Source organism: Mustela lutreola, chromosome 1 (genome assembly GCF_030435805.1).
Source record: "Mustela lutreola isolate mMusLut2 chromosome 1, mMusLut2.pri, whole genome shotgun sequence".
NCBI classification, from domain to species: domain Eukaryota; kingdom Metazoa; phylum Chordata; class Mammalia; order Carnivora; family Mustelidae; genus Mustela; species Mustela lutreola.
Genome location: NC_081290.1, coordinates 269219743 through 269438300, shown reverse-complemented (window position 1 = coordinate 269438300; position 218558 = coordinate 269219743). Strand labels below are relative to the sequence as shown.

General features: G+C 40.6%; 2 protein-coding genes and 1 long non-coding RNA gene across 7 annotated transcripts; 1 reads left to right on the top strand and 2 right to left on the bottom strand.

The window, feature by feature from the left end:
- Positions 1–31233: 31233 nt before the first annotated feature.
- Positions 31234–151429, bottom strand: TTC17 (tetratricopeptide repeat domain 17). 3 transcript variants are annotated; one of them, XM_059140185.1, is made up of 25 exons: positions 151271–151429; positions 130272–130361; positions 125214–125383; positions 124461–124572; positions 124085–124216; positions 118773–118882; positions 118039–118183; positions 117209–117348; positions 115132–115292; positions 113713–113825; positions 111547–111693; positions 109265–109380; positions 108943–109108; positions 107727–107804; positions 107366–107590; positions 95675–95861; positions 75063–75233; positions 63948–64207; positions 62121–62274; positions 57149–57269; positions 54799–54958; positions 53804–53887; positions 35747–35866; positions 34038–34181; positions 31234–32455 (listed from the first exon to the last, which is right to left on the bottom strand). In XM_059140185.1, exons 1-25 carry the CDS (start codon positions 151427–151429, stop codon positions 32324–32326), a joined length of 3597 nt encoding a protein of 1198 aa, XP_058996168.1. In that variant the 3' UTR covers positions 31234–32323. The 3 variants fall into 3 exon arrangements, with proteins under 3 accessions (XP_058996168.1, XP_058996171.1, XP_058996180.1); XM_059140188.1 differs by lacking the exon at positions 75063–75233; XM_059140197.1 differs by lacking the exons at positions 31234–32455; positions 34038–34181; positions 35747–35866 and adding an exon at positions 45788–46493.
- A 44-nt stretch (positions 151430–151473) lies between these two features.
- LOC131811598 (uncharacterized) lies at positions 151474–178493 on the top strand. The gene is made up of 4 exons (XR_009346012.1): positions 151474–151599; positions 172887–173676; positions 174208–174363; positions 178301–178493. It is a non-coding gene; the product is annotated as an uncharacterized LOC131811598 (long non-coding RNA).
- API5 (apoptosis inhibitor 5) lies at positions 166663–195411 on the bottom strand. 3 transcript variants are annotated; one of them, XM_059140207.1, is made up of 14 exons: positions 195192–195411; positions 187365–187526; positions 186202–186295; positions 185652–185717; positions 184785–184936; positions 182991–183197; positions 182176–182280; positions 181205–181294; positions 179769–179950; positions 178285–178378; positions 177457–177513; positions 174186–174262; positions 173532–173668; positions 166663–168795 (listed from the first exon to the last, which is right to left on the bottom strand). In XM_059140207.1, the coding sequence occupies exons 1-14, from the start codon at positions 195258–195260 to the stop codon at positions 168713–168715; spliced, it is 1575 nt and encodes a 524-aa protein (XP_058996190.1). In that variant the 5' UTR covers positions 195261–195411; the 3' UTR covers positions 166663–168712. The 3 variants fall into 3 exon arrangements, with proteins under 3 accessions (XP_058996190.1, XP_058996193.1, XP_058996202.1); XM_059140210.1 differs by having other exon boundaries at positions 166663–168790; XM_059140219.1 differs by lacking the exon at positions 166663–168795 and adding an exon at positions 170781–171440.
- Positions 195412–218558: the final 23147 nt, after the last annotated feature.

Genomic DNA, 218558 nt, shown 5'->3' with positions numbered 1-218558 from the left:
TATGTCCCGTTACTAAAAGCCACAGCTCCTGGTATGTGGCTCTCTTGAACAGCTACAGTTATAGCTCTAAGGGGTGTGTGTGTGTGTGTATAGCTGCATCTAGGCCATGAATTCTCAAGTTCTCTGCACATGTGGAACTCCTCAGCAGCACAGGAGGTCCCAAATCCACATGCTTCACTGGGTCCTACTTGGTTGCCTAGAACAATTGCCCATCAGAATGCTGTAGGGGTAGTTTGCTTTATGTGCATAAAGCAAGGTGGGCTTTGGCAGTGAACTCTACAAGATCAAAGACTAGATGCTGCTGGAGATACTGGAGATTAGTGTTTAAGGAGAACCCCAAAGTGGACCACCAAGTTAGCTGTGCACCAGCTTCATGATCCTGCCCAAGTTACTTAATTTCTCTAAGCCTCAGTTTGTCCCTCTGTAAGATGGGAAAAAAACAGTACTCTACTCTTGGAGTTGTTACAAGGAAATAATCTATGTGAAAATATATAATATGGTACCTCGTTTAATGCACAGTAAAAGTCAACGATTTACTAAGAGAATGAATAAGCATTCTATAAATAATCATCCACGGGACATCTAAAACTTTCAAAATTTTTGAGCCAGAGCCAACAATAAGATATTTTATACCATGACCTGAAGACACACACACAAACTGAAAGGCAATACTTGGCCTTACAACTTCCAAAGCACTTTGCTATTTTATTTGTTCTATTTCATTAAAAAAAAAAAAAGTTCAGGTCACAACCAATTAAAGGGAAGACAGTGATCTAATAGACCTTCCAGGAATTTATGTAGTGATCTATGTAATGTAAGTGATCTATGTACAAAAAAGGTGTAATGAAGACACCTTTTCAGGTGATAAAATAGATAAAGACCGTTTCTTGTTATCTTCTAAACAGGTGTAGTCACGTTGTGGAGAAATCGGTTGGAGATACTCTGTACAGAGTGAGAAATTCACTCAAACAGCACTTGAATGGTCTTCTGCGTAAGAGACTAGGAGACAGGGAAGGGGACCCAAATGGATCCACATGGTGCTTGCTCTCAAGGATGTTCTGGTTGAGTAAGAGAGTTCAGATTAATTCGTTTAACAAACTGAGCACCTGCCACTTGTGAGAAAGCTTTTTCTACATCAGTGAACAAGGCAGAAATTCCTGACTTCATGAAACTTACCTTCTCATGACGGTGAGAGACAATGAACGAATAAATAACAGAATAAATGTAATAAGGCTTAGATAGTGGTAACGGGTTTTAAGAAAAAGCAAGGAAATGGGAGAGGGATGAGTAGGAAAACCAATCCTAGATAAGCCAGTCAGGGAAAACGTCTCTAAGAAGGTATTTGACCAGAGAGGTGAAATGCAGCAGTGAGCCCTATAATTTCTAAAAGAGATGCACTCCTTTAAGAGGGCCAACAAGGGTAAAGCTTCTGAGGAAGACATGAAATGTTCTAGAAACAGGAAGAAAGCCAGTGTGGCTAGACCTTAGTGAGCACAGGAGAGGGAGATGGGGCCAGATGACACAGGGTCCTAAATGTTGAGCTAAATCTTGCATAACATCTGAATGTGATGGAAAACCATTGTAGGGTTTTGAGCAGGAGAGTAACATGATCTGGTATATGTTTTTAAAAGATCATTCTTGCTGCTATGTGGAGGACTGACCGGAAAGGGCAAGAGGGAAGCAATGGGACTGGTCGGGAGGCTAACTCAGCAGTCCAGACAAGAGATGACAGTAGCTTGGACGAGGAAGCCAGTGATGGAGGTAGAAAGAAGTGGCTGGATTAACGGTACCTACTTTGAAAGCTGATGCCTCTACGTATCTGGAATACAACGGAGAACGTGAGGTGCCAAGATAGAGTACACGATGTTGTGGGAACTCAGATGAAAATTACATCTGGCTGTGGGATGAGCTGGCACTTGAGCTGTGTCTTCAAGGATGAGTGGGCAGAAATGGTGCGGGAGGAGAGGACATTCCAAAGAAAGGGAAAGCTTACAAGTGAAGGCACCAAAGAGGGAAAACAGAAGGCAAAATTACCAAGAGTAATTCTGTGGATTATGGTAGGCGTGAAAGGGTAGATAGAGGGCAGGACTGGCAAGGTAGGTTTGGGATAAATCATAAAGGGCCTGCCTTGCCATAATTGAGTTTGGGCAATGGAGAGCTGCTGCATGTTCCTAAGAAGGGTTTTATATGATCAGAACTGAAATTTGGAGAATATTGTGCAACCAGAGGACTGCAGGGGAACCTGGAAGCTTCTGCTTTGTGTCTCAATAGATTCACTCATTAAGGACATCTTTCACTTCCTCTGATCCTTTTTTTTTTTTTTTTTTTAAATATTTTATTTATTTATTTGACAGATAGAGATCACAAGTAGGCAGAGAAGCAGGTAGAGAGAGAGAGGAGGAAGCAGGCTCCCTGCTGAGCAGAGAGCCCGATGCGGGGCTCGATCCCAGGACCCCGGGATCATGACCTGAGCCGAAGGCAGAGGCTTTAACCCACTGAGCCACCCAGGCGCCCCTCCTCTGATCCTTTTATTAGATTCTTTATTAGATCCTTTCACTAGATCCAAAAGAGCCTTCTCCATGACCGATCAGGTAGCCACAACCCAACCTTTGCCTCTGCCTTTGTTCATGTAGTTCTCAGCACCTAGGGTGTCTTCTCTGGCTCCTGTTCACTTATTCAAATCCGCACCACCACCACCACCCCCCATCCTTTTCTGGCTCCTTAGCATCTACTTCTCTCTCCCTTCTACCAAAGCTCGTGTCTACACCACTCATGTTGGCGTGTAACCTCATACACCTGCTTACATTTCCTTAAGTATGTATTTCTAGAATGTAGGACTTCCCTTATGAGATATAAATTCCTTTCGGTCAAAGAGCTTACCTGGCACTCCGTTTTCTCCACAGTGTCCAGCACTCAATAACTATTTAAATATATTGACCACCCTCATACCTAATAAAGTGAGTGTTGAGAGCCAAGGAGTCTTCTTAAAAGCTAAGGGCAGAACGACACTGGTCCATATATACTGATATCTAGACACATAGCCCGAGGGGACTCAACTCCCTGCTCCATTCCTCCTCTCATTTCCTCACCACCCCAGAAATGAACCCACTAAGACCTGGACACACTTAGGTTTTCTTCCATAGAACAACTCTCCTGGGAAATTACCCCTGCTCTAGGGAATATAATACATGTTCCAGAAAAGGAACTTTCTGGAAGTTTTCCCACAGGAAGACAGGGAAGTGAGCCTGAATCAGATTTCGTGTCTGTCCCTCTCCACCTCACCTCTCCACCAGCGGCTGGTGGACAGGTGGTTGTCCTGGCTCCTCCCTCCCAGTCTCTGTGCCACACTATTTCATGGAGCCCGTTTACTTACCTTAGGGCCTTCCACTCCAGAATGCTTTCCCCTGGGCACTGCCCTTCCCCATTCCACCAGCCATTGGAAATAGCAACCAGTGAGACACAAGTTTCAAGACAGCAACAGGGCCGTGTGAACTCTCTCAGCACCTGACACCTTGCAGGAACACGGGTCACTTAAGGACACACTGCAAAGACACAGATGACGGGTCTCCTTCTCTGTTGCTGTGGACACTCAAATTGGTGTTTGGCCTGTCCTTGGCCTCCATTGCTTTCTGGTTCTTCCCAGATGCTCCATCTGCCATTTCCTGGAGAGGGGTTGGGGGGCCGGGGTTGTCAGCGAGGTCACAGACCCAATAAGGATGAAGTTGTCAGATTCTTGGTCATGCCTTGAACTCGGTGCTTGGCCCGGGCCAAGGTACCCACCCAACCGAGCTCAGAGTCTGGTGGTCAAGACCAGCCCACACTGATCTGCCATGGCGCTGGCGCAGTAATGGAGATTAAAGAGGTCTGCGGGAATCTCATTTCAAAACCTTTTCTGCCTGCCTCCCTCCAGCAAACCAAGCTCAGGTTTAAATCTAGAACCCGCTCTTCGCTCTTCGCTTGGGGGAAGAGTCCTCCCTGAAACTCAGGTGGATGAGGGGTGGGGGTGGGGAAGGGAGACCTCCTTTCACTCGAGTTCCAACTCCCTCCTCGAAAGTCAGGCCAGCCACCAAAAAGCTCTGCGCCCCCTAACCAAGCCCCCAACTCCAGAGCAGTGAAGGGGGGTCCGGAGGCCGGGTGTGCAGGGGCTAGTGGGGGTCGGGAGTGGGGGGTGGCTACACAGCGCAGACTTTCCCGCAGCCTCCCCAGGCCCGGCCACCCCCGCCGCCGCCGCCGCCGCCGCGGCCTCCCTCCCACGCGTGGAAGCCGCAAGGCGCCGGAGGCGGTGGAGGCGGCGGCCGGGTTGGGCTGGCCGGTCACGCGGGCTGCACGCGGCCCTGCGCCGCGGGCACGTGAGGGGGCGGAGCCTGCGCCCAGGATCCCCTCTCGCGGCTGCTTGCGTAGGAGCCCGGAGCCCGCCCGCGCCCGGGCTCGCGCCTGCACCCGCGCGCCCGCTCCCTCCCCGCGCCGCCCGCCCCGCCCGGCGCCACCACCCCCGCGCCGCTGCGCGCACCGCCTCCGCCTAGAGAGCTCCCGCGCGGGGGCGGGCCGCGGAGCCGGGGGAGCGGGAGCCGGCGAGGAGGAGGCAGGGGGGGAGGCGTGCGCACTGGATGAGTGGGGGTCCGGGGCTGTTCGACGCCCCCCTCCCCGGGAAGCACCCTCCCCCCACCCCCTCCAGAGGTGCTCTGGGGTGCTCTGGTGCTTTGGGGGGATTTGGGGCGCGGGGAGGTCGGGCTGCGGGCTGGAGCTGCGGGCTGGAGGAGGCGAGGGGTGCAGTCGGGTGCGAGAACCCCTCCTTCCCCCCATCCACCCACGCGCCCTCCCGACGCTGATGATGTCCTGCCCGCTCCGCTGCTCTGGCTCGGCTCGCTCGTGACTCTGCTTCGTGCTGGCAGAATTCCGCAGCGTGCACACGGGGGCGGGGGCGGCGGGGTGGGGTGTCTCCTAGCGTTGCCCCTTGAGCATTCCCACCTTCGGGCCTGCCAAGCACCCCACTTACCTGCCTCCCCCCCAGACGGTGGCCTCACACAGGTCATTCCCAGGCCCAGTCCCTGTGTCCCCATCCACTCCACAGGACAGTCTTTTGTCTCCATCCTGCACCTTGTTCCCTACCACCATCCCAAGGGCAAAGAAGTCACCCATCTTTTGGGGGGCTCTCATAACCCCACTTCCGGTATCCACATGGGTGCTGGCAGCAGAGGGGAGTGGGGCAGCACAGACTGTCCATGCAGCCCCTTCGATGTACACGATCTTGGAACAGAGCAGTGGAAAAACAAACAGGAACTCTGCAAGAGGAGATGGAACCAAAACACCAGCTCCTTTCCACCCTCCACGTGTTGATCACTGAGCACGTGTGTCCGCCCCCGGGGTAAATATTGTGGTTTGGTTCCGCTCAGCACCCAGAAGACGCACTCGCTGCCCCTGGTAACTGGGCAGCAAGGCCTTGCCCAGGGCTCTGTCTTCTGGGATGCCGTGCTTCTGACGCAGGGTCCAAGATAAGGTGGTGTGTTGGACACACAGAGAGGGGTAGGGCGAGAAAAATATTATGAGGCGAGAAAATAAATATTATGAAAAGCAAGACGTACTCGGTAAATCCGAGTTGGTGCCCTCCAGTTGGCAACATCCTGCACCGGAAGGGATGGACTCCTTTTTGGAGGGAGGACTGTGTGAGAACCCTGTTGCCCTTCGCCTAGCCAGACGCTGATTTCGGATGCAGCCCTGAGAGACAGAATAGATCCTATCTTTCAAGTGGCAGTTGCCTGGGCTGAAATTTCACAGGGAGTGGGGGAGTGAGGCAGTGGGGCTGGGCTTCTGATCTGGGCATTGACAATTCCCGGTTCCAGGGATAAGGACTAAGAGCTTGACCTGGAGAGGCTCTTGAAAACTGCTAGGCAGACAAGCTCTATCATCCCCTCCAAAGAAGTCTAAGAAGTAGGTTCAGTTTTCATTGGTCCTCCTCTGCTGTAGGCTACTGGATGTTTGGATCTGATTGCCTTTAACTTTGGAAACTTGAGGCCATCTTTCAGAAAGGCTGTTACAGTCCACACCATATTCCTCAGATTTCCTGTTATTCTGGATAGCACAGCAACTTACTCTTTGATTTGGGCTAATTTTATTACCTGATGTCTGCTGGAAGGTGGGAATTTATGTGCAAAGGGCCTCAGGAGAGGGCTTCACTGCTTGGGGTGGAGATGACAGTGCCCAGCTTTCAGATCCTTTGAGCACTTATTGATTCATTCATGATTTTTGAGAGCTCATTATGTTCTATGTGTAGGGGGAGAAAAAATTTTCTTTTATTTTTTAAGTTTCTTCTATCTGTTCTAAGAAGTCGACATAAGACAGATGAACAGGAGAAAATCAGACTTAATTTTGTACATATAGGGAATCCATACAGACCTGAGATTCCAAAAACAGGCAAAATGGGGTATATATGTCATCTTGAACTAAGGAGAAGGGGGTAGGGGGGTTGGGACCTCAAAGGGAAGGAATGCAAAACATTTCAACTCATTTCAGGAGTAAATGTTTGGTAAGCAAGTGGTTGCTAGACCTGTCAGAAATAATGGGACATAGACAAGACTTTGATCAAACAGACCTTGCTAGGTTCTTCCCTGTCTACCATCCCTAGTTCATATTATAATGCAGTCTATGGTGATAGCTCTCTTCTTAGAGCAGCTCCTTTGCCTAAATTTTTTTAGGCAGTTGGAGTGAGGTCAGAGTTTCTTCCTGAGTCTTTTAGACCTTTATTGTTTTCAGCTAGAAATAATCTGCATACCAGTGTGGCCCATTTTGAGGCAGCCTGCCCTTCAGCCCTACATGCCTTGTGCAAAGACTGGGAAAACCTAGTTAAAATGAAATGAGCTTGGGGCGCCTTGGTGGCTCAGTGGGTTAAAGCCTCTGCTTTGGCTCAGGTTATGATCCCAGGGTCCTGAGATCGAGCCCTGCATCGGGCTCTCTGCTCCTCGGGGAGCCTGCTTCCTCCTCTCTCTCTGCCTGCCTCTCTGTCTACTTGGGACCTCTGTCTGTCAGGTAAATAAATAAAATCTTAAAAAAAAAAAAATGAAACGAGCTCTAATGGGGAGGAGTTTGGGGTCCACTGGAAAGATTGTGAATGATTGTGCCACAGTGAGGTCATTGATACAACTGGATTGTTCATGAGATGCAGTAAGGTCAGAAGCTGCCGAAATATGCCCTGGGGAAATACATCAGTCAGCTCGAGTCACTGGTGCTGCAGTAACCAGTGACCAAAACATTTCAAGTAGCTTAAAACAATCAAGGTCCACTAGAGGTCCCCCCTAGTTCTGCCTTGTGCTCTCTTCATTCTGGAACCAAAGGTAAAGGTATATAGTCTCTGTGTGGGTCTGGCTGATCTCGATGGCAGAAGGAAAATAGATATGGCAGAGCCAAGTAATAGCTTCTGCTCCAAAGTGTCGTGTCCCCAACTCACACTTCATTGGCCAAAGCAAATCATGTGATTTAAGTTGGCAGTAAATGGAGCAAGAAGTATAATCTTTCTGCACAGTGAGGCCAATGGGAAGGGGCAATGAATATATAGACCGATTTACAATCCTTCACAGCCTCCCAATCAGCCTAAACTGATTGCAAAAGAAGATTAGAATGGGGGCAGGGGGCGCCTGGGTGGCTCAGTGGGTTAGGGCCCCTGCCTTCAGCTTGGGTCATGATCCCAGAGTCCTGGGATCGAGCCTGGCATCGGGCTCTCTGCTCAGCAGGAAGCCTGCTTCCTCCTCTCTCTCTCTCTGCCTGCTTGTGGTCTCTCTCTGTCAAATAAATAAATAAAATCTAAAAAAAAAAAAAAAAGAACAGGGGCAGGTGGGCAGACAAGGTAGGAGAAGATATTCTGCAGCCACATGGGCCACAGTCTGAGAATTATAAAACTTCCTAGTGCCTTCAGGACAAGCCAGTCACCCCTCATTCAGCAATCTTTCCTCCTACATCTGCGTAGTATAGGGCACTATTCTTCATCTACCCCCCCTTCCTTTCTGTGAATCTCCTTTTAGGGGGCTTGCCGCCAACCCTGTTTCAAGGATTGTCACTGGAGAAAGGTGCTGATTGATTGTTGATTGTCTTCCCAGAAAAAAAATGGACCCAGATTACCCCCAGAAGACTCTTGTCTTCCATAAATACTGGAAAACAAACAAAAAGATCAGCAGATGGTCATGTGGTTCTTAACACCTTAAAGACTGCACAGTGGTGGGTCTTGATGTGTACACATGGGACCTGGGGGCTACCAGAATCACCACTGCAGATGTCAAGTCTTCTAAGATTCCAGCCTGTGTTCATGGGACACAATTTCAGGGGGTGTCTCTAGGTGGTTCTGATGGCCACCTGGATGTCAGCAACACAGCCTCTCTCTTCTGGTAAGCCTGATCAGTAACGGCCTCATGCCCATCTTCATCTAGCACTTTCTATCCTGTTTTAGGAATTAAAAGAGGACACCTCTTGGCCAAGATGCCTAGATGTTGGTGTCAAACAGCCCCTCAAATGCTATTAAGCAAGAGTAAAAATGCCGTTATTGATTTCTGAACTATAATGAAACCTTGCATAGTAGTTAGACTTTGACTCAGAACTGGCATGCTATTAGCTTCACCTAAATATTCTTGTGGCCAAAACAAGTCACAAGGCCAAGTCCAACACCAATGAGGCAGAGAAATATACTGAAGAAAAAAATATCCAGCTTTTCTCAGTGCTGCAAAAGTTGAGATTAGCAATGGGATTAGGACTACTCGAAATTTCCAAAATTCCGTCTGTATGGCCTTATTCACAATCATCTCATGTTCATGTGAACATGCAGAAAAGGGTTCTGCTGAGAAAATCACATATCAAGTGTTTTCTCCTCTTTAATTTCCCTTTCCCCTGGTCCCAGCCTTCAGGCTTCCTTAAGATTTTCCTACAACTATCTGTGATTCATTTCACCTGTTTTTGAGATTGTGAGGGCTGATCCAAGAACTATTGTTGGTGTGTATCCCCCAACAGGTGAGTGCCCACCTGTCTGGAGTATCGTAGAAGTCATTCTTGTTGTGTGTGGAAGTTGGATAAGAAGAGATTACTTCTTGAGCCCTTTCCCATTCTACAATATTCAAATTCTGGGTATCCAAGTTAATTTCTGACCTATGTAGTTGGTTTTTGGACACAGGATTTGATCTGTGAATCTTTGGTCTCCTTGTTTCCCTTGTCTTTAATTTGGGATCCATCAGGGCGTAGGACCACAGTAGGCTCATACGCCAGGAAGACCACTGTTCTGTCCTCCCTGGGGGAAACTATGAGGAATAGAAATTGCAAGAATATAAGTTTCTCAGCACCCACTTTTTTTTTTTTAATAGCACTTCTCTCTGCCTCTGGACAGCTACTGGTGGAAGAATGGTTCTAGAAACATTAGTCTCCCGCATCCTTCCTTTCTTCCTTTCTTTCTTTCTTTTTTTAAAGATTTTATTTATTTATTTGACAGAGAGAGAGAGATCACAAGTAGGCAGAGAGGCAGGCAGAGAGAGAGAGGAAGGGAAGCAGGCTCCCTGCTGAGCAGAGAGCCCGACGACGCGGGGCTCGATCTCAGGATTCTGGGATCATGACCTGAGCCGAAGGCAGAGGCTTTAACCCACTGAGCCACCCAGGCCCCCCCCCCTCCCCGCATCCTTTCTTTAAAAAATATATGTTTGTCTAAGAAAGAAAGCACAACTTTATATTTTCTTTTTTTTTTTCTTTTTTTTTTTTTTAAGATTTTATTTATTTATTTGACAGAGAGAAATTACAAGTACACTGAGAGGCAGGCAGAGAGAGAAGGAAGCAGGCTCCCCGCTGAGCAGAGAGCCCGATGCGGGACTCGATCCCAGGACCCTGAGATCATGACCCGAGCCGAAGGCAGCGGCTTAACCCACTGAGCCACCCAGGCGCCCGCAACTTTATATTTTCTATTCCAGGGGCTCAAAGCGCCCAACACCAGGAAGTTCTGCTTAGTGTCTAACTTTATTCTCTATGGTTAAAGGCCATCCTGTCTCCTTTCTCATCTTTCACATCTTCGCATATAGTGAAGGCCATCTATAATGTTGGTTTTATGGAGACCTGTTTGTTTTATGTTTCCAGAAGAAAGAACTGGTATTGTTTTCTCTTATTTCACATCAACAAAGAATCACAGAATGAGTGTGATCATCCTCATAAGAACTTGCGATATCCTGAACATTGCCTTTGGAGCCAGACTGTCTGTGTTCTAGTTCCAGTTCTTCTACTTACTAGGTGTGTGGCCTTGGGCAACTTATTCAGCCTCGCTTGTTCACAATCTCCTTGTATGTAAAATGTGATTACAATAGGACCTAAGAAACAGAGTTCTCTTAAGGGACAAATGAGTTCATGTATGTAAGGAGCTTAGAATAGTATCTGGCACATACATGTTCATACATGTTCACATAGATGTAAGATGTAGCCATTGTCCTCAAAGAACTCAGTCCCCAGGGAGGGAAATAGCACGGACCACACTGAGGCACTGGAGGATAGCTGTTCTCTTGACTGAGGCGGTGAGGGGACATGGGTGGCTGTAGGAACACAGAGAGAGGAGGTTACAAGGAGGTAGATTTTTATTTCAGGTGATATCTTCCTAACCACTAGAATGTATCAAAAACTTAGTTAAACAATGGGATCCTCTGTCATCGGAACAGTCAGGCAAATCCTGAATACCCATCCAGATGGATGGTAAATGAAATTCTCTAGAATTTGAAGAACAGACTTTGCAAATGGTTTGTTCATGGACTGGATCTCACTGCTAAGGTGTTTTGTTTGAGCTGCAATGTATTTTTTAAAAGTGAAATGAGTTGCCAACAGATTAAGAGGTTTTTTGCTGAACAATGTAGTTTTTTTTTTTTTTTTTTTTTTCAGAGTTGGAAGATCTGACAACACTGAGTCTACAATCTTGTATGTCAGTCATGGAGCTGAGCTGTGGCTACTCCCTTAAGACGGAGCCCATTTTATGTATATGTATGTCTTCTGCCTTCTAGGATCTCTTCTCTTATTTATGGGACTCACTTGGCTCCTATGTTATTCTGAATTTAAAACACCTGTGGCCGAAGGTTTGCCTAGGAGGAGGCTCGATAAAGCCATATCACCTTCAGGATGACCTGATCCCACATGAACTCCCTCCTAATGCTGAGAGCCTGTACTTGTATTCTGGGACAGAGGTCTGACCCCTAGCACAACACCATTCTCCAAATGGGTCCTGCACACCTACTCCTTGCTATGCCCAGTGACTGATCCTGGAGCTCTACAATACTACACTAGACTTCAAGGGGTCCTAAATTAAATATTGAAAGGAGAACATTTGTTTCCTTTACTCACTATTCGCTGAATACTTCCTACACCAAATGTGTGGGGGTTTTTCCCCAGCAAGCAGTTCTCCAACTCTGTGGATGCCAACTGGGTGTCCTACAATTTGGCTCCGTTCTGATACTGACTGCCTGTGTTTAGCATTGATCCCACAGCTGAAGGGCTCAGCACCCCCAAGACTGCCTGGCCCCTGTCAGATGGCAGCTGCAAGTCCAGGTTGTCACCTTGAACTTCTGATCTTTCAGCTAAAAATCAGAAGTTCCCACAACCCTTCCCTTGCATTGATTGTTTGCTAGAATGGCTCACAGAGCTCGGAAAAGCAGTACCCTTACCAGATAATTGGTTATAAAAGGATATATGCTGTAGAAACAGCCAGATGGAAGAGATGCACGGGGCAAGGTGTAGGTGTGCTACCTTCCCAGCATTTCCTTGTGGTCAGCAACCTGGAAGCTCCAGGAACCCCAGGGATAAATATATATTTTTTAATGGCGACTTCATCACACAGGCATGGTGGATTGAATCATTGGCCATAGGTGATTAACTCAAACTCCAGCCCCTCTAAAGTCCTCAGAAGACAGGTCAGGGGCTGAAAGCTTCAACCCTCTGAATACACAGCTGGTTCCCCTGGCAGTCAGCCCTCTGCTCTAGGGGCTTTGCCCAAGTCACCTCATTAACAAGTTGGGGGGGTGGGTGGCTGAAAGGGGCCTATTATGAATAACAATATTCCTTTTACATGTTTTCTTTTCATCCTTAGGGAACTCCAAAGGTTCTAGAAGCTCTGTGCCAAAAGTCCAAATATGTCACACATATATTTGATTCTTTTTGTGGTAAAAAACACATAACAAGATTTCTCATTTTCACCATGTTTAAGCGTACAATTCAGTGACATTAAGAACATTTACAATGTTGTGTGCGATCATCACCACCATCCGTTTCCAAAACTTTCATACCAAACAAAAGCCATACCCATCAAGAAATAACTGCATTTCCTCTATCCCTTCAGCCCCTAGTAATCTGCCATGCTACTTTCTGTTTCTATGAATATTCTATTCTAGGAACTTCGGTGAGAGGAATCATACAATATTTGTCCTTTCTTGTTGGATTATTTCACTTAGCAGGATGTCTTCAGAGTTCATCCATGGGGTAGCATGTATCAGAATTTTATTCCTTCTTAGAGCTAAATACTACCTCATCGTACTTAGGTACATTTGGTTTATTCATTCATCTGTGGATGGACACTTGGGTTGCCTCCACCTTTTGGCTGTGGTGAATAATGTTGCTGTGAACATTGGTGCAGTCGTATCTGTGGGAGTCCCTGCTTTCAATTCTTTGGAGGTGCTTGTGGTCCTGTTATATTTTAATTCAAATTAAACAATAAACTTCCAGCTCTTTTTTCTCATTGTTTCGTAAGGCAATTAAAAAAAAAAAAAAATCCCGGTCCTTTTACAGATGTAGAAACTGAGCTGAACTCAGGGCTGGAAACCAGAAGGGGAAGCTCAGTCTTTGTTGAGTTCGGTCGTCACACCAGAGTCAGAGTCCTAAGGACCAGGGCTATGTCTGTTATCACTGATGCATCCCCAGGACAAGTGACTAGGATGCAGTCAACGTGTTTTGAAAGAATCAAAGGTTTTTGTGCTTTTGACTCTAACAGAGCTTCTAGAACAAGTTCCCGGTGTCTGGGACACTTATTGTCCTTTTCCCGGTCTCCTTGTTAGACACTCCTCCACCTGAGGGACTTGGACAGACAAGCCAGTCCCCCAACTTGCAGTTGACTCAATTGATGACAACTCCAGTGTCCGCCCAGCCCGAAAAAGGCGGCTTTCCAAAGCTCTTCTAGTCACAGTCCCAGGAGTCCGTCTTTGCTCCCATCCCGTGTGGGGTTCCTTTTGAGCCCCGCCCCGGAGTCCGCTGCAGTCCCCGGGGCAACCGGCTTCTGGCTGGCGAACAGGACCCCCGGGGTGTGTGTGGGGCGCTGCCTCTGGCAGAGGGGGTTCGGACGACTTTGAGGCAGATTTTGTCAGGGAATCTCTAGGCTGCTGCCTGCTGGTAGGTCCGCCTGTCCCCCAGGGCGCTCCTGGGGTTCGGGAACCTCAACCCCAATTCCCTTTTGTTTAGAAACAGAGACAAAAGTAATCTTAATGGAGTGGTGGAAAGCTGCTCTCGGGGAACCATACGGCCGGCTTGGCATTTGCTTTAGAAAATGAGGGCTCCGAAAGGATTCCCTGGTCCCTCCGCGTTGGGGAGCAGCACCACTCGGGCTCTCGGAGGAGGGAAGGGGTGTGGCGGACATCATCTGGGGTCCTTTGTCCACTGCTTCGTGCCTACCCGACAACAAAAGCTGTCATTGACAGCACAGTGATGGGAGGCACGAGGCGCCCGTGACCGTGTCTCGCTAACGGGGAGAGGCTGGGTAAGGAAGAAGGCGAGTGCCGGGGAGAAGCACGCGCAAGGCATCCATTTCAGGCCCCCAGAACAGTCAGGCTTGCGGTTCAGTCTCACCGGGGAAATTTCTTAGACTCTTTGGGAGGGAGGTGCCGAGACAAAAGGTTTGGTGGGGGCGGGGGAGGTGTGGAGGTGAGCTCACGCAGGTTTGGCCAAAAATAGGCAACCGAATGCATTTCCCTATAGCCGGACGAGAGGCCCCCAGAGCGCCCCCTCCCTAGGCTGGAAATGCACCCCCTCCCCCCCGCAGCAGCAAAGGGTTAACCCCTCGGGGCTCCCGAAGACCTGGGAGCGGGCTCCGGATTGAGAACTGTTATTCCTTGTTACCTTTCCTCATGCCTTTGCTTTCCATTGTGTTTGGATTTCTGGATTTGGCTGTTTCTTTTGAATATTTAAAATATTTAGGAGAAAAAAAAAATCATCCCAGTGAATGGACGGGAAGCCCAGCGGGACGGGGTGGAGGTGGGGAGGGGCCATCGGAAGTCCTGGTTCAGAGGAAGGGCTTTCCCGCTGAGCCACAAAGACCTCCACCTGGGCGGAGGGGCTTCCTGATTCCTGATTTGACGACCCACCTTCCACTAGTCGGCTTTGAGGACAGCTGTGATTAACAGGGACCCCCACCCCATCCCCTGGGCGCTCCTCACAGACAGTCTGAGCCTCTGCGGGGCTGGGAGCCCAGATGATCCCAAGGTTCAGTCAGGCATCCTTGTCCTTCCTCCTCTGCTGACCGGGTGAGGAAAGGGCGTGAAGGAGAAGGGCACACCCTCCCTGAATGTGAAGGAAGAGGAAAATGGAGATCAGGTTCCGGAAATGAGGGAAGAAGTGGCATGGGTTGCTCAATGATACTTTAGAGCTTCTTAGACCTGGGAGCTTATATGATATTCATAAGAGAAAATGTTAAAACTTGGGTAGGGAGGGCATGTTCAGCCTATGGCCATATGGATTAGAATTTTCCAAAGCCAGCAGGCTTCACGTGAGGCGAAGGGTGCTGAGCGCTAAGGTCAAGTGAGAGAAAGGTAAGGTGGCCTGGGTGTGGCACTATGGAGCCAGAAATTGAGGCAGAAATGAAGAGACAGAGCTATTAACTCCAGAATCCCAGAGATGGAAGGGAGGTAGGAAGGTATTAACTAGGGGGACCTGCTCCCCAGAGCAAGAATGGTGTTGGCCCACATGCTTGAGATGGAAGCATCCAGTCAGCTTGCTTATTTCAGGGCCCTAGAAAGATGACTAGGGAAGGGATAATAGCTACTTCTCAATGGAACCTTGTAGCTTGGAAGCCCTGGGAAGCTGCAAGACTTACGAGGAGCCAAGGCGACTGGAGAGGCAAGACCAAATAACATCTGCATCTCTCTTAGTCTTACATGACAGAGAAATCAGGCCCCTGGAAATGGCGAGCTGGTGTTAACAATCAGAACTGGGCTTCCTGAACCAAGACTTAGATGATAAAAATGGGCTTTCTACCAAGGACAGACCACATCTAAATGCGACCATGACCATGGTGCCCGGTGGGAAGGTCCACTACCCAATCAACATAAAACTGAAATTTGAGAGAAAGAGGGAGGGAAAATATCCGTCTACAGTGAAAACTGGAAATTATGGAGAACAAGCCTGGCATTGGTGAAAAATAGAAAAACGAAGAAGTTCTCAGTGAAGTGATGATGTTTAAGTGATCTCAGATGTGGGCTTCTATTTGGTTCAGCCGACCTAAGGTCAACCAGGAGGAGTGTGTCCATTATACTTCAGTACTTCAAAAAATTTTTTTAAAAAAAGGAGTCAACTAGCAGGAGATTGGAAGTTGGGAGGAGAGTCAAGTTGGGATTTATTTTGTGACTCCATGCACTGGCTGCATCCCTCTCGGAGGACCACCATTCTTGTCAGGTGGTAATCTGTTACAGCAGCTCTCTTCCGATTCTGGTATCCACGCCTCCCTTTGCCCTTCCAGAGCTTGGAATGATAACAGATACCCACAGTTGCTAGCTCCATTCTTTGCTGGTTTCCCTTAACGTTGCCCACAATACTTCGTCAGCCTCTTTCTTAAACTCTCAGTTGCCCCATCGAAGAGTGCCAGCCACTTCCTACCAGGATCCCGACCAAGATAAAAATCTGATAAATGACTTCAAGTTGAAATTGTAACATGAGGTTATTATACACTCAAAGCCAAAGCCATCACCAAGACTCTACCTGATGAAGTTTATGACACAGGGTCTATGATGGTAAGGATGCCCTTCATTCAAATCAACTGGACTCATTGCAATGGGCCAAGGAGTAGAACTTAGTTCATTCATTTATTTAAAGAAATATTTGTTGAGTAGCTGCTGTATGCTATTCAGTACATTAGGAATTGGGGACTCAGTGATGGGCAAATGACAAGCTCTCATGGTGTTTTCAGTGTAGTGGGGAAGAAAAACATCAATCACATAGCCACAAATATAAACATATAGGTAGAAACTAGGACAAATCCTTAGCAAGATAACTCCAAGTGTCTTTGAGGGCATCTAATAGCAGGCTAATAAGGAGTAACCTCCTTTGTGGAAGTGACAGTAAGCTCAGCCAGGCACAGGCCAAGAGAGGGAGAGAAAAGCAGTGTAAGCAGAAGGAAGAACATGTTCAAAGATTCTGAGGTTGGAAGGGTTTTACAGATGTTCAGTAAATCTAGGAGACCCTCTACAGCAAGCTGAAATTGGCTTTAAGTGCAACGGGGAAGCTTTAGGGAGTTTAGAGCAAGAGAATAGCGTGATTTGATGTCATAAAAGCTTGGTGGTAGTACCGTGGGGAGCACAGGTGGGGATGAAAGGAAAATAAAGTGATGTTGCTGTGGGAAGTCCAGACCCCTGGTTGGGTTAACAGTGCTGTGATGCTTTCCTTGTCTAGGGAATTCTACATCTATCAAGGGGGGCAAGAGGCCAACTGAGCTCAGGGGCCTAACAATTGGGGGCTCTGTTCTGTCATAAACATTGCTGTGGATAACATTCTTGATCTGATTTTCCTCTTTCAGAGAGATGAGACTGTAGTGAGGGGAGAGCTCTCACTTGAGACCTAATTCTGACCCGCAAGGCAGAGCTTGTGGATAAGGTGGAAGTGTTTGGAGGAACAGAAGAAGTTCTTGAGAGAACAAGATATGTGATGTCATGGTATAAGTGTGTGTGTGTGTGAGAGAGAGAGACAGAGACAGAGACAGAGACAGAGACAGAGAGATAAAGAAGAGTGACAGAGACAAAAAGATATGTTAGAAGAGCAAACCTTATAGACTTCAGAAAGAGAAGAGCTTATGGCTAGAGATTCAAAGAAACAAAGGAACAGGAAACGCAACTGTATTAGTTTGCGGGGCTTGCCGTAATGAAGTACCACAGCCTGGTGGCTTAAACAATGGAAATTTATTGTCTCACAGTTGTGGAGGGCAGAAGTTCAAAATCAAGGGGTTGGCAGAGTTGGTTTCTTCTGAGGGCTATGAGAGAGAATCTGTCCCAGGCCTCCCTGCTTGGCTTGTGGTTGGCCATCTTTTGCCCTTGTCTCTTCACATTGTCTTCTTTCAATTCATATCTGTCTCTGGATCCAAATTTTCCCTTTTTATAAGGACACCTGTCCTATTGGATTAGGCCCACCTTGATAAACTCATTTCAGCCCATTTCTGTAAAGACCCTCTCTCCAAATAAGGTCACATTCAGGAGTAATGAGTTTTAGGATTTCAACATATCTGTTTTTAGGCGGCATAATTCAATCCATAACAATTACCCTGTAAAATTCAAGCAGAACTTAAACTAATTCATCTATCAAATACGATTGGGGAGCTTATTCTGTACCAGCTACAATACTAGGTAAGGTTTGTTTACTGCTAAGTAAGGTCTTGCTCACTGCTAAGTAAGATAATGGCCAAGAACGGTCCCAAAGGAACACTTGGTCTTGTGGTAGGATATGGGTATGCAAAAGCATATCAGACAGGTTAGCAAATGCTATGATAAATATATTTATCTCTGTGATACACTGCTATATGATACAGTTTAATGTAAAATTAGAGGTAAGCACAGGGTATAAAAAGCAATACAGTGGATGGTCAGCTTTACTCAAGGGGGTCAGGAAAAGCTTCTTGTAGGAGGTGATATGAGCTGAGTCACCAAGGATGACAAAGGCATAGCCTAGGTGACATGGAAGGGAGTTCCACACAGAGGGAAATTCATGGAGTGAGTGAATGCAGCGTGGGCATGAGAGCATAGCTTCATGGTCTGTGGAAGGAGATGAGGTTAGAGAAATCAGATAATGAAGGGTCTTGGGTCTAGGATAAAGAATGTGAACTTTATCCTGAAAACTGTGCCGTGTGTGTGTTGGGGTGGGGAGGATGGACAACATCTAGGGGATTTAAGGAAGGGAGCGATAAGATTAGATTTGGCTTTTGTGTGGAGAATGGATTGAGGCAGTTGTGAAGGAGTCAGGAAGAGTAGTGACTGGGCAGAGAAACAGAAATGTGAGAGGAAGAGCAAATGAGAGTGAGAGAGAGAAAGAGAGAGACAGATGGAGAGTGAGATTGAGATTGCAGAGGGCCGGACCAGGGCAGTAGAGATGGAGAGGGGAGAAACCATCACAGAGAGTACTAGGGGTGGGATTAAAATCTGTTAATGACCATTTAATTGTGAGGGACAAGGGAACAGGGAGTTTAGGATGGCTTCAGGTTTGAGGGTATAAGTGGACTATGGTGTCCATTCATAGGACAGGGACTTTAGGAGGAAGAATGGATATTGGAGATTAGTTCTGTTTGGACATGCTGAGATTGAGATGTCTGTGAGAGAGTCAGGTAGAAATATGAAATAGAAAGTTATTGTACATCCAATCTGGAAGTCAGGGAAGAGGTTTGGGTTTGAGATAAATTCTTGGGAATTGTCAATAGTTGAAGTCATGCACTTGGGTGAAGTTACCTAGTATGAACTCTTAGAGTGGAAAAATAATACAGGGCTTACAGACAAAAATTTGAGGAAAAGAGCATTCCACATGTGTATAAAATAATGAGCCTCCAAAGGAGATTGTGAAAGACTAGCCAGATGATCCTGGAGAAGGGTGTAGCAAATATGTTGTCACGATATCTTAGGGAACAGAGTTAACATTGGCAGATGCCCCTGGAAGATCAGCTGAGAAAAAAGTGAAAAGGATCTATTGGATTAGGCTATTCTGTGGCCATTGGTTACTTCACTGAGATCAGTTTCAGTAGAGTGAATACAATAAAGGCTAAGTTGCTTGGACAGAGGAGTGAACAAAAGGGGAGAGAATGGTGATGAATAGTGTAGATGATTCTCTCAGAAGTCTTGGCAGTGTGGGGAGAGAGACCTTACCTAGAGGGGCAGAGAAGATTGGGAGTTGTTGAGGGTTTTTCTCCACGAGAAAGTGTTGGTAGTGTCTAAAATGAATGAACAGAATAAGGAGAGGGAGAAGTCAAAGACACAATAGGGAAAGGGATTTTTGGAGATGAAAAGGATGGGATCCAGAGCAAAAGTGAACAAGTTATCCTTGCAGGAAAGATATCATGGATATGGTAGTGGGTCCAGCAACTTTAGATGGATAGGCAGGAAGTTGAGGAATTCCTCAATAATGTTGTCTATGTTTTTCTCCCCTGACATATAAGAGGTGCTTCATTTCTGGGAAATGAGAGGGGAAGTGGTTGAAGAGTACAGATAAAAATCGATGAGGGGAAGAAAAACTTGGAAGGGAACATATCAGAAAAGGGGAGAGCATATCAGCCAGAGTTCAGCTGCAGCTAAAAAAAAAAAAAAAAAAAAATCCATTCTAGCTATCTGAAGGAGAAAGAGATTTAATAATGTGAATTGGGTGCTTACAAAATCGTTGGAAGGACTGGAAGGCCAAACTCCAATCTAAGACTCCAGGAATGAATCCAAGGCATCTCATCATTGACCTTCCAGAGGACTTGCCACCTCCAACACAGTCAAGAAATTGAGGAGTCTGGAAGCCACTGCTACAAATGTTGAATCCAGAAATGCACTCTTCAGCTGTGATAAAGGGATCAGGAAGTTGAGACGCAACTTAGGATACAGGGCCAAGGTTGCAAATTCAGGATTCACCGAGTGTTTCTCATTGGCAAGACCTAAGTTATAATTTAAACCAAAATCTAAAAGTACGAGGGATTCTGGGAAGTTTTTGATTTTTCATTCCCTGCAGTATAGGGATGCACAGTTTCATTCTCACACTTTAAATTCTAATAAAATAACAATAGCAATAACATCATGCTCCCACCTGATAAAACCATCGTTTCATATAAACGATTCATCCATCTATCCTTCCAACCATCCATCCATGTTGAAATCCCATTTATGCCTAATATACAACTACCGATTTTGACAAGCCTAATTAATAGCCACAGACTTTTGTCCTTGAATAATAGGTAATTGCCAAGAATCTGCATTTTAGCCCGATATAGAAACAGCCTAGTAGCTATTTACCTTGTCCCTTATAAAGCTTATGATCCTCTTTCACATACAAAACCTCATTTGATGATCACATCATTTGGTGAACTGGATATACATGGGGACTACTGTTCTCGTTTTATAGCTGATGTAGAAGTCTCAATTGGTGCAGTATCATACAAATTTTAGTTGTATTTATATTAATTTCAAATTGCTCTAGTATTCAAATATATTTACAGTCCATCAAAGAGAAAGACGCTGTGTATTACATTCAGTAATAATACTTGTGTGAGAAACAATACAGGCTGGGGGTCAGTTGAGTCCCATTGGGCAGTGTACTAATCTGTCTAGAAGAGGCTGGAAGCGATTGCCTTAGCCTTGCTAATAATTTCCTTTTTTTCAGCTTTATTGAGGTATAGGTGACAAGAAAGAATTGTATATATTTAAGGTGTTCGATCTGATGTTTTGACATATATATTATAAAATGATCACCATAATCAAGCTAATTAACGTATCCATCACCTCACATAACTATAATTTTCTTCTTTTGTGAGCATACTTCAGATCTGCACTCTTAGCAGATTTCAAGTACATGGTACAATACTGTTAAATACAGTCACCATGCTGAACTTTACATCTCCAAAACTTATTTGTCCTGTATAATTAAAACTTTGTACCCTTTGACCCCCATGTTCCTCTATCCTTCTCCCCCAGCTCCTGGCAACCACCAACTCTATTTTCTGCCACTATGATTTTGACTATTTTAGATTCCACGTATAATTGAAATCACAGTAGTTGTCTTTCTGTGTCTGCCTTATCTCACTTAGCACGATGCCCTCCAGGTTCATCCACAGTGTCATAGATGACGGGGTCTCCTCCTTTTTGTGGCTAAATAATATTCCATTGTGTGTACCACATCTTCTTTAACCCTTCATTCCTTGTTCGACATTTAGGTTGTTTCCGTATCTTAGCTGTTGTGAATAATACGTTTTCATTTTGCCTCTGACCATTCATCCATCTGCCCCCTAACCAAAGCTGGCATCAGAAGCTGGGCTGATACAGTACAGTGGACAGATCAGATCAAGAACAGCAGCTGCAATGGAAATCTCAGTGCGATTTCAATTACATAATCTGCCGTCATTCTCCAACTCCAACACACGTCTGCTCTGGGGAAACAGATAGGCTCCATGAGGAGATGGGGAGCTACCACCAGTAGCTTGCTGGTAAACTGGCTTTCAGAAAAGAAAAGAAAAGAAAAAAAGCCCTGGTTTGTAGTGTTTGCTGGTTTCCATGGTTTAAATAGTCCCAACTCGGCCAATTCTAAGCTCCCAAAGTGACGTCACCGCAGATGAAGTTGGGAGGTAATGTTCACAATCTTCACAATTCTTATGAATAAATGAGAATAATGTTAACACATTCTCACAGGTGTGTATGAGCTGATTCCAGCTGATTCCACTGGGTCACCAACCTTGCATTTTTTTCAAGTCTTCTGAGGTGGCACTGCTCTCTCTGATTCTCCTAGAAATGTCGCACCAGTTTTGATTTCCTTTTTTGTGACCATTTGGTTAGGAAAGGCCTGACAAGAGTTTTCACTTGATCCTTCCTCTCATGCCAGTCCTTACTTCAGAGGTCAGGCAGGCGACTTTGCCTATTTTGCCTGTTGCTAAGTATATTTGTATTTTCCAGCTCTACATTCGGGACCTTAAGAAACGACCACAGGGTAGATATGAATCTGTTGGACCCACTATGAAATAATTTGGGCCCAAACTCCATTTATTTCCTGACTTCTGTTAATTCTCACTCAACCCACCACCTGGAATTAGCGTTAACTCAGAGCCAGTAATAAGCCCTGAAGAGTCTGGGATTTCTTTTTTCCCAGTGCACACTCACTCTGCTTAATGGCCACAGAAAAATTGGGTGGGAGATGCATACTATACATGTGCAGTGTTATATGATACAGAATACGAAGTTTTTCTATTTGCCTGACTTAGGTTGGGGATTTAGGGAAAACCTATAAAACTCCTGACGTCCTAAGATTTTGCCTGTCAGATCTCTAGTTTGTGTGTTTTTTAATTGAATGTGCAATGCTTCACGTGTTTTAGCCCTTGGTACTTAGATCGATTGGCCACCGCCAGAGACGACCCCCACCCTATCTTGTGTCAGTCTATTCTGTCATTCTGATCCTGCTGCCTTCTGTGTCCACTTTGCCCCTGGTCACTAAGTGTCACTGCATTGCCCATGCTGGAATCTCATGATTCCCATTAAAACCCAGGAACACATTTCAATGGCAGTATCTTCCATCATCAGCCCCAGGACTGTTTCAGATGTTTCTTCCTATCGTCGTGAAGAGAAAGTCTTTCGGTCCCTCTCGGGGCGTATAAAGTGTGGATAAGCCAGTCATGGGTGGTAAACCCATTTCAACATATCTAGCTCCCTAAGTCACTGGCTTTCTCCCACATTATACCTAAGAATTCGCTGGCACGTCAGTTTCACTCGGCTCTTGCTGAAGCCAGGCTTCAGTTTGCCAAGAGAAGTAACACTAGAACTTCTATCACATTCTCAAGCTGGTACGCCAGCCTCAGAATCTCTGATAAGCACAGCCATCCTGAAAAATTAAGCTGTGTTTCCAAATACATTTGCTTCTCCCTGCTCTGGAAGGGGTGGGACCTATTCTTATGAATATGTCTCAGGTTTTCATTGATATATAAATGTGCACGTTTTGGTGTGTAAGTATTTGCTGGATTCACCTTTATAACTGGCTCCTTGGGCACGTGGAGATTGTCTTTTAGCCATGGCTCTGGGGTACACGGGAGGCTGTGGGGTGAGGGACAGTCCTAGTCTTCAAACAAGGCAGGACCAGTCTCCTTAGGTAGGGCAGGAGGGGGCGTTCCTACTAGTGAGAGAAGCCTGCTGGACTGATGGGGTTCCGGGTCTTCACACTGAACTGGGTTTTCCTAAATATCACGGTTCTGAATTTTGAGACCAGAGTCCTCGCGGTCTCAAATGGTTTCTTTCCGAATCACTGTCCCACACCGAGCTGCTGGCGTGGTTTTGACGTCTGGTTGGCTGAAGCGCATTGGAGATGAAGCATCGGTTTGAGCTCAGAGGGTCTGTGACTCGGCGATTTGGAAACGTGAGACAAGCGGTCGAGGTCAGCCTGTCTGTCTTTCCCAACACCTGGACTCCCCCGTTGGAGCTGTCATCCCAGCACTGTTATGCGCAGTCTACCTGTCTGCCTCTCTCATCACACGTGAAACCATGCACCTGTCTTGTTTTCGTTATGTCCCCAGCGCCCAGCAAGGTGCCTGGAATACAGAAGTCCTCAGTACATATTTACTGAATAAATGTACCAATCAAGGAATAAATGACTGAATGAATGGTTATCTTCCAGGTTGTCCTTAGTACTCGGAGGAGTTACCCTGAATATGTTCCTTCACCCATCTGGCCACCCGCCGCATACTTATTAAGCATCTACCCTGTGCAAGACACCTTGTCCCTAACTTCCTTGTAGTGGCTTGTTTTTAGTCAACAACCAGTCTGCTTATTGTGTACAGAGTAGTTCAGATACTGTCCATGGTGGGGAGAAAGTAATCTCTTCTTGACTTTAAAGAAAGGACATTGGAGCCAGGCAGAGCTGAGATTGAATCCTGCCTCTGACGTTTGATATTTTGGAAACTTTGAGCCATTTATCTTTTGGAGTAAAGAGTTTCTCCTTCTGTAAAGTGGTTTGAAGAAGATCTACTTGCAGGTTGGTCCTGAGTCAGACTCAGTGAATGTTGTTGAATGATGAGATGTAATGGATGAATGAATGAATGAGTGAGCAGTGATCACCCCACTTAGGCTAGGTGGTCAGGCACAGCCTGGCTCCACTCCCATAGCCAGAGTCCACCTGCTGGCTGAAGACTCAGGATGGGTAAGAGAAAGCCTAAGCCTCAAGCTTTGCTTAACCAAGCAAAAATGGCACAAATTGGGTGACAAAGCAGAGAGCGAGCAAAATCCTCCCCCAAAGTGGTCCTTGAGCCAGCGGCAGGGGCCCTTGGGCAGGTGACCCAAGAGACAGACAACGGCTCCCTGGACTGCTGAATGTCCCACCGCCCCAGCCCCTCCCCTCCTCCCAGGGATGTGGGCAGTGCAATGTTGGCATGGTGACCAGTCAGCCTGTCTCCCCCTCCTCTGCATCCCGACGACAAAGAGGCCCTGAGGAGTAGAATGGGGCCCTGCGGGCTCGGCGGGCTGCAGACCGGCAGGGAGAGCGGGTCCAGAAACTGAGCGGCCTGGCCGCTGCACTCTGCGCCGGGAACAATGGAGCCGTTGCCCTGGTAACCAGGGGCGGCCTCTCCTTGGGGCTCAAAGCCGAGTCTGGGAAGAGGTGTCCTAAGAAAAGGAGGCTGGGACCAGGGGAGGGGAGTGCCTGTTCTCAGAGCCGCCTGTCCCCCAAGGAAGGGCCAGGGGCCCCCTTCCAGGGAGGATGAGCCGCGTCTCTGCGGACGGTTCTCCAGGGCGTCCGAGGAGAGCGGCTGAGCGCAGTCCCCGGCGGGCGGAGTGGAGTCTCCGTGGAGTGGGTGGGGGTCGCTTCCCCGCGGCGTGTGACGACGACTCTCCCCTGCTGCCCGCTCCTCCTCCACTCCGGCCTCCCGAGGGCTGCTTTCGGGGAGGCGGGGGGGGGTGCGTGGAATCAGGGCCCAGGGTCAGCGGCGCGACCCCCCCCCCCACCTCGGGGTTGTCCTGCAAATTCTGGGGTGTGCGAGGCTGCAGGGGGTACAAGTGAGGTGGGAGGGGCAGGGCCACATTCTCCAGTCTGAGGGCGGACACTTGTCCTGAGGGGTCCCGGGGTTTGTGAAGGTGACAGCTTCTGGAGCAGGACCGTCCTGGCTCCAGCTCGGCTGCAGCCCCGACCCGCTGCAGGAGCCCGAGGAGCCGGTTGTGTCGGAGGCCAGGTTTCCCCAGCTGAAAAGCAGGACTGACACCTTGGCGTGTTGGGATGGCACAGAGGAGACGGTCCCAGGGAGGCACGGTGAGGGGCAGAGGGGCCCACTGTGGGGTAGCTTCCCCTCCCTTCCCTCCCTGGGCCGCACCTGTGGCTCGCAACCCTGGAGGGGTCGCCTCAGCTCTACCCAAACTGTAGGATACTCCCTCAACACAAACATATCCCCATTCTCCCGGAAAGGCTCTCCTGCTCTCCTGAGCCTCCCAAGGTGCACAGTCTGTGAGGGTCCTGGAGCGGACATAACCTTGTCGTGGTGACCAGAGTAGTCTTTGAGAATGGTCAGTTACAGGTGTTTCTTGCCTTTCTGAATTTTCTCCTTTTCCCCCTTTGGATGTGGGTTGCTCTTGCTATAAAGAAAACGGTGAGGGGCGCCTGGGTGGCTCAGTAGGTTAAAGCCTCCGCCTTCGGCTCAGGTCATGATCCCAGGGTCCTGGGATAGAGCCCCAAATCGGGCTCTCTGCTTGGCGGGGAGCCTGCTTCCTCCTCTCTCTTTCTGCCTGCCTCTCTGCCTACTTGTGATCTCTGTCTGTAAAAATAAATAAATAAAAAATCTTAAAAAAAAAAAAAAAGAAAAAAAAAAAAAGGTGAGGGGAGATGAAACACACCTTATAAAAGGCCCCAGTACTCAGAGGCACGGGAGGTGGCCAGGCTGGGCCCTGAGTGTGTCCTGGGCCTAGGGCCCACTGCACTTGCCCGAAGAGAAGCAGGTGGCCAAGGGGAGCCTGCTTCAGCTGGTGGCCACCTGAACAAGAGGACCCAGAGCGGAGGCTTGGCCACGCACGACCTGCTCTGTCCCCCTCTGCAGTCAGCACCCCACAGGACCCGGGAGCTTGCGTGGGTGTTGGGAGATGAAGTCTGGAGTCACGATGTCAGCCAATGCCTAGTCCTTTCAGAACAAATGGGTCCCTCTTGTGGCCACAAGGCCTCATGGCAGCTGTTTGCCACACCAGTGCCCTCGGCTGTGGCTCAGACAGGTGTCTGAAGGGAGGCACACCAAGGACTCCGGACCTGGTCTGGCCTGGCTCTGGTGTACCCAAAGTCAAGATCGCACCTGGCCTGGATCTCCGAGTCAGACTGAAGAAGCCAGGCTCTTCTTTGCTTCTTCCCAAGGGAGAACCTTGTGGAGACTGAAAGTCAGCCTTTCTGAGAGGGCTCACCACACTGCGACCCTGATGGACGAGGGGGGCTGCTGAGCAGACAGATTGGCTGCAGGGATCTCACCCACAAAGGTGGTCTCAGATCCAAGATGATCGGACAAGAGTGCACATACTAATTCTGGGGAGTCTCTTATGTCAGAGTCCTGGGCTGGGCTCGTGGGGTGTGTAGGCAGAAATGAAGAAACTAAGAAAAACACACTTGTGGCTCTCTAGTGCCCTCACCCTGGTTAGTGTGTTCATTCCAGACAGAAGTTACTCGGGACACATGGCGCAGCCTCAGGGGGTCTGTGAACCCCTCAAATTATATGCAAAACACGGGCTCAGGAGCATTTTCCTAGAGAGGGTCCAGTTTTCACCAGCTTCTTGAAGGATTTAGAAAAACCAGAACCAGAATGAAAGGAGATGAGACCAGAACGTTCTCATCTGATGCGGTATGGGCCTCAAAATGGCCACCCTGTCCGGAGGCAGATGTGCTCAAATGATGCTGTCTGCCTCCATCTGGGGCTCCCTCCGGCTGTCCTCGTGGGTAGCTTTCCAACGATGGAGGGATGTCAGTCTCATTTTCCCCTGGCCACATCTGGCTTTTGTCCCCAGAAGGACCCAGCTTCATCACCCACCTTAGTCATCAGCTTTGGATCAAAATGACTGTCAGCTGTTTCCAAAAATGCCATCCACCTTAACAAGGCAAAGATTTGTCACCCTCAAGAGTATTCAAGTGAACATGACAGGATTGCCGCAGGAGTTCCTGAAACTTCTTCCGAACTCCGAGTGGGAAAAGAGTATATAAAGGTATGTAGTCTTTGGAGGTGACTACTTTAAAGGGTCTGCTAGATCAGTAAAAACTCACTGATATGACTCGGTAATGATGAATTGTAAGCATAATGGAAAACTAGTAGGACCCAGAAGGTGAGATAAAGGTTCAAGGAATGTATAGAGACAGTCAGAGAATGCATGAGTTGTGGTGGCCAAGAATGGGCCATAATTTATTCATAAGGCATTCAAGAGACATTTATTTCTCCAGGTCCACTCTGGACCCTAGGCAAATAGGACAGGAGCTCACAGTGGATAAAGGAGAGAGGCCCTGTTTGTGCCATGTGTGTTAATGCCCATCAACTAGGGATACAAAAGTCCTTTGCTAGCGATTTCAGTACATTTCCCCTTGTGTAGATATGTGGGAGGACTGGCAATGGTCATAAAGGAAATTCACTCATCATGCAATAAATATTACTGAGCACCTACCACTCACCATGTTCAAAGTGCTATGGCAAGTAAAATCCCCTAAGAGGCTTCAAGTCTAGAAGGAGAGATAAGTATAAATACACAAAAGGGAGAATGTGATCAAAGTATCACAGAAGAGACCAGACAAGGGGCTGGGGAAGGTAAAACATGGACGAAGGCTGTGGTCGATGACCTTAATGGTTTTGGGTCCTCATTCCTCCCTGTGTCCGTGTCCATTGCCATGGGACTTCTCAGCACTCTCCCACTGAAAGCAAGTCGTAATTCCTGTCCCAGGATCATGGATAATAGCACAGGACACATAAGCAGGGTATTTTAAAGTGCTCACCTGATTGTTCTCTAAGGCTTCTGCCATTGCCGCAAGAAGAATATTCTGGGCTATGTCCCTGGTCCCGGAAGAGCCTCTGGAAGTAGGAGAGGCAAACAGAACCCATGTTCCAAGAACAGGGGAGGGGTGAGGACCCTCAGAGTGCCCCAATCCGGTTCATGGGTCAGTCGGTAGTCACCTCGTTTTGATGACATTCCCTAACATGAAGAATTGAATTTGTAATTGCATTCCACTTCAATGCCTAAATGGCAGTATCAGTAGGCGGATTGGTTAGAGGCTACCACACCGACCAGTGCAGGTCTGGTCGCCTCCCTTCTGCCTCTTCATCCTCTGCAGACAGCGGCGGGAGCTCCCTGGATTGTGAGCATCTCTGCACCTGGAATACCATGTGGTCTGTCTCTTAGTTACCAAGTTTGGTCCTCAGAAGCTCAGCCTGGTGTCCAGCTGCCACCTGCAGGATTTGGAGAGTAATGGGCAGAAGTTGGCCTGGTCCCTTATCCCTGGGGCCCCTGGTCTTCACTAGCTTTACCCAGAGACACTCGACTGTAGAGAGACTGGCTGCTGAGAACGATTCTGGATATATTATCAAAACTCTAGGGAGATGCCTTACTGGAGAAGCCCCGGGGCTCTCATCTGCCTTTTTTATGGAGGTAACACGTGGAAAGGGTCTGGTTGGGCCTTCCTGATTCAAAAGGGGTCAGGGCTTCTTTCCCAATGGTAAGAAGTACCTCCTGACATTTCCAGAATACCTGGGCTTTCTGTAATAGGCTCCTGCAGAGATTTTGGGGTTGCAGGGTATGGCCTAACTCTGGAGGAAACGAAACTGTAGACAAAATGGATGTCTGCTCTGAAGTCAGTGGATCTGAAGGCTTTTTTTCCATTTGAGCCCTTATGAAGAACACAATTCATGTTTATCAGTAGCAATGCTTCTCACACAAGGGCTCATGTTCCCCAACAGGAGGTTCTAGATTTCTTGAGGGAAAGGTCATATGTAGTATAGAACTTGTCTTTTCAAACTACCAGTCATGAAAGCAATGTGGAGCACACACACTGAAATCCCCTACCCTCAACTTCAGCACACACAATGGCCATCTATAGTATTTTAAATATTGAGCTAATGCAAAGTCAAGAAGGATAGATCACCAGGTACCAGCAGCCCTGCAACAACGCACAAAGCCTGAGAAAATGGACAAGCCAAGAACTCTGGTCTCAGGCTCCACACAGGGCCAGGAATTAGGACAACTCATGGATAACTGAGATTTGCAACTGGGCTCTGTGTAAGGATAGGAGCCAGGAATGAGACCCAGTCCACTAGGTAAAATATTAGAACCTTTAGCCTCCTACCTGTGGGAAGGTGGGGCCCTAATTCATTCTCTATACAGTGTGGAAACCTCATAGAAATGGACATGAAAACATGTTTGACCTTGTAGAGATCCCAGGAGAGACTGCCTCAAAAGCTTCCTGTATAAGGGAGGTGTCTTCAACCCCAGGTGCTTGTGGGATTACCTCAAATGTTAACTCCTACTGAATAAGGACAACAAATATAAAATAATATGAGGAAGTCCAGCACCACTCAATAATTAACGAACTCAACAGTTTTCTCTGGGTATCTTTTGTGTATCAGGGGTTAGAGATACATCAGGGCACAAAGTTAAAAACTTACTACACTGTATGTTAACTCGCTTGAATTTAAATCACAAAACAAAAACAAAAACAAAGACAAACCATAAAAACTTTGCAGTTAGAGCTTACTTTTAGGTTGGGAGTGACAGACATTAAATACGCATTGCACTCACTGATTGAAGTTATAGAGAGAAGCCAAAGCAGGAATGGGGATTAGGACAGAGTGGAGGCAGATGCCACAATATTACAAATATCATGATCAGGGAAGGCCCCAGACATGATGAGTGAAGTCAAATGGATTTTTGGGGGAAGAGCAAATGCAGATGCCCTGAGGCAGGAGCATGCTGGGGAGTTTTAAAACATAGTCATGAAGCCAGTGTAGCTGAAGAGGACTAAGAGGGAAAATAACAGATGAAGTCAGAGAAGTGAGCCACTTTTGGGGGTGGTGGTAAGGCTTTATGGCATTGCAACTCCCTGGTTTTAAGCAGAGAAATGACACAATTTGACTTACGTTTTAACAGGAGTTAGAATTGCTCTAGGATTTTTTGAACCAATTAACTGGAAGCAGGGAACTCAGATGGAAAGACCAAAGTTAGACAAGCATCTCTGGAAGGATAAGGAATTCAATTTTGGACGTGAAGATATGGGGTAGACAGATGATGAATTAAGGGCTAAAAGAGGCTATCTGGCCAGGAGGTGTGACTGTGGAGGTGTAAGCATGGAGAGAGGATCAGAAACCACATAATCAGATGAGATCACTAAGGACACGAGAGAATACAAAAAGCAGAGATTTGAAGACTGAGAACCAGGGAATTCCAGCATTATGGGGTCAAGAGTCCACAGGCCCAACAAGTAGAATTTATTCCAGATGAGTAAGGAATAATTGAGTGATTTGAAAAGTAAGAATGCTGAAAATGTTCAAGTCGGTAAAAGACTAGCATCCACAAAACAAGGAGAGATCATGAAACATGAGCAGGCAGAAACGATGAATAAAAAACACCCAAAAACCCTATGCATGAAAAATAACGTTACTGCAACAAGAAATCTCAATGGATAAGCGGCAGACTAGACATAGCTGAAAAGTTACTGAATTGGAAGACAGAATGGAAGAAATCCACCAAAGTGAAAAACAGATAAAATATGTCTTCAGGTGGCATTTCTATTAAAAGCACTCACGAGGCTTACCTTCCAGGCTAGGAATCACTGTTCGAAGCAGTCAAACTTTTGAATCAGGGTCCAGAAATGGAACAAAACTCTTTAACGTGGAGGAAAAGGTAATTTATTTCTATAATTGGGAAGATGAGGCGGCTTGATTGAAGACCTCCACCGAGGAGAGCTAACACTGGCTGGCTGTGTAGTGTGTGCCTGTCCCTGAAGGATGCTTGTCAAGGCTCTCCACGAAGCTTCCCAGGGTGAACCTCAGGATCGGTGCTTACCTGAGGGGAAGTGACTTTGTGCCGTAGATTATTCCTTTCCGGGAAGGTCAATTATATACCCACCTCTGAACACTTGCTGATCGTGTATCTTTCCCGGTCAAATGTATCATGCTAATAAGCTCATCACCTATAAAGCCTAGTGATGGATTGTTTCTCCCCTCACCGTGCCTCTGTGGAAAGGAAGAAAGATGAAGACGACCCAGGACTTGAGAGGATCAGATCCAGAGTTACCGTCGGCTTCTGAGCTGTCCACATTAGTCTGGTTTTAAAGAAAAAAAAAACAACAACACTCCAGACCTATGTTGCTCATAAACAACTTTTATTTTTGTTCTCAGTATGTGCCCTTGAAGATTCCAAAATGTCTGGAGTTTCTGATTCTCCTGGGACCAGAGGTAAAAGCATTGTACGGAAACACTCAACCTTGGCGCATCGCTCTCTCCTGAGGAGCTAAGTTTGAAGGCCTCAGAGAGAGGGAGCGGACACTCACACCTTATTCTGAGATGGGTAACACAGTGAACAAAGAATTAGTAAAACATAGATTCAGCGTAGAGGGCTTCAAATATACATATTCTATATATATAAACCTGTTATATAGGATTTCAACTTATTGGTTTCCTTGTGATTTGTAATTAAAGCACAAATGATATAGATGTTGTACACTGCTGATTTCCCCTTCTCAGCACCCCCCTCCCTCCCCAACATAAATAACATTACAAAGGTCAGGTGATCCTAAGAGTTTTTGTTGTTGTAAATATTGTTTTTTTAAAAATCATTTCCCCTTCCTCCCCTGCAAACTACCTCTGAGGGTTTGTGACATAGCAGCATGGAACGGACGACGGGGGACAGCACGGATCTACTGGCGAGCGCGCACAACGTTGCTTCTCACTGGCACCGGGCGGGCTTCTGCATTTCCACTGACAACAGAGGCTACGACAGGAAGCAGAGGATGCGCAGCGCGCTTTGTCCTCCGCCAACGAGGAGGAGGAGGAGGAGGAGGAGGAGGAGGTGGTGGCGGCGGCCGGCTGGACCACTGAGAAAAGCCCTAAAGGCATCGAGGTTTTGGAGACAGAGCACAGCTCCAGAAACGTCTTGGCTCAGTATTTACACGGTATCTTTCCGCTGCATTTTCCTTTTGAGAAATTTGTGTTTCTGAGGTTGGCTGGGGGGAAAGAGGGGACTTCAAAACAAAGACAAACCGATTCCCACATACGTAAAAGTCCTGTTGTAAGTCCTACTCAGTTATTTTCACACACATCATTAAAAGTAGATACTGACAATGATTGGTTTCTTTTCTTATTCTTTTTTTTTTTTTTTTTTAAAGAGTGTGAGCAGAGAGAGAAATGAGAGAGAGAGCGAGAGAGCGAGAGAGAGAGAGGGAGGAGGGTGCACTAAGGCGAGCGCCGTCCCTTCTTTAGCATTAAGTGACACTGGATGGTCTGGATTCGGTTCTTGGCTGGAACGAACTCAGGCTGCAGCTTCAGCGTCGATTCATACCACACGAGAGCTTTCTCAAACTCCTCCTGTGAGGGGCAAAGGGACAGATGTGAGCGGGACACCACCCCGTGGCTAAGCATGTACTGTGACTTCTTTCTCCTCGAGAAGCACCTCTGTGCTAGGAGCATCCCGCAATGGTTTCTCAATGGATCGACATCTCTGATGGTAGAACTCCGAGGTCTGGAAGGGAACATCACCCCCAAGGCACAATATCACCACCACCCCCTGAGAAGGGGAAATCAGCAGTGTACAAGGAAAGGAAGGCAGAGCCCAAGAGCCAAAGGGGAAGGGGAGGTTGACTTTACAAAGATCTGACCCAACAGTGAGGGCCACATGCCAGGCACTGTGCTGGGTGCTTTATGAAAACCCTCCATTTAATCCTCACAGAAACTTCTAGAACTGTGCCAGGCAAATGCTCCTTATGCCTCTGCCTGAATTTTCTACTATAGCTAGAAAGATGGCAGTTAAGTGTCTCAAAGTTAGGTGCTATAAATTTTGAAACTTTTTTGTTCTCCCTAGCATTTAAAAATAATGAACATTGTTTGGAAACGATCGCTGTCATACTGAAGGCGTTTATCTTCTACTTAGACCAATACTCTCAAAGAAGAGCCCAAACCAAATGGTTAAGTGACGCCTTCTAGGCAAATGAGAGGCAGAATTCCTCATTCATAGTAGCAAATTTCACATTTACTGGGGACAAAAATAGATTCTTTGATTCTAAGAAGCAGAGAAGGAATTCTGCACATTCAGCAATACCTACCTGGCCAAATTATACTCGCTGCCTTTCAAGTCAAGGCTGACACATAAAACTTCCAGCTTCAAGCTGCTCATTCTATTAACCTTTATTGAGAGCACCTTGGGAATCGCCCCGTGTGGGGCCCCAAGCTATAGATGAAAATGCATGGCACGATTCTCATATTAAATTCAGCTATGACAGCTTCTAGAGGACCCCTGGGATTTCAAGTTCTGAAATCAGTCCTTGTTTCTGACCAGAATGAGGGTTCTGGATGATGGCTTCGCCATTTTCTCTGGAAATGGTACCCCACGAAACTAGTGGCATGCCGCCATCAGGGGACATGTGATGAGCACCTAGTGTGTGCCAGACACTGTGAAGTGCTAGGGACAGAAAGACGATGAGGAATCTCTTCCCTAAGGAGCACACTGTCTGGGGGAGAGACAGATACTTAAAAAATTCTAAAACAAGGTGAAAAGAGAGACATGTACAGGGCATCATGAGTGCAGTGATAATAGGCACCTAACCCCATCTGAAAACAAGGGAGCATAGGTGAGTCTGCCCACGCAGGTTTTCTGGAACAGGTGAAGTCTCCAGAAAATTGTAGGTCAATCTGACGCCACTGTCAGTGTGAAACTCACGGGGAGGGGCCACACAGTTGCAAGTACTTAGATGGGTTTCATGTACTGTGTTTTTTTAAAAATTTACAAACTCCTTAGCCATAAAATATGCCTTTGGTGGGGCTAGCAATGAGAGGCACAAAGCGTACAGGAAACTGGAGGACACTGACACCGTCAAGGGAGTTTGAAGGCACAGGCGTGCCCGGGGGAGGCAGCGGCGGAGGTGATCTGCTCCGCCCACACCAGCGACCTCACCATCGCCACGTAGACGTTGCCCAGCGTGAAGTGGTTCACGGCGAAGTGTGGCGCGATCTCCACTGCCATGGTGGCTACTATGACTGCATCGTTCCAGAGCTTGGCGTTGTGCAAGATGTTAGCCAGGCTGATCAGGGGCACGTCCTGGGAAAGGAAGGAGAAGGCTGAGAAGGAAAGGATACTGATTTGGGGGCTTTGGTTCCTGACCATAAATAATGCAGTAAGTTTCTCCTGGTGAGTGACTGAGTAATGCAACCTAACCTGCCGGTCTTCTGTTTGCTACTGGCCCATGACCCATGGGGAGATGCATGAAGACATAAACCAATGCATTACTTGTTTCTTTAGGAAAGTCTGGCCTCAAAACACAAAGCAGATGAGTCAACTAAGTAAACAGTCTGCTTAGTGAAATTGCTGGTTTACTACTGGGGCAGTAACTCGTTGTGACTGGTAATGAACAGTAATGGCCAGTTCACAGACCACAGTCCTGCTGTCGGAGAGTCCAAGTGTCTTCTGCAAGGCCCATGGCATCATCTGATTGAAGCAGGGGCCGGCAAACTCTGGCCTACAGGGCAAATCTAGCCCGCTGCCTGTATTTGTAAGGTTTTATTGGAATGTGACCATTCCTGTTCTTTTACGTATTTCTGCGGCTGTTTCAGGCCAGCATGGCAGAAGGGACTTGGCTCCAACAGAGGATGTCTGGCCCACACAGCCTCAATTTCTTATTGTGTAGCCCTTTGCAGGAAGGGTTTCCTGACCCCTGACCTAGAGCGTCCTCTGGCTGAAAGTACAGAGCACAGATGAGCAGAACAAATAGCAATACTGTTACCAGCACAAAGACTTAGTCCTTTAAGTGCATCCAGTAAGCACCACCCGTATCACACTGTACAGGGTTCTCCAGGAGATACAGAAGCCCTAGGGACAAAGGACCCACCTGTGTCCTTACCGGACACTCACAGAGTGAGATCATTATATGAGGTCACAGAGCTTTAAAACTTGCCTAAGGTCACAAAGCCAGCAAGAGGCAGAGCTCCTGCCACCATTCCAAATGCTGCCCTTACGAGCAAACAAGACCCAAGCTGTGTCTTCAGAAAGTCTGAGATGTGGAGGCGAATGCAGAACTCAGCGGTGTGGACACCACTGTGCTGTTGAAAAGCTGAACGTTCTCAGTCATCATAGCAGTAACTGGCATTTTTGAAAAGATTGATGTGACACTGAGTTAGCAGGGCTTTCTGTTTTTGTGGAAAAAATGAAGTCAGACAGAGACCAGGAACTGGCCCATATATAAGAAGAGGTGGAAACTGCTTCAGTTTCAGGGTCTGGAAACCAGCTCAGATCAGCAGTACACATAAAACAAGTGTCACAGGCCTCCAGGTTCCTGGGTGTAGGCTAATCCCAGAAGGGCTTGCAGGGTGATGGCCTGCCTAGGCCAGTGTATTTGTTGTACATTGGGTGGCTCTGCACACAGTGGAAGGGGCATTAAATGATGGAATCTTGAAGACTTTCCCTTGTTTCCATTTGCGGAGGCAGGGAAGGTGAGGGAGTACGTCTCACCCCCAGGCTTGCAGCAGCATCAGCGGGGTCGAAGGTTCTTCCAGCCTGTGCTCGCCTCTTGCTACTACCTCACTGGCTGTGCACGAGGAAGGCTCGTTGAAACCTCATAACAGGAAAGGACCAGGAGACAGAAATTCGCACCTCTGAGTCCCACTCACCTTCATCTGGTGTGGAGCATAGTGGAGGGCCTGGCGGAGGCAGTCGATTGCCTTCTTTCCCTGGCCTTTCACTCTCCAGTAGAGGGCTGCCATGCTGGAAAGGACCCAGGAGGTCTGGTTCTACAAAGGAATGGTTAGTTGAGGCTGGTGTCTCTTAAATAAATAAATAAAAATAAAAATAAATAAATAAATATATATATATATATATATATATATATATATAGCAAAGGACTTCTTGCCTGTGATACAAATTATAGATACATTCCCTCAGTTTTCTGATGTTTGCTTTTGGACCTTTTGTTGTTATTGTTTTTTTTTTTTTTTTTTTTTTTTTGCAATGCAGGCTTTGATTTCTACATAGCTCAGTTTGTTAATTTAGATGGCTTCTGGATTTTTAGTTGTAGCTGACAAGGTCTTGCTTACTTGAAGGTTATCAAGAAATTTTTACATTTTCCCCCCAAGAACGCCCCCCCCCCCCACCGGACTTTTCTAGTTTCGTTTTTTTCACATTTAAATCTTTGATCCATTTGAAATTTAACTTGGTATAAAAAATATGGCTCCACCTTAAATGGTTACTAAGTTGTCCCAATAAGATTTCACAAATAATTCATCTCTCTTCACCCAGTGAGATGCTACCTTTACCATACACAAAATTTCAGTACTTAATTTAGATCTAATTTTGGATTCTCCTGTCTATTTCATTTGCCCCTTTTGATGGATGGTCAAATCCATCACTAAGCAGACAGATGTCTCTAACTCCTGACCATCACAGAAAACCTGCCCTGATTTTTGCTATCTTATTTCTTTCTTCCAATATAATTCTTTGGTCATTTTATTAATCTTCATTGTCAGGGCATATAGTATTTATATTGTTCTATCCCCCTATTCCCCAAAGTTTGTTTTCTATATTGGTTTTGCAGTTAAACACATTCATTGACCACTGACATGACTTTTGTGTGGTTTCCCCAATCATGTCGTGGTTGACTGAGTGAGGTTCAGCCCAGTCCTGTTGGTGGGAACAATATTCTTTTGAGATTGTTATGGGCTGAATTGTGCTTCTCCAAGACACATCTCAGCCTCTCGTACCTCAGAATGTAACCGTATTTGGAGATAAGGTCTTAAAGGAGGTAATTAAATTAAAATGAGGCCCTCAGCGTGAGCCCTTAATCCAGTAAGACTGGATTTATACAAAGGATTTATAGAAGAAGAAGAGCCACGTCAGGGTCCTGTGTGCAGAGGGAAGGCCCTGTGGTGGGGAAGCAAGAGTCTCTAGCCACCAGCAGCCTGAGGAGGGAGGCCTCAGAGGAAACCCATCCTGTCGTCACCCAGATCCTGGACCTGGAGGCTCCAGAAATGCGAGAAAACAAATTCTACCATTTAAGGTCCCTAGTCTGTGGTGCTTTGTTACTGTAACCCTAGCAAACCGATATAATCATGAAAGTTCAAAACTTTCTGTCTTCAGCCTTCATACCTGAAGGACAGCTGGCTGGATATAAAACCATGGCTCATTCTTTCCTTCCTTGAATAATGTGTTGGCATTGTTCCATCGCTTGCTGGCATGGTTGGCTGCTGCAGAGAAATCGGAGACTGCCTGATTTATTCCCCCTTCTCAGTGACTTAGTGACGTGGTCCTTTTGATTGGTTTCTCAAAAGGATTCTTTTTTTAAAACTCAAATTATCTTTCTTTAATGCCAATATTTCACACATACAAAAGAACATGTTTATGTAATTATATATACATAATAATTATATGAAAAAATATACCCCTATGCTATAAAACATAAAATAATGAATATCCCGCACGCTGCCGCCCTGGTCGAGAATGAACTTGCAGCCAGCCTATGTGTTCTTAAACAATTCCAGCCTCTTGCCTTTTCTCCACAGGCACACACTATCCTAAATGCTGTGTTTCTTACCCCATCGCCTTTTCAAAGTGTTCTGTCACACACACACACATTTCCTTCAACAATAAAATACTTAGTGTACTTCTTATGCATTATAAAAGTGGTCTAATGTGGTAAGGAGTTTTCTGGGACTTGAACTTTTTCTTTTTTTTAAAGATTTTATTTATTTGAAAACAAGAGAGCAATCAAAAGTAGGCAGAGCAGCAGGCAGACAGAAAGGGGAAGCAGGCTCCCTAACAAGCAGAGAGCCCGATGCAGAGTTCGAACTCAGGACCCTGAGATTATGACCCGAGCTGAAGGCAAAGGGTTAACCCACGGAGTTACCCAGGTGCCCCAGACTTGAACTCTTTACTCAACACTCTATTTCTAAAATTCATCCATGTTGTGCGTAGCTTTAGTTCATTCAATTTCCTTGCTGCATAATGAAACGTCCATTAAGTGAATATATTACAATGCATTTATCCCTTTTCTGTAGATATGGGCTCTGAAATATTTCCTGTTTAAAAGTTTTCTGTTGCAAATAAACATGCAGAGTTTCTCTAGTCTAGAGTAGGTACCTACAGGTAGGCTTGCTGGTTCACAAGACATATAAATGTCCAACAGAACAAGAAAATGGCGACTTGTTCCGTAGAGGTGCTGTAACAATCTACAATTCCATCAGCAATGTTTAGAAGTGCTTCTTGCTTTCTAGCCTTTCTAATTCTTGGTGTCATCAGTGGTGATAAAATAGCATCTTACTGTGGTCTTAGTTTGCATTTCCTGGTCATTAGTGAGACTGATACTGTTTCTTGAGTTTATTGGCCACACACATCTTTTTTCAGTGAAACGTCTGTTAACATCTTTTATGTATCTTTCTATTTTATTATGTATCTTTCTCACTGATTTGTTTCTATGTTCTGCGTATCAGCCCTTGCAGGTTGAATGTGTCACACATACTTTCTCTCACTCTGGCTTACCTCTCTTTGATTTAAAAAATGTATTTAATTAAAAAAAAGTTTAAACTTTAATGTAGGTGAACTTAGTCACATTTTTTCTTCTAGTTAGTACTTTAATATCTTAAGAAATCATTTTCTATTCCAAGGGCAGAAAGATCATCTCCTACATTTTATTCCAATTTTTAAGGCTTTGTTTTTCATACTTCAGTCCTTAATTCACACGGAATTCCTTTTTTGTATAAGCCGTGAGGTGAGGATGCATGAGCTCAGCAATTGCCCCAGCAGAGCTTCCTGCAAAAACCCCCTCTCTCCCTGTTGATCTTCCACAGCCCAATGTATGCCAGTATGTTTTGGGGCTTTCTATGTAGTCCCCCTGGTCATTATTTCTGTTTATCCTTGAGCACAATGCATTATGGTCTGTTTTATAATTTTTCATAAAAGTAAGGCAATTCTCACCTTATTTTTTTTCAAGAGTGTCATGTCTATTCCTTACCCTTCCATATAAAGGTCTGCTTTTCAAGTACCATAAAAAAAAAAAAAAAAGAAAAAGAAAGAAAAGAAAGAAAAACTTGTTGCTATTTTGTTTATAGTAGCATTGACTCTAGAAATCAAATTAGGGAAAACTGACATGTTTATGATGTGTGTTGTCTTATCCATGAACATTATATATATTGGTTTATTTAGGTCTTAAAATGCCTTTCAATAAAGTTGTATCACTTTGTGCAGTCAGGGTTTACAAATTTTTTGTTAGATTATTGGGGACCTTATATTTTTGTAACAATGGAAATACTTTGAAAATCATGTTTTCTAATACCTTCTGTTGCTGTATAGAAATGCAACTTATTTTTATTGACTTTACAGGCAGCCATCTTGATAAAAATGTTATTATTTCTAAAAATTTGTAGATTCTTTTGGGTTTGCAATGTAGATGATTACATCATTTCTAAATTATACTTTGGGTTTTTTTCTTCCTAATACTTACACTATTTCTTTCTTTCTTTTTTTTTTTTTTTGGTTTACTGTACTTGCTACGACTTTTGGTACAAATCTGGAATAAAGTGGTGATGGTGGGCATTCTCTTTCCTGACTTCAAAGAATTATTTTAAATATTCTCCATTAAGAATCATCTTTGCTGAAATATTTTGTTGATTCTTCTCACTAGATTAAGGAAGTCTTTGTCTATTCTCAATTTGCATTAGCTTTAATGAATGGTACTGCATTTTATCAAATATAATCTACTGAAATAATTTCATAATATTAATCCTTTAATTTGGATGATGAAATACAGGGTTTTCCTAGAGTTAGACCATTTTTGTATTTTTTGGGATAAACCCAACTGGATCAAGGTGCATCTTGTAAAAGAAAAATATATCCTGTCGGATTTTGTCTGTTAAAATTTGGCTTATCATTTTGATACCTATGTTTGTGAGTGAGCTAACAGTATTATTTTTTTCTCATGTCTTTGTCTAGTTTTGTTTTCAAGACACTGGTCTTGTCTCAAGCAATTAATTGGGAAGTTGTTCCCTTTTCCGCTGTCCAGAGGAGTCTATTTATATTGAGATGGTGTACTTCTTAAGTCTGATAGAATTCACTTGTAAAATCAATAGGCTTTGTATCCTTTGTGAGGAGATTTTTTTAATGTACTGCTGCAATTTATTTGAGTTATATTACCAAATCAATTTGGATAATTACATTTTTCTAGAAATTTGTCTTCTTTACAATTGTTTTGAAATTTATTGGCATAAAATTGTTAATTGTATCATTTTCTTATCTCTTTAGCTATAGTTTTGCTTCCCTTTTCCCTCAATATTGGTTATTTGTACTTTATTTCTTCTTGATTAATTTTGCCTGAGCAGTGCTTCAAAGAAACAACTTTTAGATTGTGGATCTCCATTCTTTGGTTTCACTGATTTCTGCACTTAATAATAGTACTTAAAAATGCAAGAATCAAAAACTGATAGAAAATAAAATATATACAAATTCAGAGTTACAGCTGATGATTTCAACATGCTTCTCAATGACGGACAGAAGAAATACACAAAAAAGTCAGTAAAGATAAAGAAGACATGAACAATATTATCAAACAACTTGACCTAAATGACATTTCTAGAATACTCTAACAGTAAAAGTATTCTTTTCTGAGGTACATGGAACATTTACCAAGACATATCATGTTCTGGATCATAAAACAAGTCTGAATAAGTTTAAAAGAACGTAAGTCACATGAACTATGTTCATTTACTGCAATAAAATTAGAAATCAATTAAAGAGAGAGATCTGGAAAATGCCCAATAGTTGGAAACCCAAATAACATACTTCAAAATAACTTACAGATCAAAAGAGAAATTAGGAGGAAAATTATAAACTATTTTAAACTGAATTGGGGCGCCTGGGTGGCTCAGTGGGTTGAGCCGCTGCCTTCGGCTCAGGTCATGATCTCAGGGTCCTGGGATCGAGTCCCGTGTCGGGCTCTCTGCTCAGCGGGGAGCCTGCTTCCTCCTCTCTCTCTCTGCCTGCCTCTCTGCCTACTTGTAATCTCTCTGTCAAATAAATAAATAAAATCTTTAAAAAAAAAAAAACTGAATGAAAATATGTCAAAATTTGTGGTATGAAGCTAAAATAGAATTTAGAGGGAACTTTTAACATTAAACACCTGCCTTAGAAAAGCAAGGGATCAAATAAATAAACCTACACATAAAGAAACTAAAAAAATCCCAACAAATTAAATCCTAAGAAGCAGAAGACAGGAAATAGTAAAGATAAGAGCAGACAACAATGACAGAGAAAATAAAAACAACAGGGAAAAATCAATGGATTCGAAACTTTGAGTTCTCGGTTCTTTGAGAAAATCAATAAAATGGATAAACTTCTGTCAGTCTAATCAGGAAAAAAAAAAGAGAAAAGATACAAAGTACCAACAACATTAGAATTACAAGAGAATATGTTACTACAGATCCCACAGATGTTAACAGAATTAGAAAAAAAAAGAATTATGAACAATTTTATGCTAATAAATTCAACAACTTGGATGAAGTAGACAAATTTCTTTAAAGATACAATACCAAAACTCACTCAAGAGACATAATTTGAATATTTACTAAAGAAATTGAATTTGTTGTTAGAAATCTCTCACAAAGAAGAATCCTGGCCCAGATGGCTTCACTGCTTAATTCTATCAAATATTTAAGGGAGAAATAATACCACTTCTGTATAAAGTCTTCTGGAAAAATAAGGTGGAGGGAACATTTAACTCATTATACAAAGTCGTTTATTATTAACCTAATAACAAAACTAGACAAAGCATTACAAACACAGAAAACCACACACTAACACACTTCATGAATATAGATTCAGACACTGATTGGCTTATCAACAGTGGGGAACGGTATTTATGTCGGTATTTTTTATTTCTTCCAGTGGATCATCTTTGCTTTATATTTTTGAGATTACTTTATTGGGTATGTGTAAGTTTAGAATTTGTGTATCATGTGAATTAAATCTCTTATCATTACATAGTAATTTTCTCTGCTCCTAATAATTTTTTTGTTTTGAAATATATTTTTCAGGTAATTAATAACTATACATTTCTTTTGATTACCAGATATCTGGTATATCTTCTTTCCCATTTTTTTCAATGTTTGCATTATGTTTCAGGCATGACTCATTAAATCTTTAAAAAATTTCCGATTTGACATTATTTTGACTGCTACATTACAGAATTTTTTTTTTTAAGATTTTATTTGAGGATGCCTGGGTGGCTCAATTAGTTAAGCGGCTGCCTTCCACAGGTCATAAACCTAGGGTCCTGGGATCAAGGCCCACATTGGGATCCCTGCTCAGCGGAGAGCCTACTTCTCCTTTCCCCTTTGCCTGCTGCTCTCCCTACTTGTGCACTCTGTCAAATAAATAAATAAAATCTTAAAAAAAAAAAAAAAAAGATTTGAGAGAGTGAGAGAGAGCACCAAAGCACAAGTGGGGGAAGGGGCAGAGGGAGAAGCAGATTCCCTGCTGAGTGGGGAGCCTGACCAGAGGCTCCACCCCAGGGCTCTGGGATTACAACATGAGCTGAAGGCAGACACTCACCAGGTGCCCCTTATTACAGATTGTTTTTAAGATTGTCTACTTCTTGGCTTCTATTTGTTCTTATCACTTTTTGTTACTGTTGTTCTGACCCTTAAATGCTTTTTATTTTTATTTTTTTGCCACTTCTTGCACTAATGTTTTTTTTTTTTTTTTTAAAGATTGTATTTATTTATTTGACAGAGAGAGATCACAGTAGGAGAGAGGAAGGGAAGGGATCACAGAGAGAGAGGAAGGGAAGCAGGCCCCCTGCTGAGCAGAGAGCCCGATGTGGGACTCGATCCCAGGACCCTGAGATCATGACCTGAGCCGAAGGCAGCGGCTTAACCCACTGAGCCACCCAGGCGCCCCTTTTTTTTTTTTTTAATCCTCCCCTTCCTAACTTATTTTATCTTCAAAGGATTGGGATCTGCATTCTTTTTAATGGTTAACCTTAAATCTTTACTCAATATTGGACATAAGTCCAAGCAATATGTTAACTCATTCCTCCTAAATATTAAGAGGCCTTTTGAACACTTTAACTCCGATCATCCCACACTCAAATGTGTATTGTTTTGCATAGTATTTCTGTTTAGTCATTTCTCTTAAAAATCCCACAAATTATTGTTTTCTACAGACATATTTGCTTGGGTTTGCACGCATGTATCATTTTATTTGCTTAGCAAATCTTCGGTCTCAGACAATCCTTCTTTGGCTTTCATACAGAAAAATTTGTTTAGGTAGGACTCCTGGTAGTAAACTTTTTCCAGTTATCTTTAAATGTGTTTACTCTTCTCTCATTGTAAGGTACACAATTCTAGGAGGGCCCACTATGTTTTCAAAACTATTACCTGGCTTAGATAGGTGTTTTGAGAAATGGGCTGTCATTTTGACCATCATTCCTCTGTAGGTAATCTGTCCCTTCTGTTCTTCCTAAGGGCAGAGGTCTTTGTCTAAATTTTTCCTCACTGATTTATCCCAAGCACTTAAAAAGTCTTTGGTATACACTAAGCCTCGGCGACATATTTGTTTGTGAGTAAATTCATGCATGAAACGTTGCGGTCTTTATCAAGTGGTCAGATGCAAATCCAAAATTCTATAATTTGTTCTGTGGTACTGTGGCTAGAACTCTGCAAATCATATTTCTCCTTTGTTAGCAGGCTTCTTGTCAGGGTCTGCAAATGTGCAACCTAGGAAACTGAAAGGCAAGAGGGAGAAAGGACTTTTTTCTTCCTGTTTGCGTGTTGCACCTGTCAGCGTCATTTGAGCAATGGTATTTTGCACTCCCAGGCCCAGCCTCACTGCATCCCTTCAGCAGCCAGGATATGCTCCCTTTTCAGAAGCCAGAACTCCCACTTGCCAGAATTCCTGTGAACGCTGAGATTTTGAAAACCCCACTGCCTGCCTGTTTCTCTCATCCCTAGGCTTGGGTGCCAGGCCCAGCAGTTGGTATTTCTAGTTTACTGGAGTCAGGAGTTTCCTTTTTCACCCTCTCACAACAATGTAATCAATTCTCAACCTTCAATTTGCTCTTCTGAATTACCTAATGTCCTCTCTGTTTCCCTGACAGTGCCCCGACTGAAACAGATGCTCTTAAGATACCTTTGTTTTTGCTGACTTAACTATGACGTAGCCAGGCATGGATTCCTTTTTACTTATCCAGGTTGGAAAATGGCATGCTTCCTGAATCTGTCAATTCACTTACCGTCTTGTCTCTATAATATTTTAGGTAATTTTTTACACAAAGCTTGCATTCACTATTTAATTGTGTCTAATTCACCCAATGAGTATTTGACTTAAATAAATATAATTTTAGTTTAAGAGATGTCAATTTGTTTTTTTAACTTCCTCATTTCTGGTATGGTATTTGTTTGTTCACCTTTGAGATAACATTTTAAAAATATTTTATAATGATAAATTTCAAATATATACAAAAGAAGACAATAGTATAAGAACTTCCATGCACTCAATGACCAGCTTCAACACTTATCAACTCATGGCCACTTATGATTTCCTCTAACCCTCATCCATATTAATGTGAAGCAAATCCCAGACTTCACATAATTTCATCAGTAAGTTTTCCATGTGTGTACCTCTAAAAGATAAAAACTCATATTTAAAACAAGGTTAACAAAGCTTGCTTAAAATATCGAAAATTATTTTTTAGTATCATCAATAGTCCTGTTTCCCCTGGCTGTCTTATGCAAGTTCATTCTGCTTTTATAATTTGAGTCATAATCTAAATAAAGTTTGCATGTTGCCATTGGTTAATGTGTTCCTTAAGCGTCTTTTGATACCGAGGGTTCATCTTCATCTACTATTTAACATTCCTGTGGAAGAAATGGGGTTATGTATCCTGTAGTTTTCCACTGTCTGGCCTCTGCTGATGGTATCCCAGGAGTCATTTAACACGCTCCTTTGCCCCTGTATTTCCCATAGTTGGTAGTCAGAGGCTTGACTGGCCTCAGATTTGACTTACTGAGGAGGGAAGGTGGCCAAACGCTTCACAGGTGGTAACATGAATGTCCAATGGTACCCACACGCTGAGTGTATTTGTGAGGTTAGTAGCGAGTGATGATCACTGCCAAAAATTAATTAGGAGCAGCGAAACTGTAATATTCTAATTTTATTATTTCTAGTTTACTACTTGGAATACTCCTATAGAGAGACTTTTTCTCATCATTGGATCATTTACCCTAAAGTACAGTTCATTTAGAAAGAAAGGAAACATGCTGGTTATTTTCTTTTCATATTAGGAAAAACAAAACAAAACAAAAACAAAAACCCAAGTTTGTTCCCATGTATCTTCCAAAACCAAATCCTCAGCATGAATTTGGGAATCTAAATATCGTTTAATATATGTGATGTGATCTACCCACTCAGTTGCGTCAAAGTGTTCCATCTTTGGCCAATGGGAACATATTCCAGTTGACTCTGAGTTCTTCTGACACAACCTTTGTTGAGTTTGGGAGTCTCTTTGCTTGCCTGGACTTGGTAGAAGCCATTTCTCCAAGGAATTCTGGCTCCTTTAATGGAAACTAGTATCTAAGGATCAATATCTAGGCATAAAGTGTGCTTATCAATACTGGGTTACTCACTGATATTAATTTTTTCAGCAAATAAAGTTAGGAAATGTGTAAATATATGAGAAAGTTTTGCTAGTATTTTTAATTCACGACTATAGACATTTACTTAACATCATCATTCTCACACTTTTATGTCCTTTACCCATGGCCAAACTCTAGTTTGCAACATTACCAACACAATTATTCATTTATTTTGCATTGCATACACCTACAATCTCAAGACAATATCAATATTTCTAACAATAGTATTATTGAAAACGAGTAAGGTTTTCTTTTGTGCGTAGGGTAAGTATCCCATCAGGGAGGTAGTCAAATAATGGTCTTTTAAAGTCACTTGGAATAGTTCCTCTTGGTATGGTTTTATTACCAACTGAATATGTGGTCGGGCTCACTTAATTTTACTTTTAATTAGGAACTGCCTTATTAAAATTTGTTTTGATATTAAACAAAATATTTGTTTTCAAAATCAAACAAAAGATAATATCGAGTCAAGAAAATCTAGCTTCATGCCCGATCTTTCCCAACCAATTTCTTTCTTCCCTCCACAGAAAACCATTTAAAAGTATTTTTAAAAGTTACTCTTCCATTTTAAAATATCTTTTTCTCGTGGCTCCTGGGTGGCTCAGTGGGTTAAAGCCTCTGCCTTTGGCTCAGGTCATGATCCCAGGGTCCTGGGATCGAGCCCCGCATCGGGCTCTCTGCTCAGCAGGGAGCCTGCTTCCTCCTCTCTCTCTCTGTCTGCCTCTCTGCCTGCTTGAGATCTCTGTCTGTCAAAAAAATAAATAAATAAATCTTTAAAAAAAAAAAGAAAACAATACTATAAATTATTTCAGTATTTTAAATTTTATGACTCAGTTTATGATTAACACGGTAAATGGTCCACATGCATTTTGAAAAAAATTATTTTAAGTGGGTTCTATCTTAATATGGGGCTTGAACTCATAACCCCAAGATCAAGAGTAGCATGCTCTACTGATTGAGCCATATGCTTTCTTAAAAAAGAGAATTATGTCATAGTTTAATGAAACATTATATAAATATGTGAAGTCAAATTTGTTTTTTAGGAAGATGGTCTATATTTTTACTTTCTTTTGTCTGTTTAGTTCTACCACTTACTGAGAGAGGTTGATGTCTATTATGATTGTAGATTCATTTGTTTCTCTGTTTAGATCTGCCAATGTTTAATGCTTGTCGTATATAATTTGAAATTATCTTATTGGTTTCATCAAACAGATTTACAATTTTGTATATTCTTGGTGGACTGATCTCTCTATTATTATTAATCGTCTTTTTTGTAGTAATGCTTCTTCCTGTAAATTCCACATTGTCTGATGTTGGCATAGTTAAACCAGCTTTCTTTTGATGAGTGTTTGTATATCTTTTTCCCATCTGTTTAATTTCAACCATTTAATATCTTACAGTAAAGTGTGTTACTTGTGAACAGCACATAAGTGGGTTCAGTATTTTAACCCAGTCTGATAATGTTGGTAATCTAATTGGAATACTTAGTCCTTTTGTATTTACTGTCATTAATGACATATTATACTTATCTCTAACACTTTACTATTTGTATTTTATTTTACCCATTTTTATATTTTACATATAATATATATTTCCATTTTATATTCCTTGTCTTCCTTTCTTACTTTACTGAATTAATCAAAATTTTTTTTATTATTCCATTTTTCCTTAACTTTACATTCTTCAACTGTTCTTTTAATGATGAGCCTAGAAACGACAATATGCACCTTTAAACTATTCCAGACTACAAATACAAATTATTACTTTAATTCTTCTACTTCCCTGATAAAGCTAAAACCTAACACCCTGCCCATGTGTATTCATGGGAAAATTAATCTCATGTTAATCTTTTAGCTGTGTTACCCTGGAAACCTAATAAAGGTAGAATGCCAGCCATGTTATCAGCCAACACACTTAGAGTAAATACAACCTGACTAAACTGCAGTGGATGGGGAGGACTGTGACCATTCCCCAGTGTGACATTTCTTGTCCCTTGCTGGAACTCTTGCACTCCAGGCCCAGTGGACTCTTGTAAAAGTTATTGGTTCCTGCATGGAACTTGCGACTTCTGAACTAGGGTTGTTCCCATACTCAGCTCATGTGGACTTGATCCCTTGTCGCTGAACTGTCACTTGGGGAAAGGGGCAGATAACTGTCCCTGGGCCTGCTGCCAGACTGCTAGGGGAATTCTTGGAAAAACTCATGGAAGCTGCATGGCTGGTTTACTGGGTTTCCTACTCTATCCTTCTGACTGAAGGCAAGACCACAAGTGCCCTACTGAGTTGTACGAGTATAAAATATTTATCTAGCTGGCCCTAAATCCTCTGGCAGTGGATACCGCAGAGTGGTAGCAGCAGCAGAATGGACTTTCATAGCCTTGGTTCAATGTGGCCAAGGCACTGTGACATAAAAGAATGCCCAGGGAGACGCAGATGAAACTAAAGTCTCAGTGCGGAGCTAACTTTCTCGGGGTCTGATGGCAGAAGTTTGACATTGTGTGATAGAGGATAAATCTTTCCATTGTGGGACTAGATGAAAGCTGAAGACAAACTTGTGCCAAGAGACTGCCCACTCCTCTCCTCCCCACTGTCCATGAAATGGAAGTGACCAGAAGCACAGCTGTAAGTGGGCTGGCTGGAAAGAATGACAATTGCCTTGGGGTAGCTGATGCATTGGGGTCAAACGGGGCCCTGATACCCGGCAGGGGGTGGGGAAGAGACTCGAGCAAGCTCGACTCCATGTTTGTGAGCGGGGCTGGACTAGAAAAGAGGTGGAGCAGCTGGGTCGGTCTGGACCGAAACTGGGTTGGCCACAGATCTACTCAGCATGGAGAGGTGCCCACGAGCCCCTAGCAGGGGGAGCAGGGGACGGAAGTAGAAGAACCACTCTGCACCAGCACACAGGTCGAAGAGGGCTAAGTGGCGAGCTGGCACACAAACTGGCTGCTTGGCAATGGCTGTGGTGTGCTGCACGTCTGGGGAGGCAGCGCTGTCCGAGCAGGTTATGTGGGAGCGACCTCAGCGGCAACCTGGGGCGGCGTCTCGAGGGTTTAACCTTCACTTGGGGACTAATCAGTGTCATCTGCAGACACTTAAGGAGATAATGAATGGCAATGCAAACTACAAACTCCTTGGGCTTTCCAAGAAATGACAAATGATAATGACTATTTTAAAAGCTGGAAGCAAAGAGGATATGGACATGCTTGTTCTTCTGTGAGTGATAAATGAGAAAGGGGTGCTTTATTTGTCATCACTGCCATTTTCTAAGGCAGCGGTTTCAAAATGTGATCTTCTTACCAGCAGTATCAGCCAACAGCTTACTAGAAATGTCCATACTCAAGCCCAGCCCTAGTCCTACTAACTCAAGAAGCCCAGCAAACTGTGGACTCTAATAAGCGCTCCAGGTGATTCTGGTGGACCCTAAAGTCGGAGAGGAGTTGTATTAAAGTTAGTAACTCAAAGTCATGGAGATTGGTTTGTGAGCCCACAATGGACATGGTTACTAGATTAGCCTTCTCGCTCTATTTTCCTGAAAACCTAATAAAGGGAGAATGTTCTCTTACCAGGCAAAATAGCTTATAGTAAAAATGACCTCAGTTGGTAACTGTAACTAGACTAGGAGAACTGGAAATAAACCATGAACACCTCATGAAAAGCCAGTACTGAGTTTCAGAGTGCCGTGGTTCTTATAAAGAGCGAGGCTCTTTCCAGGACTCAAGGAGCTATCACAAAAGATACTGGTTTTTATATGGAACTTGGAACATCAAAACCAGGACAGTTCCCATAATACATCATTTGACTTGTTCTCTTGCACTTGAACTGTGGCCTAGCAGCAAAGGGCAGCAGGCAGAGAAGGGTCGCTGGGCTAAGCAAGGACTCCCTCTGGAGGGACACACCTGATGCTATTACACTTTCCCATCGGAAGCTACTACTGGCATTACTTTGTATGGTCACACTCATTTATATTTACTCTAATATTTACCCTTTCTGTTGCTCTCTGCTTCTTCCTGTTTCCATCTGGGACAGTTTTTGTTCTGCCTGAAGAAATTCCTTTAGTGATTTTTCGTTCAAGTCTGTTTCAGTTTCTGGTGGTCTAAGATCCTTAAACCTTCATTTTTGAAAATAGGTATAATTTACACAGAAATGCTCAGATCTTAAGTAAAACATTCACTTTTGACTACTACTAAATACACAACATTTCCAACACTCTACAAAGTCCTTTCAGGCTGCTTCCCAGTCAACCTTCTCCCCACAAAGCAACAAGTGATCAGATTTCTAACACCACAGGTGAGTTTTGCCTATTCTAGAATTTCATATAGTTGGAACTCACATACTAGGTACTTTTTTTGTGTCCAATCTCTTTTATTAGTGTAGTATTTTTGAGATTCATCAATATGGATGTTGGGCCTTTCTTACTGAATCCATTAGTATAATTAGTATCCACCATGTAAATACACCATTGTTGTTCCATTCTTCTATTGATGGGCACCTCAATGTTTTTCTGGCTATTATGAATAAATCTGCTGTGAACATAAAGTATTTTGTGGACATGTATTTTCATGCCTCTTTGATAAATATCTAGCACTAAAATTCCTGGATCAAATATGCTTAATAGACAACCAAACTTCTCCAAAATGTCTGTATGGTAATACTCCCAACTGGCAAGTCCCAACATGAGAGTTCTGGTAGCTCTGTAGCATCTCCCACATTTGCCATTATTGATCTTTTTCATTTTAGCTCTTCTAGTGCTAGGAGTGCTTCCTGCTTCAAAGTCTATTTTTTTCTGATGACAATGTTGCTCTCTTTTTTAAATTGTTTGCATGGTATATATTGTTTTCCATCTTCATATTCTCAACACTTCTGTACCTGATATTTAAAGTGTTTCTCTTATAAGCAGCATATAGTTCAATTTAAAAAATCCATTCCATACTAAATGCTTCAATTACATAATCTTTTTTACCTAACTGCTGATACGCTTGGAATCTCTACTTCCTATTTTACCATTTGCATTTTATTTTTATGCACCCTTTCTCTTGCCTGACTTTCTTTAATCAAATGTTTTACATTATTCCATTTTCCTTCTGTTCAATTACATTTTAAAACCATTGTTAGTAGTTAGCCTAGAGCTTAAAACTGTATTCTTACTTATCACAGTCCTATGCAAATTATTACTTTAGCACTTGGCTGATACCAATTAAACCTCAGAACTTTTCAACTCCATTTACTTCCCTCCCATCACCTGTTATTGTTACTGTGCACTTTAGTGACACGTAAAAGCGCGGCACTTCAGCGCCCTGCAGCTAGGACTGTATGGCTACTGTTCATTTCCATTTGTCTTCGTGGCGTTCTTCATTCCCTCTTGCGTGTCGATAACTCTATCTGGGATGTTTTCCTGAGAACGTTCTTTGCTATTTCAGTGCAGGCCCTCTGGTGTCAGATTCTCTGAATTTTCTTTTCTCTGAACCCATCTTTATTTCACCTTAATATCTGAAGGGCATATTTGCTGGTATAAAATTCTAGGCTTGCAGTTTTTCTCTTCCAGCTTGAAAGATGTTGTTACACTGGCCTCTGGTTTCTATCATCTCTGCTGAAATGCTGTCAGTCTTGTTGCTTCTCTGGAGGGACCCGCGGTGTGTTAAAGATGGGCCATGCATTCTTTGTCACTGCTAGCACATGGAGGACGTTTCCCCGGCCTTTGATTCCAAGCAGGCGCCAACACTCTGCACTTGGACAGAGTGGTGCCGTGGCAGTTCTGGCTACGCACAGGCTCTTGGAGGCCTGCGTGCTTCTGCTTTCACCCTTCTGGAGCCCCGAGACATCATGGAGAAAGGTCCAGCTACTGGGAGACAACCAAGGCAGGGCTTCTCAGCTGTGCCCAGCTATTCCACCCTCTCCACTGGAGGTTCAGACACATGAGTGAAACCTTCTTTGGTGGCCAGTCCCAGATGAGTCTCTACACGTCTTCAGTGGCATGAATGACTCCAAGGGAGACCAGAAGAATGTCCAGCTGAGTCTGGCTCAGACTGCACAGTCTTGAGCAAATCACGGTTTTGTTTGAAGCCAGTAGATTCTGGAGTGGCTTCTGAGGCAGAAATGGAGAACTGAAATAGTGTTTGGTGTTCAGAATAGAGTGCGGCCATACCACACACTTAGAACCTGTGGTGTTAGTTCTAGGACTGGGTCGACTACAACTGCTGAGCAGCAGTGAGACTCTTCACGGAGGCTGGACAAGCACGGAGGAAATCAGGACGGGAGGCTGGAGAAGGGGCGGACTTATCTATTGGTAAAACATTGAGGCTGTATCTTAGAATACAGCAAAAATATCTAACCAAGTTGTAGATCTGGCTAGGAAGACTTCCAAGAAGAATGGTGAGAGTGACAAAGGGTTTTTGAAAAGCTATTAAAAGAGAGAGCACTTTAGAAACTACAGTTTTTGGGCAGGGTTTAGAAAAACTGCTTTCAAGCTGGGACTTGCAGGGTTAGAAAATGAAACTTTTTCGATTGTCAGTTTCTCCAATCAGCATGAGATTTTAAAGTAAAAAAAAAAAAAAAAAAAAAAAAATCCAAAAATCCAGAAAGTTACCAGTAAAACTATGGCCTTGGGGTCAAGCTCAAATCAGAAACAAGGCAGTAGGACCTTTTGTTATTCCTGCCTCAGAAGGATATAGATGTAAGCCTCATAAGGCTCTCACAGACAAAAAGTGCCTAAAAATCTTAAGGTATTTACACCCTGGACTCACATTCAAGGTAGACAGGGACCTTCTTGAAGAGATTTGAGATGTGGGTTCTGTCTGCAGTGACTTATCAATTGAAGGTCTACAAAGTCTTTTTTTTTTTTTTTAAAGATTTTATTTACTTATTTGACAGAGGGCGAGAGAGATCATAAGCAGGCAGAAAGGCAGGCAGAGAGAGAGGAGGAAACAGGCTCCCCACTAAGCACAGAGCCCAATGCGGGGCCTGATCCCAGGACCCTGAGATCATGACCTGAGCTGAAGGCAGAGGCCCAACCCACTGAGCCACCCAGGCGCCCTCTACAAAGTCATTTAAAGGGGTTGTGCCAGTTTGGACTAAAAGGGAGAGAAAGGTGGGAAGCAAGACGAGTGAGCTTTTCAACGGCAAACACAGGCCTTTCTTACAGAAAAGAAAGACCACTCAGAGAGAAGGGTCAAGAGTGGAGAAAAAGATTAAGGAACCAAGCCCAGGAAACCAAAATGGACCATAATCAAGGAATATTCATTGTAATGCAAGTCATCAGGGGAACTGGTGACATATGGCCAGATGGGGTTCAGAATCGACACAGAATGGTGATGCTATGTCTTTCCCATTTCCTGTGTTTAAAACTACCATGACTTCCCTATTCCTGCCACACTGCCATGTAGTACCGGAAGCCCAGTAGATTCTCATTAGGTTATAGTACTGCTTTAACATTGTATATTAATAAAGTGGAGAGAACTTAACCATAAAATAATTAATTTTAGTTTTACAAAACCCCCTTTTTACATAAAGATCACACAGAAACGGATGAACAGTCTTAGAAACGCAGAGTATGTTCTCCAGGCTTCTATGAAAATGCAGTTTTGCAGATATTTTGTTTCATTATTTCAAGAGAAGAAGGTATTTAAAGTTGTGTTTCCCATCTACAGCCTGAAATACCAACTACTCTTTACCACCAGAATACCTGACTTACATCATATACTGAGATTCCCTGGTTGCCAGGAGCTCCACACTGGAGTAAAGAAGACAAAACTGAGGGCCAGGGCACGAATAAAGGCCACGGGCCCAACATGTGTGGTTAAAAAAAAAAAAAAAAAACTGACAAGGTAGGTTCCACCACAGAAGATACACAGAGCAGCCAAAAAGAGTGCTAACCGAGGGATGGAAAAAGCAAGGGAAAAGTAATGGAAACTCAGTGGTGGGTCATTCCACGTCCTCCCGTTAGCTACTAAGTGCTGCGTAACTCACATAGAGGTTAGAGCCACTTAGTGGCAAATAATCTGGGAAAGTCAGAAGGTGGACAGACGGTAGTTTCCAGCTTTCCTACAGGGTGACTCACCTTTTCCAAAACTTTGGCAATTCGTGTGCCGATTTGTTCGAGTGACTGCTGTGGATACTGGTCTTTGCCAAGATTTTGCAGTACCTGGTGTAGGGAAAGACGGCAGGTGAGAGCAAGGAAAGGAGCAGGATCTAGGTGACGCTGCTGATGCTGAGCTGGACACTAGGGCCCAAAAGCCAGCGGCTGCTCTGGGGTATGTGCTGTGGTCCTGCTGGTCGGGCACTTTGGGGAAGACGTATAGAAACCTAGCATCCCTTCCGTACCCTCCCACTCGACAAAAACTACAGACATGTAAAACATATTCATTACAGCAACATTAGAAAAGAGAGTAAATAAAGAAAATTAAAACTACCTGTATTCCTGTCACCCAGACGCAACCAGTGTTAGTATCTTTACACTACTGATGTTTCAGGGATTTTTCTGAAATAGCATGTGTACACACATACTGCCTCACTCACAGAATATGGGATCACACTACCTATTGTCCCCTATATTTTCACATAACATGAAGATTTCTTCATGCCAATAAATGTATTTCTACTACATCTTTCTTGGGGGCTCCACTGTATACTATCCTCTATCTGTACAACACTTATTTAACAAATCCTCTACTCTTGTACATTTGTGGTGGTTTCTCAATTGTCCTTCTCGGTACATTGTCTGCTAGGCATATGCCGGGTCTGCTCACCTTCCCTGCCTTCTTAAGAATGCCAACAGGAGAATAAGCTGCCCCAAATAATCCTGACAAGAGCCTCTGTCCGCTAGCAAGCAGAATGCTACCTACCTTGAGGAGTGAATCAGAATTCACATTTCCTGGCCCTTAAAGGAAAAGCATGAACTCACTCCCAGGGCCTGAAATAAATCAGGCCTGCCCTAAAACCACCTAGAGTTAGGCCCTCTGAAATGCGGCCCAGCCCCCGGGCTTCCTGCTGTCAGCTGCCACACCACTGCAGTGCTAGCAATTACAGCCGCGCTGAAGACGGCTGGGCACTCACCTCTGTCAGCTGACTCTCGCCTGTGTAGTGCAGGCTGGCCCGGTTGGAGACCCCGTGCAGGTGGTCCAGGGTGTGCATGCTCGTGGGCAGATTGCCGTTGCAAAGCGGCTCCATCGCCGGCTGCTGTATTGGAGTGGCAAAGTCGATGTGTTCTGTGATGCTGGAAAATGGAGATTGCCACATTAGCCATGGGAAACCCAAGTGGGTGGGGAGCAAGAGTATTAATAATCGGCTGATGGTAACTTTGCGATGTTACCAGGACTGTCTGGAACCACGACTCACAGACTGAAGAGACAGCAGAGGTGATCTAGTCTGCTCTCTCATTTTATAGGTGCAAGAATCCAGTGCCTGGAGATAACTGTTTGCTGAACGTATGAGCAGAGATCGTAGCCCTGGTCAAAGGAGCAGCGCTGGAATCAGAGTCCTGAACTCAGTGATTTCCCGGCCCACTCAAGCTGCCTCCTTTCTATGCACCATGGGGTCTGGTGTGGTCACTGCCATTGGCCATTTTTTCTCACTGGGAAGTTTTGAACCTGGCGGGCTTTAGTCTATGATTTCTGTTTTTAGGGTAAAATTCCCTTTTCAGTGATAAATACCCGCAAGTGGTTCTTATCTTTTATTTTCCCTTTATGCACAGAAGCCCATCTCACAGGAAAAATGACCCAAAGTTTAGACAGTACATTTTAAACAGATACAGCTGTTCAGTGTATCCATGTAACTCCCTTTTGTAGACCCAAAGTGGTCATTTTCCTGCTATGTGCAGGCTAAATGTTATACACTCTCATATATGCTGAAATGGTAAACTGGCATGGCCAAATTTTATTTCTAGCTATTTAAAGCTAAAATGTATTAGGCAAACATTCATTCATTATTTATTTAGAGCCTACTACGTGTCACACACCAGAGGTACAATAATTAACAAGACATCGCCAATCCCTGCTGTTATGGTGCTTGTGGTCTTGTGAGTGGCTCGGTTATTACAGATGTTATAAAAGACGAAAACAAGGTACAATGTCAGTTCCCCACGGGGAGGTATGTATTTCCCCCTCTGCTGATGGAGGAAGGAGGTGGCTAGTGCAGGATTCCCTAAGGAACCAAGATTTAAGTCAAGCCCAGGGTGTGAATGAACCAGGTGGGAAGCAGGTGGCGAGAACATCACCCCACGCAAAGCAACACCAGTGTCAGGGGCCCGACAGGAGGGAGGGTGGCGAGGATGGAAAGACACACGGCGGCAGATCACAAAGGGCTTTGTGGACCACGGTAAAGAGCAGTAAGAAGTTAGTAGAGCATTTTAAGAATTATTTGACTTGTATTTGAGGAAGGAGTCTGAGTACTGTAGGGATAGGGGGCAGAATAGAGTCAAGAGTCAATAAAGCACGCGGCCCCGCTAGGCGCCTACTGAGCGGAGCGAAGTGGAGATGATGACGATCTGCTTTAAGGGGACAGCAATGGAGATGGAGAAAAGCCAATGGCTTTGAAAAACACTCAGAGGGTGGAAGTAGTTAGAATGGGTAAGAGACCAGATCTGAGGGTGAAGGGAAAGAAATCATTAAGGACGACTTCCAATTTTCTGGCCTAAGCACTGCTGGAGCGATCTACTAAGAATAAGAAACAGAAAACACACAGAACAATGATTTTTTGGAAGGTGAGCGGACAAGGAAACAATGAGTATGGTTTTGCTGAGGTTGAGGGGTCTCAGAGCTATCCAGGCAGAGAGGCCAAGTCAGTAATTGGACAGATGATTTGAAGAAAAAATCTGGTATGGAGATTCAAATTTAAGAGCTGTCAATATACTGGGGGTGACAGAAGTTCTGGGAGTACATCAGTCTGACTCGGAGTGATTCTAAGGTAAGAAGGCGTAGAGGTAAATCTTGGGGAACACCAACATTTAAAGGGAAGAGAAAGAGCCAGCAAAAGAGAATGAGTATCCAAGGAGGAAAGCTCAGTTACCGGAGGGGCAGCTTGGCTCAGCCTGTGTCTTGGTAGGTGTTTGTAAATCTAGATATGCTCTGGCTCCCTTTTTAAGTACACAATGTCAGAAACACAGGTTTTTCCATAAAGAGGGATCCAGTCTTTAACTCAAACTAAGTAAGTTCCATACTTCTGCAGACCTTACAAAGTGTGGGGGAAGGCCCTAAGAAGGGAGGGCACGTTCACTGCTTCAGTACAATGGACTGTGTCCACCTGTGGCCTGTGGTCAGCAATGGTCATCCTCAGAAACTCTAAGCCTAAAAAGGACGACTCCTCTAATAGCTGCTGACAAAGAAGGGCATCCCTGAAGTCAAGAGAGGCCCAAGAGGTTCACTGGTACATAAATACCACAAAGGAGCGAGGGGTTTAAGATACTCACTCAATGTTTTTTGAAGAAACTGCAAGCCAGGTACTCACGATGGCAGTCAGCTCTACCCAGCGGAGTTTGAGGCACTCGTCTGGGCTGGGCCATCCCAGACTCTGGTAGTCACGCTTTTTTCCTAGAAGGAAAGTATGACATCAATGCACATGACTGCAAAGGAACAGAACCCACAGTGTCTTACTTAACCCAGGCTGGCATGTTTGGAGGTGCCAGTCATTCTTCTAGTCTTTAGGATTTTTACTATCTAGAGAATTAGAATCTTGTCATTCACAGCAAAGGGAATAAGATTATCTGAGTGAAGTCTCGGGCTCAAAGACAGATGATGAAGTAAAAATAAATGAGTCCACTGGATTTAAGACTGATCAACGGAAGATAAGAGCTAAGATATTCTTCGATGTTAACATCTTACCAAGTTTCATTTTTACCCCTCTATATCTTGATTTTATAAAGACAGTTCCAACTTAGGAGGAGCATGTACGGTTAAAGCATGGTTTCCCATTCTCGCAGGACTGTGGCTGGGGAGTGCTTTGTGTGGGGCTGTCCTGTGCACTGGAGGATATCTAGGAGCATCCCTGGCTTCTACCCTATAGAACCAGTAGCACCCCTCATTCCCCCTCTGCCACACACCCACAGATGGGACAACCAAAATGTGCCCTGGGAAGACAAAATCACTCCTGGTAGAGAACCACTGCTGCACAGAAAAGCAGCAGATGGGGAATAACAGTGATAATGATGGGTTATCTTTTATTTCCAGAGCACTTACTGTGTGTTCAGGTCCTGTGCTAAGTGCCTTATATCCACAGCTCATTTCTCAGGTGGGAAAATGGAGGCACAGAGAGATCAGGTGACTTGCCCAAGGTTACCTGGCTAATGGACAGCAGAGCTCGGATCCAGATCCAGATCGGTCTGAGTCCAACATGTATGCTTCCAATCAGCGTGCTATTTAAAGCTATACTGGGCTTTTAAAGCTCTGTTAATTGACACCCTTCACAGGTACTACCTTTTGTGTACAGGCCCTTGACTTAGACTGAGTCCCCAACTAAGTCTTGTCTGGAATGAGGGACTTCTGGAAGACTTACAATAGAATGAATGGACAGGAAGGAGAACTTTGCATCTGTGTAACTTTTTCTTATAATGTGGGAATTTGCCAATAACAGAAAACTGAGGTATAAGCAGGGCTCTAGATGTAAGTAAAATGGAACAGTTTGGAAGAGTTTCAAACGAACTCTGTTTAAATGAATAACTAAAAGAATTAAACCGTAAGTTTCACAATAAAGCTTATTTTATTTCTGTAATGTTTAAGAAATTCACTTGAAAAGCATTTATTGAGCATCTATCATAAAGAAATGGGAACTGTGTTGAGGCACTAGGAATAGTCAGGGGAATAATACAGAAGGGGCCTGCCTCTGAGTTCACAGTCTAGGGAGGAAGGTAAACATGAACAAATCCTAGGATACGAAAGGATGACTGCCAGAGTGAAAGTACAGGAACAACGGCACAGAGGTGAGAGCAACTAATTCTGCCTGAAGGTATCAAGGAAGGGAAGGCACATGGCATCGGAAGTGTAAGGATGAGTGATATTTTAGCGCTGCTGATGTGGCAGGAGAGCAGGCCAGGCAGAGGGGGCAGCAATATGCAAAGGTAAGGGGGTAAAATAAGAGCATGGTTGGTTCAGAAAAATAACAGCGTGAAGGACAGACAGGCTGGATGCTTGTACACCACACGAGGAGGTTTGGACTTCATTCTATAGGCAATGGGGAGCCTCTTAGCTCACATTTCCCCATCTTGTTCACTGGAATATCCTCATAGACTCTATTTATTTATTTACTTATTTTTTTTAAGATTTTATTTATTTGACAGAGAGACAGCAAGAGAGGGAACACAAACAGGGGGAAAGGCAGAGGGAGAGGGAGAAGCAGGCTTTCCACTGAGCAGGGAGCCTATGTGGGGCTCAATCCCAGGACTCTGGGACCATGACCTGAGCCAAAGGTAGACACTTAACGACTAAGCCACCTAGGTGCCCCCTAAGACTTTGTTAAATGCTTTGCTGAAATCTAGTTACATTGTATTTACAGCACTTCCCTGGTCTTCCAGTCTGGTAGCTCTCTTCAAAAAAGGAAGTGAAATTAGTTATGCATTATTAGTTTTACTAGTTCTTAGTAAATTTACAGTGGCCCCCATTGATCTCCACTCTTCCCCATGGCCTCACAAACTATCTGTTTTAGGATTTGCTTTAAAACTTTGTCAGGATTGGGGCACCTGGGTGGCTCAGTAGGTTAAAGCCTCTGCCTTCAGTTCAGGTCATGATCCCAGGGTCCTGGGATCGAGCCCGGCATCGGGCTCTCTGCTCAGCGGGGAGCCTGCTTCCTCCTTTCTCTCTGCCTGCCTCTCTGCCTATTTGTGATCTCTGTCAAATAAATAAGTAAAATCTTAAAAAACAAAAACAAAAACAAAAAACAAAAAAACCCCAAACTTTGTCAGGATTTACCATGAACCTTCTCTCCTAGTAGTGAAGAGAATCCAGATTTATTTGAAAACCCAGGATACTGTACCTCTCTGGCTACCTGTCATCTCTTCCAAGCCTTAGGACTTTTCATGTTACTGAGAGTAAGCAGGTTCCCTGATGTCTTTGGCCAAGTACACTCAATGCCCTATGTGGGCCCACCCAGTTGAATACATTTAAAACCACTTAAGTGCTTTCCTGTCATCTCAACCACACCAAGCTTTAATTTTCACTTTTACAAGAAAGTTTTAGTTTTTTATTTGTAAAAACAATATAGGCTTATTATAAAATATTTAGAAAATGGAAAAGCATGTAGAAGAAAATTAAAAATTACCCATATCTCTATCAGTACCCAGAAATGACCACTTACACTTTGGTATATTCTCTTCTATACTTGTTTCTACATACTTGTTTATTTTAGCTTCTTTTATCAAATCTAAGAGGTCATAAACATTATTTTATATGGTATAAGAAAGAAAAACACAGCCAATTATTATTTAAAATATCATCAGCTGTAAGATACACCTCAGTTGCAGATAAAGAAATGTGAACAAGTGTAGTCATAATACAGTATATCTACTACCTTACAAAAATTGAAGTGTTCTACCTGCTATTTTATAAACCACTTTGGTTCACTTACTAGATTACAAGCATCTTGGCTGCACAGTACATGGCATGGACGTTCTGTAATTTATTTGGGCAATTGCCAGCATTTAGGTGGTTTATAATTTTTTTATTATGATAAGCGGCCCCATGATCAATCTTGCCACTTCTGTCTTTGGCATCTATAAAATGATTTACTTAGGGTAAATTATTGGAAGTAAAATTATTGGTTTATTTTTAAATTTTCTGATCTATATGGTCAAATGATCCCCTAATTGATCTCATTTATTCTGTGTATTACATGTTTAAAGATAGTTTGAGGAGCAAAGATGGCATGTCGCTGTTTGTGTTTATGTCTCTTTGATTGCTAGTGAGGCTGAACATTTCATCACATGTTCAGTGACCAACTGTATGTGTGTTATTTGGGGAACTGTCTCTGTACTTGCACACAACTCACTGAAATGCTGTGTTTTCATACTGATTTGTAGGTGTTATTTTATTTTTTTAAAAGATTTTATCTGTTTATATGAGAGAAGAGCACACATGCAGGGAGGGGCAGCGGGAGTGGGAGAAGCAGACTCCTCACTGATCAGGGAGCCTCAGGGGGGGCTCGATCCCAGGACCCTGAGATCATGACTTGAGCTGACATCAGGTACTCAACTGACTTAAGCCAGCCAGGCTGCCCTGTAGCCCCTGTAGGTGTTCTTTAAATGATACTGATACTTTGTGCTTATCACCGAGTCTGTAAAAATATAAATATTCTGCAAAAATACTTTGTTTCAGTCCTCTGCCTACTTTATGGTGTCTTCTGATGCCATCATTATTTTTTTCTTTTTCTCTCTGCCTTAGAAAGTCTTTTCCCATTGGAAAAGTATATAAATATTCATCTAAATTTTCTACTTTTATGATTTTATTACATTTACTATTTAATGGAATTTTCATTTCCATAATGATGTTTTACATTTTGAACACCCTTTCCCTTGCTACAGAAGACAGACCTAGTGAAGGAAGTGCTGCTTTCTTTCTGTAGCTTGTTAACACACGATGCCACCCTTAAATAGTACAGCTACTACATGCTGTCAACTCCAGTCATGACAAAATGTCCTTTTTGGTGTCCTTTGTATTTTCTAAGTAACAGTTCACTCTGGGATTTAGCCAAACTGACCCCATTCTTTATATTTTATTATGTGCCTCCTGCTCTCAGCTTTAAGTATACCAAATTAAATAAGACATCTTTTCATGAAGTTAATTTTTGAAGTCTAGAATAGTGAAAATATCCTTTAAAAAAAATTCTTTATAAAAGAAATTTGATCACCACTATTTCATTGCTAGAAAATAAAGTCAACTGGGCCCATGGCAATGGCCCTGAACCTGGAGTCCCAAGAAGCACTTCAGGACAACTATGAACCCTAAAAGTACATGACAAATTCTGATGTGTATGCATTTTTCCTGGGCACAGTTCTAAAGCATTTATCTAATACTTAAAGAGATATCAGACACATAAAATATTAAGTGTTAATATTTATTGAGTCCTATGTGGCCAGTTCATTTAAAGCACTTCACATGTATAATTCTTATAGTTCTCAAAACCATCCTATAAGACACATGTGATCCTATTAAACTAGACTATCGAGAATTAATAGGACTTCAAGCTCAAGATGATAAGAATATAAGCCCGACAGGCAATGGTAAAGAAGTCAAATAATATCAAAACAAACTTTTTATACCAACGACTGTTTCCTCATTCACTAAGCCCCATTACCCTCTCATCTGATCTCCTTCAAGTCACAAACACATCCTTAGTAAGAAATGAGACACTGCAATCTGAAAAAAGAAACTGGCATATTAAACATTCAAATTTACCTTGTGGCCCAGGAGATGCCACCTTTGGGCCAGTGATCTCCAAGTTTGCTTGGTAACGATGTACATTTTCTGCTTGATTCTGTTCTACCTTTTTCCCAGGAGTTTTCTTATGATCTCCTTTGGGTTTCTTTACACGTTTGACCTGGAATGTGATCTGGAAAATGGAAATATGTTGGGAACAAATTAGACCAATTATCAAATCTGTAAAGGCTGTGGATATTGGGGGTTTTAAGAGTAACCGGTCCTAATTCTACAAAGAAAACATCCAAATGGCTAAGAGACAAATGAAAAAGTGCTCAACATCACTCAGCATCATGGAAATACAAATCAAAACCACAGTGAGATACCACCTCACACTAGGCAGAATGACTAAAATCAACAAGTCAGGAAATGACAGGTGTTGGCGAGGATGCGGAGAAGGGGGAACCCTCCTACACTGTTGGTGGGAATGCAAGCTGGTGCAGCCACTCTAGACAACAGAATGGAGTTTCCTCAAAAAGTTGAAAATAGAACTACCCTCCGACCCAGCAATCACACTACTGGGTATTTACCCTAAAGATACAAATGTAGTGATCTGAAGGGGCACGTGCACCCCAATGTTTATAGCAGCAATGTCCACCATAGCCAAACTACGGAAAGAGCCTAGATGTCTATCAACAGAGGAATGGATAAAGATGTGGTATATAGATATACACAATGGAATACTATGCAGCCATCAAAAAACCCAGAATCTTGCCATTTGCAACAACATGGATGGAACTAGAGGTTACTATGCTAAGTAAAAGAAGTCGGGGCGCCAGGGCTCAGAGGGTTGAGCCTCTGCCTTCAGCCTGGGTCATGATCTCAGGGTCCTGGGATTGAGCCCCGCATCAGGTTCTCTGCTCGGTGGGGAATCTGCTTCCCCACCCCCCCGCTCCTGCTCTGCCTACTTGTGATCTCTCTCTCTGTCAAATAAATAAATAAAATAAAATAAAAGAAGTCTACCAGAGAGGGATAATTATCATATGATCTCACTGATTTGAGGAATTAGAGAAATAAGACAAGAAGATTATAGGGGAAGGGAGGGAAAAATGAAGCCAGGGAGAGAGACAAACTATAAGAGACTCTTGGTCTCCAAGGGTTGCTGGAGAAGAGAAGTGGTGGGAGGATGGGGTGGCAGGGTAATGGACACTGGGAAGGGTACGTGCTATGGTGAGTGCCGTGAGTTGTGTAAGACTGCTGATTCGCAGACCTGTACCCCTGAAACAACAACAAAAAGGTAAACAGTGCTGGGGCGCCTGGGTGGCTCAGCTGGTTAAGTGTTTTGACAGAATCTCAGGGCTGTGCGATTGAGTTCTGCACTGGATTTCACACTGAGCAAAGAACCTGCTTAAGATTCCCTCCCTCCCTGTCCCTTTCTGCCTCCTCCCCACCCTACCCCCGACTTGAGCTCTCTTTTTCTAAAAACAAAAGAGTAACCAGTCCTATTCTAGAGTTCTGTTTCATTCTTACAGGTCTAAATGAAAAACATTTAGTAAAATGAACAAATAGCTTAGCCCTGAAGGGTGTATAGAGGAAACTGAAAATGAAGATGTCTGAGCTGGGCGGTTGCAGGCATGCAGGCTGGACAGGCTCCCACTTCATCTGCCTCCTGGAAGAGCTAGCGAGACAGACGGAAGTAAAGGGAAATGTTCCTCAGTACAAGGCCCACTCGAGGGCTGACTGGAAGGTGGAGTAAAGTGGCGCCACACCCCCGAGAGAGACAGCACACTCTGTGAATGTGGAAGCCCCCACCCCCACCAAGACCTGGGCTATGGTTTGGTGTGAAGGGACTTGGCCAACTCTCACCCATTCTGTGGCTTCATCATCTTCACTTCTGCAGTCTCCGTAGCAAGAGCTTCTGGCCACTCCGTCCTGGGGACCCTTCTTTAGCACTCGTATCCCCTGCAAGTCCAGACGCCGCCCTTTCATCTCCAGGGCTCCCCCAAAGCCTTCCAGGGGCCATGCCTGTTGAAATTCGTCCACCAAAGCCAGTATCTCTTCAGACATTTTTGTTTCATCCGAATTCTCCATCTCATCGGAACCATTGCTCTCCTCAGCCACTGTACCTGAAATTTGAGCGCCCGCAGATCATTAAAGATTTCGTAGTACTCACTCCAGTACTTGAGGGACTCCGACCTTGCTGTCTGAGCAGCTCTGGCTCTGCTGGGAGCAAATTCGATAACCACCCATAAAAATGCCACTCATCATCCTCAAAATGCACAATAAAATGTCCTCTTTGCTGTGTAGCTTTGTCAAAAACTTGGATAAGAACAACAGGAGCAGCAAGGTGGCAGGCAGGCACTGATTACTGTATCACTAGTGAGCAGGGGGATGGCTACTTTATAGACATATTACTGAAAAAAAAAAAAAAAAGACCCACTTGCTTTAAATATAAGACACGGATGGCAAAGGTGAAATTTATTATGATATTATTTATTGAATATGTGAGGTCCTTAAAGTTATATTCAAACAGCAAATGAAATATCATGGCTGCATGTCCAGGCCATACAGTCTAACTGCCTTATCTGAACAACGACTTTTTAATGGGTAATTATCCTAATTCTACATTCAGGCTCTTATTTTCACTAATGGCCAGTGTAAAAGAAATAGTGATGGAGTAGGGTAATATTTTCCTAAAATGGTTATGAAGACATTATTTGTTATGTTGCTCACGTTTCTTATGTAAAGACTTCCATGGATGTTTCCCAGTACAATGGCCTAGAAAAATTCTTTCTCTTGGGAAGTCAGTGTTTCTACTGTTATACATTAAAGGTTATATAACCTTACACGTTCCCTTCTATGCCTAGATGACTAGAACATTTAGGGCAAAAATTTGTCTGAGTTTCTTAATAGAATGCTTTCCTTCCTTTAAAAAAAAAAAAAAAAACTTTATTACTTAACTTTTGCTATTTTGAATTAATGGCTGAATCTTATAGTGTGTGTTCATGAAAGTCATCTCCAATACTTTCCGGATGTAGATAGGGTACAAAAACAAATAAAATGGAATACCTCCTTTTGTAATGTATCTACTGGACAACCTGAGAGCTTGGGGTTGATTGCTCAGAAAATGCCAGTCTACATTATCCTAGTTAAGTCATCCCAATAACCTTCAGTTGGTAATTCTGGTTCGTTCAGTGATTTAAAACATGGTACTAATAAGGCCAAGGTCAGGAATCTCACTTCCATATTGACTAAACCCGTAACCATAGTGAGTATGAACTTACATTAGAAATGCACAGTATTAGTCTCTGGGGAGGCATGGGGTGAGAAAAGTGGCTGACCACCAAGGCTAAAGGCAACATAAAGCTTTGATCCCTACACCCAGAGTATCTCTCTCGGCTCTGGTGGCATCTCTTTCTTCCATCCCACTTTCTATTCCAGAAAGTGGGAAGATCTGTTGTCGGGCTGGGAGTACCGTTAGAAATCTGTTATTCTTTCTTGAAAGAACTATAAGGCTCCTTCATTTGATAACAAGTGATTTTGAAATGTACTGTGGTCCTTTCAAGTAAATTTCTTTTAGGTTTTTTTGAACCAGTCTGCTGGTTTTTTTTTTTTTTTTTGCTTATTATTATCATTATCACTAATGAAGTTCTGAGATAAGCATAAAGTAAAATAGGGGTTTACAAGGGCATTTTCTTTAGAATATTCAGATAAAGATGGTTATTGCCTAAATTATGTGGCAAATAGTATATCTTCTTGTTTACTACTATATCCTGAATGTCTAACATTGTATGTGACACTTAAGAGGCACGGTTGTAGAGTGAGTTAATGGAACTGGGGAATATTTTGGTTTGTGAGGTTCTTGAGGATCTCCTGCTCCAGCCGTTGCCTTGTCCTGCTGGTGATTCAAGACTTTATAAACTCTAAGGTTGTCACGTGTTAAAAGCAAGTATCATGTCCTTAACATAATGTCTAGCATACTATATGACTTACTAATTTTTCAGTAGCTAACTCAGGGAAAATACCTGGACAGGGTTGCTATGGGGACCCCAAAAAGCAACTTAATTAGAAGAACTATCTGCCATCTGACTTGTAGCAACACAGTTCTAAGTGGGTTTTTTTTGTTTTTTTTTAAAGATTTTATATATTTGACACAGAGAGAGAGGTCACAAGCAGGCACAGAGACAGGCCAAGGGGGAGGGGGAAGAAGGCTCCCCGCCCAGCAGAGAGCCCAATGCGGGGCTCTATCCCAGGACCCTGAGATCATGACCTGAGCCGAAGGCAGAGGCTTAACCCACTGAGCCACCCAGGCGCCCCAGAGTTCCAAGTATTTTTCATATTATTTTAGCTTCCTGTCCTTCCTTCTCCTATGGGCACCATGGGATTTCCTGCACCTAGTCCTGAGACAGGAAAGGCGTTTTGATATATTTGTCGGCAGCCAAGAGTATGGGCTTAAAGAAAAGTGGCTTTTGGCCAAAGGTAGACTGCAGGTAACTAATTCCCCAGGGTATAGTTAGAGCTGCATGCATATGGATGTGGTGTTTGGAAACCTTATTTCTATTCAGTAACTACAACTATTCTAAATAAATAAAGCTGTTCAGTTGCAAAGAGTTCTGCAAACCCAGTTCCAAAGGTTAATGCTCCCCTATGCCCAGACCATATGGAAATATATATATCATTACTGAAAAGTTCTTAGAGAAAGGGCCTTTCATTGACGGAAACTGGTATTCCAGTCAAGAGAGACTATGGAGCTTGCTGCAGGCTTTTGCTGCTGGCAGCCACTAGTCCTTTCAAAGACTGTAGGGGTGGGGGTAGAAGCAATTCCTAAAGAACAACATTAAATAAAGGTGAGGAATGGGGAGATCATTAATGTGCTATGAGTTAGAAACAATAAACCAATCTTTATTTATTTAAAACCTACTATGTGCCTATTTCATGCTATGAGCCATATAGTTGGGAACAAACAGAATCGGAGGAATTACAGTTCAACAGCATGGGGGTTAGGGGCACTGACCCCCACACAGTTGAAAATCCACATATAGCTTTTGTTTCTCCTAAAACTTAGCTACTAATAGCCTCCGGCTGACTGGAAGCCTTACCGATAATATAAACAGTCGATTAACATGTATTTTGCATGTTATAGGTATTATATACTGTATTCTTATAATAAAGGAAGCTAAAATGCATTGTTAAGAACATAATAAGAGAAGATAAAGTACTATACGGTATTTATTAAAAAAAAAAACGGCACGTAGGTGGACGTATGCAGTTCAAACCTGTATTGTTCAAGGTTCGACTGTATAATACATAAAATAATCAGAGCATAATTACATTTAGATACTTTTTTTCCTAGAGGAAAAGCATAATTGAGTGTGGTCACAACGTGCTTCCTAGGGGAAGGCAGACTCCTGAGGCAGGGTTCGGACAGGCAGAGGGCCCGGGAGGGCCAAGAGGGAGGAGCCTGAAAGTATATACTCTCACGGCCACATGTATACACACTGATGTAGACATAGGGAAGGCAGTATGTGAAGGCACTGCTCATTTCACGTGAACTAAAACAAAGAATGCATATAGGTGATATCAGCAAATAAGATACTTAGGGAAGGTGGGTGACACTGAGGATGTCTGGGAAAGTCGGGAGCAAGATTCATTGTAAAGGGGGCCTCCTGTTTGCTAAACAGAAGAATAACAAGACGAGAGCCATAATGTGGCCTGTGCAGGCCAGAGTGGTAAACCAGCTGGCATACTGAGAGGTGGAGAAGGAAGACGGAGGAGAGAGACCAGTTAGAAAGGTATTTCAACAATCTCTCTACAGTTCTTTAAAGAGAAGCTGGCCTAGGGTGAAGACTGCAAAAGGGGAATTCTGAAAAGGGAGGAGAAAAAGGTACATGAAGAAATTTCAGTGGACAAAAATAAAATTTGGTGGTTAAATGGATAAAATGACAAAGAATAGGGTAAGTTCAAAGATAATTTCAAGATTTCAAAGCCTAATGTGAAACGGGGAATATATGAAGTTTTAGAATCTGTGAAAGTGAAAACAATGCTATGTACAAGGATTATGGAATAAGGAGAGGGCAATGGGACTTATCATGTTGGGAATTCAGACACTTACTCGTTAATTTATTTAAGCATTTGTTGCCCATGTCCACAAATGTGCTGAGGGCTCCTAACAGAACCACCCATGAAGCTTATGGTCTAGGTTAGGATGGATGGAGGAACATATCTCCAGGCACTGTCTAATTCTGGAAATACAGAATTCAGATTTGGAGAGGTCTGGGTCACAGAAGGTTTTACATTACACTTGAAGCAAGAAGAAAAAGTAAAATATTAGGATTGCTACTTGTGGGACCAATGGTATAATAGAAACTAAAAATAGATACACTAAGATCTGTATCTCTATTATTTTATCTTCTTTAACATGCACCATTTTCACACTGGAAAAAGGAAAATAAATATTATGAAGTGAAGAGACTGTGAGCACTCACAGTGAGGCTTAGATGAGTTCATGTTTTCTCACTTGGATGAATCCTATCTCAGGTACTAGGAAAACTTATAGATGGGTTTGAGCCATGTCAGGTAGTCTGTCAAGAATCACAGGGACTAGGGGTGCCTGGGTGGCTCAGTGGGTTAAGAGTCTACCTTCAACTCAGGTCATGATTTCAAGGTCCTGGGATCAAGGACCCCCCCAGCCAGGAGCCTGCTTCTCCTTCTCCCTCTGCCCCTCCCCCTGCTTGTGCTTGCGCACACACACTCTCTCTCAAATAAATAAATATATAAAATCTTAAAAAAAAAATCACAGGAACTAGGAGAAGTGTTGAGAGACCAAGAGACGTATAGGTTGTCCTCAAAAAGAAAGAAAGAAAGAAAGGAAAAGAGAAGAAGAAGGGGAGGAGGAAGGAGAGGAAAAAGAAGTCCTGCATAATCTTGCAATATTTGAGACACACCTGGAGACTCACTGGTAAGTCTGGGCACCGAAGTTTAAGGGATTTTCAAAACAGAGCACACTGATAGAAATGTGACTTGATGAAAGTGCCCAAAACCACATTAAATGAAGGACTGAGGAAACCAAAGGGACCCCATGGAAGGAACAGTAGCTGACATAGTACACACACACACACACAAATCAGGCTTAAAACATTATTTTGCTAGAAATATTTTTTCTTCTTTTTTAAAACATTTTATTTTTTGACAGAGAGTGAGAGAGCGAGAGAGAGTGTGAGTGTGGGGGGAGGGGCAGAGAAAGACGGAGAGAGTACCAAGCAGACTCCAGGCTGAGTGTGGAGCCTGATGTGGGGCTCAATCTCACAATCCTGAGATTGGGGCCCTGAGATCATGACCTGAGCAGAAATCAAGAGTCACATACTTAACTGACCAAGCTACCCAGAAGCCCGGAAAGACTTTTTTTTTTTTAATTTTAGAAAGATTACTTCGAGATTGGTGAAGGTACTAAGAGCCGTAACTGAAGTTGTTCAAGGAAACAAGGACATTTAGCTAAGGAAGTAAAACCATAGGGGTTAGGGTAGGTGGGAGAAGTGATCTTCAGATGTGATATTAATGAGAGACAAGACTGACTTCGTTAGCTTCAGAGGGCAGGACCGGAGATGAGAAGTCACATTTTAGCTCAATATAAGGGAAGACTTCTAAAAGGTCAGAAAATGGAATGAGCTACCAAGGGAGACTGAGCTCCCTGGCCTGGAGCAGAAGCCAAAGCCACACAACGACTTATTGAGGATGCTCCAGAGAGGGAGTGGGACACCGGAAGATGAGTAAAAGAAAGCGACTCTAGGGGCGCCTGGGTGGCTCAGTGGGTTAAGCTGCTGCCTTCAGCTCGGGTCATGATCTCAGGGTCCTGGGATCGAGTCCCGCATTGGGCTCTCTGCTCTGCAGGGAGCCTGCTTCCCTCTCTCTCTCTCTCTGCCTGCCCCTCTGCCTACTTGTGATCTATCTCTGCCAAATAAATAAATAAAATCTTAAAAAAAAAAAAAAAGAAAGTGACTCTATTGGGTAAGAAACAGTATTAATAATCTTGGAAGAGAGATTTTATCAAGAAGAGTTTTAGAAAGCAGAGAATGAAAGGTGAGTTCTACCTTCAAAACAAAGCAGACTGACAGCAAAAGAGGTAAAGATCACATATTTGAAGAGATGACCAGCAAAAAAAATTCCTTCCTTCAAAATTTGACTCAAGACATCTCCAGAAAGTCTTACATGATTAATACTAATAGGCTTGAGTACCAGAATATGGTTTGTGAAGGCAAGCAAGACACATTCTATCTCTGAGGATGATACTACAGAGATATATCTCCCTCTGGCTCATAAAATAAAAAGAATATACTGTGGAATTAGACAAATTTGGTTTCATACAAGGACTCCACCTCATAGGATCTTTAGCAATTCTGTATTGAGTTCTAGTATTTACTTTAAAAGGCAGTGATCTGGTTTTGAAGTCAAGTAGACTTCCTTAAGATATCATAAGTGAACAATGGCATAATATTTAAAGCCAGTAATTGCAAAGCACAAAAGGCTTAAATGAAAAGTCAGACTAAGGTAGGTAGGGAAACCGACTTTTCAGAAAACAAAAAACAAAACAAAAAACAAATCATCAAATTTTCATTTGCACCATTGGTGTTTTAGCTGGGTCAGTACAGCAAGAGAAAACGGACTTTCAAGAAGATAACTCAGAAAAGCAAACAGGGAATCTTTCCTCTAACTCTTGTGGAAATGTCAAGGTTCCCTTTAACTCAAGAGATGTTTATTGAGCAGATACTGTGTGTATGTATTTGTGAGGACTTTGGCTCACAAGCAGCCTCTAAATCTGGAAGCAGTAGAGTCACGCCCATGTGTGCAGAAGTGAACACTGAGCTCCGACTGTGTACCTGGCTCTAAAAGAAATGCTTCATTTAAATACTAATCACTTGAGGGATTTTGTTTGTTTTTAAATTAATGAAGTAAGGGAAGCTCAGAAAGTATAAGTAACTTGCCCAAGATTTAACAACTAGTTGGTGTTGGTGAAAGGACATGGTAGCAAGATCTCGAACTACAAAGCCTATGTTCTTCCTTCTACATCTAAGATTTACTGGGGAGGATTTTTGTACTAGATGATGAGGTACTAAAGCAGTGGTTTTCATATGTTAATTAGTGACACAATTTGTACCAATCCTTAGCAAAATGAAAAACATAAAAAGGATATGTATATAAAATTATAATACGCACATACAACACACACACACATCCAGATAGAAATTTTTGGAGTAAGGTTGCTGACTGTCCTTTTTTTTTTTTTTTTTTTAAATTTATTTATTTGACAGAGAGAGATCACAAGTAGGCAGAGACGCAGGCAGAGAGAGAGAGAGGAGGAAGCAGGCTCCCTGCTGAGCAGAGAGCCCGATGCGGGACTCGATCCCAGGACCCTGAGATCATGACCTGAGCCGAAGGCAGCGGCTTAACCCACTGAGCCACCCAGGCGCCCACTGACTGTCCATTTTTTGAAAAAGACTTGACCTTTATTGTGAGATTGTCTTTGTACTTTTTTTTTTTTTTTTTTTTTTTTTTTAAAGATTTTATTTATTTATTTATTCATTTGACAGACAGAGATCACAAGTAGGCAGAGAGAGAGAGAGAGAGAGAGAGAGAGAGAGAGAGGAGGAAGCAGGCTCTCCGCGGAGCAGACAGCCCGATGCGGGGCTCGATCCCAGGACTCTGGGATCACGACCTGAGCCGAAGGCAGAGGCTTCAACCCACTGAGCCACCCAGGCGCCCCTGTCTTTGTACTTTTTGACATTAAATTTTTCTTTGCTTTTATAAAATAATGATAACAGCAGATGTTAGTTTTCTTTAAAAATAACCTTACTAATTAAAAAATAAAGTTCTGATCCAACAAAGCCTCTATTTCTGAAACCTGGAGCTGAAGGGCAAAATGCATGGGATGAGTTTTAGCTCTGCTACCTACTGATGATCTCGGGCAAGAAACCCAACTTCTCTGAGTCTCAATTTTCTCATCTATAAGATGGGCTTGATAATAGTATCTATTTCACATGGTTAACACATAATTCTTAAGTTCGTAAAATATATGTTACTGAAGTGAACATATGTTTGTAAATTGCAAAGTATCATAGAAAGGGAGTGATTATCATAAGTTATTGGTTACTGGAAAGGGCTTAACTATTTGTATTTCTTTAAATTTTCCTTTAAAAATAGAATTTTCAAAAATTCTTTAATGTCTACACTTGACTTTTATTATAACACATTTTTATTATAGCACACTATTTACATTAAAAAGGTGGAGTTTTTCTCACTCTGATAACCATACCGCAGGAAGCCTCCTGGTATGAACACACTAACATATCATGAATGTTGCCCCTGTGGACTTGCTTGTATCTAGGGAAAAGAAGAAGGTGCTCCCAGAATTTGACATATGGCAAAGAAAAGTTATTACTTGAGAGAGAAACCAGTCAGAGTCATTATTATCTATGGATTGAATCAGCAATCTGTAAAGGAATCCACCCTAAGAGACAGTCTGCATGATGCTGAAGGGACCTGGAAAGACCCCATCTCAGCCAAGGCAACCATATTGCCTTTCCAGTACAGGGATGGATGGAGCTCCATGGGGAACACGGGACTAAAGAAATTTAACTTAGTCACTAGGTTACAATCTATCTCAAACAATGGTATATTATTTGGAAAATGAGACAAACATCAAGATTCTGGTTGGGTTTTATCTGAATTGTCAGAAGAAAAAAAACATCTAATTTGGTAGTCGTAAGTATCCTGGTCATGAGGGAGCTGTATTATATTGGAATAAGAACAGTTTGTATAAACTGAATGAAACACCCCTTATCATTACTCAGTTTCATTTGTGGTGATTCTGAGTTTATCAAGCAACCTCATGATGTCCACTTGGTTGTGTGGGTACCTGACACCAGGTAGAGACAAGAGGCTGCCAGGTACTAGAGAGTAGCAGCTCCCTCGTAAATGAATCAACTGCCTATCCAGTTTAAGAATCCATCTCTTTTGAAATGGTAAATGGAAATTAGCTTTCTTAAAGCCCAATGATTTCTGACAGAACTGATGAAACTAATTTTCTAAACCTGCAAAGGTGAAGGTCAAAACTTCCCCTCTGAGGCCTAGCTTGCTTCTCTTGGACATCATTTTTTTTTAATATACACTACTACTTAGAAGGAAACACAGATTTTGTAATTGCTAAATATGCTAATCCAACCCACACAGGAAGACAAATGCCATAATTCATTACTTTAACGAATATTTACTGTACACAGAAATGAAGTTATATAGGACATGATATATAAGAAGTTCACAGTCTGATGGGAAATAAAACATGTAAGCGTGCATACTGCCTGAAATGTGCCTTGACAAAAAAGTGGGAACAAGACAGTGTATGGAGCAACTAAATGCCTGGAGACTTTTGTGACTCCTTCACAGAGGAGGTGACATTTAAGCTGAATCTTGGAGGTGTGTTAAGAGTCGTCCATATAAAGCAAAAAGCACGCAGGGGCCATTCCCAGCCTGTGCAGACATGGGAGGCTCCAACAGCATGGCACGGAGTGCAAGGTTTATACATCCTGCTATGTAGAGTACTGGTAGATGGTGCACTTGGAGACAAAACTAAGGGCCAAACTGCCATGTATCCTATACTATGATACTGGATTCTTCCTATAGATAACAGAGAGCCATGGAAAATTTTAAACATAGGCAACTTACCTGATGAGATCTGATTTTAGAAACAACTCTTCAGACACAAAATATACTGGTAATAGGGGTTACTTCTGCTTTTAAAATTTGTACCTATTACATGTATTACCTCCCTCCTGCAAACACACACACACACTCTCTCTCTCCCTCTCCCCATACACACAGAAGTAAAAGACTGGATATTGGGAATTCAATTATGAAGCTACTGCAATTGTCCAAGCAGAAATGAAGAAAGTGCGAATTCAGGTGGTGGCAGAAGGAAATAGATGAAGAGATGAACGGATGCAACAGGTCTTGGATACAGTGGTCACTGGGGGAGTTGTGATGCCATTAACAAACAGCAGGGACATAGGAATTAGAAGCAGTTCAAGTAAAATAAAGTAAAAATGAGGACAAGCCCAATTTTGGATATGTGAGATTTGAAGTGCATATGGCAGACTGAGATAGAGACCACTAGAAAAGTGGAAATAAGTTTTAGTGTTGTAGACCACGTGCTAGCTGAAGAGAGAGATTTGGAGTCACTGTTATACTCAAAAGTATTTGAGACACAAAGAGATAAAACACAGAGTGTTAAAAAGAGGGATAAGGAAAAAAAGACCAAGGTCAAGATCCTGGGTAACCCAAGTAAGGGGCAAAGTAAAGAATAAGTGAAAGAAATGGAAAAAGCTGTCCTAAGGACGGGAAGAGAGCCAGGAGCAGTGATACCCCAGAAGCTGAGAGGAGAAGAAAAAAGTTTCAAGGAGAGGGGAGTTGTGCATAGATCCAAATACAGCAAAGTGGTTAAGAAGGATGAGTACTACAAAGTCATTCATTTTAGCAATTATGCATTGACTGATAATGTCAAGAACAGTTCAGTACAGCATAGCTCAAAATGTGGTCATGGAATGGATCTTTAGGAGAGGGCCTGGTATGTATGTCTATTATTCCAAATCTTTAAATATTACTGGGTTAGTGTAAATATAAGTTATCTTGCCTTTTTTCAATGGCTTGCTCAGTAGACTACTGATATTAAGAAGAAAGACTTGTATATAAATGAATCAAATTTGTCCTAGCAAAACAAGACATGGAGGTGAAAGAGAAAGAAAAGAAGTGTGAAGAGCTTTTTCACACACTAGCCTGTCTTCTACCTCACACCTGAGGGTCACCCTTGTGATTCTACAAATATAATGAGTGGCTGTTAAAAGATGGAAACTATTTAGAGTAAAGAAAAGCCTAAACTCAAAGCCTGAGAGTTGATTTTACCCCAGAAGCACAGCTCAGGTCAAATCAACTTACTTTCAAGTCTAAGGGCATCTGAGTCCCTCCCTGAATTCTCAACAGAGAGTACAGGCTCCTCCTCTGTTCCTGTCTCAGAGGGCTCTTCTTCGGCAGCATCCAGTGACTGTGAGTTGTCAAAATATTTCTGTTTGTCATGGCTGTTGTCCAGGGTTTTCTCATGACAATTACCTCAATGACAAGAGACACAGAGACAGCATATTAGAAACATCTCTCTTAGGTAGTCCCAAGGCTCAAGGTCTTCAAGCAGCAGGAAGAGCAAAAAGATGATGGTGTCAGTTTTTCTCCCGCAGGACATACAAAAATCAGTGAGCTGGAGCACCACGAGCCAGATCTTTATTGTGACTCAAGATTTTGCACTGAAGTTCAAGTTTCACCTGCTAGGCCAGCATAAGAACCAAGTGTTTGGGGGAAAAATTATGACAACAAAGATCAATTCCCAAGATCTCACTGCATTTACAATGAATGACTGTGAAATATTTCTTTGAAAGTCGGAAACATCACAAAAAAGTAAGTCTCCTTCTGTTTGTCTTTCAAGGGCGAGAAATGACCAATTAGTACCCGAATAAGTCTGGAGATGGATGAACTATAGCAAAGAAATATTATATCCATTCTCAAATCACAAAATATAATATCCATTTTCGAGGCCTCCAAATGAAAGATACATCAAAAGAAAAAGGATTATAAATTAAAAATCAAGGACTTAAAGAGGGATGGTCGTGGCCGAGAATCCATGTGTAAGACCGCAACATCACAAAGACGTGCATTATTCTTTTGGAGAACGTATTCTGCTCATGTAAAGATATACTTTAGTGTAAAATGTCACATCTGGAATGTAATTGTTGCATTCTCTGTTACTTTCTGCTATGCACAGGGAGCCTGACCTCTTACTACAGTTTTGCCATTGAGTTGAAGAGCCTTGACCCTCTTAGGATTTGTGTGTTTATATGGATAAAGAGCCACTGCCCTGCTCCACCTGATGGCCATTCTCTGAGTAGGGGAATGTGTTACTAGGTTGGTGTGTCTGATGTGCCAGTGATCTGCCAGCTGAGCAGGACTCCTCTTCCTCTTACATTTGATGTGCACTGTCATGAACCATGTATGTTCAGTGGAAGCCTACACATCTCTCCTCTCGCAGGACAATTCCTCCAGTAAGAGAATCTAAGTAACTTCCCTCCTTTACCAGAACCTTCAAACCAGGTAGTATAGGACTTACAGGGATAGGGAATTACAAGGAAGGACTTACAGTATAGGGAATTACAAGAAAGGGAGCCAGGATCTCCTGAGTGCTACAGGTTCATTATTAATAGAAAATTGTCCCAAAGAGATGTATGTAGCCAATTAAGCTCTCTCTGCAGCAATGGAAGTACAAGAAGTCTCTTTCTGGATTTGAAGATTCCCTTTTAGATTTCATAATTGAGGAAAGCACTTCTCATACCATTTCTGTTATTGTGCCAGGAACACATAACCTTTCCCAACTTATGGAGTTTGCAGTAAGGGAACTGCATGCTTAAGGAGTTACTTCTATTTTCCAGTTCTACACTCACACATCTGAGGCTACCATATTTAATAAGGTTACGTCAGAAACCGAATTTTTTTTTGTTTCAGAGGAGCTTTACCTCTTAAGAAGCTCACAAGCAACTTGCGAAGACAGTAAATACAAGACAACAAACAATAATGAGGTAGCATACTGTGCCAAGTAGGTGCTTCAGAGAATAAGCTTTGAGCAGGTAAACCCTAATTTTGAGGAAAAGGTAGTATAGGACTTACAGGGATAGGGAATTACAAGGAAGGACTTACAGTATAGGGAATTACAAGAAAGGGAGCCAGGATCTCCTGAGTGCTTTGTATTTTTTCTTTGACTTACCCCTCAAAAATGCCTTGTGAAATAACTGATTTTCATTGTACAGATAAGGAAACTGAGTCTCAGTGAAATCAAGTAACTTGCCTAAGGTGAAGCAATAAGTGGTAGATCTGAGATTTCAATCAGTTCTATCCTACTAGAAAGCCTCTTGGCTTTCCAACAGTCAATGCCACCTCTTTAGCAGAAATGAGAAGGTGGCACCGTATGCAGGAAGGAATTACGTGCTGAGCGAAGCAACAGGCACAGCAGTTCTCGTTTGTGTTTGGGAAACGATGAGAACCAGTTTGAGAGATGGAAGGTTGTGTGGTGGGCTGTGTGTGTGTGCCCATCAAAGGCTGACAGGAAAGATGCCATGATCAATGCCAGTCATTCTTTCTTCAAATTCCTCTGTGAGAGAACAGAAGTAGAGGATCAGTTTCTGTCTTTACCATTGAGTATGTGCAGGTAAGTATGGGGAAGCTACGCGTAAGAGCATTAAAATAAAGTAGTGACAACAAACAATTGTACATACCCAACTAACTAAAATTGACTATGAAGAACATCACAATTCCTAGCGACAACTCTTAACTGGGATATAAATAAGCATGATGATTAAAGACATAAGGAAAATAATGATGACAATGATGTTGATGATTTTCAAACATACATTATTCCTAGTGACTGTTCTCTGCTTTCAGCTTTGGTGAGTTTGCCTCTAAAGCATTCTGCACCGGGACATAGGCTGAGAGAAACAATGTTACAAAGGCAAAGGACAAACCTTAAACACTGGGACCCAGTAAAATTCTGTGTTTTCTGCAATTGACTTCCTCCTCCAACCTCTGCCTCTCTGATTCTTCTCTCCCACTCTCTTCTCATTATGAAAATTTAATTGGTTTCATCTTTTTAAATGTCTGCAATATTTAAAAATGCCTCATAGGTAATTTATAAGATATGATGTGCATAAGATCCTGAAGCTAAAATTAGTCCTGCATGACCTCAAACCCAGACGCCTTCTTGAAGGAAGCCTTGTGCATTCTAAGAATGTCTTGTCCTCCAACTCAAGAAATTGGGGCCAACTTCTCCGAGAGGGAGGGCAGGAGAGGGGATTAGGGAGAATTGGGAATAAAAAGGAATAAGAAGTTTATGCTCTAGTATTTGTTCCAAGTAGGCAGAACCAAAATGATCAGGTAAAAGCTATATGCTTTAAGGATTCACTTTGATTTTCAAGTTAGAGCTGTTAATATTAATTTCCTTAGGCTGACAGTTAAAGACAGACTGGTTTAGCCTTCTGTTGTGATTTACATAATTATCTAGGCTAATAATAAAAAGCCAAATTGCCTATTTTTTAAATTGCTCCTTCCGGTTGTCTGAAGGAGAACTGAAACACTTCAGAAAGAAGTAAAGTTTCTATTCTTTGGGCTGCAGTATAAGTTTACTCTAGCTCAAAGGGAAACTAAAAAAAGTTGCCTATATAGAAAAATTGTCACTTGTCTTCCCAGCAGAGGTGGAGATGATGTCCTTATTAAAGAAACACAGGAAAATGTTGGCAAAAGAAAAATGGAAAGATACATAAAAGTAACAAGTCATCTTCCATGCATATGACTATTATTTTTTGCTGATGCAGAAATGAGATTTTGTGTCTTAGACTAACCTTGTGAGGTAAGATTTCTTTCTATCTTTTTTTTTTTTTCCTAAGGAACTACATGATTTAAATGAAATGCTTTGGATAACAAGGTCCCAAGTGAAAAAGGAAGCACTTTTCTGTGCTATACTGCTGTGCTATATACTTGCTTGCAAAGCATTTAGCATCTAATTCAAATCCTGCCAGTTCGGTTTTTCTTGGAAGTAGGCAACTACACAGCAATACCAACTAAGCATAAAACTCCAGGTAGGGTATGTCTGATTCTGGAATTGCTATGCGATCTTAGACATATCAATATCAACATCCTTTTTCTGTGGCTAGAATATTGTCTGCATAAACTGAATTATTAATAGTAACCTATCCTACAAGGGTGTTCTGGAAAACAACTAAATATTTAATATATCGTGTCAAAGCATTAAGTCTCCTAAGGCAAAGGCACAATTTATCCTGTGGCTAAACAGGTTTTCAGAGTAAACTAAGTTCTCAGGAACACCTATCATTATGAAGGCTGAGGAAATCTCCTATCTTCTCATAATTCTGTTTACAGAGGGCCCAGAAGAATACTTCTTTTCTAGAATTGCGTAACCACTTACTCTTTAAAAAACATGCTTACCTTCTGAATCTTTTAAGTTGGCAAGCCATTCCTGGCTGGGTACTTTTAGGATCCTTTAGGATTAGTTATAACAAAGAAATGCCACAAATAAATTGAGAGGAATCAGCTTTGAAAGAGCCACATAACTAGAGCTAGTCAAGAAGAACTAATAAAGGCTCATGTAGTTCTGTTAGCCTAGAGCATCGTGGCGAAGAGCCCAGATGAGCCAGCCTAAACGAGTTCCAATCCTGTTTCTACTACTTTCGAGCTGCATACAGCAGGGCAAGTTACTTTAACTCTTTTTGTGTATCAGTTTCTTCATCTGCAAATGGAGCTTCATGGTAGTGCCCACCTAACAGAGTTGCTAAGATTCAATTTAAGAAGTGAGACTATGGCCTAGCAAATGGTGAGCTATTACTGTTGTCTCTCTGAAAAGGTGCAAAGGAATAAATTATCCCAATGTCATCTCTTCTACCAAGGCCTTCCAGCCCATCTCAATCTCTGTATGAGCCACTGGCTCTAGAAGTCATCAGGGGATCTGCCTCATTTCAGTGCCAATGTTATGTGTGTGTGTGTGTGTGTGTGTAAGAGATGATGAAGGCAGTACAGAGTTCACTTCTACTGGGCTTTTCGAAGAAAACAGCAACTAATTCAGATTCAACTGCTTGGCATATCTGAATCCTAAAATACTTAGCACATTTAGAATTTTGCCTCAGTCTGCTCTATGTTCTCTGAATTCATAGCCTTACAATATGAAAAGAGACCACAGATCTGCTGTTCAGTTAAATTAACACTTACCTCTCTGCACCCCACAATGTGTGTTATATTGTGACATTATTAAAGGTTGGCGCCAGTCTTCTTCCAAATTTTTCTTGCTTGAACATACTTTCCCCCATGCAACAAATAATGTAATACTCCTATGCTTCCTATTATATAAAGACTTTTTTCTAAGGCATAAATAACAAACTGATTTATAATAGGAACTAGAATTTGAATTTGAATTTTATGTTGCTGAAGGCAAAGTAACAGATGTTAGAAAAATGGCCTTTCTGAACAGTGGAATATTCTAAAGATATCCTTACTATCCCTGTTCTAACCGGATTATATTATACTCTAGGTCTCCTTTCTTATGCCTATAAGAAAAGTTACCTTACAGGAGGCATTCTGGTACATTCAACTAAATATAAGGTACCTGGGTGGAAAATACAGGTAACACTGTCCCCTTAATAGACATGAGTGTATTACAGTATTTATCTTTCTCCTTATCTTTCTACTCAACTCCACTCAAATTATGCAGCTATATAACATTTTTTTTCTGTATATAGGTAACACCGTGAAAGTTTTATTATAATTTTAGATAACTCAAAGCTTCATATTTCCCTAGTAAGATAATCTTTTAGAAAAGGTAGTAAAATAAATCACGAAGTGAACAGAAGTCTATCTTTCAGTTGCTCACCATGCTATGCAAAGTTACTTTAAAAATACTAGCAGGAAATGTTAACTGTGGGTGTTAGGTGGGGCTTGGTACCATACAAAGTAATAAGCCTATCTGATGAAGAAAGAAACCTTTCCGGGAATAGGTATCTTTAAGATTTCCACTTCCAGAGGTTGTGACAGAGGTCCTATATAGATCTCCTAGAAGAGCATTCTACAGTATGAATTCAAATCTGGTCTTAGCGGCAGCCTTTCTGTACACACTTGGGCCAATCAACTTACTTCTGTGTCTAGGTTCTTTATCTGAAATGAGAGCACTCCTGAGACACAGCACTAGTGAAACCACCAGGAAGAGGGGCATTGGAGCTCCCTGGGTCTGGGTGAGACCTAACTTGCTGATGACCACGCTGGAGATAGCAGTGAGGTTGCCTCACCTCCTTTGCCCTGTGCTGCCCTCTACTTAATAAAGACAAGAGAAATCATTTCGACAGAAGTACTGGCTCCTCAGACTGGTTCTCATTCAGCAATTACTGCCAAAGAAAATTCTTTGCGGGAGGTTTAAAGTAATGGTTATGTACTGACTGACCTTAAAAGTGCAATGCCAGATAGAAAACAAACCAAATTAAATTAGCAACCTCGGAATTATACAGGCTTTCCCTCCTGGTGAGGTGAATGAGTCAGAAGCAAGTTCAAAAAAGAAAAACTAAGGAAAGGCTGTGAACTCAAATACAAGTGTATGTGTGTGGGGTGTATGTATATGTGTGTGTGTTTTCCTTTTACTATACATTACAGGTCTGAAGTCTATGCTGGGGACCACTTGGTCCACATATGGGAGGGCAGGCAGTCTGCTTTGCCTAGGGATTCAAGTCTGCACTGCTTTCTGTAGACTTAAAATTCCCAACCTCCCTTTAGAGGAGAAAAATGAGAGCTGGATGTAAATCTGGCCTGTCTTCCCATGGGGCCTTCTCTTAAGTGACTGTGGCATAGAGGGCAAAGGCAGCCAGTTGAGACATAGACACCATAACCTGTGGGTCTGTGGAAATAACTCCAATGATGGAATCCAAACTCTTGGCAGCTACTGTTCCCTTTAGAAATGTGAAGAATCAGATTTGATCTCTAAACAAGGGAATTTAAACATTCACCAAAAGTTTACTATGAAAGATTTTCCCATGCAGATAGTACACTGAAGAAGAAAGCTAGTTAATTGCCACAGCTGCTAGTCGTCGTCGTTGTCGTCGTGATCTTAGTAGTAGTCTTAGTCACAGTATTTAAATCTCTGGGTTAGTTCAGCTGAGGCAAACTTGTTTCAGGCAAGTGCGCTGGGTTTCTACACCCAACAGGTTTTCTCTGATTTACTGATTTACCCATAAATGATAGTTTTCCCATGAGGGTCATCAAGGACATATGTTTGTAACTTTCATCGAAAACAGTACATACATGGCGTGAGAGAATGCAGGCTCTAGGGCATGTCAGCTCCTAGTGGACAAGAGAGACAGTATGATTCCTTTCGTCTTCTCTCCCTCCTATGGTGTGGGAGCCGCAGACTTTAAAAGAAGATCTGTATCTATATATGTATATTGAGTGGGGGTTTGGTGTAAAGCATTCTGGGTAAATGGTGGGTGGACAGAAGTTAATTACTCTTTATTACTAGGTATTCTCAGTAGTTCAAACTTGAAATATCACCAGCTAGTTTGTCATTTAAGTACATTCTATGTGCTAATCAATAGGGGGCGGGGCGCAGAATGTATGGTGGGTCAGAGTACAAAAATGAAAAAAGGACTGGTCCCTGCTCTCAGTGAGCTGAAGAAGCCTTGTAGGAGAGTTGTGTCTCATACACAAATAAATATAATGGCAAGACACAGGAGCTGAAGGAGAGGGAACAGGTAGAATGATTAGTTACAGATTACTTATAACTAAGGGCTTGGGTAAGGCATATGGCAGAGGTGGACCTTGAAGGATGGGTAAGATTGGGATTTTTGTAGAGGGGAAGGGCATGATGGAGGGGAAGGAGGAGGAGCTGCAGAAAACATGAGCAAACACATGGATCCAGGGAAGTGGGGTGTGTATAGTAAAGGAAACAGGCTATCCACAGTATTATCCTCCTATATTACGGTTATAATTTCCATTGACTTAGCCAGAAGCAGAAAGATATTAAAGTATTTATGTGGTCAGTGAGCTTAAATCCAGCGCCTCTATTTGAGGCAACCACACTAATTGAGTTGATTTCACTCAATTCTTAATAGTCAGAATAAGCCTACAAATAGGTGGTAGGGGGAGGGGCTTAGATTTCCTAGTTACCCACAACCAACAGGGTTTATCATTTGCCTCTCCCTTCTCTTGCTTCAAGTGAATGGTCACCTGCTGGTGTTAAGGAAACTAGCAGGAAAATCAACAGACCGTAACTCTGGTTCTCTTCCTCAAAATACAAATGGAGCCACAGAGAGAGCACAGCGAGAGCACAGCGGGGAAGGGACCTACCATCAGAAGCACTTGCTGGGCATATCAGGATTGCCCTTTTTCCTATTGCAAGGGTATTAGGCCAGGTCAAGCCTCATAAGATCTCAAAGACTACTTGGTCTTTTTAAATTTTTTTTTATTCCTCACGGTAAGTGAATCATAAGGATGTCTTTATTTATTTATTTATTTATTTTAAATGGCTTTTTTTTTTTTTTAGATTTTATTTATTTATTTGACAGACAGAGATCACAAGTAGGCAAAGAAACAGGCAGAGAGAGGAGGAAGCAGGCTCCCTGCTGAGCAGAGAGCCCCATGTGGGGCTTGATCCCAGGACTCTGGGATCATGACCTGAGCCGAAGGCAGAGGCTTAACCCACTGAGCCACCCAGGTGCCCCCATAAGGATGTCTTTAAATGAGAACTCAAGACTCTAGTTGTTCTAGAATCAATAAGGACTTGAACGTAGTAATATCTCATAGGACTCATATGTGAAAACGAAGAGCATTAGCAATTGTCCTTTTCATTGGTATGGGTAGTGAGTATATTTAAACCAAGGGTTTTTTGGTTTCGTTTTGTTTTATTTAAAAGGCCACCTAAGTCCCTCCACCATGGAACATTTTAAGGAGGGCCCTGTGGATTTCAAGAAACAAAGTTCCTTAGTTGCCTGACGGCAGACACCACTTCGTGGGTATCAGATTAAGACAAGCAGCTTGATTAGAGCATATCTAAGTATATATATAACCAATGCACTAAATCAAGTAAAAAGCATGGAGAAATAAATGGTGCTATCACACTTTTTCCTTTTGCTTTATGTCACCAAATGCAAGTCACCTGTAGGCATTCACCTTGGTGGCCACTTTGCACATAATAACATGGTTTCTAAGACCTTACCTTTTCCAATTTTTAACATTTATGCTTTTTTAGGCAGTGAAAGAGATAGGGAATTGTTTAATTATTTTGTTCATATTGGGTTTTTCCCTAGCTATATTTCACACTGCCAAGGGAAACCTGGCTATGTTATTAGATGCGTTGCGGGAATAGGAACATCTGATCAACAAATGGTACACTATCAACTGCCACGGACCTCCAGCTCTTTTTCCTGAAATTTGATATGCTTGTAATTTTTTTTTATAATAATCACTTTGGATATGCGATCTGATGGGGTTGTTAACCTGTGTCTGATAGCTAAAAAGGTTTAAATTGCTTTGAGTTTGGCAAATTTCAAATGGTGATTTTAGGCTTGTTATTATAAAAAGCAATTAAATGAAAAGATAAATCCAAAGCTACGAAATTTAAATTTCTCCTGCATTTTCAAGATCATAACCAAATAAACCTTGCTGACTAAGAAAAAGTTAAGAGATGGGATGCCTGGGTGGCTCAGTCAGTTAAGCATTTGCCTTCGGCTCGAGTTGTGATCCCAGGGGTCCTGGGATCAAGTCCTGCTCTTTGCTCAGCAGGAAGCCTGCTTCTCCTCCTGCCTGCTGCTCTCACTGCTTGTACCCTCCCTCTTTCTCTCCCTCTCTCTGACAAATAAATAAAATACATTAAAAAAAAAAGTTAAGAGATTACTGAAATTTTCTTGGTCAAAGAGCATGGTAGTTTAGTATGAAATACTATCTGACTACTAGTAATTACAAAACTGGAAGAAAAAAGGCGGAAAAAAAATCAAAGCCAGCATTCCATATACACATATATATGCCAGAGAGCCTCAGTCATACGTATTTTAAAACTAACTAATGTTCTTTTGTAGTGATTATCAGTTTTAACTGCTTTATTTCCATCAAGCCATGAAACTGAGTAGAAATCATTCAATGATTAAATTTGTAAAAGGGTTTAAAGACTTAGTGCTTATAGTGTTAAAAATTTCAAAGCTGGGAATTCACCTCAAATGGCTGGCTCATAGCGCACAGAAAGAACTTACAGAGGCACAAATCACTTAAAAAAAAAAAAAGAGAGCTCATTCCACCAACGCAGAATGGACTTCCAGTGTGTGTCTATGTGTGTGTGCATATGCACGTGTGTGGGTGCCCAAGTTCTGAATCAGAATAATCTTTTTGAAGGAGAAGAGTCGTGCAAATGCTTCCTATATAGGATGGCAAAATAGCTCTAAAAACATCACCAACAATGAATGGAAGCTGAAATTTAAAAAGAACGACAGCAACCAATGAACTTGCCTAACTTACAGAACTAGCTGCCTTCAGTTCTTATCAGGAGACTGATCTACAACTGCAGTCACAAACCATATTAAAAGTACCTTGTTCAATCATTACTAAGGGCTAGATTAAACAGACCCCATCTTGCTCATCCTTACTATCTTCTCGTAGATGTACAATCACTTTGTCCATAGTGATCTGAGTGTAGGAAATTATAGTGAGCTCCTGATGTACGAGGGAGCCTACATACGATGAAAGATGTCCAAGTATAATTTCCCAACCCTATCTGTAGGTAAGTGATCATAAAATAGGATTAATGATGCAATCCAGTGGGTATCCTCAAACTATACAAAGAGCAGAAAGGAGGCAGAACTGTGTTCTAAACTTACTTTAGTACCCAAAAATATAACTGACTTCCGTTAGGAGACTCAAGATAGTAACCCTAATACCGGTGGAGACCATTTGCACACCTCAAGTGTCAAGCTCAGCAATTCAGAGATATTATAAATTTATTTTTAGATCAGTGAATAAAAGTATTCCGTAACTGAGTAACAACCTCCACTGACGTCAAGCAGTGCTACGGAAACGTCTATACTGACGGCTCAGTTGCTACCCTCAGTCTCGGTCCTCCTGGAGCATCACAGACAAGGCAGTGCTGATTCAGTTCCGACAGACCACTGGGAGCAGAGAAAATCACGTGCTCTGTGATATTACATCCTGAGGTCTGAACCCCCTCCTGATAAATGCCCCCTTTTTTCACTCCCCTGGCAAAATTTTCTGTTTTATTTCAAACATAGTTACTTTTTCAATATTTCTAACAGGTGAATTTTAAAAATCTTCCTTATGTGTATCCTATTAATATGTTTCTAAAGAATATTTCTTGGTATCATTATCTACTTGCTTTAAAGTTATTTTAGTCACTGAGTGACAGGCTGAAACATGAGTTATAATTTAGAAACTATGGCAATAGCTCTAAAAGTAAGAGCTCATTTTAACACTTCTATTATCCTAAGCTTTATTCTTGTTGTTTTAGTGTAGCTATCTTCCCATTTTACAGAAAATACTTTTGATAAAATGAAGTCACCAATGGCTTCTTAAACTGTTAAGCCCAGGGCGTTCCACACTCTTCATCTGCCAACTACTGCCACGATTTTTCCATAGGTACTGGCACCACTGTTTATGTAATGTTTTTCTTTAAACGGATTCACTGTATAATCTTAGATCATGTTAAAATGAGAAATCAGTACCACTATTCATAAATCACAGGTTTGATGTGCTATATATTTTTCCTAGTGCCCATCAAAATAAACCATAAATACTAAAAATTATTAAAATTTTTTTTTAAATACTAAAACTATTTATTTATTTATTTATTTAGCAGCAAAGGCCATAGTCGCCAAACTGTGGAAAGAGCTAAAGCTATTTTTTTTTTAAAGATTTTATTTATTTATTTGACAGACAGAGATCACAAGTAGACAGAGAGGCAGAGAGAGAGAGAGGAGGAAGCAGGCTTCCTGCTGAGCAGAGAGCCCGATGCGGGGCTCGATCCCAGGACCCTGAGATCATGACCTGAGCTGAAGGCAGAGGCTTTAACCCACTGAGCCACCCAGGCACCCCCTAAAACTATTTTAAAATGTTAACCTAAATAATACCTGAAAGCTGGTGTGCCTCTAGTGGTATCTGTCCCATACATGGGGAATTAACACAGAACAGACTACTACTGATTTCTTTTTCCTTCTCAAAACCTCTGTTCTTCTGATCTTGAGGACGTAGCTCCCTCTTGACTTCTCAGTACTCCCCTACTCCTTCACCGGCTCTGCTCCTTAAATGGTAGTATTTTCTAGGATTCCACCCTTGGCCTTTTCTTCTCACCTTCCACATTCTCTCTGAGGGAGCCAGAGGCATCTCTAAAAGAACATGTCTATTGTGGAACTTATTCTCCAGCCTTACATCATTGCAGAAATTATTTCTTTTCCATATACTCTCTCTTAATTAATGACACTGACATTTATGCAGATACCAAAGTTAGAAACTTCTCTGGTCACTCTCATTCTGAGTCCACTGTTTTCAGCCTTTCCTGCCTCAACATTATCCACAACATCCTCTGCCTCTCTTCACTCTGATCTGACAACTGGCCTCTCAATTCACTGAGAAGCAATCAAAAGTCCACAAGTATACCTATATATTGTCCTGACTCCTATCTCAAGACAAACCCTACCCTACGTTTGTGCCTCAGATTCCATTCCCCCATCTATTCAAGAACTTTGCTTCTACAATTATCTTCTCTCTTTTTTTGCATTCTTAATTTCTCCTTCCTTACTGGATCAGTCCTATGCAAACATACTGCAAAATGTTCTATTTTTAGAGTAAAACCCAAACCAAATTTATCCTTAATCCCTCATCCCTTTCTAACTTCCATCTCATTTTCTTCTTCTCATTTTAGCAAAACTCCTTGAAAGAGTTGCTAGCCATCTCCAAAAACCCCCTTCACAACCCATTTCATACAAACTTGTAGAAGACTGCCAACGACCTCCATGTTCCTAAACTCAATGGCTTATTCTCTGTCCTCATCCAACTCACCTCTTAGGATGCATCCATGGGGTGCAATAGTAATGATACAACCGACTACTTCTCAAAAACATTTTTATTTCTGGGACAAAATACTTGCCTGACGTTCCTACTGTCTAGCTGGCTGTTCCTTTAGTGTTCTTTCTCTTCTCAACCTCCTAATGTTGACTGGAATAGCCTAGTAATTCTCTGTTGACCTACTTTCCTTTTTATACTAACCACTGAGGTAACTTCATCCAAGCTCATGATTTAAAACACCGTGCCTAAGCCCATGGCTCACAAATTATTATCTCTAGCCTGGGGCTCTTCTCTGACGATCAGGAACTCATATATCTAACTGCCTCCCTAACACTTGCACTGAAACATTTAATAAGCAAATCAATCTTAATATTTACAAAGCCAAACTTGTTTGTCTCCCTAAACCTGCTCCTTCCTCAGACTTTACTATTTCATTTAACAGCACCAATGGTGATTACAAATCTTACCAAATAGCACCAGTTGCTCAGGTCCCAAATTTAGGAGTTATCCATTACCTCATTTTCCTTCATTTCCAATATTCCCTCTGGTAGTGTCTTGGTTCTGTTTTCAAATATGCAACCCAAATACAATGATGACTTTACACCTTCTCTCCCTTTACCTGGCTGGTTCAAGCCAATACTATCTTTCACCTGTATTTTTGCCAGAGCAACCTAATTGGTCTTCCTGCTTGTGCCCTTACCCTATCACAATCTATTTTCAATAGAGCAGCTGGAGGAAACCTGCTAATATGTAAATCAGACCATTTTTCTTATCTGCTCAAAACCTTCCACATCATACGTCTTTTTCTTGGAATAAAAGCCCAAATTATTAGAATGGTCTGCAAGGCAGTAAAAACACGGTTATATCCTCCTCCGATTCACCTCTGTTTTCATCTCTTGTAAGTCCGCTGCAACCATACAGGCCTTCTTGCTATTCCTTGCAAAAGCCTTTGCAACAACTATTCTCTCTTGTATGCTGTATGTCTGCGTGGCCTAAACGCTTACCTCCTTCAAGACTTTGCTCAAATATCACTTTCTCAGTGGGGCCTCTTTGAACAATCCAGTTTGAATCTTAGCTGACCTCCTGCTCTATTTTCTCCTCAGCACTATCTTCTAAAGGATGTTAGAAGAGTTTATTTTTTATTATAATAAAATAAATTTATTATATCTATCATCTGCTCCCTGTTTCTCTCCAGTAGAATGAAGCTCCATAAGACCTGGAATTTTTTTTTCTGTTTGGTTTCCAGTTCCTAGAATAGTGCCTGGCAGACACTACTGGATAAATGAATAACTAAGCAGTTTTTCACTCGGTTTCCTTTAGTTAAAAGAAAACATTCTGTTGCTTTAGAAGATTATATCCATATCAAATTTCACTTTTTCTTAAATATTATTTGGCCAGGTTAACAATCTATAATAACTGGAGGAGAACTATGGAAAGATCTTAGGCAGGGGCCAACAGGCTCAATCCTCAAAAGAAAAAAAAATTTCAAAGGTTCACATCAAAAACCAGAATGTATTTGAAAACTAAAACGAATAATTTTACATTTAATGTCTTTCAGAGGGTGAAGTGTAAAACCACTGGCTATCAGAATTTGACTTACTGTCCTAAGCTCTTATGAAAACCAAAGGTAAACACTTTGTTCATGAAAGCTAAATGCTGGGAATCCCAAAAGATTAAAAAAAAAAAAAAAAAAAAAAAGGCAAGTACAGCCGCCAGATCTGTGTATAATCCAAGGCTATGTGGCAATCTAATGACGCAAAATTCAGAAGGGACAAAGGTGACAAGCTACACCAAAAGGGACTGTTTAAGATGTGCCTTTAGGGTTATGACTGCCCCCATAATCTAGTTCAGGTTCATGCTTTATATAGGGAAGTAACTCTTTTCAGTGATGACATAAACAGTCAGTGATTATACCACCTTCACAAAAAATGTCTCAAGAATGAATTATTTCGGGGGTGCCTGGGTGGCTCAGTTGGTTAAGCGGCTGCCTTCGGCTCAGGTCATGATCCCAGTATCCTGGGATCGAGTCCCGCATTGGGCTCCTTGCTCGGCAGGGAGCCTGCTTCTCCCTCTGCCTCTAGCCTGCCACTCTGCCTGTGCTTGCGCTCTGTATCTCTCTCTCTCTCACACAAATAAATAAAATCTTAAAAAAAAAAAAAGAATGAATTATTTTGATCATAGCAGTGGAATAAGTTATTACTCATTGGGAGTAACAGAATTATGCACAGGAACCACAGTGGCCTTGGAAGGCAGAGGACTCAGATTTCCATCTCGGCTCTACCGCTGAGTGACACTTGACTTGAGTAACTCATAATCTTTGCTTCTAAACTCATCAAAAGGGGCCTTTACCTCTACCTTCCCCTTCTACCACATAGATACTTGTCAAAGAATAATTTCTAAACCAAATAATTATAGCCCTTTTTAGTAAAGAAACATGAAAATCTTAAAAACATAGGAGAGTTACATTCGGCTTTGTTGCAGGATATGCTTACATTTAAGGATTTTGAAATCTGTAGCATATTAAACCAAAGTTTTATTTCTTCTTATGGAAATAAATGGAGGGAAGCTAACTAGTAGCATATTAAAAATGCTGTAAAAACTGGAACTTTAAGACTTTATCTTGTTTTTTAAAGCAGACATGTTCATTAATTTTTATGAAGAATGTCATAAAGCAAAAGTCTCAATTGCAGGTAGCATATCCTGGGTAGTCCACAGGAGGGCAGCAAAATGCAAGATTTCGTTTTCTTCAAAATCTAAACTCCAGGTAAAATTGCTTTAAGCCACAAGTTATAAATATACAGAAATTTAGGTTGAAGAACATAGACTAAAACTATAGGTAATGAACCAAATTATAAAAAGAGATGATTTAGGTAAGTAAAATTATTAGGTAAATAAAATTATTAGGTTAAAAAAATTTTTTTTCTCTAGTGGTGAAAGCTTTCAAATACATATTATTGAAAAACCAGCATAAAATTCTAAGCATAGATAGATATTAAAGTCTGAGTCCTACTGTACAACATTTACTCGTCATTTCTTAAGATCTGGGTCAGTTTTTTTTTTTTTTTAAAGATTTTATTTATTTATTTGAGAGAGAGAGAATGAGAGAGAGAGAGAACATGAGAAGGGAGAGGGTCAGAGGGAGCCGCAGACTCCCTGCGGAGCAGGAAGCCTGATGAGGGGCTCGATCTGGGGAGAATCATGACCTAAGCCGAAGCAGTCGCCCAACCAACTGAGACACCCACGCGCCCCTGGGCCAGTATTTTTAAGTGGGCATGTGTCTTAATTATGAAAAGACAAGAGAAATTCTGGGTTAGATGCTTAATTATATTCAGCAAATACCAAAGCCATTGTCAGTGGCATACCTGTGAGCATCTCATGTAACTGATGTCTAATAAATATGAAAGGACATTACTCTTATGTTCCCTAACAAAAGAAAAATAATACTGGATGAAAAATACTGAAAATAAAGTAAAACCATACATATCAGAGACATAATAATAAAATAATCTAGACTGTTTAAATAGAAAAATATCTTTGCTAGATATAACTTTTTGATTAGCAAATTAGTGAAGTTGAAGGAAAAAGTACTTAGAAAATATTTTGGAGTAAAATCCACTAAGTGTATTTTTCTGGACTTCTTGACAGATCCAATATTTAATCATTCTGCTTATATTGTTACTAAAATTTATTTTCCATTTTTGGTCCTTAGAGAAGATAATCATTACTTCATAAAGTTTCATTCTTTCTGACACCTATATTGTTTCCAGTTAAAAGAAAAGTCCTTTTTTAGTGTTGGGCACTGAAAAGAACTTACTTATACTCGAAAGCACTGCAACTTTACTTAACAGATTCCATTTTACTTTAAAAAGTTGTTGTTATTGAAGAATGGGTTTGTTAAAGTGGCACATTCAGTTCTATTTAAGATAAACTGTGAAATAAGAAACCATTAAATGTGGTAAAATGCATGTATTTCAAAACTGCCACAATAAATGTTTAATCAAAACTGAAAGTGCCAGCCTCTCTTTTAATAGTTAGCTCAAGAGTAGACAATTTAAAAATCAAATCTATTAAAGCTTTCTTTCCCAGGATCGCTGAAACTGGGGTGCTGATATAAAACTACCTATAAAAGAGAAGAATTTATTAAAAGCTATTCAAAGGAGAGAGATGATGTCAAGTACTTTCTATATAAGAACATACACCTAACACATGGTAGTCAACAGAAGTTTAGAAAAACTGTCAGATAAATAATTATGCATTGACATAGTTTTTGGCTATAAAGCCTTTACAAGTGGAAGCATTTTGTAAGCACAGTGATTGTGTATTTTTAAGTTGAACGAAGTACCTGTGCAAAATTTCCAAGAAGCATACACTGAAAATCTGTGAAAAATTCCACGATTACATATGAAAAGCAATAAAATACTTGCTCATGTTAACAGACTGCCTATGCCTACAATTTTAGCATTAAGTTCATATCATCCAAGAGATTATACTATGTTATAGCGGCTGTAAAAACAGTTACTAACACGGATATTTAAAGAAAATAATTTGTTAAAGACTAACAATAATGGTCAGAAAATTATTAAAGAAATGTTTTCTAACAGTAATTAGTTATTTTTGATCTTGTAGAAAATCTTATCTGTAAAGCTTTTAAATACTAGCTTTTTTTTTAAATGGTAGCTTTTTTTTTTTAAAAAAGATTTTATTTATTTGATAGAGATCACAAGTAGGCAGAGCAACAGGCAGAGAGAGAGGGAGAAGCAGACTCCCTGCTGAGCAGAGAGCCCGATGTGAGGCTCAATCCCAGGACCCTGGGATCATGACCCGAGCTGAAGGCAGAGGCTTTAACCCACTGAGCCACCCAGGTGCCCCTTAAATGGTAGCTTTTCAAACAGACTTTCATAAAGTAATGACTTAAGTTGGGATGGTGAGGGTAAGAGCAGCTGAAATTCTTCTCTAATAAAAATCAATATGGGGACGCCTGGGTGGCTCAGTTGGTTAAGCAGCTGCCTTCGGCTCAGGTCATGATCCCAGCGTCCTGGGATCGAGTCCCATATCAGGCTCCTTGCTCCACAGGGAGCCTGCTTCTCCGTCTGACTCTGCCTTCCACTCTGTCTGCCTGTGCCTGCTCTCGCTCGCTCTCTCTGACAAATAAATGGGGTCTTTAAAAAAAAAAAAAATCAACATGAATTCCTTGATTACTATATAGAAAAAGAATCATAAGCCTTGTTGATATCTTGAAAACTTCATACTGTCATAATAAAAACTTCAGAAAGATAATGTCTCAGACAAGTAGGACAACTTATGAAGTTATTTCAGTATTTAAAAATTATTTCAATATTGCAAAAGTGAAAAAGCAAAAGGCAGACAATCATCTGAAGGTACAGAAATGCAACCACTAGTCACAGGTTTTTCTCTTTTTTGTCCTCAACCATTTAGTAAAGCCCAGAGATAAAGAAGATTAAACTGGGTTTTCAAATACAAGAAGTTCAAGTTCAAGGAGATACTTGTTGCTTTGAAGTTTCAGCTTTTCAAAGCTGGAACTCAGCAAAGTAATTACGAATATATAGGATTCCTGTGGAAACAGTAATGTAAAAACACTGTCAAAGAAAAAAATCAATACAGAAATGAACTCAGTATTGACAATGAAGTTGTCAACTTAGAAAATGCTGTAGCTTACATTTCCATCAGGCGGTATCAGTAGTTAGCAGATGGTGGATTCTCTTCTAAAGTAATTAATCGCAACATAAAAGGGGCTAAATTAAAAAAATTTGTTCAAGAGCTCTCTCTGAAACAACTAAAAAAAATATTCCCTCTTCCCAAGTCAAATTATTTTCTTTCATTGTATTAGATCAAGTAATAATATCTGTGGCATACCTGGACAACTAAATATTAAGATACTACAACTTCGTAGGTTGGTTTCAGGCTATTAGTTTCCTGGGCTAGTTGAAATTATGCTCTGGGGAAGAAGTTCGAGACAACTGAATTCCATCTCTTTTTTTTTTTTTTTTAAAGATTTTTTATTTATTCATTTGACAGAGAGAAATCACAAGTAGTCGGAGAGGCAGGCAGAGAGAGAAAGACGGAAGCAGGCTCCCTGCTGAGCAGAGAGCCCGATGCGGGACTCGATCCCAGGACCCTGAGATCATGACCTGAGCCGAAGGCAGCGGCTTAACCCACTGAGCCACCCAGGCGCCCCCTGAATTCCATCTCTTGACATGACTGACATAAATAATAAATTTCAAGAAACTGAAATCCTAAGCAAAAGCATGTGAAGTAATATTAGCAAAAAGGCTTTTTAGAAGAGGGTCACTATATATATACAAAACTCTTCTTTCCAATAACAAAGACATCAAGAGGGGCAAGGGAGATGTAAGCAGGTAAAAAATATGAGACTATTTATAAAAGCAGCTCATTGAGAAAAGTGAAATTCTGTTTACAAGGGTATTGTTAGGTAATCTAGGGAATTTAAGAGACCATAACATATTTTCTGGAATTAAGTAAGAAGATAAAGATCCATAACTCGCACCTTTAAGGTGGAACTATTTTGTAATTATTATGAATTTCTAATGGCTTACTTTTACCCAATACCTATCATGTGATAAGGACCTTATTTAATCCTACCAACAAGTCTATGGGACAGATTTTCCCTTTCATTTCATAGATGAGGACAGAAGCTACTTTACGGGGACCAGAAACACCGTAATGGCAGAGCTAAGGCTCAGACAGGAGTCTGCAGGACTCTGTTGCATCGCGCAGCTACACACTGTTGCGTTGTTGACACACTTAGGCCTTCCACACTCATGCAAGCAACTCCAGATTGTGCTCAGTTCTCATCCACAACTGAGCAATGGAATTTTGCTGCTACTAGGTTTTTAGTTTCTTCACTAAAAAATTGGGCTCTGATACTTAAAAATGTACACTACAGTATTACTGCCTATCATTTCAATAAGATCCCAAGGCAGTCTAGCACAGTGAATGGAAAACCATTTGCAGGATGTATTTTTTCCGTAAGTGAACAGATGATCGACTGATAATGCTCTGCTTGAATATTACAATCTGATCTGAGCACTAACAAAGCACCCATGGTGTGTTCTACAACAGCAAGGTTCTGAGGGTCCACATATATGTAAACCTCGCCTCTCCTAACTCAAGCTGAATGTTTTTTATTCTTACAGTGAAAATTAAACAAGTAAATAAACATAATGGAACCCTTAAGGAGTTCTAACCAATGAATTTACAATAGTTCAGATAGTTATTGACTCAAATAACTTTTTACCCAGATGAACACACTTATGCATATGTATGTGTGTGGGGGTGTATGTGTGTACATGTATATATGTATATATATATATACACTGGTGGCTGTGGGAGAAAGTGGAAGTATGCAAGAAGATACCCCTCAGTGTCAGGTGACTAGTTTAAAGGTGCAGTCAAGATCTGGATCATCTTTACTGAAAAGCAAGGGGGTGTATTTCAGTGAATGAGGATCAGATCTTTAAATCTTATTGCAGGTTGTCTATATGGAGATATATATATATATATATATATATATATATATATATATATATATCATATATATATATATATATATATATATATATATATATATATATATCTATATATATACCCCTTACCATGAATATCAGTCGTTAAGAAACACATCTATCAATCTCAGTTGAATACACTTTAGCCAGCCTTTTTCAGCGGGTTCTAGGACAGAATTAGACACAATACCCTAAGGCATGTATATGTAAGTAATGAATTAATTTCCTTCTGATGTATGTAGAATTATACTAGTGATGTAAAATCCCTGGGAAAAATGGAGAAAATCATTTTCTGTGTTCTGCTGATCAGAACAGGAACCCTGGTCCAGCTCATTATTTTGCCAGCATTTAACAGCTGCTTACCACTGCAAACAGAAGAGGTGATGTTGTACAGAAAAGGATAAAACTGCATACAGCGTATCAACTTCAGGCTGTTTTCACATTCTGGGCATTTGGTCGTTAATTTCAAAGCCTGTCTAAAGGCCTCAAGTGCCCCACTGATATTCTTCAGAGCAAGGTAAGCATTTCCCAGGCTCAAAAAGGTCAGGGGCTGGAAAAAAAAAATTAGAAAAATGTTAGTAAATTAATATTTCCTGAGAGTTACAAAACTTTTGAAGTATACGTCTTTTGGCTTCTTTTAGGTTATCTCATAATAGTTAATGGCTAACTGTCCATTTTATTTAAATCCAATTTTACCCTTTTACTAAAATAAAAAGTAAAGTGTAATAAACACTAAAGTATATAAATCAGTGAATTTTTATATGTGTATATATCCCTGTAACAACCTCTCATCTCAAGATATAAAACATTTAGAATGTTTCTAAGACTCCAAAGGATTCCCTTGGGCAACCCAACCCAATTCCCAGATGCAACCAGTGTTGTTACGTTCTATCACCATAAATTAGTTCTGCCTGTCCTTAAACTTCATATAAATGCAATCAAACAGCACGTTCCCTTCCATGTATATATAATCTATACGCTTTTGTAGATTCTTTTACTCAACACAATATCTAAGGTTTACAAAACTGAATGTTTTTTGTGTATAGTAGTTTATTATTTTTTAAAAAATTGATGTGTAATGTCTACCATGTGAATACATTGTTCACTGTTTGTTCATTCATGTTTGTTCATTATCATACTGATAAGCATTTGGACTCTTTCCAGTTTTGGGCTATGATGAATAAAGCTACTATGAACATTTTTGCAACTACCTTTTGATAGATATATTTGCTCCTTTTCCTTGGATATATATACTCAGCAGTGGGTCTTAGGGCAGGCATATATTTAGTTTTATAAGATACAACCAGTTTTTTAAAAGAGATTTTTATTTATTTATTTGAGTCAGAGAGTATGAATGGGGGTAGGTGCAAGGGGAAGGCAGAGGGACAAAAAGACTCTGAACTGAGTGTGGGCTCTAAGGTGGGGCTCAATTCCACAATCTCAAGATCACAACCTGAGCCAAAACCAAGAGTCAGGTGCTTAACTGACTGTGCCACCGAAGCGTCCCATGACCAAGAAGTTTTCTAACTCCTGGGATGTATCTCTTACCAGAAAGTATGAGAATCTATTAGTACTGTCAGTTCTTTAAATTTAGCTGTTTTAAATCAAAACTACAATGAGATATCACCTCACACCAGTCAGAATGGCTAAAATTAACAAGTCAGGAAATGACAGATGCTGGTGAGGATGCGGAGAAAGGGGAACCCTCCTACACTGTTGGTGGGAATGTAAGCTGGTGCAACCACTCTGGAAAACAGCATGGAGGTTCCTCAAAATGTTGAAAATAGAACTGCCCTATGACCCAGCAACTGCACTACTGGGTATTTACCCTAAAGATACAAACGTAGTGATCCGAAGGGGCACATGCACCCAAATGTTTATACCAGCAATGTCCACAATAGCCAAACTATGGAAAGAACCTAGATTTCCATCAACAGATGAATGAATAAAGAAGATGTGGTATATATACACAATGGAATACTATGCAGCCATCAAAAGAAATTAAATCATGCCATTTGCGACAACGTGGATAGAACTAGAGCGTATCATGCTTAGCAAAGTCAGTCAAGTGGAAAAAGACAACTGCCATATGATCTCCCTGATATGAGGAAGTGGTGAAGCAACATGGCGGGTTAAGGGGGTAGGAGAAGAATAAGTGAAACAAGATGGGATTGGGAGGGGGACGCCTGGGTGGCTCAGTGGGTTAAGGCTGCTGTCTTCGGCTCGGGTCATGATCTTGGGGTCCTGGGATCGAGTCCCACGTTGGGCTCTCTGCTCAGCGGGGAGCCTGCTTCCTCCCCTCTCTCTCTCTGCCTGCCTCTCTGCCTACTTGTGATCTCGCTGTCAAGTAAATAAATAAAATCTTTAAAAAAAAAAAAAAAGATGGGATTGGGAGGGAGACAAACCATAAGTGACTCAATCTCACAAAACAAACTGAGGGTTGCTGGGGGGAGGGGGGTTGGGAGAAGGGGGGTGGGGTTATGGACACTGGGGAGGATATGTGCTATGGTGAGTGCTGTGAGGTGTATAAACTTGGCAATTCACAGACCTGTACCCCTGGGGATAAAAATATATTTTATGTTTATAAAAAATAAAAAATAAAAACAAAAAAATAAAACAAAAAGATCAAAAAGAGATTTTTAAAGATTATAGGGAAAATGTGGACTTTTATGCCAATAAATTGGAAAGTTTATATAATTGTTAATTTTCTAGAAAAAATATAACATAAAATCGACTAAAAAAGAAATAGAAAAACAAGTTATAAAAATAATTTAGCTGTTTTAGAAAAATAATGAAGTAGCATCTCAATGTGGTTTCAATTTGTATTTCCTTGATTAGTACTGGTGTTGAATATTTTGTCATGTGCTTATGGCCATTTGGATATCCTCATTTCTCAAGTGCCTGTTGTTTTCACCATTAAAAAAAAAAAAAAAACCAGGGGCGCCTGGGTGGCTCAGTGGGTTAAAGCCTCTGCCTTCGGCTCAGGTCATGATCTCAGGTCCTCAGATCGAGCCCCGCATCAGGCTCTCTGCTCAGCGGGGAGCCTGCTTCCTCCTCTCTCTCTGCCTGCCTCTCTGCCCGCTTGTGATCTCTCTCTCTGTGTCAAATAAATAAATAAAATGTTAAAAAAAAACAAAAACAAAAACAAAAAAAAAAACAACCACAGGTTGTCTTCTCCTTACTGATTTGAAGGAACTCTTTATATATGTACCAGATATGGGTCCTTTGTTGGAAATATTTATTGCAAATATCTTCTCCCAGTCTGGGCTTTGCCTTTTATTCTTTTACTAGTATCTCTGATAAAAGACATTCTTACTTTTGATGAAGTTCTGTTTACAGATATATATGTGAATATGAATATATAAAATATATATTTATACACATATATATTTTACAGTTAGAGCTTTTTAAATGTTTGTCTACTATAACATCATGAAGACCTTCTCTTATTTTTTCACCAACCTTTATTATTTCATGTTTCATATTCTGGTACCTGATCCACCTCAACTTAATTCTGTGTATGAAGTGAGGGAGGAGGCAAGGTTCATTTCTTTTTCCACAGGGATATCCAAGTATTCCAGCATTACTTGCTGAAAAACCAACAGGTGTCTCCACTGCCCTGAACTACTGGTATATCTTTATCATAAATCAAATAACCATAAATACAGGGGATACTTCTAATTTTTCTCTTATGTTTTATTGGTATGTTTGAGTATTCTTGTGCCAATACCACACTGACCTAATTACGGCAAGTCTTGAAATATAGTAATACAAGCCTTCCCACTGTCTGTTAGGTCATCCACAATATGTCACTATAACCAAGCCAAGGTGTACAAAATATGCCATATTACAGAGGCATAATCTAAGTAGCTCTCAGATTACATTTAAAATCTTACTTTGTGGTTCATACCCAGATGCAATTAAATCCCATATTTGGATTTCAAAGTGTTTTATATTTTCACATAAGAAACAAAATGTTGGGCGCCTGGGTGGCTCAGTGGGTTAAGCCGCTGCCTTCGGCTCAGGTCATGATCTCAGGGTCCTGAGATCGAGGCCCGCATCAGGCTCTCTGCTCAGCGGGGAGCCTGCTTCCTCCTCTCTCTCTGCCTGCCTCTCTGCCTGCTTGTGATCTCTCTGTCAAATAAATAAATAAAATCTTTAAAAAAAAAAAAAAAAAAAAAAAAGAAACAAAATGTTTATTCCTATGACCAGAATGACGGTTGTACAAATATCTTATACTGAGATAAACTCATTAGTATTTTGGGAAAAAAATGAATTTTCATCAGTGCATCCAGAAAATAACTGAGTTTTTACTAGTGTTTTATATACTGGGGATACAGCAGAAAATAAGAAAGATAAGTCCCTGCCTTTGTAGACGTTTTAGTCAAGAGTCATAAAAGCACAAGTATGAGAAGAATGTGATGGAGAAGAGTATAGCTGGGAAGAAACATTAAATAGACCAAAGTGGGGAACAGAATGTCATTTTAAATACTGGAGTAAGGGAAAGACCTACTGAGTAGTTAATATTTTAAAGGATTTCAAGGAGACAAGGCAAGCTATGAAGAATCTTGGTGGAGTGAAGTATCCAAACAGAGAAAATAGAAGGTTCAAAGAGGCTGAGGTGGGAGCATGCCTAGTATGTTCAAGGAAATGCAGAGGTAAGTGAGGCTAGAACAGAATGAGCAAAGGAATGATTTCATGGGGATGAGGTCAGAAAAGTAACAAAGTCATGTAAGACCTTCTACACTACTATAAATTCTTGTCTTTTACTATGAGTTACATGGAGAACCATTGCGGAGATTTGAACAAACGACAACATATGACCTTGTGTAAGGATCTTACTGATTGCTATGAATAGTCTACAGGGGGACAAATGCCAAAAGCAGAGAAGTTAGGCCAGAGACTAGTGAAATAATTCAGAAAAGATAATGGTATATTGGGTCAGACAGCAGTGGAGATAAACTGCAATTCTGGGTATATTTTGAAAATATCAGCAAGGTAAGTTATAATACACTGAATTTACCTTGAGACAGGAAAAAAGGAGTGAAGGACGGCTCCAAGTTTTTATCCTGAACTACTAGCTTTACTGTTTCCCGAAATGGGAAAGACAGAGAAGAAAAGACTGGAACAATGTAAAGGAGCTTAGTTTTGGCCTTTAGTTCTAACGTGTGTTTTAGACATCCACATGGAGACGGTCAAGTAAGCTGCTGGATAAAGGATCTGCAGTTCAGAGCAAACCTGACAGGTGACTCAAGAGGTAAATGACAGGGTTCTCAAGATGTGGCGCTGGAACAACCGGATGTCTATGTGATATGAACTTTGATGAATGAACTTTGATCTCCACTTTGTATTACAAAAAAAAATTTAACTTGAAATGGTTCACAAACCTAAATGTAAAACCTAAAACTTCAAATGGTCTCAAAGACAACATAGGAAAATATTTTACTGTATTTGAGATAGCTATTTAAAGACAAGTAATAGACAGCAAAGACAAAATAGAACTAATTGCTTTCAAATTTCTTGTAAGGATACCTTAAATCTAACAATAAAAATCAAAAGAGAAAAGATGGGCAAATTGAAGGGTATTTTTAAAAGAGAAGACAAAAGCGGGGTACCTGGCTGGCTCAGTGGGTTGAAGCCTCTGCCTTTGGCTCAGGTCATGATCCCAGGGTCCTGGGATCCAGCCCCACAGTGGGCTCTCTGTGGAGCAGGGAGCCTCCTCCCACCCCCACCCCCCACGTACTTGTGATCTCTGTATGTCAAAAAAATAAATAAAATCTTTAAAAAAAGAAAAAAAAAAGAAAAAATTTTTGCATGTATGATGGAGTTAAAGATTTTGTATAAAGAGTTTGTATGAAATAAAAAAAAAATCTAAATTTGAACAAAATGAGCAAAGTGAATACAAAAACTTTTATTTTAAAAATATGATTAAAGGGATGTGTGGCTGGCTCAGTCTGTGGAGCATGCAGCTCTATCTCAGGATTATAGGTTCAAGCCCAACCTTCAATGTAGAGATTACTTAAAAAAAAAAAGAAAAGAAAAGAAAAATAAAACTTCAGAAAAAATTAAAATAAGAAAATAAAAATGCAATTAAAGGATAAAGAAATTTATGTTACAACGCAGGAGAGATATCTTTTAAATTACACTTGTTTTACAAATGTTAAGTCAGAGGCTGTGTGGCACGGCCAAAGGGTGTGAGTGCTGTGGCCAATCTCCTGGAGTTCAAATATATCCAACTTTGAGACTTCTGGTAAATCCCTTTTGCCCGTTTCTTTATCTATCAAATAGGCAAATTCTATCTCGCAGGGTTATTGTGAGGATTAAATGATTCATCACATGTAAAGGGATCGTGTTTAGTAAACAATAACAAAAGTTAGCAATTAGTTCAATTGCCAAATTCTGGGGAAGCTACCAATGAAATGAATACTTTCCGACCTTGATGATGGCAATGTAACTGGCCCAAATCTTTTGGTAGATGTTTGGCATTTTGTATCAAAGCCATCAAAAGACTCATTGGCTTAGTAATTCCACTGCTAGCCATCTTTCCTAAGAAAATTACGTGGAATGCAGAAAAAAACCTTATACAGAAAACCATTATTGGTAATAGGTAAGCACTGTCAGCAACCTAAACATTCAACAACTGAGGAGTACGCTGTGATATACAAATTCAAAAGCAGCCATTAATGATGACTAGTAAAAACTATGTGGTAATAAAACTTTTTTATATAGTAACTTTTGAAGATCGCCAGTGCAACAGTGTTGCAACACTACAAAATATTTGAATAGAAGAAAAACTTACAGGACTTTCCAAATGTTGGTAGTTGAGGGAAGGGTGCTTGCTGATTAAGGTGTATTTTTGTGGTATCTATTCTGATCCACTGATTTCTCTTTTGACTATTACTGTAGCACCACAGTATTTAACAACTGAAATTTTAGTGTAATTTTCAAATACTGAAAGGCAGTTAATCTCTAAAGGAGCTCTTTTTTCTTCAGAGGAATACTGCCTCACTGCCTTCGCTGGTGACAACAGAAAGTGAAAAAAGTATCAGGGGAACACAGCTGTGGTAGCCTTTGGGGGCCCAATCATCACATCCCATATATAGCATCTGTTCCCACTGTACCTGCACCTGGCCCACAGCTTTTGGACCACAAAAAAACATTTGATAAATATCTGATATACTTTTTTGGCACCAGGCCTGTTGTACAGTATAGCAACAGTAAACTTTGACTCAAATCTACTTGTGAATTTGTGTATTTCAAGGGAAACTCTTTTTTTTTTTTTTTAAAGATTTTTATTTATTTATTTGACAGACAGAGATCACAAGTAGGCAGAGAGGCAGGGAGAAAGAGAGGAGGAAGCAGGCTCCCTGCTGAGCAGAGAGCCCGATGTGGGGCTCGATCCCAGGACCCTGGGATCATGACCCGAGCCGAAAGCAGAGGCTTTAACCCACTGAGCCACCCAGGCGCCCTCAAGGGAAACTCTTAACAGACAATATTTTCTTCTCATCCTTAAAAAATTAGTTCTGAAATATCACAAATAAACCTAAGCACTCATGCACACTTCTTTTAAAAGTTTTTTTTGGATGGGCACCTGGCTGGCTTAGTCCATTGAGCATTTGACTTCAGCTCACTTCATGATCTCAGGGTACTGGGATGGAGTCCTGCATGGGGCTCCCCTCTCAGTGGGGAGCCTTCTCCCTCTGCTTCTCCCCCTGCTTGTGCTCTCTCTCAAATAAATAAATAAAATCTTTTAAAATAAATAAATATTTTTTGGATATGAAACTTATGAACATTTAAACACTAGGTATAAGAGCAATTTAATTGTATATTTACTATAACTATATCATCAAACCTAGGTTGTCATCAATTGTAACATGCATCCTTATTTTAGAGAAGTTGTATCTCAGAAATTATGAACTAGAGTAATTAACTACACAGCAGTGATTAACTCCATGAGATGCATGTGGGAGGTTCAGGGCATGAATATTAACCCATCTGTCTATTCTTATCAATGCGACCTTTAAACTATGCTCTGGCTTGGTTGAAATAAAGATATCTATAAATTAAAGTTGTAAAATAATATAATATTAAGCAGCAGGCATAGTGTGATGAGTAGGTTAAAGAATCAGATGTTTCAGACTGCCATAAAAAAGTGGCAGTATATTTTTAGCAGCTGTGTCATTCTTATTTAAACATAAGTTCCTAAAAATAAATTAACTACATAATTACAAATTTCACTCATTTTAAATAAAGAAATGACACAAGAGAACTATAGGCCAGGATTTCTGATGAACATAGGTGCAAATATCCTCGACAAAATACTAACAAACTGAATCCAACAATACATTAACAAAAATCATTCATCATAATCAAATGTGATTTACTTCCGGGATACAATGGTGATTCAATATTCATATATCAATCAATGTGATACATCATATCAGTTAAGAGAAAGGATAAAAATTGTATGATCATTTCAATAAATACAGAAAAAGCATTTGACAAAGTACAACATCCATTCATGATAAAAGTCCTCAACAAAGTAGGTCTAGAGGGAACATACCTCAACATAATGAAGGGCATATATGAAAAACCCACAATAAACATCACCCTCAATGGGGAAAAACAGAGCTTTTCCCCTAACACCAGGAACAAGTCAGGATGTCCACTCTCGCCACTTTTATTCAACATAGTACTGGAAGTCTTAGTCTCAGCAATCAGACAACAAAAAGAAATAAAAGGAATTCAAATCGGTAAGGAAGAAGTAAAATGTTTTACTATTTGCAGATGATGTGATACCATATATAGAAAAGCCTAAAGACTCCACCAAAAGATTACTAAAACTGTTAAGTGAATTGAGTAAAATCACAGGATATAAAACCAATGTGCAGAAATTTGCTGCATTTGTACATACTAATAATGAAGCAGCAGAAAGAGAAATTGAAAAAACAATCCCATTTACAGCTGTACCAAAAATAAGACCTATGAATAAACCTAACCAAAGAGGTGAAAGAACTATACTCTGAAAACTGTAAAATACTGATGAAAGAAATTGAAGAGAACATAAACAAATGGAAAGCAATCCCACATTCATGAATTAGAAGAAAAAACATTGTTAAAATATCTATACTACCCAAAGCTACCTACACATTAAATAAAATCCCTATCAAAACACCAACAGCATTTTTTGCAACTAGAACAAAAAAATCCCAAGATTAATATGGAACCACAAAAGACTCTGAATAGCCAGAGCAACTTTGAAAAAGAAAAGCAAAGCTGGAAGCATCACAATTCTGGATGTCAAGTTGTAATACAAAACTGTAGTAATCAAAACAGAATAGTACTGGCACAAAAACAGATATACAGATCAATGGAACAGAACAGAAAACCCAAAAATTAACCTACAATTATATGGTTAATCTTATTAAATCAGGACAGAATATATCTAATCGAAAAAAGATAGTTTTCAACAAATGGTGCTGGAAAAACTGATCAGTAAATAGTAATAAAACTGGACCACTTTCTTACACCATACACAAAAATAAACTGAAAATGGATTAAAGACCTAAATGTGAGACCTGAAAACATAAAATTCCTAGAAGAGAACAAGGCAATAATTTCTCTGACATCAGCCATAACAACATTTTTATAGATATGTCTCCTGGGACAAAGGGAATTAAAAACAAAAATAAACTATTGGCTTCTATATCAAAATAAAAAGCTTCTGTACAGTGAAGGAAACAATCAACAAAACTAAAAGTCAACCCATGGAATGGGAGAAGGTATTTGCAAATAACATATCTGATAAAGGGTTAATATTCAAAATATATAAAGAACTGATACAACTCAATACTAAAAAAAAATCCAATTACAAAATAGGCAGAAGACATGAACAGCTATTTTTCCAAATAAGACATCTAGATCGCCAACAGACATATGAAAAGATTTTCAACATCACTCATCATGAAGGAAATACCAATTAAAACCATGATGAGGGGCGCCTGGGTGGCTCAGTGGGTTAAGCCACTGCCTTCGGCTCAGGTCATGATCTCAGGGTCTTGGGATCGAGTCCCGCATCGGGCTCTCTGCTCAGCAGGGAGCCTGTTTCCTCCTCTCTCTCTGTCTCTCTCTCTCTGCCTGCCTCTCTGCCTACTTGTGATCTCTCTCTGTCAAATAAATAAATAAAAATCTTTAAAAAAAAATTTATTAATAAAACCATGATGAGATACCATCTCACGTTTGTCAGAATGGCTAAAATTAAAACGGGAAACAAAAGATGCTGGCAAGGATGCAAAGAAAGGAGAACCCCTCACACTACTGGCGGGAAAGCAAAATAGTGTGGCCACTCTGGAAAACAGTATGGAAGTTTTCAAAAAGGTAAAAATAGAACTATCCTATGACCCAGCAACTATACTACTAGGTACTTACCCAAAGGCTACAAACATACTGACTCGAAGGGGCACATGCGCCCTGACGTTTACAAGCGCCATTATCAATGACAGGCAAATTAAGGAAAGAACCCAACTGTCCACTGACTGATAAATGGATAAAGATGAAGTCATAAATATAGTGGAATATTACTCAGCCATCAAAAAGAAGTCTTGCCATTTCCAAGGACATGGATGAAGCTAGAGTGTATTATGCTAGGTGAAGTTAGTCAGAGAAAGAAAAAAACAACCATATGATTTCACTCATATGTGGAATTAAAGAGAGAAAACAGATGACATATGGGAAGGGGAAAAAAGAGAGGGAAGCAAACCATAAAAGAGACGATAGAGAACAAACTGAGGATCGATGGAGGGGCGGTAGGCGGGGAATGGGCTAAATGGGTGATAGGTATTAAGGAGGGCACTTGTGTTGAATGTGATTTAAATTCTACTCCTAACACTAGTATTACACTGTATGTTAACTAATTAGAACTTAAATAAAAATTTGGAAAAAAAAAACATTAAAAATAGAACTCCTAGGGCTCCTGGGTGGCAGTCTGGTTAAGCGACTAACTTTTGGATTCAGCTCAGGTTGTGATCTCAGGGTAGTGAGATCGAGCTCTGCATCAGGCTCCATGCTCAGCACAGAGTTGCCTTGAGATTCTCTCTCTCCTTCTCCCTCTGCCCCTCCCACTCATGCTCTCTCTCTCAAATAAAGAAATAAAACTTAAAAAAAAAAAAAAAAAAAAAAAAGAACTACCCTATGATCCAGCAAACACACTACTGGGTATTTATCCAAAGAATACAACAACACTAATTCAGAAGGATAAATGCACCCCTTTGTTTACAGCAGCATTATTTACAATAGCCAAGATGCAGAAGCAGCTCTACGGTTCATCGATAGATGAATGGATAAAAAAGATGTGGCGTATATATACATACAAAATGAAGTATTATTCAGCCATAAAAAAGAATGAAATCGTGTCATTTGCGATGACATGGAGGGAGCTAGAGAGTATAGTACTAAGTGAAATAAGACACAGAAAGACAAATACCTTATGATTTCACTCATACATGTAATTTAAGAAACAAAAGCAGCAAAGGAAAAAAAAGAGAGAGAGAGAGACAAAACAAGAAATAGATTCTTCGTTACAGAGAACAAACTGATGGTTACCAGAGCAGAGATGGGCAGAGGGCAGAGGCACCTGAAACAGGAGATAGGGATGAAGGAGGGCCCTTGTGATGAGCATCAGGGGATGTATGGAAGCGCTGACTCACTGCACTGCACACCTGAGACTAATATAACACTATAGGTTAGCTAAAGTGGAATGAAAATTAAAGAAAAGAAATTAAATATATCTAAGATATATCTGGGAGTAAAAACAAGAAGATACAGAAAAATGTGATTAGCACGATTTTACATTTGTACAAAATAAATCAATATAAAAAACATATCAAAAATAAGACAAAACAAAACCTGCTTTATGTCACCCTAAAGTATGCAAACTGTACTCTGATAAAAACGTGAGGCTTTTTTTATGCCTTCCCCAGAAAAATACAAATTGTATCCTGAATTTGAGTTACCCCCACATAGTATATGGAGCTACAGAGAAACATAAAACCTCACCTCAGAGCTATTGATGGCCAAAGCTTGAAGGAGCAGTTTAGTGGCATCAAGATGGAGACCATAGTGAATCAAAAGGTTGGCCAAGTTCACAAGAGGAATGTCCTGGTATTGAAGTGGAGCCAAATTCAAAGCTCTCTGAAGACAGGCAATAGCAAAAGTGCTGTTTCCTACTGCTCTCCAGTAGAGTCCAGCTTCATTGAGTATCAGCCAGACGGGGGCATTTGGCTGAAAAACCCAAAATACCTCAGATGCCGAAAGAATACAGTACTAGTTCTAACAAGGATTTTTAATGCATGCATTTTAATTTTTAATTACAAATACTAAGCATTTAAATTTCAGCTGTCTAAAGCAGGAGACTTACCTTATTAATAGCATGAAATAAGAATGACCCAATTTCTTCTTCTGGGATAGTATAGTTATTAATACGGGAAAGCAAAATCTGAAAACATCAAAAGGAAGACTGACTCAATTGAAAATAACAGGGAAGACATTTGAGAAAATTCTATAGATAGCAGTCTTGAGCTCCTCAGGAACAGCTAATTTGAATAGACACTTATAATCATGTATTTATATATATAAAACACGAGGTCATCACCAACAGGTGTTGACCTGCTTATATGAACGCCCTAGTTTCCTCTAACTAAAACACGTTACAAGATGTATACCACATACACATACCCCATTAAATTCAACCTAAGTATCCAAAATCAAAAGAGAAATTATTCAAAAGACAATAGTATGTAATACCCAATGGCAACAAAAACCTTCTATCTTTCCTAGCTGGAAAACCACTGGATCTGCAACTACGCTATGTTCTTGCAACATGTGTGTAACTGTGAGTAACTCTAAGGTGGGGATCATGGTCTATTTATCTTTCCTAGGAATCCAAACAGTGCCTGGTACATAATGTTTTCCACCTCAGTAAATGTTTGTTGACTGTCAGGAGTAACTGTTCACAGTTTTAAAATTAAGTTTTAAAAAGGTTGTTGTGATGGTCTGTTTTCTCTGCAAAAAACTAATCTTTCATTTGTATCTCTGGAATGGTATCTAATGTAGAATTTCTAGTCAGTAATATAACACTCTTCGTTATACATAACTAGCAGGAATTAAGGTACAAAGCATAATGGAATTTATCTATAGTATCTGTAAATTCATACAAATTCATACAAACTTCCAAGGACCTTACAAAAGGCCACAGGGTTGAAAAGGCTACAAAGAGAATCTTCAAGCTTTTGATTTATACAGACTTCTGGAGACTTGGGAGGATGCAAAGCTAAACTGAAGGGGTCAGAATGGCCCCCACCAGATGAGCCCCAACAAGTAAACAGAGAGATCTGTGTTGCTCATCTTTGCGGCACTCTTATTCAAAAGAATGAGTGTGTGAGCACCCTGATGCATACTTCCCTGACACTCCTTCAATAGCATGAAAGTCTTCTTAATGATTCTACCAATTCTTTAAGAGTTTTAAAAAACTTCAAGTTCAATAACTGCCTTCTATCAAGTTTTCGTTCCACCTAAGAGGCTTGTGAAGTCACCCAGAATGGACGGCAATAAACACCAGCCTACGTGAGCCTTACTTTTCGTGCATGGTCATCTGGCATTTTGGCTTTCAGATCCATGCGGACCTCTAATTCTTTGACTAAGTAGGACAGAGTCTGGCTTTTTCTGAAGTCAGTTATGGAACAGTCAGGGGTTTGGGCCTCTTCTTCTGAAGAATAATCATCACTGCTGAGTTCGTGGATCCTGGCACAAGAAAAAGGAACAAGATTCATATTTTCAAAGTTTGGGTGATTTCAAGATAAAGACTTAACCTTTCAAGTCCAAGGCTGGTGCTCTCAAAGAACTGCCAGATGATAATCATGCAGAATCAAGTGCTTTGCCAAATCCATCAGCACTTGCCTGAGTCCTTTGTTTTCCGGTGGCAGAAAATACGTTGGTAATTCCCCGCCAAGAGGGACTCTAGGATAGCTTTCTGCACAATCTACTCTTTTAGGCCAAAGAATATGCTGTTTGTCCTAATAAAGAGAAAAAATTTCTCATAAGTTTCCTTGGATTCAATATTTCAACACGCTAAATAAACTTTTTAAAAGAATATAAACATATTAAGATAACTGAACCATTTAGTATTTTAAAAAAATTGTAGACACTATCATGTAAACTCTATCATGTTCCTTCTACTGAAGACTTTTAGTCTATGTCAGTAATTCTATCTGCTTTACCATAGACTGGTTCAGGGTTGGGCAGGCCTAAGTCAGCTGAGCCCCATGAGATACAAGGAGAGGCTTGCTTGGGGCTTGTGAGAAAGAAAAGCCAGTCTTTGTCTCCTTTGCTACATAGGAACAAAGAACATGTTGCTCCAAGTTGCTGCTGGCTGTTACCTCATGACCATGAGGAAGACAAGCATTAGGATGAAACCTATACCGGGGATGGCAAATTGAAGAAAAGGAAAGAAACGGGTCCCTGATGACATCACTGGTCCATTTAATTAACCAAACCCAAAGCTTGCTCTCATCTCTGGACTTTCTATAATATGAGGCACATTTTCTTTTAAGCCAGTTTAAAGTAGAGTTTATGATTTGTACCTGAAAACATATATGAGCTTAAAAAACTGGCACAGAAAACTATTTTTCCCGGGACGCCTGGGTGGCTCAGTTGGTTAAGCAGCTGCCTTCGGCTCAGGTCATGATCCCAGGGTCCTGGGATCGAGTCCCACATCGGGCTCCTTGCCCTCTGCAGGGAGCCTGCTTCTCCCTCTGACTCTGCCTGCCATTCTGTCTGCCTGTGCTCGCTCTCGCTCACTCTCTCTCTGACAAATAAATAAATAAAATCTTTAAAAAAAAAAAAAAAAAAAAAAAGAAAACTATTTTTCCCTGAACTAAGATGGTTTCTTTTCCAATGCCAAAGTTTAACAATTGTTTTGATATGTAAAATGTTCATTTTTCTAAATATACATAAGATACACCAGAGGCTTATTAAACTTAAATCTTGGAGTTATCAAACTTTTGGGAATTTATTTTACACAGAATTAAATCTAAGTGGCTATATTAATTCTGATAGAATATAAACTGGATTGAATTCTAAAAATTTAATACTGTATAAAATACACATGGTATCTGTCCTCATACCTTGGTATCCCCATGGGCTAACATACAATTATTTCTTAGCTAGTCAGAAATACATATTTATTGGGGTGCTTGCGTTGCTCAGTCGGGTAAACATTTGCCTTTGGCTCAGGTCACAGTGCCACAGCCCTGGGATCAAGTCCCACTTTGGGTGCCCTGCTCAGTGGGAAGCTTGTTTCTTCTCCCTCTTCCTCTGCTACTCCCCCTGCTTGAGCTATTTCTCTCTCTCAAATAAATAAATAAAATCTTAAAAAAAATACATACTTATTAACTTATTATCTGTATCATCTGATAGAATATAAGGTCCAGCAAAGAGCTTGCATGCCGTATCCACAGTACCAGCCTGACGCACAAATAGGAGCTCAATAAAAGAATGCTGATTAAAAAGTGAAATGTAGCTGGCCCTTGAAAAGCACAGCTTTGAACTATGCAGGTCCATTTACACGTGGATTTTTTTTTTTTTTATAAATACAGTGCAGTACTATATATGTATTTTTTCTTCCTCATGACTTTCTTAATAACATTTTCTTTTCTCTAGCTTACTTTATTTTAAGAATACAATACATAATACCTACAACATAAGAAAAAGTGTTAATCTACTGTTTATGTTCTCAGTAAGGCTTTGGTCAATAGTAGGCTATTAGTAGTTAAGTTTTTGGGGAATCAAAAAAGTTATATGCAGATTTCTGACTGCGTGGGTCAGTCGCAGAGTCGCTAGAGGGGTCGCTAGAGGGGTCGGTCCCTCTAGCCCCCATGTTGTTCAAGGGTCAACTGTATATAGAAGCATATACTTAGGTCAAGTTTAGAAACTTTTGAGGGTTGGTACTTATACTCAGAGCCCAAAGTTTTGAACCAAAATTGGTCTATATGCCTCACTTGATTGGGAAGAAGACCTCAAGACAGACCCGGTGCCTTGCTAATCTACTACTAGGAGAATGCCTTCTGTTTAATAGAAGTTGACTAAGTGTTTGCTGAGCTAAGCTGAACAGTGATAAGGACCGTCACTTCTTTCAGAAATCTTGTCTGAAAAAAGTGCTTCATCATCCTTTATTAACTTACCCTATATGCATCAGAATCCCTGCCCCAGATCCAGAGAATGGAATGGGCTACAGGAGAAGACTTGACCAAATCACTGATATCACTCTGATTTGCCTGAACATCAAAATTCACAGACATCATACTGGAGGTTGATGAATCCTCACCAAACTAGAAAATGAAAAGAAAAGTTGAATCAAACTAGAAGCAGAAAAGAAGCTGTGATTAAGATTTAATCCAACTCAAAACCTCAGTGAATACTCAAACCCAGGAGGAAATCTGAAAGTAGGTCAGTAATAAAGTAATCAGAGCTTTACATTTTCAGAACTAGGCTCCAACACTATTCTCTCAGAAAATGTATAATTTAGCAACTTTTAATCAACTATTATTGGAGTATGAGAAAAATGGCATGGATTCTTCCTTTCTTTACTGTCCCTTTACTTGCCTTCTGTGATTTAGTCTCTTTTAAGTTTAAACATGAGCTGATTATCTAAGATGTTTGGTTCATTATTGCCCTACCCTGTCTAGACTAAAATGATTGGTACTCAGTAGAATTAGTGTGCTGTGTGAGAAGCAAGGAACTTGAAAAAGGGCTCTCAGGAGTTTAATATAGCTATGATTTAGGCATTATAACCATTATACAATCAACTCCCAATATAAATATAGCCTCCCTCCAAACCAAGGTAAATCAATGCTTGATATTCTTAGGGAATACCCCCATTCCTGTTTATTTCTAAAACATTGTTACATAAGGGAATGGGACCAGGATGGGAGGGAGTAGAAAAGAATGGATTCATTCACTATGTAACAGAGATACAACTTATGGATATAGAATACTGAAGCTACACTAGTACAGGGGAGTCTTCCAAATGGTCTGTCTTGAGACCATCATGATAACCAAAAGTCACCTTGGTTTCAGTCTGTGTCATTTGTAAATATTATTCCCTTTTTTCCCCCTTAAAATAATGTTTGGATTTAAGACAGGGAGCTATAGGGGCACCTGGGTGACTTAGTCGGTTAAGCATCCACCTTCAGGTCAGGTCATGGTCCCAAGGTCCTGGGACTGACCCCTGCATCAGGCTCCCTGTTCCACGGGGAGCCTGTTTCTTCCTCTCTCTCTGCTGCTGCCCCTGCTCATGCTCTCTGGCTCTTTCTCACAAATAAAGAAATATAATCTTAAAAAAAAAAAAAAGATAGCTATAATATCAGCTGTGTAAGTCTGATATCCCTTTACTGTGTTTGAAAACTAAACATGGGATATTGCTAGGAACTAGTTGACAAAAATCATGGGAAGCATTTGGTCTTTATTACTAATTCTCCCCTAAACTGTCTCTTAATTTTTGCTTCTTTTTCTCAATGAGTTCTGGGATTTTTTTAGACTAAAAAGTACTAATTCTTCATCGTTTGTCCTCCTAGAGAAGCTGTTCTGATTAATTATCTTAACTGCTCATCTCTGAAAATTCCTGTATCTATGATTAAAAATATGATAGGTTTCAATAGGATATGATAAACTTCACTTTATTTCCAATATCCTTTTGGAAGATATTTCAAACTCTGGTTGTGCTTATTATCTGCTATCAGTCCAATTAGATGCCCTCTGGTATCATTATAAATAAGTATTATTTCTTCCCAACTAGTTAGCCTAGGATTGTATATGACTTAATGCATATGTGTGTGTGTGTGTGTATACACACATGTCTATGTATGGATACTCACAGAGAAATAAAGAGAGAGAAAATACCCATGCCATGTAGCAATAGTGCTTAATAAAAATTTCCTGTTGATAATAATCATTTTGTTAATGTTTTTAGTTGAAGCAACATAACTGGACTGATGACTCGAGGGAAGAGCATGGCTACTCTTCCCCAAATTTTAAATTACTGGTCTTACTCTAGCAAGTTAAAAGGGAGATGCAGGCTTTGAGTTAATACAGCCCAATCTAGCTCTCATGGTAAAGGAGAAAAGAAACAAAGACATATACAGCTAGTCCTTGGGGGGACTGGAAAGGTCATGCAAGAAGTAACTGAGTACTATCTACAAAATCTGACTTCATAAACATACTCAAAATCTTAAATTAGTCACAAATTTGGGGATCAAATATACAAGGAATCAAGGGGGAAAAGCAATATTAAGCAGTATTACTCTTAGATATGCAAAGTTATAAGAGCTAGAAGATAGCAAGAAAAAGACCTGAACATAGTCCACATTTTCAAAAATATCTCCACGATGGTAGCGCACAGGTTGGTCCCACTGGCAATGTAAACTATGCTGCTGGTTGACCAGACGGCATATCTGATGATTTCCTGGAATAAGAAAGGAAAGTACAATTTTTGAGAAACATCAGCAACACCAACATGGTTTCTTTGGTCTGAGTCACTCAGTTTCAGAGCCTGGCAAAGTACTTACACAGGGGGTACCATACACAGAAACACTCATTAATAGTTAGCTAAATTAAATCGTTCTAAAGAAGTCTCAGTTTCTCTAACTATAAAAAAAAAAAGGGGGTTCCACTAAATCACCAAAATATCTTCTGGTAATTACATTCTGTGACAGTAAAATCTATTAATTACATTGTTTTAAGAGACTTTTGCCATCTCTCTGGAGATAATCTGCTTTATATAGTTCATAATTCTGTTTCAAAATTATTACAAGAGCTCTAGTTATATTGTAATACAGAGCAAGCAGTAAATAACCCAAAGAACTGAACATACTCTTTATACTCAAAATAGCAAAGAAAACCTAGTATGTGGATTGTAAAATGGACTTTAAATGGTCACAGCTAAGGTTCAAAGATTTAAGAGACCTTCCATATCAATATTCTATTAATTTATTCTTTGATGTCACCTGTTAGATCTGCTCCCTTAGGGTTTCATTAGAAGTGAAACATTCTGGATATAACCAAGTCACTGATATCCTGTCAACCCAACTGTCCTTAGACAGTGGTTTTAACTTCTGGGTCATGGACTCTGAGAGATTTTAATAAAAGCTATATGCCTTCTTTTCAGAAAAAAAATTGTGCACATACATATTACAGCATGTAATTTTTGGGGAGGATTTCAGAATCCCCTGAAACTAATCCACTGACCAAGGTTAAGAGTTCCTGCTTGAGACAAATTCTAGCCTAAAATCTTACTTCTAAAATAAAATATTTGTTTTTAAGGGAGGAAGAAAAATAAGACAGCCTTATTGCCAGTGTTGGCTTGGTAGTGGATGGTTTGTTTCAAGGGTGTGTGTGGCTTGTGTTTACTTGGTATAAGGCCATGTTACTCACATTGTGTTTTCAGACCAGCAACAACAGCCATCAAATAAGAGCTTGCTAGAAATTCAGAATCTCAGGTCCTACCTCAGAAGAATCTGCATTTTAACAAGGTCTCCAAGAGATTGGCATGCTTACTAAATCAAACAACTGTTGTTAAGACTTCTAAGATCGAAAAGATTTAATTTTTACTTTAAAATGTGAATTAAAAAAAAACTTGATGACTTGATTTTAAGACTGAGGAAAGTCATAAGCACAACTTTATACTGCATTAGGGCTACACAAAAGTTATGAAAGTAAAACATGCTAGAAGTAAACTTCCTAAACTGTCTTTATTTGGAATCAATACTCACCTAACTGTGCTTCTTTTGCCATCTGTGTCTCATGGATGATATTTCTTAAGATTTGCTCTTCCTGAATCAGCTTATGTTTTTCTAGGATCTCCTGCTGTCTCAGGTAGTGGTCATGCTGCTTTTGATATTCTTTCAACTCATTCAGTGTTCGCTGGAGGGATCTTAACATTTTTATAACACCAGGAAAAAGTTATAGATCTTTAAAACGGAATTTTTAGACCTTTTTAAAAATATTATTTATTTATTTATTTGACAGACAGAGATTATAAGTAGGCAGAGAGGCAGGCAGAGAGAGGGGGAAGCAGGCTCCCTGCTGAGCTGAGAGCCTGGTGCGGGGCTCGATCCCAGACCCTAATATCATGACCTGAGCCGAAGGCAGAGGCTTAACCCACTGAGCCACCCAGGTGCTCCTAAAACTGAATTTTTAAACCCACATACTGTATAGATTTTTTTCTGGTCCTCAGCAATAATTGCTAGTTTCTTCCTTTTAACATACATACAAACACTGTAGTACAAATTTAAAAATGGGGGCAAAATAAATCTATTGTTTTATTAAAAGTTAGAGGCAAAAAGATGGATGCAAAATTCTTCCCTTACAAAGGGCTCTTTTGATATTAAATGGTGTATTGGACTGTTCAGGTACCCAAAAGATATAGTGATACACTATAAATCTTGACATATTCAACAACTATTCTACTTCATATTCATACATATTGACATATTCAACAACTATTCTATTTCCCCCCACAAAGTCCGTGTTAGTTCTACTGCCACCTTTTCATCTTTTCTTTTGATTCTACATAAAGACAAGGTGAAGAGAAAGGGCCAAAAGTACCTCGCTCTTAAACTCTAGCTCCTTGTATTTGTGGATTTTTGGGAAAAAAAAAAAAAAAAAAAAAAAAAAAACACAGAAACCCGGCTTCGAAAGACATTTTGTGTACCAGTTGGTATCAATAAATCAGCTGCCTGATTATATTCAGTCACAGAATCATTTTTACCTACTACATCGTAACACATGGAGATTTACGAGTTATACAGATTGTGTACGAGAGAACCAATTTGCTTAGCCAGGACAAGTTCTGATCAGGTGTAACAGAAGCCAGTATAAACAAATAAGTGGTCATTCCTTCCTTTTCACCACATTATGCTTTAAAATGATTGGAAAATAAGCAAATGCAATAGTTTAATGAGTTCCAAATCTCCATTTAATTCTCTAATAATAAAAAATTACCTCAAAACATGGAGGCTAATTCCGTAAGAATAATTCATTTCCAGTTATGTGAAGTTTCCTAACTGGCCCTACTACTTATGGAATCAAATACATTTTTATTAAGTATATTGCAAGGACCAAGTACAACAGCACTTCATCACTGCACAATTTACAGAAATTGGATTAAAATATGGGCCAAATAATGTTTCTCAATGTCACTTAACTAATGTAACATTAGCCCAATCCTAGCATCTAACGGGGAGAAAGAGCAAATGCAGCATGTGCAAGTTATTTTTCCGACAATGTATTCTGTGGAAACTAAAACATAACCGAATTTCTTTTTTTTTTTTTTTTTTAAAGATTTATTTATTTATTTATTTGACAGAGAGAAATCACAAGTAGATGGAGAGGCAGGCAGAGAGAGAGAGAGAGAGGGAAGCAGGCTCCCTGCTGAGCAGAGAGCCCGATGCGGGACTCGATCCCAGGGCCCTGAGATCATGACCTGAGCCGAAGGCAGCGGCCCAACCCACTGAGCCACCCAGGCGCCCCCATAACCGAATTTCTAATTATCTGGCAGCGCCCCTACTCCATCATAAAAGTAACTGATGGTCGAAGTATAAAGACCTAAATGACAGAATTTACTGCAAACATTCTCCAGTTCCTGGAATTCATACTATTAAAGATTCCTCTACACAACCTCTGAGTTGTGCTAACCCACCCTGGATCTGAAGAAAAGGGACAGGACTAGCAGCAGTGAAGAGGTGTTTTTAATTCTAATGCACAAATTAACACGGGCATTACCCTACCCAGGTCTAGCTTATGATTCTAGAGTGCTACGGTTTCAGTAACATTTTCTCTCCCAATTACCTATGTTGAGCTTCCAATTTCTGCTCGAGTTTTTGCTGACAAAGGACAGCATGCTTCCTCTTTATAGCCTGCTCAAAGCCAGGTTTGGCCTGCAAAGCATGGTCATAACAGAGCACTGAGTGGTTATACTCTCCCAGCATCTGAAGAGACAAAAACAAAACAAAACAAAACAAAACAAAACACACACACACACACACACATATATACACACAGGAGGAAAACATTAGTCACAGCATGGTTGGACCTGCCCAAACCCCCTAACGACTTACAAGATCACACTTACATCTCACTCTGTAGCGAACATTATTTTTAATAATTTTGTTTTGTTTTATTTATTTATTCATTTGAGAGAGATAGAGAGGCAGAGGGAGAGGGAGCAGCAGACTCCCCACTAAGGTGGGAGCCCAAGGTGGGGCTTGATCGTGGGTCCTGGAATCATGACTTGAGCCGAAGCAGACGCTTTACCATCTGAGCCACCCAGGTGCCCCTGGCAAACACTATTTTTGATCAGTGACCAAATCCACAACATAAGATATGCTGCACGATTGCTTAACTAGAAAGTAGTGCTATCTTCAGAGGGGTACTCTGCAGGAATTTAAGACTCCTATCAACTTAATTATTTTTCTTTTTTGTCAAGAGGCTAGGACCATTAGGATACATTATTATGTTGAGGTATTTTCCCCCTAATTTCTTCATTTCCATTCCCTTTTCTTCGTTCAGACCAAAAGAGGAAGGGGTGGAAAAAGGTAATTTTTTAGTTGAAAATAAAATTTAAAAAGAAAAGGAAATCGCAACTGGTTTGGCTCATGAAGACACAAAGTTGTATTTACTGCATATATATTTCCCAAAGTGTAATAGCTGGTGAAGAAGTCACTGTCATCCAGGGCTGCGTGGACCACCACAGCAGCATCTGCAGAGAAGTGTGCTCTGTGCAGCACATTTGCCAAGTTGACCAGGGCAATGTCTTTATTGTGCCTACAAGAGAAGGAGAGGTGCAATTCGGTGTTAGGAGAGATGTGTGTGCTCTGTGACTCCGTGTAACTATTTAACAAGAGAATATTACATTCGAAGTTATTGAACTTAGAAAAATAACTTTGAGTGTACTGATAGAGAAAATAATTGAAGAAAATCCTACTGTTCATTTTTATATAGCTCATGGTGCTTATTCAATCTGACAGCTATGAATTTTGCCATAGAAATAAGGTTGGGCAGATACTTTATGGCTGTAAAATGTATTTAGGGCTCATTATTTGCTTTGAGAAAAATTTAATTTATGCTAATTCCTCCAGGCAAGGTCCTTATAGTCAAGTTTCAAGTGAACCAGAGGGCCTCTACATTATGTATTTTTTCCTTAATGGAAATCAGAAAGATATTGTGCTATTAACAGCGTGAACTCTTTGACATCTGTCATTTTTTTGTGATGGGACTAAATTCTTTGAACAGGTACAGAGGAAAGTGTTAAGTACAACACAATGCTTCTTCACATTGTTTTCTTATGTGCTGCTTCTTTACCAGTCTTGATTTATATGGAGAATCAGGAAGTCCAGAAAGGGAGAAAACTTACCTGGAAGAGAAGTGAAGTGCTCGCATGGCACATTCCACTACTTGATACGGCTCATTCTTTATTCTCCAATAAAATGAAGCCATGTTATACAGTACCCATGAGGAAGAATTCTAGAGATTAAACAAATAAGAACAATCCAACAAAACTCATCACACTTTCTTCGACTCAGAAAGTTCAAAATGAGCACCTTCACTATTCTGTCTCTTCTGAAATTTAAGCTGAAGAACAAGACATTACGCCAATGAATAAGCAGGGGACAAAGTACCAAGAGACTATATCTGTCAAAGGTGCCTCCTGATCACCAGCGGAGCAAGTACGTGACTTCAGGTGTCATCTCCATGGAAAGACCACTCAAATTCAAGCTCTTGCTCCCAGAGGGAAATTAAGCTGAAAAGCCCACCAAGTGACCCAAACTTGTTGATTCCTATTTCAGGACTTTAGAAGTTAGGACCTAACCTACTTAGAAATGCCAGTTGTTCCAACATGAAATTCCTCAAGTTAACAAAATTTCCTATTTATTTAAATATCTGAATGAAGGTACATATGTAAGCAAAAGGCAGGCTTATCCTTTTGTAAATGATGAATTTTTATTTGTTCTTCTTTCATCTGTGTTCACAATCCAAACCTTCACTGCTAAAAATTATGTCTCTAGTATAGAGTAGTAAGTGTATTATTTAGTGAAGTTAAACAGAAATTGAGATAGGTTTGCTTCTTCTGTGGCCTGGATTTATAACATATACTAATTTCAACCACACAGAGGTCTAAACACTGAACTGGACCATGACAAAAACTCAGTGTTTAAGCCCATGTAGAGAAATTTCAAATTTGGCATGGCAAAAAGAAGTCATATGAAGTTAAAAAAAAAAGTTATAAAATTTAATATAAACTGGGAAAAGTATATATGACAACCACTGTTTATTATCTTTAATACATAAAGAGCTCTAAAAAAGAAAGATAATACAAGACAAAATACAAGAGAATATGGATCAAAAACATGCACAGACAAATTTAAAAGTTCAAAACAATGGTCAATTAGCAGGAAAATGATGTAAAACTTAAAGAATATAAAGAAAAAAGATACAAATTTTCCTTTTATAAATTCGCAAAAATTAAAAAGAATGTCAACACTCATTGTGGGCTATACTAGGAGTTGTGAGTATATTAACTTCAGATATTAACTGTAGAAATGTTAGTGAATGCAACATTTCTGGGGGACAGTTTGCAACATTATATAAAAAGCCTTAAAATATGATTACACTTTGATGCCCACAATTCCACTATTAAAATTTTAGGGGCACCTGCGTGGCTCAGTGAGTTAGGCGCCCAACTCTTGATTCGGCTCAGGTCATGATCTCAGGGAAATGAGATCAAGCCCTGCATCAGGCTCAGAGTGCAGAACCTGCTTAAAGAATCTCACAATCCCTCTCTCTGCCCATCACCTGCCTACCGCCCCTGTGTTCTCGCTCTCTTAAGAAAAAAAAAAAAAAATCTTGTGAGAATAACTGTTTTAACTATAAAGATGTGTAAAAATAAAAAGATTACATCGTAAGATAGTAATGATCTCTGAATGTTTTTTAAAATTTTCTCTTTTATAGATTTTTTTTAATGTAGACTGAATTTTTTCCAAAAGGACAAATTGTTTTCTTCAAAAAGAGTTATTTTTAATATTAAAACTAAGTATAATTCTGCATTAATCAGCTTTAAGTATTCCCTCTTCAAGAAATGTATAGAATTTCTAAGTGATGCAAATAAGGGTATAACACTTGCATATGTTGTTAAGGGATATGTGCCACTTTCTTTCAGATTTGACTTAAGACTTATGTTTCAGTCTGTTTTGACAGCCCTTTGAGAAAGTTTTTTTCAAATTAACAAATGCTTTGAGTTTTATCTCTTATGTTCAGACTTTATTTTGTGAATTGGGACCAAAAAATCGATTACAAATTCTATAGGAATAAGTTAAAACACCGTGATAAGTAAACTATGATGGTCTATATATGTGTGTGTGTATATATATATATATGAAGTATATATTGGAATATATTGGAAGTAAGAGAAATCACAATATATTGGAAGTAAGAGAAAAACACACCTTTAAAGGAGAAACTTTTCTGTAAGATTTCTCATAAAATTCCACTGTCAATACTTTTTCCTTCTCTTGGACACCTTTTCCCTTGGCTTTTAGGAGACCGCATTCTTCTGGATACCCTTTTGGATCTCTTTTGCTGAACTCTCCCCCTATGCTTGACAGCTAACTGTGGGAGGACCAGGGACTCAGAGTGGCCTCTTCTCAAACTTCCCTCTCCTCTAGATGAGCTCATCCAGTCCCATGGCTACAAACACTCCTTACTTAATTATCCTTTATCTATCTATCCAGCTCTATCTATCTATCTATCCACCCTCCTGGAGCTCAAGTCTCTTTTAGGTATTTTTTTTTTTTAAGATTTTATTTATTTATTTGACAGAGATCACGAGTAGGCAGAGAGGCAGGCGGGGGTGGTGGGGGAGGGGAGCAGGCTCCCTGCTGAGCAGAGAGCCCCAGGCGGGGCCGATCTTAGGGCCCTGGGATCAGGACTTGAGCCGAAGGCAGAGGCTTTAACCCACTGAGCCACCTAGGCGCCCCAGGTATTTCAAAATTTAATGTGACCAAAGCAGACTCTATCTTCTGTTCCTCTACCCCAGCACTGCTCTTCCTTCAAGTTGCTCATGCCAAGACTTCAGGAATTATTCTCAATTCTTCTATTCCCTTCATTCCCCACATCTAACTCATCAGCTTCTAAACTTCTAAACATTTCCTGAAATAGTTTAAGTCCCTCCATTTCTAAAACTAATCATTCTAGTCCAAGCTATGTCATCTCTCTCATGAATTACTGCCCACAGCCTTAGAACTCTCTGTTTTCAGTTTGGGTTCCTTCAGTCATTTCTCCAACTAAGTTTAAGAGTATATTTTTAAAAATAGTAATTGAGGGGCACCTGGGTGGCTCAGTCATTAAGCATTTGCCTTCGGCTCAGGTCATGATCCCAGGGTACTGGGGTCGAGTCCCACTTCAGGCTCCCTGCCCTGCGGGAAGCCTGCTTCTCCCTCTCCCACTCCCCCTGCTTGTGTTCTCTCTCTCACTGTGTGTGTCTCTGTCAAATAAATAAATAAATAAATAAATAAAATAAAATCAATCTTAAAAAAAAATTTAATTGAATTATGTCATTCCTCTGCTCTAGCCTCTAGTCTCCCACACTCAGGTTTCAGTGCACAGAGTCCTTACTCTAGTTTTCAGAGTCCTGCTTAGTCTGGCCCTGGTCTACATCTTTGGCTCCTTTCCTCTCCTTCCCTCACTAGGCTCCAACCTTACGGAGCTTCACCTATTAAAGACTGTATCTTAGTGTCTCTCCCTAGCCCCCTGACCCTGTCAATTTACATGTGGAAGCCCTAACCCCCAGTGTGACTATACATGAAGACAGGGCCTAGGAATAGGTGCTAAAGGTTAAATGAGTTCCTAAGAGTAGGGCCCTAATCCAATAAGGCCAGTTCCTTCATAAGAAGAGGAAAACATACCGGATCTCTCCCCCCACACACACAGAGAAGGGGACATGTGAGGACACAGTGAGAAGGTGGTCATCTGCAAGGCAGGAAGAAAGTCCTCAGCAGGAATGAATCAGCCAGCACCTTATCCTGGACTCCCCAACGTTCATAACTATGAGAAAGAAGTTTCTGTTGTTTAAGCCACCCAGTCTGTGGTATTTTATGATGGTAGCCTGAGCAGACTACTACACTACTGAGCTCATGAAGTCTTCAGAGCCTTTCCCTTGGCTTAGAATGCTCTTCCTTGACTGCTGACTTTTGGTTCCTTCTTGTCATTCAGGTATTAGCTTAAATTTCACCTTTAGAGAGAGGAGGACCCTAACTGTTCAATCTAAAGTAGCCACACAATTACCCTCTACCTTAATTTTCTATAGAGAACTTACCACTATGATCTACTTTCAACTAACCAACCTCTGAAGGTATTTTAAATCCTAGGCCAGTTTTCCTAGGTAGTTTTTATAACTCATCAAGTTCTGGGGCAGCAATGTTTTACATTACCTTCAGAAAAACAAGATGAAGACAGTAACTTGGCTATAAAATCATCAAAAAATATATATATGCCATATTTGAATAAACATATAAACATATAATAAACTCTATATAAATCTTGCCTGTTTACATTTTACCTAGTACCATTATAATACTGCTTAAAAACTAGCCTCCATTTTGGGGCACCTGGGTGGCTCAGCCGATTAAGCATTCTGCTCTTGGTTTTGGCTCCAGTTGTGATCTCGGGATCATGGGACTGAGCCCTGTGTCAGGTTCCACACTGGGTGTGGAGCCTGCTTTGATTCTCTCTCTCCCTCCTCCTCTGCCCGTTGCCCCACTCTAGTGTGCTTGTTCTCTCTCTCTCTCTTTTAAAAAATCTATCTATCTCTTTATTTATCTATCGGGGCTGGGGGGAGAGACAGAGAGCCCACAAGTCGGCAGAGTGGCAGGCAGAGGCAGGGAGAGAAGCAGGCTCCCCACTGAGCAAGGAACCCAATTCGGGACTTGATCCCTGGGCCGAAGGCAGCGGCTTAATTTTCTGAGCCACCCTGGTGTCCCTTTTATGGGGACTCTTTTGCTTACTCTTTTTTGAATAAGTAAATAAATAAATAGTAATTTCTTTTTCTTTCTTTTTTTTTTTTAAGAAAGGAAAGAAAGAAAGGGAGAGAGAGATGGAGGGAGGGAAGACACTAGCCTACATTTTATGATACAACTCAGACACAGAGAAGAGTTAAAAAAAAAAATCTGCTTTCTAAATTCCCACACGTCATGCTAAATGACATGTTTAATTTCTTGGGTGCTGTTACATAATTTAATTCTTTATTTCATGTTTTTAAAAGTAGATGGTTCCTTAAAAGAAAATTATCAGAAGACTTTATGGTTGGTAGTGATTGTTTTCTTGTCCAGAGAACAGTGATGATCTATATATTGGGTAAATATTTCAAAGATGCTAATGTTAAATTTTCCTTCATATTTAAAATATATAATCTAGCCTATAAGCCCTGTTGCTCATGTTGGCTTATAATTTGCTTTTTCATGAATTAGTTTAAATAAAACTTTTGGCATCCCTTCTGATAGAGGGGACTAGACTACCAATGTTCCTCCCTAGCTTTGAACCATACAGTTTATATTAATGTAACCATATTTAAAATCACTCTCTAGATAAAAATTATCTAAGCAGATTATTTTCTGAGAAAAAAAGACCGTTTGCACACAGAGTCTCTGGCCCTTTCAATTATTGAGGACTTACCTTCTGCAGCCCTTCATGAATGAGGTGACCGATGTCATCTATACTTCTTCCTAGTCGTTTAGATAAATATGTGAAGATTGGATCTTCTTTAGGTAATAGAGGTGCAGAAAGATTAACTCTCTCTTGTACACCCTGAAGAGAAGAAAAAAAATGAAAAAAAAAAAAAAAAAACCAGAACAAAACAAAAACCACACACCCAGAAAAAGATCATAAGACAAAAGCTCACAAGTAACTCAGTATCTTATAGCACTTATTTTAAAGGAGTTTTAAGAAATAGATGTTTGTAAAATTATAAAGCTGTTTGGAAGGGGAAAAGAAAGAAAAAATATTTATAAGCAGGAGACAGAAAAAAAAAAAATCCCAAATCTCTACTTACTCGCAGATGTTGAAAAGCATGTATACTATATGGAAGTTCTAGAATTTTGGTACAATCAGGTTGCTCAGGGTCTGGAGGGACAGGAGATTCTGTGTCTATATAATCTTCAGGGCTAAAATCAAGAAGCCAGGGGCAATAAATGAATGAAAGGTGAAAAAATGTCTAGTTTTTCCCTGACTCAACTATACTCTCCTAGCACCTCATCTTTACAACTAGTATTAGTCCACATTCAACCTTTCTCTCACACAGCAACTGTTGGTAGGCAGTATTTTAGGAGTTTAACAAGGGAGATAAATCAAAAGAGAGAAAATAGCAGGTAGACCAAAGAATGTCAGGATTATGAACTTTTTAAAAGTTTTTCAATATTATTCCCAGAAATATTAAACCGATTTACACTTCTGTTGACAGCCTCTCCACATTTTTACCAGTTACTTATTTTTAAATATTTTTTCCAATTTGAGAGGTGAAAACACAATGGTTTATTTTGTACTTATTTGATCATTACTGAGAGACAGATTTTCCACATGTTTGTTGGCCATTTGTATTTCTTTTCCTATAAATTGTTCAATCTCCTGTGGTATTAAGTATTTTTAATTGATATTTAAAAGTTCTACATGTATTTTAAACTTTCAAATTTCAATAAACTCATCTGTGACTGAAGCTTATCCACATTGATAAATAATTTCTTACCGATTTGAGAAAGGTCTATTCAGGAAAACATTAATTTTATTTCTGGAAAGAGAATTTCTTTACCTGATGTCTTTGCTTTCCAAAGTTATATATGTGCCATCATACAGATCCAGGTCCCCTAACGGCACCTTGGCTTTGATGCAGTCTGGATCCTCTTTATTATGTCTCTGTTCCAGTCCAGTATCTCTGTCCTCATTCTCTTCTATATGAATTTTTTGAGCAACTAATTGCTTCTGTTGAGAAGACAATGAGAACACAATGGATTTTTCTAATATTTCAGTCTAGACAACACATAAGAGAAAGGAGAATTTAATGTGTTGGAAGTCAGAAAAATCCTCTATGAAGAAAGATAAGGATTCTGAACACAGAAGTCCCCCCACTTACCTGTAGGGGGTATATTCTAAGATTCCCAGTGGAGACCCAAAACCACAGATAGTAACAAACCCTATATATACTGTATTTTTTGCTATACATATATATCTATAATGAAGTTTAATTTATAAATTAAGCACAAAAAGAGATTAACAACAATAACTAATAATAAAATAGAATAATTACAACATTGTACTATAATAAAAGTTAGGTGATGTGATCTTTCTCTCAAGGAACCTTATTGTACTGTACTCATCCTTCTTGGGGTAATATGAGATAATAAAACGCCTACATGATAAGATGAAATAAGGTGAATGACACAGGCAATGTGACACAGTGTTAGACTATTATTGACCTTCTGAGGATAGGTCAGAAGGAGGATCATCTGCTTCTGGACCAAGGCTGACCCATGGGTAACTGAAACCACAGAACACAAAACTGTGGATAAGGGGGAATTAATTTGCTGATACAAATAAGCTTCTCTAAACAGGTGTCCGTATACAGAAAGTAATATTATATGGCATTTATAATAATGGCAGTTGAATACCTTCATAATAGGATCTCTGACTACCTATAAAGCTGCATCTATCAATTTAACTTCCCTGGAACAAAATGGCTTAGAAATTAAAACTACTTTGAATTGTCCATACATCGTATTTCAGTCCTTCAAGACATCCAGCATGTTGATAATGTGGAATTTTTCCCCTAATAATTTCCCCTAATGCCCTGTACTCCAGGTGAATTCCTGCTACTCACATTTTTTTTTCAAACATACAGAATTATTACATAAAAACCTATGTTTCCACCACCCACATCTACCATATGATAACATTTGCCATACTCATTTCAGATTTTTTAAAAAAGAAAAATAAGGTAGTTTAAACCATTCTTTACTGCCTTCAAAATCCCTCTCTCCCTTCCCAAAGTTACCACTATGCTGAATTTGTTTGATGTATCATTTCTGTATCTTTAGAAAATATTACTATATTACACTTATTCTCTTAAAATATTATGCATATATCTCCATATATATGTCCCAAATCAACATCTAGCATTGATTTCCACCTTTAAAACCTTTATGTTAACAGGATCATCCCATATCATTCTACAACTTCTCTTTTAACTTTACGTTTTTAGGATTTATCTACAGTGATCAGTATAGCTCTAAATTTTTCATTTTAACAAACGTATAAAAATGTTTTTATCCACTTTTCTGTAAACCTTTAGGTTGCTTCTTTATCTTTTTGCTACTGAAATGCTGTGATATTCTTATAAAAGCCTCCAGAAGGGGTAAAAATATGGGACGCAGAGGTCATATGGGATCCACGTTTCTGATTTAGATACTATCTGACTTTCAAAGTTGGTATAACCACTAGAATTCTACCAACAGATAATGATAATACACATATCCCCACAAACTTACCAACATCACATTTTTAATTTATGTCAATTTGATGGGCATTAAATGTTATGATTATTGGGGCAGACTGCATTATTCTTAATGAATCTGCTGCAACTCCTTACAAAGGAGCTTATACATCACTGTTCTGCTGAACTCAGATGTGGCCAGTATGACTCACCTTGACACATATAACATGAGATGTACAATGGAATCCTCTGAAGAGAAACATGTTTAGAACCAGTGTATGCTTTACTATGTTCTTTTTTTTAAAAAAAAGATTGATTTATTTATTGATTTATTTATTTGACAGAGAGAGAGAGAGAGAGCACAAGTAGGGTAGGCAGAGAGGCAGGGAGAAAGAGAGAGGAATCAGGCTCCCTGCCAAGCAGAGAGCCCGATGTAGGGCTCGATCCCAGGACCCTGAGATCATGACCTGAGCCAAAGGCAGAGGCTTAACCCACTGAGCCACCCACACGCCCCTACTATGTTCTTTCTTTTCCTTCCAGTACTGAGAATGGCAGTATGCCAGACAGCGGCTGTGCTGTCAGCCTGGGTTCTGGCATTTGGACCAGAGTGACATTTAATATGACCTCATTGTTTTAACCCATGAAGATTATTGAGATGTTACTAAATGATCTGTTTCTACTTACTCATTCCCTCCCGACTCTTTCCCTGTAGGTAGGCTGTACTATACATTGCCCTATGACTGCAGGCTTGTCCATGTGACTTGATCTGGATGATGGAATGTGAGTAGAAATGACGTCACTTCTAAGTAGAAACTTTAAACAAGCTCGTATGTTTGGTTACTCTTCCTTGAACCTCTAGCTTCCTCCATGAAATAGTACTGAGATTTTTGGGACTATCTGTTGCCAATGCAAAAGTTGTCATATACTGCAAAATGGAGCCTATCTTAACTAATGCAAACATTAATGTGATTGAACATATTTTCATATGTTTGTATTTTATAACTTGACTTTCCAAATCTGCCTATGTTTCTCCAGTTTTTTTAAATTGATTTGCAGAAATTTAGAAGAGTGATTTTGTAAACTCAGTCTTTATCAGTCATATGTACTTCAAGTATCTTCTCCCAGCTTATAGCTTATGTTTTAATTTTGTTCATGGTGTCACTTACTAAAGAGAAGCTTTTATTCTTAAGATAGTCAAAACTAGCAGTTGTTTTCTTAATTGTGGTTTCTATGTCATTTAAGGAATCCTTCCTATCCTAATGTCATAAATAAAATATTTACTGATGAAAAATCCAACAAAGTAAAAAGGTAAGGCAAGCACTAGAATAACAGAAATGTAATCTATAGTTTTAATCCTTGTAATTTATTTGTTAAACATGTTGGGTCATTTGTTCTGCAGAGTCTGCCACTCTACAGGATTTTGCTGACTGCATCTCCCTGGTTCATTTAACATGTCCCTTTCTTTGTCCTCTGTATTTCCTGAACATTGACAGCAGGATCCAGGGGTTCTTAACTCTTTCGTGTCACAGACTTCTTTGGTAGTTTGATGAAAGCTGTAGATCCCTTTCTCAGAGTCATCTTTTAAATACATAAAATAAAATACATAGAATGAGAAAGGAAACCAGTTATACTGAAAATGACACTGGAAAATAAGGTAGTGGATTAGATTCACATTTCTTTTGGCAAAACTACTTGTTAGGTAGCAATACTCTTTTTTTTTTTAATCTTTCAAAGATTTTATTGCAGCAGAGTGGGACAATATGGAAGATCTCAGGCAGGTCTCTAGAGCCCCAAATTTATGCAATGTATTTCCATAGGTAGCAATACTCTTTAAGATATTAGTATGGGGCGCCTGGGTGGCTCAGTGGGTTAAGCCGCTGCCTTCGGCTCAGGTCATGATCTCAGGGTCCTGGCATCGAGTCCCACATCGGGCTCCCTGCTGAGCAGAGAGCCTGCTTCCTTCTCTCTCTCTCTCTCTCTGCCTGCCTCTCAGTGTACTTGTAATTTCTCTCTGTCAAATAAATAAATAAAAAATCTTAAAAAAAAAGATATTAGTATGTTTGCCCATAAATTTTCCAACAGGATTTTAATTTATTCAGTTAGTTCTACCTTCTCTTAAACATGACAGAAGAGTCTAACAGGCTTTAACTAATCACTGAACAGGCTTCAACCCAACTATGTATTATTTTTACCAAGCTTTACCTTTCAAAGGGCAAAAAAATAAAAAATTAAATAAGTATAGCAACTTCTTCATCAGTATTTGTACTCATCATTATACATCCTTTGCATATCTACTAGATTTATTTTTCTTCCTGTAGAAGTACGTCTTTGACTTTTTTTAAAAAGCGAGTCTGCAGTAAGTAAACTCTGTCAAAAAACATCTTTGCTTTGCCCTCACTCTTGATTGATGGCTTAAAAGAACATAAAATTCTAGTTTGAATGATTTTCCCTTAGCACTGTAAGGCTATTCCTCCACTGTCTTCTGGCACTTTAAAAATTCCATCTCTCTGTCACTACTTTGTAGATAAATGGTATTATTTAGTTTCATGGCTTTAAGTATGTATTTTAATGACAACAAATTTATATCTCTAGCCTGTACCTTTACCCCACAGTCCCTACTACCTTAATCAAAAATGGGTGGAGTCAACATTTTTCATTTTCATTGACATGGTAAACGCCATTTTCCCCCTTCATATAGTCTCATTTATTGCCTCTTAACAAGAGAACGGCAATAAACATATACAATGTGTATATGCATCTGAAAATAAAAACCACTTTCTGCACCACTGCATTTTTGGAACACTGTTTTTAATAAAAACAGATAACGCTTCCACGCACAACGCTGTATAAATATACCTATTGCCTTATTCCTACTTTTTCAAATAACAAATATTGTTTGTTAAAAAGCAAAATCAGTTTATGGAAATCAATGATAGAAACAAAAAGGTCAGACTTTATTAGTACTAATAGATTTCAAAGTTTTCAAAGTGCAAGGTGATTAATGCTTTCAACTCATCATAAAAACACACAATAACAAGACTCTACTTGGGAATTAATAAAAAAATACATTTTTATAAGTAATGAAATCATTCTTTTTGTATTTTACCCAAACTCTCCTTTCAAGTGTATGCACAGAGATCATTTCTTTTCATACTTGATAGAAAAACTTACAGATGGAATCCCTGGTCAATGATATATTAGTCAAGAATCGGGCAAAACTTGGGTTAGTCTGTTTCTCTACTATCACTCAAATGTCGTTCTAATTAGATGTTACTTTAAAAAATGTGATTAAAAGTATATATGAAACGGAGAAGAACTGGGCTTAAGAAATAATACACTTTCAACAAGTTTCAAATGCATATCACATTTCCACTGCCTCACCTCCAATTCTTTGAGGTAGTTAACTGTTGTTTCTTGTCTCATTAAAATGACTAAGTCATGGGGATGCTTCAAGTTCATTGGTGAATCCACCTGTAAGCAAGCAAGCAATAAACAAAGCTCAGACTTCAACATTTGTTTGAATTCATAAAGTTTCCCTTAAAATGCTTTAAATTACTGTGCAACCACCATTACAACCAGAATTAAGTGCTCAGTAAAACTCAAGGTGTATTTCAAAAGTGATCGCACATAAATTTCAGCAAAGAGATTTACATGTTCAATAGCTGCCCCCTGAATCCGAACATTAAAGAGTAAGCTTTTGAGGTGAATAGTCTAACTTGGGTCAGTCACATAAGGAATATTCAAGAGGAGAGGTATTTGGCAACAAATAAAAAAGTAAATTCCTTAAAAAGATAATTTATACCTGTAATAATAAAAAAGGAATTGTCTTGACAGAACATTTCATATCTGAACAGGTTTGGAGTGATAAAAGGAAAATTCTAAAAGCACCTATTTTTTTTTTTTTTTTTTTTTTTAAGATTTTATTTATTTGTCAGAGAGAGCGAGCAAGAGCGAGCATAGGCAGACAGAGTGGAAGGCAGAGTCAGAGGGAGAAGCAGGCTCCCCGCAGAGCAAGGAGCCCGATGTGGGACTCGATCCCAGGACGCTGGGATCATGACCTGAGCCGAAGGCAGCTGCTTAACCAACTGAGCCACCCAGGCGTCCCTAAAAGCACCTATTTTTGAAGGCTATTTGTAGAAGCCATAAATCAAAGTCAATATAAAATAATCTTGAGATTTATTATTTACAGCTCGTTTTCTCTGGATCATAAATAGGTAACTATGTTGTTGAAGATGTAGTAAAAATGAACCCTCATATGCTAGTAGCAGGCTTATAAATTTGTTCTTGTTGTCTGGAGGGTCATTTGACAACATGTATCAAAATGTTAAAAGTGCATCCCTTCTGATCTGGCAATATTAACTTTAGGAAACTATTCTTAAACAGGCAAAAATAAACACAAGGATGCTTACTACAACACTTTAAACTGCAAAAAAATTAGACACAACCTAAGTCCATCAATAAGGAATAGGGAGGGGGGCTGGGGTGGCTCAGTTGGTTAAGTGTATGACTCCTATTCTCAGTTCAGAGTCACAATATCAGGGTCATGAGTTCAAGATCTGCATTGGGCTCTACACGGGGCATGGAACCTACTTAAAAACAAAAAAAAATAAGGGAATAGGGAAATCCACTGTCTAAAATGGGATACAGAAGACTAGACCTACTGTCATGGGAGGATATTCACAACTCATAATTTAACTAAAAGAATAATAAGCATACTATGATATTTTTGAGAAATTACATATATATACTTAAAGATGTATACATGTCTCTATATGTACAAAACTAAGTAGCTTTGCAGTGGCTCCTTTAGGGAAGTGGGATCGAGAGGCACACTCATGTCTATATACTTGTGTTATTTTTAAACTTATATAATGAAGACATAATACATTTATAATAATTTAAAAAAACACATGTGCACACACACACACATGATGTTCGAATACCAGAAAAATCTGACAGTGGCCTTGGTACCCAAGGGATGAGCTAAAGTTCGTGCTACCCCATGATGCTAAATTGGAGCTGTCAAATTATATATCAGTCCTTCAGGAAGCTCAACTTTGAGGAAAAAGTATCTTTTTGTAACCTCTAAGAAACTGGTATCAACTCAACTAATCGAATTTAGAGGTAGCTTTAAAAAAAAAAAGATTTTATTTATTTGAGAGCAAGAGCACGTACAGGTGAGCGAGTTGGCGGGGGGGGGGGGGGCAGAGGGAGAGAGAGAATCTCCAGCGGATTCTGTGCTAATCACAGAGCCTGACCCAGGGCTCAATCTCAGAAGCCTGAGATCATGACCTGGCTAAACTGACTGAGCCACACAGGTGACCCTACAGCTAGCTTTTTAAGTGCAGAAGATAGGCTTGCATAGATGTTGGTGATACAAGAGTCTATTAAAAAAAAGATTTTAAAAAGTGGGAATAATAACAACATGAAATAAAGTTGAATGACTGCTTTAATAATATGCATTATATTGCACAATGTTAGGTGACTACAGATAAAATTCATCTGCCTTTGCTTATCCTACCATCTCAGAGACACCAGAGGAAAAAGAGATGCTAGTCCAGAGTAACTTCCATACTTCCATCGTAATGATCTGGACTACATAAATATTATTGTATCATTGTGATCATTATCATAGCCCATGGTCTTGCATTTAAGATGAGATCCCTTCATTGCTCCCCCTGGCCTTTCCACTATATTGGAATCTATACCAAAATTGGACTCTGAATTTAAAAGGCACTAAAAATACAATATATAGCAAGGCCTATAACACTTGACAACCTGAGCTGTAAATCTCGTCTATCAAAAAATCAAAGCTAGCAAAAGCCTACAAGCAAAATGCTATGTTTATCTCAATACAGAACAGAGAATTTCACTTGTCTTTTCATAGTACTTGAACATATGCCCAACAGTCAAATGCACATAGGGAGGGAAAGCTACTATAATGAATTGAATCTGAACAAATTCAACTCCAAAGCCCACTGATCTTTTTTTTACAGTGTAATAAATTACAGCACACCACAGTATTTTTTTTCCATAATTTTTATAGAAGAAAATGTAAAAGCTACAGCCAGTGGTCAGGGTGCTAAAGAATTTTTCATAAGAAGGCCAAAGAAAGTCTGCTTACTTTGCTACTCTGTCCAGAACTTCAAGAGGTAGCTATTTAGTACATGACTCCATAAGGATTTTTAAATGAGGATTTTATAAAAAAAATAACATAGGAGGTGGGGAAGGAATGTTGGAGTATGACATTCCAATTCCAAAATACCTAAGCAATCCATTTACCTGATATTTGGAGAATTGCAAGAGGAATGAAACAATGCGATAAATGAAGATTTACACTGAAGAAATACTGAAAGCACATTCTTAGTTTTAGATTAAAAGGATACTAGCTTTATAAAAAATAAAAAATTAAAAACAAACAAACAAACAAAAAAAAACCAAACAAACAAAAAAGGATACTAGCTAATCAGGGCTTTACCATATTTGAATAGCATGGGATTGAACAACATTTAGTTGTGAGAAAGTACTTTTCATTCCCTTAAAGCTTTATGTTCAACAAATATACAAGAGCTAGACGAGGTATAAAGATAAAATTATTAGCCGAAGGAACGAAGTGAGCTCACTGACAGCTGTGCTTCTCTTTTTGACATGGCAGCAAATAGCATGGATCTATGCCAGATAACGGTTGGTTGCAGATTTATAGCCTGACATATATATTTGAGGTAACCTCAAGTTCTTAAAATTTAAGACTTTATAATTATCTTTGGCAAATGCCAATTGACTTGAATTTCTCTCCTTTTGAATTCCTCCCCTCCTTAAGTTACAAAAGAGAGTAATGCCTGTAAAGACTACAACATCCATTCAATCAATAAAGGTTTATTAAGCCTCTACAAACCAGGCCCACTATGTCAATATTTGAAGCCTATGTACTCCAATTTTATATACAACGTGAAAGCCTTCAAAATCTTTAGCATTTAGAAGAGGCTGCTATCAGCCCAGGAACAAAAAGTGACAGGAATTAGAGAGGTAGGTTAAAAAGGACATGATGCATACATAAGACCTCAAAATACCTTAGGGCTTTTTCACAAGAGACAAGCACCCCTACAAACTTGTGTTACTTCACAGCATAATAAATGATGCTTGTAATGACCTGAATCATAAAATAAAAGGAATAATTTTCAATTTGTCCTACTTAAGATGGTGAAAAAATATAAAATATATTTTAAAGATTTTTATTTATTTATTTGATATAGAGAGAGACAGCAAGAGAGGGATCACAAGCAGGGGAAGAGGGAGAAACAGGCTTTCCAGTAGAGCAGGGAGCCCGATGTGGGGCTTGATCCTGGGACCACGACCTGAGCTGAAGGCAGACGCTTAACAGTGAGCCACCCAGGAGCCCCAAAAATATGAAATATATTTTAAAGCAAAGCTTATACTACAGGGAAAAACTGACCAAATATTTGGAAATTAGCTATATTATATGTATTGTATAGAATGATTCCTTCTCTAAGAGTTCTCAATTCAATTTCATTCTCCTTTGAATACATTATTTAAGTACATGTGTCCAATTATATATAACAGCGGTAAATATTTTACTCATATCAAGTTCGTTTTCATATATTTCAAAATTTGCTGCTGTCTCTATTGTTAATACCTACATTTCTCTTCTGGAGCCCTACTTCTGTGAATTCAGCAACTTCACATGGTAACAGAGGGAAATGTCACTGTATAAGGATAATTACTTCACTGCCAAATCAAATAAAGGGTGAACAATTTAAACTTAAAATAACCAGTCTATGTATTTAAACATTTTTGAGTTCTACAAGAGCATGAGTGAGTCTATCAACTTTCCAATGGTCCTTTATGACAGGAAATTGACCATTTCCATTATAATATTAACTCCAGCTCTCATGTACAACTTAATTCTTCACATATGCTAAATATTCTTACCTCTTACTTCTTGATGGTATTCAAATGAGTACGTGAGAGTAGCATTACTGTAGTCTTGTATCATGCTGTACACATTTTTTAAAAATTCCCCTTAATTAGAAACTAGAAATGAAATATTTTAAATCTTTTATTCAGAATTTTAGATTTATTGAGATAGTATGATGGAAAACATAAAATCTTCATTGCTTTGAAGATTCTACCTCTACCTTAAGTGATCCCACTTAGTGGGTATTTATAGTGTTTGCTCTCTAGTATCTGCAGTTCCCTTCTTGTGGCAAAAACACCTGCTTTGCTTGGCTGGAAGCATCCTTCCCCACATGGGAAGCCCAAATCAGTGGATTCCTTCCCCTTGGTCATGGTGATGATCTCTGAGAAAGGACATCACCCAAGTAGTCAGTTGGTACTAAAGAGACTGTAATCTAGAACTTTTATTTGAGTTATGGGGACTAGTCATCTTGTAGTCACAGGCGCCTAAGAATGGGGTTAAAGAAACAGAAATGAAGAAAGAGAACAAACCTATCATGGTTATACTGTTTTAGTCCTGGATCAAACTGCAGTACTTAGAATTTGTTCAAAGATTCCAATAAAAATTTTCAATACAGAAGTCTTGCTGCTCTTTCTAAACATGTGCTGACTTTTCTTAGGCCCTCTGTCTAGGGTATCCTTTTACTCTTGTGGCTCTTTTCAGACTTCCTGTCCCTTTGCACATGCTAAGTCTCCTACTTGGAACATACTTCTATCCTTATGCTTTTGGTGAAGGCCAAATGACTGGGCTCAAATGACATTTCTTTTGTGAACCCATCCTTCTCTCGAGCTCCCATGGTACTCTTTACATGCTGTTTGTTTTTTTTTTTTTAAGATTTTATTTATTTATTTGATATATAGAGAGAGATCACAAGTAGGCAGAGAGAGGGGGGGAAGCAGGCTCCCCACCGAGCAGAGAGCCCAATGCAGGCTCTGATCCCAGGACCTTGAGATCATGACCTGAGCCGAAGGCAGGGGCTTAACCCACTGAGCCATCCAGACGTACCTACATGCTGCTCTAATAGTGTTTATTACGTTGTTTAATTATTATATGTCTGTCTCTCCAAAAAAAAATTTTTTTTAATTCCCCTTTCTACTTTCAGTACTTCATAGGCTTTCAGGTATATGTCAGACACCTAATACACTGTTCATTACTTGATGAAGTTATCTGATGCCCCTTCTGTTAGAGAATCCATCTCTGTCAGCATTATTATTCAGTGATGAATGTCCATCTGTAAAGGAGGTAAAGTGGTTAGGCCTCCAGGAATCATGACAAAATAAGTCCCTGCCAGGCCTATGACTAGCTGTATGACCTAAAGCAAATCACCTTCCCTGCACGGGCTTCCATTTTCTCATCTATAAACTTGGGGGGACCCAGCACGATGACTTCCGAAGTTCCTTAGACTCTTCATATCTTACCCTCATAAAACACTTAACACTACCATAAACGCATCACATTTTTACAAGCCTCATGCACCGCTGAAGTAATCCAGTGTTCAAATGAATGAAACGATCATTCTTCCAATTAGCCTGGATAAATTTGTACTCACTCTAGGTGGGGACTCTCCAAAGCTGCAGCTAAAAGCTTCTTTTCAAACTGTCAATTTGTCAAATTAAACTAAGGTTCCAATTAGCAGTGGCTATTTATTTCTGAGCAATTAGGCCGCTCATGGTATCATGGGCAAAATTAGTCTCCCAGTCCTTATGCCACTTAATTCTAACAAAGTTCAATTAAAAAAAAAAAATCTCTTCTGATCATAGCTAAATATGTGTTACTGTAAAAACACATTATGGATAATATAAAGAAGAAAATTAAAATTACTTAAAAGGTCACCTTTCAAGATACATGCTGTCAGGTAACTATGTTAGGATCACTTTTCAGGCTTGTGTGCCTGTGTCTGCATGCATGTGCGTGTGTGTGCACACACACATATGGCTATGTAGATGAATATTTTTATAAAAACTAGTTCATACTTACTATATTGTATCCTTCCCTTCTTCACTCTATCCTAAAGTTTATCAGATTTCTTCCTCAGGAATATAGATCTACATCATCCTATTTAGTTAATATTATATTAATTTATCCAGCTTCCTACTAATTAAAATTTGAGTTATTCTCCCTTTTTAACAATATTGAGATGAGTACTTATCAATTTTTTTGATTGCTGCCTAATTATTTTCTTCCTAAAAATAGAATTGCTAGGTTAAAAGGACTGCACTTTTAAATTTCTATTTTTTGCCAGCTTTTCTCCAGAATACCTGAATCAACTTAAATTTGCTAACAACAGTCATTGAGGTTCTACACACTCTGAAGAACACAGGGAAAGGGTGAATACATTTTAATCTCTTTGGTGGCCACACGTATTTCTTCTTTTGTGTACTTACAAAAAAAAAAGCTTCCTCATTGCCTCACTTTAAATCCATCTGATAGTTTACATCACAATTTTACAACTGCTGTTTTCTAGATGGTGGGACTCTAGATGATTATCTTCTTGTTTCTGACTTTTTCTAAAACGAACACCTATTTCTTCCTTTTTTAACTGATATCTACGCATCTTGTTAAAATGAAATTTTAGAGTGCTATGCAACATGTATTTTAAAGAGAAAACAGCTGTAGTGACACATAAGCTTAGTTCTGAGGAACAGTCTTTTACATTCATAGAGAAAAAGTTTCTCTTGCATACGTGGAGCCAACCAAAACACTTCAAAAAGTTAACATCTTTTGTATTTCCTTGTTCCTTACATTACTCTCCTCAGACTTTTATCCTTATTTCAAATCTAGTTCACTACCATTTTCAAATGACTGCCCGGAAGAACCCTCACCTTTATGACCCCTGTCAGGTGACTACAGGGGCAAGCAAGATAAGTTTAGAGGGATGGAATGAGGGAGACAAAAGTCTGTTGCCTGACTTGTCAGGCAATTTTTTTCTTCAGAATCCAAGTCTAACCATCACAGACCTGCAACCCTCCTCCAGGTTTAGAGAAGCACAAGCTCACAAACACAATACCAGTCTAGCCTCGCCTCTGGAGAGGGACTTACATGGGTTCCTGGCTATGATTTTCAAAACTTTAATACAGGAGCAGATATTTTACTAGGTATACTATCAGATCAATAAAACACTATCATTATGAACTGTCAGGATTGGGAAATATTTTTGTTAAAGATGACTTTTTTTTTTTCGCCATTACGTACTTGTACAATACGGAATTTTAATAAATAAAATTTAGAACACGCCTCAATTTTGCATCAGAAATCAGGTTATCGAAACTAATGTAAACTTTAAAGAAACAAAAATACTGAATCTTGACCAGCACATGAATTTTTACAGCCTTATATCTCTACTTTCTGAAGTTTTACCCTCAGATTTTACCTTCTCATTTTCAAAGTTCTTGGAAGACAAAGTCATAAATGCTTAAGTGCACTTAAAACAGCCTAGGTATTTGAAGTATATTATATAGCTATAATCTAGGTTGGACCATGTACAGTGTTGCAGCCAATTTTTTAAACACTATTTATTTATTTAGAGGGAAGGAGGGAGAGAGAGAGAGCAAGCGAATGAGCACAAGTGGGAGAGAGAAGAGAGGGAATCTCAACCAGATTCCACACTGAGCATGGAGCCTAACATGAGGCTCAATCTCACCACCCTGAGATCATTACCTGAGCCAAAATCAAGGACACTAAACCAACTGACCCACCCAGGCGTCCCTGTTGCAGCCAATTTTATGAGAACATTCATATCACACAATCCCCATGTCCTAACAGAAAGCAAGTTAATAACCATTTCAACATGAACAACAAATGATCAATTTCTTTTAAAAAGTGCTATCAGGGGGCGCCTGGGTGGCTCACTGGATTGAGCCGCTGCCTTCGGCTCGGGTCATGGTCTCAGGGTCCTGGGAGCCTGCTTCCCACTCTCTCTCTCTGCCTGCCTCTCTGTCTACTGTGATCTCTCTCTGTCAAATAAATAAATAAACAAACTCAGAAGGAGTCTTAAAAAAAAAAAGTGCTATCAGTCTACGATTTGTGTCACCAGGAAACATACAAATAACAAAATGAAGCAAGTAGACAATTCACAACTTTACAAGGAAAGAAAATGAAATGCTGGATCAGGACTCGAGTCACAGAAACTTCTCATTTGTGTATTTATGATATTCTTGTAAACGTATACAGAAAAATGTCACTGCAGTTATATTGAACTCAGAAGTGACTCTCATTTAAGCAGCCAAAGCTTATCAAACACAGAATAAGGGCCCACCAAAGAGGTCCCTGTCCTAATCCCAGAACCTGGGGCTAGTTAGGATGCATGGCAGAAGTTCAAGTAGCAGATAGAGTTAAGGTTGCTATTCAGATTACTTTAATTAAGACAGAGAGTAAAACCTGATTATTCAGGTGGGCACAATGTAATCACCAGGGTCCTTGAAGGTGAAAGAGAGATGTGGATAAGGAAGAAAGGTCAAAGAAGGGGGCCAAGAGCCAAGGAATGTGGGTGGTTTCTGGAAACTAGAAAAGGTAAGGAAATGGACACTCCCCTAGAACCTCCTGAAAGACATGCAGCATACTGTCCCCTTGATTTTATTTTATATATTTTTGTTTGTTTTGTTTTTTAAAATATTTTATTTATTTGACAGAAGGAGATCACAAGTAGGCAGACAAGCGGGCAGAGAGAGAAGTGGAACAGGCTCCCTGCTGAGCAGAGACCCTTCCCCCCCCCCCCCCCCCCCACGAGGGGCCTGATCCCAGGAGCCTGAGATCATGACCTGAGCCGAAAGCAGAGGCTCCAACCCACTGAGCCACCCAGAAACCCCTGTCCCCTTGATTTTAGCCCAAAGAAACATGGGTTGGACTTCTAACCCACAGAACTGTAAGATGATAGATTTGTATTGTTTTAAGCCACTAACTCTGTGGTAATTTTTAATAGCAGCAAATAGAAAATTAATACAAGCACCCACTAAATTCTGGCTTAATGCCAATCTTAATATGATAAATAAAACATGTGTGAGCTTGCAAATTCTTAGATGGATACTATGGATTGAACTGTGTCTCCTCAAAATCATATGTTGAAGCTGTAACCTCCAATGTGACAGTAATTGGAGACTGGACCTTTTGAAGGTAATTTGGTTTAGATGAGGTCATGAGGTTAGGCCTTATGACAAGATTGGTGCCCTTATAAGAGGAGACATTAAAGCTAGCCTTCTCTTTCTCTCTGCCATATGAGAACACAGCAAGAATGCAGCTGGTCTGCAAGTCAGAAAGAGAAGTCTCACCAGAACCTGATCACTCTGGCACTCTGATCTTGGACTTCTGGACTCCAAAACTGTAAGAAAATAAACTTCTGTTGCCTAAGTCACTCAAACTAAGATTTCTTAATCAAATATTGGAAAAGGGACACTAAAATGAGTGCCAGAAATTGAACCTTAATTTTATCATTACCCAGGTGACGGCAAACTCAAAAGTCAGGAAATCACTTTGCTATTCATGCTAGAAATCATTGCTGTAAGACACTACTGAATAAAGGTCAACTTGATTACTCATCAAACAGTAGTATTAACATGGGGAGGTCAGCTTGACTAATTTCTTTTAGTGCAATCCCAACAAGTGGGAAGTAAGTATTAATGACAAAGGTTCAATTTTCTATGAAGATAACCAAACCAAACTGAGGGTTCCTTTTGGTTCATACTTCCACAGATGGGCACACGCTGTTTCACTAGGGCAATGCATGGGATAAGGGGTCTTTCACTAGAATCAGATTACATAAACAAAGATCTGACATAGCCCAAACACTGTTGGGCATTTTCAAACACTCCTGATGCAGTCCTTTAAAAGGAGGATTTGGCGATATCTAAGAAAATTAAATATGCATTCCTCAAATCAGGAAATTCCATCTCAAAGGATTCATCTTACAAATACGCTCAAAGAGGGACACAGAGACCTATGAATGAGCACGTTCACTCACGGCAATATTGTTTGATGGGAAAAGCCTGGAAACCATCTAAATGGCTATCATTAGGGAACTGGTTAAATAAATTACAGAACAGCCATACAACCAAATACTATGCATTTTTAAGGGTAAAGAGAGTAGGAGCGCCTGGGTGGCTCAGTGAGTTAAAGCCTCTGCCTTCGGCTCGGGTCGTGATCCCAAGGTCCTGGGATCGAGCCCCGCATCGGGCTCTCTGCTCAGCAGGGAGCCTGCTTCCTCCTCTCTCTGCCTGCCTCTCTGCCTACTTGTGATCTCTGTCAAATAAATAAATAAATAAAATCTTTAAAAAAAAAAAAAAAAAAAAAAAAGGGTAAAGAGAGTAGCTTTTCATTTCTGATAGACGTTTACCTCTTATTAAGTAAATAAAAACTAGTCATGAGACAAAATGTTCCCAGTTGTGGTTTTTAAAAAATCTGTATGAGGGGCCGCCTGGATGGCTAAATTGGTTAAGCGATTGCCTTCGGCTCAGGTCATGATCATGGGGTTCTGGGACAGAGCCCTGCACTGGGTTCCCTGCTTGGCAGGGAGCCTGCTTCTCCCTCACCCTCTGCAGCTTTCACTGCTTGTGTACACACTCTCTCAAATAAGTAAAATCTTAAAAAAAAAAAAAAAAAAATTTTTTTTTAATCTACATGAGGATTTGCAAATGCATGGGAACTTCTTTGGAAGAATACACAAATAATTATGTGATTACTTCCAGGAAGAAGGACTGTGAGGTGAGTGGTTATGAAACTTTCACTTTTCATTTTACATCATCAGTAGCTTGGAAAAAATGTTTTGAACTATGATCGCATATTTTAGTTTTAAATTCAACTATAAAATTAAAAAATACATCAGTGTCTTATAGATAAAACGATAGAAATATTTTTCTTTATACTAGTTTTAGCAGTACAGAGAACAGAGCTTAGAATGGGATCTGAACTTAAGTTTACACATTGCCATTTCTTACCTCATGGCCTTGGGCAAGGAGTTTAACCAGACTTAGCCTAAATTTCTGTATTTAATAGAGAGGTCAATATCCACATCATACTGAGTCTATAGGACAATGAGATATGAATATGAAAACACTTAGTAAAGTGTTCAGTGAAATAGACATAAAATTTTATTCCTATAAAAGTTACTTGTTCTCTTCCCCTAAGCGGCCTGAGGTGGCCTCTGATAATGGTTCGCTATTTACTTGACCCAGAAAACCCTACAAAATCATGCAAATCAAGAGGTTCAAATCTTCATGTTCACTTTTTTTTTTTTTTTTTAAGATTATTTATTTATTTGACCGAGAGAGGCACAGCAAGAGAGGGAACATAAGCAGGGGGATTGGAGAGAGAAGCGGGCTTCCCGCTGAGCGGCGAGCCCAACATGGGGCTCGATCCCAGAAGCCTGGGATAATGACCCGAGCCGAAGGCAGCTGCTTAACTGACTGAGCCACCCAGGCGCCCCCATGTTCACTTTTAAGAACATACATAAAACTGTCCAGGCCATCAAGGGTATGCATATCCGAAAAGCCACCAAGTATCTGTAAGAGGTCACTCGCAGAAACAATGTGTGCCATTCTGTGCTACAATGGTGGAGATGGTAGGTGTGCCCAGGCCAAACACTGGGGCTGCACACAGGGTCAGTGACTCAAGAAGAGTGCTGAATTGTTACTGCACATGCTTAAAAATGCAGAGAGTAATGCTAAACCTCAGGGTTTAGATGTAGATCCTCTGGTCACTGAGAAAATCCAAGTGAACAAAGGCCCCAAGATGCAGCGTAGAACTAGTACAGGGCTCATGGTTGAATTAACCCACACATGAGCTCTCTCTGCCACACCGAGATGATCCTCACTGCAAAAGAGCAAATTGTTCCTAAGACAGAAGAGGAGGTGGCACAGAAGAAAAAAATATCCCAGAAGAAACTGAAGAAATAAAAACTTATAGCCTGGGAGGAAATTCTGCATAGAAAAAATGCAAATAAAAATAAAAACAGGAAAAAAGTTTACTTTACCCTAAATTAGGGCAGCTTCCATGTGTGACTGTATAAAATGCAAACTCTGTGAAGGCAGGGACTGTATCTCCCTCACAGCTGTATTCCACCCACCCAACACAGAAAGCATTCCAGTATGTGTTTAATGAGCTAGCTAAGCCTGCCAAATATAACCACGCGCAAGAAGCTCTCAGCAAATGCTTCCCCAAATAAAAACGCTCCTGCCTCCATTGGACCACGTTTGGCAAGTATCATTCTCTTGAGTTTTACTAAAGATGACTACCCATCTCAACTCCCTACCAAGCAATTAGACTCAAGGTAGAAAGGGCTGCTGGGTGGAGGGGGAGGATGTGTGTGTGTGTGTGCACGCGCGTGTATGGGGGGGGCGCATGCACTCTCTCTTGCCGGTCCCCTGATTTTAACGTAAAAGTGCCTCACTGGTAAGTGAAGATTAAGTAAGATGTTAGTAAAAAATCCATAAATGAGTTCTTTTCAAAAGTCATACTCATTAAGTAGTTAAATAAATATGGAAAGCATAATCTAATCTGACCAGTGTAAATTTCTCATAGTAGGTATTGAAAACAAATATGTACTTTAGCTTATGTAAAACTGTCATGACAGTACAGATTTATTAAAAATTTATTTATTAAAAAATGTTTCTATGTACATGTTTATATTAATGTTAAATGACTTACCTATAAAGTATTCGACAGTTTATTTATATAATATTCAATAATTTAAATAGTGCCACAATCTCCAAGTTCTTTGAGCATATCATCAAAGGTATGTATCTGGTGAGCACATCAGTATGTAAGATTCACCATGAAAAGAGGAATTCAGCAGAAGAGAATGAAAAGTCATGTCCAGGGATACTGAAGAAAGCTAGGAGTGTATATCTCAGAAGCCATGGAAGAAAATAGTTCAATAAGGTCTGAGGACAAGGGCTGGTTGGGGAGCTAAGAGGTTAAGAGAGAGAACTGAGAGCAGAGCACGGAATCTAGCAATAAGGCCAGCCCTGGGATGTCTTGACAAGAGTCGCACGGAGGATCTACGGATGAAGGACTGACTGGAGTGGCTTTAAAGAGATTATACAAAGAGAGGGCAGAGAGCCCATGAGCACAAACAACTCTCGTGAGGTGCCTGGCCATCAAGAGTCACCCAACAGAGGAGTTCCCCTTGCTTTGGCCACCATGGAGTCTAACTGAGATGAAGGTTAAGGGTTCACCCCGCTCTCCACACTCTGGAGTGCAAAGCTGTTCTAATTTTTGACCTGACCTGCTGGCAAGCCCTCTTAATTTCTCACTGTCAGAGCGCCTTCTGTTCATTTCCACCAATGCTGCTTCTGAACTTGCAACAACTGCGGAACCCCACAGCTGATCCTAATCCCCCCTCAACAATGCAGCTGCCATTTCTCGTCCATCTTGCTTCTGCCTTTTCTGATGGGGTTTTTTCCTTCTTGGGTTTTTTTTTTTCCCCCTTATCTCTTGTCTCCTCTCCATATGTTTCAATGCCGGAGCAATAAAGCAGACCTTATAGATATATCATCAGTGACAAAAGATGACTTCCTTTGCATGCACAATCTGACCACATTAGCTAGTCCAAGAGCTATCCCTGAAAGTATGGCTCTTTTCACATGCATACTGCACCTTTTATGAAGGCCTAATGGCTGACTTACGAGGAGTTACTTGAAGCTTTAAAGGTCTTCCAGGAGTCTGAGGCCTCCTGTAGGCTAGCCTCCAGGATGACTATCACATTAGCGAGTACTGTACCGCTTCATTCACATAATGGTAAATCCCTGAACGGCAGGAAGTTGTTCCCACATTTCTCTGTATCATCCATTCAACAGATAACTACTGCAGCCTAAGGTATTAAGCATGAAAGATGCAGGAGGTGCAGAGAAGATGGATACGGCCTCTCCCTTCATGGAGCATGTAGTAGTCTAGTAGGGCATTTACATAAGTACATACAAACAATATGGCATGGTAAATGTCTTTTTTAAGGGAATACAGGATACCATGAAAGTGCATAGAAAAAACAGCTTATTCAAACTTGGGCATTAGAAGCGTCTCTGAAAGTGATGTTTAAGTTGTGAAGAGTAATAAGTTAGTCAGGTTGGGACATTTCGGGGGAAGAACATGTGCAAAGGCCCAGAGGCAAGTGAGAACATAGCATATCTGGGGACACAGACTATGGTGACACTAACTAGCTATGTTAAATATAGGTAAGGTGTATATGTGTGTATTCTGAGGTGAGAGTGGGCCCTCAAGAATGAGCAAAGATAAAGCTAAAGAGAAGGAAGAGCCAGATCACAAGAACTGTTAAAGGACCATATCCTGAGATATGCACCGAACTAACTGTTCAAGGTAGTTTTCCTTGGGGAGTAAGAATGGGGAGAGTTGGGAGGACTTTGCTTTATTACTTTAAGTCCTCCCATAACATTAAGCACTTGTTTTTACAGTGCTGCACACTGCTTCTGTAATTCAAATTTGTAAAAGTAGTCTAACTGCACTGAGGAGAACAGATTGGAAGCAAGACAAGAACTGGGCAGGGAGAGCAATTAGGAAGCTGTGGCAAGAATCAGGTGGCCTGAATTAGAGTGACGGTGTGGCAATGGCAAGAAGATGTAATTAGAAAGTAAAATGGAAAGATCTTGGTAAGGAATAAGGGAAACAACTAGATTTCTGACTTGGGCAAATGGGCGGATGGGGAATGGTGGGCTCTTCCATTCAATTTGGGAAAACAGGGCATGACACGATATAGGTAGGGTAAAAACCAGTTTAGAGTTGGTCATATTAAGGTTTAAGTATCTAGAGGGCATTCACATGGAATTAAAAGTTTACAGAAGTCCTGAATCTATAACCTTGGAGAAAAAAATGTGAGTTATAGAAATGTGATTATTCTCTGCCTATACATGGTCATTTAATTCTGAGAAAAGATGAGATTGCCCAGGTATGTAAACAGTAAAAGCAGAAGGCTGGAAGAGAAGCTGGAGACAGAGCAGTATATAAAACTGAATTTCTCAGAATGATCTGTGACCCATCTGTATCATAATCTCCCGAGGGGTTTGATAAAAATGTAGAATTTGGCTTTACCAACAACCTACTGAATCAGACACTCTAGTGGCCTGGGAATCTGTATTTTAAGCAAGCACCCCAGATTATTTTTGTGCATCTAGAAGATGAATGGAGGAAGAAGAGCCAGGGAAAAGAAAAAAAAGGGTGGGGGGGGGGAGGTTAAGAAGGACTTGTGCTCTGCTCACCCTCATGGAAAAATGAGAATTTCATGTCACAGTAGCCACAGTAGCACAGTGGGCTGGTGAAAAATAAGCAGTCAATAAATATTTGTTCAATAAATAACTGGAAAAAGTATTTAATGTTATAATTTACCTCTGTATACTTACAAGCTCCTATTAACTACTGTAAGTATAAACAAACTTAACACCTGGGTGATTTATGAGAAAAAACATAATAGTGAGAAGTCTGAAAAGAATGGATCGAATGATAATCGTTTTGATGCCAATGTCCATGACAAATTACATAGGTTTAGCAACTTAGTGATTAAATCACCGTGACCTCTCAGGACCAAGTAAATCCCTCAAGTGTATAAACATAGAAACAACACTTTATGACAAAAAGAAGCTCAGTTTGGTTTTTTTTTTAATAAACTTAAAAAAAAAAAAGATTTTATTTATTTATTTGACAGAGATCACAAGTAGGCAGAGAGGCAGGCAGAGAGAGAAGAAGGGAAGCAGGCTCCCCGTTGAGCAGAGAGCCCGATGTGGGGCTCGATCCCAGGTCCTTGGGATCATGACCCAAGCTGAAGGCAAAGGCTTTAACCCACTGAGCCACCCACGGGTCCCAAGAAGCTCAGTTTTGAAAAGCACTGAGAGAAAGCTGTCAGCATCACAGTGTCATCTGGATGCCCTCTCCCAGATGAAGCAGTTACTTAATATCAGACCCAAATTAAACCACTCCTCCACTTATAAACTATTAAAAACCAAGAGATAACAATTTAGCCTGTGTGTCCAACTAAATCTGATAGCTCTTGCTCAAATCATGGTTGCTGAACTAACCGCCTATCAAACACTTTTATGCCAAGGCTGCTAGGCTCCAGAGCATCGGTTTTGTTAGAAACCTCATTTGTTCTAAGCAGTTAAAAGGATCTGTACTCTCAACACATTTGCTTGAGAGAAGGCAAAATGATTAAATAACCCCAAATTAATTCACACTTATTTCTGACCCTCCCCGACCCACTCCCAACTTAAAAGTCATCCCAAAATATTCTGCAGAGGTAAAGTGAACTGGACAAGAGAAGACTTTTACTTCACTATTTCCATTTTCTCTTTTCCTTTTCTTTCTCTTCTTTCATTGGTAGGTACTACGAAAGAGGGGGAAAGCATTTCAATCTGAGTACCAGGTGCTTGCCTGCATGCTACCGCAGGGTTTTACTTACTACTATCACTAACTGCCACTCACTATTTGTGTGACTTTGGGCGACTTGCTCGCCTTTGAGTTGTACTATACATACCCTTTAAGAATTGTTTCCAAATCTAAAATTCTATGGTTCTAAGATTAGAGAAGAGGGAAACAACAGTCAAGAAAATAAATATTATGTTATGACAGAGTTGATAACAATTATACTCTTTATTTACTTCAAGTTTTAGACCTCCACTTAGGAAGAGACACACTATCCAGAGGAAATGAACCCAGGACGAGAAGTACTACTTTTGAATTCAAGAAGTCCAAGACAAACTGATAACATTTCAGGAATTCATCTGTTAGCTGCTAATTTAGAACACGGAACATTTTTTCCACAGAAATGAAGTGATACATAATGGTTAGCCTCTTAGGCTAATTCACAAAAGTTCATTCAACTTTCCACTTAAGTGACTCTCTGGACTGTTTAGGTAAAAACGGAAAATAAATGTTGCCATACTGGTACTGAAGAAAAAAAGAGAAAAAGTAAACGAAAGAAACCACAAAATTGATCTTAAAGCCTGTTCTTCACAATGAAGCCAACCACCTAATCCATTGACCTGATCACACAAAGATCCTCCTAGTATCCAGATTATAATGGCTCACTACTTAGGTCCATGGACCCCAAGGATCATTGCTTTATTTAAAGCACAGGGGGCATGAGGCGATCAGAGGTATGCCAAAGCCCAAAGCTGGGAGAAAAGCATAAAGCTGAAGAGGAGCACCTTTTCTTAGTTGGGACAGGAACTTAGAGACCAGAGCATTCTCTTCACATCCCAGCTCCAGGATTCCCTGGCCAATGCTCTGGGGAGTTCAGTGGCAGCTCAGTAAAGATGGAACCTAAAAACATGCTTTCCGGCTCAGGAAGGGACTGTGGAAAGGAACAATTCCCTGAGCTGCCATGGCCAGTGCTCACTGCTTGCTACTGGCAGAAGCAACCACAGCTCTGACAGTGAGGAGGCTGCCTGGAGGAATGGCCGCTTCCTGCTCTGACTGAAGCCCCATTTCAACCCCCTCAAAGATCTAGGTCTTCTGACACATTTCCATGGTCATAAGCCTGCAGTTCGTAACTTGTGGGTACCTATCTTTATCATTCGCTAAGGCCTGAAATAGAAAAACCAAGCATAAAGCCAAACCAGTTCTTCTCCTGGGAAGAACTGCTTAATGTACTTAAAACTTTGTAGTGATGTTAACTATCCCTGTGTAAGTCTGTATTTGGGGCAATTCAGATTTTTAATTCATAAGCACTTCTCCAAGTTCACTATGGAAAACAATTATCTATTATATCTAATTTAGACAGGTTTAAATATCAGGCAAAGGTATTTGCCACTCTGATATTCTAAGATTGCCATTTCAGTTTGCCGTTAGCCCTCTCCCTGATATCAGAGCACTTTAAAACTAAAATCAACCTTCTGTTCTCATTCAGTTATTATTAACAAGTAGCAAGGCATACGGTATGTCGGTTATCATTTATATATATACAATATACCATATATATCTCCTATATATATATATATATACACACACATACAGCTTTTAATTAATTGATTCTGAACATCTGAATAGATCTGCAGTTTACCCAAATCCATATACTAAAGGGATTTTTCAATTCTTTAATAGACATATATAAATGTGATAATCACAATCAAAATTGAGGTTTGGATCCTGCCTGAATAATTTGAACTCCTGCCTGAGTTCAAAATATTGCTGGGAAGGGCAGCGTGGGTAATGTATGCACAACTATCACAGTGGCACTCAGAAGCTGATCATGTATTCAACTCTTTATAAATCTTGCTTTTCCCTCAGATTAAATCCAACTTTCCTTCCTGGCCTCTTCTTGTTTTATTTTTTTGTTTTATTTATTTGAGGGAGAGAGAGAGCGTGAGCACACAGGCATGGGGGAGGTGGGTGGGGTGGGCAGAGGGAGAGGAACAAGTGACTTCATGCTAAGCTCAGAGATCATGACCTGAGCCAAAAACAAGAGTGGCCTGCTTAACCAACTAAGCCATCCGGGCACCCCCCAGGCTCTTGTTCCGTTGTAGACACCAACTTTATTTCTTCTGATATAAAATTCTGTGGTTCTCTGAACTTAACATTGTAAATGCTACATAGCAAAGTACTAGAAAATTCACTGAAGAAGTTAACCGTTAAAAGCTTGTAGTAAAGAAATCTTTCTTTCCTAACTTTAAGCCTAAATACTTACTGCAGGGGTGACTTGGCAGACTTCCAAAAGATTTTTCAGATTTCTCCCTTTTTGAGGCAAGTTACCAGTAACCCCTACCTTTCCCCCGCTAAAACATAAGTATCCAGTGTGGGGGGGGGGGGAGGGAAAGAATTTGTTTTTGGCTTGGTTTTATTTTTCAAACAAATCAGGTTCTGCTTTCCCATTGCAACGTTCAGCAAATAATACAATTCCACCAGCTTTCACTTTTTAGATGGGCTACTTCCTCGGCTGAGTGGCAGGACACCAAAATGGGAAGGAGAAGTCAATGTCATAGTGTATAAATAGCTGTGGCCAAAAACAATATTACAGAAGAGCCAATAGGAGAAGGGCTCCCCAAATTGCAGCAAGAGTGACTTAATTCCACGTATCCCTTCATGAGGGCCTCAGGGAAAACTATCATCAGGAAACAAAAGAAAGGGGGTGGGGGAAGCAGCCAGGACTCACAGAAGATTTCTAACCTTTTGTTAAGGAAAGAAGCAGCAGGGTTTTCTAGGGTTTCTGAAACGCGCATCTATCTTTTAAACATCAAAGGGTATGGCCACGAAGAGGAAATTTCTTCTAAAGTAAGGTAGGTAGAAAATGCCATCCGATAAGCCAATCTCTTCTCACACACAGTGAAAACCACTCACCAACACCAAGCCGATTTTTAAACTGTTTAACTCACTAATTATACTTGAGTTTGTAAAAATTCGCCATCAGGTGAACTTCCCTTTATACAAAAGTAAACCTTGCATTATGTTCCTATCATCATTCATTACACACAACCCAAAGGTCCATAGTTTCACACAATAATGATTCATACATTTGAGATCAGTGAGCTGAACTGCATGGGGCACACAATTCACTACCTACGTGTTTGCTGGACTTTTCAGGATTGCTCCCAAGGGTTGGAAGTCATTAAGTTTACCAACAGCAGAGCACACACACGTACTGCTTCGGGATCAGCAGCATTCACAAAATGTAGGCAATCCTAAAGTTATGTAAGGAACGCACTCTCTCCTCCGAGCCATTAGTTCGGGCATACAAGAATCCAGGAAATCGCGTATCCTCCTTGCGGGGCTGGGTCACAGGAACTAGGTAAAGAAACAATGCAAAGTACCCTGGGAAACGAGGGCAGTTACAGCTAGAAGATGCAGGCAACGCCACCAGAGGCATCTTCAAGCATTCCTTAAGAAGGAAAGTGTGTGTTGCCTCTGAAGAGCCCCTGTTGACCTGGGTAACGGTACAAGCTGAAATCACCAAACCCCGATACGAATTCCAGCACACAGAAGAGGAGACTGGGCAAGAAGCATTAGATGACCCACTGCCTAGGGGTGCCGAAGCTGTCACCGCCGTAGGACTCGCGCACACCACGGCATTGCCACCTGCTTTCTACTTCTTCGGGGAGGGCTGGTGACGCGTGGTGGGCCCGAGAGGAACGGAGGCAAGGATAATGAATCTGCGGTTTCTAAAGCCCAAGCACAACAAAATGTCCCCAGAGCCCGACCCCCGCCCCCGCCCCCACGGCCGGGCGACACTTCCCACGCGGCACGCTGTCTCAGGGGTGGAAGGCTGAGAACTTGCTGGAGGCTGAGGCGAGGGCCAGAGGACAAATGGGGAGGGAGCGACGCCAGCTCTGAGTACTGGGGTCGCTCCGGCCGCAGCGCCGGGACCGTGGGAAGGTAGCCTGGGGGCGGGACCGCGCGGCGCCAAACAGCCAGGGGCCGGACCTGGGAATCCCCCGGGGTGAGGGCGGGCGCGGGCGGAGAGGGACGCCCTGGCCGCTACCTGCTGCTGGATCTTCCCGTCCTCCGTGACGACCCAGTGCGTGGTGGCGAAGGCCCCTCGAGCCGCCACACTCAGCAAGGCGGAAAGGCTAAGGAGCCAGCCTGGGCCGGAGCAAGGCGGCAGCTCGCACCGGCCGCGGACCCCTACTGCCGCCGCCATCTTGCCCCCCCGGCCCTACTGCTCACACCGGAAGCGGAAGCCGGCCCCCGCCGTCCGCCATCTTGGGGAGGTCGGCGCTGGAGGAGGTGGAGCCCGGGAGGCGCTGCCCGCTGACGATCGGCTTTCTGAGCCTCGGTTTGGGCGGCGCGGACAGCCGGGCTTGGCTTCAGGTCGGAGACAGCTTTTTTTGTTACTGTTTTCCTGTAGGCAGTTCGATCTCGTGGCGTGGGAACCAGAGGGAGATACAAGGAGTGTTCTAGGTGGAGCCTGAGCGGGAATGAGAGGACTCTGTGTATATATTTACATAGATATGGATTTAATAAAACCTTGGTTTTCATTTTACTTCATTTTTATGTCTGGTTGTGTCATATGGTTTTGAAATAAAAGGTATGCTTTCGAAAGACGTAAGGGAAGAGATGGATTCTCTTTTGTTCGTAAAGCCTCGCAGTAGTGGAGGCTTCAGAGTTGGGCGCATTGTCCGTCTAGGGCCGCGCTGTCCGGTAGAAGGATGGGAGGCTCGAGCCACGGAGAAGTGTTTTAAAAGAGCGAAATAACGCGTTTGATTTAACCCATTGTATTCAACACAGTATTAGTTCAATATAACATCTGTACAAATGATTGAGCTATTTTATTTTTAGTACTAAGTCTTTTAGGCTTCCAGCTTGTCTACGTGGAGACTGGCTAGGGATGCGCCTGGGTGGCTCAGTCGTTAAGGGTCTGCCTTTCCCCGGGGTCATGATCCCAGAGTCCTGGGGTTAAGCCCCCGCATCAGGCTCTCTGCTTGGCGGGAGGCCTGCTTCTTCCTCTCCCACTCCCCCTATTTGTGTTCCCTCTCTCGCCCTCTGCAAATAAATACATAAAATATTTTAAAAATTTTAAAAAAAAAATTCAGACTGGCTGGATTTCAGGGCTTAAGAGCTGCGTGTGCCTAGTGGCTACCTTACAGGGCAGCACAGGTCTAGGCTGGAGGTCTAGATCAGGAGACCCATAGCATTGGCATCACCTGGCAGTTTATTAGAAATGCACCTTCTTGGCTCTTTTACCCGACCCCACCAGATTCTGACTTTCAGCAAGAGTCCCAGGTATGTACGTTAAGAACTCTTCTCTCTAGTGAACCAACATGTAGGTAGACTAGCCAGGCTAGTCCTTGCTTCTAGTAAGATAATGTTTTAGGTATTTCACGGCTGCCTTCTGGCTTTGTGTGTCATTTTGTGTTTAGGTTCATTATGCTTTTGGTTTTCTCTTTGGGAAGAGGAGGATGAGAATTTTGCCTGACCGCCTTCCTACGCTGGCATATTGTCAGAAAACAAAAATAATTGCCAAGTGTTTAAACATCTCTTCCTACTCTGGGAGCAACGACCACAGCACTGGTTTTTAGTTCCATTTGAAAGTTGCTTTTCTTAGAGGATTGAAGTAATGAACATTCATCTCGCTAAAAATGTATGACCTATCCACTTTTTTGCCTAGTACTCTGCTAGACAGCAGGTATGGAAATCTGACCACTGAGCAATGTGCAATTCAGTGGAATATTGGCAGGTTAACAATTGAAATACAGGATAATGGAGGTGTATAACGGCACATGTGTAGAGAAGAGAGCAACCGACCAGGTGAAAGGCTTCAAGCAAAAGTGCTGATTCAAATAGAATAAGCAATACATGAAAAAAACGTGAAAACTGGGGCGCCTGGGTGGTTCAGTGGGTTAAAGCCTCTGCCTTCGGCTCAGGTCATGATCCCAGTGTCCTGGGATCGAGCTCCGCATCAGGCTCTCTCTGCTCGGCAGGGAGCCTGCTTCCCCCTCTCTCTGCCTGCCTCTCTGCCTACTTGTAATCTCTGTCTGTCAAATAAATAAAATCTTAAAAAAACAAAAAAACGTGAAAACTGTCAGGTTGTAAGGGTTTCTTGTATGTCATACCGAAAAGTTTAAACACAGACAATTTTGAAATGAAAAAGTGGAAAACGAGTCTCCCTGTTCTCAGCATTTTATTTTAAGGCGTAGACATCAATCCTCTTACCAGTGTATAAAGGTTGCTAAGTAATGGCAGTCATCATCATCTAACATTTGTTAAGTGTTTTAATACATACTGGCACTAGTATTCACATAGTCATCTCTGCTGACGTACCGGGCATAGGCTAGTTAAGTAATTTGGCCAAGATCATATAGCTAATAAGTGGCAGACCTCAGATTTGGACTCCGATCTACCTGACTCTAGAGCCTGAGCATGGCTGAAGGATGGTGAGGAATTTGAGAGCAGCCCCAACATCACCTATTTTGACTATCAGCAATTTCTTTCACACTCATAAGTTAACCTATAAAAGGGCAGAATCATAGCTTCTGTAGCTTTAATGTACCACAGGCCTCTGCTTTCTCTAGATGATAATCCATGTCCTTGGAGATCCTGTATTAGTTTTCTGTTGTTGTGTAATAAATTACCATAAATTTAGCAGCTTAACACATACCTGCAATCTCACTGTTTTCATGGGTCAAGAGTCTGACGTGGCATGGCTGTGTTCTCAGTGTCTCACATGGGTGATAGAAGGCTGCTTGCTTTCTCCAGGGTTTGGGGGCCTCTTTCAAATTCTTGGCAGAATTCAGCCCTTTGCCATTGTAGTCACTTTTCTTGCTGGCTGCTGACTATGGCCATTCTTGACTCCCCCCACCATTCCCTGCTACCATGGCCTTCTCAACATGGCAATATTCCTTCAAGGGAAATGGGGAAAATCTCCACTGCCTCAGTTTCTGACTTCCTCCATTTCTGATGGCTCGACCCAGATTTAAAGGGCTCATGTGGTTAGATAAGGTCTGTCTGAATAATCTCTCTTGATTAACCCAAAATCAACTAATTTGGTTGATTTGTAATCTGTCAGTGCACATTTGGGTTGTTTCCATATCTTGGCTCCTGTAAATGATACTGCAAGAGACATGACAGTGCAATCTATATTTTCAAATTAATGTTTTTATTTTCTTTGGGTAATTCCCCAATAGTGGAATTACTGGATTGTGTGATATTTCTATTTTTGATTTTATGAGGAACCTCCCTGCATGGCTGCACCAGTTTACATCCCTACCAACAGTGCATAAGTGTTCCTTTTGCTCTGTATCCTTGTCAACACTTGTTACCTGTGTTTTTGATTCTAGTCTTCCAACAGGTGTAAGGTGATTCTCATCGTGGTTTTGTTTTAAAGATTTTTTATTTATTTATTTGATAGACAGAGATCACAATTAGTTAGAGAGGCAGGCAGAGAGAGAGGAGGAAGCAGGCTCCCCGCTGAGCAGAGAGCCCGAAGCCGGGCTCCATCCCAGGACCCTGAGACCATGACATGAGCTGAAGGCAGAGGCTTTAACCCACTGAGCCACCCAGGTGCCTCCTCATCGTGGTTTTGATTTGAACTTGCCTGCTGATTAGTGATGTTGAGCATCTTTTTATGTCTTTTGGTCATCAGCATGTCTTTTTTGTTATTGTTGTTAGAGAGAGAGTGAGTGCACAAGCAGGAGGAGCAGCAGACAGAGGGAGAAGCAGGCTCCCCGCTGAGCAAGGGGACTTGATTCCAGGAGACTTGATCCCAGGACTCTGGGATCATGACCTGAGCCAAAGGTAGATACTCAACTGACTGAGCCACCCAGGCGTCCCAATTTTTTTTTTTTTTTTTTTAAGATTTTATTTGTCAGCGAGATAGCAAGCGAGAGAGCGAGCACAGGCAGACAGAGTGGAAGGCAGAGTCAAAGGAAGCAGCAGGCTCCCTGCAGAGCAAGGAGCAGGATGTGGGACTTGATCCCAGGACGCTGGGATCATGACCTGAGCCGAAGGCAGCTGCTTAACCAACTGAGCCACCCAGGCATCCCTGTTGGTGTTTGTTTTTAAATGTCTATTCAGGTCCTCTGCCCACTTTTTTTAAAAAAGGATTTATTTGTTTATTTATTTGAGAGAGAGTGTGCGTGCAAGTGGAGGGGAGAGGAGTAGAGGGAGAAGGAGAGGTGAAGCCGACTCTGTTGAGAGCAGAGCTCAGTGCATCCCACAACCCTGAGATTCTGACCTGAGTGGAAACCAAGAGTTGGACTCAACTGACTGAGCCACCTAGGCATCCTCCTCTGCCCATTTTAAAATCAGATTATTTATTGTTTATTTTTTGGTTTTAAGTTATTTATAGATTTTGGGCATTAATGCATTAGCAGATTTGCATTTGCAAATATCTTCTCTCATTCAGTAGGCTGCCCTTTTGTTGATGGTTTCCCTGGCTGTACAAAAGATTTTTAAAATTTTTTTTTGTTTTTGTTTTGTTTTGGTATAGTCCCAATACTTTATTTTTCCTTTATTTTCCTTGCTTTAGGAGACATACATATCTAGAAAAATGTTGCTAAGGGCGGTGTCCAAGATATTACTGCCTATATTTTCTTCTAGAAATTTTATAGTTTCAGGTCTCACATTTAAGCGTTTCATCCAGTCTGAGTTTGTTTCTGTGTATGGTGTAAGAAAATGGTCCTCTTTCAGTCTTTTGCCTATAGCTGTCTGTTTTCCCCAGAACCAATTATTGAAGAGACTATCTTTTCCCCATTGTATATTCTTGCCACTCTGTTGCAGATTATTAATTGACTAGATAATCATGGGTTTATTTCTGGGCTCTGTATTCTGTTCTGTTGGCCTATGTGTCTGTTTTTGTGCCAGTATCATACTGTTTCAATTACTACAGCTTTGTACTAAATCTTTAAATTTGGGATTGTGACACCTCCAACTTTGTTCTTTTTTTTTTTTAAGATTTTATTTATTTATTTATTTTAAAGATATTATCTATTTATTTGACAGAGAAAGACACAGTGAGAGAGGGAACACAAGCGGGAGGAGTGTGAGAGGGAGAAGCAGGCCCCCCGCTAAGCAGGGAGCCCGATGTGGGGCCCGATCCCAGAACTGTGGGATCATGACCTGAGCCGAAGGCAGGAGCCCAATGACTGAGCCACCCAGGCGCCCTAAGATTTTATTTATTTGACAGACATCACAAGTAGGCAGAGAGCCACCCAGTCGCCCCAACTTTGTTTTTACTTAAGATTGCTTTGGCTTTTTGAGATCTTTTATGGTTCTGTACAAATTTTAGTATTATTTTAGTTCTGTAAAAGAGATTGTTGGTGTTTGATAGGGATTGCATTGACTATGTAGATTACCTTGGGTAGTATAGACATTTTAATAGTATTTGTTCTTCCAGTCCATGAGCATGGAATGTCTATCTGTTTATATCACTTTAAATTTCTTTCATCAGTGTTTCATAGTTTTCAGAGTATAGGTCTTTCACTTCCTTGATTAAGTTTATTCTTAGGTATTTTTAAAAAATATATATCTATTTATTTGAGAGAGAGAGAGAGCGTGCACTAGAGAAAGAGGAAGCACAACTGGGAGGCAGAGGGAGAAGCAGGCTCCCGCTTAGCAGGAAGCCCAACAGGACTTGATCTCAGGACCCTGGGATTATGACCTGAGCCAAAGGCAGACGCTTAACTGACTGAGCCACCCAGGTGCCCTTATTGTTAGGTATTTTATTCTTTTTTGGAGTAATTATCAATGGAATTGTTTTTTAAATTTCTCTTTCTGCTACTTCATTATTAGCATATAGAAACATGATTTCTATGTATCCTGCAACTTCACTGAATTTTTTACTTATAATAGTTTTTTTGTGAAGTCTTCAGGGTTTTCTATGCATAGCATCATGTCATCTGCAAATAGGGGACAATTTAACTTGTTCCTTTTTTTTTTTAAAGATTTTATTTATTTAACAGAGATCACAAGTAGGCAGAGAGGCAGGCTGAGAAAGAGGAGGAAGCAGGCTGCCTGCTGAGCAGAGAGCCTGATGCGGGGCTCGATCCCAGGACCCTGGGATCATGACCTGAGCCGAAAGCAGAGGCTTTAACCCACTGAGCCACCCAGGCGCCCTAACTTGTTCCTTTTTGATTTGGATGTCATTTCTTTTCCTTGTCTGATTGCTGTGACTAGGACTTTCAGTATTATGTTGAATAAAAGTGTTAAGAGTGGATATTCTTGTCTTGTTTCTGATCTAAAGAGGAAACAAATTTTTTTTTAAGGGCAGAGAATTTTTTTTTTTTTTTTTTAAGATTTTATTTGTTTATTTGACAGGCAGAGATCACGGGCAGACAGAGAGGCAGGCAGAGAGAGAGAAAGGGAAGCAGAGCAGATAGCCTGATGCAGGGCTCCATCCCAGGACTCCAGGATCATGACCCCAGCTAAAGGCAAAGGCTTTAACCCACTGAGCCACCCAGGTGCCCCTAGAGGAAACACTCTTGATTTTTCACCATTGAGTATGATGTTAACTATGGGTTTTTCATAATATGGCCTTTATTATGTTGAGGTATATTTCACCTTTAAACCCACTTTGGTGATTGTGAGAGTTTTTATCATGAACAGATATCAAATTTTGTCAAATTTTTCTGTTTTTATTGAGATGATCATATGATGTCTATTTATCCTTTGTTCTGTCAGTGTGGAATATCACATTGATTGGTTTGCAAATATTGAACCATCCTCACATCCCTGGAATAAATCCCATTTGATTGTGGTGAATGACCCTTTTAATATATTATTGAATGCAGCTTGCTAATGTTTTGTTGAGGATTTTCTTCTTTGTTCATCAGAGATTTGGCCTGTATTTTGGTAGGTAGTTCTGGTAGTACCTTATGTTATTGAGTAATTCTTTTTTTCTTTTTTTTTTTTTTTAAGAGTTTATTTATTTATTTGACAGAGAGAGATCACAAGTAGGCAGAGAGGCAAGCAGAGAGAGAGGAGGAAGCAGGCTCGCTGCTGAGTGGAGAGCCCATTGCGGGACTTGATCTCAGGACCCTGAGATTATGACCTGAGCCGAAGGCAGAGCCTTAACCCACTGAGCTACCCAGATGCCTGAGTAATTCTTTTTTTCAATTAGTTATACACTGTTAGCGTCTGATGGCAGGAAGCATTTCCTATACAAATATACTTTTATCTTCCAGAAAGCTTGGTTAGTTTGACTTTTACTTACTATCTCTATAAAGTATAGAATTTTTGAAGCTAGGAATTGGACAATGATCAAACGGACTTTCTGGATTGTTTCCTCCTTTGAGCCATTTTATCTGAAAGTTGCAGAAAATCTCCATACTGTTTATTCCTTAGAGAAAATATAAGATATAAATGTATCTGAGAGAGTTAACATTCTGTTTTAAATTCTATTAATTATCTTTTGCTTCATGGTAAACCAACTTAAATTTTAGTGATTTAAATGCTTAATTTTAAAACATAATTTATTATATTTCATAGTTTATTGGCTGGATTCAGCTGGGTGGTTCTCCTGCTGTTGGCTTGGGTCACTCATAGGGCTGCATTCAGCTGAGACCTCAGCTGGTCCCGGAATGTTGTGAAATGTCTCCACACACAATCTAGTACATTTGCTGGAGTGGCTGAAATGACCAGGGGTAGCTGTGCTATCTCTCAGGGCAGTTATAGAGGCTTCTTACATGGTAGAAGCTGCCAGGCTTCTTGAGGGCCAGCCCCAGAACTGGCAGTGTCACTTCTGCAATCTACTGGTCAAAGAAGGGAATAAAGATAGCTCAGATTCAAAGGGAAAAGGAAATAGATTCATCATCATAAGTGAAGCAGCCATGTTTAAATGGGAAGGGAAGAAATAACTGGCAGCCTACTCTGCATATAGTTCATTCCTTTAGAGGGATTTTGAATTGATAGATGTTGATAAGGTGGGTAAGAAAGGAGGCTAGTTCTGGCTGGAAGGGTTGTAGAGGTATATCTCCCCAACAGCTATATGCAGAGTGGGTAGGATTTTCAAAGAGGAGACAGAGGATACCTAAATATAGTGATTTCATTTAGAAATAGTTTGCCAAATAAATCAAGCAGTTTGAAGCATGAGGACTACTACGGGTGAGACCGAATGTCCAGTCAGCCCAAGATTCCAGTTCACAGTGATCCTAGGGCTGCTCTGAGGGTAGCATGATGGTCAGCCTCAAAAGAATTTTCCTGATACAGACTTACCAGACATTAACTTATTGAAAGTCTTGAAGCTGTTACTGTATTTGGGGAGGACAGTTTTATTTGGGGAGTAATTTTATTATGACTGTTCATTCTGTAAGAAGCTAATGGTCATACCTGCTCCTATCCCCAGTTTTTACTCCCACATACACTCAGGTATCAGGATCCTCATTTTATGATGAATCTAGTTCATTCTATTCAAATCTTTTTAGTTTGTGCTTTTTAACCTCATCACCTTATAGCAAGCTAAATTTTAGTTTTTCCTCATAGGAATATCATTTTTCCCCCCCTCTTTGGTTCTTTTCTACTTAAGTATTTCTTGAGAAATACCAACTGGAACTGTATGTGGTTTTTCATCTGTCTAAGGCCTTATCTCAGATCTTGTTTATAATATCAACTCTTTATGACCAGAATTTTAATGGGATTTTCTTTATTTGTGATTGCATTAGTTTTAGGGAGTAAATGGCCAACTTTTAGGAATGAATTTACGATTTCTTAGGTTTTTGACAAATTAGGTTTCATTAGTCTAAATTTTAGTTTCCATCACACTTGTTAGACTTGAGTCATTCGCTGTTTTCTACCTGCCCAGAACTGCTTTGAGTTTTCTTTCTATGGTTTCTAACGTGGGAAATTGATCATGTGCTAAGGGAGCACACACGTGGTTGGTCCTGTACCCAACTTGGGAGGAAAGGCTTCCCAGGGAGAGTGAAATCTAGTATGACCTGAAGGATGAATCCTAAGTTAGCTGGATGAATGGGGGGTGAATAGGGGGTAATGATTTTCTGGGCAGAGGAAACATGCCTCTGTCAGAGAGTGCAGTGCCCTCTGAGTTATTGAAAGTAATTCCTCATAGATGAGGAATTCAGGAGCGCAGGGGTTGAAACTAGGAATCTACAAGTTTAGGGATAGTGCCCTCCCCACCATTTTTGTTTTGTTTTAGCGCAGCCTGGTGCTCTTAAAGCCAAGTGTTGGGGCACCTGGGTGGCTCAGTGGGTTAAACCTCTGCCTTTGTTCAGGTCATTGGCCTCAGGGTCCTGGGATTGAGCCCCACATTGGGCTCTCTGCTTAGCAGGGAGCCTGCTTCCCCCTCTCTCTCTGGTGCTCTGCCTCTTGTGATCTCTCTCTGGCAAATAAATAAAATCTTAAAAAAAAAAGTGTTATGCAGGTTTTGTTGCCTCCATCTCAAATGCTTTTCCTTAACATCTTCACTAGGCTGGCTCCAAATCATCATTCAGTTCTCAGCTCAAATTAATTGACTTTTCCTAACTGTTCTTTCTATGCTGTCACATCAGCATGCATGTGTTTTAAAACTAAGCTCTGAAATCAGCTTATGAGGCCTGTGTAGTAGAATGTGAGCTCCCAGAAGGTATACTGGAGAGAATTATTGGGGAGAATTTCCCCAATATGGCAAAGGGAACAAGCATCAAAATTCAGGAGGTTCAGAGAATGCCCCTCAAAATAAATAAGAATAGGCCCACACCCCGTCACATAATAGTAAAATTTACAAGTCTCAATGACAAAGAGAAAATCCTGAAAGCAGCCCGGGAAAAGAAGTCTGTAACATACAATGGTAAAAATATTAGATTGGCAGCTGACTTATCCACAGAGACCTGGCAGGCCAGAAAGAGCTGGCATGATATTTTCAGAGCACTAAACGAGAAAAACATGCAGCCAAGAATACTATATCCAGCTAGGCTATCATTGAAAATAGAAGGAGAGATTAAAAGCTTCCAGGACAAACAACAACTGAAAGAATTTGCAAATACCAAACCAGCTCTACAGGAAATATTGAAAGGGGTCCTCTAAGCAAAGAGAGAGCCTACAAGTGGTAGATCAGAAAGGAACAGAGACCATATACAGTAACAGTCACCTTACAGGCAATACAATGGCACTAAATTCATATCTCTCAATAGTTACCCTGAATGTGAATGGGCTAAATGCCCCTGTCAAAAGACACAGGGTATCAGAATGGATAAAAAAACAAAACCCATCTATATGTTGCCTCCAAGAAACACATTTTAAGCCCGAAGACACCTCCAGATTTAAAGTGAGGGGGTGGAAAAGAATTTACCATGCTAATGGACATCAGAAGAAAGCAGGAGTGGCAATCCTTATATCAGATCAATTAGATTTTAAGCCAAAGACTGTAATAAGAGATGAGGAAGGACACTATATCATACTCAAAGGGTCTGTCCAACAAGAAGATTTAACAATTTTAAATATCTATGCCCCCAACGTGGGAGCAGCCAACTATATAAACCAATTAATAACAAAATCAAAGAAACACATAAACAACAATACAATAATAGTAGGGGACTTTAATATTCCCCTCACTGAAATGGACAGGTCATCCAAGCAAAAGATCAGCAAGGAAATAAAGGCCTTAAATGACACACTGGACCAGATGGACATCACAGATATATTCAGAATATTTCATCCCAAAGCAACAGAATACACATTCTTCTCTAGTGCACATGGTACATTCTCCAGAATAGATCACATCCTCGGTCCTAAATCAGGACTCAACCGGTATCAAAAGATTGGGATCATTCCCTGCATATTTTCAGACCACAATGCTCTAAAGCTAGAACTCAACCACAAAAGGAAGTTTGGAAAGAACCCAAATACATGGAGACTAAACAGTATCCTTCTAAAGAATGAATGGGTCAACCGGGAAATTAAAGAAGAATTGAAAAAAATCATGGAAACAAATGATAATGAAAATACAACGGTTCAAAATCTGTGGGACACAACAAAGGCAGTCCTGAGAGGAAAATATATAGCGGTACAAGCCTTTCTCAAGAAACAAGAAAGGTCTCAGGTACACAACCTAACCCTACACCTAAAGGAGCTGGAGAAGGAACAAGAAAGAAACCCTAAGCCCAGCAGGAGAAGAGAAATCATAAAGATCAGAGCAGAAATCAATGAAATAGAAACCAAAAAAACAATAGAACAAATCAACGAAACTAGGAGCTGGTTCTTTGAAAGAATTAATAAAATTGATAAACCCCTGGCCCGACTTATCAAAAAGAAAAGAGAAAGGACCCAAATAAATAAAATAATGAATGAAAGAGGAGAGATCACAACTAACACCAAGGAAATACAAACTATTATAAGAACATACTATGAGCAACTCTACGGCAATAAATTTGACAATCTGGAAGAAATGGATGCATTCCTAGAAACATATAAACTACCACAACTGAACCATGAAGAAATAGAAAGCCTGAACAGACCCATAACCAGTAAGGAGATTGAAACAGTCATTAAAAATCTCCAAACAAACAAAAGCCCAGGGCCAGACGGCTTCCCGGGGGAATTCTACCAAACATTTAAAGAAGAACTAATTCCTATTCTCCTGAAACTGTTCCAAAAAATAGAAATGGAAGGAAAACTTCCAAACTCATTTTATGAGGCCAGCATCACCTTGATCCCAAAACCAGACAAGGATCCCACCAAAAAAGAGAGCTATAGACCGATATCCTTGATGAACACAGATGCGAAAATACTCAACAAAATACTAGCCAATCGGATTCAACAGTACATTAAAAAGATTATTCACCACGACCAAGTGGGATTTATTCCAGGGCTGCAAGGTTGGTTCAACATCCGCAAATCAGTCAATGTGATACAACACATCAATAAAAGTAAGAACAAGAACCATATGATACTCTCAATAGATGCTGAAAAAGCATTTGACAAAGTACAACATCCCTTCCTGATCAAAACTCTTCAAAGTGTAGGGATAGAGGGCACATACCTCAATATCATCAAAGCCATCTATGAAAAACCCACCGCAAATATCATTCTCAATGGAGAAAAACTGAAAGCTTTTCCGCTAAGGTCAGGAACACGGCAGGGATGTCCATTATCACCACTGCTATTCAACATCGTACTAGAGGTCCTAGCCTCAGCAATCAGACAACAAAAGGAAATTAAAGGCATCCAAATCGGCAAAGAAGAAGTCAAATTATCACTCTTCGCAGATGATATGATACTATATGTGGAAAACCCAAAAGACTCCACTCCAAAACTGCTAGAACTTATACAGGAATTCAGTAAAGTGTCAGGATATAAAATCAATGCACAGAAATCAGTTGCATTTCTCTACACCAACAGCAAGACAGAAGAAAGAGATATTAAGGAGTCAATCCCATTTACAATTGCATCCAAAACCATAAGATACCTAGGAATAAACCTAACCAAAGAGACACAGAATCTATACTCAGAAAACTATAAAGTACTCATGAAAGAAATTGAGGAAGACACAAAGAAATGGAAAAATGTTCCATGCTCCTGGATTGGAAGAATAAATATTGTGAAAATGTCTATGCTACCTAAAGCAATCTACACATTTAATGCAATTCCTATCAAAGTACCATCCATCTTTTTCAAAGAAATGGAACAAATAATTCTAAAATTTATATGGAACCAGAAAAGACCTCGAATAGCCAAAGGGATATTGAAAAAGAAAGCCAACGTTGGTGGCATCACAATTCCGGACTTCAAGCTCTATTACAAAGCTGTCATCATCAAGACAGCATGGTACTGGCACAAAAACAGACACATAGATCAATGGAACAGAATAGAGAGCCCAGAAATAGACCCTCAACTCTATGGTCAACTAATCTTCGACAAAGCAGGAAAGAATGTCCAATGGAAAAAAGACAGCCTTTTCAATAAATGGTGCTGGGAAAATTGGACAGCCACATGCAGAAAAATGAAATTGGACCATTTCCTTACACCACACACAAAAATAGACTCAAAATGGATGAAGGACCTCAATGTACGAAAGGAATCCATCAAAATCCTTGAGGAGAACACGGGCAGCAACCTCTTCGACCTCAGCCGCAGCAACATCTTCCTAGGAACAACGCAAAAGGCAAGGGAAGCAAGGGAAAAAATGAACTACTGGGATTTCATCAAGATCAAAAGCTTTTGCACAGCAAAGGAAACAGTTAACAAAATCAAAAGACAACTGACAGAATGGGAGAAGATATTTGCAAACGACATATCAGATAAAGGACTAGTGTCCAGAATCTATAAAGAACTTAGCAAACTCAACACCCAAAGAACAAATAATCCAATCAAGAAATGGGCAGAAGACATGAACAGACATTTCTGCAAAGAAGACATCCAGATGGCCAACAGACACATGAAAAAGTGCTCCATATCACTTGGCATCAGGGAAATACAAATCAAAACCACAATGAGATATCACCTCACACCAGTCAGAATGGCTAAAATCAACAAGTCAGGAAATGACAGATGCTGGCGAGGATGCGGAGAAAGGGGAACCCTCCTACACTGTTGGTGGGAATGCAAGCTGGTGCAGCCACTCTGGAAAACAGCATGGAGGTTCCTCAAAATGTTGAAAATAGAACTGCCCTATGACCCAGCAATTGCACTATTGGGTATTTACCCTAAAGATACAAATGTAGTGATCCAAAGGGACACATGCACCCGAATGTTTATAGCAGCAATGTCCACAATAGCCAAACTATGGAAAGAACCTAGATGTCCATCAACAGATGAATGGATCAAGAAGATGTGGTATATATACACAATGGAATACTATGCAGCCATCAAAAGAAATGAAATCTTGCCATTTGCAACAACATGGATGGAACTAGAGCGTATCATGCTTAGCGAAATAAGTCAAGCAGAGAAAGACAACTATCATATGATCTCCCTGATATGAGGAAGTGGTGATGCAACATGGAGGCTTAAGTGGGTAGAAGAATAAATGAAACAAGATGGGATTGGGAGGGAGACAAACCATAAGTGACTCTTAATCTCACAAAACAAACTGAGGGTTGCCGGGGGGAGGGGGTTGGGGAGAAGGGGGTGGGATTATGGACATTGGGGAGGGTATGTGATTTGGTGAGTGCTGTGAAGTGTGTAAACCTGGTGATTCACAGACCTGGGGATAAAAATATATGTATATAAAAAATATATGTTTATAAAAAATAAAAAATAAAAAAAAAAAAAAATAATAATAAAAAAAAAAAAAAAAAAAAAAATTTCCAAAATAAAAGCCAGAATTTTACAATGAAAAAAAAAAAAAAAAAAAAAAAAAAAAAAAAAAAAAAAAAAAAAAAAAAAAAAAAAAGAATGTGAGCTCCCAAGAGTTTGCCTCTGTTGCTCACCACTATATTCCCAGAGCCTGAAACACTGCCTTTTTTAAATTGAAAACTTAGTATGTACCAAGCACTGTTTTAGTTGCAATTATCAAGGAGTAAATTACAAAAATCCTTACCTTTGTGGCATTTTAGCCAGATTACATTCTGTCAGGGAGAAACAGACAAAACAATGTACAAGTAAAGTATACAGTATGTTAGAAGTTGGCAAATGCTCTAGGGAACATGGGATAGGGTAAGTGGTATTTGGCATCTTGCGGTATTTAATTTTCCTTGAGAAAATAATCTTTGGAGATTTGAAGGACATGGAGATGGAGTTAGACAAGAGATATAAGAGAAAGAGTGCCTGGAGGGAACAGCCAGTGCAAAATCCCTACAGCAGGAGTGTCTTTGCCCAGGCCGCATGAAGCTAGCTGACTGGGGCAGAGTGACGGAGAGGAAGGATATCAGCTGAGGTCAGGGATGGAAAACCATGGCAATGTTTTTGATTTATACTCTGAAATGAGCCACTGAATAGCTTTAAGTAGGAGTGGATCTCTGCTGTCCTGTTTAGAACAGGCTATAAATGAGTCAAGTGTAACAGCAGGGAGATCCATTAGAAGGCTGTTAAGAAACTCCAGGCAAGAAATGATGGACATAGAAATTTGACAGTCCTCAGCATAAGGTGGCATTAAAGCTGCAGGCCTGGATGTGATCACCAGGAATGCAGTTATCTCATTCCGTTCCATTTAAATTTGGCTTTAGAACACTCCTAACCATTCTAGGTGCTACTTTAGGAAGACTTTTAATAAAGGCTGGTAGCCAAATTAAGAAGTTCCAACTTCCTTTACATATTAACCTGAAGATGGAAATTATTTCATAACAATTTGGCAAGTATGTATCTGATATTTTGTTTCAATAAAAATAACCAAATCATTTTTTTCAGAAATGTATTCACTTAAAAAAAAAAATCTCCAAAAATGAAAATTAAATATAACTTGCCCATCTTTATATTTTCATGTTTGGCACAACAGAAACCACCAATATTGTTTAATGGATATCCGGGAATCTTAAGTTATCATAATTATAACACATCAAGACACAAAACAAAATTACAAAAGGAAATTTATTTCAAAAGCATAAGGGAACATTTACATTTGAACAAGGTGATAACAGGTGTCTTGCAAAAGGAAAAAAAAAATCATGGCATGAAGTTTTTCTTTCAAATTTTTGAAGCAAAAGTAACCTAAGATGTGCACTGTTGCCTTTGGAAAAGAAAGGGGAACAATGAGGTGGTAAAGGAAGGAACACAGTCAACTCAGTAACAAACTTGAGAAAGTAAAGTCACTTCTGCTCCAGCTTTTTTTTTTTTTTTTTTTTACAAATATGCTTTAAAAAAGAAAAAGAAGAAAAGTTACATTTATGTCAAATTTATATAACTGTAGTTCCAATACAGTTGCTGTACTTGAAATGGCTTTAGGCCACCAACTGATGCCTCTAAGGTCCAGACTATCTGGTCACAGTTTTCAAATGGCAATTCCATGTTCCTATGTCTTTTCGGATTCCAAGGGAGCTTAGGTTCAGCTCATACTCTTTTGGAATGTTTTAGAGATTATTGCCACCACTCCATAGTCAAGCTGACCAATTTCTTTTGCTCACTTGTATCATTCTGGTTTTTAAAAAATATTTTTCCCATAAACATGTGCAGTAATTCTAACAAAGGGGTTTTGCTTTTTCCTCAATGTAGAGGTAACAGTAATGTAGACACCTGCATTAGAATCACAAACTATTCCTCGAAAAATATGTCAAACTACTAGAAAATGTCATTCAGGCATTGAATTTGAATAGCAAACTTGGGGAGGGAAGATTAACTGTGGAACAAAAACATATGAAACATTCAAAAGGCAGAGCAAAAGGGCCTATGCTACTAAAAATGCCCATGACATTAAACACTCCACAAACCCCCCGTCCGTTGTTGTAACCTAAAGATTCTATTAGCTAACTTATACAATAATTTTGATTAATAACCTGAGAAGTTAAAATCTTGAAAGTGGCAAAAGCAAACCAAGAGAGCATCCCTTGCTTATTGGTACACCATGTTTTCAAGTCACTTTTCCTGGGTTGCCCTGGTTATTAAATCCCCAAATTCTAAATTAATCTAGCTCATCCTGTAGAAACCTATATGTACATCAGATTCAATATTTTGGCTGTATTTCTCCAGCAGGGATCTCCAAATTTATCTTTGAAAACGCAGCCTTGGTTTATTTTTAGTTTTAAATAACAATAATCATGTAAGTGCAACTGACTCAAAATCCCTCACTACTGGGAGGAAAACCTAGATAACAAGTTAATGGATTCAGCCTCAAAAAGGATCATCACCGTGTCAAAGACTACCCGTTCCAGGAATTTTTAAAAAAATGATTTATGTTGTGTAGTCAAGTTTCACAGCATGCATGTATACACACACACACACACATATATGCTTATGTATGCATGTATATTATACATACACATTTCTATTCAAATAGTAAGATCCCATAGTCAAAAGTTTATATCACAACATATGGAGAAGAGTTAAGTAAATGGTGCAAAGCAACTTACTTCCTCCTAAAAATGTAATTTCTACATTTTAAGAAAGCTGGTAAGTATTCTGCTTTTACAACACTAGGTAGGAAATGCCTAGCAGCTTTATTAAAAATAATGAAAATAAAATGTTAAGATCGACCATTACTCTTCTCCATATATTGGGGAGGAAAAAAGAGGGTAGAGGAAATCAGTAACCTTTCAACTTTCATCTTTACCAGTTATCAGAAATAGACTGAAATTTCATTACATTTTAGACTTGAGTAGCTTTCAATAACAAATTACCAAGATGTTTAAAAGTAAAAGATTCACAATATGAAGTCTGAATAATGATGATATTGCAAAAACAAGTCAAGATTGTGGACAAAGCATCCAAAAATATCACTGTGGTTTTTACCTTGGACACAACCATGGTCTGTTACAAAAGTAGATCATACATACAAAGGTATAAAGAACATTAAGTTTTTAGCTGAAGGCAGCAGTCCTTTTAAAGGGACATCCCCGGCAATCCAATGAGTAGTAGAATTTAAGTTATTATTAAGCTCATGACAATGCTGAAGAATGTGATGTCTTACTCAGTAGAGTCTTCCCCGACTACGATTTCCTCGTGCTCCCCAACCTCGGCCACCTCTACTTCCCCTGAAGGCTCCTCTCTGCTCTACGAAAAAGCGAACAAGGGTTTAGGTCTTGCTCAGGACTTCATGGTACAGCAAACACAGAAGCGTAACTCGTAGCTTTGAGTGTGTAGCAGCAGGCTCTATGAAAGCAGCGCTAGCATTCTGTTAGTGTGTAAACTCAATCTATACATAAAACCAGGGCAACACATACACTAAAGCACATATGGCAAGATGTCAAATATATTCAGAGTAGGTACTCAATTAAATGTATCCCACTAACAAGATATTTCAAGGTGACAATGTTATAAGTACATTTCTTCTTTATTTTGATGGCTATCACTACTAAAGATAATTACACTATAAAAATTTCTATAGTTGATACGGAATTAACAAAAAGTCACTGGCCTTCAAAAGCTAGTGCCGTGAATGCAAAATATCTTGAATTATCACTGATCAATTTTGAAAAATTACGCTAGACTGAAAAGCATACCTTTCAAATGCAGTGAATAGGCAATCTGTTTTGGTCACAATATTTCAAGCACCTGGACTCACAAAAATGTGGGTATAAATGCCAGCAGCTTTGCTCGCTGCTTTATCAGCTACATGAGCTGCTCAGAGTACTGCCAAAAAGGTGATTATGTACACAGTGCTTAGATTACTGATGTACATTAAGTGTATCTTTTGCTGAAAAATCAAGTCACTTGTGTCATACAGGAGAATGAGTCTTTGATTCATTCACTAGTTACTCTCTTTTATCGCTCCAGAGAAATATTCCTTTAAAGAGTCTTTCCAGTGAAGAAAACTGATTGACGTTATCTGACAGGTTGGACTTTTCATCATACATAAATAAGTTAAGAGCCTCAAACTTCTAATTCCAGAGATCAAATCTCTTCATTGAACTTTTAAACTTCCTCATTGCAACAATCCTGTTAGGGGCAATAAAAACCACCTGGTGTTGCTGTTTTGGATCCGTAATATTGAATGGTTGAAAAATTCCTATTAAGTCCGTATTGCAACCCCTTTTTTGCCATTATGGCTAGAAATATAATTACTTTATTTGGGTAATGTTTTTACCCCCCACCCCTGCGCCCAGCAACCATGAGTTAGAAAATTAACTCGACCTTTCCCCAACTTAGCAAATATTTATGTTTAATAGAATGGGATCTGATTCGAAGTCATCGTTCATGTCATGGCACATTTTTCTAAGTTGATCCGTTTGAAAGCCTTTTAAATGACACCACCATGTTTATTACCCCTTGAACATATTCAGAAAATCAGAGGTGGTCTAAGGGTAAGATGCTCCCCGTAATTTTGCAGTAACTGTAACAGGGAATATAGCAACTCTTATGTAGGCTGTAACTCTTGCACTTTTGACTGTTTAAGACTTGGCCTTATCTATGCAGATGTCAGCACATTTCCCCCCTACTGTACTCATTATGAAACCTTCCATTTTTCAGTTAACAACACTTAACAAATTAACATCTTTTTTTAAATCAAATTAACATCTTCATAGGAATCATTATTACCTATTAGCTAAGTGACTACTAAAATACACCCTTTCAATTGTTTTTCTTTTCTTTAAGATTTTATTTACTCATGAGAGAGTGGAGAGTGCGTGTACGTACACACACACACACACATAAACTGGAGGGGAGGGTAGAGGCAGAGGGAGAAGCAGGCTCCCTGCTGAGCATGGAGTCCAATTTGAAGCTCCATTCCAGGACTCTGGGAACATGACCCGAGCTGAAGGCAGACACTTAACAGATTCAGCCACCCAGGCACCCCCTCAACTGTTCAACTGTATCAATGGGTATATTACATACACTGTATGAAGATATTGTTCGATATGGTTATCTTTTCTATACTGGCTATTTCTTTTTGCTCTGCAATGGATGTAGTCATTTCTACAGTTCAGGAAATCTCCAAATTTTCTTTCTTTGAAGGGCTCCATCCTGAGGGACCAGTCTGCATTTTCGGATCTTTTCAGTGGTTTCAAGCTTACACTGCTAACTTGAAAAACCACTGCTCCCAGTTAAAATTATACTTTATTTTTACAGTCTAAAAAGGTAAAAGATGAAGGATACAAGTCACAACATACAGCATGTTCAGTATTTCTGGATTACTGGGCAATTCTGTATGCAGGAAGGAAAGCCAAACATGAGCAGGTGTTTGTAAATACTTCAACTGAAAATGCACCAGGAAGCTGAACTGACTACATATATATAAAGCAAATAAAAGACCTTGGTTAGTAAAGTGATAAACTTGGATAAGGAAAAAAAAGTCTATATTAGCATGCCTGGATTCAAAAAACAACAACAAATCTGGCTCTTCTTCTATGATGAATAAGTTCCAGCCTATAAAACTGGAACAGTCTATTTCTTTCACTGTAATAAGACTGTACATTAATACTACCTGATTCTCTAATAATCAAAAAGAGTCAATTTCCTAATCCCTCAGCATACATGATCTTTAAAAAAAAATCCAACCCGTTTTTGGAAAGATAAAACATGAGCTTGACTGACAAAGAAAAGTGTAATTACAATGATTTTGCCAAATTCATTAAGAAAATCTATCTACTAAGTGACATTAAAACAAAACGTTCTCCTCTCCAATTTTGAGGCAACACTGATATCCCAGGAAAAAAAAAAGCAACGTGCTTCTTTCTTCTGGACACACTGTCAGTTCCCTAAAGAAAGGACACAAAAGAGGTGGAGAAAAACTTGATGTAGATAGGTCTTCCAAATCCCATCTGTAGTATCAAGAATTTTCAACTGAATGTGTGAAAGAAAGCCAAGAACTCTTTAAAACTGCTACTGTGAAAATACCTATGACCTGTTAACATTCAACTCCAAAATGCAAAATGCTAGCAGAAATTTTGCTGCCACTTTCCAATAAAAAGAGTCAGAGTTTAGTTAGCTTTGTAATTCTGTTTATGACTAGCACCCCAAGGACAAGGTTGACCCCTTTAGGAATATTAAAGTGCTGTAATATCAGACACACAAAAAAAACAATTAACAGGCAAGCTTGTTCTGCTTTTGTTACTTTGAGGACTATAAACAACTGTAGTTATAAGGGACTCAGATTTTCTACCGACCATGAAAAACAATCACAACTAAGGCTTTGTATTTTTCACATCTCTTTTCCACATGCATTGTATCATCTGATTCTCACCATCAGGCAGCCAGTGAGTTCACATGGCAGAATCCTCCTCAGGAGTAAGTCACTTGCCCAAGTGACAAGGAATACAATTCTCTATGCATTGTCATTGCTTTCAATTACTTTTCATTTAAGCAAAATGAAGATAGTATTTGAGATAATAATTGGATTTTAACAATAATTCTCATAGACACATTACATCATACAAGTGACAGAAGACAATCTTTGTTGCAATGAGATGGCAGAATCCTTTCAATTTACAAAATGTTTTCACAAATACTGTTTTTTTCCCCTTATTTGAAATTTTTAAGAGTGATATGTTGTCCCTATTTTTCACATTAAGAAAAGAGGCTAAGAAATGCATATTTACATATGCATATTTACATTTAAGAGGCTAAGAAATGCATATTTACATATGCATCCTGGAAATGATTCCAGTGATCTTTCCTACACTAATTTGCTTCCAAACCTGACTGGAGTAGAGGGGTCATTTCACAATCTAAAAACTGCTTTTTTACAATGTTTGCTCAGATACTAAAGGTATCTAGCTATTGTAGGATGACTTTAATGTTATGATTTCCTCACCCTGGAAATGATTATAGACAGTCTATGTTTCAGAATGTGTTTTAAGAATAATTACTGAAGAATTAGTTCAGACGAGTAAATAAGACCAGTCATAATAAGCATTTTCAGTTGCAAATATTAGTTTGTCTTTTTCTTCTTTTTAAAGATCTTGTTTATTTGACAGAGAGAGAGACAGTGAGAGAGGGAACACAAGCAGGTGTAGAGGGAGAGGGAGAAGCAGGCTTCCCTCTGGGCAGGGAGCCTGACTTGGGGCTCAATCCCACCACCCTGGGATCATGACCTGAGCCAAAGGCAGCCACTTAACAACTGAGCCACCCAGACTCCCCTAAGCTTTGATTAAGGAGCTCATTCAGTGATATTTCATCCTTTCTTCTTTGAAAGAATCCATCAGGCTCTAAGTCAAATGAAATTAATTTCACTTCTTCACAGCACTGGGAGACAATGGACTAGCGGGAAGCTCTCCTGGCACCAATGGCTAACACTGACAGGGAGACTGCACTCTGGGCAGTGGAGACAGACTGCGACAGGACACACCTTCCTTGCCAGATGATACTTTAAACATCTGACTCCACTTCTAGGACTTTTCAAATAGTTAAGAAGATGGAAGACAAGCAGGAGGCAGAAAAGATCCAAGAAGATTACTGATATCCTCACATCTGCCAGAAGCTGTAACTACTCCTGAGGGAGAATGCACAGAATGTCTTGCCTTGAAGTTACAACAGGGAAAACCAGGAATGGATGGTTCATGCCAACTTCCTTCGTTTTGTTCCTTCCTCTGAATACAAGATGCATATTATCTTTTCCAAGTTCTTTTCTAAGTACTGCATGCTCTATTTAGTGAGCCCATGAGGAAGGGTTAGAAAGAAATGGGGTAACTTGTTTCCCCAATAGCTCTCATTTCCCAAGCTACCTCAGAAGTCAGTGGAAAAAGTCACATATTATATATGTGACTATATATAATTAATAATTAAAATCAACTGTTACATAATTTCTTCCTAATTTCTCATATTGCTTGTACCCAAACGGAAACGCTCACCATAATTAAAGTTGCTCAAATTGCTGCTATATTTCCCACTGGGAGGATTATATATCTGCCTGGCATCCCTTTTTGGTCCGGCTGAAGATTTCTTGGGTGGTGAACCAGAAGTTGTATCTTCATTGGCTCTCTTCTGCCTGTAATGGTAAGAAGAATGGCAATAAAAAAATTCTATTACCAGAGGCCATTAAAACCATTGTAATTTAGCCTATCAGTTACAAAAGACATCCCAAAGATGATAGTTATATCAGAAAAAAGGAAATAACATTCTGAGGTCATCAAATTAACTGTGCCTTAGTAATCCACACAATGCCAGAGGGGATTTACAAGGCTTGAAAATAATCTGGAATATGTGGCTACAAAATTTTAAGGGCAAATGACTTAGTTTGTAAAATTTGTCAAAAGTCTATGCCACAGAAGTACAGACAACCCTGAAAATTCCAGGGTTGTACTGTACCTGTTTATTTGATATATACTGCAATTAGACTTTGTATTTTAAGTCATGCTTCTAATACTCATATTTTAACATCTTATTAAGACTATTTAACTGGTAAGATACCCTTCTGTATAGTAAATATAACATCTGAATTCAGATTTTCATATTTATAAGTCATAACTATTAGAACACTTATAATTCTTTTAAATATATCTTACCCAATTTCAACCTTCTGTACAGGTTTCCAAGATAATGTTACTGTGCTTTTATAAGAAGGAGGAATGTGGAAGAGATCCTAAAAAGACAAAATGAAGACAAGATTTCTAATATATCTGGTGGTATGGAGAATGGTGGTGAGGGTAAGAAGCATGGAGACATCTTAAAGTTTAGGAGAGAGTAAGTTCTTATCTATCCTTGTTCACCTAAAAAAAAGTTGCAAGAGAAAAAATAAACAGATGATTTTGTTTATAAATTATATCTATTACACTTCATTAATGTCATTTTGTATGTATCACTTCAGAAACTGTAGCTAAGTTTTTTTTGGTTTTGTTTTATTCATTTGAGAGAGAGAGAAAGAAAGAGAGCACATGAGCTCCAGCATGGGGTGGGGGACAAAGGGAGAGGGAGAAGCAGACCCCCAATCGCTGAGGAAGAAGCCTGACATGGGGCTTGACCCCAGGACCCTGGGATCATGACCTAAGCCAAAGGCAGATGCTTAACCAAATAAGCCACCCAGGCATCCCTAGCTAACTTTTTTCTAAATGATGATCACTTAGAATTCCAGGATAAAATATATCAACTGTAATAAAACGAAGTCTTAAATATTTCTTTTGCACAGATGCAGTCACTGAGGTGCCTTAAGGGAAAAAGAATGGTGCAAACTATATTTGCTTTTGCAGATTTTTAAGTGGTTCAAAATTAGAACAAAACTAGAATGCTAAAGGCCTGCTTAATATTTTTCTTCTTCTCAAATATCTGTAAGTTACCAATAAAGGAAAAACCCACAAGACTTAAATACCAAGTTATTAGTATATGGTAATGCAAATGTTTGCTGAATTTAAATGTTAAAGTAACTGAAATAATCTAACCTCATGATATTCTCAAAACTTAGATAGATTTATAAACATATTTATTATTAGTTTTTTACCTAACATTTCTTATCAGCTTTAACTTTGATTTTTAAAAAAGATTTCATGTATCTATTAGAGAGAGAGTGAGTGGGATGGATGGGGGGAGAGAATCTGAAACAGACTCTATGCTGGTGCAGAGCCGAAAATGGGGCTCAATCCCAGGACTGAGATTATGACCTGAGCTGAAACCAAGAGTCAGACACCCAACTGACTAAGACACTAAGGCAGCCCACTCTGATTTTTATATATCAGTAAAATTTGATCAAACTGTTCTTTCTACAGTTAAACATTAATAAAAACCATCACGATATGAAACTTAAGTCCATTGTGCCAGATAAATGCAGGGAATTAGTGGTAAAGTCCTTTGGATCAAAAATGCTTGAGGTTTCTAACTAGACTCATTAATATACGATAATGTTATTAAAGAAAGGAATTTTATTGTATCTATATATGAGAAAATGGATGTTGGCTGAATCTATTTGTGATAGTAATAATTTCATCATATATGTATGTTAATCATATATACTTTAAAGTGATACGATGATATGTATAAATTATTTCTCAAAAAAATCACATTTTGATAAATGAATTCACTGTTTGAAATTATTAGTTTTAAGGTTTGAAATTAGTAGTGGCTAAAATTATGGAAAGAGCCCAATCATCCACTGACCAATGAATGGATTAAAAAAATGTGGCGTGTGTTTGTGGGTGTGCATGTTTATACATACATATATATTAGAATATTACTCAGCCATCAAAAAGAATGAAAGCTGGCCATTTGTAACAATGGGGATGGAACAGAAGTGTATTATGCTAAGTGAAATAAGTCAGACAAAGAACAATCATGATTTCACTCATACGTGGAATTTAAGAAACAAAACAGATGGAACACAGGAGAAGGGAAAGAAAAAATAAGATAAAAACAGAGGGGGCGCCTGGGTGGCTCAGTTGGTTGGACAACTGCCTTCGGCTTGGGTCATGATCCTGGAGTTCCGGGATCAAATCCCACATCGGGATCCCTGCTCAGTGGGGAGTCTGCTTCTCCCTCTGACCCTCTCCCCTCTCATACTCTCTTTCTCTCTCAAATAAATAAATAAATAAAATCTTAAAAAAAGAAAAAAGATAAAAACAGAGGGAGGCCATACAGAGGGGTGCTGGAGGAGAGGTGGGTGGGGAATGGGTTAAATAGGTGATGGGTCTAAAGAAGGCATTTGTTGGGATGAGCACTGGGTGTTACATGTAAATGATGGGTCACTAAATTCTACTCCTGAAACCACAACTACACTTACATTAACTGACTTGAATTTAAATTAAAAAATAAATAAATAAGGGGGTTGAGAGAAGGGGGGTGGGGTTATGGATACTGGGGAGGGTATGTGCTTTGGTGAGTGCTGTGAAGTGTGTCACAGACCTGTACCCCTGGGGATAAAAATATATGTTTATAGAAAATAACAAATAATAAATAAATAAATAAATAAAAGGAGTAAAGTTATAAGATTTTCTTAGGAGATGGGAGTACTCGCACCTCTTCTCTTTCCATGATACTCATTCCTTAATGTCTCACTGTTGCTTTCTCTGCAAAGTTTCCCTCTCTTCTGATAAAAAGTAATGATTCTATGGGAGAGTTACCAGATTAGAGTTAGGAGTATACCACCAGTCCTAATTTTGTTATTATCAGGCTTTGTGCTCTAGGTTTTAGAAAACTCATGGCTTTTTCCACCTGGCTACAATACTGCTGACTTATAGAAACAGGTGATGGTTACTTTGTTGTGATTCTTTTTTTTTCCCCCTCTCAGATTGTCTTCTGTTCAGATTAATGTTTACCTGGGGGGGGGGGGGGTAAAGAGAGCTGAAGTGTATTTATGGTTTAATGGTAAGGTACATCTTAGCCTATAGTACAGAAAGCTCTAAATTTATTATATAGATAAGTTAACAGAAAAGACTATAGGGAAAACATTTCAAGGGCCACACAGGCTTGTTCATCCTTAATGTAAGCAAGGTGGGGTTTTACTGGCCATTTGAAAGGACCCAACAGACCAGCAGAATTTAAGTCAGTGAAATTTCTGAGTCTAAATGTATTTGTTCCAATGCTTTGGGTCAGAGAAAATCTGCATGCCTCCCTTTGCCTGCAGTATCTTCTGCAATAACTTTTAAATAAGTAAAACAATGTATGACTTTATGATAGCTACAGAAATGGCACTTGGTATTACAGAAAGCATAAAGCCTTAAAAGGCTGAATGCCTGGAATACAATGGTATCTCCCCTTTAACAGTATCATTACAGATCTAAAGACACATAGATAAACTCTTGCACAAACTTTCTAGCTAGCTAGAAGGACTGGGTAAGAAAGAACACTTACCTTGATTAAAACATTAATATTATTTGTTATTTTCAGTGCAACAACTTTAATCTTGTTCTGCAAAAGGAAAACAAAAAGTGCCAATAACTTTTATGATGCATATCCCATTCCCATATAGAACTGGAATAATTATACTTCTCTTTCAGAGTCATTTCTGCTTATTCCCACTTCTTGACTCTAAACCAGTGTAGAAATGGCAAAGAAAGCAAATAATCTTTATGTTCTCTTGATAAGTTAGAATATTAAAGTGTTATCTACCACTTATCTGAAAAAATGAGTTTAAGACGGTCATATGTATACAGTTGTTGTTTGAAAAATCATTAGCTTAAGTTACAGGAAGACATAATGAAAACTTAAAATATTTCATGAGAATTGTGATGAAGATTGATCACAATAGCTGAGATGAGAGAAATCCAAAAATCCCAACAAAAACACACATATAGTTTGGTTTAGAATTGGCAATTTAATCCTTTTTACAATGTAAATTGCTATTTTTCCAAAAGGTAAAAATAAAAATATCACATCGTCAATCAAATATTTGAACAAAATGTGCTAATGAGACCCTAGTGAAAGACTGGTATGTATCTAAGTTTGTAACACTATTCACAAACTTGGACATATTCGAAATATTTCAACAAGGATAAAAATATAACTTAGCAAATAACTAGGCAATCTTCTAACATCATATTGTATCTTCAAGACAGACTTGTATTACCAGTTCAAATGAAGTCAAATGTTACATTTCGACATATGAATTGAGACTGAATTTGCAGTACATGTTGGCTATTATAAAAAATTTCCTTACAAGATGTGACTCAGTATTCTTACCTCTTCTGTTTTTAAGGCTTCGCCTGTTTTACCCTGCAGAGCCAAGCGAAGTTGTCGGATATAAACCTGCAGTCCCCGTGCAAAGTACTGCAGCCTAAATAAAGAAGTATTGGTTGGTTAGCAAATCACCACTTCAATTTTGTTTTTAAATTCAGAGAATCTTCTACTATAGCTAAAAGTTCTTAACTAATAAAGGTCATTTTTTTTTTTGAGGAACTTTTTTTATTATTAATAAATGATCCCAAGAGATACATAAATAAGCAAAATAAAAAGTTTTCCTTTACCAAAAACAGGAATAAGTCCATACTAAATCTGGCAAGGGAAAGATTTTTAACACTGTGCTTGGTATGTTAAGCCATAAGGCGCAGTCAGAGTGAACCATTCAGGAACCACTGATCAGAATCGATGGCCTGGGTTCTTCTCTTTCAATGACCAACTGAAGGTTAAGTGACCTTACACAAATCACGTAACCTCTACATATTTATCTGCTGACAATGAACAGTGTTTGATTGTCAAGTCTAGTTAAAAATAAAACTGCTGATCTGAGAATTTATTTATAAATGCATATAAATCTCTAAGGGTTCAAAGAAATGCCCCTTTCAAGTTTGTTCCAAGATAATATATGAAAGAGAGGCAGTATAGAGCCCCATCCTGCTGACTTCTAGAACTCTGCTTAATAACCTGGCATCATTTTTTAATTTTTACAGGAATTTCTAAACTTTTTGCTTCTTCTTCTTCTTTTTTTTTTTAAATTTTATTTATTAATTTGACAGACAAAGATCACAAGCAGGCAGAGCAGCAGGCAGAGAGCCTGCTGCGGGGCTTGATCCCAGGACTCTGAGATCACAACCGGAGCCAAAAGCAGAGGCTCAATCCAGTGAGCCACCTAGGCGCCCTTAATATTTCACCAAGTATTAAACCACTGCCTTACCAAACAACAGAGGACAGTAACAGATAATACAGTGGCTAAGCATTTCAAATTTTAAGGTGTGAAGTTGTTAATAAAATGATTCCATCTAAGTGTGTTCGTGAAAACAACTTGTGATTTCTCCAGTGCTACTCCCCTAGAATATTCTAAGACCTTAACAACAGCAACTCCAATTTACAGAGTACCCACTATGTGCCAGGCACGATGCTCAAAGCTTTCTGTTCACTGTCTGATTCTCACAACTCTACGAGGCAGCTGCTGTTCTCATTTAAAGTAACTGCTGAGGGAAATCAGATGGTTAGTAGAGCGGTTGAGAACCTGCTCAAGATCATAAAACAAGTGAGAAGAGTCAGCTTGTTTTTGAAAACGTTCTCTCCCCCACATAGGTTTTTATGCCACACTTTTATATACGTTCCTGTTCTGTGGATCTTCCATTTTATCCCACCAGGTAAGGCAGGGTGGGGACACAGCTCTTGTAAAAGGAGAAGAAAATCAAGGGCGTATCAAGATAGCCATCATCTTTGTCAAGGATTAGACCACTTCAATCATACATCACCTAATTTTAAAATCTTTCAGTTTTTCGGCATTCAGTTTGGCCGTTAAGAAATCTGGAAGTTTTCGGCCCAACTGGTGAAAGCTGTACAACAGACATTCCACATAGCTGAACTGCAGCTTGGGTTCTTCATTACCGGCATTCTCCCCATTTTCCGCTTCTTCTGGAGGAAGAGGCATATATTCCTAAGAGATGAAAATATAGAGATATTTGCAATCTGCCATAAATGCTCTAATTATAAACAAGCAGTGAAGTCACATAGAGCAGGCTTTTAGGACATGAAGCATTAAAAACTACCCAAATCAGAAATTTAGGATCGCTTCTCGGCCTTTTGGCTAAGATCAAGAATAGAAATTTAGGTAAGATATCCCTTTTACCCATCAGATCAATAATGACCCAGCCTGTCAATCCCTCTATCATAACCTCTGTTGTAGCTACTGCTATCTCCACCACTGCTACTGCTACTCCTCACAGTGAAGAAGCTAGTAACATTTTTTTATTTCTTTTTTTTTTTTTAAGATTTTATTTATTTATTTGACAGAGATTACAAAGGAAGGGAAGCAGGCTCCCTGCTGAGCAGAGAGCCCGATGCAGGGCTCGATCCCAGGACCCTGGGATTATGACCTGAGCCGAAGGCAGAGGTTTTAACCCACTGAGCTACCTAAGCGCCCCGCTAGTAACATTTATTAGGTACACTTATACAAATGACAGAATGAAATTCTGAGGCAATTTTTCTATGGTGAAAAAGTCTGTGATGAAGAATCAGGATTCAATCTTGGTTTGCCATCAAAAGCTGATGCTTTTAATCACTTTATTATGCTAATCCAAAAATCTTTTCTGAACATTTTCCCACACTGTTTGACTCTCCTTACATTCAAAGTACTGCCAAAGGCTTTCAGTATGAGTGCTATCACACCCTGGGGAAGGTGTACAGGTCTGAATGAGCTCCAGATGTTACATGACTCAATTCATACTACAGGCCTAGTGCTTATCACTCACTGTGTCAGTTACACAAGTGTTTACATCCAACAAGAAAAGCACTTGGTGATGCTGATAATGATTTTATCAGATGGCCTATTTTCTCCACAATTATGACTTAAATGATTTTATTTGCTGGCTGCTCTAGCTACTTGGCCTTAGGCAGCAACATGGAAGGTGACCTGGAGCAAATGTGAAAAATATTTTGATAAAGGAGATAGCAGAAAAACTTACTATAAAAATCCTGTGTTATCTTTTATGCAAACCATCAACAACAGAAGAAATGCCAAAGATTTTCTTTTAAAAGTAGACAACATGTGGCCTGAACGACTAAAAATACTTGCTAGAATTATTCCATCTAATTTGGGTTTCTAAAGTTGATTCTCTACAAATTACACCACACTATTAGACTCTGGGATTACATACGGACTGCGCCATTAAGAAAAGAAAAAAGTTCTTACCAGTAACTTGTCAAATAGTTTCCTTAAATTTGTTTCTAGCTTTTCCATGTCACCACAAAATGAACTCATTTCTGCCAACAGTTTCAATACCTAAAACAAATGATTCACTGTTATTAGTATTTTTTTTTGAATAGGCGAGGGCTGTAAAATAAGAATGATTCTAGGTAACTAAGGCTGCCTTCTGCTATACCTTAATACTGTACTACGAAGAGATACTTAGGAAGAATTCTTAACAGCAAAGAATTATTTATTAGCATTTAGAATGGGCTTCATTTGCTATTAAACTTAGTCTCTGGACACTAACTCACAGTACTTGTAGTCGCTACTATTCTCAAGGTTCAACTCTCCTTAACTCAGTCCCTGTCTAACAAGTCAGACCCGGGACATCTGAAACAAATGACAGCCTCAGTACACAGTGGTACTCCTCTATCCCAAAAAACCTATGAGGGAAATGGCACATACATGTCCACATTTCAGCCCAATTCAACAATCATTATTAAGTGCGTTTCAGAATCAGGCTTGGCACTAGATTCTGAGAATCTAGAGATGAATCGATTAAATGTGGCGCGATAAACAAATGTTACAAGTGCTGTGAAAAAAATGTGTGTGTACCTTACAGCTGAGCTATAAAGGAGAGTGGGAAACTGGAAAAAGGATCAAGGGTATTTTGTATTAACCCAGTTTAAATCTGGCTCTTATCAATTACGGATAGAGAAAGGAATAGTTATGAATTAAACACCTTGAAATATTAAGGCTACAAAGAGACAGAGTATCATGAACACTATACGCAGTGCTTCCCACTGCAGCAAACTTTCATTAAGTTCATAAAGCATTCCTATGTGGTTAATTCTGGGACAGATTACTAGCTAGTCATCATACCTTTACTCTCTTAGAAATCAGAACTCTATGTTATTTATGTTAAAATATGGGAACGTCTTTTTAGTACTAAAAAGCAGATGTTTTTGTCTTACCTCCAGCTGTATATCGAGACCCTCCACTGGGGTAGTCAAGGAACTGAGGTTAGGGAGAACTTGCTCACAGAAGTAAGTCACAAACCTCGTGGAATGCACATTTTTCTGTAAAAATCCAAAGAACAATGAGTTGTCAAAAAAAAAAAAGGGAGAGGGAATATTCTTTCAAATATAACAATGCCATCCGATAAATGCTGAGCATGACATCAAGAACTGTGGCTATAAATACAACACAGTGCGTACCCCAGAAATAACCTTGGTAGACAATACAAAGTAATTGTTGCAAAGTAATCTGGAGCATTTGGATCTCTATACATTTTCAAACTCTTCCTCAAATCTCATGTCAAACTTTTGGGGATATTTTAATGTTGAATTCTGTACATTTTTCAAAAGGGAGGAGTCCTTTACACAGTATTTTTCAAACTATTCTATGCACATCCAAGAAGACTCATGGCCAGAGGAATCACAAAGCCAGAGGAAAAGAGTATATTTACCTAAAACAATGATCTCCTAGAAAATTTACAGAAAAATGCTAAGTTACTGAACCAAATGGTTTAAAAACTCAGCCAAAACCACAGAATGTGATGCAAGATTTTCTAGACTGAAAAAAATCTCTAAGCAAGACTTTAAAAAGAAATTTCTTGCTGCTTTGGGCTCTCATCAACCCCACCAAGGGTTCCATAGAGCAAATATTCACTCCACTGTGTTACTATTTCATGCAAAAGTTTTGAGGAGAATGCTCAAGTGAGTATCTACAGAAATATAAGCTTCAACAGAGTAATCAAAATAGCAACTAGATAAAACAAAGAGCTCACAGAGAAGAGGGGTACCGCCTGCCGAGTGCATTGTAAGAGCCTGTCCACACAGTCAGGATCTGAGGGATTGAAGGTTTGTTCCAGGTCGGCCTGTTCAGCCACCAGTTCTACGAGTTGCTGCCTTCCACTCACTGTCTGAAGGCTTTTTAACCCAGAGAGTATCTTCATGAACAGGACAAATTCTTCACCAGTCACATCTTCTAGGACCTAGAAAAGACAATTCAGAATTATAGTACTGTTATTACTTGAGTGAAAAAGAAAGAGCAATACTGAAACAGTGTTAACAAGTTTATTTCCCTTATTAAAGTCAAATTGCTGTTAATATTTCTGAAACACTGTTGAGAGGACATGGCTTCAGTCAGTTTAGCTTTAGAGTACACCATGCATTCTCAGTGGGGCGAGATATGGTCTCCGAAGCTGCAAAACCTGGTTCTTGTGAAATGTACTTCTTTTATGTATAAAGTACAGATACACAAAGAGTGCATAAACAGATACAGTATATCTGTGGCATTAAAATTTCACAGGAAAATAGCTAAGAAAAAATAGACTAAGAAGGCTCTTTGGAGGGGTGGTGAGAGAAATAAAAAGTAGAATTCTATAGTCTACTATCAAATCAGATTAAGTTTCCTATATTTAAAAGCAGCTTGGGTTGCCTGCCTGGCTCAGTCAGTAGAGTATGTGACCCTTGATCTTGGGGTTGTAAATTCAAGGCCCGCATTAGGTATAGCGATTACTTAAAAAAATAAAATAAAATAAAATAAAATAAAATAAAAAAACTTTAAAAATAAAAGCAACAATAAATTATTTAGTTTATTAATTCACCTTAATTAGGCAATTATATACAAAATAGGAGACCATACAAGTCCACAGGAGTAGGCCTAAGCCTTTCTAGTCACTGATTGAAGAAACAAGCAATCATGACATACTCCACCAGGTTATTAGCTGGGGGCATAAGTAAAATATGTTGATATTCCCAGCTGGAGCGCTGTTCCTTTCGCTCTCACTGAAGAAATCTCCTCGGTAAGCAAGTCAGTGGTGTTAGTACAATTCTGATTTTTTTCTGAATATATGTATCAAAGCAATGATCTTCAAACTTTGGCACTTTATGAGTAAAAAGTTAGCTGTGACAAACGTTGCAAATATTAGCATGCCTAACTATGCTAGATGCTGGGAGCAGAGATAAGCTTGGTCTCCTGAGCTTAGAATGATATTGGGTAAGATGGGGGGCGAAAAAAAAAAAAGAAGAGGCATTTCAATCTGTTTCCTTGTCATTTTGAAATGATCCAGAATACTGTAAGGAGAATATCCTAAAACTGGGGAAAGGAGTGGAAATTAGGTAAAATCTCCTTAAAGGAAATGATTTGCACAGAGTACTGAAGAATACCTCAATTTTGAGGATAACACCACAAAGATTTAAATGTGATCACATTCCTTTAAATTAACAGGTTGATTCATCATTACTGATAACCAAAATGCAAAACACCATATAAGAAAAGCCTGACTTCTATGGCGGTTTTAATGTATATTTTATACACATCTAATTTCTTTTTTTTTTTTTTTTTAAGATTTTATTTATTTGGGATAGAGAGAAAGCAAGCAAGGAGAGGCAGAGGGAGAAGTAGACTCCGCACTGAGTAGAGAGCCTGATGCAGGGTTCAATCCCATGACCCTGGGATCATGACCTGAGCCAAAGGCAGAAGCTTAACTGAGCCACGCAGGCGCCCCATACATACTGCTAATTTCAGATATGTTCTTCTACTTTAGGGAAGTCCCGTTAAATGATCTAAAGCTTACCTTTTTGGATTCAGTTAGGATAAGTTCCTCTACTTCCTTTGTTAAGATTTCATCTGGTAAAGTCTTAAGTTTTGTAGAAAGGAATTTGATTGCTCGTTCTCTAACAATGTCCTCTCCTTGAAGTATTTGGCTAAACAAGCCACCCAAAGTCCCTGCAAAACAAAACAGTTGTACGTAGCAAGTCAATTATATATCTTCATGAAGTTTTTCCATTTAACTCATTTAATAGTATTTCTTTTCTAGTGAGTGAGTAAGCATCCTGAGTATCATTGATTCTGGCTAACTTAGTTTGAAATTTCTATAGCTTCAACCATAACAGTAATCACGTGCTTTGTTTATGGATTCTGAATCAATGTGAGCATGACTTTCCCCCTTTAATCATAATTAATAATAAATAAACCCAGGTATTTTGGAGAATTTCTTTTATGTGGCAAGGAGAGTCTTTCAACAGATTACTAATGGAAAAGTTTGATTTGTTTTTGCCATTACTTCTGCTGTTTTTTTGCATCACTAATATGTTGTGCCTTTTTTTTTAAAAGATTTTATTTATTTGACAGAAAGAGAGAAGGGGGTGGGGTCAAGTAGGCAGAGCAGCAGGGAGAGGGAGAAGCAGGCTTCCCACTGAGCGGGGAGCCTGATGCAGGGCTTAATCCCATGACCCTGGGATCATGCCCAGAGTCAAAGGCAGATACTTAACCAACTGAGCCACCCGGGAGGCCCTGTTAAGCAGCTTTTTAAAAGAACACTTAGAACTTTTATGAAATAGATTTCTGGGTGAATCTGACTTTATCTTTAAGGAATAATGCCAACCTGCCCAATTTTTGTTTAACACATCAAGCACAATTCAGAACAAGAAGCAGGCCTTACCTTTTGCATCCATCTTAAATATACTTAACAGGGCATTGTTCACTAAGTTAAATTCTGCAGAATCATCTGGATAGAGAAAAAGTAGTACAATGTATAAAATGAATGAAAATATTTGCTTCATTTTCAAACCTAAAATTCAGCATAATTTCTCACAGACTACATTGAAAGCAGACATAACTAAGCATTCTTCTCAAGTACCAAGAAATTATACCTTCCCTATAAAGGCAAAGAACCTGGCATACCAGGAAAGCTTTTGCATTAAGATGTACAATTAAAAAACTACAGCAAATTGGGGGGGAGGGGGAATCATGATACATCAAAATTCCCAAAAGAATCAGTATGCCTTTATAAACAATTAAAAACAAAGCAAAACATTAGGAATTAGATAATCACAATCCAGTAAGCTTCAAAGTACTGAATGAAAAAAAGAATTTTAATTTCGATTAGAAGTAGTACCTTCAGCCATAAAGGGGGGGGGAAGCTAAAAACAGAGTTACTTTTTCAAAAAGAAGTTATATTTAGATAAAAGGGTAATAATAAAATTCCTTACCAGTCTGCAGAAGTTGGGTAAGTATATCTGCCACTCGGGGAAGATTTTCTCCAGTGGCAAACTGAGGCAGCTCTTTAATTGCTTGCCGTCGAATCTGAATACAATTTTAAACAAAAAATTAACCAAAGTTAAGGAAAACTAAAACCTCAGAGAAACCATAATTAGGGGCATATGAGTCACCAAAATATAAAACATGAGACTTCTAGCTGTTTTAGAAATAATTTGCTCCAATATTAAAGTCAAGCTTAACAGAATAATTAAATATGTGGTAGAAAGGGATGTTAAATACGATTACCGACTGGAGTAGACAGATTTGAGAACATTAACAACAATTTATATACTGATTACATGTAACTGTTGGGTCTTTACTACCTTTGGACACATACTGCAGTATCCTTAAGAACAGCTAGAGTGGCAATGATCTATCTAATAACTATATTTACTTTAGAATTTCCAGTATTAACTATTCAATATAACATCTGTGAATATACTCTGTGTACTTTATTCCAAATTTGTGGGCCTGGCTTATTTAGTTTAAAATAAAAATGGATAGTACTTATATCTAGCAAATTGTGCATGAAATGTTGGCGATTCACTAATTTCATTTGAAAAGCCAGAAGGTGTTAATTTAAAGTTCTTAGGAACCTGAATCAGAAGCCAGAATGCTGACAGTTAATTCTGTTCCAAGGAAAAACGATTTCTTCTTTTTCTAGAGTCACATGTAATAATTACATAGACAAAAATTTTTTTTTTTTTTTGCTATATACAATATTTTGGGGTGTTGAAACTATAAGATGTAACAATATTTTAAATATCTAAGCAAGTACAAACTGACTGAAAACATTAGTCTAATTTCATGTGCACAATATATAACAATCTATGAAAAAATGTGAGCCACAACCCATTTTTACCATTGGATAACAGATAAGCAAAAACAAAGTATTTTGTAATTCCATGCATTTTTCACAGTTGAAAGATGGTGAAATAGAGAATACATTTTCTCAAACACAGATTTAAGCCTCAGTATGGCATCACGCCAAATGACACTGCAGTATTTCGCTGTGCATAGATACAGTTGGTGTTTCAATTACATTAGCTGCACACTGGAAGTATGGCAAGTGAGACATCTGAAAGCTTGTTGAAAGCATCAATCATAAACTTACTGATACATCTTCATCCTCACAGAGGTCTAACTGTGCATTGATAGCAGAGTCAGCCAATTCTGGAAAATGTTTAAAGAATTTCGGAATAAACTGGGCTGCTAATCTTTTTTCTTTTGTACCACCTTTCACACCATCTAGTATCACTTGATAGGCATCTTTATGCTGAAAGAAAGAATAAAGCAGAAAAGAAGAATTTTAAGGATGGGAAGCTAAACAAACTTGAGTCTGCTTTAAATTAGAAAAGTTTTACGTAGGCTAAAAAGTAGGGCTTATGTTTGGAGTTTTACTGTTTAAATTGGACACCTATATTCCTACTATGTTCTTCCTTGCATGCCCCATGCCCATGCATTATTTGTCAGTTGGGGAAGAGAGATGACGACTTGAATTTTAAATGCAGAAAGCAAATAGTTTGTTGACACATCAATGCTTCCGCTTCCTTGTACAGCTGATTACTGACCCTGACCTTGAATACTTTCTAGATAGTCAACATTGGATTAAGATAGATTCTAATGTCACATATTTAAGTTTTTATTAGAATACATTCAAAACTCACTTGTTTCCTTTTACTTATTTTTGAGAGAGAGACAGCACACAAGGTGGCGGGGTGGGGACGGAGAGGGGGAAACGGAGGGAAAGAGGGAGTCTCCAGCAGACTCCATGCTCAGTACGGAGCCCAACACAGGGCTTGACCTCATGACCCTGAGATCAGGACCTGAGCTGAAATCAAGAGCTGGATGCTTAACTGACTGAGTCACCTAGAAGCCCCTCATTTGTTTCCTTAAAAACAAAAAACAAAAAATAAAAAAACTTTCAGAAGTGTTCTCCCTCAGATACTCATAATGTAAAGGGTGGACAAGACCTCAATCCCACTTACATACACCCTTGCCTCCAAACCAGTACTTTTCTTAAACAACAATGATCAAGCTGGCAAACAGGAATGATAAATCCTCAGACTGTAGATACACATTCTGTTTGGGCATATGGATAAAATTTCTAATTACTGAAAACATTAAACATTATAATAATGATACCAAATGTGCACACAACATAGTGTTTACACTGTTCAAGGCAATGCTCTGCTTTAGATATGTGCTTTGGATACTTCCATGCCACCAAAAGGAAAATAACCAATAAAAATCCAGTGGATTATAGAAGTGCCCAAACTTTAGTTTCATAATAATTCTTTCCATAGACAATACTATGTTAAGTGGAAAAAATAAAGCAAAATACGAAGTTATTTAGGTACAGTAGGATCTCAATGAAGGATTTCAATAACAGAAATAAAGTGTTCCAGTAAAAAGACTAGTCACAATTAGATCTTTTAAAGGTACAGATTTTAATAAATTCTGCAAAATACTAGACTGAAAATTCAAATACTGCCAAACTATCTAAAAAAATAATAAATTCTAAAAGTTAGTTCAAAAAAACCTAAAATTCCACCAACTGATTGACAACTCCTCTTAATATCTGAAACATAACACCAACTTCTAAATAAGAAAAATGTCTGTGAATTAGGTTAGCTTCTTCATGAAGTGCAGACACAAATCAATCTTCAGGAGTTACTACTTCGAAAGTATATTACACACTGGGCTCCTAGGTGGCTCCGTGGGATAAGCCTCTGCCTTTAGCTCAGGTCATGATCTCAGGGTCCGCAAAGGGCTCTCTGCTTGGCGGGGAGTCTGCTTCTCCCTTTCTCTCTCTGACTACCTGTGATCTCTCTCTCTGTCAAATAAATAAAAATCTTAAAAAAAAAAAAAAGTTTCCCCCCAAAAGCATATTACATACTTTTTAATGCAAAGGTCTGAAAAACTATGGCTAACTTCTCTACCACTGTATATTCCTGTGTTTTGCCTCATGTCTTCCAGACAGGCTTCATAAAACCAAAGTTTTAAACAGTTCTGACACCCTTACTTTTTGCAGGGTATCAAATCCAATTTCCTTTAAATCAAACAAAGCTTTACTTATAAAGTCTTTTGAAGAAATTCCTTACAGTGCCTAAAACTAAATGAAGAATCCCTACCTCAAACAATTCATTCTGTCAAGAAAAAAAAAATCTGAATTAAACAACAAAAAAAATCTGAATAGAATAAAAAGGAATCATTAGCGACATTTATTGAAAGCCTACCAGGACTGAGTAATGCCTTATGTACATGCCTCACGGTAATCCTGTGAGTTAGGTGTTACTACTATCCCTATCTTTTGTTTTATTTTTTTAAAAAATATTTTATTTTTTAATTTGAGAGAGACAGAGAGTGACAGAAATAGAACACAAATGGGGTGAGGGGCTGAGGGAAGAAGCAGACTCCCGCTGAGCAGGGGGCCCCATCCAGGGCTCATCTGGGATCATGATCTGAGCGGAAGCAGACACTTAACCAACTGAGCCACCCAGGCACCTCATCCCTATTTTTCAGATGAGAAAACCAAGACTCAGAAAGTGAAATAATTTGTCTAGAGCTATACAGCTAGACAAATAGCAACCTGAACACAATTTTTTTTTTTAAGATTTTATTTGACAGAGATCACAAGTAGGCAGAAAGGCAGGCAGAGAGAGGAGGAAGCAGGCTCCCTGCTGAGCAGAGAGCCGGATGCCATGCTCAATCCCAGGATCCTGGGATCATGACCTGAGCCAAAGGCAGAGGCTTTAACCCACTGAGCCACCCAGGTGCCCCATGAACACAGTTGTTGACAGGCTCTAAAGTCAAAATCTGTGCCTAATACCAAGCCTCTTTAAGTTCTGAGATCTTTCTTAACAAAGGAAGAGAGAAAGCAAGCTTGCCAGATCTAGGACTGTCAAAGGGAAAATGTGAGTCCTAAATATAGGCTCTACACAGGCATGTACACTGAGATATAGTATCCCAAACACAGCAATTCCTTTGAAAAGTTAAGCACTTTAACATATTCAAACTAGAAATCAAAGCATCAATTTTATCAAATAATTTCTATAAACATTACTAACAGACTTCACACTGATTACCGTTTATATAATGCAAAATAAAATGCTCTTCTTTGCCAGTTGTCTTCTAACTGTAGCATAGGGACAAGACTTTTTACAGAATCTCTCTAAAATAGTTATTACTTCTGGTTTTCCAAGCAGGAAACAAAATATAAGTGATATTTTCAATGATCTCAATGATCACAGTGATTTAGTGGCAGATAGACTGTAACCATTATAAAGTATTCCAAATACTACATGGCACTGCTTATTTTTTTTTCTTCCAACACAATAGTATATCTCAGCTAGATAAATAAATTTGTGATCCTAACAAGAAGTTTTAATTGTAAACATTTTAATGCATTTCTGAAACTACGTATTTGTGTGTGCTTTTAATAGCTAATTAAAAAAGCAAAGTCTAAAGAAATCACTAAAATATTTTCAAGTAAAAAGTCAAGCTGTAATAAGATCTACATTCAGCAGATACCTTCTACAATAAGAAATTTGTGATAGTGATTGTCAAAACACAATGAATATATTTAAGTGATCAGTGACATGCCAGGTAAAGCCATGCTTGAGATCAGGATGCAGCTTCTAGGAAATAAACAATTTTTAAATTTTATTTATTTATGAAGATTTATTAATTTTAGAGAGAGAAAGCAGCAGCGGGAAGGGCAGAGAGCCAGAGAAAGGGTCTCAAGCAGACTGCCTGAGCGCGGAGCCCTACACAGGGCTCACTCTCATGACCCCGAGATCACGAGAGCCAAAACCAAGAGTTAGCTGCTTAACTGCACCACCCAGGTGCCCCTAAACATTTATTTTAGAAAAGAAATGATATAGTTTCAACAAACATATTTCTCAAGTATGACATAAAAAGAAAACGGATATGCTAAGCTATATTACTACTTTTCTCTTCACTCAATAATCTAGTTTGTAGGAAATATTGCATTAACACTTTATTAGGGAAGTATAGTGACAGACTCGAGGGTTTTTTTTTTTTTTTTTTAAAGATTTTATTTATTTATTTGACAGAGAGAAATCACAAGTAGATGGAGAGGCAGGCAGAGAGAGAGAGAGGGAAGCAGGCTCCCTGCTGAGCAGAGAGCCCGATGCGGGACTCGATCCCAGGACCCTGAGATCATGACCTGAGCCGAAGGCAGCGGCCTAACCCACTGAGCCACCCAGGCGCCCAGACTCGAGGGTTTTGAGGCATTAAATAATGCTTTACTTAGAATTTATTACTCCAGGTTTGCTTATTAGAAAACATACTCATGGTTTAAATACATGATGTGAGAATATAAAGTTCTCATCTTCATTCATATATATATACATGTACACACAGTAATTACATGGATATATCATTTATTATATAACATATTAACTGTATAACCTTATTATTAATGTAATTATACCTGCTCTTTGAATGTATTTCTTCAACTGTAAAGAAAAAATATCTACTGAAGGGCAAGGCACAGTGCAAGGAGAGAAACAAAAGAAGAGTCTTAACCTCAAGACTTTATAATTTGGTAAGGGAATAAGAGAAGTCCTCACATGAAATAAAATATAAATGTGGAATACTATAAATGAACACACAGTGTCAAGAAGGTTCATCAAGAGAAAGATCTGGTCTGAGGACTTTTTTTTTTAAGATTTTTTTTTTATTTATTTGATAGAGAGAGATCATAAGCAGGGGGAGGAGCAGAGGCAGAGGGAGAAGCAGGCTCCGCACTAAGCACAGAGCAGATACAGGACTCAATCCTATGACCCTGGGATCATGACCTGAGCCAAAGGTAGACGCTGAACTGACTGAGCCACCCAGGTGTTCATGATCTGAGGATCTTCTGAGGAATAATTCTGAGGAAAATTAGCCGAAAACCTCAGGGAACTTGTGTTTTTCCTAGTATATTCAGAGAGCATTACTCTGAAAGAAGGACTGACAGTGGTGAAGAGGGCGCTCCCCTCAACAGCAACAGCATGAACAACTGTGGTACTCTGATCTTTGACAAAGGATAAAAATAAAAATAAATGTTAGAAGGAAGTTCTAGACTAAAAACTCAAATATGGTCTCAGATATGTCCAGAAAGGTACCTGCCAGGAAACCAAACCCTTGAATGTAAACCTTGTAAGTTAACTGAAAATCAGGCTTTGCTACATGAAGAATGTAAACACTTTCTTTCTCTCCTTTAAAAAAAAAAAAAAAAAATCATTAGTGCGGGGCACCTGGGTGGTTAAGTGCGTTGAGCCTCTGCCATCAGCTCAGGTAAGCTCAGGTCACGATCCCAGTCTCCTGGGATCGAGCCCCGCATCGGGTTCTCTGCTCAGCGGGGAGCCTGCTTCCCTCTCTCTCTGCCTGCCTCTCTGCCTGCTTGTGATCTCTGTCAAATAAGTAAATAAAAAATTAAAAAAAATCATCAGTGGTGTTCCTTCCATTAAGTTGGCTCCTGCTTTTAGTTAAAATTCACATGTAGTATCTTGAAACCTACTATCTTTTTTGGTAAGCAGTTTCAGGACCTTTCTCTAAAAGGGGAAAGTTATTACACAATAGAGCAGAATGAGTAGCCACTGTTGATTCGTCCAGCTTCAGACCTCCCAGAATTCAAAGAGCCTGAGACAATCACTGCACTTCATTATGCACAGGTCTTTCTGCATCAGAGAGCTGCCTGCCAGCTGTCATTAGAGTGTCATGAAGGTATTGATCTCACATCAGGTCAAGAAACTGTGCTAAAATTTTAGCAACTGGCACAGTGTGTGGCACATGGTAGGCAATCAAAAAACGTACTGAATAACCCTCACTGAAGCCTGAATGAAAAAGCTCCTCTTCTGTTTTCACAAACTTCTGTCTCCTAAGCGCTCTTTCCAAATTAAAAGCATATTTTTTGCCTTGACAAAGACATTTTTGACCTCTTAAGGGAGAACTCTCAACCTTACCTGGTACTTAAGATTAAAGATGACACTAAGAGGAAAACACGAGCAATTCTTAATTCTTCACAACATATATGTAAATTCCAGTCTGGATTGTATTTGCCCTAACAGACTCTAAGCAGGTGGCTGTCAACCTTTTTGCTATCCAGTAAAGAATGAGGATGGGGGTATGAGACATGACTAGGTACACAGTTTCTAAGTTTCCCTAAAAAATTTCTGATCTACCTCTTTGGGAGGGCACCATCTACAAACTGAGGATCACTCTCCTGGTTTCTACCCCATCTCCTCTGCTGATCGGCAACAAAGTCAATTTTAGGTAGAACAATCTGCTACTCTATTCATCAAATCTGTCACAATGAATAAGAGTATCTTCAATTCTGGGGCGCCTGGGTGACTCAGTGGGTCAAGCCTCTGCTTTCGGCTCAGGTCATGATCTCAGGGTCCTGGGATCCAGCCCCACATTGGGCGCTCTGCTCAGCAGGGAGCCTGTTACCCGCCCCCCACCCCTCTGCCTACTTGTGATCTCTATCAAATAAATAAATAAAATCTTAAAAAAGGATATCTTTACTTCTAAATCTTTCTAGGAACAGTAACAAAATCAAAACATGACTGATCACAGTTTTTCCAATGTTGTCTTACTGGACAGAAAATTTCTCCCTCAGTACCGAGCGACCTAACACACACACTGTATTTTCATCTGCAACAGACTGTCAGTATACTTCTCACTAATGATGTCAAAATTCCCTACTGAAATGGAAATATAGTTGGAAGGAAAATAATCTGGTACTTTAAACTGGTGTATTTACATTTCTAGGTTAAGCTTAAGGAAGGTCCTGACATCCCAATTCTCCTGGTGCTGTTCAGCTGGGAAAGAATTTACCTGAATTACACATGTCCAGAAAAAGGGGCTGAGGGGGGACAGTGCCACACAGCCTTGCTAATGTTAGTAGCAAACTACAGGATCTTCTACTTTCTGCTCCATGCAAGAGACAAGCAGAAGAATCACACAAAGTTTTAAGCACTGAAACGATATGGCATAGAAATTCTAAAAACAATGATCAAGATTTACCTGGGAGAGCCTGGTTCTTTTCCCAAGAAAACATACACACACACACATCCAACTCCTTAAGTCCAATATACTCCAGTTCAATGTACTCCAGGACTTGAAAACTCACAAAGCAGCCGGTATGGTCAACTCAACACTGCTGAAATTGTGTGTCTTGGGGCAAACACTGCGGAGAGCTCTTGCCAAACAACTCTATTTAAAGCTGCACTCTCCCCCTGCCCCCCTGCCACTGCACGGTCCCGTTATATTTTCTCCACAACACTTTCCAAGGCGGGTACCCAGCTTTCTTACTTCTCACTGGTTTCCCTCACCAAAGGTACATTCGGGGAGAGCTCGGGTAACTTTCTATCCTGTACCTTCAGGGCCCGGCACGGCGCCTGTTGTGTGTAGTAGGCGCCCCAAACCGTACTGAATAAATGAAATCGTAGGCCCTCGTTAAATCTGGGAAAAGGGCCCCTCTTCTGTTTTTCACAAACTTTTGCGAGCTAAACACTCTTCCTAAATTAACAGCAGCTTTTCCGCCTCGATAAAGACATTTCTGACCTCTTGAGAACTCTCAGTTTCATCTTCCGATGGGCTGAGGTCCATCGGAAAGGAGAAAGACTTAAGAGCCATCTGCAGGGCAAGACTCAGGATGAGAATTAACGGGGCGGGGGGGTGGGGTGGCAGACGAGGCTGAGTTAGGAAACCCCACGGTGAGAAAAGGGAGGCGGAGGAGCCTGGGACCGGGGACCCGCGCTCTCCCTGGCGAAGCCACAATCTACGCTCCGAGAGGAGCCCACCCCGACGAAACAGCCGGGGCCGCTGGGAGCCCGCGGGAGGACGAAGCAGCAGCCCCCGCCCGGCCCGGGGAGCGCTTTCGAGAGGCCGCGGAGCGCCGGGCCCTGCAGGCCGCTCGGGGACTTACCTGGCCCACTTGCTCCGTAGCATCGGCTAAGATGCCATAGTTGCGATAAAGCTCCTCCACGGTCGGCATGGTGAGCGACAAGCCCAGGGCCCGCTCCTGCTGTCGTCTTCGTCGCCGGCGCCACCGCCGCCTCTAAAGTTCTCCAAGCCCGCGACCCGCACTATTACGCCTCCAGCTGCCGCCAGTGCCGCCGCCAGTCACCGCGCTCAGGGCGGCTCCGCCCCCAACGTCTACGTAAAGACGTGCGCGTTGGGAGCGGCCTTCATTGACCGCCCATGCACTCCCCCCTTGGGGTTCTAGCGCCCTCTAACGCTTGGCTGTGCAAAAAGTTACAAAGATGATTAAATTTTCTCAGGCTCCTTTGAAGGATTATGTCTAGGAAGGAGCTCTCGGTGGGGGTGGAGGAAACTGCAAAGATGACTGCGTTTCTGCTCTTCAAAGATTTCCCACTGGGACGCCTGGGGGGCTCAGTCGTTAAGCGTCCGCCTTCGGTTCAGGTCCATCCCAGGAGTCATGGGATCGGGCCCCGCCTTGGGCTCTCTCCGCTCTACTGGAAGCCAGCTTCTCCATCTCCCTTTCCTCCTACTTGTGTTCTTTCTCTCGCTGTCCCTCTGTCAAATAAGTAAAAAAAAAATTTTTCTTTAAAGATTTTATTTATTTATCAGGGAGAGGGAGAGAGCGAGCACAGGCAGACAGAATGGCAGGCAGAGGCAGAGGGAGAAACAGGCTCCCCGCTGAGCAAGGAGCCCGATGCGGGACTCGATCCCAGGACCCTAGGACCATGACCCGAGCCGAAGGCAGCTGCCCAACCAACCGAGCCACCCAGGGGTCCCTAAAAAAAAATTTTTTTTTTAAAGATTTTATTTATTTACTTGACAGAGACAGAGAGATCACAAGTAGTCAGAGAGGCAGGCAGAGAGAGAGGAGGAAGCTGGCTCCCCGCTGAGCAGAGAGCCCAATGCAGGGCTCGATCCCAGGACCCTGAGATCATGACCTGAGCCACCCAAGTGCCCCAAATAAGTAAAATCTTAAAAACAAACAAACAAACAAAACCCTCCCATTGTCTAGAAAAGCGATCTTAACCAGAGATAAACAGAATGAGGGGTGGAAGAGTTTCATGGTTGAAACGTTAAGCTATTATATATGATAAATTTCAAAGCCAGATCAGTTTATGCCGAATAAGTACAGGCAGTAGTCACAAAACAGTTCCCTGGCTCTTGTACTCCTTGGTCAGATTAAGAATATTAAAAAGGATTAGGGAGCAGAAGGAGAGGAATCGGTGACGTTTTGTTTTGTTTCTGAGAGAAATGTGCTTAGAGATGTGAGTAGCATAGGGCAGTTGCCATCTCCTGCCCTCAAGCCTGGGTCCATTCTGCGGAGTCCGAAATATGGTGCCTGTTGGGAGACTACAAAAGACTGGTGCCTAATGAATGCTGAAGAAGTTTGAGTTTCCTGGGGGCAGGACAGCAGAGGTGGCCCTGTTGGGACCTACCTGCATTCCCGGATTTCGCTGGAGCAAAGGTGTTGGAGTGATTTCCTTGTGCCAGAGGTGGGCCATGCAACAGAGAGAAAGATGATATAGATCCATTCAGAGTCTTACTCCAGGGATGTTCTGCCTGAGAGAGAGAAAGCCCCAGGACAAGAGTCAACAGCAGCAGGAACTACGTAATCATTGAGAACAGCAAACTGGAATCTCAGAGGGTCCCACAGTGTGACTGACGTGAAAGACTTGGTCTCTGTCAGACCAGAGAGTGTCTGGAGGACTGCACGGTTCAAGACCCTTCTTACGTTCAAATTTCTTCCCTCTTCTTGCTCCCCTTATGCCTGTATGCCTGGGAGGGCTCAGAAACTGCCTTCCCAATTTAGTCAGGGAGGAGAAGCAGAAGGGCAAGATGGGAAGGAGGCACCAGCTGGAGCAGAGGCGATCTAATTGCAAATCAAATTTGCAATTTGGGTTCATGTGTTGGAACGGACATTTCAATTTCTTTCTTTTTTTTTAAATTTTTTTAAAGATTTTATTTATTTATTTGTCAGAGAGAGGAGCGAGAGTGAGCACAAGCAGACAGAGTGGTAGGCAGAGGCAGAGGGAGAAGCAGGCTCCCGGCTGAGCAAGGAACCCGATGCAGGACTCGATCCCAGGACGCTAGGATCAAGGCAGCTGCTTAACCAGCTGAGCCACCCAGGCGTCCCGATATTTCAATTTCTGAACTGAACTGAGGATTGTCTTTTAACTAAAAGTGAGCCGAAAAGTCGTGGATCTGCCAGAATTTCTGCCTAGAGCCAGAATAAGATTACTCCATCTGAATAAATGTTAAAGAGATCATGGAAGACAATAACAAAAATGTATCTTGATGACATCCCCCAAGTTAGGTATTCAATGTAGTGTCAGGTGTGTGTGTGTGTAAACGTAGAGAAAGGGATCAGGGGCAGGAAGTGAGACTGTGTGTGTTCATGTTTTAATTCACAACAGGAGTATGCTAATATATACATCCTATGTGTTTGTATGTCTCCATATATTTTACATATCAAAAATTTTAAACAGAAATTTAAAAAGGAAAAAGATTCAATCCATGTTCCTCTGTTGTAAAATGTAAGTTAATCAGACAAGCTCCTTCCAACCTAATCTTATCTAATGTTCTAGGCAGTTTTACTCAGCACCATGTCCTTCACTTCCTGGTGCCATCTATTAATTAGTAAGCCATTGTCATCAGGCCTGTGAACTCTTCTTGTTTCCTTCTGTGACTCTCACTCTTGGAGAATGCTTTAAATCATTTGCTATTTCTCTCTATTTCCAGCTAGTCACCTAAGCTAAGGCCTAGAACTGGCCCTGATGATGATAATGTTGATAATGATAATAAGGCTGGCAGTGGTGGTAGTAACCGAAGTCATTCTAATACTAACCAACATAGACTGAGCAATGATGATGTTCTACGCACTTTACACGAACTGATTCATAAAAGCTCTATGAGCTAGGAAATAATATCCCCTCCATTTATAAACAGGCAAACTGAAACACGGAGATATGAACTAAGTTGCCCAATGTCCCTTAGCTAGTAAATGGATGGCTAAGGAAAAAGTTGGGTTTTGAGTCTTGGCAGGTAAATTCCAAAGCCCATGCTCTTTACTATGAAAGGATATTGTCTCTCACCCCCAAACTGGGACCCCTCCATCCCACTACAGTCAGTCAATCACAGTCTTGACTCTACACCTGAAATCGATCGCATGTTTATCTCCTTCTCACCTTGCTTTCTGCCCCAGTTCAGGCCCTACTGCCTCACGTTTGAGTGATGGTCACAGCTTCTTTTTCTTTTTTTAAACATTTTTTTAAAGATTTTATTTTATTTATTTTATTTGACAGACAGAGATTACAATTAGGCAGAGAGGCAGGCAGAGAAAGAGAGGAGGAAGCAGGCTCCCTGCTGAGCAAAGAGCCCAATGCGGGGCTCGATCCCAGGACCCTGGGATCATGACATGAGCCGAAGGCAGAGGCTTTAATGCACTGAACCACCCAGGCGCCCCTGGTCACAGATTCTTGAAAGGTGTCCTTGTTTCCAGACTCAGTTGACTCTACTTACTGAGTATCTTTTCCTCTTTTAAGAATTTTATTTATTTATTAGAGGAAGAGAGAGAGCATGAGTGCACAGCCAGGGGAAGGACAGAGAGGTAGACTACCTGCTGAGCGGGGAGGCTCACATGGGACTCAGTCTCAGGACTTTGGGCTCATGACCTGAGCCAAAGGCCACTTAACTGACTGAGCCACCCGGGTGCCTTGGAGATATTCCCTTTAATTAAATAAGGTAATATAAGAATAGGGTACTGTCATAATACATTCAAATACTACAAAAATATTTCACATAAAATCCAAAAGTTCTTGCTCATATCTCTCTTCCCCAGAGATGACTATGGTGACCAGGATGGTTTATATTCTTATAGATCTTTATATACAATATATCATTTTAAATATATATATGTAAATAGTGACATATCACACGTTTTGTTCTTTGCCTTGTTTTGGATACTCAACATATGTTTTGTAGATCTTTTCATGGCAGTGGTACCTAGCACTGATGGACCATAGTTTATCTATCTATTTCTTTTGGGGCATGTAGGTTGTTTCCCATTTTTCATTATTACAAACTTTGATAAAGGGATGATTTTTATTTCTTTCTTTGTGCTTTTCTATCTTGTCCAGCTTTTCCAAAAGAGGTTTTGTAGCTTTTTTTAAAAAAAAAAGATTTTATTTATTTATTTGACAGAGAGAGAGAGAGAGAGAGAGAGAGAAGAAAGCAGGTTCCTTGCTGAGCAGAGAGTCCAATGTGGGGCTCGATCCCAGGCCGCTGGGATCATAACCTGAGCCAAAGGCAGAGGCTTTAACCCACTGAGCCACCCAGGTGCCCCAGGTTTTGTAGTTTTTTTTTTTTTTTTTTTTTAAAGATTTTATTTATTTATTTGACAGACAGAGATCACAAGTAGGCAGAGCGGCAGGCAGAGAGAGAGAGGAGGAAGCAGGCTCCCTGCAGAGCAGAGAGCCCCATGTGGGGCTCGATCCCAGGACCCTGGGATCATGACCTGAGCCGAAGGCAGAGGCTTTAACCCACTGAGCCACCCAGGCGCCCCCAGGTTTTGTAGTTTTATATATATTTATATATATTCTCTCTTTTTGCCATTGGCTCTATGAATGGGTTCAGAGGTCATTTTGTAGAACTCTCTCTCTTCTTCTTTTTTTTTTTTTTTTTTAAGATTTTATTTATTTATTTGACAGAGAGAGATCACAAGTAGGCAGAGAGGCAGGCAGAGAGAGAGGAGGAAGCAGGCTCCCTGCTGAGGAGCCCGATGCGGGACTCGATCCCAGGACCCTGAGATCATGACCTGAGCCGAAGGCAGCGGCTTAACCCACTGAGCCACCCAGGCGCCCCACCCCTCTTCTTACAAAGGCAAAAGTAAGTCCCAGCATAGAGAATGGAATTGGCTCAGTTTAGGTCATACATCTGCTTTGGTCCAGTCTGTTAAGACCAAGAATGCGACATCATACAAAGGAAACACAACTTCCAGGGGGCCATGTTATAGATGGGGGAGGTTGGGCCAGAGAAGGGGGAGATGAGAAGGGTGTTGATCTTCTTTTGGGAGAGTTGCTACTGCATCCGCTACCAATGGCAATGCTTCAAGGCCATTTGGATTCCATTCTACCAAGTTGCCTGGTTGAGTAGAGGTTGTGTGTGGGGGGGTTGTCTTGTTTTGTTTTTTTGTTTTTTGGCTTACCGTTCCACAAGTATTTTTTGAACACCTCTGATGAGCTAGGTATTGTTTTAGGAGGCAACCAGCCCAAGCAGGCATGAAGCTTACATTCTGGTAGAAGGAGAGAAACGATAAACAAAATACTCAAATACAATGTATTTGGTTTACAACAAAGCAATAATATCAATACCCAGTACGAACAGCCAAGCGGAAGTTCTCACAGGCTGACGCTATGGTACGTGACTGATGACCCAGTCTGAAACGAGCTTTGCAGGGACGCGATGAGCTCCAGACAGCTGTCAGATTTACCTCTTACCCCAGAAATTTGCAGTGAACGTCCCTTTCCTTTTATTGTTCCTCTACAACACTCAGTTCTTTCGAGCCTGGTGTGCAGTTGTTTGTATGCACCATCACTAGCTAATAAAATCTGCAACTATTTATTATTGGGCAATAAACGTTCAATACATGAAGGAACGAGCTAAGAATAAACAAATGAATTCAAAATTTCCTGACCAGTTTATTACAGTACGGCACGTGCTCCCATAGATTTCTTGGCAGTAGGAATTTTTTACTCTGCTTTTATGTTTATGATTTTCCTTTATTTTTAGGCAAACCTGTCTCTGTGTCTCCTTACCTCCCCTTCCCTCACCTACCTACCAATCAGTGCCATTTGCCCTAACAAACTGTGACATTTCCAGTGCTGTGACTACCTTTGAATCTACTTATTTTGTAATTTCGAGATTGGGTTTAATTCTCTACTAAATGTATGTTGAAAGGCTTAAAGGACTGCCCCTCTCCCCTCCCATTAATTTATGTGCCTCGTACTTTCTGAGAGCCTACATTCTGAGAGCTTTTATTTTAATCCAATTTCTGTCTTCCAAGGAGGTCTTTTTAATTCTAGCAGAAGAAAAGATCATGGTTCCCTGGAAATATCAGAGAAAGATTAAGGTCTAGCTGGGTCTTCATTGAACTAATGATGATAACAGCAAATATCCATTGAGCGTTTACTGTTGCTTAATAGCACGTGAGCTACAGCAATAACTAACTCGACCTTACAGAGGGCCCGCAACCTGCGAGGCTTCATCCTAAATGCTGTGCATGCTTTCACTTACAATGACCTTGTGTAAGGCAGCTTTTGTCGGTTAAGCATCTGCCTTTGGCTCAGATCATGATTCCAGAGTCCTGGGCTTGAGCCCGGTGTTGGGCTCCCTGCTTGGTGGGAAGTCTGCTTTTCTCTCTCTCTCTCAAATAAAGAAATAAAATCTTGGGACGCCTGGGTGGCTCAGTTGGTTAAGCAGCTGCCTTCGGCTCAGGTCATGATCCCAGCGTCTTGGGATCGAGTCCCACATCGGGCTCCTTGCTCCGCGGGGAGCCTGCTTCTCCCTCTGCCTCTGTCTGCCATTCTGTCTGCCTGTGCTTGCTCTCTCTCTCTCTCTGATAAATAAAATCTTTAAAAAAAAAAAAAAAGAAATAAAATCTTAAAGAGAGAGAGAGAGAGATAAAGAAACCAAGGCACAGAGAGGTTAAATACCTGCCCAGGATAACAGAGCTGGTGAGTTGAGGCTTTGGGGTTTACACCTGGGCACTCTGGCTCTGATGGCTGGACCCCTAACTACTATACCTCACTGCCTCCTGGTTAAATGTGTTTATTTCTTCTATGGATTATGTCATGTCTAGGGTCCTGCAGCTGTTTATCAAGGCAAATACTCCAAATCTGGTTTGGGCCCAGCCAGGGGAGATTTACGTGTTTATCAGTGAAACCTACTCTATAAGTTTGCGGAGAAGAGTAAATGAAATAGTAGACTGACTGTTCTGGGCTCACATGAGTGCCCAGTCAATTTAAGCACCCTTCCCTTGTACCATTGCAAGATCTTATTCATTTATATTTCAAGAACAAATGATTGTTGGTCACAATAAGTTGCTCACCAGAGGGACATGCACAGGTTCTGAGAGTTAGGAAGTGGACGTGTCATTTTAGGGACCATCATTCAACCCAATCAGTGTCAGGGGTTAAGAACAGATGCTTGGGAGTCAGACAGCCCTGACTGAGGCTCTGCTGCATGCCCATGGTAAGAGGCTTTTTAGGGCAGGGTCAATACAAGTGTCTTTTCTTCCTCCAAATCAAGGATCAGCAGTTCCTTTTCTCTCCATCCCAACATGGGGAAGATGCCAACCCAAGCTGACTTCCTTTTCCCAAAACAGCAGTGAGTCTGCATTCCTCAGAGTTCTCCAGACAAACAGGAACATAGAATACATACGTATAGGAAGACATTTGCTATGAGGAGTCAGCTCATGCAGTTACGAAGGCTGGCAAATCTAACTCTGAGGTTTTGCCAGGCAGGCAGAGACTCAGGAAAGCTGGCAGTACAGTGCCAGTCTGAAGGCAGTCTGCTAGAGAATGTTTCCTACTGGAGGTAGGATTTTTATTGTTGTTGTTGTTCTGTTCAGGCCTTTAAGTGATTAGACGAGGCCCACTCATGTGGTGGAGGGCAATCTGCCTTATTCTGCTGTTAAAATGTTACTCTCATTTGAAAACACCCTTGCAGATATACCGAGAATAAAGTTTGACCAAATATCTGGGCATCCCTTGGCCTAGTCAAGTGGTTACATGAAATTAACCATCACAGGGCTTAACCATTTGATTCTGCAAACATTGGTTGGGGACCCATTGCATCACAAAGCCCAGGAACTCAGACCCGATTCTTAGCACTAACCAAGAGCAGGAAAACAGCCAGAGGAAAAGTTGAATTGTTTACCTGGAAAAAAGTTCCAAATGAGCAACCTACCAAGGGTCAGCTAGCTCATAGCCTCCCACTGTCTGCGACCCACTGGAACACAGTAGGCCCACGTATTATGTTACCCAGGATGGTCCCTGCTACAGAGGGGCAGTTAAGAGGGAGACACTGCATGTGCTTAACAGCAGTGGATTGGCCAATCACATTTTCACCGTTGTGATTTTTAGCAAGTTACTAAACTGTTCCAAACCTTAGTGTTCCCATCTTGAAAGGGGAATCAAAATTATTCTACATCAGAGGGTTGCTGCAAGGTTAAGATGTGAGCACATTTCCCAGAGCCTGGCCCATAGTGATGGCCTAAACATATTAATAACAATAATAACTGGTACCATGTTTTGACATGACCCCAGGCATCCTCAATTTACAGATAAAATGACTGAGGCTTAAGAAAGACGAGGAGAGGTTAACAGAAGCAGTTTGTATTATTAACTCTTCTTTGCCAGTTACTCAGTTCATTTTACTCCCTCAGCCTCCTTTTTCTATCTTCAGAAGGAATAATTCCTACATTAATGTGTTGCAAAGATTGAAAGGATATGAAGTACTTTGAGGTTGAGCTGCTTGTTTTATTTTAAGGAATTTGGGCCCATGCCTCAGTTATTCACAGCTGGCATTACTTATTTCATACGTTTGAAAAAGCTTTAAATTTGAATACTTTGCTTTACCAAGTGCTAAAAGCTCTGGAAATTGGTTCTAAGTTTCTTAAACAAGGCATTTGTAAAATTCGAAGAAACAATTGAGAATTCCTCCCTAAGCTAAAGAAATTTCATTTTGATAAAATCTTCAAAAAAAAAAAAAAAAAAGGAGGGGGGTCACCTGGGTGGCTCAGTGGGTTGAGCCTCTGCCTCTGGCTCAGGTCATGATCTCAGGGTCCTGGGGTTGAGCACCACGTTGGGCTCTCTGCTCAGCAGGGAGCCTGCTTCCCCACCCCCTTCCTGCCTACTTGTGATCTCTCTCTCTGTTGAATAAATAAATAAAATCTTAAAAAAAAAAAAAAGAAAGTTCATTTTGTCTGAAGCATGGCACCTCCCATAAAAGGCTTTGTATGTACTTTATACTGGGCAAAATGTTTCATCACTATTGTCTCTTTTTTGTTTATTTTTTAAAACTTTTTTTTTCATTTGAGTGTGGTTGGCACATAATGTTACATTATTTGCAGGTGTACAATCTAGTAATTCAACATCTCTCTACAGTACTCACTCACTGCATGCAGAGTTACCATCTGTCACCCTATAACGCTATCACAGTATCATGGACCATAGTCCCTATGTTGTGCTCTTTATTCCCACACCTTCTTCATTCCATAACTGGAGACCTGTGTCTCTGACTTCCTTTTACCCACTTATTTCATCACCCACCATTTCCCTTCAGCAACCATCAGTTTGTTCTTTGAAGCTATAGGTTTGATTCTGCTTTTTGTTTATTCCTTTGTTTTGTTTTTTTTTTAATTTCACATATTAGTGAAATCACATAACATTTGCCTTTCTCAGTCTGACTTGCTTCACTAAGTACAATACCCTCCAGGTCCATCCATGTTGTTACAAATAGCAAGAACTCATATATATACACATATACGTATATGTATGTATACATATACATATATATAAATATTCAAAAGATATCTGTACCATTATGTTTATTACAGCATTATTTGCCAGGGTCAAGATATGGAAGCAGCCCAAGTGTCTCTCTCTCTCTCTCTCTCTCTCTATATATATACATATATATACATATACATATACATATACATATATACATATATATATGTATATACATACATATACATATATACATATATACATATATATACATATATATATGTATATACATACATATACATATATACATATATACATATATATACATATATATATACATATATATATACATACACATACATATACATATGTGTGTATATATTTTTTACAGCTGAGTATTCATATATATATATATATACTTGGGCTGCTTCCATATCTTGACCCTTGCAAATAATGCTGTAATAAACATAATGGTACAGATACTTTTTGAATTAATGTTTTTATTTTCTTTGGGTAAATACCCAGTAGTGGAATTATTGGATCCTACGGCATTTTCACTCTTGATCATCAAGACACTTACCAGTTTGTGACTTAACAGTGATGAAGGCGCAGTGGAGCCTGGGGCTGGTCCCACCTTCCTCGCTTGGATTGATGGCCAGCCCTGGTCTCAGAGGGTGAACACCACAGGAGAGAGGGAGGGAGAGTCGCTGAGACGATGCTGCGGTTGCTGCCTGTCATCATGGTCATTGCCATCACAAATGTGACACTCCATGTATCCAGTATTTTCTCTGTGCTTGTGCCCCTCCCTTTTCCCCTGCTGGTTTCCCCTCCCCTATAGGCTTAATTCTGTGCCATATCAAAGAAGCCAGGAGTGACATGAATTTCCAAGCTGGCGCAGTTTGATTGGTGACAGAGACGGGATTTGAGCTCAGGTCCATCTGACTTCAGAGGCTGAGCTCCTAGATTCTGCAGTTTTGTGTCTTCCCCACTTTTTGCCATTGCAGAAACCGACTGAAGCTGACGAGAAAACCTCTTCCCTCCATTTGCTTTCCTTTCAAAGAGAGGGAACAGAGACTGTGCATCTCGATTCCCTCCGAGCTCCCCATTCATTAATCAAAACAGGCCTACTGGGTGCAAAGAGGTGAAGGGAGGGAAACATTCATAAATTAAAAATACAAAAAAAATTGCCATAGATCGTGACAGGTGCTGTGACACAGAATGACATAGGTGGACGTGGGGCTTAGGGGATAGTCTCTGTGAGGACAAAGCAGTTGCCATAAGCCTAGAGGTTGAGAAGGAGCCAGTTGCTTGGAGAGCAGTCCAGAAGGGGAGGTATTAGTATGGCTAACTTATTTAACTTTTCAGTGCCTCATTTTCTTCATCTGTAAAACGAGGATAATCATAGAACAGAACTTAAAGGTAAGATTATAAAGATTTAATGAACTCAATGTAAAATGCTCACATCACTGCCTGGCATGTGATAAGCATTTCTTAAGTGTTCGCTATCATTGCTGTGGTGCTGGAGGGTTCTTTGAATTCCCAGGGACTTGCATTTTTCCTTGATGGCTCTCTCTGCCTCTAGTTCCTGGGTCTTTGGTGGCACAAGCTGTCTGTGATCCTCCCTCTGTCAGCCTGTGTCTCGAAACTGAGCCCTTCGCTGGCTTCCATCAAAACAAATAAACCAGGATGCCTGGGTGGCACAGTCATCTACTGCCCTCAGCTCAGGTCATGATCCCAGTGTCCTGAGATCAAGTCCCGCATTGGGCTCCTTGCTCTGTGGGGAGCCTGCTTCTGCCCACCCCTCTCTCTGCCTGACTCTCTGCCTGCCTGTACTCTCTCTTTCTCTCTGACAAATAAATTAATAAAATCTTAAAAAAAAAAAAACCAACAAAGAAAACCCCACAAGCAAACAAATGAACAATAAGCAAAAGTATATTAATAAATGATAAAAACAATTTCATTCTTCTGAAGTATTCATTAGTGTTTTTTAAAGATTTTATTTATTTGAGAGAGAGAGAGAGCACCAGAGAGAGGGGGTTCAGAAGAAGAAGAAGCAGATTCACCGCTGAGCAAGGAGCCTGATGTGGGACTTGATCTCAGGACCCTGGGGTCTTGACCTGAGCCAAACGCAGATGCTTAATTGACTGAGCCACCCAAGTGCCTTCATTCATCAATGTTTAAAGTCCACTTTACTGAAGACTTGGACATCACAAAGGGGAGTGCCTTTAGCCCGCAGAGGTCCATCATCTTGTGAGTTTCCTCCTCCTTTCCTGTGTCTCCCTCTCTAGAGCAAGACTTTCTTTTCCCATCTCATGCATAGATGTTTAGCTTCTCTCTGTGGCTTGAGCATGGCATAAATGCTCCTTCTGTGCACCCAGAACACATTGCAATATTTTTCCTGAACAGAGGTGGTGCTGTTACTAAGAAACCTGGTTTTGTTAGACTCGATCTTGCTATGCTGTTGTAACAAAGATCTTGGAGATCTCAGTGGCTTTCAACAAGAAAGATTGATTTTTTCCCATCCTATTGTCCTTTGTGGGTTTGGGTGATTTTTTTTTTTTCTTTTGGGTGTAGCTGACTCACAATGTTACATTAGTCTCAGGTATGCAACATAGTGATTTCCCATCTCTATACATTATGCCGTGTGTAGGTACCGTGTGTCAGCATGCAACACTATTAGAATGTCATTGGCTATATCATCTAAGATGGGGGGGTTGGGTGACTTTTTAGGGCTAGACCCCTACAGATAATGTTTGGTGTTACACTCCTTATCTAAGTGCGCTGCCAAAAGTCCTTGCAGCAGGGTAAGAGTGTAGTGGAATTGAGCCCTGCCAATGTAATACCTCCAGTCCGAAATGACACTCACTTCCTCTGGTATTTCATTGGCGAGAGCAAGGTGTATGTCTCTATCTAACGATGAGACACAGAGAAGTACAAGCCTTGCTTGTGCCCCAAAGTAGAGGGAAACCGGACATCAGTGAACCATGTTCATGTCTGGTGAAAAGACAATCTGGACTTCATTACCTTGAGACAAAGTGAGAGGCTGGCAGAGCAGGATCAGAATCTAGAACTCTGGCCGTCCATTCTGGGATGCTTCCCCCCGGAAGACAGCACTACCAGAAGGGAAACTAAATACCTATGGAGAGCTTGTGTTCTGAGATCAACCCCACCCAGACTACACCACTTGGAAGCAAGCAGAGAAACTCCCACCTCCCCACCTTCAGTGTGGTTTCATTTCGAAAACAGGACACAATGAAGGTACAATGATTCTGAGTTCCTTTTTGGGGGAACATTTCATCTACATTGAGCTAAATATTCGTAGGGTACAGTAAAATGCCTCCATGTCATGTAAAACATCAACGTTCAATGTATTTTCACAACCAGAGAATTGTCACAAGTTTGGCTTTTGTGAAAAATATTATCAGCAGCTGACTTTGAGACAAATTATCAGGCAAATGTAATCACTCAGATCAGGCGTGGCCAACGGTTGGGTCCCATTAAATCTTTGTGCAATGAGTAGCTGAATAAACTCTCTTCTCCCACAAGCCCTGCTGCACATATTCATTCAACAACAATTATTGAATGCCAGTGTGATACACGATTACCTTGGGGGCTCCCAGGGGAACATCCTTCCCAGTATTCATACCATAGGTAATGACCTTGCACATTCAACCTTGGGCTCGCTCATGTGGCTTGTTTTGTCTGAGGGCACTTCAATGAGGACAATGCAAACAGAGGCTTGATAAACACTTGTGCCCTGGGGCTGATGTTACCAGCATGGAGGGAGACGTCATCCAGCCTTTTTGAGGACGAAAGACCACAGGCAGAGAGCAGCTCAGTTATCAAGACTATCCCAGCTGAATCCACCCCCCAGTTCATCCTCGAGATGGGTGACCCCAGGGGAACGGCAGCAGAATGACAGAAACCATAGCATTGTGAGATGGAGAAAATTCTTAGCATAGGTCAGTGGTCAGCAAGCCTTTCCCAAAAAAAGAGCCAGATAGTAAATATTGGAGGCTTTCATACAGTTTCTCTCGTGGGGACTCAACTCTGCCATGACAGCCTGAAAGCAGCCAACGGAGATACATAAAGAAATAGATATGGCCGTCTTCCAAGAAAACTTTATTCCCAAAACCGCATGGCAAGCTGAATTTGGCCCATGGACCAGAGTTTACTGGCTCTGTTTTAGGCCGCTAAGTTTGGGACCGTTTGTTTTGCTGCGGTAAATACCGGAAATAACCTGCCATCTTCTTCTTCTCCCAGGTGTCCTTGTTCCTGGGAACATTCCACTGCTATGACTTCATCCCTAATGACTCCCTGGGGTGGAATGCCCTCATTTCTCAGGCCTGGCCCTAGGAAAATTAGAAAGTCAGCAGCGTGTGTTTTTAGCCTTCCTGTTGAAAGGCTCTAAGGGGGCTTAGAGGAAATGGTTGCGGAAGGTGCCAGGTCCTAAGTTCCAAATGAATGGAGGAGACTCTCTTCCTGCCCTGAGACCCCCAGGCTCCATGAGGTCTGAGCAAAATGACTTCAAGCTGCATAAGAGGCAGTTGAAGGTAGTGTAATGGAAGTGTCCTAGCCTGATGGTCTCGTTATGTCATTAGAAAGACTCAGCTGTCCCCTTAAAACGGTGGCTTCTGACCCACAATCCGCAGATTGATCAGAAGCCCTCAGATTTCCTGGCATTTCTACCAGAATTTCTAGAACTCTACGTAATGGTATTCAAAAATCAGAATTATTGCATAAGGAAGGGTTAATCATCAAGGAAATCGAGAAGCTGCCCTGTTATTATTTCTGTTCTAGTTTGGCAGTATATCTGGGGATAAGAGTGCTGATTCTGGATTCAGGCTGCCTAGAAGCAAATCCTGCCTCCCATTCACTTAATGATTACATGACCTTGGGCAAATCATTTAATACTCTAAGCCCAAGTTATAAAATGGTGATAATAATAGCATTTACCTTTCTGATTTTTGTGATGATTAAATGACATCATCCATGTAAAATATTTATCACAGTGACTGGCATATATTAAATATTCAGGAAATGGTAGCTGCTTTTATAATTTTTTAAAAAAGATTTTATTTATTTCTTTGACAGTGATCACAAGTAGGCAGAGAGGTAGGCAGAGAAAGAGAGGGGGAAGCAGGCTCCCCGCCGAGCAGAAAGCCCGACTCGGGGCTCCATCCCAGGACCCTGAGATCACGACCCGAGCTGAAGGCAGAGGCTTAACCCACTGAGCCACTCCTTTTATAATTATTAACCCACTGTCAGTCAATGCAGCAGTTTCTGAATTCTGTAGATTTTTATAGAATATTTATTTTATTTCCTCAAGTGCTCTCACCTCCCTAACTCATTTATTTGCCTTAAAAAAATTGGGGACTAGGTAGCTCAGTAGCAATCTCAACTTAAGGGGGAGGTAAGTGAGTTTGAGGTGTTATATATTCTTCTATTGTCCCAGTTATCTTTATTCTTGCCCAGAGAAGTGGTAAGAGACAAGTATCTATGTCCCCCATCCTTGTTCCCCATCCTCAGTTTACAGGTCTGGAAGAAAGGCAGGGGTGTGGCAAGTCGAAGAAATAATTATCATTTAAGTGTTGCGGGATAATTTCCCAAGAAGCATACTGAGATTTCCATGGAACAAGTCACTGGAAAGTTCTCTTTGGGTCGACAGCTGTTTGGTAGGGAAGGAAGCCGGAGCAGGAGGAGGGAAGAGTTGGAATGTGATCCCGATGCAACAAAAGTCTTGGTTGTCCCACCAACTGACCAGTCATGGGATGTAGGCCACCCCCAGTAAGGACTGTGACCTGAGGCAAGGCTGTCATCTTTGGTTGAGAACAGGTTTCAGGACAGACGCAGCTGTGAACTTTCAGCTGTTGTCCCTCTGTGCTGAAGATTTAGGGGTGATCTGGGTCTCTGACGCATCAGTGTCCACAACATATACCTTCTACTATGTGCCGGGCAGAGTGCTATGGACCATCGTGTCCATCACTTTATTCAAACCTTACAAAAAACGTGCAGAATAACTCATGAAGGCAGCTATGATATGCTTCATGCCTCTTTTGTCTGGAGGTTTTCAAGCTCCATAGTTAATGTAATTTTTTTTAACAGCTCATCAAGGTTAGAATTGTTTTGTGCATCCAGTGGCAGAAAAAGTTCAGAAGAGAAAATTGGGAGTTCAGAAAAGCCAAGTTAGTGCTCAGTACACGAACCCAGCTCTGTTTCATATCAACTGGCACCTGTCTCAGTGGGCAGCACTGACCCATTTTCCAGATGAGGAACTTGATAGTGAGTGAGACTGAATGACTTTCCTCAAGTTCAGAGATAGTCGAGGGCAGACTTGGGGCTTGAACTCAGGTCCGTGGGGTGTTCTCTATCAGGTACCAGGCTGCTCTGGAGGAATGAGAAAGTTGTATATCGGGAAAAAGGAGCAAGACCATGACATAGTGGGGAAAAGGCAGCTGAGATGCAGCACAAGTTCTCTTGAACTCTGTTAACTTCATCCCTTGCTGCTTCAAAGGTTTTCGGATGGTTCCTGACAGCGACAGTTTATGGTCCTTGAGTGTTTCATTAAGGCTGCTGAGAAGGCTTTAGGAAACCACCTTTTTGTTTCGCTCCTCCCTTCTCTCCCCTCTACTCCTGTATCAGCCCCTAGGACCTGGCCACGACTTTGAGGAGGTGGTGGGGAGACGCTAGAAGTCTTATACCTGGGAATATTGAAATTACCAAAGAAGTCTGATGCTTTTGGCTGTGCAGTTTGCTGTGCTGGCTTTCAGTGGGAAGCCACTAGATGGCGCTGACCCTCCATTCCTGATGTTTCCGTTGCCAGAGGGGCTTGGTCCCCTCCCTCCCTCCTTTCTTGTCCTTATTAACAGTATTAATAGCAAGTAGTTATTGGGAAGTTACTGTGTGCCCAGTAAGTTACTCTGCTAAGTTCTTTACATAAATTATATCGTTTAGTACTTAACATAACCCTTTCAAGTAGGTATTATTATTCCTAATTGACAAACAAGGATAAGCGACTTTACTGGTAACAAGCTGGTGCTTGCTGATGGGTGAACCAGCGACTGAAATCAGGTTGTCTGACTTAGAACTCTGACCTCCATCTCCTACTAGCTCCCTGGTCATTATATAACAATGACAACTGAGTGTTTACTGTGTGCCACAGGGTGCTAAGTGGTTTGTAAAGTCCGCTTCATTTAAAACTCAGAATTTTCTGGGGGCACCTGGGTGGCTCAGTGGGTTAAGGCCTCTGCTTTCGGCTCAGGTCATGGTCCCGGGGTCCTGGGATCCAGCCCCGCTCTCTGCTCAGCAGGGAGCCTGCTTCCCCTCCTCTCTCTGCCTGCCTCTCTGCCTACTTGTGATCTGTCAAATAAATGGATGGAATCTTTAAAAAAAAAAAAACAAAAAAACAACTCAAAATTTTCTGTCTCTGTCTCTCTCTCTCTCCTTCTCACACCCACAGACACAAAATTATGTGAGGTGATGGATGTGTTAATGAACTTGTTGGGGACAATCCTTTCACAATATGTATGTGTACAAATGAGCCTATCATATGCTTTAAATATCTTGTCAATTAAACCCAGATTAAAAGAATTCCATAGGACCTTGTGAGAAGAGCACTACCTTTCTCCCTCATTTAAAATCCAAGACAATGAGAGACAAAAATCAAATTATTTCACTTATATGTGAAATCTAAAAAGTAAAGCTCATAGATACGGGTAACAGATTGGTGATTGTCAGAGGCAGGGGGTGGAAAGTGGGAGAAATAGAGAAAGAAGGTCAGAAGGTATGAAATTCCAGCTGTGAAATAAATAAGTCCCGGGGATTGTTAATGTACATACAACATGTGACTACAGTTAATAACACAGTATTGCATATTGGAAGTTGCTAAGAGAGTGGATCTTAAATGTTCTCATCACAAGAAAAAAAATTTGTAACCATGTATGTGACAGATGTTAAGTAGACTTATGGTGATCATTTCTCAATATATACAAATAGATATACCATTTTTATATTTTACTTTTTAAAAAAAGATTTTATTTATTTATTTGCAGAGAGAGAGAGAGATCACAAGTAGGCAAAGAGAGAGAGGGAAGCAGGCTCCCCTCTGAGCAGAGAGCCTGATGCGGGGCCTGATCCCAGGACCCTGGCATCACAACCCAAGCTGAAGGCAGAGGCCCAACCTACTGAGTCACCCAGGCACCCCTTACTTTTAAATTTTATTTATTTATTTATTTTAGAGAGAGAGAATGTGCAAGCCCTGGCGGAGAAGGAGGGGCAGAGGGAGAGGAAGGGAGAGAGAGAATCCCCAAGCAGACTCTCCGCTGAGTGGGAATTGCTGGGCTTGATCCCAGGGCCCTGAGATCATGACCTGAGCCAAAATCAAGAACTGGACACTTAACAGACTGAGCCACCCAGGTGTCCCACATATATATACACTTTTATTGAAGTATAGTTGATACTTAAGTTTATATTAGTTTCAGGTGTACAACACAGTGAGTTGACAAGTCTGTATGTCATGCTATGCAATTACCATCTGTCACCATACAATGCTGTTATAATACCATTGACTACTACGTATTGATTTATTACATTGTACACCTGTAACTAATATAATGTTATATATCAATTATAGCTCATTAAAAACATTAAAAGAAAAGTGTGAAGATTGGGGGATAGAAAGGCTATCTAATTGCCAAGTTACAGTTAATCAGTGAAGGGACCCAGATTAGAATTCAGATTTCCTAGGCTGTGAATCCCAAGAAGGTCTACCCTCTGAGGGATCCCCCAAAATGAGAATATCAGAGGACTTGGATTCCAGAGTCACCCCAAGACTCTCTCTGTATGTATCTTCTACTTCTTCTCAGTGGGCTTACTCTACTGGGAGGCAGCCCAGGCTTTGAGTCAAATTTAGGTTTAAGTCTTGGCTCCACTGTTTTCTGGCTCTGTGTGACTTCTCTGCCTTTTTTGCTGCCTTGGTTGTCAACATGCAGAAATTATGGTCCCAGTACTGTCGTGTTACTGTGAGCTCACAGGCCAGGCAGGGAAAGGGCATTCAAGAAAAGGTATCTCCCTCTCCTCTCTCTCAGAGTCTCCATGGCTGAAGGAGGCCCAGGAGGAGCACTGGGCACCACTTTTCTTAAGTGGGTCAGGGGCCATTTAAGGTTGATGCCACCTTTTCTGGAGATGCTGAGAGAGGCAATCTCCATATCTTTCTCCTTTTCTAGTCCAGCATCTGCCAATAGAACTTTCTGCAGTGATGGAAATGTTCTGTAACTGTACTGTTCAATATGGTAGCCAAGAGTCACTTGCGGCTTTTGAGTACTTGAAATGTGGCTTATGAGACTGAGGAACTAAATTTTAAATTTTACTTGATTTTAATTACTTTAACTTGAAGTAGCCAATATAGTTATTGACTACTTTATTAGAGAGCAGATCTCTAGAAGGTTCAGTGTTCACTGCTGCCTCCTCAGAGCCTGGATAGTATGTGCCCTTGGAAAGGGCTGGATAAATATGTTTTGAATGAATGAATGCACCAGTAGGCTTATGCATGTAGGAAGCCTTGGGGTCTGTTCTAGCCAGAGATGTGGTAGAGAAAGGAGAAGAGGAGACAATCAGATTTGTAGACATGATCTAAGAGAGGAAGTCAGTTTGAAACAAAAGACCATGGACTATGTCCGGGGTAATGTAGCAATTTAAGGAACACTTGTCACCACCCCAGTTTGTTGTATTTTATTTTTCCTTCAGTGGTTAAGAATCAACTCTTAAAGTGGGAAGGAAACTGGGCTTGATGGCAAGGACCCCAAGAAAGGTAAGAGCTGGACAGGCTTTACCACTCATTCATAAGCAAGAGGGAGAGAGAGAGAGAAAGCACCCAGGAGGTAAACTAGAAGTCAGGAAGATGGCAGGGCTCTTGGGTTTGTGTCAGAGGGAAGGGAACGAAGATGTCACCCTAGGAAGTTAACAGTCTGGAGGCTCAATTAGGCCACTAGGTGTAAACTCACTTATATTCATAATCTCCACTTTTGAGTTAAACTCAGAGATCTGAGAAGAATACTGGCTCTTTCCATTTTCCTATGAAGTCTCTTCCCTCTTTCCTGTGGACCTAGTGTAAATTTTTCATCTATCATCATTATCATGATTCATTGAGCATATACTGAATGAATGAATTACATCATTTAATCCTTCAACAGAACTCTGAGGGAGATGATCTTAGGTCACATTTACTGAGCATTTATTTTGTGCCAAACATTTTAACTCTTTAAATGTTCATAACCTCCTCACTCTCCATGGGCAGGTACAATCATCACCACCACCACCATCATCATCACTCAATTTACAAATGAGGATGCTGTGAACAAATGGGTTGAATAACTTGCCTAAGATTATATAGCTAGTAAGCAGCAAAGCCAAGGTTTAAATCCTGGGCGACTGGGCTCTAGAAATTATATAATACTGTCAGGTTCTGAGAGTTACCATATGTGTGTTGACTCTTAATCTTCATAGTAACTCTATGAGATTGAGATTATAATTATCAGACCCATTTTATAAGTGAGGAAACTGAGGTTTAACAAGGTTAGGTAGCAGGTCCCCAATTATACAGGTAGTTAGGACTGGAGCCGGATTTAGTTGGGCTTCAGTAGTCACCCTCAAAAACTACCAGGGTAGAAATAATGAGTTGAAGAGTGTCCTCCCATTTATGTCCTTCCCAGAACCACAGAATGTTATCTTTTTGGAAATAGAGTTGTTACAGATGTAATTGGTCAAGATGAGGTTATAGTGGAGTAGGGTGGGCCCCTTCATGCAGTGTGACTGCTGTCCTTTTATGTAAGGAGAGGAGAAGAGACACACAGATGCGCAGGGATACATGTGAAGGTGGAGGCAGACATCTGGGTGACAGATGTGCAAGTGGAGGAATGGCAACAGTTGCTGGGAGAAGAATGCTGCCCTACAGGTTTCAGAGGGATCATGGCCTTGCTGATGCCTTGATTTCAGACCTCTAGGCTCCAGACCCAGGCAAGAACAGCCCATCAGCACAAAGAAGCCTAAACCTTTCAGTCTTCCCAAGAGCTAAGGTTGAGGACATGTCTTGTGGATGGCGGGGGAAGAGGCACGTGAATAGAAGAGGCAGCCTGACTGCCTCCTTCAATGACTTCATCTTTCCCACACGAGCAGGAAGGCTGACGGCTGCTTTGCTCTGTGCCTGCCCTTAACACACCTGTTAAGGTTCATGCTCTGGAGGTAGATAGACCCAGATTGACACCAGGCTCCTAGTCTTAACTGGTGACTTCAAACAAATTCCTCAATGTCTCCAAGCCTCAGTTTCCCCCTCTGCAGATGATGACAATACTCTTTAACTTGAGTGCCTGTGAGGATTAAATGAGATACTACAAAGAATGTCCGTGGATGTCCATATTAAGCCTTCACTGAATTATGGTTGTTTTTCTTCTGGGAGCTGACAGAGAGACGGAGAAAGACAGGGCCTCCAGGCTACATGATTTATGTTCTGATTCTGGACTCAGTGATCAGAGTGTTGAACCTACAGTCTCCAAGGTCTTTTGCAGTTCCAAAATCCACTCTTCTTTTTGGCCCTTTGCAGATTAAAGAGCTGTAATCAAGGAAGGATTTTGCTGTATTCTTTTCTTCCCTAATCCAGTAGGTGGCAATAAACCTCCATCATTGCTCTTTAACCAGCTTTTTCTCTTTGGCCCTCATTCAGGCTGTGCTGTGGAAGGGGCCACTGGGAAGGGTTGAAACAATTCAGACTGAGAGGCCTCCTTTGGGAAACATGAAGCACCCCTCAGGGCACAAACGGGCCTTCATCTCCATCCCAGAAGGACCTCCCTAGAGCTTTTCTGGAGATTTTTATGCCCAACACAGCAACCACAGATACAAAATTTATATTTGTAACAAGAGACCTTCTATTTTGTTACCAGAAAGAGGGTAAATTATCTTCCAGCGGACTCCCAGTCCTAATGGTTAAGAAGTAAACCCCACCTTACCCGCAAGGCATCTAAATGTCTCAGTGAATATTGGATTCACAGCCCGGGCAGCACCTGGGAGTTTCTTAGAAATGCAGAATGTCAGGCCTCATCCCAGACCTGTCCAAGCAGAATCTGCATTTTAACAAGCAACCGAGGTGACTCATGGACTCATTCAAGTTTGGGAAGTTCAGGCTTACAGGATCTCCGAAGAAAAGGATTCCTCCTGCCAGGCCGTAATTAGTTCTCTTTAAATCAGCTGAGAATAAATAATTAACTAGCATTGTCATCAGGTGTCATATCTACAAGGGGTGTTTTTACTCCCAAAGGACGAATATCTATATATATTCCTATTTGATGACTGTACTTCTCGAAACAGTAGCTCAGCTTAACGCACCATTTATAGCTGAGTAGCTGAGGAGAGGAGCCTTGGAGGGCTGGGCGAATCCAAGAGGAGGACTGAGGTGTGATGAGCGCAGGGTAAGCAGTGGAGTCTGATCTGCGGTTTCACTTTGCCCACGTTCCCGCCCGGGGTCAAACCGCAGTCTAGAGCACCTGGTCTTCCTCCTGCCCAATCCGCAGAGAGCTGTCGGTAGCGCCAGGCTGCGTCATGACGTCACGACGCTGCGCCCCTCCCCTCATTCCCTGTCATCACGTAGGCATGTTGTCATCTCCTGTCATCGTGGGAAGGGTGAGTGCAGTGCAGTAAGATATTCGGAGACTGTATTCCCATAAAATTTATTACAGTATAGTTGGCCCTTGAACAACACGAGTTTCAACTGCATGGGTCCACTTGCGTGCGGATTTTTTTTTTTTTTTTTTTTTTTTTTTTGGTAAGGCCGGTCCTGCAAATTTTTTTCCTCTTCCTTATGATTTTCTTTCTCTAGCTCACTTTATTTTAGACGACAGTATATCATACAGATAACATACAGCAGATGTGCTGAACGACTGTTTGTGCTATCGGTAAGGCTTTTCTGGTCAGAGGTAGGCTATTACTAGTGAAGTTATATGTGCATTTTCAACTGCCCAGGGGGTCGGTGCCCCTAACCGCCCCCCACCCACACATTTTGTTAAAGGGCCAACTGTATATTGTTATAATTGTCCTTTTAAAAAATTAGTCATTGTTGTTAATCTATTACTGTGCCTAATTTATAAAACAAAAGCTATCCCAGGTATGTATGTATATATGTATATCAGAGGTATATTGTAGGAAAAAACACAGTATACATAGGGTTTGTGACTATCTGCGGTTTCAGGCGTTCACTGAGGATCTTGGAATGTATCTTCGGTGGATAAGAGGGGACTGCTCTAATAGAAATAAGAGCTGGGGGCACCTGGGTGGCTCAGTGGGTTAAGCCTCTGCCTTCAGCTCAGGTTATGGTCTCAGGGTCCTGGGATCGAGCCCCACATCTGGCTCTCTGCTCAACAGGGAGCCTGCTTCCCGCACCACCCCTGACCTGCCTCTCTGCCTTCTTGTGATCTCCCTGTCAAATTTAAAAAAAAAGAAAAGAAAAGAAATAAGAGCTGACACTCAGTCTTCACTATGTACCAGGTCATATGCTATGTTACACGCATTATTTCATATAATCCTCCTTACAATTCTAAGGAGACGGTACTACTGTCACCATTTCACACATGAGCAAAGGGAAGAGTGGAAAGGTCAATACACTGGTCCAAAGCCATGGCGCTGCTAAATGTGTGACTGATCTAGAATTATAACTCAAGCCAGTAGGTCTCCAAGCCCAAGAGCTTAACCACTATAGCTTAAGTTCTCCCCAAGGGTTGTATGACTTTCTGGTATGTATGCCATTTTAAAACATTTGC

Excerpts from the sequence above, each read along its gene's own strand:
- TTC17 (XM_059140185.1), bottom strand. The coding sequence starts at position 151,429 with ATGGCGGCGGCAGTAGGGGTCCGCGGCCGGTGCGAGCTGCCGCCTTGC. Across the intron at positions 107,591-107,726 it reads TATTTCATGCTATTAATAAG|CCAAATGCCCCCGTCTGGCT; the intron begins GTAAGTCTCCTG and ends TGGGTTTTTCAG. Across the intron at positions 53,888-54,798 it reads GCGAGAGTCAGCTGACAGAG|GTACTGCAAAATCTTGGCAA; the intron begins GTGAGTGCCCAG and ends TCCCTACACCAG.
- API5 (XM_059140207.1), bottom strand. The coding sequence starts at position 195,260 with ATGCCGACCGTGGAGGAGCTTTATCGCAACTATGGCATCTTAGCCGAT. Across the intron at positions 185,718-186,201 it reads TACCCAACTTCTGCAGACTG|ATGATTCTGCAGAATTTAAC; the intron begins GTAAGGAATTTT and ends TTCTCTATCCAG. Across the intron at positions 177,514-178,284 it reads AAGCCTTAAAAACAGAAGAG|AACAAGATTAAAGTTGTTGC; the intron begins GTAAGAATACTG and ends TTCCTTTTGCAG.